Raw genomic sequence first — 239,512 nt, forward strand, 5'->3', positions numbered from 1 at the left:
GGCAGTGAAAACTGTTATGTTAATACATACATAGACACACCCAAAACATACAAAAATACTATTATTTCAAACTACTAAGAATAGGACAGTTCAATTTTCATGCTATGACTTTAAGAGCATTACACTGAAACAAACAAGAAGTTAAACGACATTTTTTTTTAATATCCCAGAAATATACCAAAATATACATCTAAGCTTTGGAATTACTGAGGTTAGACTAATGCAAGTGCTGGGTAATCGTACTTAATACACAAGTCTAAGGTTCTGCAGGAAAGAAATTATCTTTGGTATCTGCATCAGGCTAATATTATTAACATTTGGATTTTGCTTTGGGATAGAGCTTGTATGACCCTAGAACCAAATACCCCCCTCCCCCAATCAACTGAGATTAAAAAGATCCATGTAAAAAGTTCCTTCATTTGCAATCCCCCCACCCCCCAAGTTAAAAAGTCACAGGCATCTACCTAGCACAAAAGGTTGTGAAATACAATGCATAGTTGCACAGTGGTGCTGCAAAAAGGAAACAAAACTACAATCGAGAGAAATGAAAAGCTTGATAATCTTTCTGCATGTTTTCTCACAAACAGGACGGCCACTTCCAAGCAGTTCCAGTAAAGGAAAAGAGAAAAAAGGCTCAGAAGGGCCCCTCAGCGCGCATTCGCCCAGCCCCAGAGGTTAAAGCACCCAGCAGAGCAGCCAATCGGCACCAGTGTCTTCAATGTCCCCCACTCTGTGGAGTCCTCGGCCAGCCCAGCAGTGGCTCCCACCCTCCCTAGTCCCTGTGCTAAGTCCCTGCGGTGACCCTGGTTGTTGTAGGGTGGATTGCAGTGGTGACGGGTTTTGCCTTTTGTTTTGGAAAATCCGAATGCCAATTTGTGTCATAGCACGCTCACGGGCTGGCAGGGGCCGGAGCTACCGAGCATGCACCTGCAGAAAAGCCCGGAAGGTGGCGAGCAGCGTGCCTGCCCCTCCTGATCAGCCAGAGGCCCCCCTGCCCGAGTGCCGGGACGCCACAGACTGGATTGATGCTGAAGACTTCCCTTTTCTTTGGTTTTTTTGTTTGTTTTGAGTTTATACAATCATTAAGAAATCTTTGGTTTTGGCTGGAAATTTAAAAAACAAAACAAAACAAAACAAAGAAACCACCCTCCCCTGGCTTATAGCAGCAGTATTATGACCTGGCTAAGCTTTTTTCAACACTGGGGGTGGGGATTGAAGGTCGGGAACTACATTCAAAGAAAAGGTGAAAGGGCTGGGGACGCAGCTTCTAGAGAGCCCGTTGGATACAAGATTGTCAAATAATAATAATATTAATAATAATAATAAACTTAAATATTTGGATTTTTGGTCATGTCAAAGGAAAAAAAGTAAAATGCGTATGCAGCAGTCAGCTTGAAGGAGCCTTTGGTGTCTTCCCTTCTACCCAAAGTCCTGAATAGAAACAGAACCCTGAGGCCTCTGCCCCACCAGGGAAAAGGCAAGTACAGACGCTGACGTGTGGCCAGCCATCAGGAGCGCGGGTGGGGAGGGGGCGCGCAGAGCTGGCCAGCCCCTCACGGCAGGGTGGCCGGGAAAGCAGATGTTAAGGGACCTGTGAAGACCCCTTGCAACGAAAAGAAAGAGAAGATTGCAATTTGCCCTCAGTTTGCAGTAGCTTTCAAGCAGCGACATTCAGAGGCTTGTGTCGGGGCGCCCACCCTAGGCTACAGGTCCCGTGGTGCTATAGGCCAGAGCTCAACATTACTGAGAGCGGGGAGGGCAGACTTGGCAACTCTGTAGGGTTTCGAGAAAGTTAAAGCAAGTCACTCGGGCACGAGTTAGAAATGAGGTATACAACAGCTCCTGGACTTGTGGTGGGCAGAGCAGCCCACACTTACTCACCTAGCCTGCGGGCTACCGCGGGGGGGTGGGGGTGCTTCCTGCAGAGCGAGACCGTCTGTGGGGTGAAACGCACGCAGGCCCGAACAAGCAGAAGGAAGAAGCTGGAAGAAGTCTTTCTCCCCCCGCCAACCTGACCTTGGGGGAGACACACCATTTGGGTTGTAGAAAGCCAATGTTGCAAAGTCTTATCCTCAAACCCCCACACCCCCTGCCGCCCCGGCTGTTTATCTCCAACTGTTCGCAGTTTTAAACCCAACCAGGCTGGCACTAGTCCACTCTACTCTTAGAAAGTACGTGCCTTCTGCAGACTGACGCGGGACTGGAACCAGAGACACGGCATCCCCCTACCACCTGCAACTACAGCCTTTTGTAGCAGACACTGTCATTTCAGCTTCTGAAAGTGCATTTCATTTCCTCCTGTATTTTTCAGACCTTGAGACACTTCTAGCACCGGGTGGAAACACAAAGTCTTTTCTCTCCTTGGCTCTGTCCTTTTTCATGCGAAAGAGATCCCGATTTTAAGGAACTAAAGTGTATGGATGTCTCATTTTTTACACAGCACTGTATCCAGCTGTCTGCCTGCAGACTTTGGGATAAAATGTTTGAGAACTCAATGCCGCTGCCAATTTACGGAAGAAGCCTTAAGCTGCTTTCGTGAGGGTGTGGCCAACTTACACAATGATGAACAAGTAAACAAAGAAAACATGGGAAAACTTTGCAGCAGACCTCAACGTTTTTTACAGTAAATTAGTTCAGGGGGTCTTAACTTTTTGACAGTGTCCTGGGTTTGAACCAGAAGGTGGCAGTGGGTGGTGGAGCCCTGTGCAGAGTGGGCAGATTCAGGGACGTAGAAAGAATCATAAAACACGTCTTCCCTCCCAGGCCCCAGAGAGCTTTGTTTCCGTGCTCAAAGTGGTGTTCCACTACACACACCTTGTTTTCCCATAACTTTTGTTTCAAGTGCTCTTATCTTCAGTATCACTATTATCTACTTATAAACCTAGCTAGCACTTTGAAAAATCACACAATATTAATACCACCTTTATATAAAGTCAGAACAATAAGATTATTAGTAAAGCTTTCATGAAGTTCTGCAACCTGATCATTTTTTGATGGAATATTCAGAGAGCAATATATTTCTTTTCCCTCTCCCTTTCTGTGTCCTACCAAGGTACACACAACAACGAACTACTCAACTGCCCAGAGATAAAAACATTTTGGAACAAAACCGTTCAACAGGAGAGAAACAGAAGATCTTTTGGTGTTCCATGTAATCCTGCTCTTGAAAATGCTCATCCACCCTGGGGTGGGGAACCTGTGGCCTTGGGGCCACATGTGCACTTCTGAATCCTTGAGTGCAGCCTTTTGTCTGAATCCAGATTTTACAGAACAAATCCTTTTAATAAAGGGATTTGTTCTGTGAAGTTTGGATTCAGTTTAGCGGCCACACTCGGGGATCTGGAGCAAACAAAAAAAATTCTTACCCCCATCTTTTGCCCTCCCCAAATTTCTCAGCAATTCCAAGAATGCTACACAGAGTGACCCTATCCATCCTTACAGAGCCAACAGAGCAAAGTGAAATAAATCTCTTTCCCAAAGCCAGGATAACGGAGAAGACTTCCTTCAAAGAGGAGGGAAGGAAAGGGGAAGGAAAGAGACAACGTAAAGCTTTTCCCAATTTCAGCTTTTTGCTCCTATTCCCTCTGCCTGGCTTGAAAACACAAGGGTAAGCGATGAGTGACATGGCAGTGTCTTTGGTATCCAAACCAAATCCCACGTAAACTCTGTGAGATAGATCATCTACTTACAAAAATAGCCTTTCTGGAGATACAGTCTATATCTGAACTCCAGGAGCTGAGGAAGTTTTGTCCCAGAGTACGGGCAGAGGGGGCTTGTGATTTTCCCTAAACCAGCGTCGTTTCTCATTCCCATTCCCACCAACCAGCCAACCCTTAAGGGTCACGGCCACATCACAGGTGTGAGGTGCGCAGCTTAGCTTTTAACTTCTTGGTCTGGTTTCTGTTCTGTTTGTGTTTTCAATCTAGAAAGAACTAGCCGCGGTATGAGGAAAGTAAGTTAAGGTTTTAAAACATTGCGCTACTAGCACATCTGGTAACTTGACAGAGGGCGACAAAAAGAACCTGTTTCACTTTAGTTTTCCTAGATTAAGATACGTCAATCACTCACCTCTTCTTTCCTCTCCCGATTAATTGGTGCATGTTTATTTCTGCCTCTATTTCTCAACTGCACACCCAGACATTCATACATTCATCCTTTGCCTAAGCTTTTGCTATGTACAGAGGTAATGAATCATTAAGAGAGGCGGGCAGGGTCTGTGGGACACAGGCAGCCGTAGGAAGGGATGCAAATGCACCCTCAGGGACCCTGAACCTACTGGACACCCCTTATGTTAGTTACCTGCATGCCACCACGCACTGTGCTGCAGATCCGACCACAGAGAGGCCAACGAATCCCAAACCCAATCACAGGGAAAATCAAGTTTCCTTTGGCAAGACAGATATAAGAAAAAACAAACACACACACACGAGCAACATTTTCCTTCTAACATAATCAACTTCTCCTCTTACCCCACCCAACCCTCCCTAACCCTACAAATTGTAACCTATAAACAGGATCCCAAATACATACAGCATCAATCATGTTTATCAATCATAATAAACATTAGTTCAACTAAATGCTACAGCTAGAATCATTTCCACTATTTATAAAGGTTTTTCTTTTATTTATATGGTTTTTAGTTTAAAACCAGTTCTGCAACAATGCTAAGCTATGCTGAGGTATTTTATGAAGGTGCCGGAAGCTAGCTGTTACCCAGATTAAGGTACCACCATTCAAAGAGAAAAAGAAGGGAAAGAAAAGAGAAAAGGAGATCCAGGTTACAGAATCAACATAAGGTTCACTCAAATTTACTGCTTTTAACAAAGGCCAAGAGTAGAAGAGCCAAAACAAGGAACTGCTTTGTGAATAAGGACAGTCAGAAGAAAGCAGCCATTCACAAACCATACAGAAAACCGGTACGAACCAGACAACTCTGAGAAACACACATTCCCTGCCTTCCGGTGGAATCCCTTCCAGGATCTTACTGGGAATCTCAGGGTTGTCCCATCTAATTTCTTTGGATTAAGAAAAGGATGATTAGCTTTTAATGATGAACGAGATTTATTTATCCTATTACTGTCCCAGCTTACATTTGTATTCTGTGCGCTGTCTATGCAAACCTATATAATAACTCATCTTAGGTATTCTTCTTAGAGGAATGGCAAAGAATGATTTTTTTTTCCCTCCTCCTAAGGGAAGGTAAATGCTAAGAAAGACTTATCACTTTATCAAGTGTCATCCTCAAAATGTTTTAAGACTGAAAATGACTCCAAACAGCCAGGACTATGATTTTTACATGAATGTCACAGATTAAATGCTTTTCACACACACATATAAAAGGGAACTCTTATCAGTTACGAGGAAATTAACGCAAAAATTCTTGCTCATTTGGAAAATTTTAAATTTCAGGTCTTTAGTCTTGTTCTCCCCTTAGTATTTAGTCATCTTTTAATGTTTTCAACTCTAATAAACAAGGTTTGAAGAACAAACAGACTTTAAATTCATCGTTTAGATGCTGATTTAATGAGAAAGTATTTGACCAAATTCTCCTAATGAATCGTTGAGGTCTGTCTTTAACTACAGACTGGTCTTTGGAGAGCCTCTAAGGGCTGAGGCTGAAGGAGCCTGCTAGCAAGAGGTCCTGGCCTTCCAACATCTCCCTGGCGGCTCTTCTCCTTTCTTGGGGAGAAACAAAAGAAAGAGGCTTCTCTGTCTTCCTATTTCCATGATCTTATTTCTTTTCTTGGTCAAGAATGTTTTGTGAGGATGATATAGTTTGGGAACAGCTTTAGATTATGAACCACAGAGAGTTTCTTCTGTAAGCCAAGTATTTGCTATATACTAATTGCAAAGTTTTCTATCAGGATTTATAACTTTAAACATTTACATGAATTCCCTACGTTAGCAAGTGTATCTGGCTTTTCCAGCAAGTTGAAAAGAAAATATAATGTTAAAGATTGAGCTGAATTTAAATGTTGTGTCAAGCAAATATCTGTGCTTTTGGATAATACAGACAAGGTTTCCCTTATCTTCCCAAATAAATGAGGGATAATGGGACAAAATAACATTTAAAAGAGGTATAATTGTGCTTTTTTCCCCAACAACGAATGAATGATGTAGAATAAATTGGCAAGATGATGTCACTAAAAAATCCTTTAATCAATCTTATTTTCCCTTTTTTTAAAACAAAAAAGATTCCTTTCTTATAATGCTACCATGAAGTATAAATAGGTATGGTCCTATACAAAATGAAAGTTGGATTCCTTTGGTTCCATTTCTCGAGTAACGAGTTGAGTAAATTGGGATGGTATTGATCATTCTGATAATAAATAAAAAGAAGTGTGTATTATATCAATGAATATAAACAATTTTTTTCTTAATTCTAAAAAGCTGCCTATAGAACTTCAGAAACATTTAAACTAATACAGCACTCAACTTAGTTCTTAGAACAATATAGTAATATTGTTCCTGTGAGAAGCCCTTTTTTAGGTCTTCCTGCTCTGTCCTTCAGATTTATACAGGGTATAAATAAAGTTTATGACCAAATTGCACCACTTGTGACAAGCAGGATTCAAACAATTACATTCACCACTCCCTAGGGAGGGCCCATTACCATGGGCAAATATAGTATTACTATAAATGCATTTAGAATCAGTCTTTGGCTTAGTATGTGTTAACCAAATTCAGGGATAAAAGAAAACTTGCATAAATATTAAGTGGGAACAAAAAGAAGAATGATACAATGAATTGTGATGACCTATCTAGCCTTTCTTCTTTAAAATGCAGAAACTCTACCAAACACCTCTTTTTGGTCAAATGGCCCCTATAGTTTCCAGACTCTCCCTTATATAAGGCGGCTAAAAGTTAAGTTTGAGTACCTTAGCTTAGGAGATAGTTCATTCAATTCAAAATGCATTTCTTGAGATGATATAAAGTAAAAAATGACTGAGGTGTTCACGAAGCAGTATGATCAGCAGAATATCTAGGGATGGTGATGGGGAGCTGATTTTAAACTAAACACCCACCGACAAACTATATTAGTGTTTCACGTGTACACATGTACATGTACCTTTCATTTCACAACTTACTTTTAAATAAGTGAAAAAAGAGAAAAAATTTCATCTTTGTCTAAAGATTTACCTTTGTCTAAAGATTATTCTTTTAAACAGCTTTTTTTATGCTGGTTTAAGGTACTACCCTCATCAAGTGATCTACACACCAAAAGGCAGAATCCCCTTATCCCAAATTGACTAGAGAGAGAATACAGAACAGGGCATAGACATAAATGACCACTGTACTGACATTTAAAGCTTAGTATCTTTTTTAATATTAAAGTCTTTTGTTGAATCTTATTTGGGAAAGGGATCATTTTTTAATCACATGTGGGAAAAACAAAAACAAAAACAAAAACAGTCTTTCCTTGCCCTTCCTCCTGACTCACTGGGCTTGAGTCCCTTGGGACTCCACACTTCCTTTGGTAGCAATTTTGGGAAATTAATGCTATAACCTCTAATCCAGTGTGGTGGGTATCAGCATTTCCCTCCCCAAATCCTTCCTTCTAACTTTCGCCACTCCCAAGAGAGGGCTACAGTATCACTGACAGCCCTAAAATCATTTGTACAGACTAAAGTTAGAGATGGCAAGTCAGGAGAGAAGATTAAATTTAACTACAACAGAGAAAAAGCAGATGGAGAGGAGAGAAATTAGTAACTGACACTGCCATTCTATTTACATACCAACCTAAATAAACTAGTTAAACATCAAGTTAAAAGTCTGCCCAGAAGATATTACAATTTACCAACATAAAAGATTAAAAACAAGCAGCAACTTTTATATAAAATTAATAAAGACAAGTGAAAAAGAAATTGTCAGTAGCATCTATCTCCTCGATGTGTCTGAACTGCACATTATAAACTAGTCCATTAGTACAGCAGCTTGCTAAAAATTGACTTTGGTTCAAGCTTAGTTTAAAAAAAAAAACATAAAAAACACACCACACAAAAAAGGTGGATGGACATTTGTTAATTTCCCTGCTTGCAGTTCACTGATTTTGGAGGGATTTTAGGGAAGGTGAAGGGTAAGAAGAGGAAATTTAGGGGTGGTAATTTAAATACTTTGTGAAATAAAATAAGACAGAAAGGAAAAAAAAAAAACAAAGAAAAATTTAAAAGGGGACTAAAATATTTCTGACCTTTTAATATTACCGTGACTGTCTCCCATTTGAATCACAAATCAAAGTCCACACTGTGTCTGTATTACTGCCTTTCTGCACAACAGTGAAGAGAGACAAATACACAGAATCCAAGCTCCCTTTGAAAGCATCAGATTGAAAACCACCTGTAAGTTCTCTCTACACCCCCAGCTTGAAAGGGAGAAAAAGTGCAGTCTTGGGACCACTGGAGATTTAAGCAAGCACCCACAGACACCAAATGGGAACCTTGAACTCCAATAAGAAGGGGAACTCAGATGAGCTGCACTGCAGTAATCCAGTCTTTTGGAAAATGTTTTGGTACAGATGGTATAGAAACAGTACACTGACAAAAAGGGGAATTTAATCTCCAAGTTACCCTCGTTCCTCTTCATCCACTTTCACAAGCTCTTCCTTTTCAGTGGGCTCATTTATATAGTCTAGAAACACCCTGAAAACTATTACAGGAGCTAATCACTTTCTACACTGAATAGAGATGTGAACCACCTAGCAGGAGCATCACGAACAAACCAAGGAGACTCTTAAGATGTGTGCAACGTTCCTGCTCAAAGTCCTTCTTCTTTAAAAGTTCTACAGATCCCATGCCCGGCTAGTAAGTGCCTCCTTTAGTCAGAGAACCAAGGAGAATCTCAGGGTTAGAGGAACTTATAAGCCATCCAGTGGAAAGGAAGTCTGCAGATTTCTAGAGGAAAAGGTGGTAACCTCAGACTCTTCTCATCACACCTCTTTTGGATATATAATTGATGGAAAATAGTCTAGTAGAATTCCTTCAGAAAGTAAAAGGAGGGAAAAAGTTCCCCAATTTCAGTAAGTCAGTTTGTTCTTTGCCAAGTAAGTTAAAGGAAGTTTCGATGAAAAACTTCTGAAAAATGGAAAAAACAAACACACCAACAGTAGGAGCATTTTTCAGGAGATAAGAAATCAGGAGAACCACCAAGTCAGGTGTCTGCAGTAGTCTTTGCTCTTCGGAACCAAATCCTGCCCTGCAACATGTACAGCTGTTCCCATTGAAAGTAGCAGAAAGCAGCACTGTTGCACCACAGGATCTGGGCCTCGGGGTCATTCGATGATTTGGGGGTGAGTGAGAGCTACAGTTCAGCAGGAATTCCTTCCTACACAAAAGTGCTCCAAAGGCACCACCTGATGGGGGGAGGGGAGGGGACAGGTGTGGAGTGGGAGTGTTTGCACACACTGCCTTCAGCTTCTGCACCAAGCCTCTTGCATAAGTGGCAAAAGAAAATAATTTTCTAGCACCTCTGTAAGAGTCATCAAGGATAAGGAAACCAGCAAGAACATTCCCCGCAGTTAAGAACAGAAGTCTCCTCTTACCCCGAAACCCTCCCTCCCCACAGTGTGGGAGCTCACTGAAATAGGATCCAGGAGCAAGAGATAAACATGTCCAAACTATATATATATATATAAAAAACAATAACAACAACAACAATAATAATAGAGATACAGTAATACAGGCCTGCCTAAATTGTACCAGTTAAGAAAGGAACCCCCAACACAATTGATAGGATTATAAACACCTTCTTATGACTTAATGGCCTGTACAACAGACCCATAAAAATGATTTTTTTTTAAGATAAAAAGAAATTTAGATAAACAAGAAATCCCCTTCCTATATTGGAATTGGTAACCCACCTTAACTTGTCATCATGACTGCTGGAAATGATAAGTAGTCCTTTCACTTATTTTTTGTTTGTTTGTTTTTGACTTTTTGTTTCTTTTTTTTTTTTTTAAATTTTTGGTTAGAAAGTTCTCCAATCCATGAAGCAATCCTGAAAAGACAGTGTTTTATTATAAAATTAGGCAAATGTTGTTGTCCCATCTCCATCCTTTCTTTTCTTTCTGGTATGTGTTTTCCTTCTCTCCCTTCTCTCCTTTGCCCTCACAACGTGGCGAGAGGAAGCCAATCACATTTTTCAGTTTATTGACCTGGCTGGCAGCCCAAGCTCACTGCAGAGTGAAAAGGCTCCCGGCAGCCCAGCTCCGCCCAGCTCACTGTGCCTTGGAGGCCGTGGTGGTGGTGGATGCAGCCCCGCTGGCAGAGGCCACGGTGAAGAGAGAGTTCTGGATGGACTCGGCTGAGGTGGAGGCGGCGTGAAGGCTGGCTACAGGTGCAGAGTTCCCTGCAGAGGCTGCGGCGGCAGAGACCAAGCTAACCGGGTTGCTGGTGAGCAGAGAGAGGTTCTGAGGGTTCAGGAACAGAGGGGCGGTCACGATGTTGGGGGCTCCTCCGGCATTGGCAAACACCAGGTTCCCAGTGGCATCCAGTGATGTTATTGGAAGAGAGCCACCAGAAGCAAGAGCTGCAGACAAGAATCCAAAAAACAGGCAGTAAGAAGAATGTGAACGTCATCCTGGAGAAGCCACATAGATTCAAAGGTCTACTGAGTTTTCCTATTACTCAGCAGGAAAAAGTGTAGCCCTTCACTGAATTTTTTTCTCAATCACAGTGCTGTATTGACACAACTTATGGTTTATTTATCATTTTGAAGAGCCTAAAGGACAAACAAATCCAACTTATTTCATGAGTATGAGCAGGGTATGTTAAGAGAGAGAGTTAATAAGAACTTTCTAATGAATCAGAGTCATGTTTCTATCTTGAAATCTCAAGTTTATTTAATTTACCTGGACATATTCGATAAATCTAATAATTTTATCTTTGATGAAGACTGCTAATTTTAAACTACCTCTATGCTAGCTAAAGTAATTAAAGCATTAAAAATATATTTAGCTTTTATAAATCAACTGGTCTTATTGATAAATTTGACATATAGGACAAAAACCATCTTTCAAAAAAGGTTTCATTCTAAAATAAATTATACACCACCAAATAAAATAAAACTTTTGGCCCTGAGAACTCTCATTTAAGTACAACTATTTTATTTTTATTTCAATTTTTTTTAGAGATGGGGTCTTGCTATGTTGCCCATGCTGGAGTGCAGTGGGTATTCATAAGTGCTATCATAGTGCACCAGAACCTCAAACTCCTGGCCCAAGTGATCCTCTACCTCAGCCTCCCATCAAACTATTTTAAGAAAAAAATATTCTCTGATTAATATAGTGATGTCTCTCAAATTGTTTCCTTGAATCACATAAGAGCAAGCATCTTCAGACACAAAGCTTAGATGCTACACAAGGGAAACCCTTCACTGTGTGGAATGAATACTGTCCTGGATAACATGCTAAAAGGCTGAAAGGGACCCAACTAGGCTTGGAAAAGAGACATTATAATCCAAGAGAATATGTGCTCCCACTGACAGGGATATAAAAAGAAAAGAACTTAACAAGAATTAAAAGTACCCCTGAAGTCTACCTAATGTGCTCCAATGTTAATTCATTCATTATAGAACTTTCCCATATACGGCTTTCTTAGGGGTGGGGATGAGGAATTGGGAAGTCTTATGTGGACAAGTTTGCCTGGAGAGGGGTCTTAGATGACTACTTGGATAAGCTTACGGGGGGGAGAAAATCTGCTTCCAAGTCTATTTACATAAGATAAATATCAGCATAAAAGTCCTGGATAAACAAAATTGATAGACCTCTCGCTAGATTATCCAGGAATACAAGAGAAAGGACCCAAATAAGCTCAATCAGAAATGAAAAAGGAGACATTACAGCTGATACCACAGAAATACAAAATATCATCTGTGAATACTATGAAATCTCTATGCACATAACATAGAAAATGTAGAGGAAATGGACAAATTCCTGGAAACACACAACCTCCCAAGACTCAATCAGGAGGAAACAGAACTCCTAAACAGACCAATAATGAGCAGCAAAACTGAAGCAGCAATAAAAAAATCTTCCAACAAAAAAAAGTCCCACACCAGATGGATTCACAGCCAAATTCTACCAGATCTGGTATCCATACTGCAGAAATTATTCTATAACATCGAGATGCAGGGAATCCTCCCCCATTCTATGAAGCCAGTATCACCTTGATACCAAAGCCAGGAAAAGACACAATAAGGAAGTGAAAGATCTCTACAAGAACTACGAAACACCGAGGAAAGAAATCACAGATGATACAAACAAACAGGAAAATATCACGCTCATAGATCAGTAGAATCAACATTGTTAAAATGTCCATACCATCCAAAGTGATTTACAGATTCAGTGCAATTCCCATCAAAATACCAACGTCATATTTCAAAGATCTAGAAAAACTAATTCTACATTTCGTTTGGAACCAGAAAAGAACGCAAATAGCCAAAACCATCTTAAGCAAAAAGAACAAACCTGGAGGTGTCAGATTATCAGATTTCAAACTATACTACAAGGCTAGAGTAACCAAAACAGCATGGTATTGGCACAAAAATAGAGACATAGATCAATGGAACAGAACAGAGAACTCAGGTATAAAACCATCTACATATAACCAACTCATCTTTGACTAAGCAGACAACAATATACACTGGGGAAAAGAAGCCCTATTCAATAAATGGTGCTGGGAAAGTTGGATAGCCACACGAAGAAGAATGAAACAGGATCCCTCTCTCTAACCACTCACAAAAATTCAAGATGGATAAAAGACTTAAATATAAGACATGAAACCATAAGAATTCTAGAAGAAAATGTAGGAAAAACTCTTCTAGATATTGGTCTAGGCAAAGAATTTATGAAGACCCCAAAGGCAATTATGGCAACAATAAAAATAAATAAATGGGACTTGATTAAATTAAAAAGCTTCTGCACAGCTAAGGAAATAATTAACAGAGCAAATAGACGACCTACAGAATAGGAGAAAATATTTGCAAACTACACATCCAATGAAGGGCTTATTACCAGGATCTATAAAGAACTCAAACCATCAAGAAAAAAAATAAACAACCCTATTAAATAGTGGGCAAAAGACATCAACAGAAGCTTTTCAAAAGAAGACAAATGGCCCACAATGAGACATTACCTTGGCCTTGTTAGAATGGCTTTTATTAAAAAGTCCAAAAACAACAGATGCTGGTGTGGATGCAGAGAGAAAGGAATGCTTATATAGTGTTGGTGGGATGGCAAATTAGTACAATCTCTACAGAAAACAGTATGGAGATTTTTCAAAGAACTAAAAGTAGACCTACCATTCAATCCAACAATCCCACTACTGGGTATCAACCCAATGGGAAAGAAGTCATTTTATCAAAAAAACACCTGTACTCGAATGTTTACTGCAGCACAATTCACAACTGCAAAGGTCTGGAATCAATCCAAGTGCCCATCAATTCATGAGTGGATTAACAAAATATGGTATATGTATACTACAGAATACTACTCAGCCATAAAAAGGATGAATTAATGCCTTTTGCAGCAATTTAGATGGAAGTGGGGACCATTATCCTAAGTGAAGTATCTCAATAACAAAAAACAAATACCATATGTACTCTCTAATAAATTGGAACTAAGTGATGGGCACACACGTGCACAGAGGGAAGTAAAAGTCATTAGAAATCAAGCAGTGGGGAGCAGGGAAGAGGGGAGGGGAAAACCCACAGTGAACACTATTTGGGTGATGGGCACACTCACAGTCCTGACTCAAGCATACAAAAGCTATCCATGTAACAAAAACCTTTGTTACCCCCCTTAGTATTTTGAAAAACAAAAAACAAAAAAAGTCCTGGTCTCATACACTATACCCAACTAAGTATATTTCCTGTTCTTACTCACAAACTAAACCTATGGTTTTCTTACAAAGCTTTTTTACAGGGACATTTTCTTGGTCCTCAAGAACAAGTATTTGTCTTTCCCCATTGCATTCACCTCTAGCAAAGCAAGCTTCCTCCATTACACACATACCCACACAAGCTATGTAAGGAAAAAGGTTCCACTGACCTTGAATAGTTGCCAGTGTACTGTTGCTCATCAGAGCTGGGCTGAGAGCACCGCCCAGGGTCCCTGGATTGAGACTGAGTAAGGCACCTCTGCAAGTCCAAAAGAGGGGTCACTTAGTACCATGCAGACACATCTGTCAGTTTGACAACACACCCAAAAGGGATAAAGAAAGAAAAATGTAGCTAGGGAAGTATGTGGAAATACCTATTTTCCCTTACTCTTACATGGTTTGGCCAATAGTTCTAGGTTACTGGTTTCCTTGATGCTTATTATACAAGCAAGGTTACAATCAGCATAAAACGTAAAACTTTTACAGTCATTCTGACTCTTCTTTGAATGACTTCATTCTCTTTTTTCCAAAACAAAAGAAAAAACTCCAGAAGAAAGGATATATTTACAAGATGATTTTTATAATATGTTCGACAATAATATAAAATTGGGACTTTTATTACTGTATCTCTTATCTATGTTGGAGAATTAGAAAGCTGACAGTAGAGAGAGTGTAATGGAGAAAACAGAGTCAGGAATTCTGGGCTTTCTTCCTGGCCCCATCACCGAGGGAATCAGTGACTTGGTAGTCTAGGTTATAATCTGGAAAAAAAGGTATGACTACTGCTCTTTCTAGGGTGTTAAGAAACTTAAGCTCAACTATAATCAAGGTCCTTGCATAATCAAACAACAGCCCATTTCAAAGATTTCAAGGAGATTATCATTTTAAAGAGATGTTTTTTCATTTAAGACGGTGATGAAAAGTCTCCCCTGTGAGTAACTCCGGGCATGATGCCCTAGTTGTTTCTCAGCTGTGAATGGACGAGCAAAGCACCTTACCCAGCCGCGAACTGCGAGGGTGCCATCAGGCCTGGGTTTAGTCCTGCAGCGGCAGCCATGGCAGCAAGACTGGCATTTGTTGGCAGCTGTGCAGCTCCTTGGAGGGCGGCAGCTGCTGCTGTTTGCAAGCCTGATGCTGTCACCATCACCTGGCTGGTCCCCAGAGGGGAGGACAAAGGAGTGGAGGTGGTCTGTGTTGTGCTGGTCTCACTGGCACTGGATGCCTCGGAGGTGGAGGCTGAGGCAGAAGGGGAGGGACTCAGAGAGGGGGAGGTGACTGCTGAGGAGGCTGGAGGTGCTGTGGAAATCACGGTTGCCGTGTTGTTGGAGGTGGTGTCTGTAGTGCCTGAAAAGAGAAAGAGATTAGAAAATGACCTTCTGCAAATGATTTTTAGAAAAATGGCAGTTTTATTCAGCCATACTCTAGAATCAATGGCATAATTGAACTACTAACCAGGAACCTCTAAATTGGTCTTTTATTAACCTAGTCTAGTATTTCCCTGGAAAGTAACCACAAAAGCAGGCATTTTAGAACCAAAGCTATGAACCCTACACTTTAAGAGACAAGAGCAATAAAGTAACCATGAAAGAAACAGAATAGTTTTCCATTGCCAATTTCCCATTCAAAAAACAAAAGAAAGAATCACAGAAGCTCTCGTTATGGAATAATGCTCTGAGGAAGAAACATAAGCAAAAAAGGCGAGATTCTGTAAAGCTCTTTTTCATTCACACTAGGGAGACTCCCTAGTAGTCTCCATAGGAAAATCAAAACAACAAGGACAAGAAAGACTGCACATTAATTACTTTTCTAAGAATTAAGTGTCAACAATATACAGAGATAGTATATAAATAACTAAAGTTATACATCTAGATGCCTTGCTTGCATTAGAAAATTCAATTAGCTCTCAAAAGTCCACCGTGGTAAACCTTTTCTTATTTATGGAAAAATCAACATACAATGATACTATGAATCTCATAAAAGTTAGCACGTAAAATGAGGATCTATAAAATTATTATTTGCACGGCCTTAAAAAAAAAATCAAGGTGCCTGAATTTGTGTTTTAAGAAGAACAAATGTTTGGATATAAATGACTAATTGACATCAAAAATATCATTACTAAACACTAAAACACATTCACTGGGATTGTTTCATGTTCAAGATCAGAGTTGCCTAACAGAAATACAATACATATATAATTTCAAATTTTCTAATAGCCCCATTGAAAATAGTAAAAAAAAAAAAAAGTGAAATTAATTTCAATTATACATTCTGCCTAACCTAATATATCCAAAATATTATCATTTCAAGATGAAATCAATATTAAAAAATTAAGTTATTTTGCCTTTTTCCTTTCTAAGTCTGGAAATGGTATGTATTTTATAATTATGGCACATCTAAATTTGAACTAGCCACATTTTAAGTGCTCAAAAGCCACTTGTGGCTAGTGGATGACATATTAGATACCAAAAGTCTGAAATATGTCTGGAAGTTAGGTCTGCAGGGACCCAGAGGCAAGTGTGACGTAAAGAATGTTAAGTTACTCTGCTTCTGGTAGAAATGGCTCGTAAGGCTCTCATGGGACAGATAACCTTCCACCAAGCAGAAGACATCAACTCTCCCCAGTGAGCTGTAATCTTGATGCTACCTATAAAAGACAGTATGTATAGAACAGGCCCTCTTATTTCAGCTACCAATAAATGCTACATATTACAAAAACAGGCTGTCTAAACTAGCTGGAATTTAATGAAATTCACCATGTTCTAGGATATAATCAACCATATACAGTTGGTTCTCTGTACCTGTGGGTTCCATTCTGTGGATTCAACCAACTGTGGATTGAAAATATTTGAGAAAAAACCCAATAAAAATAGTATAAATTAAAAAACAATACAAAATAACTACATACGTAGCATTTTCATCATATTAGGTATTATAAGTAATCTAGAGATGATTTAAGTATACAGGAGGATGTGCATATGCTATATGCAAATATTCTGCCATTTTATATAAGCAACTTGAACACCCTCGGATTTTGGTATCTGGTGGGGGTCCTGGAACCAGTACCCTGAGGATACTGAGGGATGAGTGTGTACGTATAAAGCAGAACCTAAGCAGTGTTTCCTCAGGATAGAGAACTCAAAAAGACAAAAAAAAGGAAAAATCTATAAATTTTCAATATAATATAATCTTCTGAGGTATGGAAGACTTTCAATATTAAATAACTCAGACCAATCAAAATAAATATTTGAAATCTATAAGGGTATGACACATTGGAAAATTTTATGTAAAAGATAACATTTCTTTGGTGATAAATCTATTAGTAAGCTGCAGAACACTCTCTTCTCTCATAATAGCGTTATCACAAATTCAGACAGTTTTGTTCTTCCAAAATCTGTTCTGATGCCTTATTCTGGTCTATTCTAAGAACATCTAGAATTGAACTCTCTTCTCATTTCTACTCGTTTTTTTTCACATGTCACAGAGCCAGGAGAAACTTAGATATCATCTACATCAGCACTAACTCCTAATCTTCCTACCTCCTACAATGCTGCACAAGAGTGCTTATGTGCTTGCTGAATGAAGGAGGTAAACATATCTTTCTTATTGCTAATTGACAAGGGAGGATTTACTCTTCTTTCTGCCCTTCTCAAAAATATAAATGATTTCTTCTTATTGCAGCTTCCCCTAAATATAATCACATCTTTGTGAATATTATTAATCACATTTTCATTCTTTATTTCTTCTGTTCTAAATCTATCAGATCTATCTGTACCACTGAACATCGATGCTGTGTTAGTCCTGTGTTTGGCAGATTCATATACATTTTTTCACTTTTATCCTCTTTTCCTGTTCCTTATCTTATAGAAAGGCAGATATCTTTTCTTATTTCTCCTCTACTGCTAAGAAATTTCAACACACTTACAGTATTTTCTTGACCAATTTCTCACCTTATCTAACCTTATGTTACTGACGGGCACTACTTCCTTTCAGAGTTCTGAAACTGAAATTGCCCATTTTCATAAGAACTAATATCTTGAGGTCAAAAGGCTTACAATGGCTATTTTTTTTTACTCTCCACTACAACCTTCAAATCATTCAGTATCTCTTTTTTAAAATCCCATATGTTTACAAAGAAAATCTCAGTTAAATTTTACCAGTGAATTTAATCAGAGCCAGGAGATGATGATTCCAGAAACCATACAAAGTCGTTTTTTCTGGTTGTAATTCTCCAACCACATTCTGGGTATCTTCAATATAAACGTCATATAAGCACTATGGTACAACAATTTAACATGATCTTTAATTCTCCCAGCCAGTGAGTCATGTTTTAATCAATATACATCTAATATGACCTTAAATTCTTGGCAACTTCACAATTTAATTACTTTAGCAACTCTGATCAGCGACCTCAGGCTTGCTGAGCCTCAGTGTCCTCAACAACAGAGTAAGATGCCACCACCCTGCGCAGAATTAGTAGGATGTCACATCCAAGCAATGTGTCTGGTGTGTGTGGCACTCCCTTGCGCTTTCCACTCTTTTAAAAAAATAGCTTTACTGAGATACAATTTATATACCATAAAATGTGTCCAATTCAAGTGTAAAATTCAGTAACTTTTCATTAATTTACAGAGTTGCACAACTATCACCACAATCTAGATTATGACATTTCCACCTCCAAAAAAGATCCTTTTGCCTGTTTATAGTCACTTCCCACTCCCACCTAGTCATCTGCTTTTTGTCTCTATAGATATTCCCTTTTTGGACGTTTCATGTAAATGGAATCACACAACATGTACTCTTTTGCATCTGGCTTTCTTAACTTAGCATTTTGTTTTCAAGGTTTATACATGTTGTAGCACAAATCAATACTTCATTACTTTTTATGGCTGAATAATATTCCATTGTCTAGATATACCGCATTTTGTTTATTCATTTACCTGTTGTTAGGCATTAGCTTGTTTTCCAGTTTTTGGCTATTATAAATAATGCTGCTATATGAACATTCGCATAAAAATTTTTGTGTGGAAGTGTTTTCATTTCTCTTGGGGAAATTGCTGGGTAGGATGGTAAATTTATGTTGAACTTCTAGAGAAACTGCTAAAGTGTTTTCCAAAGTGGCTGTATCATTTGAGATTCCTAAAAGCAATGTGTGAGAATTCCAGTTTTTGTGTATCTTTGCCAGCATTTATCATTTTTGGTCTGTTTGTTTATAGCCATTCTCATGAGTATAAAGTGGTATCTCATTATAGTTTCAATTTGCTTTTCCCTCATGTTGAGCATCTTTCCATGTGCTTATTAGTCACTCTTGTATCTTCTTTGGTAAAATGAGCATTAAAATCTTTTGCCCATTTAAAAAACTGGGTTGTCTATATTCTTACTATTGAGTTGTAAAGAGTTCTCTATACATTCTAGACACAATTCGTTTATCAGATACATAACTGTCAATGTCTTCTCCCAGTCTGTGGCTTGTCTTTTCATTTTCTTTAAGGTCCCTTCTGAAGCACAAAGATTTTACTTTTAATGAAGTCCAATTTATCTTTTTTTCTTGTATGGACTGTACTTCTCGTGCTGTATCTACGAACTCTTCGCCTGACCCAAGGGCCTGAAAATTTTCTCCTACTTTGTTTTCCTAAAAACTTTATAGTTTTAGCTCTTACATCTGAGCCTTAGGTCCATTTTAGTTAATTTTTGTGCATGATATGAGGTAAAGATCTGAATTCATCTTTGTGCATATGGATATCCAGTTGTCCTAGAACCATTTTCTGAAGACTACATTTTCTCTATTGAATAGTCTTGGCACGTTTGTCAAAAATCTATAGAGCATAAATTTGAAGGTTTGTTTTTCAACTCTCAATTTTGTTCCATTTCATCTATGTCTATCTTTATGTCACTATTATATTGTCTTGATTATTGTTGCTTTACAGTAAGCTTTGAGATCAGGACCTGTAAGTCCTCTAAGTTCATTGTTTTTCAAAATTATTTTGGCTATTCTGGGTCCCTTCCATATACATTTTGGAAAGAGTTTACCGATTTTTCAAAACAAAACAAAACAAAAAAACCCTGTTGGAATTTTGACTATGATTTTGTTGAATCTATAAATCAAGTTGGAGAAAATTATCATCTTAAGAATGCTGAACATGGAGTATGAAAGGTCTCCACATACAGACTTTAGTTTCTTTCAGCAAATTGTAGTCTTCATTGTATAAGTCTTGAACTTCTTTTGTTAAATTTATTAACTAAGTATTTTATTTTTTTAACACTGTTTTGTATAAAGTATTTTCTTAATTTCATTTTTTAACTGTCCATTGACAGCATATACAAATGTAATTGGTTTTTAAATTGGACATCAGACTGAGGTGGGGGGTGGGGGAGGGGATGGGTGTATGCCTACACAATGAGTGCATTGCGCACCGTTTGGGGAGTGGTAACACTTGAAGGTGCTGGCTCGGGAAAGGGGGGGTGGGGAAAAAAATATGAAACTGTTGTTTTTAACTTGCATTGTTCACTTAATAATTTATCATGAATATTTCCCATATTATTTCATATCATTGTACAAGAAATAATGTATACATTATGAGGACATATTGTATCTAACAAGATATACTGTTAGACTCTTAAAAAAAAAATGTAATTGGTTTTTATATATTAATCTGGTATCTTGCAACAGTACTAAATTGATTACTGATTACTAGGTTTTTTTGTGGATTCCTTGGGATTTTTATACATATAGAATAATACAAATAAAGACAGTTTAATTTCGCCCCTCCAACTGGATATCTTTAATTCCGCCCCCCTCACTAAACTGGCTATAACCTCTAGTGCAATGTCAATTGTAAGTCCACAAGAGCAAACATTCTTGCCATATTCCCGGTCTCAGGGGGAAAAGCAGTTCAGTCTTTTACCATTAGTAGGCTGTTTACTGTAGGCTCTCGGTAAATGCTCTTTATCAGGTGAGGTGGTTTCCTTGTATTTCAGGTTAAAGAGCTTTTATCATGAATGGGTTTTAGATTTTGTCAGCTATCTTTTTTGTATCTATTGAGATGATCCTATTTATGTCCTTTCTTCTATTGCTATAGTATGATACATTAATTGAGGTTCACATATTAAACCAACCATACATTCCTGGGAAATAAATCCCCTTTGGTCATGATGTATAATCTTTTAATTTCTTTATGTTGCTGGGTTTGATTTGCCAAGATTCTGTTGAGGATTTTTATATATATTTTCATGAGAAATATGAGTCTATAATTTTTTTTTCTTGTGATACATTTACCTAACTTTGGTATCAGGGTAATACTGGCCTCCTACAAAAATAGAGGAGGAATGTCACTTCTCTATTTTCTGGAAAAGATTGTTGAAAATGGATTTTATTTTGTCTCTAAATATCTGAAAGAATTCACAGTCAAGGCTATCTGGGCCTATGCTTTTTTCTTTGTGAGAAGATTAATTAATAATTCAATATTTTACTTGCTTTTGGTCTATTTAGGTTTTCTATTTCTTTTTGAGTCAGTTTTGGTAATTTGTGTCTTTCTAAGAATATGTCTATTTCATCTAAGCTACCTAATTTTTTTTTAGCATTAAGATGTTCATAATATTCCAGTATGCCACATGACATAGCAAGTTTACTCCTAAGTATATACCCAAAAGAACTGAAAACATACACCCATATCAAAACTGGTATATGAATGTTCACTACAGCAGTATTAAGAATAGCCCCAAACCAGAAGCAACCCAAATGTCTACTAACTCATGAATGATAAACATAATGTGGTATATATCCATACAATGAAATATTATTCAGCCATTAAAAAAGAATGGAGTACTGATATATTCTGCAACATAGATAAACTTTGAAAATACAATGCTAAATGAAAGAAGCCTGAGATATTGAAAAGGCCACATATTGTATAATTCCATTTAAATGAAATGTCCAAAGTAGCCAACCCATAGAGACAAACAGATTAGTGGCTGTCAGGGGTAGGGGGAGGAATAAATAAGAACTGATAATGGGTACAAGGGTTGCTCTTCTGGGTGATGGAAACAGTCTAGAATTAGATAGTGGTGATGGTTCCATAATGTTAAGATTATATTAAGGCCGGGTGCGGTGGCTCACGCCTGTATCCTAGCCCTCTGGGAGGCCGAGGAGGGTGGATCGCTCGAGGTCAGGAGTTCGAGACCAGCCTGAGCGAGACCCCGTCTCTACTAAAAATAGAAGGAAATTATCTGGCCAACTAAAAATATATATATAGAAAAAAAAAATTAGCTGGGCATGATGGCGCATGCCTGTAGTCCCAGCTACTCAGGAGGCTGAGGCAGTAGGATCGCTTAAGCCCAGGAGTTTGAGGTTGCTGTGAGCTAGGCTGATGCCACGGCACTCACTCTAGCCTGGGCAACAAAGTGAGACTCTGTCTCAAAAAAAAAAAAAAAAAGATTATATTAAAACCCAATGAATTATATACTTTAAAACTGTATACTAAAAAAGGTATGTGAGTTATATCTCAATAAAAAATACATTATAATCTTTTTAACTTCTGTATGTTCAGTAGTGATGTCCCCTGTTTTGCTGATTTTGAAAATTTGTGTCTTTCCCCCTTTTTTTCCCGTGGTTAAATTTCATTTGTCAATATTGTTGCTTTTTTCAAAGAACTAATTGTTGGTTGTACTGTTTTTTTTCCTACTGGCTTCTTTTTTTATTTCATTAATTTCTGCTCTAATCTTTATTACTTCCTTCCTTCTGTTTGCTTTGGGATTAGTTTGCCCTTATTTTTCTGTTTTCTTAAGGTAGAAGCTTAGGCTATTTGAGATGTTTTTTCTTTACTTCTGTTTTCATTTTCATTCATTTCAAAGAATTTTCTAATTTCTCTTGTGATTTCTTCTTTGACCCACGTGTTAGTTTAATTTCCGAATATTTGGGGATTTCCCAGATTTCTTTGTTGATTTCTAATTTATCTTAGTTGTCATCAGGCAACATGCTTTGTATGATTTTAATCCATTTAAATTTACTAAGACTTGTTTTATGGCTAAAAACATCTCAGGGGATGGTGGTTCCATGTGTACTTGAAAAGAATGTGTTTTCTGCTGTTGTTGGATTAAGTGTTCTACAGAAGGCAGTTAGGACAAGTTGGCCAACACTGATCAAATCTTGTATATTCTTGAAATTTTTTTTTATACTTAGTTCAAATTAATCAAATGTCTCTAACTATTATTGTTGAATTGTCCATATCTCCTTTAAATTTTGTTCATTTTTGTTTCCTGTATCTTGGGCCTTTGTTGTTAGGTAGCTATATAATTATAACTGCTGTATCTTCCTGAGGAATCAACTCTTTTGCCATTATGAAACATATTTTGGAAAAATAATTGGAATCTGAGCATGTTTAGTTGAAATTTTTTAGGGCTGTGGAATTTTTTGCAAGTTTTTGAGACACATTAGAACACTTGTCTTTCTGGAGGAGAAATTACAGTCATAATCATTCTTACATTTATTCTAGAAATGTTCACCAAGTTATTATGTACTATGTACTATGGGAAAATAAAGATGACCACATCAATCAAACAAGATTTTTCTCAGAAGATAATACACTGAGGATATGGTTTTTCCCTTTGTTTCCAAAATCCTATTCCAAATGATACTGAAGAAATATAAAAAGGGAATAAGAGCTTTGGTGACAGATATCAAAGGGCTTGAGATTTATACAGATTTGCAGAGATGAGAAATAGGATGAAATCAGGTGGTGGAGAAACCAGCTACAGTCCAGAAGGACATAAGAGAAGGCTCTACCAGAGGTGGAAATTATTCACTCTGACGGAGCCCTGAGGAGAGTCCAAGCTCAGAGTTGTCAGAAACTGATGTAGGTGTAGGATATAGGGTCAGAATAGGGTGATTAAAGGTCTGTTCACATAGTAACTCTGCCAGTGGGCCTTTCCCTTTCTGTACCAGACCTCTCATCTGAGCAGAACCAATGTCACCTACTACTCTTCAAAGAAAATAAAAATCTGACTGTGGAAGGCTAAGAATTCTAGTGTAGGCACTGGCATGCATGAGTAAAGATCCCCCTCGTTTTGGGACAGTGTGAGGGTAGAGCCTTGCTTGCTCGCTTCCTGCTCGTATACCCTGAAAGAGTGTGGCAGTTCTCTCTCCAGCATTCACAGCTCACTGCCAGCCCTCCTTCAGAGGAGAGGACTGCTGAGTTACAGAAGCTACATGATGGCAAAGAAATCCCTTACAATCTACTGACCTTAAGTAATACAGTCTTACATTCATCAGTATGAACAAATAACCAAAACTCACCAGCCAATGAAAAAACAAATGGCACAAAATGAATACACGGAACCAATGCTAGAAAAAAACTGTTTATATAAACAAAGACAAATTACCACGGCTAAAGAAAAACATTACTTCAGATTGAAAATACTCTCTGAAGACCAATGAGGACAATTTTTTTTTTTTTTAAATGCTTAACATTTTTTAAAAAAATAGATTTAGGGGGTACAAATGTTTTTTTCTTACGTGGATAAATTGTATTAATATAGTGGAAAAGTCTATGCCTTGGGGTTACTTGCCACCTGGATCATGTATACTGTTATCCAGTAGGTAATTTTTCATCCTACACCTCACTTCCAGAGTCTCCAATGTTCATTATGGAGGACAAATTTTTAAAAGGCCCAATCCTTGAAACCTCCTAGTGAAATTTCAGAACATTAAGGATAAAAAAATCCTTGAAGGTTACAGAGGAAAAAAAACAATCGAGAAAAGAGAGACTGAAATCAGACCTTTCATTAGCAATACTAGATGCTAAAACACAACAAAGCAATACTTTCAAAGTTCAAAGAAAAAGTAATTTCACACCTAGAATTCTATTACTGAACAAACTGGTATTTAGAAATTTTACCTCCCACATAGCCTTTCTAAATAAAGAAAAAAATTACTTGAGAATGTGTACCAGACAAACAAAATGGAATCAAGGATAGAGGAAGACATGGAATCTAAGAAACATTGGATCTAACTCACGAATACAACGAAAAGAAATTAAAATAAGCAATCATAGGAATTCCAAGAAGGTCTTCAAGAAGAAAATACATTCCATTAGATAAGTGGTATGATTAAGACACTGGATGTCTTTAATAAGTAATGCAATAAAGGAATATGCTACTTTTGTCAACAGAGAGAAAGAAACGCAGTATAGAAATGTCAGAAGAAAAGAGGCTATATGAGGAAGTCATGGTCCAAAGTGGGAAAAAAATTAACATGGGGTAAGATTTTGAGCAAGTGCTGAAAAGAAAAGAAAATCTATTTGACACTGACTCTTGTAATCTTCTCTTTCAAGCAGTAATGTTTAAGTACCATAAGATTACATTTTTCCTCCTGTACATTCAATCATGTGAGCTGGCCCTATACAGTATTCATACAAACATAATATTACTGTATTCATTTTTTATTGCTGAGTAACAAAGTACCACAAATTCAGTGGCTTAAAACAACACAATTTTATCATCTCATGGTTTTTGTGAGTCAGGCACATCCTAACTGGGTCCTGTGTGAGGCTATCACAAGGCTGCAATCAAATACTGTACTGTACAAATACTTTGGAAATTCTATATATATGTACATATAAAAATGATTTAAAGAGAAAATAAAAAATTGTACATGTGATTGTGTTTTTCCTGTTTGAATTTCCTATAAGGTTAAATTTTTTAATAATTAAAGAAAAATTTCATTCCAAGAAGAGTTACCAAGATTTCAGAAAACAGTCATTAAATTCACAGAAATGGGCTGAGTAATTGAGTTCAAGAAAATGTGACTGGTCAGTTGAACTCATCAAAAACTGATACAAATCTTTAGCTAGTTTTGAGTATGTATATCTCCTTAAAATTACCTTCTATTTGATTTTCCCTATATTTTAAGAAATCTGCAAAACTACTTGTTCTTTAGGGCTAAACTATTAGAAATTTTTCTGCAAAAAAATGGGTATCTTTAGACCTAACATAATATGACTTATTATTTGTTGGGAAGGTAAAGTTCAGCTCATGCTTTACCAGATTACTGAAAGTCAGTTTAGACACTAAGCTCCTCAGAGGCAGGAACTTCATGTTCCTGGTGCCCAGCACAATGCCAATCAATCACTGACAGTCTGCTTTTTAAGCTGAAGCGCTGAATACTATACACACTCTAGAACAGAGGTTCTTAAAACTGGAATCTGCAGGCTTCCAAGGCATCCACAAACAGCCTTAGGGGCAGTGGGAGGGCTGATGGGTGTTGTCATTTATAAACATCCTTAAATTTTACTAAAAATTGTGAGTATGTCTACTTTGTAAGAGGAAAAGTCCATATAGCTTTCATATTCTCAAAGAGGTCCAACACCCAAAAGAGGTCAAGAAGTCTAAAATAAAAATTATGAGATTTTTCTAATACTTAGAAATGCAATACATTATAAAGCCATTTATTCAATTTTTACATCACAGTTCATAGAGCAAAAGAGGTATTATGAACTCAAAACATGAGTAAGGAAAATCAAAATCCTCCACTCTAGCTTAAAGCAAGCTTGATTATGACATATCATAAATGCATGTCTTATGCACTAAGTGTCACTAAAAAACATTTGATGATAATGCTAAGCCATTCTAAACATATTTGGAAAATTTGCTATTTAAAGCAGGCTAAAGGAAAAAACAATCATTTTACAATGAGGTGTCAAAAAATACTCAAATCTGTCAAGAAGCGCAAAGTCCACCGGGAAAGACAGATGAGTAAAAATATAATTATTTATGATACAGGTAGATGGAAATAAATAGTTTCCTGGGGAAGTTAAAGAGTATTTCCAAGAAAAATTGACATAAGCTGGAATAGTTTTATCAATACCAATCAAGAACTACAGGCTGGGATGGACAACATTTCAGGGTACAGGGATGTTTACAAAGGTACGGATAGAGCCCTCCTGTGCGTTCAGGGTACGGTAGGTGAAGGACTCGTGGAAGATCAGGTCCAGACTGGAAGTAAGCTGTTATGAATTGATGAATTTGGATGTTTTTCTGAATGCAAAAAAATCATAGCTATTGAAGGTTTTTAAGGAAAGGAGTGACTTGAAAAAAAAAAAAAATTGGTGTTTTTTGAACGATAATTCTGGGAGCAATGTAGAAGATGAACTAACGGGGGAAAAAACAAAAGAGGTCAAGAAAATCCTTGAGTGAAAGTATTTTTTTCTGACAAAATTAATTATGCCTGATCTTTTTTGAAGTTCAGGTTTTCACACATAACTTTTTTTTTTTTTTTTTTAAAGCAATCCATATCTTTGGTTAAGACCTAAGCTCGCAATTTAACGGCAGATTCTCACAGCAGCCTACCCTGGGTCTCCCGTGTGCCCGGCAGTGGCGCGGCCCCCTGCTGCTTACCTGTGGCCGGGAGATTGGTCACGGCAGCGCTGGTCAGAGGGAGGACAGGGCTGACCGTGAGGGTAGTTGCTGCGCTGCTCGTCACAAGGCTTGGTGTGGTTGCCACCTAGAGGTCAGAAATGAAAATGAGGACAGAGCACTTAAAATCAAAACTTAGAAATTTAAACCCATATTGTGGACTTATTTTGTCTATCAACATTTAAAAACTCTATGTACAACAGAATTAATGGACCTAAGAGGAAATGATTTTATAATCCCTCTTTGATTTTGGAATTGAGAAACTTGGCATCATATGTTGGAAAGTTGCTATTAGAAGATGATTTTTCACTGGTATCACAAGTAGATTTGCCCAGGTTTTAAAAATAAATAAGAAACATTCCTAAATTTAAATAATGTTGAATCAGATACACTCCAAGTCAGTAAGAAATACACTAATTATCAACTTTACCTAAATAAGAAAACTATTTGACAGGATCAGGGAATCTGGGGTTCATGTATTACTTTTATTTTTGACTCTGTGGGGGCAGAATTGCCTTATGTTTGTTTTTAATGAAATGAAATTATGAAAAGAATGTGAAGCAAATTTTTAAAATACTAAGTTTCTTTTTGAAATAAAAAATGTCCACAGTTCTGCAAGAAAGTCTTCCATCTAGTACAAATAAATCTAAAACATAAAAGTCACCTACGCAAAATTATTATTTAATAACTATCTTTTCCATAACTATCTCATGAACTTTATCATTAAAGATCCACCATTTAACAACCATAAATTTCACTTAAACTAATATGTGCTTTTAAAGCTGATTTTAGTTTTAAAAGCCTTCCAGTATGGAATGATATTCAAATAAAATGAAAACAAATTAAAAAAGGAACAGAAATGCAAACTCGACAATCTTCTCATCTTTTGAATTCTGGTTGGCAATACTAAAAATCAAAGGAGTCACACTCTAGGAATAATATTCTAATGCAAACAGCAGAAGTTACTCAATGAGATTACACAAGAAAAGGGCTGCATGGTGTTTCAGAGTAAAGATCCGCCTGAGATGATTGTCTTAATAGGAGTTCAGAGCTAAAGGTTACCTGGGAATTTACTGCCACTTAATCATGTAAGTGTCAGTTTAATAAACTGGGCTTTAGGCCTCAACATGAATAAAAACTAACTAAAGATTTTTTGAGATAACTGGAATCAGCAGCAAATTTACTCCCATGGTTACAGAGTAACCTAATAAACCACCAGAGAAGTGTATAATGGAAATGCAATGAAACAAGAAAGAATTAAAATTGTTCACTTTAAGAAAGAAGAAAAACCAGAAAGTTTTTAGATCAATAACATGAGATTTCATTACCTTGGTAACGATTAAATGCAATTTTATATACATTTATTCAACGTGAATATATATAATACATTCGTAACTGTTTTGAAATAAATTGATTTAACAGGTCATTTGTAAAATTATAAAAACTAGCCATTGAGCTTGTGCTCCCCTATGTTTTGTACTTACCAACGAGGTTGGGCTGGGGAAAATTGCTTTGATAGGTGAGCTGCTGGTCCCACCACTGCTTGGTGGGTTGATTCTTTTTTCCTTCTGGCGGCGGTTACAAAACCAAACACGAATCACCTCCTTTTCCATATTGAGCTGATCAGCAATCATAGTGATCTCTTCCGAGGTAGGCTTTTGATTCTTAAGGGGGAAAAAATGCCATCTTTTGAACTACTGGCATAATCATGTCAGAATATAAATAAACAAATGGGGAGGGACAAGTCAGAAAATGAAGCCGGGGTATATATGAACATATTGGGCCACTTTCAACAAAGAGCTTCTGTAGATAGATGTTCTAATGAACACTACACTTACTAAACTTATTCATATTAACTAAGAATAAGTTGTTCTTGTATATTTACATTTTTTCATTTTAAGGTTGTATTGGTATTTTGTTAATTTTATTCAAGATTAATAGACCTTATGTATTAATAGGAATTTAAGTTTTTTCTGTGCTCCATGCTATCTAACTTGGAGCTCACAGTAAGCATGTGAGGCAGGAAAAGCAGGTATGTCACAGATGAATGAATTCAGCTTAAAGAAAGCAAGTGATTTGCCTAAGTACACAGTTAACAAGTGGCAGAGCTGAGAAAGACTCCTAATTCAGTGTCCTTCCAAGGTGCTCAAGCCTCTTCTGAATTAGAGAAGTCAAAATTTTGTTGAAAGCTTTGATTATGATATTGCCTAGTACAAAAAAGAAATTGCCAAATATCTGTTGCATTAACTTAAACTCCATAACCTAATATTAAAGGTCTCTGGTGTTCTGGTCCCAAACTACCATTCCAGGCATACAGATACTAGAATTTAGCCTACCAAACTACTAGCGTTTCTCCTGATAAAAATCCACGGTTCCCTCCCTGGGTCCCTCTGCTCACGCATTTCCTCTGCTTGAAGTGCTTTCTTCCCACCACTTCCAGTGTGTGGGATTAATTTCTATGCATCCTACGGTAGCTGCCACCTCTGTCACACTGAGTGCTCACATGGATGTGCCTCTGGTCTCTCCTGAACCCTGCAGAACTCTGACTCTGTCTCCTATGTCAGTAACTTACTTCATCTGTTTTCTCCATTATGTTATAAGCGTCCACAAGGACAGAGGCAGACAAGTCATCTTTCATCATCTACAGTTTCTAACACCAAGTACACTACACAGCCAATCCCACGTGCATGAAAAGTAAAAAGCTCACTGACCTCCAAGAAACTCTTCTCTAAGGCCACACGAATGTTGGTCTCTATGCTGGTGCGTTTCTTCCTCCTACGGTTCAAGCCCTCAATTCCTGGAGAATTCAGGGCACTTGGGCTGGAGAGGGCCGAATCAGATGAGAGGTTCTCTGTAAGAATGAAGAAAACACAAAAATAAAATTAGCTGAACACATAATGATTCCTGTGCATAATACATACATTAACAACAACAAAACTGACAAAATAAGCTACAAGCAAACATGAAAAAGTTTTCATATAACCTATATTAAAATACTGTTTACTATTATGACTCTTTCTACTGCCCTTATTGGTGTTCTTTGTCCCAGGATGGTTGACTATGTTGTCACCACTACTTTTTGATTTCTGTTTCTGAGAAAGCAGTTTACTATTCTTACCCTTAAACCCAGCTCTATCTCTTTCAATTCTGCTCTTAGGTTATGTTTGTTTATGAGCTCTGGGAATAAAAGGAAGAAAGTTTTTTGGAAATTTTTGAATGTTATATATTTATCTTGTAAATGACCTTTCATTTCATTGGTATAATCTAGAGTGAAAAAAAAAAAGAAAAGAAATACTTATAAATTCTTTAAGTGAAAACACAGTTCTGCCATTTAACAATTTAATAACCCTGGGCATGTCAAACACATCTCTGAGTTTCTTTCTGCTACATGTAAAATGAGATGGATGGAGCAGATCGCTGTTTCTCGCCTGTGGAACTCAGGAAGATTATAAATGGCCTCACCCATAGCTACTGAATCAAACTGTCTAAGGACGGGTGTTTCAGGTTTGTCTTTCCCAAAGGCCTAATTTTTGTTCACATCTACAATGAGGACCATAGTCTAGGGGATCTCTATGGTTCCTACAGCTCTCACAGTCTATGGTTCTGTGACTCAAAATCCAAATCTTCCAAAACGAAATTTCAGTACACACACAAAAAAGTTAAAACAGCAGCCCAACTTTTTTGTATGAAATATGTGGTCATTTTTAATAACCAAACAAGAAATATTAGCAGGAACAAGTCCTATGATAATTCATCAAAGAAGAAACAATAAACTTGTTCTTCAAGTTTATCTAAATAGGCCTTCCTATCCTGTTCCTTCAACTGTCTGTGTATCCCTAACCCTGGCACAAATATAAGAAATATTTCAAGGCTATAAGTTATCGCCGATTATTTATACTGCAATTACTAGAATATTTAAATGAATTAGCTTTCTGATTTAAATAGCCATAATTTATAATGATCCTCCCAGGATTAGTAGGCTTCAAGGTTCTTTAGTGTCAATAATATAGTAAGAAATATAAATGCCAATTTATGTAATAATCCCAATGAACAATGAAGGAATGTCCTGTATATTCACTTACCTGCATCATTTAGCCACTTCTCTAAAAGTGGCTTTAACTTGCACATGTTCTTAAAGCTGAGGTTCAAGGCTTCGAAGCGAGAGATGGTAGTTTGGCTGAAGTCATTTCCGTACAGTTTCCCCATAGCAAGCCCAACATCACCCTGCACGATAATACAGAGCAGGAGAGGAGAGAGGAAAATAGAGAAAAAGTCATCTCACTAACGTGTACAGCCTTCACTCTGGACTGTCACTCCAGTGACTGCTCTCTTGCCACTTTCTGGGTCCCACATAAACCCCATTCCTAAGCCAGGTACAGGACTCCAGTGAGGACTTTCCTAGGCCTTGATCAGGACAATGTGCAACACTGTCCCACATACTTCCCATTTTGAATCTTTTCTTGCTACCTTATGTAATAATCAAGATACCAAAATTTCTACTAGGTAACAAAAGATAGTGCTGATATTCTAACAAGCCCCTTAATGGATGCAACCAAAGTGATTTAAGTAGTCTTTAAGAATCAATTTATCCATATGACCTACAGGGATTAGAAATAAACTGTCTAAATAACCCTCGGTATTTCTGAATTAACCAAACTTCCCATAAATCACTTTAAAATTTAGAAATGATTGCTCACTTTTTTTTTCCTCTATAAAGTATTTCTGGAAGCTGTGAAAAAAATCTATTTTCACCCTTAGTTTGGATTTCAAAGTTGGTTACAAAAAACAGGTATTCTAAAAGGCCACTTTTGTAACCATTACAGAGATAGAAATTCACAGTAGAGAGGTTTGACCCATTTAGTCAAACCTTCATGGGCACTGGAAACTTGGTAACCTTATAGCAATAGAACAATGATCCCCTGAATATATTACAAAAGATGTCTTTCTCTGTAAGCCTATAACCTTTGAAATGTATACAGTGCTTCTCTTCCAGCTGAATAGCTCTTGTTCAAGCTGGAAAAAGCCATATCTTAGTGGTTATTTTATATACAGGTAATAGAAGCTCCTGGAGTTCAAATAATTTATCTACTCATTTCATTGAGTTTAGTGACAGGGCAGAAAGGCAACAACATTCTGGTCCAAAGTACTACACAACTGATTCTACAACAAGACAGCCAACTCCCAACTACCCTGGCAACACTTATTTTGAGTTGGGATTATGCCGGTCCTTTGATTCCTGGCCCCCCAATCCATGTTTTGGATATTACTTTGTTTACTAGCACCTGCATTAGGTGGTAGTTGGGGAAAGAAAACAACATTTTTTTTAAAAGTCCATTTTCTTACTGGTGAGTAACTTCTGATAAAAAGTTAAACAGAGCAGCAATGTTGGAACTATAAGATAAAATGAGGCATAGAGAATACTTGAACGTCAAGTGATCTATATCCTATGCTTTTGTATAGGATAGTCACTAGCCATGTGTGGCTATTTAAATTTAAATTAATTGAAATCAAATAAATTAAAAATTTGGTTCCTCAGCACCACTAGCCCTTCCAAGTGCTCAATAACCACAAATAGATAGTGGCAATTGTATTGGACAACACAGATTCAGAACATCCCCACCACCACGGAAAGTTTTAATGATAGCTCTGAATATACTCTAACTAGAACTGTACCGTTTATTGATTTCCTTCCAATTACAGTAAAACTGAAAGAACCAGAATAGTGTGAGTGGGGCATAAATGTCATCCACTATATCTATACTGTATACAAAGATCTAAAGATACAGATGGATATGTTTATCTCTACCTATATCTCTATGCTACTTCATTCAATCCACAAATATTCACTAACTGCCTACTATATGTCAAGCACTGAACCTAAGCTTTGTGTATCACATATATTCATGTCTTGGTCACTTTATTTGTTTAGATTATAGCTTTCCTAAACACAAGGGCCAACTAAACTTTGTTATTATGTAAGTATAAGACCTTTTGCAGCAGTTAGATGGCAATAAGTGTTTTCTGGCATTGTAACTGCACAATGTACTACTAACTTTTCACAAACTTCCATAATATATAAAATAACAATTGTAACAAGTAAACAAAACATAAAATATCTATTCAAAAATCACATCATAGTAAATATAACAAACAATACTCTAAGGTGGTACTAGAAATAAAGCCATTAACTATTAACAACTAGAACCATGGCAATAAATGACAAATCCACTTACTTGAGATTTCTAATACAATGCTATTTCACATTTAAATTATTTAATTGTATAAAAAGCAACAGGTCCCTCAGTTAACATACTAATTTTCATTAATTTGGTATATGCTTGGTTTGATGCTCTTGTAACTTACAACCATTTGGCATTATCTTTCACAAAAGTAAATGTTTTAAGCAGCTGATTCATACATAATCTGAACTATATTAAATCCCTTCAATATTTTTAAAGGGTAAAAGGAAGAAAAAAACAAAGATTGGGACTAGGAAATAATGGATGTACCTCATGTGATAAATGTATTATACTACGACATGCTTTCTAATTATGCAATGTCATCTGTAGTAATCCTTTAATAAGCAATTATGTAAATAGAAAATAACTTTAAAACATCTAATAACATGTACATTTACTCAGAGAATTGGGATTTGTTTCAACAAATATAACTTGAATATCTAACTCTGTGTATGTGTATACATCTACATACAAAAAAATTGGATACAAAGCAACCTTTGAATAACTACAAGTGAGGTATCAGACTTAAAAACAGAGGTTGATTGGCTGATTTTCCCATGCTGCAGCGGTAGTAGTCAAAGTTTGTGAACCATTGCCACTGCTGTGTCATAGTCATTTTGAAAAATAAGAAACGGTCATGCCAAAAAATAGGATAAGACCATAAAGCAAAACATCAGACCACAAGGAAGCTCCTTTACATGGAGGGGGAAGAGAGGGAGGGAGAAACATAATACTGGCAATATATTGGGTCAAATGCCATAAGAAAGCAAATAACTATGTGAGTGAATGTTAAAGATTTTTAGAAGTCATAACATCTTTGGCATATCACTTAGGCAACAATCATCCCAGGAAACACAAGAGTACACTGTGCTAATAGTCTAACACCTCACGCACTGCTAAACATGCTAACTTTACACTTATTTCAGCTTATTAAACTTGCCCCTATCAATCTAGTTTTATCTTTAGCTTTCTAAAGCTAAAGGTCAGATCACTTAGATGCTTCAAAAATATTAAAGTGTTTCTGTAATTTTTTTCATAACTGAAACTCCTCACAAATGTAACTGCATTTCCTTTAAAATTATACCTATTTTAAAAATCATTTTATGTTCCCAATATACAATTAGTTTCTTTGAGCAAAAATAAATTCCCAAAGAGATATATGTCTATTCCTAAAACTTCCTAGAATACATGCAGGGATGTCATCCTGGTTTCTGACCCACCAGAGTAGGTGGAGCATTGCTGTACTTTCAACACAAAATAATTTGAATAGTATTTAAGTGGTGGCTTAAAAACTCCACACATTAAGTTTTTCCCCGATTCCATAAAAACACCCAATCCAATCCTCCAAAAAACTTCATTTTTTTTTTCACCTAATGATCTTAAATCATTTTAGCTGACATTTAAAAAATCAATTTGGATTTTGATTAAAAATTTCAATTTTTCATTTTCAGTAGATTCTTATTTGATTAATTAGTTTCAGTATAGCTTTAGAGAGGGTGCATGCATATTCATGCATAGGTCTCTATTATCCTCCTCTCTCCCCCAAAACTATTTTTAAACAAGCCTTTCAAACTTTTCCTCGTTTAGTTACTTTTATAAAAGACCCTGTAATCTTTACTCTGTCAACCTTACATATGTAACACTAAGGTCTACAACCAGATGTTCTTCAAATAACAAAACCCTCAGTATAGTCATATCAGTCCCCGACATCATCTTTTAAAACTCCCAACGATTTACTGATATATTAATAATTATGATTTCAGAGACCTGTGTTCTGAGAGAAATCTTAAAGGTTTAACTTTTAACATTAAATGGTAAACTTATAATTAAATGTATACAATATTCTAAACATACAAATGCAGGAAATGGCTAACAAAAAGTTACAGTTTAAGACCAAAAAACAATATGGTTGAGAAACACATTGTTCCTTAGAAGCCTCTTTCGACACATAAAGCAAATACAGTTGTCTCTCGGTATGCTTGGGGGGTTGACTGGTTTCAGGACCCCTCTCGGATGCCAAAATCCATAGCTGCTCTAATCCTCAAGAGTACAAAATGGTGTATTTATATCTAACCTATGCACATCTACCTATACACTTTAAATCATCTCTAGATTACTTATAATACTCAATACGATACAAAGGCCCTATAAATAGTTTTTACACTTTTTTGTATAGAGAATAATGACAAGAGAAGAAAATCTGTACATGTTCAGTATTGACACAACCATCCATTATTTTTCCCCCCTGAATATTTTGAATCAACGGCTGGCTGAATCCACAGCTGTGGAAACCAGGGATAGAGAGGGCCAACTGCATTTGGACCTGCCAAGGGGGGAAATCTCACTAAGGGTGGGTTCATCCTACCTGAGTAAATCCAAGTTTGATTCGTCTTTGTTTGAAGGTCTTGGCAAACTGCTCAAGCTCCTCAAGGTCACTGGGCTCCTCCAAGCTGGGAGTATCGATTCGCTTTGGTGTTGACTGGCTCTGTGGAAGTGTCTGAATGGGGGTTGCGGCTATTGTGCGTGTGGGGGTTGCTGGCTGTTGGAGAAGGAACAGAATGGTGAGAGCAAACATACACACAGATGTTTACGTTTACAACTGGAATGTGCCGCAAGCAAACAACTTAAGGAAACAGCTATATTCATGGAGAGTGATGAAGACCACGTAACACTACAGAACCTACAACACAGTGTTCAGTGGGAAAGGCAGACTGTGAAATTCTCTGCTCACTATCATTACAGTTAAGGGTAAGCATGTAATTCTATAGAAAAAACTTGAATACACAAAAATGAAACATATTATACCTGGGTTTTCAAAAGGTCTGAATAAATGTATCTTATGCCATTAAATAAATTATTTTAAAAACTCTGTTTCATAAATATGCCACTTAAACTGTCCAAAACAATAAAGACCGTATCTGTCTTGTTTATCACCATCACATCTCCATATGTGACGCTATTATAGGATTATTTAAACTATTTTAAGGGGAAAAAGTAAATCATTTATTGTTTAAATAACTTAGGTTTTCATTTTGTGTATTTGTTCAAGTTTTTTTCCACAGATCTACATTTTTAAACCTTAACTTAATTTTGGTGTACATAATTTTACACTCTGCTTTTCTCATTTAACATTGCTTTAACTTTTTTCTATGGTATTTCAGTCTTCATAATAGTCATTTTCAAAAGCTGACTGAGGCAATATTATAATTTATTTAACCGGTTCTTAATTGCTGAACATTTTCATTTATGCTTTCACTAACAGATAATACCACAATGAAAACCTTTGCACATATTAGTTATTTTTTCCACCTAAGTACGTAATTAGTTCTTTGAGATAAATTCACAGTTGATTTTCTGGTAACTGCATAAACAATTTCATGGCCTGTTTTTTTCTTTTGAGGCAGGGTCTCACTCTGTTGCCTGGGCTAGAGTGCAGTGATATCATCATAGCTTACTACAACCTCAAACTCCTGGGCTCAAGTCATTCTCCTGCCTCACCCTCCCAAGTAGCTGGGACTAGAGGCGCACGCCACCACACCCGGCTAATTTTTAAAACATTTTTGTAGAGGCGGGGTCTCAGTATGCTGTTCAGACTGGTCTCGAACTCCTGGGCTCAAGTGATTCTCCTGCCTCGGTCTCCCAAAGTGCTAGGACTACAGGCGTGAGCCATCATGCCCGGCCAACAATTTCATGGCTTTTGATACACATCACAATGTTGGTGCCCACTATACAATGCTCGTTTCCTCCGCATGATTTGTGTTAGCAGTTTAAAAAAATGTTTTGCTAATTCAGGGAGTAAATGGTACTTCACTGCTGTCTTAATTTATATTTCTCTTACTACTCAAAGTTGAAATTTTCCCATGTCAATTATTATCTGTATTTCTTGGATTTATGTCCTTAACCCATTTATATATTAATGATATCCTTATTCTCATTCTTATCCCTGAAGAGATCATCAAATGTTATAGATTGAGTCTTTGTCAATGCAAACAATTTTTCCAATCTGCTTTTTTCCTTTTATTTTTCAGGGTACATAAGCTTTAAATTAACATTTGCTTGAGCTTCTTATTTTCCTTTCCAATATCATCTGTTGCTTCAAATCTGAGAAGGCCTCATTTATTTTTAACTATGATAAAAGTCCTTTTAATCTGCCAGTTTACTCAATGTATTTTTAAAACATTTGATTATTTAAATGCATTTAATTATTTATTCGGGGGCATGAGAGTATAGGTTCTTTTTTAAAAGAAAATATTAAATTTTCTCATTAGACAAGGCTATTCGGTTCTCACAAGCCCTGAGTGGAGCACAGGCCTCCAGGTGTTCCCTAGCAGGAGGTACCACCTTGACTCTGCATCTTAATTGCTCAGTTGATCTCTCCCGTGAACGGCCGTCCAAGCGAGAGACACTGTAAATAGTGTTCAATGTATAGGTCTTAAAATGTTGTTAAGTTTATCCATAAGTACTATAAATGTTTTTCTTAATTTCAATTTCCAAATGATCATTGCTAATGTATAGAAATATAAATGATTTTTGAACATTGACTTTGTATCCTATGTACTTGCTAAACTCACTTATTCCAGAAACTTTTTGAGGTAGATTACTTAGGATTTTCTACATAGATAATTGTGTCATCTACCAATTAAGATAGTTTTACTTCTTCCTTTCTAATCTATATATAACCTTTAATTCTTTTTCTTGTCTTATTACACTACTGGCACCTTTAGTGTAATACTGAATAAAGGTGGTAACTGGTCACCTTGCCTTGTATCTGATCTTAGGGAAAAAGTATTCAGTCTTTCATTATTAAGTATGATGATGGGGGTTTTTATGGTAGATGCTCTTTACTAGGTTAAGAAAGTTACCCTCTATAATACCTAGTTTGCAAGTGTTCTTATCATACGTGGATGCTGAATTCTGTGAAATCTAGCAATGTGTTAGTATTAAGTGATAATTCCATACTGCAAAGTCAGAGTGGGAAGGGGATTCAGGATTAGCCAGTTCAGTCACCTAATTTAGAGATGAGAAGATTAAGTTCCACAGAGGAAGAAGGATATGCTCAAAATCATAGCTAGATAAGAAGCAGAAGTGAGTCTATAATTTAAACCTCTAGATACCTAACACTTGTGCTTTTTATATGATGGTAGTATTTATATGGTCTAGTATAAATGAGCAAATGCAACCAAGTATTGATAGGAAAGAAACTAGAGACCAGAGCATCTTTGCTATTGCTCAGAAAGGGCAAAGGATAACGATGGGTTTTAACTGAGGTACTAGGTTTCCAGTTCAAGGGGTAACATCGACTGCCAGATGTGGTAGGGGGAGGTGTCACAGAATCACAACTCATTACTCATTTGCTGCCAACACAGTTATAAGAAAACAGGGACTCCTGATGATTTTCAAAGACTATATCACTTTGGTAGCACTGTTCTATCAAATTGATAACCCCAGCTTTGAATTTCTGGTTAGTTTTGAAGACTGAATTAATTTTATTAGGTTTTCTGGGGTTTTTAAAGCAAATAAAGTCCAAAAGTCTCCCAAAACAATAGGGCAAGAGAACCTCCATAGAAGAAAACTGACCTGGGAGGTGAGGGTGATGCTTGGCTGCGACTGTAGGAGGTTGGCTTGGCTTTGCTGAGGTAGTTGTGTTAAAAGATTTTGCGCTTGCAGGAGACCTGTAAAACACAAGCACGTTGTGCAAGAAACATTGAAGATTATATTGAACACATGGAAAGAAAGAATATGAATGTGAACTGAAAATTTCCAACTGATCTGATAGTCTTACTGGTCTCAAAATTATTATCTGCCTAAAATTCAATCTTGTTAAATACAACTTGGGCAAGAAGATATGGAACATTAAATTAAGACTGCTATGTTTTTAGCATAATGTGAATAAATTCTCTGATAGGCCAATTCTTTATTTTAATAAGGAATGGATGAAAGTGAAGAATCATTCAAAATGGAGGCAGTTGTAAATGCCAAAAAAAAGTTTAATTTCTTTACCTAGAATCCATTAAAAACTGCCAGTACATGCTGGACCTGAGTCTAGTTCATGAAAGGAGCGTGCTATCCTTTAGGTGGGGAAAAAAGTTGTTTTCAAGTTCTCATGAAACATTTGCCTTTTGGTAATAGTAAAGGTGAAATGTAAAATACTCTATTTGCATTAAATTTAAAACTTTAGTTTAAAAATAATTGATAAGTAATGCCAGCAATGCTTCATGATGACAAGTGATACTCAAAGTAGAAATGTGACATGTTTGTAGTAAATGCCCAGTCAATTATTTGAGTCTATGGCTTTTTATTTTCAGAGCCTTATCAAAAGAGGAGCAACCCAGAAATGTCTGTATTTAAGAATTTAATCTGTAGTACCTAGTTTCTAATATAATGCTGTTGCTATTAATCAAATACTAGATACAGGATTATGTCTGTTAGATTAAGATCAAAGGTAGAAATTATCCAACATAGCAGATCAAACAAAAGGGATTCTGCCACCTTTAAAAATATGTGGTAAGATTATCTGGAGCAACATCCATCTTCCTAATTATGATTTCGTTAGGTTATTAAACTTGGATACACTGATTATTGGAATATGTAGGACATAGCTGAAAAATGTAAACCTTCCACAGATCAGTCACAGGGTCTGTCATTTATATTTGTAAGTAACTAAGCACTGCCTGAATTTATGTAGATCACAAATAAGATAAATATTACAAAGTAGATTTGGATTTTTCTAGAGAACCCTGACTTTTGTTGATCTGGGACAAGTGAAATATATTTTGAAGCAAATATGATTAAATGAAATAAAATTCAGTACATGTTACTACACATGTTTCTTAAAAGGCAGATTGATGGACGTTTAAATGACCATCCTGCTTCCCCCGGTGACTCTCTGTAGTTCCATCCCCATAAAGTAGTTAGAGTGATCTAACTACTGCACAGATTTTATTGAGGCCACGAGAGCATCTGTAGGTAACCTGGCCTGGTCTAGTTCTCATACATCATCTCCTACCACTTCATTTCACTCACTGAACTCCAGCTACACTGGAGGAGTTCAGCTACATCCCCCCCCCACATCCCCCCAATTTGGTCAAGTTCTTCCTACCTCAGGTGCTTTTCATTCCTTTGTCTACAAGACTCTTCACCTAGATCCTAGGTGTGGCAACCTCCCCATCATCATTCAGTTTCTAATTCAAATGCTGCTTCTCCAGAGAGGCTCCCTAGGCCCGTTCTTCCACAGGTTAACCATGACCAGATTACTGATCTGCTGTCTGCCTGGTACTTACTGCTATTTAAACCATTTGTTTACATGGTTACTATCTGACTTCTAATGAAAGCAGGGACTGTATCTTGTCCCAAATTATATCCAGTACTCAGAGCAATGTATGACACTTAACAGGCACTCAACAAATTGTTGAGCAAATTAATTAAAATATTAAATTTTATTGATTTCAAAAAACTGAAGGGTAGCCTAGAGAGAAAAATAAAACTATATTTTATGTCAATGATTAAAACTAATTAAATAAAATTATTTTGAAAAAGCTAAAGCCTAAAGAATATTCAAAAATAATAAAAAATGAAACAGAAGAGAGCACAAAGGTCAGAAATGAGGTCTCATTATTAAGCATAGGCTATTTCAACACAAGAGTTTCTTTAAAGTTTAACAATGAAAATTAGTTTTTATTAATCTGTAAGTGACAAAAGCAGATATTTTTAAAATGATTCCTATCCAAGCAGAAGTTATAAATCCAAATGACTAATTTTTGTTCCTAGAAGCATATATATATATATATATATATATATATATATTTTTTTTTTTTTTTTGGAGACAGAGTGTCGCTTTGTTGCCCGGGCTAGAGTGAGTGCCGTGGCGTCAGCCTAGCTCACAGCAACCTCAAACTCCTGGGCTTAAGCGATCCTCCTGCCTCAGCCTCCCGAGTAGCTGGGACTACAGGCATGCGCCACCATGCCCGGCTAATTTTTTTCTATATATATTTTTAGTTGGCCAGATAATTTCTTTCTATTTTTAGTAGAGACAGGGTCTCACTCTTGCTCAGGCTGGTCTCGAACTCCTGACCTCGAGCGATCCACCCTCCTCGGCCTCCCAGAGTGCTAGGATTACAGGCGTGAGCCACCGCACCCGGCCTAGAAGCATATTTTATAAATGAATTCAAACCTTAGGTCTTTTTCCCCAAATGAGCTCAGCTGAAAATGCTAAAAGGGCCCAGAGAGGTTTAAAACTTAAGGACCAACCCTTTCTATCTCCCTCCCCATAAACAATAACAATAAAAAAAAACCAAAAACAAACAAAAACCAAATGAAGAAACAGTTTTTATAAACAAGAATATTTCTTTGATTATTTTCAGAATAAAATCTCCAACAAATTATGACTCAAGTTCAGACAGGTATCAATAAGAGTTTACTCAAGAAAAAGAAAGAAAAATAATCCTGATAATTCTGGAAAAATGGATTTGATTTCACTTGCTAGAAATTAAATTCCAGACAGAGTTATATGATCTCAGCAATACTGTCAAAAATATAAACTATACTTCAAAAGTTTTAGATTAATAAATGAAAAACAAGGGAAAACAGAACTCAAGCAATCAATATTGAAAGGCTAATCTCATGCTGGAAACATTTATTATTACAATTTCAAAAGATCAAATCTTTGTCCTCCATCATTAGCTAAAAGAACAGCTATTTAGATTTTTTCAGCTTCTCTGATGCTATTAATATTAATTATAATGAATTCCACTCCTGGAAATGTTTACATACACGTGAGTGTTTCTACTTTTCACACCCTTTACATTGTTGAATCATCTTAGAAAATAAAATCTAGGTCATATACTACTAACACTCATCGATTACAATCAGCAGCAGTGGTACAAACTGATTCTAGATTACTTTCAAGCTGTTTTTTTTTTTTTTAAACTAAAGGTACAAACTATTTTCATTCTCTGAGTTACTGCATCTATCATTTCTTGACTGATAATACTGGTACCGCGATAATGTCATAATGATAACAGCAGAAAATATTCAGAGAGGTTACTATGTATGAGGCACCTTTTACATGTATTTACTCAATGAATCTTTACAACTCTGTGAGGTAAATACTAAAAGTATCCTCATATTACAGACAAGGAAACTGAGGCACAAAAAGTTAACTTTCCAAAGGACGCAAACAAGAAGTGGCAGAGCCAAAATTCAGAGAGAAGTTTGCTCTTAACTAATACATTACAAGGAATCATCTTCTTGATGTTAATAAAACATTTTATGTAATTCACTCTTACAAGTGAAGGGGAAGATGAGAAGAGAAAGATAAGAAACTCAGAAAGGGCCGGGCGCAGTGGCTCACGCCTGTAATCCTAGCACTCTGGGAGGCCGAGGCGGGTGGATCGCTCAAGGTCAGGAGTTCGAGACCAGCCTGAGCGAGACCCCGTCTCTACTAAAAATAGAAAGACATTATATGGACAACTAAAAATCTATATAGAAAAAATTAGCCGGGCATGGTGGCGCATGCCTGTAGTCCCAGCTACTTGGGAGGCTGAGGCAGTAGGATCGCTTAAGCCGAGGAGTCTGAGGTTGCTGTGAGCTAGGCTGACGCCACGGCACTCACTCTAGCCTGGGCAACAAAGTGAGACTCTGTCTCAACAAAAAAAAAAAAAAAAAGAAAGAAACTCAGAAAGGTTAGGTGAATTGTCCAAGGTCACTGGCTCTAAACCCAATCAGTATTATACACTTTGTGCTATTTTCCCGGTTTTATAAAAGTCTGTGGGGGTTGGGAGGCGTTAAAAATACACAAATACCTTTGCACCTACCAAAAGATCAGAATGAATAATTATTAGGTATTCCAATTATTTTTGGCTTTACTCTTTTACTAAAAACGAGGTCCCAGATTTGAAAAAGGAAAGACAGCATCCTTGTCTTTGTCACAAGTAAATGAAGGCAATCTCATTCAACTGTAGGGCTTTAACAACCACCAAATCTGTTTTTTTTGTGTGCCATCTATCACCCTAAAGATAACCAAATCTAATATATACACTTCAATCTTGACCTTCAGTCTCTCTGATCTAGGTAACTTTCTCCTTCCCTCTTGGAATTCTCTCCTATTGTGATTACCACTCTCCACTAATTTTTTACATCTCAAATCACAGTATCTTCTCCTCCTCCTCCTGCTTTTTTTTTTTTTTTTTTGAGACAGGGTCTTGCTCTGTCACCCAGGCTGGAGTGCAGTGGTGCCATCATAGCTCACTGCAACCTCAAACTCCTGGGCTCAGCCTCTCTAGTAGCTGGGACTACAGGTGTGCATCACCACACCCCGCTAATTTTTAAAGTTTTTGTAGAGATGGGGTCTTGTTGTGTTGCCCAGGCTGGTCTCAAACCCCTGGACTCAAGGAATACTCCTGCCTCAGCCTCCCAAAGTGCTGGGATTACAGACGTGAGCCACTGCGCCCAGCCAGTATCTTCATCTTCATCTTATTCTTCCTATACCTAAAGGGCTGGTTTTTCCACAGCTCTTTTAAAACTACATATACATTTTTTTCTATATGACCCCACCCACCCTCACAGTTGCCTAAAAACCCAGGAATTACCTAGATATCTCTTCCCTATCATTAATCAAATACAACTGGCCACCAGGTCCTGTCCATCCACCCATTTATTCACCAAATCATCTTGTCTTTTCTATCCCCACAATCATAGTTCAGCCTTTATCAATCCTCAACAGGACTGCTGCAATATTCTCCTAACCAGGATTACTCTCTCTATTCTTATTCATTCTAACTTTTCCTCCCTAAGTTTCAGCATGAACTTTCTTAAAACAAACCTGGAAATGTCACTTTTCTGTTTAAACCTTCTGTGATTACAGAAGACTTATTGGAAGGTACAGGGCTACTCAAGTTAGAATCTCTAAAGTGCTCATTAAAATTTTGGGGTGAGGCTCAGGAAACTACTTTCCTAATTTCCCAAGTGACAAACAATCAAACCTTGGGAACCACTAAGCTATGGGATTTAAGGCCAAACTTCTGGAAACTGAATGTGAGGTTCTTTACCGTTCTGGTCTCTGCTAATTTTCTGGCCTCAAAGATCACTATTACCCACATACACAACTTAAGCTCTAGTGTCCAAGGCATTATTTATAGTTCTCAAACACAGCTTATTGATTTTTCTTCCGTGTTTCTGAGCTTTTCAAATGCTATTCATTTTCTACAACTGACATTCTCTCCTTTACAAGCCTATGAACGCATTCTCCCAAATTCACTGTGATCACGAAGGTCTCTGCTTGGCTCCCACAGTGTTCTGTGCACATCAAGTCTAATACTTGTAATAGGTCTACTTCCCTGTCGCTAGATTGTAAGACCCCTGAAAGTAAAAACCGACTTACTCATCTTTTAATCTTGGATATACGCTAGACTAAGTATTTACATGACAATATTGTTCTAAAGGATAGTTTCAGAGTCAAAATGACAGCAGTCAATGTCATTTTGAGGACAGCCTTCGTGCACAGCTAACACGCTCTAGGGAGGAGCTTACCCTGTTGGCCCTGGGGCGTCTGTGAGATGATAAACTGCGCTGGCTGCAAGTTGGTAGTCGGATGCACCAACACAAACTGCTGCAGGTTGAGATTCTGCTGTTGAAGCTGTTGCAGCTGTTGAAGATCCTGAAAAATCAGAATTAAAGCATGGATTGGATTGGAGATTATCAAATAAAGCTCACTTAATCATAAGGCTTCCAGCTAATGACTTCTGTCACATCCAAATAAAGAAAAGTATATAATTAGCATTCTTTCATATTTCCAAAGAGGGTGTGCTCCGGGTGTGTTTCACAAAGTATGTGAAGAAACCTGGAGCCACGGCAGGAGCTTACTATTTCTGTGCAATGACATATATTGTGTCATGGCTTATGCTAAGCCTCATTTTCAATAGTTCTTTAAAATTCCCTCAGAACAAATGGTTATAGTTCTGTTTTTTAACATATATAAACCAATATGGGTTTTAAAAATCAAGTGAGAAAAGAGTTTTAAAATATTTGATTTTTCTCGTTTAGTAACAATTGAGAATGCCATGTCTGAATTTCCATCAATACATTAAAAGCCCTATAATGATTAATGAATTTGAGACCAGCTTGTCTAACAACTGAGAAATCAGTGTTCAGCACCTTATATTGGCTTAGTGTTTTATAATTTTCAAAGTGGTGTCATGTATATTATCTTATTCAGACTAATGTCAACATGGGGTCTCAAAACTTAGGCACTAAAAGTATTTGGTGCTGAAGAACGTGGTCAAAATCAAATCATTATCTTGATAGAGACTGTATATAACAGTAATAAAAAATTAGTCTGACCTGTAATTAGTTCTTCCTTAACTCTTGCTACAATTTAAGTCCATTTTTGAGTCTTTTCTGGGGGGATAAAGATAGGTGTCTAGTACTAAACTCATAATAACTCTTCATGTAGATTACTGATATAACTACTTATACCTTTACCTTTTTCCTCTTCTTAAAGGATTTCACTTATTTTCCTCCTTGGTACTCTAATGTCTATGCCTTTCAAATAAACTTTTATTATCTCTGGATACTTTGCCCTAAAATGTGAAAATCAAAACCGAACGACATTCTAATACAGCTCTGCATAATGCTAATCACTCTGTAGCAAAGAGATGACTTGCTGTCTTTCTCACACACGGGTGGCGACATTCACTGCAGAGCACATGAAAGAACCCATGCCTGCTATAATTAGCTAATTAAAATAAATACAGTAATCCCCTGCTTCTGAAATATGCCAGCTAATTATTCAAGAATTGTCACTTAATATAAACAGTCACTTATTCAAATAATCAGCTATGCGTTTATAATATCAACTCCAATAAGCAAACAAATGCATCGTTTCTAATTTAGTGGTAAGGAAGGGAACCACTTACCTCACGGATTTGCAGCTCCTCAGGCCTTTAAGGGCCCGTATCAACAACTGGAAAGTGATTTAGTGTTAAATAAAATCTGCCACTTCATTGCTCCCCTGCTGCCCCAGCTAGTGCTCACTCACCTGTGCGATCTGTATGGGCTGGGACAGGGGGATCTGCGTCATGGGCGTGGCGGCGGAGGCTGAGATGGTGGCCCCGGCAGCGCTGTGCTGCTGGCTGGCGGAGTGTTGCTGCACCGCGGCAGCCAGCAGCTGTGCCTGTGCCTGTGCCTGCTGTAGCAGCAACTGCTGCTGGGCGGGTGTCAGAGTCAGCTAAACAAAATTAGAACACAGAATGGGAAAGGGTTGGAGGAGAAGGGCCCCTAATGCAAGCTAACTGCTTTGAAATAGGTAACTCAAGTGGCATTAGTCCCTAGCTACCCAACTTCATGTGGTTAGCATGCGGCTAAAACGTTCATCAGCGCAATTACCACTACTAGCAGAACATTTAAATTAAAATGGCGGTCCTTGCTCTGGATTTAAACAATCATTCAAGCTTGTCCAGGGCCCTAGGGTTCGGGCAAAAAAAGTAATTAACTAGTAGGCAAGAAAAAAAAGAATCAATGCTGACAGGATATGAAAGGAAATTTACACCCAGCAAAACAGCAAGTGATTAGTCCGATGAATGAAGAACAAGGATGCTGGATATGACCGAGGGAAGAGCTGATAAGGCCCAGCTGCTTCCCATTAGCACGAATCCCTGCCATATTCCATCATTTCCATTATGTCCTAAGATATGACTAAAGAATATGAGCTCCATTTGTTTCTTTTCCAAGTCTCCCTACAGGCCCCTCCCTAACACAATCTCTTCTGTCATTGAAAGCATTGAGTCTCTGCAACTTTACATCCCCTCTCCAACATATTATCTCCACGAAACAGGTGGTGACAGCAGCTCTCTTTATATGCAAATGAATCCTAAAGCCCCGGTTTCATAGAAGCTCCAGCCAAAGGAACCTGGAATCCCAAGTGCCCCTTCTCATTGTAGACTCTAGTCACCAAAAACAAGACCCAAATAGTAAAATAGGAAATGTATTTCGAGTGGCTTTAAACTTGCTTTCATAATGCAACTTATTTGAACCACGCCTAAATCACAGTAGTAAGTGTGCTCTACTTTCCTTTTGGTGATATGTTCTGATCAACTGAGAAGCAACCACGTACTATTCTGAAGTTCATATGTGGTCTCTTAGTGGCACGACCCTCCTTCTAAAAGGGTCCAACACAACTTGCGCATTAGAAACGTAAGACTTGAAATCAAACCATTCAAAAACTCAATATCCATAAACAGATATGTATGTATATACAGTATATATATTTATATTATATTATAATAAATATATAATAATAATAAACAATATAGAATATATATATTAATCTCTCCTGATGGGATTTTTGTAAACAATTTTCCAACAGTTCTTAAAGGGGTATTCCCCTGCCAAAACATACTTAAGGGAAATGAAGAAGCTAGAAAATTCTGGGGGTTGATGTGATGTGAATTAAAAATTCTTCCTCATAATTCCCCTAACCACCCCCCAGGATAACCTAAAACACAAATTTTCAACATTGGAAAAATATTCTAAATGGTGTCTAAGAGCAAAGGCAGATGAAAAGTTAAAAGCTTAACATATTCACACAGACCAATTCATAAACAATAAAAATAAATGACATTTATCACTTCTTGTCTTTTGGCTAAGATCAAGTGTAAAAATAAATGACATTTATTGAACGCCACATGCCAAGCACTATTCTTTGAGCTTTACATATATTATTTCTAATCTTCACAACAGTTCTGTGAAATAGGTATTATTAGTATCTCCATTTAACAGAAGGAAAACTGAGGTACAGGGAAATGAAGTAATCAGCCCACAAGGTAAGCTGCAGACTCAGGCATGAGACACGTTTTATTTGAGAACATTACACTGTAGTAACTTAAAGAAAATGTTTTTCTTTTGTAAGTGCTAATCCATTCTTTAACTTTGACCTTGCAGGGATGTCATGACGCCAAACTGACAACGGCCATTTATTCCATCAATGTCATGGTCTCCACTATACAATAGTGATTCTATTGCATGATGAAGCAACACCTGAAACGTGGATTTTAAAAAGTACTTAGTTTATCAAGAGCATCTGCAACTGTAACAAAAGATATCCAGAGAACTTATGACAAAGATAATTCCGTTTTCAGAGCTGCTTACGGTATAGAAAGCTCCTTGCAGACACAATCGTGCCAGGCATGGCCATGTTACTGCCAGCTATGGTGAACAGTTCCAGCCAGATACCGGCCAATGGCGGTTCTGACACAGAGAAAGTTTGTCACAATTCTCTCAGGGAAAACTTACCCCGGTTATCTGCCCCCCAGCCAGCATGAGCTGGGTCTGGGGAATGGCTGCCTGCACTGAAGGCTGCTGGGAAGGCTGACTTGGCTGCTGGGAATCCCCCGATTCTTCATTAGATTTGGACTGAGGTGGGTGGGGCAGAAGTAAAAGATTTCAAATAGTTGATTAAAAGAATTGTACGTATAACCCCATAATTGAAGAATCATTTAATACATTAGACTTTTTCTGTCCTAAGTTTTCTCTCTTTTCCTTTCTTATCAATCTTTGTATCATCTTAGTTTTACATACTAAGTTTTTAGACTTTTTATTTCAATGCCAGCAAAGCTGCAATTATAATTTTTAAAAAGAAAAATATTAGTCCATCCTCCACATATCAACAGAATTTTTCACAACCCCAAATAAGGAGTAAAGGGAAGAAGACATTTTCAATTCATCTCTGTATTAGACCCTCCATAGCAACATTTTCACGCACACCTGGGGGTCAGTCTAAATCTTCATATACCATCTTAAAGATGATTACTTGACCCACAGAACTTTTCACCTAATATTTTAAAGGACGGTGAATCTAGCATCTCCCATCAAGTAACATACAAGCTCAGAGGGAAAATGCTGCAGTCAAGAGAGAAAGAGAACACACTCCTGAAAGAGGCACGAAGAGAAAATTTTATGGTAATTAAAACTGGTTATGCAGAGCATTAAAATTCTGCATAGATTTGCATATTTCCCACCACCTGTTTTGGGGACTGCAGCAAGGCTAATTAACATAAAAGCTCTGATTAATTCTGCCAGTCATTGAGAGATAATTACAGTGCAGGACTGTAAACATTCTGCACTGGAGATACAGCCTGTTTGCCAACATCTCTCTGAGGGATGAAAGTTTACCATGGCAACCAAGGCAATTTTCTGCCTCCTCTCTCTCAGAAAGGAAGGTCATATTCTCTCCTTTTCTTTTCTCTCCTTGTTTCTGTGTGTCGCTAGGTCCATATTCCACTGAGTTTCATAGAATGCTCAACCTGAGGTCTTTAGTCATTAGCAAGACTGAAATCAATCTCCCAGAATACTGTTTTTCCCTCTTGACTGTTAGTTACCTGAACACTATAATGAAAGGAAGCAGCAGGTTGACTGAAATGTTATGGAGTAATACCTAATATTTGAACTTTGCATGCTTTGCCATCTGGTTCATAGAAGCAAAGTTGCCAGATTTAAGTTTTGCTTTAAAATTTTGACTGTCTACCCACCAATGTCTATAAACAGGTTTAATTACAATTCTTAGAAGTATAACATTTTAGAGCAGAGAGGAACCCTAGCAAGCTTATAAATGTCCCCACTTAAATGCAGAGAAGAAAAACTGAGCCACAGCAGGTTGAGTGACTTGTCCCAGGTCACGCAGCTACTCAGTGGCAGAATGAGAATTCAGACCTAAGACCCTTGTGTCTCTCGGTGCAGTGTTCTTTCCTCTGTCTATAATGCCTTTCTGAGACACGAAAAATGATAAATAAAAAGACCTTTGGAAACAAAAGGGAATTCAAGAGATTAGTCTTTGTGTTTAGTTATGAGTTTTAGCTGTATAACTTAGTAACATGTTTACTGAACTTAACGTATAAAATTTTCAAAGTAGATTTTTCCTGTCCACCTTTGGTTCATGGCAATAATTATCATTATTTGGATCTTTATGAGATTCAGTAATTTCAAAAAGGTTATACTTTTAAGTACTTCCTATTACAAAACTATATGCTCATTACAGACAACAGAAAAATATGGAAAAGATAAAGAGAAAATTGACCCATAATCCCGTATCCCAACTTACCTGTACATTTAAAGACTGAGCAGCGGCCTGTAAACTTGTCCCCGCGAGCTGGACCTGTAAGTAAAGTAATCAGGGGAAGTTCTAGTCTAATACTGTGACATTCATCACTACAGGTTGTCACCAACAAATATTTCAAGAATTTCTACTAAGAGTATGTCACTGAGTTAGAACTGAGAATACAAACAAGTTTGCTTAGGGGGTTAAGATTTTGTGGAGAAGCTCTGTTCCTCCACAACCCATCCCCATCCCCTGCCGGCCCCAGTGAAAAATGCCGTTGTCTTTTCTGAAGATGTTTTCCCATACTAAATGAACATTATCAGGCATGCCACACTTTTACGGGAGGCTCCTTTTATAACATTGTTTGTACTCGCAGGATGTTTAAATTCTAAAAATTCAATTCATCTTCCACATTGTGTTAACATGTAAGAACAAGGTACCTACATATATTATTTTTATCGTTATAAACAATCTAAGACTATCTACTTATTCTAATTTCAAAATTTCTATTTATATACTACAGTGGAAATCTTGCATATATACATGCCTGCAGCCAAGTCCTTAAAACATTTATAGTCGTAACTTAAAACTCCTAGCTAAAATAAAGAATCTGTCACATAAACCAGCCATGCCCAACCTTTTTGGCACCACAGACTACTTTCATGGAAGACTATTTTTCCATGGACGGGGCAGGGCGGGGGGCAGGGGGGTTGGTTTTGGGATGATTCAAGTGCATTACATTTACTGTGTACTTTATTTCTATTATTATCATAATATATAATGAAACAATTATACAACTCACCATAGGTTGGGGACCCCTGATATAAACCTGTGGTCCCCAACCCCCAGGCCCTGGACCTGGTAGAGGTCTGTGGCCTGTTAGGAACCAGGCCGCACCGCAGGAGGTGAGCTGCAGGTGAGCAAGCGAAGCTTCGTCTGTATTTACAGCCTCTCCTCTTTGCTCCCATCACCACAAAAGCTCCACCTCCTGTCAGATCAGCCACACCATTAGATTCTCATAGGAGCATGAACCCTACAGCAAACTGCACATGCGAGGGATCTCGGCTGTGCTCCTTATGAGAATCTAATGCCTGGTGATCTGAGGTGGAGCGGAGGTGGTGATGCTAGTGCTGGGAGCTGCTGCAAACACAGATTATCATTAGCAGAGAGGTTTGACTGTACGATAAACGTAATGAGCTTGAATCATCCCGAAATCATCCCCCGCCGTCTGTGGAAAAATTGTCTTCCATGAAACTGGTCCCTGGTGGCAAAAAGGTTGGGGACCACTGGTATAAACCACACATGGAAGTCTGTCATAATATTTAATACTCATATTTCATACATTCAGAAAGTTCAAATCATGGTTATGTTAAAATAAGGATATACATGGAATTAGAAAACCATCATTTGGCAACTATGATAATAACTGATTCAGGCAAGAGTCATCCATGGACGATGGGTGAAATTTGAGGAGTAACAGGATATTTACATAATCTCATCTCTCTCTCCACAGATACTTATTAATCACAAAGGGCAAAATAGTAACTTTATAGTGGAAAAATTTGGCAGACAAGTAAAAAAATGACCACAGAATGCCTAGGAATGAGACATACGCCTTCCGCTATAACGCACTGAGATAAATATATAACAGCATTGCTTATGTTGTTAGAACTTGAATCCAATAATGATTGAACACCAAACTAAAATTGAAGAACACTACAAAATAATTGGTTCGTATTCTTCAAAAAGGTCAAGGTCCTGAAAACAAGGACAGACTCAGAAGGGAGAAAGGGGACATAAACTATGCTAGAATAAACAGAAGCCTAAACTAGAATAGTGGCAATGGGAATAAACAGTAGGAAACACGAAAGGTGCTACAAGGTACTACATAAGGATCCCGGCAACTGATTAGATATAGATGAAGAAAGAGTCATGAATTACTCTTGGGTTCCAATCTGGGAGACTAGAAGATGGCAGTGTCATTAACAGGGACAGAGAAGATAAGGAGTTCCATTTTGGATATATCACATAGCATCAAAATGTCTTGCATTTAAATGTAAGTGTTGTGGCCTTGTGTGGTGGCTCACGCCTGATCCTAGCACTCTAGGAGGCTGAGGCAGGAGGATCGCTTGAGGTCAGGAGTTCAGAGACCAGCCTGAGCAAGAGTGAGACCCCATGTCTACTAGAACTAGAAAAAATTAGCCAGGTGTGGTGGCGCATACCTGTGGTCCCAGCTACTTGGGAGGCTTGAGCCCAGGAGTTTGAGGTGGCAGTGAGCTATGATGACACTGTTGAACTCTAGCCAGGGCAACAGAGTGAGACTCTGTCCCCAGGAAAGGAAAGGAAAGGAAAGGAAGAAAAGACAAAAAAAAAAAAAAAGAAACAGAAAGAAGAGGAAAGAAAAGGATAATTCTGCCAGTGGATAACCCTCAAAACAAACAAAAAACAAAATTCAGAGATTAATGAAGAACACATTTTAGATATGGTGTAACCAGGACAGGCCTATCTGAAGAGGTAAGACCTGAACGCTAAGAAGTCATCTGCCAAAGAGCCAGAGGAAAGAGTTTCAGATACAAAGATTTGAAGGAGATAAAGTTTTTATGTGACTTTATTTAAACCATTATGTTCCTGGATAAAAGCATGTTGAGGAACAGGGTATTTGCAAAGTCTTTAGAGTAGTGCCTCACAGATTATTAATTACAAGGAGGGAAAAAAAGATACCTTTATAGTGGACAAATCTGATAAACACTACCTTAATCAGGTGGTCAAACTGAATATCCCAATACTGGGACAAGGCAGTATCCTATGCCTTCTGATATAATCCACTGAGAAGGACTTAACATCACTTCTGTTATATTCCTTTCAAAAACACACAACTTGAATCCAGTCATGAGGGAACAATCCAACCCAAATTGAGCGGCATTCTATAAAACCACTGGCCTCTACGCTTCAAAAACGTCACTATCATAAAAGAAAAAGAGGCTGAGAAATTGCTCTGGATTAAAGAAGACTAAACAGGCATGACACCTAAATGCAAGGTATGGATCAGATTGTGGACAGGAAATATTTAAGTATGGATCATATATTACAAAATAATATTGTATCAAGGCTAAATTTCTAGAATGTGAAGTTGGTACTATAGTTTTATACAAGAATATTGTTTTTAGGAAAAACATGCTGAACTATTTCGAAGTAAATGGTTATAAGGTATGTGATACTCTTAAATAATTTAGCAAAACATACACACACACACACACACACACACACAGTGATAAAGCAAATATAGTAAAATAGTAATAATTGGTGACTCCAGGTGAAGGGCTTTCAGATGAACACTGTTCTACTGTTGTAACTCTTTTGTAGATTTCAAAGTTTTCAGAGTAGAAAGTTAGAAACAAAAAAATGAGAGTATCCCTTTACCACTCTATTTAGCTAGTTTCCAACATCTTTCAAGACTCAGCTCAAAAATCACCCTCTGTATGTCTTAAATTGTACAAATTGAGCTAATCATTTCTTCTTGTGTATTTCCATGTACTTTACAATTCATTAATCTATTAATTTATTCCACAAATGATTACTGAACACTTATATCTGGGGCTCTTTGGTAAATGCTGGGGATACAGGTAAACAAGAAAAGGTTCCCACCTTCATGGAACTTATAGTTAATGTGGTATCAGATCTAAAACAACTGATTTTGTATATGTATATTATAACTATGGTAAGGAAAGGTTCAGGGTGCTAACCTTGACAGCAGGTAAGTGTCACACTGTATGTTAATTATGCATCTAATCTGATGGTGAACAATTATGCAGGGAGTTGTGCTTTGATAGGGAATTCAATGGTGTCAAGGTTTCAAATGAAATTCTTTGGTTTGTAGCCCTTTGGTTTGGATGGTGCTGAAGGATCTGTGATTTTGGTAATCAGTGGATAGATCTGGAAGCCTTGGAGCTGGTTCACGAGTTACAATCATCTTGGAATTTGGACCTAATGGGGAGAAGACTGCGTATCATCTATGCAACTCCAGGAATTTTTTTTATACATTTGGACAATCACATATTTAAGCCAGATAAAGATGCTTACATAAAGGTGCCACATAATTGACTAAACTTCATCAAAAATCCTATCGCTCTTAGGAAACTGGAAACCTTGTTGGAGGCTTGACTATGTTCTTAGAAGAAAATCAACAAGAAAACATTTTTTGTTTTTCTAGAATATATTTAAAATATATTCTTAAATTCATTTTAGATATTAATTAATCTTAATATTTTACCTAGAAGTCGTATGTAGAGGTTTCTCTATTTCAGAGATACAAACAAAGCTATGTGCCTGAGCAAAAGTGTGTCAACTGGGCCTCACTCATAACAGAAGATGCTAATTGCTGTCTACAAGATATCTCTTTGAGTTTGTGAACAAATAAATGGGCTGTAGAATACCTTTCTAGAATTTCACCTGTTTTCAAGTAAAGGAGCTTCTTTTATAGTTCAGGTACACTGATGACATATTTTGATGAAAAGACTTGAGCCAGTAAGATCTATATTTCAGTTCCCAGTAACATAATAGGTTAATATGTAACCTGAAAGTTTTTATGTCCACATGGATTTTTCACTGAATCATCACCACCACTACTACTGGCATTATGCACCACTGCTAGCACTGCTGCTACCAACATATTTTGAGCACTGAATTAGTCCTAGGTTTTAACTGCAGTAGAGACCACCAAGATGAGCAAGGTATTGCTCTAATACATAATTATAAACATAATCCAAGAAGTTGAGACACTCTGATAATCCATTTTCCAACCCTTTTCACTGCTTGTTTTCCATTTTCAACCGGCTCCCATATACCAAAACTACTAGGTAGCCAATGTTTGTTTCTGTATTCCCTTTCCCCTTCTCTACATTATAGCTAAAATATGGATGAATAGAATCCGTGGTGTGTTTTAGACTCAGGAAAAAAAAAATCGTGTGATATAAGGGTAATAAAGTTGAAGCAGATCTTTTCGAACCCCAAACCAGGGGGGGGGTTCACAGTCAAGCAAAAGGCTCAGTAGTTGATAAAAATTCAAATGGTCTGGAACTGTTTTAAAGGAGAGAGATAAGCTTTGAGGTCAGAGTCCTAATACTGCAGGTTTCAGGCAATGGTGGCTACATCATTTGGGATGACTCTGATAATTAACTGCCTTCAGTTAGCCGCCACAGACTTACGCTGATAAAAACAGTAACTCAGTTGTTATACACATTCCATTTATAACAAGGAATTCTTTTCTCCACGCAGCTGTGGTGGTCAATGCTATATAGTCAACTGAACTATAGGATTCCATACTAACCATTTGGAATGATACAATTAGATGTGATTAACACTAGGCTTTAAGTAATTTTAAAAGTCTCACATTCTGAAATAACTTCCCCAGGTCCTAGCATTTTATGCCTCCATCTTTTACTGTCACTTATGGTTGAGCAGAACATTTCACCTGATGGAGATGTCCAAGGAAAGCCTGGGCCTGGGCTGTTGAGATTGCTCCTCCGACAGGCACAGGCTGCTTCTGAAAGTCCAGACCATTGGTTTGTGTGCCTAGAAAGCAAGCAAAGTAATTGTAACTATTGAAAGAAAGAAACTCAAACGTTACCAACATTCACAAGACACCTATTTTGTATCAGCACTTTTCTAATGGTAGAGACAGAATTCCAAAGAGCTGCCTCGGCTCTCTTCTAAATTCTCACCCTACTCTATATTTAGCTCTGACACAGAAGAAATTCACTAGTGACTTCGCCAAGAACAAGAAGGATTTACTATTAAACATTTTGACAAATAATAATCTGATGGCAAAAGCAACCCTTTACAAAGCATAAGGAAAACAAAATAGTTGTACTAATTTCTTTAATCCCAAAGGATACACTGTTGCATACCTCGCATTAGCAAGGGCTCTGCTATAATTATATATTTTTAAATGTTGTGCCAGTGCTTTTTTACCACTTATGCTGGGATTTGATGTTGGAATACAATTAATTTATAGAATGATATGCCACCCTAATACCCAGCAATATTTTCTAAGGGATATAATACATTGTGCCTGAATTACTACATCCGGTTATTATTTTTAAAAAGCCAGAATACTCCGTACTGGATAAAATACGGCAGACCACAGGAATGTGTAGGAATCATCCTAAGCCCGTGGACATAGTCCTACACTTCTATTTCCTACCACTCGAACACCCTATCCTGACACCTATGTGTGCACACATCAGAGCAAACCAGTTAGGAGAGTACAAGTTAGAACCGTAACGCAGTATTTCTAAGAGAGTGCTAACTCCTGCCATTATATATCCTAATTTCTGGCAAATACATCACTTGAGTGAGAATCATTTGGTATATCACATGACCACAAAGGGCTATTTGCTTCCTTGAGACAATTACAAAAGACGTATAAATATTTCACTTCCTTAAAAACTCATAGAGATTGTTTTTTATATTTTTTCCTACAGTCTCCCACAAACAGGAAACTATAGAACTACCAGGACATATACAATTAATAAAATTAAAAGAGTGCATGCGTGTGTCAAGTAATTTGAAACTAACATGAAAGTAAAATTTAAATAAATTAAATTTAAAATCACTCCCATAAACCAGACATAGAAGTTTCACTATTTTAACATTGTGTATTTTGTCATTAGTTGTAGGAAATCATTACTCATGTAATGAAGGTAATGGTGTTTGTACTGTAAATGCTTTTAAATTTTTTATCTTTTGACATCTTAAAAAACCTTTCTGGCTGGGGAGACACTGCCCCTTCCAGGCCTACTCCATTCTTAGAGACAGCAAAGGCCCCAACCAGGAGTATGTCTTAGACACGAAACTAATCCAGAGCCACACTTCCTCAATCAGACTTTGGATGCAATATCCTTCTGTCTTAATCATCTCAGTGCCAGGTCCCAGGCAACTAGAGACCACTCTGATAGCCTAATGCCCTCCAAAATTACTCAAACTAGCCAATCCTAAATTGTTTACCTTGCCCTTCCTTGCCTTTCCCACAGAAACCCCAATAAAGGGAGTGGCCTAAACCTTCTCCTCCCTCTTGTCTTCTGCCTCCTGATCACTGTGGTATCTTCCCCGTGTGGCCCTGTGTGGCATGCCATGCCTCCTGTCTCTAGGACCCGTGAGTATAACAAACTTTGTGTTCCTGAGGTTCTCTTGTGTCGCCTCTTGTGGTTCCACCTGACTAACCATCTTGTAAAAGAATATAAAACAGTATTCAAAGACAGGAAGGTAAAAAGAACACTCTTAGACAAAAACTCAAAGAGATTTAAGATGCAAAGACAGGTAACTTCTTTTAATAATTGAATTTTTATAATTAAAATTTAATAATTAAAATTTTAATAATTTTAATTGAGGCTCCATTGGAAGATGAAGGGTAGAATTTAGTATGCATTACACAGAAATTATTCATGTAAAACATAAAAGAGCTAAACTGGGCTAAAAATAAGGGAGAGGGGGAACGGATACACACGCCTACCACAGTTGGAATTGAGTATGAGATGGGTATGAGGAGACAGGGGTATTGGGAGCCAAAAGCAAGTAAAATTTGGTTTTAGTGCCTAGGAGAACAGACACACCAAAATAAGGAACAGGGGGAATTAACACATTGGGGCAGGTGAATCAAGTAAAAAGATTAATATAAGATATACAGTTTGAGAAACCCTGACAAAACATCTAAAAAAAAAAAAAAAAAAGTGGTCCAGAAGGCATTTAGAACAGAGGCTAGAGCTAAAGGCTGTATAAGGTTGTCACTGGAATGGTATTACTGAGCTAAACCACAGATGAGGATCTTGTATCCAAAGCTCCAAAGAATCTCACGTGAATTGTTCAAGATGTCATAGCTAGTTAGTGAAGAGCCAAGTTACAAGGACTGGGTCCCTTGATGCTGCCAATAACTCACAGAAAAGTGACAGTTGAAATTAGGAGAGCAAAATGCCTATCAATTAAGAATGGATGCAGAAAAAAGCAGGTTGAAGACAAGGGAGCAGCTACATTAGGAAATGTAAAGACAAAAAAGAGAGACGGAGGAGCAGTTAGAAAAGTAGGGAAAAACCTTCCAGACTAATGTGTTTCAGGAGCCAGGGGAAAGAAAGCTACAAGGATAGAGCAGTTTAATACTGTTAAATGGTAAAGAGATGATAAGGATCAGAGCACTAAGAAAGAAATTAATCCAAAGAAAATAGAGGAAAGGTAATAATAAAGGTAAGATCACTAATTAACAAAACAGAAAAACCCACACGCAACAGCAACACCAACTTGGATTTTTCCAAAGAATCACAGAACTTACAAACTTCTGGTAAGACAGAATAAGAAAATAAGGGAAAGAGTAGGTAAATAATTTAAGTATAACAAAAAAAGGCATAATCAAAAAATGCTGCTGATAAAAAAATTAAAAGGATACTATGAACCACTTCATGTCAATAAAATTTAGAAATGGATAACTCTCTGGAAAATATAACTTATCAAGACTGATTCAAGAAGAAATAGAAAATCGAAAATCCCATAGCATTTAAGGAAACTGAATTAGCAGGTAAAAAATCTTCCCCAAAAGAGAATACCTACAGCCAGCTGATTTTTGACAAAGCAGACAAAAACATACACTGGGGAAAGGATGCCTCATTCAATAAATGGTGCTGGGAAAACCGGACAGCCATATGCAGAAGAATGAAACTGGATCCCTATCTCTCACTATATACAAAAATTAACTCAAGATGAATTAAAGTCTCAAATGTAAGACCTGAAACCATAAAAATTCTAGAAGAAAATGTAGTAAAAACTCTTCTGAATAAGAATTTTTGACTAAGACTCCCAAAAGCAAATACAGCAACAACAAAAATAAATAGATGAAAATTAATTAAACTAAAAAGTTTCTGCACAGCAAAGAAAGAAATCAACAGACAACCTACAGAATGGGAGAAAATACTCACAAACTACACATCTGACAAAGGACTAATATCCAGAATCTATAAAGAACTCAAATAAATCAGCATGAAAAAGTAACAAATAACCCCCTCAAAAAGTGGGTGAAAGATATGAACAGATTTTTCCAAAAAAGATAAATAAATGGCCAACGAACATGAAAATATCCTCAACATTACTAATCATCAGGGAAATTGCAAATTAAAAACACAGTGAGATACCACCTTGTCCCTGTGAGAATGGCCATTATTAAAAAGTCAAAAAACAATAGATGTTGATGCAATGCAGTGAAAAGGAAATGCTGTATTATACACTGTTCGTGGAAATGTAAACTAGTACAACCTCTATGGAAAACAGTATGGAGATTCCTCAGAGAGCTAAAAGTAGACCTACCATTCCATCCAGCAATCCCACTACTGGGTATCTACCCAAAGGGAAAGAAGTCATTTTATAAAAAAAAGACACCTGCACCTGAATGTTTCTTGCAGCGTAATTCACAATGGCAAAGATATGGAATCAACCTAAATGCCCATCAACTAATGAGTGGATAAAGAAAATACGGTATACATGCATGCGCGCGCGCACACACACACACACACACACACACACATGCACACACACGCGCTCCCCCACCCCATGGAATACTACTCAGTACTCAGCCATAAAAATGAATGGAATAATATCTTTTGCAGCAACTTGAACTGGAGACCATTATTCTAAGTGAAGTAACTCAGGAATGGAAAAACAAATACCATATGTTCTCACTAACAAGTGGGAGCTAAATGAGCGTTATATATGGTCATAAAATGGCATCATGGACATTGAAAACTAAGAAGGGAGGGGATAAGAGTGGAGTGAAGGGTAAAAATCTACCTATCAGGTACAATGTACGCTATTCTGGTGATGGGTACACTAAAAGTCATGACTTCAGCATTATACAATTCATCCATGTACCAAGAAACACTTGTATCCTAAATCTATTGAAATGTTAAAAAAAGAATACAAAATCCTAACAAATTTTCCCAATAGTGCTTCCAAAAATTCAAGAAAGAAATAATTACAATCTTTCACAAATTTTCCCAGAGAACAACAGCAAAACCAGGGAACACTTCCTAACTCATTTTACGAGGACAGCATAACCTTGATTCCATAACCTGACAAAGATAAGTTGAGAAAGGAAAAAAATACAAGCCATTTCATTCATAAACATATATGGAAAAAATCCTAAATAATAATAGCAAATCTAATCAAGTAAGATAAAATATTATGGCTAAATGTGGATTTATTACAGAAATACAAGGTTGGTTTGGGGTTTAAAAAAAAATCAATTAATAAGATTCACCAAATTCATTAAAGGAAAAAATCATATAGTCATCTCAAAGGATGTGTAAAAATCTTGAGATAAATTTAATATCCACTTAAGATAAAAGTTCTAGGGCTGGGCATGTGGCTCATGCCTGTAATCTTAACACTCTGGGAGGCTGAGGTGAGAGGATTGCTTGAGGTCAGGAGTTTGAGACCAGCCTGAGCAAGAGCGACACCCTATCTATACAAAAAACAGAAAAATTGGCTGGGCATGGTGGCGTATGCCTGTAGTTCCAGCTACTCCCACCTACCTGGTAGGAGGATCAATTGAATCAGGAGTTTGAGGGAGCAGTGAGTTATGGTGATGCCACTGCACTCTACACAGGGCAATAAAGTGAGACTCTGTCTCAAAAATAAACAAAACAAAACAACTAGGCATAGGAGGATGCATTAAAAAATAAATAAGCATAATACTTCAATGGTGAGACATTAAGAGTACTTTTCTTTCTTTCTTCCCCCCCCTTTTTTTTTTTTTTGAGACAGGGCCTTACTCTGTTGCCCAGGCCCCAGGCTGGAGCACAGTAGCACCATCACAGCTCATTGCAGCCTCCAACTCATGGGCTCAAGCAATCCCCCTGCTTCAGCCTCCCAAGTAGCCTTGCCAACTTTTAAAATTTTTTGTAGAGATGGGATCTTGCTATGTTGCCCAGGCTGGTCTCAAACTCCTGGCCTCAAGTGATCCTCCTGCTTCAGCCTCCCCAAATGCTAGGATTAGGGACTAACACTTCCTTTAAGATTAAGAACAAGATAAGGGTACTGGCTACCTCTACTTCTTTTATATTGGAAAGCCTATCCAGCAAAACAAGGCAAGAAAACACTTGAATTGGAATAAAGAAAGAAAACTATCCTCTCAGATGATCTGATCATGTATATTGACTATCCTAAGTAATCTAACAACCTATGATTAGAGTGAGTTTGATAAACAAATAGACCAGAGAGCAGAGAGTCCAGAAACAGAGCTACACATATGCACTACAAACACAACAGAGGTGAGAATGAAACATGGCAGATCAGTGAGGAAAGGATGGAGTTTTCAACAAATGAGTAACTGGGTATCCATTTGGGGAAAAAAGAAAATTAGACACCAATTACCATACCAAAAAGGGGGGGCGGGGAATAAAATTTCAGAAGGATTAAAGGCCTAAATGTTAAATGCAAAACTACAACATTTTTAGAAGATAACATAAGACACCATCACTACAATCTTGAGAAAGGGAAGGATTTCTTTACCAAGACTCAAAAAATGAAAAGGTACAAATTTAACTACTTTAAAATTAAAAGCTTTGCTCATCAAAGGGCTACATAAAGTGAATGAAAAAAAGAAATATTTACAATCCATACAAATAACGAAAGATTAGTATTCAGGATACACAAAGAACTCCTATGAATCAATAAGAAAAAGTCAACCCAGCAGAAAGAATAGGCAAAAGAAATGAATAGGAATTTCACAAAGGAGGAAACACAGATGTCCCATAAACACAAGAAAAGACGCTCGATCTCCTTGGAAACTAGGAAAATACAAATTAAAATCGCAATGAGCTACCATTTTACACCCAATAAGTTGGCTAACATTACAAAGTTGGTTAATATCAAGTTTTGGCAAGACTGTGAAATTCTCATCTGTTGTTGGTAGCAGTATAAATGCAGTATAAACCAATACAGAAATGCTTTGGAAAACTGGCTGGTGGGACATTAGAAAAAGTTCAGCAATTACACTGTAAGAAAATACTCTGGAGACTTTTTCACATACATACACCAAGAGATAAGTATAACATTTATTTATAGCAGTATTGTTTGTAATACTAGACATAATCCAAATGTTCCATCAATAATAGAATGGACATGAAAATTGTGACATATTCATACAATGGGATATTATGGCCAGTGAAAATGAATTACAGATATATGTATTAACATGGATGAATCTCAAAAACAACGTTGAGTAAAGACATGGTACAGTATGATTCTATTTATATCATGAAAACAGGCAAACCTAAGCAATTTATTATTTGAGGATAAATACATAGATGAGAAAAAATTTTTGAAAGAAAAGCAATGTGACCATTAACACTAAATTTAGGATGGTAAATTCTACCATTCTTTGTGGTAGAAGAATGGAATCTGATCAGGGCGGGCCTACAGTGACCTTGTGAGGAACAGTAACATTCTAGTTCATGGCTAGAGTGGTACATACATGAGTGCTTAAATACAACATACATGCTTACATACAGATTTTTACAATTATTACTTTTACATAAAATAGTAAAAGAAAAACATCAACAATGATAAAACAGTGCACTTTTAGGTACACATCCAGATTACAAAGAACTAAGGAAAAGCAGACGGTAATGAAGCCACAGTAGTGAATGGGGCTCGTTCCTTTAAGTCAGTTAGAGGTAGAAGCATAAGAGAATGTAATTACAAGGGATAGATATGCTGGAAGGAAAGGTTTTGGGCTGATGAAATCTGAGCACACTTAAAGATTGAAAGAGTCTATAGAAAGGGACACGGTGAAGATGTAAGAACAACACACGGGTTAAAAGATGGGGCAGGAACCTGAAAGATATGATAAGAGACAGAATTACGAAAAGTAGAGGGCTAGAATAATAGAAAAGAAGAAAGATACTTCTTTGTATATGAAAACGAGAAGGTGAGTAAAAACAGAAAAAATATAAAGTGCTAAGGAGGGTGGGGGTGGGACTCAGTTACAATTTTCTCAGTAATCAAAGGGTAGTCATTTTTAGAAAACAAAAGAGGCAAAACAGAAATAGAAAATATTTGGAAATATGCAATGAAGAATGTGACAGGGAATAAATTAGATAAGAACCCAATGACAGCACCAGGTAGAATGAAGGTTCAACTGAGAGAAGTCTGGATTTATATTAAGTTCAAGAATTGGAGGGTCTTCGTCTCCCAGAAAATTCTATTTCTCTCTTCATAGCCAGCAGTCAAGTATCGACTAGGCAAAGGTTTATTCTTCATAAATAATTCACACTACTCAGTTTTGCACAGGTTTCCGGCTGTCCTTCAGCACCCAGCTCAAGTGCCGCTGTCCTCGTTTTCCATTCCTTTAACTCAAAAGCAAGAATCTATACCTCCTGTTTACAAAATCTTTACCCCTCTAACTCAAAAGCAAGAATCTATACCTCCTGTGTTTACAAAAACATATTTGGTACTTCCCAACGTTTTGTGGGAGGGAAGGAGAGGGAGAGAAATAAAATTGAACTAAAATATACACAATCCAGATGAATATGCATCTGAAACATACTATGCTAAGTGAAAGAAGCCAGATCCAGAGGCTACATATGTATGATTCCACTTACATGACATTTTGGAAAAGGCAAAACTGAAATGGACCATTAAAAAGAACTAACCAACCTCCCTGTTTTACAAATAAGAAAAGTAAATATATACAGAGATACACTTCCACTGAAATAACTGAAGAGTGATTGAGCTCCGAGCCTTCCGTCTATCCCCCAACCCAATTGCTCTTCCTACTGTACCATCCTACGACCAAGGAGTCCAATTCAATGCTTATTCACAAAGAATATTAAGTGATTAACCAGTAATTGGAGTCATGATCAGGCTTATAAGGAGACATCAGATGATAAGGTATCAGAATTTGGGGCCTTTGGTTTCTATCTCACAGCATGTTACCCCAGTTATACTTCTTTTATACCAAAAAAATTTTTAAAAAGGAATTAAATTATATAGCCCATGAGAAACATTACTACATCCAATAAGGACAACTTTGGCAAAAAAAATCTCCAAGTAGGAAACACACTGAAATGTTAATAGTGAATGAATTATTCTGTATTTTTCAAATTCTCTACCATGAGTATTACACAGTCAATGATTACAACTTAAATTTTTGTTCGGTTTCATTTTTCCTAAAATGGGCTTCCTTTCAATTTATCCTTCAATGTCATCTCCAAAGTGATCAGTCTCCAAAGTGATCTGTCTCCTAAAAGAGACTGGGTTCTATTTGGGTTCTACCCAGGTGTACACTTAATTTTTTTGTAGGGGGAAGACTGTCCTCTCATTTATGCTATTCCTATTGTCTTTTCTCCATAAGTGAGAATGGAAATCTATAGCCTATGAACATTAATTTTAACATGTGCAAATGGGAGAGGAAACACAACATTCTAGGGAAGGAAGGAGAAAGGTAGAGGTTGGAGAGAAGGGATGGGGGAGGGAGAAAGAGAGTCAGGGAGAAAGTTAAGGTGATACCCTCAGTGGGACTAAAATGTATTTAATAGATGCCCTTCACCCTCTTCTTTAGCTCAGAAGTCCCAGTCATTATTCAACATCCAGCCTGTAATCTACTTGCTTTAAGACTTTAAGAGCCAGCCTAACTATAAATAATCCTTCCCTAATCTTAACTCCTATAAAATCTAGTTTTTCTTAGAACACTTAATCATTACTTATGAGATAACATTAATATAATAGTTTCCAAACAGATTAACCCTTTGGCCAGAATTAAAACTTACATAGTACATTTTTGCAATCTCTTCAGGAACCACCTATATCTAAAGGAAAATGTGACAATTTAAAAAGAAAAAAATTTTTGTTCCATTGTCAGTGACCCCATATTCTTTAGCTAAAAGCATAGAAATTCATTTGTCAATGTAGGTCTCAGACCAAGTATCAGAATCACATGGATCACAACCAATTAAATCAGAATAAAGAAGTTGGCTGCAGGGAATCGAGTTTTCTGGAACCCTGAAAAATATTAGTAAAACAGTCACTGTTTCCAACAAAAAGAACAAAAAGATTTGTTCTCAGTGGAGACCCAAACCTTGACTATACGAGGTTCCCTATTCTCAGATCTGACATGACCCCCCTGGCATAGACAGTGTCGCAGGTGGCTGCCTGCTCCCACTCCCACCCAATTCAGAATGTTGGGGGTAAGGAAAGCTACACTAAACATAGTACACCTGTTCTGAAATGACTTTCCTCACAGTAACATTTAGTATCATTGGCTAATTGGGAATTTGATTTAACTTGTGTATGTGATCTTTAATTCTGAATTGGAAATCACCTATATACAACCTTTATTTTTAATCCACTCCAATGCCATGATTACTTGAAATACGGATATAGGAATTATTCAGCTGTTCTCCTAAATCTTAGCCAATAGGAGTGTTCACTTTTACAATTCAGTAGAAATTTCTCTTTTCTTGAATAGTTTTACCTTTATAATAAATGGCTTTTGATAAAACTATTGTTGTGCCTATACATACAAGACTTACCATGAATCATCTCCTATTTTCAACGAGACAATTCTTTTTGCTTATGTGCATTTTCTATTCTCATATAATTATTTAGGTATACAACAAATGAGAACCAACAATACCATGTAGAAAAAAGATCCTGCTGTAAGAATAAATGGTACTTTCAACAAATATTTACTGGGCATTGATATTCTAGATACACAGGTTATAAAAATGAATACAGCTACAGTCCTTGCTCTCAAACAGTTCATTCATTCATTTAAAAAAAATACTTTTTGAGTATCTACACGTGGCAGGCATTGTTTTAAGGGCTGACACCACAGTGAAGAAGAGAGACAAAAATCATGTCTTCATAGAGCTTACATTCTAGTGTGGGGGAAATAAATAGACAATAAAAATTAAAAAAATATTGGATATTAGACAGAAATAAATGCTATGGAAAATAAAGAGGGAGGGGGAGGAAGTTTGTTGGGGTACACAGATAATGACTGTGGTTTCAATTACATAAAAATAGTCATACAATGTAGAAAGTGCAAAACAAACAGACATAGGGTTTTACCAAAACATTTAGAAGAGACTTAAGGGGAAAGGGAGAAGGCAACATCATGGAAGCTTTGTGGAGGTGACATTTCCGTTGATTCTTAAGAAAATGAGATGAAATTAATTGGAGAAGGTTGAGTTGGGGAGGAAAATGCCAAGCATTTTGTACCACAAGTAGAAGACACTATGCCCAAGTTAAAAAATAAAATCCAAGAATTTTAACTAACAATTTCAGATACCCTGTTAGGTCCTAGGGTTACAAAGATAAATAAATCATGTTCCCATACGAAAAGGAGCTCACAGTTAGGTATGAGTGATAGACAAGAAAGTAAATAACACAAAAGACAAGTACTACAAAAAAAAAAAAATCTACAAAATGACAGGAGGTAGAATATGAACAAGAATAAGGTACTGTCACTGCTGTAAAGCAGAACGAGGCAGAAGATACTTGCTCTAAGAAAGGTACAATGTGGTTTGAGAGATTTGTTAATAGTATGGCTAACAAGAGGGAGAGATGAGGTTGTAAAGAGAGTCCACGATAAAGTGAGGCATGAATCACCACAGTGAGGAAAGTGAGGCATCTAACTGTTCAGATGTAAACCTATTTTATTACTGATAGTTCTTATCTCATTAATACAAGACATTTTGACTGTCAGATAGGGGGAGATACACAAAAATACTGTTGGGAAAAAGAAGAAGGTTTCCGTTTCTAATATTATTAATTTCTAGAAAAAATGAATGAAGAGTTGCTACTTTTAAAGTATATTATCTAATTCTAACCATTGGGATGGCTATAATTAAAAACGTGAAAGTAAATAAGTGTTAGCCAGGATGCAGAGAAATTGGAATCCTTGCACGTTGACTGTGAAAATGACAATGGTTCAGCCTCTACGGAAAACAGCTTGGCAGTCCTTCAAAAAGTTAAACATAGGGCCGGGCACGGTGACTCACACCTGTAATCCTAGCACGCTGGGAGGTCAAGGCTGGAGGATCGCTTGAGGCAGGAATTGGAGACCAGCCAGAGCAACAGACAGATCCCATCTCTACCAAAACTAGAAAAGAATTAGCTGGACGTGGTGGTGTGCACCTGTAGTCCCAGCTACTCGGGAGGCTGAGGCAAGAGGATCGCTTAAGCCTAGGAGTCTGAGGTTCCAGTGAGCTATGATGATACCACTGCTCTCTACCTACGGGACAGAGAAAGACTCTGTCTCAAAAAAAAAAAAAAAGTTAAACAGAATTACCATATGACCTAGCAACTCTATTGCTAGACACACATTTATGCACCGTGTGGCAACATTTCAGTCAACAATGGATTGCATATATGATGGTGGTCCCATAAGATTATAATATCGTATTTTTACTGTACCTTTCCTATGTTTAGATATGCAAATACCATTGTGTTATAATTGCCACAGGATTATTAGCTGGGAGTGGTGGTGTGTGCCTGTAGTCCTAGCTACCAGGGAGGCTATGGTGGGAGGATCACTTGAGCCCAGGAATTTGAGGCTGTAGTGAGCTATGATCATGTCACTGCACTCTAGCCTGGGTGACACAGTGAGACCCTATCTCAAAAAACAAAAACAAACAAAAAAACTGCTTACAGTATTTGGTATAGTTACATGCTGTATAGGTTTATAGCCCAGGAGCAATAGGCTATGTATACCACATAGCCTAGGTGTGTAGCAGGCTATACGATCTAGGTTTGTGTAAGCATACTCCATGATGTTTGCACAATGACATAGTTCTCAGAACATATCCCTGCTATTAAGCGGTGCATGAATGTATACCCAAAAGAACTGACAACAGGTACTCAAAACAAATCCATATACGTAAATGTTCAGAGCAGCATTATTCATAATAGCCAAAAAGTGAAAACAACCCAAATGCCCATCAAGAGATGAATGGATAAATTGTGGTACATCCATAGGATGGAGTACTACTCAGCCATAAAAAGGAACGAGCACTGATACTATGCTAAAACATGGATGAACCTTGAAAACATGAGGCTAAGAAGCCAGACACAGGGTCACATACTATATGATTCCATTTATATGAAATACATAGAATAGGCAAATCCATAGAAATGCAATATAGATTGGTGGTTGCCAGGGGCTAGGAAGAGGGAGAAAGGGAGCTACTGCTTAAGGGGTGTGGGTTTTCTTTTGGAGTGATGAAACGTTTTAGAACTAGAAAGAGGTGGTGGTTGTACAACACTGCAGATACATTAAATGCTAATGAATTATTCACTTAAAAATAGTTAATTTATGTTATGTGTTAATGTTATGTGTACTTCACCTCAATTTAAAAAGAAAAAGAAAAGAATCTGTAGTTCCGGTATAAATCTCGCAGCTACTGTTCTATTTATTAACCTGCCTATAGCAGCCAGCCTCACTTGTCTAAATGGCTGCTTATAATGTGTTATGAAATGCCCCTCTGTGGGAATTGCATGTGAAAATAATAACATTTTCTTGAATGAGGGTCGGAGAGATTTTGGAACATGAAGTTTGTGAAAGCTATTTTTTATCACTTAGCAGCTATATTTTAGATAGTACTACACTTAACTACATTTTAATCTGTACTGAAAATCATATACTACCACTTTAATTAAACCTATATAATAAAGAAGAAAAGTATGTTATCACAGATTTCTACTTACCAGTAAATTTAAGGCAGTCAAGGTAAAATTTACCAATAGCCTAAATTTCAGATACCGTATAGGAAACGAGGACTGTATCTGTGCCTGTCACTACATCACCTTGATAAGCAAGCACAAATTCCAAATGAAGTTCACAGAAATTCAAGCAACCAGGGGACATAAATAACAGCTAGTAAGATCTTCTAGGAAAACTTAGTTTACTGATCATTCTTGGTGTGTCTGTGTGGAGGTGGTTTCTTCCATCTTAGCCACCATAAAAATGGGAGCAATCAGGGATAATGGAAATCCAGAAAGAGAATCACTTATCACAGAGAATCACAGAAAGATTTCATGCCACTACAAAAGCAAGATGTGTAACCAAAATTGATGACAGGTCATCTACAGCTGTGGTACTGGTCCGTGGCTTGTTAGGAAAACAGGGCCGAGCATCACTGCCGGAGCTCCAATACCACCACCCCACCACCTCCCGCAGAAAAATGTCTTCCATGAAATCAGTCCCTAGTGCCAAAAAGGTTGGGGATGGCTGAATGGCTGATCTACAGGATGGATGATCGTTACATATCTGCTAAAAATTCCAGTGACTTTACTATATATTCTTTACTTCCTAAATAACAGCATGCTTTTATATATCACCTGTAGATGAATGCAGATCAGTAACACATAACAAGATTTCTACAGGTAGCTAATGTCTGTTGAATTGCTAAATCTGGATAAAAGATTCTATTAAAACAGATTTTTAATAACTTTATTCTTAATTGTAGAAAATGAATGACTTGTGACCTACCAGCTATTGAGACTTTTTCAAATAACTGAAATATTATGCATAAATGGAACGCTTTGAGGACCAAGAAAACCAGAAAGTCCTTATTTTAATATCCTAATATCACATTAACACTTTTTGTAGGAGAAGAAAAATTTACCAACATTTACGTTGCTCCCTCTCCCTCCTGCTTCCCAACCTAATCAGATGCCCACTACTCACCTTTATCTTTAAAATGTAAGCCAGTTAAATGGTGGCAGCTTCATGCCTTCCTTGGAGATACAAAGAAGTCCCTGAATGTGGCAATACAACTCTTTACCTTCTGATTATATCTAATGTCAGGATTCCTACCTTGAATTATGACCCTTTGCTACAAATCCTTCTCATATTGTTTATTTATCTGGATGAACTAGCTACTCTCAGACTTCTTTTTTTTTTTTTTTTTTTTTGAGACAGAGTCTTCCTCTGTTGCCTGGGCTAGAGTGCCATGGCGTCAGCCTAGCTCACAGCAACCTCAAACTCCTGGGCTCAAGCGATCCTCCTGCCTCAGCCTCCCGAGTAGCTGGGACTACAGGCATGCGCCACCATGCCCGGCTAATTCATATATATATACACACACACACACACACACACACACACACACACACGTATGTATGTATATTTTTTTTAGTTGTCCAGATAATTTCTTTCTATTTTTAGTAGAGACACAGTCTCACTCTTGCTCAGGCTGGTCTCGAACTCCTGAGCTCAAACAATCCGTCCACCTCGGCCTCCCAGAGAGCTAGGATTACAGGCATGAGCCACCGCGCCTGGTCTCTCAGACTTCTTTATTGCATTCTATTCCCAGTTTCATTTTCCTTGTATCATGAGGCCATCCCTAATTGCCTCTGTTCCTAACCCTATCTAGAGGACTTTCTTCTATTCCCTTCTACCTAAAACCTTATTATCTGTATCTTTTTTTCCTTTTTAAAAATTTTTAAATTATTATTTTTTTCTTTTTTGAGACAGAGTCTCACTCTGTCACCCTGGGTAGAGTGCAGTGGTGTTATCCTAACTAACTGCAACCTCAAACTCCTCGGCTCAAGCTAGCCTCCTGTCTCAGCCTCCTGAGTAGCTGAGACTACAGGCATGTGCCACCATGCCTGGCTAATTTTTCTATTTTTAGTAGAGACAGGGTCTCGCTCTTGCTCAGGCTGGTCTCAACTCCTGAGCTCAAGCAATCCTCCTGCCTTGGCCTCCCAGAGTGCTAGGATTACAGGTATGAGCCACTACAACTGGCCAACCTACTTCACTCTCCCATGTCTCCACCAAAAAAAAAAAAAGGACCTTCCCTACAGTAAGCTACTTCATCCACCAGTGTTCTGAAACCCAACACCTTTTTGATTCCTGAATCATCTATTCTTTATTTACCACCCTCCTCCTACTGGCTCCTCTTCCTTAACATATAAACGTATTCATATTGCTCCACTAGGAGGACTTTTCTAACCTCCTCTCCCATTCTCTCCCTTTTACCGTCATCATCATACTCCCAGCAGATAGCCAACACCGCATACTTACTGAAACACATATCTCCTTGCTGTATTATTATTTATCTCCATTTACAGCTATGAAAAATTGTGGCACAGAAAAAAATAACTTGCCCAAGGTAATACAACCAGGAAGTGAAAGAATCAGGCTATGAATTCATGTGGTTTGATTTCAGGTTCTGAGCTCCTAACCACTGTACTATACAGTCCCACATACAGCTTCCACTAAAAGACCTGCCTACATTTGTCATTCCCCTTCTTCAACCATTCACTTCTCTGACCAAGGCAATTTCTTTCCTAACCATTTGCCTAAAACCTTTTAAAAGGTCCCCAGTAACCAGTAATTGTCAAATCCAAAGGTCACATTTTAAGCCTCCTTTGGCAGTTCTTGACCACACTGAATACTAACTCCATGAGCTCACCATCTGGTTCACTTTTGATTTCCATGGTTGTTCTTTCTTATTTGACTTAAGCACCGTCTAGTAGAACTTTCTGTGATGAAGGAAATGTTATAGGTATGTGCCATCCAACATGTGGCTACTGAGCACTAGAAATGTAGCTACTGGACTGGGGAACTTAATTTTTAATTTTATTTAAATTCTAGTGGCCATTGACAGTACTCTTTCTCTGCCAGTCCCTTCAACGTTGTAGAAGAGCTCTCTGTCCTTGGTCTTCTTCTTAGTTTATTACACTCTCTTCCCAGCAGCATCTCACTGCTAAAGTCTCCCATATCTCCACAAGCAACCCAGGTTTCTCTCCTCAGGAACATATCTATCTATCTATCTCTCTCTCTCTCTCTCTCTCTCTCTCGTCAGTTGCCCACTTCTTCACCGCAAGTACCACAAGACATCCCAAATGCAACATTTTCAGAACTGAAATCCATCACCTCATTGCCAAGTCTATTTCCACCTAGTGCAGTCCCTTCTCAGAGAACAGTACCATATCTATCCTAGCCACAAGCCAAAAAACAGGTATTCATTTTAGATTACTCCCTCTCCTCCTTTTTTTTTTTTTACTCCCCTCCTTCTCCTCTCCTCCTCCCCACAATGGCTCATTAAATTTGACCCCTAGTTTCTACTGCCACTGCTCTAGGCCAGGATGCTATATAATGGATCTAATTGAAAGACTAATGGAGTCTAGTTTTTAGCTTCAAGCAAGATGTAAAATATAACATGGCTGGAAAATCCTTTTGTACCAAAAACTCTTTAATACCTGTTGGGAAAAAATATACGAAAAAAATGACATGACAAAACTAAGCTGCTCTCTAAGAGAAGAGGGAAAAAATTACAGACAATCTCTAACAATCTGTGCCTAAAACTGTTTAGAAATAAATCCTCTCATTAATGTTCCAAATTTCTTTAGTAATGAATAAAAATGGACACTACCCCTAAAATTCTGAATTTTTTATTGGACTATCTCTTGCCAAAAGGATCAATTGTTCATTCACTGATTTAACAAAAGTAAAATCTTAATCCAGATGCCATTTACTATTCTCACAGTTCAGTAATTATAATTCCCTCCTTCCCCACATATACCTAAAATTTAAAAATCCCCATGTGCACCAGTGGGCAAAGCCAGGGCAAGTTTCTCCATATGTAGCGGTCATAGTCTCTTAGAAGTCATATCGTGTAACTGACATCTACCAAACCAAACACCAGAGGAAGGTCTATCTTTTCCTACAGGTGTCTGATGTTTGCTTCTAGATCACTATGAACCTTCACTGTGCTCCTAAGGCTCTCTGGAAGTGTTCTAGTCACTTTCAATGACCCGTAAACTACCCACTATTTAGAACTTCACTATAAAGAAACTCCAAAAAAATTAATATTGGTATTTCTATCCACAGGCTTATAGGAATACCTTGGCCAGTACAGAACATAGTCTACATAGGAAAATATGTAATATATTCTAAGATAACAACAATAATAAGAGCAATAAGAATGTTAAAAATGGTCCCTAGATAAACATACGTTGAAAAGGAAAATAGTTCCTCAGACTCTGAAATTTTCAATTGTTCCACTCCAGTTTAATGAGAACTTATTTGAGGCCTGTCCCTTGGTGATATTCTGAGGCTTCTCCTAAAAACACTGGTATTTTATCTGGAAATGTCTCCCCAACAAGTGTTGGTTCGAGACATCAAGTTCTTGAGTTATTATGAAGAACAGCAGGTGTATTCACTGGTGCCTTGGTCTTTCAGGATGCTTTCTCTTCATCTTGGAGAAGATGATGTCTGATCATGCTCTTTTATAAACATAATTTCCTACTACCAGCCACGACACTAGTAAACCCCACAGAACTAATTTATCACTGGTTACCAGGAACTTTGGATGATGATATTTTTGGAATGCTATTTCATAGACGTACATTAGGTTGCACTAATAAATTTCTCTGGCCTTTCCATTTGCCAAAACGATCTTGATATTATCCTGGGTGAAAAAATCATTTAAATGAAAAATCAATTAAAAAAGAATAAGACAAGGGGAGCCTTGACTCCATCACAATTCAGATGTAAAAAAACTTACAGCTAATTGACCACAAATTCAATAAAGAAATGAGTCAGCTACTTTAAAAGAAAATAAGTGTTAAAATTTCAAAACAAATATCAGAAAAATTTTATATTAAATTTATAAAAATTTAAATTAAAACATTTGTCACTTTCACCTTTATTAATTATAAAAATAATAAGCCAATGATAAATTTTCAAAAATAATAATAGGCCAAAGGTAATTGTAATGGATGCACTGAAGTCTGAAGAACTGGAATATTGTCTCATTCTGTGAATGACTAAAGAATAAATGATGAAAAAATTCTGAAGGAATTAGAGACGCTTAGTACAGATTTCTTCTCCCTCTCAGCTTTTACTGTTTCTTCATGCTGAACGTACCCTGCCTACCACCACCACATGTAAATCCTACCCTGCCTTCAAGGCATAAAGTTCACTTTCTCCAAAGCCTTCCCTGATCCTGCCAGCTAGAAACAATTTCTTCCTATGTTGAATTCTCATGGATTCACGTATACTCCTTATGAATCTTCTCAATTTCTGTTATATTACATTTTTGTACCTATTTTCTCTACTCTACAAGATAAATTTGAAGATGCTATACATACAGCTGTGAAGATGGAGGAAGGGGCCACAAACCAAGGAATGCAGGTGGCCCCTAGAAGCTGGAAAAGGGAAGGAAATGGACTCTCCATAATGCCTCCAGAAGAAGTGCAGCCCTTTCAACACCCTAATTTTAGGACTTCTAAACTACCAAACTGTAAGATAATAAATTTGTGTTGTTTTTATTTTATCCAGCAATTCCACTCCTAGGTATATATCCAAAAGAACTGAAAACAGGGACTTAAACATACACTTACACACCAAAGTTCATTGCGGCATTGTTCACAATAGCTAAAAGGTAGAAACAATCCAAATGTCCATCAACAGATAAATCTATCAACAGAATGTGGTACATACATACAATGGAATATTATTCAGCTATAAAAAGTAATGAAGCTCCGATACATGCTACAACACGAATGAACCTTGAAAACATTATGTTAAGTGAAATAAGCCAGGTATAAAAGAACAAATATTATACAATTCCACTTAAATAAAATATCTAGAATAGGCAAATTCAGAGACAGAAAGTAGATTAGAGGTTGCCAAGAGTTGAGAGGAGGGAGAAATGGGGAGTTACATACTCTCCCAAGGAAAGCATCCTTGGCAACATTCTTTCTTCTGCACAGCCTTGTGTGTGTTATAAGAAATATCATTACTATTTTCTCTTATATGGATGGGTTTTTTATTGAAAGGATATTATCTGTGCAAAATAATCCAATCTTCCTATTTTCCTCACTGCTCATTTGGGACTGTTGAGCTAGGCTATGGAAGGTCATACAGTCAAACCTTGACCAGTGCAGGGGTTAGGGGTGCTGACTCCCCACACATTCAAAAGTCCACATATAGCGTTTTACTCCCCCAAAAACTTAACTACTAATAGCCTCTTGTTGACTGGAACGCTTACCAATAACATAAATAGTCAGTTAACACATATTTTGTATGTTATATGTATTATATACTGTATTTTTAAAATAAAGTAACCTAAAGAAAATGTTATCAACAAAATCATAAAGAACAGAAAATATATTTCCTATTTATTAAGTAAGTCCTAGGCTTCACACTGAGTAGGCTGATGAGGAGGAGGAGGGAGGAGGGAGGAGGGAGGAGGGGGAGGAGGAGGAGGAGGAGGAGGAGGAGGAGGAGGAGGAGGAGGAGGGGTTGGCCTTGCTGTCTCGGGCATAGCAGAGGTGGAAGGGGAGGCAGGAGTCAGGCACACTCAATGCAACTTAATAGAAATACATAATTTCTGTATGACTTTTTTGCTTTTTCATTTCTCTAAAAATGTTTCTGTATGGTACCAATTCTTCCATCATTTACTTTAGTTTGAGTGCCCATATCATAAAAGGCTCCATGTTGTAAGAGAAGTCAAAAGCAGTCTGGAATAAGATATAGATAAGAGCAGTCCTGATAACAAACCCAACGGCATTTGCACAAGAGTTAGCCTATCCCTTCTTGCCTTAAATCCAGGTGCTCGCTTCTCTTCCTTACCTAAAAATGTCCTTTATGACACTTTTTTCCAGAATAGGGCACTTTCATCTTCATTATAAACTGTTCAGGCAGATATAGGCATCTTTTCTCCTCAATGATTTTCTTAATGGAGTCGGGGAACTCGTTGGCAGAAGCAGCTTTTCCTGTTATCCTGACTTTTTTTAAGCCAAACCTCTTTCTAAAATTATCAAACCATCCTTTGCTGGCATTAAATTTTCCAGCTTTGGATCTTTTACTTTCCTTTTGCTTTCAGTTGTCACACAATGACTTTGCTTTTTCTCAAATCATATTAGATAGAGCCTATAGGGATGCTTGTCTTATGGCAATCCTGCACCCACATAAAAGTTGCCTTTTCAATACGAGATAAGGTATTTGGCAAAAAGTGCAAGATTTTCATGCCTACTGGCATAGCTGCAGCGACAGTTTCACAAATTACTTTTTCTTTTTTATAATGGTTCTTACATTGAATTCATTTATCTTGAAATGGTTGACAACTGCAGCTGCAGACCTCAATATAAGGTACCTATCAAGTAATTCAACTTTTTCTCGTAATGTCATGACTTTGCTTCTTTGGAGCACTTCCAGCATCACTAGTGGCACTTTGTACGGTTCCCACAGTGTTATTCAGGGTTAAGGTTATTGCACTAAACACGATGAAAAATACTTAAGAATCGGGAGGGATCACTTTTTACTGTGACACACAATTTACTGGAGACAAACTGCTCACGTGGACATGACTAGCATCACATGACACTTTAAGAGGATACTCCACAACACCTGAGATCACTGCAATAGCAACAGGAGGTGGCTACAAAATTATTACAGTAGTACAATAGATACTATAGTTAGTTTTATCCACAGCATGATTTAATACAATATATCTGAGTTTGTTTACATTTCTCTCAACTGTGAATGGTGCCATGTACGGTCTTTAAGTGTTTGTCTGTATAAGTTTTTATAAATTTTAACTTTTTATAATAGATTTGAGATTATAGTAGTAAATGTTAGAATAGACTAGTATCTTAATATATTTTATTTTATGCATTCATAACATACCTAACTTTTAAATGTATTCAATATTTCTAGGCTACACAGTTCATCTGCAAGTTTTTTCAAATTGTTATAAATCTCTAAATATTTTTCCAATGTATTTATTGAAAAAAATCTACATAGAAGCAGGCCCGCACAGCTCAAATCCATGTTGTTCAAAGGTCAACTGATAAATATGTTGATTAGATAAATTACACATTTATTTTCTTTAATCTGAGCCTGACCCTCAGCAGGCTTATCAATCCTTTTTGTTTATTTCAATCAATTCCTTAAAGATAACTAGGTCAAAACTCATTCACTCTATCCACATCCCCAAACCCATTTCATTCAGTCTTCTAGCAAGGCAGTATGACGTAACGAAAGGCTCATGGTCTTTCAATCATGAATTGCTAAACCATCATGAATTTAGTTCCTTTATGTGTAATACAGGCATAAACCTACTTACCTTATAGGGGTAGTTTAACAATTATAACATAAAGTATACATAACAAAGCAGCTAGCCATATACCTACAGTGAACGAATTCAATAAATGGTAACTGCTGTCATTGTTATTACTATTATCCTTGCCTTCCTCTGATGATCACCTCAACTACTTTAATGAGAAAAATGATGTAATCATGTGAATTATTTCCCAGTTTTGCTTCTTTCCACCTCAATTTTCTCTGTCATCGTTTAATCTTTACTCCTTCTCCCCAATCTTAGAGAAGGTGGTATATCTTTTTTCACTTGCAAAAGTTCAAGTTCATTCTGCACTTTTGATCCCAGCCCTTCACCTCTACCTTGGTCCCAAAGTTCTTTTTCTTTCTTTACTCTCCTACTTCCTGGTGATTTTTTTCTATCTGGCCTACAAACGCACTTGAATTTCCTCAAACACCTTCTTAATTCCACTATGGGACTTTTCTATACCCCTTCTTGAATTACGATTGCCATAATCTATTCAGAATCAGTTATTTATATATTTGTCTTATCTCTTAATAAACTGTTAACCCCTTGAAGACTCAGGGTACCTCACCTGCTTGTACTGTATCTTCTAATAACACCAACTGTAATATTTTACATATAGAACAGACACTGAATAAATAAAGAAACCTAAGCTATAGATTCTCTATGGACGTATAAGGGCTATTTGACAAAAGTACACTGACAGATTTAGCTTCTCAACTTAAATCATTCTGGCAGTAGAGAGGCAAATAAGTTTCCATATCAACACAATCTTAAATAAGGTTACAATATCATTCTTAAAATTTCACAAATTAAAATTATTACAATCATAAACATTTCAGGAAAAAATGAGCTACACAAAAGTATTCTGAATCCAGAAAATGTGAGACTTCAGTTTTATTATAATGTTAGGGGTTCTTTCCCTTAAAAATTTTACTTCTTTTTCATAAACTACTAAAAAATAATAAACAACTAACAAATGACTAGTCTGTAGGTTCAATTGTTATATTTTTAAATAAAAATCAACTTGTAAGCATGTAATTATCTAAATAAACTGTGATTTTATATCTAATATAGCAAACATGGTAATTTAATATGCAAACTGGAACTCAAATGTATTTCTATATTCCTAAACTAATAAACTGGTATCAGTGGGAGATGCTAGAATTATAGTGACAGACCCTTAACAGTCAAGGTTTCTGTTATTCTGAAGTGAATGTAAAGGTCCATAAAATGGAGGTTATTAGTAATTTCACCAAGGCAACAAATGCTACAATAGACAAACAGGAAGTGAGTGGCTATGCTTCAGAGTAAGGACGGGTGACCGGTTCACATTTGATCCAGCTGCTATGTATTATTTCATGAGCAGGGACGCTTAACAAAAAAAGCAATAAAAATTTTCTGTCTTTGTGGGGGAAAAGAGAAAATCAACTGCCATTTCTGGTGATGGAAGTAGAGAAGTCTGAGAAAGTGCCAGAGTTTAGCCACAAAATTATAATTTCAGAAAACTATATTTTTCTAAAAGTAAAAAATCTAAATTGATACTGCTCAACTCTGTGGTGTGAATGAGTTTGCCATGCATTTCATATTAAAACGGGGTAAGAAATTCACAAGACTTCCAACAAGTGCTCCAGCCAGAATTTACCTCACATAGATCTGAACACATACAAAGTGCTGCCTCAATTTTCAGTTTTATTTCCGTTCATGGGAAAAAACACATGCAAGCTACAAATCTTAAATCTGCCTTTATTTCCTGGATTTGTGCCTCACATCCCCATTCCTTAAAATAGTAATATCTAACTTGTCATAAGAACTTAAATTAAAATCAGGTAATGTATACAGAGCTTAAGATTTTTAAAAACATGTCACAGGGGTTTTATTAAATGTTACAGGTGCTCAAAAATGGTAACTACTGAAACTGCTATTACAGTAGTGGCATTAAAGTAAATATGGGGATTCCTTGAGTCTGATGCAGTAGGTATTTTTCACATTCTCCAATCATTTAGTGAATCTGTTTCTCCTCCCTTAGAGAGAAAAACATGCTTCCTCTTTGACGCTAACCTTTAGGCACAGGTGTCCTGCCCCTCTCCCCTGGCCTATTAATGGGATCTACTGCCCTATTAGTCTCTGAAAACAAGTCCTACCCATAAGCTAGGTGGCCAAAGCACCTGCATCAGCACAAGAACCAGTACTACAAAATAAAGGAAGAGGGGCCCAAACAGGGGACAGAGAAGTAACGGAAAGGAGACCGTGGCTGATAATTTAGAAAGAAAGAATACAATGCTATCCTTCCCCTTCTCAGGAGATACTACAGTAGTCTACTTGGGTAGCCTCAGTTAGAATAATAGAAACATGTTAAATACAACAGGGATGAACACGGAAGCCTCACAGCTCACTTTCACATAAAGAGGTAGGTACATTTCAGAGACTAAAAGATACATAAGCATCTCCAGATACAGAACAGTTTACAATGGAAGACATGTAGGCAGGAAACTACCTGTATTGGTCCAACCTATCTATCTACTACAAATTATTAATAAAAGGTTTTATGATCCATAAAAATAGAAAACAAAGACAGCTTCCAAAAGTGCCTCTGTTTCTCACCCATCTCCCCTAGTTAGGCATTTTGCAAAATGATGGTCAAAGAGGGAACCCTCTCTGCTAGTGAAAAACCTAGCTTACTTTAGAAACAGTTACTTTCTGTGCATCCTTGCCCATAATTCTCTTCTTATTTGGTTTAGAATCGTATTTCTGCCTTGATCAGAAACTGGGGAAGTCCCTGTACCATCTCTGGCAGATAATAAAGACACATACTCAAATGTCCTCTAAGCAATACACTGAATTAAGAATATGGGCTGTGGATACAAACTATCCTTTACGGATTTACCTTTCTCTCATGGGGCCTCAGTATTCTCATTTACATGATAATTAATTTTCTCCTGATAAAAGGTTTAATCAAGTGTAAATTTTAAAAAATTACCAAATAAAAGGATGTATTAGAAATGGGTATGTCTTTATATTAATAACTATCTGATACTATCATAACTTTAATATAATTTATAGCAAATGTGAGATAGATAAGATTTACTATTTTGATTAATACCTCTAACAAGAGCAACACTTTACTGAATGGTTGCGGTGCCGCCGACACTTTGCTTAACATTTCACATTTATAATCTCCTTTAATAAAATGACCTCTGACATATTTTATCTCCATTTTATAACTGAATAGATTACATTTCAAAAAGATTGGAGAAATTGCCTAAAGTCACACAGCTCTAAGTGGCAAATCTATAATTCATACCTAGAACTATCTGACTGAAAGGACAATTCTTGTAACTACCTGTTGTTTCTCTGACAGATGGAAGCAAAAGGATGAAGCAATCTGCAAAGAAAAGTAGATAATCTTAAACAAACATCATCTCGGTTCCTGTAAGTCTAAATCATATTTGATAAGTCAATACTCAGTTGTTCTGTATTTGCCAAATACAAGTTCTAGTAAAGTGGGAGGTTTCTTCTTTTAGCTCCATTAGATCTAACTAAAAGGCCAGATGAGAGAACTATCTCTTACCCGTGTTGCCATCTCCACTCTCCATAGATGGTTTACTCGGTTCTGACGGATTGTTCATTCTTGAGTCTGAAATGAACCAGAAGTGAATAAGGTTTGTTAAAATTTGAGACTGGAGATGGGGTTAAGAGGCAAAATCATGGCAGAGGAAAGGGTTAACTAACGTCACAGTCAAAGAGAAACAGTGCATACATGTCAGGCTAAAACATCAGAAATTGTAATAAAAGGTTATCTGAAGGAAATCCAGGATTCCCTGGACCCTGAAGGGATCCATAATTAAACTGTCTTTCCAAAGAATTTTAAGATTCTTTGAGGAAAAACAACACAACCCTAACCTGAAAAAAACTGTATTAGAGAGTTTCATATGTAAAATAAGTAAATGTTTTATAACATCAAGTATAAAATGTTAAAGAAATAAAACTGAGGCTGGGGAGAAGCACCTCAAAAGTAAAAAAAAAAAAAAAGTTATTCTCAAATAAAGTATCTTTTTTATATAAGCAAAGATTTTAATTAATTACAACAGAAACAATCCATTGGTAATCTTGATAATAGATGAGATAGTAACTCAACCTAATAGACCAAAAGAAAACATGTCTGAGAAAAATGCCCCCATATTTGTTCCCCTCCCCAACCAAACTGGAGTCTAAGTGAGAATATGTCAAATTCATACTTCAATCATAAACCAGTATAAGAAACTGTGCCAGAGCTATAAGAGATATAATAATTTCAAAACTGAATCACAATCACACCCACTTAAAAATTATACTTCAATATCCTAAATGAATATGCTAGTTTGGGTTTATTTCTTCTAGAGTTATCTGTTAAATGAAGGTTTGTTTCCCCAGTAAAAAGTTTTCATCAAGCAGTATTACGTATCCCAGAAGACATGCAAGAGAAAAGCACAACTCTGCCCTTCTACCTCTCTAAAGGGTAAAACACTGAAAACACCTAAACACGATCTTATTCTACTGCAAACTCAAACTCAGAATATTTATAATCAAACTAGTTTACTACCAAAGAAGTTCTGCCATTTCTCCTGAGTTAAGAACCATTTAACTACAGTTATTAAGAGAGAACAAGTATTTTAACTATAATGCATTTGATTTTTTGACCAAAGAGTGTGTTTTGTCATCTGCTTAAACATTTAACTAGGAAATCAAAACCATCATTAGACAGAAGTCCCAACTGTAGGCAGTTGTCCACAGTTGCATCATCCACATGCATAAGGGATGAGGAAAAATCTGGAGTCCTCCTCTTATAAATTTCATTTCCAACCTAGAAGCTCTGTAATGGCTTTTCTAATACAGTAAGTTTTTACAACTGATGCTTGTCTTATGGGCTTAAGCACCTCTGTTATATCTCTGGCTTGTTCTTCAACTGTTCAAAGGGTTTAAATTCATATGTCTGTGGTCACAAATGAGGGCAGTTCTACAACTTCCTTCACCCCTACTGTCCAGAAAAATTTAAATATATCATCTGAAAACATACCAAGGTTTGAAAGGAACAGGTGTACAACTTACTGAAAATTGGCTTTCTGAATGACTTAACCAAAATCTTATGAAGGTCAACAAAGATCACAACAAATGTAACAATTACACACACTACTCAATGCTTCCTTTAAAATGAATTTTAAAGTAAAGTGGAAAAAAGGATAAATCAGTTAACATTCATGAAAAGGATAATATTTTCCCAGATACACGGACACCATACAAAGAAAGAAAGAAGCATAATTCTTAACAAGTCAGGAGCCTAAGCTTATACAATTCATATCCGAATTTCCCCATCTATAAGTTATGACACAGGTATTTTATGTGCATCTTTTCAGAGTCTTTCATTGACTTGTCAAGGGCTTCAAAGGCATTTAACAAAATTACTTAACACACAAAAAAGAATAAAACAATAAAATTTTGATTAACTGTACAACAACAATGGGGAGGGATTATTTAAATTATATTTACTATTAACTGAAAGTAATAGATATAATTTCCAATGCTAAAAACATGCTAAAAATATTTCAAAAAGATATTTTCCTTTCTTGTCCTCAGTTCCCAACTTGGTAAATGTAAAAAAGTAAATACAGATAAATTCTTTTTTGATATTTGAAGTATTTTCTCTCTCTGAACAATATAAAAAAATATAAGTCTACACCATTGAGCTGACTGTAAATAATGAGTCCAACACACAGTCTACAAGTTGCCATTTAATTGAATTCTTGACATAATTTTTTTGTGTCATTCACCCATTACATGGTGGTTTTTACTGTGCTAGACAAGTATCACTACTACCTCGGGTTTAGGCCATGCCTTTTGCATAAGAATTCAAACATTTTCAGAAATATCATTTTACTTTATTCTTGGCAACTATGAAGGTAACAGGAGACAGACTCAATTTTTAAGTGGGGAAAACGACATATAGAAAAAGTCATTTGCAAAAGTTTTAAATGTAAGATATCCAAGTCCTAGAGTTGGTATCACTCGATTTTCCAGATGACTATAGAAAGGTTCCAATAACTCTGCACATAAATAGACAAAACTACATACAAAATATGGCCATCATCAATCATGTCTAAAAACCAAAGCACTCCTCTTTTAAATCTTAGTTACCAAAGACTGTTTTTAAACTGGACATTTCCCTCCCCAAAACTAGGCTAACAGTTAAAACTACAGATTTCTAAAGAACATAGTTGATTTTAGAAAATAAAAAAAAGGTTAATATTAGCAAAACTTTGAAAAGTCAATAATTTCTAAAATCTGAAAACTGATCAACAGATCTACTGTAGTAAACAGTACAATTACGCTCTGTATTAGTATTTAAGGGAACAATTCTGCACAATGACTCCACCTTGTCTTTCACTGAGCATTTTTGCTTTTTGTATAAGACATTCTCATGAGGTATGAAAAACATTTTTATTAACATGTGTATATTAAGTACAGTTTATACCTTGTTTCAGACTTAAAATGTTTTTAGAACTACATGAAATGCTCTCAATAGAAATTTCCAAAACTCAGAAATGTCCTTCATTCAAGCTGAATTCTAAATCCACACTAGTTTCTGAAAATACCCTCTGAACCAGAAGAGCTAGTCACAGGGAGGGACCTACTACAAATTCAAGTATGCTCACGCTTTGCAAATGCTTTCCTCCTTCCCAGCTCAACGCAGCTCTCCCCCTCCCCTGCACTGGTTGCATATGCGATTAAGCATTTATGCATAGTCAACCCGACACATGCTATTTCCATATTAAAGCTTCTAAGAAAAGAACTGTGCTGGTACCCACCTAAAACATAGTCACTGCAGTCCAGCATTGCTGTGAAATCTTCTAGAGGTGCAGACAGTCCAAACAAGGAAGAAACAAGTAGCGGTTTGGGGTGGGGGAAAGAAGGTACCACTATTTCTAACAAATCTACACTATGTTCTTAAGAGAACAAGGGTGTGGGGGGTAGTGATTAAGGGGAGAAGCAAAATACAACTTCTTCGGTTACACCATAGCAATCTTCAACTGAATAAGGAAACTTCAGTTGCTCAGAGGAGTTTTAGTCTCTCCTACCAGCTAGGACTGACATTATCAAGCCAACTGAAGCATGAAAAGTTCCCCTTTTTGTAATAAAATAGAAACAAAGATTGCAGCTGGCAGTTTCCATAATGAAGCTTAATCAGTATGCGCGTGATTAGGGCCTTATGCAAATCTCCCCTCGTTAGCACTGCAGCCAGCACTTTGAAGTCCATGAACAATTCATTTACAGAATATACTGAAAGCACTCCCTGCATAATTTAAATCACTGCATAAATATTTATCAGCTCATTTGCATATTAATTGGCAGTGCATGAAGGGAAAAATTATCTCCTGAGTGCCAGCATAATAATTAGGAGGATGAAATGAGATTTCTTCCAATGGCCTGGCTTCTTGGACCTAACTTGAGATAGTACCAGGGGAGAAGGGAGGGACAGGAGACAGAGTTCTGTTAAAATGCCACTGAAATGACACGTACAAATTAGAAACAACTCTACAGACTTAAGCACTTTTAATCTTATTCCTGCCGGCAACAATGACTTCAGTAATAAGAGGATTTGCAAAAGCTTTCTACACAATCCAAATAATCCCAAGGAAACAATTAGCAAGGTAGAAGCAGAACACAGGGCTGTCAAGATGGTGCTAGTCTACTGATAGGGAATTTTCCAATTGCTAACACACACTGTCAGGAGAGAGTCCTACTTTAAAAGAAGGCATGAGTAAATTCAGAAGCAGTGCATGGTGTATAAAGGTATCTTCAAGAGTATGGAAATTCATCACTTACAAATCTTTTTATACTACCAAATTAACAGAATAGATTAGTTGAAAGGTACATATTATGCGGTATTCTTTTCCCATGAAAATCAATCTCAAGTTGAGAGAAGAGTTTCTTACTTAAAATCTTGATCATCAAAAAATGGGCCATATAAATTGTGGACTAATTTAGTAAACTCAAGTAAATTTCACTTAATAGACACACACACAAAATCCTTACTAAATATTATGTTTATTCAATTTAAAGTGAATTTACAAGGTAATCATCAACTCAAAACTTTTTAGGCATTACAATACAGCAACATTATCTCCCATTCATCATAGATAATTCAGAAGAAAATTTATAAAAACTCCATGGAGTAAGCATTTATTTACCCCCTTTTGAATAGAGAAACTGAGGCACAGGGAACTAAAGCACTTTATCCAATGTCACACTAATAATTTGGAGTCAGGATTTAAAACTAGACTTTGCTGACATATTTAAAATCTGAGCTCTTGGCTATTACTATGCATTATGGATGAGTTACACATTTAGAGAACTGGGGGGGGGGGGTTGACTAAAGTAGCAGACTAAAATGGCTTGTTTTCAGTATAGTAAGGAGATCAGTAACCGGTGGCAAAGACGTTGTGTTTAAAAGTCAGGTGTGTACGCATACGTGGAAGAGTACTTGCAGAGTTCTCAAGGGTGTCATTCCACTAATAACTGCTTTTATTTAGAACCAGTCTTCGAGCATGTCAAATGTCTGATTTTAAAAATACGTATGCATCTTTTCCCAACATTAAGGTTGAAATTAAACTCAATATGTATATGAGGAAATGAAAGACAAGATTTTTATAAGGGGCCTTTAAAAAGATTTCCTTGCCAGTCAATAACAAAGGACCAAAAACCGTTCTTAACTTTTAGATCAGCATTTTATTCATATTGCTAGTTTTTCTGTTTTACAGGATCATAAAATGCTTATGAGGAGCCAGTTTGGAGGAGAAACTTAACGCTGCCATTTCGTACCTGTGAAATGTGTTTAAGTTTCTTCCCTCTTCTAGTCTTAATTTTCTCATCTGTAAAATGATAAGAATACCCCTTTCATGAAGTTGCTGTGAGATAAATGTGTTTGTGCTTCTCGGACTAGGAGGCAGTTGTATCATAAGAGACATCAAATCACTGGATACACATGGTCTGTCTTTTGAGAGCATCAATTTTAATATTCACATCACTTTGTATTAAAATAAGCAAGAATATATTAATAAGAGAATACAAATTTTCAAATGAGTTTTTAAGGTAGAATGTATTGGTTGCAGAAGTTCTGCTTGGTGGGAAAAGATGAAAAGCAATGGTGAATGTGACTAGAATGTAGATGTCAATAAATATTTCTTTCCTTCTTCTTGTATCTTAAAAAAAATTGAAATCTATCACCTGCACTAATTACAGAATATCTCTGCAACTTTACCATCTGCCTTTTTGTACTTTATGTAGTAACACCTTTCTTAGGCCAGTTTGGCCTTTCATACATCAGCTCAGGATGATTTGGAGCTCTAGCCAGACAATTACTGCCAACTGAGGAGTGTTTGCTGGTAGGTACCCCACAGGGGGAACAACTTGGTAGTGTAATAACCTTCCTCAGGCCAAGAGAGTCCCACAGGGCCTCTGCTCAGATGGGAGGCTGGAGCTCACCAACTCACACAGGCTACTATCTAGAATGGGACCCTCCTCCCCTCTACTGCAAAGCTCACTCAGGCAGCTGACTTTGCTACAATGGGAAGGGCAAGAAAAATTCCTTTCTGCCACTCTTGATCTAAGTATCCTGCCCTTTCTAGATGGTAGGTTTAAATACCGGAAGCTTGTCCGGGCCTCTACAGGAGGATTGGGGGAGGATGGCCACGATTTCTCCCCTGTACTCTCCAAACATTGCACATTTACATCCAAAAGAAGAAAACAGATAGCTTTTCCCACAGTCTCAAATGTTCACTTCATTTGGTCTTCTGTCTGAAATACCAATAAAGAATCACTTAGATAAAAACTTAACCTAAAAAGAACACCATTTTTAAAAAAAGAAAACCATTTCTGAGAGGTGTGTGGGTTTGTCAGTCACTCACATTTCGGCATGAACTAATCCAATCTAACTGCTTTCTTTTTATGCCTAGTTTAGGAGTTGATTAGTGAGGTAATGGTTGTTCTCATTGAAGAAGAAGCCAATAAATGCTGTAATAAAATAACTGTTGTTTAGATGACATGGATTGGGGCTGGGGTAGTCATGGCGCAGGGTTCACAGAAGGTAGAAAGAATAGGAAATAGTAACATATGGAAGTATAAAAAAGAGCTGAAAAGGCAAAGTCCAAATTCACATATTTCAAAATTATGCCTAAAATTCAGCCTTTTTTCTAAGAGGGGGAAAAACGCTCTCCCATGATCCAGAATTCATGGACTAACACTTTTAGTATTAAAATAATTTTATACTCGTGATCTTATGGGCCAGTATAGCTAGCTCTCATTAGAAATGAGATTGAGAGCAACAAATTACAAACTAGCATTGAGGTCGGCTCGTACTCTACCTTACTAAATCATGGACATCCAACCTGGTCACGTTCCGTATGAATAGCCATTTGTACACACTATTCTGTACTGACTGTGTGCCTAGTCAAATGGGTAGAAATGTCTCTGACTCAACAACTAGTCCCTGTCACCTCCTTTCTGTCTCATGGGGGCATTTTGCATCTTACAGGTCCACTGGTTTCATACCACGCAATCTCAATTGCACAATAATATTCTTGTAAATTTTCATCTCTTTTCAAAATCTACCTAGACTTTTTCGGTGTCCTACTGACTTATGTATAGAAAACACTTAATAACATTGCTTCAGTCACTGTTCAGTAATAAAAGTACTTAGTATCTCAAGAATTATAACTCATTATTTACGAAAACTCATCTAAAAAACTCATGACCCACATATAGCTGAAAAGAATTTACTAATAATGTCCAAATATAAAAGAACATTCCAAGATTTAAAACCTTTAGATTCAGAACCAAGTGACTGGCACTGCCAGCATTCTTCTGCACTATGTCACAGTACATGTGGAGGACACCCTCTAAGGTTATAACGTAGGGCTCTCAGTGCTTAAAAAAATTTTTTTTAATAATGTAAAAGAGAATTCCTACCACTTAATAAAAATCTAGATGGGCAGATACCAAGAAAGGTATTTTATCAATTTAGCTAGTGAGCACTGCCAAATAACACATCTGAAGGATCATCTTATTTCGTAAAAAGTAAACTGCGGCCTAGAGAATGACTCTAGAGTCATAGCTATTACGTGGCAGAGTAATAATACATGGCAGGAAGTGGGGGGAAAATACAACACGGAGGTATGAGAGGAAAAGAAGTAAAATAGGCAGAAATTCTTATTCCATGAGACTGAGGTCAGTAGTTGGTTAATCAACAAAGTCAACTTAAATATCATAAAAACATATGCTTATTTTACTTTAACCCAAAGCACATAAATATACAGTCATTCACCGTTCTTGTGATGTTGGACCAAAGCCTTTTCTTTGAGTTTGGACCCAAACTCAAAAGTTTTTGAAGCTTTTCACTGAAAGCCACATTTTACATTGTACATATATGCATACCATAAGTATAAAAAACTTAAGAAAAGTTCCACAAAACAATGCTCTTTTCTAGGAGTAATGCACTCACTCTGTTGTGTTCAAACATATTTCTTTTTTTAAAAATTGCTGATTCCAACCCACCAAATTGACTTCATGAATCACAGACTGAAAAACACTGCTTTAAAAGTGAGGCAAGAACTTAAAAGACATAAGCAGCAATCTGAGTGCAGAATCTTTTTCTTTCTTTTAGGGTCATTTATCCCTAGTCCTTTATAGCTCTCTTGCACACATCTTAAATTCAACAGTAATTTGTAATTAACCTTTATAAAATATTTTCAAAGCATTTAACTTATGTTTTCACAGAAACATCATCTTTTTGTGTTCTTTTACTTGGTTTATATAATAATTATTTAAATTGTGTAATTAAAATAAACAATACAACTAGCGTGAACAAGCTTGGGAGCACAAACAAATATTAATAAATGACTCTTGACAACTTTACAACTCAATTAGTAGAAGCAGATATGGACATACCATGAAGTAAGAATTCAGCACGCTATAGGGCATCAGATGGTGTTTCACGCAGGAATAGCAGAAAAAAACGAACTCTCAAAACTCAACCTTAAAAACAAATCCTTTAGCAAACAAAATTTTTGTATTTTTTTAGAAAAATCCAGAAGAAAGGAATAGACGTGTCACTGAAGAGGATATAGAGATGACAAAGAGCACATTAGCCATTAGGAAAATACAAATTAAGACCACCATGAGATATCACTACACACCTATTGAATAGCTAAAATAAAAAATAATGACAGTACCAAATGCTAGTATAGATTCAGAGAAACAGATCTCTCATACACTGTGGGAATGTAAAGTGATACAGCTATTCTGGAAAATATCTGACAATTTCTTAAAAAATTAAATATACACACACCACATGACTCAGCAGTCTCACTTCTGTGCATTCATCCCAGATAAATAAAAACTTATGTCCACATAAATATGTATATACAAACCTGCTTTACAAATTAGAGGAGAGTCCTTTATCAGATATGTGCTTTGCAACTATTTCTCCCACTGTGGATCCTGACTTTTCATTTTCTTAACAGAGTTTTGCACACAGCAAAAGGTTTTTGGCCTCTTTTTTTTTTTTTTTAAATAAAACCAATTTGTCAATTTTTTCTTTTATGGATTGTATGTTTGCTGTCATGTTTAAAAACTGTTGTCCAAGCCCTGCATCCTTAAGATTTTCTTTTTTTCACAGGGAGCAGGGGGAATGGTTTCTCCTGGTGTGAGGTTTAGGTTGAGTTTCTTTTTTTTTTAAATCATTTGTCAAAATGACTATTCTTTCTCCATTGAACTGCTTTTGTACCTTAGGTTCAAATCAGTTGGCTATACTTCAGTGGCTGATTTCTGGGTTCTCCATTTTGTTCCACTGATCCATAGATCAATCCCACTACCAATAAATTCCTTCAAGCTTGATTTCTGTAGCTATAGTCTTGAAATTGGGGAAACTGATTCTTCCCACTTTATCCTCCTTTTCAAAATTGTGTTAGCTATTCTAGGTCCTTTGTATTTCCACATTTTTTTAATTTTTTTATTTCAGCATATTACAAGGACACAAATGTTTAGGTTACATATATTGCCTTTGCCCACCTGAGTCAGAGCTTCAAGCATGTCCATCCCCCAGATGGTGTGCACCACACCCATTAGGTGTGAATATATCCATCCCCTCCCCCCCCACCTGCCCAACACCTGATGAACGTTACTACTATATGTACACTTAAGTGTTGGTCAGTTAAGTCAGTTAATACCAATTTGATGGTGAGTACATATGGTGCTTGTTTTTCCATTCTCGTGATACTTCACTTAGTAGAATGGGCTCTAGCCCTATCCAGGATAACACAAAAGGTGCTAGGTCACCATTGTTTTTTGTGGCTGAGTAGAACTCCATGGTATACATATACCACATTTTATTAATCCACTCATGCATTCATGGCACTTGAGTTGTTTCCACATCTTTGCAATTGTGAATTGTGTTGCTACAAACATTCTAGTGCAGATGTCTTTTTTATAGAAATGTCTTTTGTTCCTTTGGGTAGATACCCAGTAATGGGATTGCTGAATCAAATGGTAGTTCTACTTGTAGCTCTTTGAGGTTTCTGCATATTACTTTCCACAAAGGTTGTACTAGTTTGCAGTCCCACCAGCAGTGTATGAGTATTCCTTTCTCTGCATCCACGCCAACATTTATTGTTTTGGGACTTTTTGATAAAGGCTATTCTCACTGGAGTTAAGTGATACCTCACTGTGGTTTTGATTTGTATTTCCCTGATGATTAGAGATGTTGAGCATTTTTTCATATGTTTCTTGGCCATTCGTCTGTCTTCTTTTGAAAAATTTCTGTTTATGTCCTTTGCCCACTTTTTGATAGGGTTGATTTTTTTCTTGCTGATTTTTCTGAGTTCTATATAGATTCTAGCTATCAGCCCTTTATTGGATGTGTAGCATGTGAATATTTTTTCCCATTCTGTAGGCTGTCTGTTTGCTCTCGTAATAGTTTCCTTGGCTGTGCAGAAGCTTTTTAATTTGATTAGGTCCCATTTATTTATTTTTGTTGTTGCTGTGATTGCCTTTGAGGTCTTCGTCATAAATTCTTTCCCTAGGCCAATGTCTGTGAGAGTTTTTCCAGCATTTTCTTCTAGAATTCTTATAGTTTCATGCCTCAGGTTTTAAGTGTGTTATCCACCATGAATTGATTATTGTTGAGAGGTGAAAGGTTCAGAAGCTAAGCATGGTCGGGCCTGGTTAGTACTTGGATGGGAGACTGTATTTCCATATTAATTTTAGAATAATCTTGTCTATATCTACAAAAAAGCCTTGTGGGGATTTTGATAGAAATTGCATTAAGCCTGTATATCAATTTGGGGAGAATTGGTCATTCTTATGTTGAGTCTTCTAACCCATGAATATAGTATATTCTTCCTTTCTCTTTATTTTCCTTGATTTCTCTCATCAGCATTTTGTAGTTTTCAGCATACAAATCCTATACGTTTTGTTGGATTTAAAACCAAGTATCATCATGCTTTGTTTGCTTAATGACAGGGATATGTTCTGAGAAATGCAACAGGTGATTTCATCATTGTGTGAACATCATAGAGTGTCCTTACACAAACCTAGATGGTATAGCCTACTACACACCTAGGCTATACAGCTGCAGTCCCCAAATGCCGAGGCACAGATTGGTACTGATCCGCAGCCTGTTAGGAACCAGGCTGCACAGCAGGAGGTGAGTGGCAGGCAAGCAAGCCGCTCCTCATTACTCACATCACCGCATAAGCTCTGACTTCTGTCAGATCAGCCACAGCATTGGATTCTCAGAGGAGCAGGAACTCTACTGAAAACCGTGCCGAGAAGGGATCTTGGTTGCGGCTCCTTATGAGAATCTAATGCCTGGTGATCTGAGGTGGAGCTGAGGGGGTGATGCTAGCGCTGGGAGCAGCTGCAAACACAGATTATCATTAGCAGAGAGGTCTGACTGCACATTAAATGTAATGCACTTGAATCATCCCAAAATCATCCCCTGCCGTCTGTGGAAAAATTGTCTTCCATGAAACCGGTCCCTGATGCCAAAAGGGATGGGGACCACTACTATATAGTAAAGCCCAGTACTCCTACGCTACAAGCCTGTACAGCATGTTACTGTATTACAATGGTATTTGTATATCTAAACATAGAAAGGGCATAGTAAAATTATAGTATAGAAGATTAAAAATGGCATATCTGTTTAGAGCACTTAGCATGAATGGAGCTTGCAGGACTGGCAGTCGCTCTGGGTGAGTCAGTGAGTGAGTGGTGAGTGAATGTGAAGGCCTAGGACATTACTGCACACACACTACTGTAGACTTCATAAACACTGTATACTTAGGCTTACGCTAAATTTAAAAAATATCTATTTTTCTTTCTTAAACAATAAATTAACCTTAGCTTACTATAACATTTTTACTTTATAAACTTTTAAATTTTTTTTAAAACTTTCTGACTCTTTCATAATAATACTTGGCTTAAGACACACATCGTACAGCTATACAAATATTTTCTTTCTTTATATCCTTATTCTATAAGCTTTTTTCTACTTTGAATTATTATTTTTTTTTTTAATTTTAAACTTTTGTGTTAAAAAAGTAAGACACAAACCAGCCTAGGCCTACACAGGGATAGGATCATTAAGACATTAGTAGGCAAGAGGAATCTTTTTAGCTCCATTATAATCTTATGGGACCAGGGTCGTACATGTGGTCTGTCATCGACCAAAACATTATGTGGTACATGACTGTATTTCTTTCTTTCCTTCTTCTCTTTCCTTTCCCTTTCCCTTCCCTTCATTCTTTTTTTGGCCATTCTTTTAGGGTAGGTCTGCAGGAGATGAATTCTTTTTCTGTTCCTTCACCTAAGAATGTCTTGATTTCTCCTTCATTCCTGAAGGATATTTTTGCTAGGTACAGAATTTGGGATTTTAAGCTCTTTCTACACCTGAAAAATATTATGCCAATGCCTCCTGCCTCCATGGTTTCTGATGAGAAATCCACTATCACTGAAACTGTTTTTCCCCAGAAGTAAGGCGCCATTTCTCTCTCGTGCTGTTTCCATGATTTTTCCTTTGTCTTTGGTTTACAGAAGTTTCATTATGATTTGTCTTTTTTTTTAATTTCAGCACATCATGGGCGTACAAAAGTTTAGGTTATGTATATTGCTGCTGCCCCCGCCCCAAATCAGAGCTTGAAGCGTGTCATCCCCTAGACGGTGCGCATCTCATTCATTATGCATGTATACACCCAACCCCCCCCCCCCCACATCTGCTGACCTGTCTTAGAGTAGATTTCTTTGGGTTCATCCTGTTTGGAATTTGCTCAGCTTCTTGAATCTTTATGTTTATAATCTTCTGCCAAATGTAGAGTTTTCAGCCATTATTCTTGAAATACTTTTCAGCTCCACCCTTCTGTCTCTTCTCCTTCTGAGACTCATGAACGTTAGAATTTTTGTTGTAATTTTCTTTGTGGTAGTCCTAAAGGTTCCTGAGAGTCTGTTCACTGTTATTTGTTCTCTTCTTCTTCGATTGTGTAATTTCTACTGTTCCATCTTTCAGTTTACTCTGTCTTCTCCATTCTGCTATTAGCCTATCCAGTGAGGTTTTTCTTTCCAGTTATTATAGTTTTCGGTTCTAAAATTTCCACTTAATTCTTCTTTATTTGTTCTATGTCTTTACCGGGGTTTTCTATTTCCTTACTCAGACTTCGTATTTTTTCATTTGTTTCAAGTATATTCATAATTACTCACTGATGCATTTTTATTACAGCTGCTTTAAAATCCCTGTCAGATAATCCTACCATTTCTGTTATCTTGGAAGTGGTATCTACTGATTATATTTTCTTGCTAAAGTTGAAATTTTCTGGGTTCTTGATAGGATGAATGATTATCGATTAAAATCTGAACATTTTACTTACTGTTCCTAGATTCTAGATCTTAATTAAATCTTCTGTTTTCCTCATGGTTTACCACTCCAGCAGACAAGTCTCGGGAGAGGGACTACCTTGATCCACTAGGGTTTGAATGGAAGTTCAGGTTCCCCACATTGTCTCCCATTTACCCAGGGAAGGTGGGGAAACTCCTGTTACTGCTGGGCAAGCCTAGGAATTCCAGCTCCCTGCTGTACCTCCACTGATAACCACCCGGGCTGGGAGGGACAGGACTGACTCATCACTGCTCCCCCACGCCCTCCATTGACCCCATGAGGTGGGAGGGTGGCCTCATTATTATTGGGCAATGGTAAAAGTCCTTAACTCTCCTCTATGCCTCCTCTGACAGCACCTCGGTGAGAAGGGGTTCACTGTTGCCCAGAGGGGTGCACATCTCAGCTCTCTATTGAGTCTTCTCTGGCACCACTACGGCAGGCGGGTTGGGCTGCCTTGTTACAGCCTGGTGGGAGTATAAGTCTATGCTCCCCACTGGGCCTGTGCTGGCAGGTTTGGGAATGGAGCCAGTTCTGTTCCATGGTATTGGCTGAAGCAGAGTGGTTACTGTCTAAAAAGTTGTCTAACTTGCCATAGGCCGCTCCTTTCCTTTGCTTTTGACTAAAGAGGAGCCAGCTTTTGTTAAAGCTTTTTGTTTTCTTTTTTCTGCGTCTATTGTTGATTTGCCAATTTCTCTAGCGCTATACCTAGAATATAAGAGGCCAAAAGAAAAACCTAGGAATTCACCTCCATACATTCCTCACGTAACAAGGTCCCTAGCTAGTCTGCCTTTTTCTAACTTTCAGTCTTCTTATGCTTGTTTTACATACAGTGTTTAGGGGTTTTAGTTGTTCTTAGTGGAAGGATTAGAGAAAAGTTCTTCTGCTTCATCTTTCCAGAAGCGTAAGTACCTGTTTTATGGTTCCATTCACTCGTTACTTGTCACTACAGCTAGTTTTGGACATGAAATTATCTAGCATTATCTTTTCAGTTGGCTACCAAAGTTATCCAAGCTTCTTAAAATGACTTGAGTAGTTTTTTTTTTCTATTTCTATAAGAAATGGCTTGTTCCTGGAAGGTTTATTAAGATTTCCCAATCAAAATAGGTAATTCTGGTGCCTCACTTGGTAGAGTTGATAGGTTTCTAGGGATGGGAAGAGAAGAATCGTTTTTGACAGGTACCTCAATTCTTTTAATGATTATTGCTAACTGAGGTTTTCAATTTCTTCTCAAGTCACATGGGCAACTCATAATTTTCTTTAAAGATTATCCATTTCATCTTGTTTTCAAGTTTATTAAAATAAGGTTGCTCAAATAATTCTCAATAACATTTAAATATATAGAATGTGTATTTCTATGCCTTCTGTTGTTGCTAACGCTGTTTAACGGTACCTTTTCTTTTTTATCTTAATCATCTTAGATAATAGTATGTGTATTCTGCATCTTTTCAATAACTGGTTTTTAGTTTTGTTGTCCATCACTTTTTAAATTATTTTTATTAGTTTCTGGTTTTATCCTTATTTCCTTCCTTTTACTGTTTTGGTGAGTTTAGTCTCTCCCTGCATCCCTCACCTCCTTATTAACTCATTTATTTTCAGTAGTTCCCTGTTTTCTAATGACTGCACTTATGGCTAAAAACTTCCCTCCAAGAAACATTTTAGCTGTAGCCTGTAAGTTCTGATATATAGTTTTTCCTTTTTATTCAATGATACATTTTTAACAATGCCCACCATGTTTCCCTGAGGTATTTAGGAATACATTTTTTCAGTTCCTTTTAACGTTGGCCTCGAGATAACACAATATAGTTTATCACTTCTATAGAACTTGTTGAGACTTCTTTTACGACATGTTTGAGGTCAATTATTTGCAAAGGTTCCATATATACATAAAAACAATGTTATTGTGTGTTTCCTCGGGGCAAGATTAACAGTATTATTCTAATCTTCTATGCGTTTGTAGAGAATGGAACGGTTAAGAATTTATCAATAGTTTCTTGGAATTATCAGTATTTGCTATATATACTTTTAAATTATACTTTTATGTATAGGGACATTCCTGTTGGTAGACTGTTCCTTTATCACTTTAAAGTTATCCTCCTTTATCCACCTCCCTCCCTTTTTTGGCCTCAGAATCCACTGTTATACTAGGCTTCTCTTTGAGACTCTTTGACTGGCACTTCTTTGTACATTCATTAATCATCTTTTCTGTGTCATTTGCTTTTAGGTATGTCTCTTATAAAAAAAAGATAGATGGGATTTTGATTTTTTTAAAAATCTAATCTGAGTGTCTGCTTTTACTAGGTTTGTTTAACCCATTTATTTCCTTTATGATTACTGACATGTTTGGTCTTTTCCCATCATAACACTTTATAGTTGATATCTGCCCCTGTTGTTGGTCTTACCTCCCTTCTTTCCTGGTTTGTATTAGATGTATTTTCTTTATTCCCCCACTAAGAGTTTGGGAGTTATATATTTTCTTTATATTCTTTTAGTGACTGTTTTTATCACTAAAAGAAATTTATATTTCTCTACCGAATTCTAAAGTCAATCAATATCCCTAAACCATTTCCTAATGAGAAAACAAGTCCTTACATAAATTATCTTCACATATACAAACTCCTTGAGTTTTCTGGAATTCATTTTACACTCTGGCATTATTTGTTCCATAAATAATGTTCCATGAAAAGAACTCAGAGATGACGTAACCTGAACCAGAATTAACTTAAAGACATTTAAAAGTTCTCGCTGTTCTTCGTAAGTGATGGAATGTTTTCATATCATGAAAGCAATCCATTTTAAACTGATGATATGCCTTGAAATTAAAAATAATCAATGTACACAGCATCTCCATCACCGTGCTAATTATCTTTTACCCTTTAAAAGTAATAGCTCCTAAGAGTAGGATCAAGATAATAAAAAATGCCTAATTAAACTTAAATTTTCAAAAAAAAATACCTTGTAAATAGGCTGTTATAATAAGCCAAAGCATCAATAACAAAGAATTTCTATAAACATGGAACTAATAGGGTTCCAAATTAAAAATAAATAAGAAGAAGCAAATTAACCAAAGGTGATGCAGCAGAGGCAAATTTGTCCAATTTACTTTAATATCTGTCATAAAAGAATGAATTTCCTTTTTATCATAATTCAGCCCAAAAGCCATTAGATGGGGCTGCGTAAGGCAGGCATCCAAGCTTAGGGAAGTGAGTGGGGGAGCAGTAAAGAGGAGATTGGTTATATACTGGGAGATTAATCTAGTAAGTAAATATATTAAGGATAAGGAGAGCTAAGTTTATCGCTGCTGGAGAAGAGAACTAAAACCCAAAGAGAGAAAAAACTAGAATGAATTCTACGATCCTGAACTGGAATTTGAGGCTTTGTTATGAACACAGTGTTTTTTTAAATATATAAATACAGAGATAAATATACCTTTACGTAAATATACACATATTCATATGTTCTATCCTCCAGCTCTGTCTACTGAGGGCCTGGGAGCTATAATCCTCCTACAGCAATGAGCATACTTGGCAGCCAGACCTTGATTTCTAAACGCCACTCTCCACTTTAAGGAACCAGGGATCCTCAAAGAAGTTACTGGTGGAAGTGCTTTAAAAAATTATGGGAATATGTTAAAAAGACACCTGGAAGACAGTTGGAAGGGATTCCCAATAGCCAAATTTTAAACAATTTGGACAAAATATATAAAAATAATAATGAATGAACTATAATTATCACTTATAGGAATTCATGAGTTCATGCTGATATAAATAGAGAGAAGAGAAAGCTTTTCCTTAGAGTAGAATGCCAAATAACATACAATAAATAATATAATTAGAAAATCAACATTTGAAAACCATTACAGTGATAAGCAGTTCAGTGAAGAAACACCACCACACTAAATCTAGTAGGTAAAAAATTGGTGATGAAGACAGTTTCCCCACAATAGTTATTAATTACAAAGAGAAGCATAACTTTACAGTGGAAAAGCCTAGCGAACATCACCTTAATCAAATGATCAAAGTTAGCATCATCAGTCAAGGGACAAATCAAAATTGTGCACCACCTGAGAGGATGTAATAAGAAGAGTACAGCATCGTTTCTGTGATATTCCTGCCAAAGATGCATGACCTGAATCTAATCATGAGGAATCATCACATAAACCCAAATTCAAAGACAATCTATAAAATGTGTTCTTCCAAAGTGTCATGTTTCTGAAAATCAAAAAGACTAACGAACTATTCCAGATTAAAGAATAGTAAAGAGATATTACAACTAAATACAATACAGGATCTTACATTGGATTATTTTGTTGCAAGGGACATTTTGGGGACAAGTGGCAAAATTTGAATAAAGTCTATGGATTAGCTGATAGTAATGTATCACTGTTAATTTCCTGAGTTTTATCTTTGTGCTGTGGCTACACAGAAGAATGTCCTTATTTGTAGGAATTACACATTGAAGTACTTTGGGAAGATGGAGCATCGAGTCAGCCAGTTACACTTAAAAAGGTTCAGGGACAAGTTATTTGCACTATTCTTTCAACTTTTCTGTAAATCTGAAATTATTTTGACAGAAAAAATTTAACAAAAGAAGAAAAAAGAAACAGATCAACAAACTACCATACAGTGACTTTTTTGTTATCCTACTGTAGCTTTTCCTTCCCCATCCCTCAGAAACCCTTAATCACAAGAACAGATGTATATTAACACTGGCAAGACTACAATTCTTACAGAATTATGAAATATACAGATAATCTAGCATCAAAATGCACTTGCAACAATTTAAACAGTATTCTGATGGGCATCTCAAGATCTTATGGAGGAGTGCACATTTTAAAGACCTACATTTTATTAATGGAAGTTCAGATTTAAAGTCAGATCTAAGCACTGAGTCTCGAACAACTTTCCATAGTTTGTGTCATCATTTATTTATTATCTGGAAAAAAAAAAGAGTTTGAAGACCATTATAACCCAAAATTCTACTAACTATTTTAGAAACTTAGTTAATTTTAAATAAACTCCCCTCAGATATAAGACAATATTAAAAAATGAATTTTAACTGTGGTATTATAGATATATAGATATACAGATTATAGATATGTTCTTTTATAACTATCATTTTAGCATCACTAAAATGTGATGCCTGACTTTCCCACTTAAAAAACCCTTAATATCTGTTATGAACTGAATGGTGTCACCTCAAAAGATGTTAAAGTCCAAACCCCTTGTACCTGTACCTGTGAATGTGACCTAATTTCGAAATGGGGACTTTGTAAATGATCAAGTTAAGATGAGGTCAATAGGGTTGGCCCTATCCAATATGATTGCTGTCCTTATAAAAAGGGGAAATTTGAACACAGAAACAGACACGGTATAGAGGGAAGACAAAAAGAGAGGCATCGAACAGATTCTCCCTCACAGCCCTCAGCAGGAGCCAACCCTATCTTATAACTTCGACTTCTAGCCTTCAGAACTGTAAGACAATAAATTTCTACTCTTTAATCCACCCAGTTTGTGGTATCCTGTTATGACATCTCTAAAAAACTAATCTAACACCTGAACCTTAATTCATCATTTCAAAAATGGGAACATTTATGCTATCTCCCAAGGTTGTCTTTAAAATTAAAATGAAAATGTTACTTTGAAAATAACCAGGAATTATAAAAATGATACTATTATACTCTCTTGATAAATATTTAATAAATATTATTGCCAAGATTTTTCTCCTAGCATAAGAAAAACTTTTCAGTGCTGCTCTTGAATATTTTCATGCTTTTTAACTAACTTTTAATCCATAGGCCAGAAAATCATCTTTACTGTACAAAGTAAGAATAGAGAATCTTAATATTGTTAGGACTATCTGAACATGTCTGAAGTACAGGTTGGTTTCCTCGTTTATTTTCTCATGTTTTAAACCCTAAATGACATTTCTTAAAAAGTACAAAATTTTCTCTTCTGAAAACTTAAAATTTGAAGGAAAAAAAAAAAGTTGACCCTTTGGTGGCCAGGTAAGCACAGTACAGCAATCCCAGGCAGTTATGATTTAGAGCGCTGGAAACAATCAACAGCATTTGGTGCTGCCAAAAGCAGATGAAAAAAGAATATGGAAGATAAACAAGCTGAGCATCCAAACAAAAAGGAAGAAATAATTTTTTGCACAATGCTTTCTTCTTTTTTGCACAATGCTTCCTGTACTTCTATGTATAGTAAAAACGAAAGAATATGTGTGAAGGTTATCTAACATATGCCTAGCATAGGAGGAATTCAATAAACATTAGCTGCTCCAGCCCTGCCCCACCTCCTCCCCTTCTACTCAGAGGATGATGAGTAGTTGCAAATAATACTTAGGGTAGGCAAGTAACTTTGTAATCTTTCCAAATTGCCAGATAATGTCAACAAATTTCACATCATCTTTAAAAGCTCTGGTTAGAAAGAATTTTACTAAAAAAGAGTACCAGTCAATGTATCTCACCTTGTATAAAATCCTAACATATGACTGCCCAAAACAGAAAGGTACCAGGCAACCTAACATACAATCTAATTGTTTCTCACTATGAATAGCTAAATGCACATAAATTACAATTCTTTGGTATACGCTCTCCACATCTTACCAGGAATAAATGTTGTATGACATGAGCTATTAAGAGACTCTAATCTTCATGTAGGTGATTTGTAAGATGGTAAAATATAGGCTATAATATTCTGATGACTAGTTTTATAAAACTATTATTTACAAAGTGCTTCTACAAAACTATCATAGAGATTATTACAAATGTTATATTATCACAGAATAAAGATGATATAAAAATATATTTATATACTCTATTTGTATTTCACAACTTTTCAGAAGAGACCAGAGTCTAACCTAAGTACTAGGGCCAACCCTAAACTATTTTCCACTGCTGGCCAGGTCACAGGCATCCCAAGCATCACTCCATCACATCAACAAATGTCAAACAAATTTCAGAGTTAAAAATTTTTAAAAATATATATTTGATAAGTCATTTTAATAGCCATTCCACAAAATAAAAGGCAATCATAACACCTGGATTTACCAGAGGCTACTAAATTAATAGCTTTATTTAGCAGAAAATATTTACCAGGTATAGAAAGACTGCATTCTTTCTTTGAACTGATTCATTGAAAACTGAAAGTAGTTTGGTAATTAAAAAGGCAGGAAAGCTCTTCTTACTTTTCCAGTCTATGAATACAAAAAGAGAAAAAGGCAAAACTGAGTAAGCTGTATAAAATGACCTAATACTTTAAGAGGGCACAATTATACAGAGTGGGGAACACCAAATGACCCATCAAGGCATGTTTAGCTGCCTTATGCAAGAACTTCTCTTGTGTCTATTTCCTCATCTACAAAACACAGATAACTAGTACCACCTCTTACTAAAGGAACAGGGAGGTAAATGAGAAAGTTGTTCGAACATGTATTGTAAGGTCCTATTCTTTCATGAAAGCTGGATAAAACACTCTACTTAGATTTTCTTTAAAGGCTGCATTTCACTAACATAAAAAAACAAAAAACTGACCAAACCCAACATTTTGGGTTTTTAAGTATCTACTTCATTTGGCTTTATATAGATAGATAGATAGATTACAGATATAGATTCATTGATATAGGTTGCTACAGTTGTGAAGTATTCTAAAAAAAAGATACAAGATCACATTTTATATTTAGAAAACGAGAAAGGTCAACACTTCATACACACAAGTGTGAAAATTCACCGTCATTGGTTGACCACCAACCACACTCCTTGTCATGAGGCCTCAGAATCCTGATCAGTACAGAGTTCACACAGCCTCAACCAACAAAGAGGAATTGATACATGCTCTGACTCTCATTTGCCATATACCTATACTGTATGGCTATTTTCGAATTAGTATAACTAATTAGTATAACTGGTATAAATTAGTATGACTGATCAAGTAGTATAAGTAATTCATGAAAACTATATAAATTTTATATAATCAATACTCACATAACTAGCCTGTATCATTTTTTTCTATACATTCAGTGATGTTCCTATTTCATGAAACTCTGAACCAACAGCTTGGGTTCATTGGTGCAAACAAAATCAAATGTATAAATAGTTCAAACTGTCTTCTTAAAAAGGAGTTGTTTTTGTGACAGAAGTGGATCAGAGTGGCTCGTACTACTTAAAAGTAGAGATCAACATAACCTTCTACCATGATTCTCTAGCAGTGGTCAAAAACTTACTAAGATATTTTATTAGACAATACAACTGAAAAGAAAGAAACTGAATTCTTTCTCTCTTGAAAAATTCTGACCTGTACATACTTTAAGTTCTCTAAGAGCATGAAAAGAAAATCTTTAAATTTTAAGAGGATATACCTAAAACAAAATGTACTTTAAGGAAAAGGGATAGCAAGACATTGAGAAAAAAAAAAATACCCAAAACAAATTTAAACTTGAACACACCCACTAAAACCCTCCAGAGTAGGATCTGTAGTGAATAAGGAAAACCCACCCACCCTTTCAATATAGTGGTTACAAACTGACAAGCTCTTTCTGAGTGCCCATTGGCACATATTGAGACCTTTTATTCTTTTGAAATGTCCCCCAACTTAAATTGGATGCAAATAAGCCAGGTGTGGTCCCTGTAACAGTAATCCTGCTAGTCCCTACTGTGTCTCCACAGCAACGTGCACAGCTGGCAATGGCAAAGAAGTTGTACTGGACTCAAATTGGTTTAAAAAGTTTCAATATTCATTGAGTGAGATGACAATTATAGTATCTTACTTAAGAACAAATACAAAGCAAAAATCCTATCTGTACTTGAAATATTAAGCAAAATCAAAGCAAAGTGTTTTCTGCTAGTCCAAAGTGGCTTTGAGCATAGCAGCAACTAATGGGTCCGTGAGAAGTTACAAGATCATCACCAAATGGTAACCATCCTTTGACTTAAAAACATTCCCTGTGTGTTACTTAATGTAAGAAGTAACATTGAGGGGGGGGGAGAGAGAGAGAGGGAAACAAAATAAAGTCTAAACACTAGCAAATCTTTTCCTTAAATTTAATACCACTGCTCCTTGCTTTTATTAATATTAAAAGTGTTTTTACAGCATTGATTCTCAAAGGGCAATACTTGGGTCAGCATCAGCATCACCTGAGACCTCGTTGGAAATGCAGATTCTCAGGCCCTACCCCACACCTCCTGAATCAGAGACTCTGGGGGTGGAGGATCCAGCAATTCGTATTTTAACAATCTAGAAGATTCTGAACCACTGATTTACAGTGTCAAACTTCAGAGGAGACTGAAATATGAAATTAAAATGCAATGCTCTATCCTACTCCTTGCAACTAAGTGAGGGATAATAGCAAAATAAAATGTGAAGGCCGGGCGCGGTGGCTCACGCCTGTAATCCTAGCACTCTGGGAGGCCGAGGTGGGCGGATTGTTTGAGCTCAGGAGTTTGAGACCAGCCTGAGCAAGAGCGAGACCCCACCTCTACTAAAAATAGAAAGAAATTATATGGACAGCTAAAAATATATATAGAAAAAATTAGCCGGGCATGGTGGCGCATGCCTGTAGTCCCAGCTACTCGGGAGGCTGAGACAGGAGAATCCCCTGAGCTCAGGAGTTTGAGGTTGCTGTGAGCTAGGATGACGCCACGGCACTCACTCTAGCCTGGGCAACAGAGTGAGACTCTGTCTAAAAAAAAAAAATAAATAAAATGTGAAGAACTCACTGGCCTCCTGAATTCAGTCTGCTGGCCAGTATCTCACTGTCTAAAAGGTATCCAGAGATTGGCAGTGGTTCAGTGTGTCCGTCCGTCTTCCACATGTCAAGCACCAAGGGAAAATCAGGTGTCTTCTCCCGATTACTCCAGGAGAGGAGGGTTCTTGCACACAGGACGCTACATACACTACCATTCATACATAACCCATTACCAATCACAACCCATGTCCAATCACTGAGGTCTTCACACACAACTGCAAACCTAAACTAACCATACATTCCTTTATAAGAGAATAATAATTTTTCTAAGATACTAAACATGTAAAGATGAGTATGAAATCTGAGTTATAAATTTTAACATTCCTTACTACTTGTAAGAATTTAAAAAAATATATATAAGGAAGGATGCAGTTCTTCCTTAGTATCTGATTAGATACTGCTTTCATGTACTACAAAATATACCTTTCATTTTTCCCTTAACTTCAATATAATCATTTACAACTCCTTCCATTATTTCTTTTCTTTCCATATTTCTAATGGGCAGCACTTCAAAGAAACAGCTAAACCAGTGACAGTAAGAGAGACTTAATGGAGAAAAGCCGCTGGGTAAATCAAAGATGCCATATGCTGTTAAAACTGATGAATTCAAGCCAACTAAATAGTTTTTTGAAGCTCATAATTAAAAATAAATTTCTAAATGCCTTCAATATTACACCCAAAAATATACTTTTAAAATTATATTTTAAGTGAATATAAAGACCAGCCAAAATTTAACAAAAAAAAAAACCCCAAAGCCTGGAAATTCAAAGGGAAGCGTTTGTTTAGTCGCAGGATTATCTTGCAATCTGTTTTATGATAAGAAATATGATGAAATTTACTCAAAGGTCAGATTTTTGACTCTACATAGAAATTAGAAAACAGAAAAGAATGTACATTTAACTTGTTTTCTTCTGCTTGCCATTTTTTTTTCTTAAATTAGAAAATGCTTGCATCTTAGGTACATATTTACTTAAACTTTCAAGGAGCATTTTTATTTAAAGAATAAATTCAAATCTCAATTTCTAAGTTTAATGTTTTTCCAGCATTTACTCTAGTCTTCTGGAAAAAGAAATGCAAAAGAAACGAATCCTGGAGTCGTCATTGTCTTATTCTACATCAAAGCAGCAATGCAGAATAAATAGGAAAGCTCTATTTGTTAAATGTTAGTGTTCCTTAGGGTTCATCTTCAGCCCACTTCTCACTATACCAGTGATTGTCAAAATATTGTCCTTGTCCCACTAGTGGGCCAGAACTGATCCAAAATTGCTGATTCTGTTGATTGCAGTATTTGACAGAGGAGTACACACTAGCAGTATATGCTGATTGCCATTCGAACTCTCCCCAATTGAAGAAGAGCTAAGACATTTAGAAAATAACCTCTGCTGAAAGGATGGACTTGAATTATTTATCCCATCCCCCCAGCTAATAACCTGCTCAAGAGGAGACTGTATTTCAGAATCTTAATTCTGACCAATGAAATCAAGGACAGAGCTCCTGGACTTTTCTGGGATAGTTATTTTCACTTTTAATAGAGACCACTAAGTGGTTACTTTCCTTTCTCTGCACAAGAATAAGAAAGTATATTTCCCCGGCTGCTGCTGGCAGTTATCTTGCAACCATGAGGGAAAGAACCTGAGGGCAAACACCACACAGCAGAACAGAGTCAAAACATAGCCCAGCCCTACTGTCTCTGAAGCTCCTGGTCTCTGACTTTATTAGCCAACAAAACTCCATTGTAGTTAAGCCAGTTTGTCACCTGAAGCTGAAAGCAACCTACCAATAACAAATACGTAAGTTACAAACACTTATGAATTTGGTGTTCACAACTTGAAATTAGAGAGTTACCAGAGTTTACTAAGTATTTTTTCAGTGTTCTGGTAAGAAATGTGGCTGTCACATACTATGCAAAACTCATGCATGCATAATACGGACAAATTGGAATTCTCAAAATTTGGTCTTGTTATTAGTATACAATCCATATTAAGTTATGGTTTTCAATTTCAACTATTCTTTACTGTCTCACGTATAAATTTAGTTATATACTTATATATCTGTACCAACATTTCTAGCCTATAATTTTCCAAAAATCAGCCTCCTTGATACAAGTCATTAAAGTTCAATCCTCATATTTCACACTACAGTGTTCTGCATATAATTGGAATATGCAGGATGAGCTACAGGTATGATTCTACCTTTATCTATACCTATAGGCATATGTATGTACATGCAAAAAAGGAGTTGTAGGTTTATACCAAATGGTTAATATTTACCACATACATTTCTATCTTTCTTTTGTTTCAATCTTTCAAGGAAGATTTTTTTCAAATACAAAGCTCAGGTTGCTTAGAAATAATATAAATCTGGATTCTTTCTGACCATCTTTCCATTTGGCCTGAATTTAAGTCTCGTGTTACCTGAATGCAAAAAGACTAATTGGATGAACTTCTAAAATGCTGCCCTTACTGAGTCTCCACCAATAATCCATCTCCTCCAACAGGGTAAATTCTTTATCCAACTGATGACCTAACAGTATGTGAACTAAAGAAAACTTTCTTCTTGTAATTTTTTTTGTCAGATAAAATAAAACTTTCAAAGATTTTAAAATATTATCACAGCTACTACAGACCCTTTCTAAATTATCTTTACTAGAAAACAGTAGCTCCAGAATGTATCTCTTTTATAGGCTCTACTTACTTCACATTCAAACTCCCTCATCATGCCGTTACCAAAAAAAAGTTCACTATGACCTTTAAGTTCTCTGTTCTCTGTGGTCAAGAAAAAGGCCTTCTATAACCCACTCAGATACACTGGTTATGATAACACCAAGTAACTGACTCAACAGGACATTAAGAGAAATATTTTATCACAATTTTGGCCTCTGAATCATGTTCATACTTCACAAAAATGACAGCAGAAATTTCTAAAGTTTTCCTTGGTGCTCCAGAGAGTAAACTTGACGTACATAACAGTTGTCAATAATGTTCAAATGGAGAGTGAGGGTAAAAATTTTAAGCAATGAGGAATGGTTATTATTTAAAATGGCATCAGTATATAGGGTAAATTTTAGCTAAATCAAATCAAGATCCTATCTTGAATTAGTATACAGTCCGTGTTGTCATTCTTCCTTCTAATATAATAGATACTGCAATAGAGATTTTTTTAGATGGTAACAGAAAGGCAAGTCAAAAAAGCAGTATCTACTTCACCTATAAGAAGCCTCAGCAGCTCTTCCTCCCTAGTCTAGAAGCACTAAGAGACAAGGCAATATAAACATTTGTGAGCATATGTGTGTGTGTGTGTGTGTGTGTGTGTGTGTATGAACACACACAGTTTTCTAACATGAATTTGAAAGAAAACAAGTCAGACAATACAACAGGCATGCCAGATCTCAGGAGTCCCAAGCCAGCAGCACACCTACAGGGTAGCCAGAATTCATTTTGGCTACCTAGAAGACAAAAGAGCACCTATAGTATTGTCAGGCAAATAACTTCCCCTACCTCAGACTGTTTGGGAGGTCATATGAGGCTATTAAAATTCTTTGTGCTAAGCTTTAATATGCTAGTAAATTGATTTTATTTTCACCTTGGAAAATTTCCTAAACAATATGCTAACATGCTATAAGAGAATGTTACACTTGAGGTGAGAGAGGCACCTAGCACCTGCCCCCACCCTGAAAAATTAAAATCTTAACATTTTTTTCCCTTTATTATAGACCACCCCCCCCACAATCTCCTTTTACTTAGAGACTACCAGGATCCAGACATTTTACCATATTGCCTAGATCCATTCTTGCAAACCTTATCACCTGTTTGCCTAAAATAATCCCATACTAAGTAACAAATTAAATAGGTAGATAAAGAGTACAGGCCATTAAAGAAAATAAAAAGAGAACAACTAATCATAACATATAATCAGCTTGTGCAAACCACGACTGAGCCTTTTCCAGGGTTTTCCCTTATCACTGAACAAAAACAGTTTAAGTACTGCTGTCCTGTATCATTAGATTTAGAATCAAATCTAACATAAAAGGCAATCTTTCCTGGTTTTTGCAAATAGCAAAGGGTAAGAGCTTTAGAGCAGAGAGAAATGTTAGCAATGATCAGTGCATCCCTACACTGTATAAACAAGGAATGATGTGCAAGGTTGCATGATTTATTTAAGGACACTGTGAGTGAATGGCACAGCTGAAATTCAGATCCATTTTCTGACTCTTAGTTGAGATTAAGTGTTCTTCATCACATTGACTCCTCCCCTTCAAAAATGCATGTTTTCCAACAATTTTATAAAGTGACTTTTTAAAAAGTAATCAATGTTATTAGCCAATCTTTTAAACTATACTGATCATGAGTAATTGTTCTCAAAAGATAATTGTATGGTAAGTGTTCACACATTCATTCATTTACTCAACAAGTAATTCTGAGAGATTACTATGTACAGGGCACTGTACTCCGCTCCACAGGGTCGGAAAGATGAACCAGATGTGATTCTGATCTTGAGAAGCTTCAGTCTGGGATACTGAAAAGCTAGAACAGATATTAAAAATCTGTAATTTGAGTAAAAGCTAAAAAATGTTTTTACTTTGGATAAAAGGGTCCAAACATATGCACATTTCAACCCAAGAGAAAATGTAGTTTTCATGCAATTTTAAAGGTTTCTTATTCACGTGGAAAATCTATTTATAATTACATACTTATGGAATAAAGTTTATTCTAAAGAAAATAAACTAAATGCTTAAATTATATAACATAATTTGGGATTTTGGATATGCCTTCAAAGGGCTTCCATATCTAAGACACTGTAATTATCGGTCATTATCTTTTATCTATATAAAAACAGATTTATAATTCCACTAATTTAGCAACTATTTTAACGTTTTTGTATTATAACGGGGTCACTAAAAACTGTATAAAAGAAACAGACCATAAGCTAGCAAATACATCAAACATCTTAGACCAAATGTTTTCCATCTGGGTTTGAGTTCCACTGGCCAAATATAGACTAGGGTAAAAATTAGAGTAACTCATAACACCTGAGTCAGTGAAGGATGAGGATTTATGTTATGACAATCTAGCATGATTTTTAGACCATCATAAAATCAAAATTAATTTCCACAAAACATGTCAGATCACATTAAGCCATAAAGCTAATATACCCTCTCAGCACTTACAGTACACAGGAATGTACGCCAAGCTTATTGACATGAGCCTCACAGCCTTTGCAATTTCTGTTCCTTCAGCTGAGGATGCTTCTGTCCCAGTGGCTTCTTTTCGATATATTGCAGTCTCTGAATGTCACCTCTTCAGAGAGATCCTCCCTTACCCTCTAATCTAACAAACATTGCCCCTCCCAAATCACTATCTAATACCTGATTGTATTTTCACTATGTACATCTAATCCTAATCACTAATACCTGATTGTATTTTCTCTATGTACATCTCATAATTTTAAAACTTGTTCATTCGTTTGGTTTCTATTCATCCCTACTAGAAGATGAGCTTCCTGAGCACAGGCACTTCAGTAATTTTGTTCACTACAGCAACCTTAGTACAATGTGGAATATGGCAGGGGCTCAAAAACATTTGCTGAATGAATGAATGGTGCCCCAAAAGTCAACAAATATTAGATCAGAGATATGAAGACTTAAGTCCACAACAAAACTCCCTGAAAGAAACTAGTTCTAAAAAAGATAGAAATATCTGCTCAGAGCACTCACCCCACCCCCTCACAGAGTATCTAAAAATTCAAAAGTTTGGGGAAAAAAAAAAAAAAAAACGTGAAAACACTGTTAAGAAATACTTCTTTTTTAAAGTTAGGGTCACAGGGACAAAGAATAGCTTCTGGTTTGTGATGTTCTCGGCCATTTAAAGAGCAACAAGTTCTATTTTATTTATTATATGTCTATAACATTTCCTCAAGATTAGAATAGGTTCTCAGAAACAATCAATTTAGTACTGTCTTTAAATTAATGGATGTGAAATCTAAGAACATTCTGAGTAGAAATTCCAGATTCAAATTATAAATCAACATTAACATTTAGGATGTTGGTAAATACGAGGCAGGGTCAGTTAATACCTAAATTAAAATCTGCTCAGCAGCCTATAAGTAGATACAAATCTTTCAAGAAACCTAGCCATTCCAAATCACATGCTAGAGACACTGACTATATCTCTTTACTATGCAAGATAAGACCAATCATGTTAGGAGTCCTGTTGAGATTCCAGCTTCTCTCTGAAAAATTCTGAATATGAAGTCAATCCACTGTTTGCCATAGTTGAATAAGAAAACACACTACTTCGGGAAAATTTATTTTTCATCTCTCTGTAAGTCAAGCATTTATTATGTACCAAGGACTTAAAATAAGTCTGTACAGTTTACTTAGATTTACCCACATTACTGATTTCTTTGCTCACCATTCCCCCTCACATCACACTCTTTCCCTCTGAGTTCAATTTCCTTCTCTCCTAAGTACATCCTTTAAAAGTTCCTTTAGTGAATGTGTGATGGGAGCAAATTCAGTTTTTATTTGTCCAAAAAGGTCACTTCATCTTTACTCTTAAATAAAAGTTTAAGATGGGAAAAAATTAAAGGTTGGCAGTTATTTTCTCCCAGCATTCTATGATTTCATTGTTTTTGGGTTTCTACTGCTGGTATCAAGCACTTTAAATGTGGCTCTTTTATGGATAATTATCTATTTTCTCTATTAAGATATTCTGTTTATATTTGATTTTTGGTAATTTTACTATAGTATGTCTAGGTATAGAATTTTTACCTTTTCCACTTGGGGTTTCGCTATGCTTCCCAAGCTGAGAATTCATGCTGTTTATCAATTCTAGAAATTCTCAGCCAGTATGTTTTGAACTGGTAACAGCCCAGAACTACTCCAATTAGATTCATTTTAAACTTCATTCTATTCTCCTTATCTCTTTTTTGTATTTTTCATTTTTAACTATTAGTACCACATACGGTTAATTTCCTGAGATGATTTATTAATTCACTCTTCAAAACACATCTAATGTACTGCTGAATTTGTCCAGTGAGTTTCTAAATTTCAATGACTATTTTTTTCCTTTCTAGAAATTGTTTTTTTTTTTTTTGCCAAATCGGTCTGGTCATTTTTAGTTTGTGTCCTTGTTTTCAATCTCCTTTTAATATTAAAGTATTTTTAAATTAACTCAAATAATAAATCTGATAATTCCAATAATCTGAAGTCCTTGAGGGAGGAGGATGTCTACTTCTATTGTTACTTCTACTCTACTCTTTGGCCATAATCTTCTTTTCCAACCTTATCTTTCTTTATTCCTTCACCTTCCCTAATCCAGTCAAATGGAATTACTCATAATCATGATTTTATGCACCTGTACTATCTCTGTTCATCTTTGTTCATGTTTTTGCCATTGGCAACCCCCATACTCCTTAAGTATTCAGATTCTACCCCATCCCTCAAGATCTACCTTCACTAAAGAAAAAAAAAAATCTAGCTTCACTGTCACTTTTTCCATGAAGCCTACTCTGAATAACCTTCTTGAGAATATCTGTCCTAATTCAACTCTGCAGCTTCCTGTAAACCTACCACAGTGCCTTGCCCAAAGAAAAAACAGCAACCGAGAAATAAACACTTGCTCAAGATATAGAGAAGAAATTAAATTCTTACAAGAGAGACTGGGCTTGAACTCTGATATCCTCTCTAATTCTAAGGTTTTGTGATTTTATAAAACAGTCTTAAAATATATCTGAAGTACATGCTGCTGTTTGTGTTTTAATATGGCAAACATTATTGAACACCCTACATGTGTTACATAGGGTTAAATGTGATCCTCTTTTTTTTTTTTTTTTTTTTTTTTTGAGACAGTCTCACTCTGTTGCCTGGGCTAGAGCGCAGTGGCTTCATCAGAGCTCACAGCAACCTCAAACTCTGGGCTCAAGTGATCCTCCTGCCTCAGCCTCCTGAGTAGCTGGAACTGCAGGCGTGGGCCACCATGCCTGGCTAATTTTTCTATTTTTTGTAGAGACAGGGTCTCACTTTTGCTCAGGCTGGTCCTGGTCTGGAACTCCTGATCTCAAATGATTCTCTTGCCTTGTCCTCACAGAGGGCTAGGATTACAGGCATGAGCCACCTGGCCAGGCCGTCTTCTTTTAATCCTACCAAAACCTTATAAAGCAGTCAGTCTTTATTTCACAGATGAGGAAAGGAGAGTCAGGCAGATAGTGCTAATACAAATGCTCTGCAAGTGGCAGAATCAAGCTTCAAACTTGATCTTTTAACTTCAAGCCTACTGCTCTTATAGCAACATTACAGCTGCCAAGTAATTTAGAATATAATTTAATTTCCACATCTAAGTAAACAAAGAATAATATGTTGAAAATATCAAACATGAACGAATCAAGTATGCATAGCAAATAACCAGAAGTTATTCTTTTATACTTGCAACAAAAAATGTTTTTCAGCAAAGCAAAACTACTCAGCATGTTCAATCCAATTCAACAAACATTTATTGTGAAAGGAGCTAACAGAATTCTAAAAGTAAAAGGCCAAGAATAATATTAAAGTGGAAAGTCTACCATTGTATGTCTTAGAGTTTATGGTGACATTGAAGAAGATTTTATAAGACTAAAACGTCAAGTTATTCTCCATTTTCATTAAAAAGCCCCTTTTAAGAAAAAAAATATAATCTAATATTGACAAAATTCACAAAATATTGACATAAAATAAAAATAAAAAATCTTCACAAGGAAATGGCGTATAGGAGCACAGTTTCCCACTTTTGCCTCCACATCAGAACACAGCAAGGTGAAGACTGCCTACGCTGAAATGTATCAAATCATAGTTATATCAACAATTATCTATTTTTTGAGAAGTTTCTTGGACCATTCACCGTGGGAATGTAAGCAGTGCCCTACTGAACAAATTCAAGGACCCCTATGTAATGACCTTCCTTAACTAACTACTTGACCTTTTGAGCATAATAGTTCCCCAGAAATGGTGGATTTTAATGCACATGGCTCCTAGTTAGTGACATCATGACCTGCCTCAAGGCACATGGCCCCTCCTCTAAAAGCCCATGATCTCCATTGTCAGAGAGACCATTTGAGGCAGCTTCTTCCACTCTCCTGTCAACAGAAAAGAACTCGAACTCTGTAAAATAATTTAAAGAGGTTTATTCCAAGTGAAGTGTAAGGACCATGGCCCAGAGTCACACCCAAGAAAGAAGGCTTGAGAAGCAGTCTTGCTGTGGATGGGTTACGGTTTGGTTTTATACATTTTAGGGAGCCAGGAATTCCACGTAAAGCCATAAATCAATACACAGAAGGCGTACATTGGTTTGGACTGAAAAGTCAGGACATCTCAAAGTGGGGAGGGAGGGGGAATTATAGGTTATAGGTGGATTTAAAGATTCCTTGATTTGTAATTGGTTAAAAAAATGAAGCTTTGTCTAAAGGCTTGGAATGTTTTAAGGTAAGGAGGTCTGTTAATCAGAAACAAGCCACTGGATATATACTCAGAGTCACGAGATCTACTGGGTAAACTGAGGACCTGCGGGTATGGTTCAAGCTTTGTCTTGGGTAGCCGTAGGCTTATTAGTGAGTTACAGACGGTATCTCCAAGAAGGGAAGAGGGCATGAGGAGGTACGTCTGACTTCCCTTCTCATGGCCAGCAACTCAGCTTTAGGGTATTTCTGGGGTCCCCTTGGTCAAGATGGGGTCCATTTAGTCATCTGAGGGGCTTAAGATTTTGCTTAAGTTCACAGTCCCAAGATGCCTGTCATATTAAAAATTCCCCTTTCCCCTGGCAAACGTCATTGTCTCAATAATTGGACCTCGACCAAAACCCCTGTGGTTTCAACAACAGGAAGGGCAAAGTGAGTACAGTAGCATATTTTCAAGTAACTGAAAAATAAACTAGAAATGGATTTTAAATCCTGATCATTATTATTCTGTCAAATAACAATGCAAAGAGTGCAATACACAGCCCAAGTTCAGCATAACAATTTAATTGAAGATGGCAAGCTCTCACTACATAAAAGCCTGGACAGCAGGAGATGCAGGGTGGTCTACCAGAGAGCAAAACAGCTGAAGCCAGAGGGCTGGCCTTCTCTCTCTCATTCTACTACTAAGAACCTTTGTGATTTTTAAATAAGTGACCAATCTGTGAAATGAAAAAGCTGCCATACATACTCTCCATGGTGCTTTTCAGATCAGAAACATCCAAACAATTTTCAGTTAAGGCAAAAAAAATACCAACATTTATTACATTTGGACATTAACTTTAAGACATACACTATTTAGAGCAGACAGAAAGCTGAATCATTAAGGAAATAAAAATTACCTCATTTGAGAACACTATTCCAGACCCATACAAACTTACTTAAATACCCTCTTTTCTGTGTTTCTTTTTCCAGCCTTGAACTCTCCTCCTTAATTCTGATTACTGGAATGTTCTTCCACATTCAGCAGACCAATCTTTTGTTATTCAAACAATTCCTAAAACTTTAAATAAATCTCAAGTAGCATAATTACATCCCAGGGCTCTAAAAGCATGAATATGTACATGCTACTGAAAGGCATTCTTGGATACAAAATCTCCACTGGACAGGTTCTTCACTTTGCCAGTTAAATCTGCCTAATATGTCCACCTGGTGTAGTTGTACTAGTATCTTTCACCTGTCCAATATTCAGTTCTCTATGTCTTTAAGAAGTTCTGATATTCTTCTTCTTAATAGCTACCACTTATTGAGCCCTTACCATGGTCCAGTACTTGTTCTAAGCATTTTGCATACATTAGCCTCAAAAAGGCCCAATTTACAGATCAGGCAAGAGAGGTACAGAGAGGCAAGGGACCAGGACTCAAACTCAGACGGTCTGGTTCTATTACAGAACTGCATTCTTAACCCCTGCCTCCTAAATGATGGTAAATACTGCATCTACTCCACCTAATCAAGATTTTATGATCTGAGATCATATATAGTCTCATGGTTTTATTTGTTTTGTATTTTTTGTTCTTTTGTTTTTCTTACAAGAGCATAAGAAAAACAAACTAGTGAGACAGCTGTTTGCACAGATTAGTATGCTGACACAGGCATTATTCTGTAAGTCCATCACACGGCCTATACAGAGTTGCTCCTCAAAAAACACTGGTTAAATGAATTCCTAAAACATCCTAAATTCTTATAATGATCCAGATTGAAGTCCTTCAAATATTTTGTCTTTCTGGCCTTTAATCATCCCTTTTCTGGACTTTCCTTTACAGATGCACTCCCAAATTTCATATGGTGAAAACTTAATTCCCAAATTCATATGTTGATTAGAGGTGGGGCCTTTGAGAGGTAATTGGGTTTAGATAAAGTCATCAGAGTGGGGCCCCCATGATGGGGCTGGTGGCTTTGTAAGAATAGGAAGAAAGACCTGAGCTGACACCCACACTTTTGCCCTCTGGCCATGTGATGCCCTCTGCCATGTTATGACACAGTAAGAAGACCTTTGCCAGATGTTGCCACCATGCTTTTGGTCTTCTTAGCCTCCAGAACCATAAGAAATAAATTTCTTTCCTTTATAAGTTATCCAGTCTGTCTGTTACAGAAATAAAAAACATGCTAAGATAAATCTACATATAGTACATAGAGATCATTTTGGTACAAGAGTAGAAAAATACTTTGTTGCCAATAACCTTTCTCTTAAAATCCAGAACTAATCTTTTGGCCATAGTACATCAATCTATTATCTTCAAATAAATGGCAATGACTTTTAAATTCTCTCTTTAGTAATAATTTGAAAATCATCATCCTACAAGTATAAACTGGATTCTTTTCCCCCAAACACTTTATTTTAAACTCTCACGCTATAGTTCTTTTACCATTTTTCCTTATTCAGACAATCACGGGCATTTTGTTCCCACTTCCAATAGTCTGTGTACATAAGACTGGTATATAAATGGACCTCTGGAGAACCGTATAACTTACATTTCTTCATCTAAACCAGACCCAAATAAAGACTGAACACTCCACTCTCCTCCTATGGGGATGCAATCTTAAAGCATTTAAGGCTGGTGGACCAGGACCAGCTGTGGCCTGTTAGGAGCCGGACCACACAGCAAGAGGTAAACAGTGAGCAAGTGAAGCTTATCTTTATTCATGACGCTCCCCATTGTTCCCATCACCACCTGAGCTCTGCCTCCCGTCAGATCAGCCGTCAGATCAGCCACAGCATTAGATTCTCCCATCCAAGTACTAACCAGGCCTGACCCTGCTTAGCTTCTGAGATCAGCAGATGAGATCAGGCGCCTTCAGGGTGGTATGGCCGTAGACACAGCATTAGATTGTCATAGGAGCACAAACCCTACCGTAAACTGCACGTGCAAGGGATCTGGGTTATGTGCTCCTTGTGAGAGTCTAATGCCTGATGATCTGAGGTGGAGCTGAGGCAGTGATGCTTGCGCTGGGGAGCAGCCGCAAATACAGATGATCATTAGCAGAGAGGTCTGACTGCACAATAAATGTAATGTGTTTGAATCATCCTGAAACCATTCCATGCCCCCCTCCCCCCATGGAAAAATTGTCTTCCATGAAACTGGTCTCTGGTATCAAAAAGGTTGGGGACCACTGATTTAAGGTATTTAACTTTGATGGAATGGGGGGGTGCACAACGCTATTTCTATGAATGCCTTTGAAAATATTTGCATTAGTGTTACCTGGCACTTTAAAAGCACTTAATAGATGTGAGTGCCATGTGTTCCTACTTTATTGCTACAACACAGCACAGTAACAAGCACATATGGACACTTAATAAATGCCTTTGGCTTGAGGGCTGCTTGAAATCTAAGCTGATAGTTTAGCACAATTAATTTCAGAAAAAGGGTTGGAAAGAAGGAAGAGCTTCCTTTTTATGTTTAGTGAGGACTGAAAGAAAGGATGAGACCAGTGAAAGACCATGCAAAGGAAACCAACTCAGGGAAAAGGCTGAAGAGAGGTCAAAGGCTCACAAAAGGCTAAATTAAAACCATTTCAAAGAAAAGAAAAATTGGTTTGTAACACACCTTGACTTTCACCTTTAAACAAAGTAAGGGTCATGTAAAAACCTAATGTTTACTATCTTTTTAAAGGTAACTGTCATAGTATTGTTCATACCTTTAAGTAACTCTGGCTGACACTGGCACAGATTCACCGACTGTAGAAATTGCTTTGTTGAAAGCCTGACATGTTCACTAATGGGAAGTGTTCAGAGTTATTATTCTATATTCTCTGAATGAATAGACTAACTATAAAAACTGAAAGTCTTAAAAAAAAACACACATTCACTAATGATAACAGGAATAAAATCTCTTAAAAAATAAATCAAGGTCAAAAACACTAAGCATTTTTGCTACATATCACATCCACTATTATTTTCACCAAGACCAACAGAAGAAAGCTTTATTATATCTGATATCACACATTAATAATATGGTTTCAAGTACAAACCATTTTATCAAGTCTGAGTTCTTATCCTATGTTTCCAAACATTGTTTCCACTAATCACCACTTTTTCCTCACTCCAGACAAGTAAACCTGCTTGCTAGACCTTGTACTTAGCCCCATCCACCATCTCCTAACTCCCACTAATATCTGTTTGTTCCCTTTCGAACATTTAGGCTACAGATCCCTCTATCAAAATGGTATTTCTCCCCTGCTCTAAGTCATGTCTCTTCTTACCTCTAAAGTATCCCTTAAACCCTTATAACTAAACTATCAAGTATTTCTATATTTATCTGGGTTGCGAGGGAAGGCCACAGGTTACTCCCTTAGCTCTGGTATGTACTCTCTCATTGGGGGCACAGCATCCGTAAGGGAAAAAATGGTTCTTTTTCATAAACTTACATTTGACAACTTAGAACAGCTCTTGTCTGCATCTAAGGGCAGAGGTCAGTTACATCACATGTATTTTAAAAAGGACTGAATTTCTTCATCAATGTGAAATCTTTTTTATTCATGTTTGCTGTATCTCATCAGCTACATTTGTTACATACCACTAAATGCCTGGGAAGTAGTCCACATATAATGTGTGCTTATTAAACTTTATCAGGCTTATGCCAGAAGCATTGTGTGCCATTATGAGTTAAAGGGAAACAGAAGAACTTGGGCAAAGAGGAGAACCTAGAGACACCAATCTCGTTCCAATAGCATCTGAATACCTTGAACATGCATAATTAAGTATTCTCTTTAATTTACCTAATTACAGTTAAATAAAAAAAAAACTTTCATGTTTTCATTTTATTTGTGAAGTGCTTTGTTTAAAGTAAGAATCACACTCAAAGACACAAATATGTACCACGTTAAACAGAGGTCTTGAAAACTAAATCTAGGCTTAATATTACTTTAAATTCCATTACTACAGAAACACAAATGAAGGAGGGTAGTTAGCACTGAAATGTTTGCTAGGTTAAAGCAAAATCTCTAAGCCGGCATGTCTTCTTCTTTTAGGAGACATTTCAGAACATATAAAAATGGAGTTCCCAATATGAGTAGATTCAATTCCAGCTCAGAAACTGGCTGATTTTACCTGATCTTTAAGTTCCTAAACTGTGTCAGATGATAAACATTACATTGTCTTCATCTTTGAGGCCTAAACAGATTATGCTACACCCTAAGATTTCCTGAAAACAAAATTTATGGACCAGTGATGGATACCTTGAATCTACAGAAAGGACAGATTCCAGTCATTCAACCACTATTTATGAACTGCCTACCATGTGCCAGGTGCCAGGGATACAGCAGTGAACAAAACAGACAAGGTCCCATCCCTCTTGGGAGTTTTCAGTCTCATCACAGAGACATATAATGACAAATTATGATAAGTGCTGTAAAGGAAAAGAACAGACTAGTATGAGACCATATATCAAGAAGCAGTTTTTCTATGGAAACCGTCTTTGTGTTGAGATGTGAAGAATGAAATGGGAATTGACGAGGCAGAGAGAGATGCGAAAGGCCAGACTCAGTACCTGGGAGAATATGAACAAAGGTCTGGGTGGCTCAAGTGCAGAGAGGGAGCCTAAGAAGGAGGGCTGGAGGAGCAGGCCTGGGGGATGTTAGTCTTTATCCTAAGAACAGTGGAAAACAATTTTAAGCAGGGGAATGACATGATTGGATTTGTATTTTCAAAAGATACCTCCCCCAGCCTCAATGTAGAACCAAAACAAATAAAAGAAGGGTTATGGAGGACCACTGTGCTGCAAGGGGGAGAAGATGACTACTTAGACTAGGAAAGCAGGGAATATAGATTCGGGAGTTATTAAAGGAAAACAGACAGGCCTTGGTATAGTAAGAATTTGGGAGGTGAAGGAAAGAGGGTGTTGGGAATGACTCCTAGGTCTCTGGCTTAGACAACTGGAATGAATAAGATGATGCTATGCACTGAAATACAGGACACTAGAAGATGGCGTGTAGCATTAGCAAAGAGTAGCTGAGGCCATGAGGATAAATATACTTGCTAGGTTGTAGAATAAAAAGAAATGGAAGCCTACCACTGAGCCTTCACGAACTCTGATACCTAAGGACAACAAAGGAGACAATGCCAGGAGTTAGCAGAGAGATAAGAAAACCAAGAGAACATAATTTCACAGCTTCCAGGGAGGGGAAGGTTTCAAGAAAGAGACAGTGGCCAAGAGTGTCAAATACTGCCAAGAGGTCAAATAAGAAAAGGTCTGAAAAAATGCCCACTGGACTTCATGACCTGGAAATCACTGATGATCTTAACAAGAACATTTCCAAGAATGGTGAATTATTCCATGGCTTACATCAGCAGTAGAATGTGACAAGAATAGCTTTCTTTCTCATCTTTTTGTTCTACCTACTCATTTTTTTCTTCTCACTTACTGATTTCTGCCTTTATCTTTCTCTCCCTTACCTATTATACAATATGGAACTAAAAATGCTTCATTTTTTATTCAATACTTTCTATTCTTCCTGTTCTTAATTTTAACATTTTATATACTTCTGAATGGTTGGGAATAGTGGTGGTGGTGGCAGTGAAAAAATTTAACTGCTTTTACTTATATAGAAGCTTTAGAATAATTTATTTCAAAGAGTATGCCAATGGTTCTAATAGGAAGGGATTTCCTAAAAAGCTGAACTCTTCATACATAAGAATATAGTAGCTTCCCCTTAATTGTGGGGGATACATTCCAAGACCACCCACTGTAACTGGCATAGTACCAAATCCTATATATACCGTTTTTTCCTGTATATATTTGTATCTATGATAAAGTTAAATTTATAAATTAGGCACAGTAAGAGATTAATAACAATAGTTAATAATGAAACAGAACAATTATAACAATATGCCAGGATTACCACTCTTGTGCTTTGTGGCCATTATTAAGTTAAATAAGGGTTACCTGAACACAGGCACACTGCAAGACAACGATGACTGATCTGGTAACACACACATTTACTGAGCATCTAAGGGGTGGGTAGCATATACAGTGTGGATATACCGGAAAGGGGCTGACTCATGTCCTGGGTGGGACAGAGCAGGACAGTGTGAGATTTCATCACACTACTCAGAACAGCGTGAAACTTAAAACTTATGAATTGTTTATTTCTGGGATTTTCCATTTAATATTCTGCGGTTTCAGTTCCCAGTTGACCACCGGCAACTGAAACCGCAGAAAGCGAAACAGCAGGTAAGGGGGGACTACTGTAATCTTCTAGAATTAAGTTAAATATTTTCCTCTTAGATCGCTAACTTCTGGATGTTATGGGGCCACACTACCATCTCTATTATAAAATCTTGAGACAAGCAAGTTATTAAATAGCATTCATTTAAAGTAGTTTCTCCTGAATATTTCCAGAGCACAAGGGTATTCTTACACAGAAACTCAAAATGGAAAATAACTAAGGCATAAGTGATGTTTCACAGTGCCATTTAACAATTTTCCATGTATTATTTAACCGATCATTATTCTTATCACATCCTTTTTTTTTAGAGGGAGGGAGGAAGAATGATAGAACTTAAAATTCACCATTACTAAGACAGAGTGCCAGTAAGCATAATATTTTAAGATGTCTTTTTTTTTTTTTTTGAGACAGAGTCTCCCTCTGTTGCCCAGGCTAGAGTGAGTGCCGTGGCGTCAGCCTAGTTCACAGCAACCTCAAACTCCTGGGCTCAAGCGATCCTCCTGCCTCAGCCTCCCGAGTAGCTGGGACTACAGGCATGCACCACCATGCCCGGCTAATTTTTTCCATATATATTTTTAGCTGTCCATATAATTTCTTTCTATTTTTAGTAGAGATGGGGTCTCGCTCTTGCTCAGGTTGGTCTCGAACTCCTGAGCTCAACCGATCCACCCACCTCGGCCTCCCAGAGTGCTAGGATTACAGGTGTGAGCCACCGTGCCCCGCCAATTTTAAGATGTCTTTATGTCTTGCCTGAAACCTCCAGAACTCTGCCAGGTGGCTCAAACGTAAAGAACCTATAACCCTGCTTGCATGGTTAGGCTCAAGCAAACACTAACACTTTAAAAAGTGGGAATGAAAAATGTGAATAGTTGAATCAGAAACAGTACCTAGCCCCATCTTCCAACTTTAGAAAGAAGTGAAGAGATTTCACAGCTACTGTGGCCTACTGTGATCTTACTGCAGAACGACGGGCATTTACAGCTATAATAGAGTTTTTAAATAAGCTGCAAAAGAAACGTATGCCATAAGAAAACACTATTAATCTCATCATAGTTCTTCTACTACCAATAATTATTACACTCATGTGGCTAAGATTAGCCCTGGAGTTCATTAGCTGCAAATCTCAGGACAAAAAACATGTTCTAAAAGAGTATCTTCAAAGAGATAATGAAAAAGGTAGAAAACAAGAAAGGACTGCAAAGAAAAACAAGAGGATTGCCAAGATTCTTGGATGAAAATGTTGGCGTTAATGAAATGCAACAAGAATTCTCCCAAGAACTGGATTTATAAAAAAGCATGACTTTACCATAGTTCATGCTTTGTCCAGACAACTGAATATATGAACAAATGACAACCAAACTACTTTCACTCCCAATGCTTTTGGTAACCAAGTTGAGTCCATAGAGAAGTCAGTCTACTAATTAACAAACATATTAACTGTATTAAAATTCACAGTAGTAGGTAGGCTTCTGGTTTCTAGGGCAGAATACAGAACAAATGCATAGCAAACTCATCTAAAAGCAAGTACGATAAAATAACAGAAATAGGTAACCTCTTATTTAAAATGAAACCAGCCTCTTGACTATTCTCACATGTCCTACAGAAATTTATCAGAAAACATAAATTTCAGGCAATATCAAAGACCTAAAGGGAAAGAAGAAGAAAGGAAGTAATTAGGAAAAGGAATTATCTAAAATAACCAAGCTGATTTCTGTTATTAGTTAATATAGATTCTTGATAGTTTCATTCTCTACCCAGACACATTATAATAAAACTCCTTAAATTTTACCTAAAGCAACAGGAGGGGACTAGTAGACAGAAGCAATGGAGTAACAGCAAAATATTACATGCTAGATAGAGATTATAATCCTAATAATTGAGGAAAAAGTGCATAACTGGTATAAAGTAGTCAAAAAAGTTCTGCATAGAGTAACCCTTACAACGTGAATAATGCAACCACGATGAAGTAAAGGAAAATATCAACCTTATTACTGCTTAGATATGATAAGGAACAAGAAAACCTAGTAGATAGGGGTTGGGAGGAATCACATTTTTAGTTAGAAGCTAGTGGCCATTCAGAATGAATCAAATGTTTGATCTATAATTACTACCCTTGTTTTTTCACAGAGATTAATGAGGAACAATATGCTCCTGGTTCAGGATCAATTACTTGGGAGAGGAAGGAAGATAAGAAAATAAAAACACATTTATTTTGAACTATGACTTTTATGCCTTTGTCAAACCCAATAATTTCTTTCACTCTTACATTTTAAAATCTCTAATTTTTCTATCTTAAGCATGTGAAGCTGACAGGAAGAAGGAAAAAGGAATTACAAGTTTGAATTCTTAACCATACACTACTCCCTCCATCCAGGTAAATCGTATACCATGGGTTATCCTAGCTTTTCATATAGAAGTCTATGAGAGCTTCCAGTTATTTTCCCAACTGCCACGCTTCTACTAAGCGTAACAGGGCAAGGACAGAAAGTACTGGCCCTGAGGCCAAGAGAAAGAAAAATCAATGTTTTAAAAAACAAGTCTAGAATATGATCCTCTTAATGCATCTTAAAATGCTCAATTTACAAGTTTTAGAAGTCCTAATGCTTTCAAGAAAGACTGATTGCCTATCTCAATGTGCTCAAATGAGGCAAAATTTGCCTGTCTAAATCTAAGTTCTCAAACTTTTCCAAACATTAGTAAACAGTTCTTCTGATGTTCAAGCAATGTAATCTTCCATGTTCTAAGGAAGAGGGAGCAACATCACTCTCAGCAAACTTAGAAGAGAAAGTTTGATTGAATTCTGAATATGGTTTGATTTTTTTTTTTTTAATCCTAATGTGTGGGAATATACTTATGGAGCCAAAGTAAGAACACTCCCTACCAAAAAGGGGGCACTGTCAAGCAAAAAAAAAAAAAAAAAAGTAGTATTTATTATTTTGATATCTAGGAGAAATAATTAAATGGCTCAATAGAAAAAGCATTTGTTCCTCACAAGCAAATATAAGAACACAGAAAAAAAATTTATTAAGGGCAAATATTTATAGTCTTACAAAGAACTATGTACTGTTCACTCTAACATACTGTACACAGTCCTTTATTTCTACGGACAGTACACTTGTCCTGTGAAGTGCCAGAAAGTGAACATTTTACTCTATGGTCCACACGGTCTCTGTCACAACTACTCAACTCTGCAGCATAAGAGCAGCTACAGAGATTAAATAGACAATACATAAACACATGGATGTGGCCGTATCCTAGTAAAAATTTATGAATACTGACATTTCAATTTCATATAATTTTAATATGTCATGAACTATTATGCTTCTTTCTATTTTTTCCCCCATTAAAAACTGTTAAAACGATTCTTAGCTCATGTGCCATACGAAAACAGAAAACGTGATGGATCACATTTGTTTGCCTACTCCTGCATTATTTTCATCAATACCTGTGGAAATAAAAATTTAAAAATGTCTATAAAAATATTGTTTCTTTCTTGATATTTCACTAATTTCTTTTCTCCATTTCCAGTTTTGAGTCTTCCACAGAAACTTTCTTAAGTCCTCATTTCATCATATTTCTTCTCTCCTGGCACATCCCTCTCCCCAGGGCACAGCTTAAATGTTTTTAAATTCAAATATACCCATGTCAGAAAAAAAAAGCCACTCACCTTAACATTTTATAAATCCTACTTCCTACATCTACTGTAAAGCTCAAATCTTTTCATGCTCAATCTTTTTTTTTTTTTTTGTAGAGACAGGGTCTTGCTGTTGCTCAGGCTGGAGTGCAGTGGCATCATCATAGCTCACAGCAACCTCAAACTCCTCCGCTCAACTGATTCTCCTGCCTCAGTCTCCCAAGTAGGCTGGGACTACAGGCACCTGCCACCACGCCTGGCTAATTTTTCTATTTTTTATAGAGACCGGGTCTTTACCATGTTGCTCAGGCTGGTCACAAACTCCTGGCCTCAAGTGATCCTCCTGCCTCAGCCTCCCAAAGTGCTAGGATTCCAGGCATGAGCCACCGCACCCAGCCTCAATCTTTTAATAAATATAAATCTGACCAATCTTATTATGCCCTTTCTCTTTCAACCATCATTTACACTTAATTCTATACAGTGAGACTCCGGTGAGGTATTGGCAGTTAGGCTGCCTTGCTGAGAAGGCAGGTTTTAGTCACACATACATTTAATGTTTAAAATCTCTCCAGTTACTATCCAAATGGCTTCTAAGGAAACTTAGGTAAAGAGTCAGTTTTTTGCTTTAAATTGCTTCGCTCTCTACTTTTCCAGTTAGGTGTTCTTTTTTACTTTTATTATTTTTAAGTTTATTATTTACTTTATTTTTCTAATGACATCTCTTTAAATCTAAAGTCACAAGGTTCTAAAATGTTAAATTATTTAAATCATTACAACAGTGTAAACATATATTCAACTTAACATAGTATAATATTTGAAATACGTTAAATTAATACTAACTTGGAAAGGTCCCATGGCAAAACTGGAAAATGTCAAGAAATCATTTCTTACACAGAAGTGACCCTGTATGTGGGGAACTGGGTAAATGCATAGTCTCTGGTGCAGGAGAACTTTCAGATTAGCGTAGAGGAGCACTGAAGAGTTAGTGAAAAGCCACGCTGTAGGGGGCAGAATTGTGTTCTTGAAAGATGATGGGCAGGAGATGGAACATTCGATAAAGAATGAGATTTCACTCTCCATCGCTCTTCATCCATAAACAGTAAGTGTTTAAATGAATGCAGCATAACAGTAACCACAAAAAATGCCACAATTTAGCAACCTGTGTTTGCTTGTGAAGTGATTTCTTCTAAAGACAGATGCCACCTCAAGAAACAAAAGCAGTAAAACAATCCAACATATTACCAGAGGCAAAAGCAAGAAATGATTAGAACTGCAAGTGTCTCTCCTCTCTCCCTCTCTCTCTCTCTCTCATCTGAGACTTCTGCTTACATCTTTAGAACATCCAGCACAGACAACAGAAATGGTAATTTCTACACAATACAAAGCAAGAAGCTCTCTGCTTTTTATTTTGCTGCCAAGTATATAAACTAAAGGATTCTCGCAGACTACTGTACCCCTCAAAACAAGAAACCTAGGAATGGTTCCTGAAAAGCAAAATCCAGGGTCCATTAAAGGTCAAAACATTTCCCCAAGAAGTTAATACATCTATTTTTTTTTTTTTAACTTCAAGTGCACTAGTCAGGTTTTAATGTTAAAAGAAATCCTTAGGACCAAAAGAAAGGTGCTGAATGTGCTATGTATTTTTACTTGAATGCCATGTGGAGGAAAAACTAGAATACTAAAAATCTCCTCATGAAGATTTTAAAATAAAATGTTACTACTGTTCCTACAAAGGAATTATTTCTTCAATTACTTTAATGTTTTTTAACTCCACTGAATCACCTCACCTCTATAATCCTAAAAGGGCAGACTGGCAAACCAGCAAGAGTTCAAGACAGTCATAAAACGTTAAGTCATAAATTGTCCTCCATTAGTTCAATATCAGATAAAAAGAAAACATACATTGCCAAAAGTTCAACTCTCTTGCTCTTTACCATATGAAAATAACAGTTGTAATTGAAAAATAATACTAAAAAAGAAATAATATTTCTTCTCCCCATTGTCACTCTTCTATCTTTTTGCCACCTCCCCTCCCTACCACAAACCACTTACTGACTGTCCAATATCTTTCAAAGAATAAAAATAAATAAAATCATAATCCAAACCTCCAGTAATCAGCTGTTTCATCTCTGCTGCGAACTAAGGAGGTCTCTGGCTATTTCAATAGACGTGCTAATCTGACAATGATTTTCTCAATGATTAACAGTAGGCAAATATCTAGAACCACACACTCCTTTGCAAACACAAATGAAACTTGTCAGCAACATTAAAACAACTTTACAAGAAATAGGCTAATTTCAAGTGTGTAGAACATGAAAGTCCAATAATTTCTCTCTCAAATTTTAAGTTTGGTTCTACATAGGTTACCCTTTTTCTCATTTCCCATTTAAAGCTTTTTTCCTGTTATTTCTCAGCTCATTCCCAATGAAAAACAATGTAGAACAACAAACCTATAGTAAAGCCATCTACATGACACTAAAGAGCAAACATCCAATGACAAATAGAAGATTAGCAAGAATTTCTCATTACATGAACTGCTCTCAGCAATTAAATTTATTCCCATTTGTCTGTTTTGTTACATGGACAAAGAGAGGAGAAACTCACTCACCGATCTATAGTGAATGTAAATTAAAGTTATTATTTAAAAAAATACAGGATACTAAAAGGCACAGAGTAGAAGAATAATAGCAGTAAAATCTTTGGTTCCTTCCACTTGCCCTGGATTCTTGGGTTGCAGCTTCTCTAACAGCTAATTTTCCCTTCTTGTGGGGTTTTAGTTGGTGGCATTCCCCCCCACTTCCATTTCTACCCCTCTAGTTTTTTAAAAGGAGATAAAGCAACTGTATAAGAATGCCTAAAGACATCAAAGACCTAAAGCTTCGCTAGTTGTGTGTGGCACAGGAGGATGGGGAGGAAAACGTGAGGTAATGAGGATCTACTGTATTTACCTTATGTGCAGGGCATGTGGGCAACAATAGAAACCATGCAGGGTGCACTTTTGGTCAAAAAAGAACATGGCAGCCTAATGGGAGGCCTTTGTTCTTCAAAAGGGTCTCCTTTCCCCCTTTTGTGCTTCACTTAATTCATGGCATCAGAGCTGCTCTTGAACTTGACAGACTGAGAGAAAGAAAGGGAGAAGAGAGGGGGGAGTCAGACACACAAAGAGAAGGGAAAAGGAAGGACTTGAAAGAGAATTCATTTGAAAAAATTAGTTCTACTGCCAGTTTTGATGAAGTTTTGGAATTTTAAAGGAGTTAGAAAGTACTGAACTGTTGAAATAAATTTAATTTTCCCAGAAATTATAATAAATAATAAAGTAGAAAAATAAGGCAGAAAATGAATTATGTCCTAAGAATTTGTTTTAGATTTTTTTTCCTGCTACATGTATTTCTTGAAATAACAGTATGAAAACATCTGATTTTTAACAATAACATGAATAACAGCATTCTACAAACAGGACTAGTAATTAAATGATTTCCCAGCTCAGGGGAATTTTATTTGAGTCGCATAAAAAACAGCATAAAACCACCAGCGCCACCTGCAGGGTAAATACAGATGAGCAGTCTACAACATATTTCAACCTAAGATTTTTAAAAAGACACAACTAAACTGTGACACTTTCCCTTTGAAGTCAAGAATTAAATTTTTTTTAAAGTAGCAAATAACTTCAGTTGGAGAACAAAACCCTAAAAATCTGTGGCCAATTTTAGGTATTTGTGGATATAAATAAAAAAACTGCAGGAAGATCCTTAGCTATGTACTAATACAAAAGGCTGCTTCAAAACCTTAACAGATCTGGTTATAAAGTAAAGTGAACATCCCAGGGCTTTAAAGCAGTTTTTTTCCTGATTGTAAAACACCCATTCATTATAAAACTATCAAACAAGTCTGAAATATAGGACGTTATCTTACTCCCATTAGATTTAGTATTTATTCCTCCAGGTCTTTCTTCTATGCATATCCTACGTATCTAATTTTGTATTATATGCCATACCTGCTTGGTTTTTTTTCTTTTTATAGCTTCCTTCCCCCACCCCCCATGTAATATATTTATAGCTCTTTTTATAGCAGTACAGATATACTTCAATTTTGGGGTGGTGTATAGTATCCCGCTACACGGGTGTACTAACGATTTATGGTCAATATGGTATCGACAGGTATATTGCATTGTTTCTATTTTTTCCACTTTACAAAGCAAGCTTCCAGAAATAGCACTATTTGTGTATCTTTCCTTACTGGTGCAAATGTTTCTGTACAAAGGGCTAGAGATAGAATTCCTAAGAGAAAGGGTACAAACATTTTAAAATTTGATAATAATCTCAAATTGATCTCCAAAAGTTGTGCCAAGGTACTTTCTAAATATTATGTGAGAGTGACTGTTTCCCTTGATCCTAGACAACAATCTCGTAAATATTTAAAATTTTGACAAATACTGGTTTTGTTTAAATCTTTCTAGAACATCTACACATACTGTCCTTCAATTGAGAACATAATACATTTATTTACTGATGAAAAGATTTCAAAGAAGCATTACTTTAAAAATACCTTTAAAGCCAATTACTATTTTATAGTCATATCTCAAATTCATCTTACAATAGAATTACTACCCAATCTCATTATTCATCACAATGTACTCAGAATGCATTGGGTATTTCCAAATCTACCCTCATAAGATAATTTGGTACCAGTAAGGAGATTTAAAGGGTTTGCTTCAGATCTCAAAGAGGCAGAATTATACAAATGCATACCCTTTCCAAGAAAACTATTTTGAAGGTATAGCTTTGTATTTGCATGTGTGTCAGCTACAGCACATTTGTTTACAAGTAAATGCAACCATGCTGTACACCTCGAATAGACGAGAAGTTGTACAAGTGTACAAGGCTGTGGATATAACAGCAGAACTGTAAGTTTAACATCAACATAAGTTGAAGTCTGAGTTTCAATTCTTAAAGTAGGGTTTCTCGACCTCAGCACTATTGACATTTTGGACCAGATAATCCTTTGGGGGGAGGAAGGGAGGCTGACCTACACATTGTAGGATGTTTAGCAGCATACCTGGCCTCTTATCACTAGATGCCATTAGCATCACCCTTCAAGTTGTGACAACTAAAAAGGTCCCCAGACATGGCCAAATGTTCAGGGGAGGGATGGTTCATCCCCACTTGAGGACCACGACCCTGGTGTACTTAAATTTAAATGAGCCATCACATACATGTCACTACTGCATGCATTGGACTTACCAAATCCTTATTAACCTTCACCATATTCTGCAGCCATCAGTGAATATGGCAGCATCCAGTAGACAGACTAGAACAATGAAGTTCTGCGGTGGTTTAATGGAAAGAACACTAAACCTGTGAGGCAAAACTGGAGTTATTTTATCATCGTGAACTATCCTACTGATTCTAACTTCAAAACATATCTTGAATCCATTGCTTCTGTGCATCTCCCACTATCATCTCAGCCACCGGCATTTCTCGTCTAGACACAGCCTTTTAGCTGTTCTCTCTGCTTCTACTCAAGACTCCACCAAGCCATTCTCAATTCATTCAACAAATACTTACTGAATGCCTGTTATATACAGCACTCGGTGTGCTGAGACTACATCAGTCTACAAAACTTACAAAAACTCTTGATTTAGCGAAACTTACATTCAAGTATAAAATGTTAAGGTGAGAGAAAAAACCAGAGAAGGATGGGCAGGAATGGGGTCTGGTGTCAAATACAGTGGCCAGGGATGGCTTTGACAGTTGTGTAAAGACCAGAAGGTGGTTAAGAAGTCAACCACACGGCTATCTGGGGAACAGCAGCTGGGCAAACAAAACAGCAAGTAGAAAGACCCCGAGGTAACCTGTGAGGCTATTCTGAGTGGAATGGGAAACGGCTGGAAGATGCGCAGCGGAGGAGAGCCATGCCCTGACTAACATTTTAGAGGGAAACACTGCTAACTATGCGGAGAATAGGGTGCAGGGCTGGCTGCAAGGGTGGGAGCAGAGACTCGTTAATTCATGAGATTTAGACCAGGGTAAGGATAGTGAAGAAGATAAGAAGTAGTTGGATTTTGGCTATATGATTAATCACAGTGAGTTTTTAAAATATAAAGTGGATTATGTCACTCTTCAATTCAAAAGCCCTTCCACTGTCACTCTCTTCCCAATGTACTTCACATAATATAAAATACAAAATCAATATGGCCCAGAGGCTCTATATGATGTGGCTTCTACCAAACTCTTCAGCTTCGTCTTACTCCTCAGTAATCAAAATATGTTCTGGCCACATTACCCTTTCAGGTCATCCACTATCCCAGACTTCTTTCCACCTGGGGGCCTTGGCACATGCTATTCTCTCTGCCTGGAATGAATGTCCCTTTCACTCTTTGCCTTGCCTACAGGCTCTCTTATTTCAGTTCTCAGCTTAAAATTCACTTCCTCAAAGAGAACTTCCCCTGACATTCCACTTTAAATTAGCTTCACTCCCTTTCCCTAATATATTATATATATTCTCTTTTTTTTTTTTTTTTTGAGACAAAGTCTCACTCTGTTACCCAGGTTAGAGTGCCGTGGCATCAGCCTAGCTCACAGCAACCTCAAACTCCTGGGCTCAAGCGATCCTACTGCCTCAGCCTCCCGAGTAGCTGGTACTACAGGCATGCACCACCATGCCCGGTTAATTTTTTTCTATATATATATTTTAGTTGGCTAGATAATTTCTTTCTATTTTTAGTAGAGACGGGATCTCACTCTTGCTCAGGCTGGTCTCGAACTCCTGACCTCGAGCGATCCACCCGCCTCGGCCTCCCAGAGTGCTAGGATTACAGGCGTGAGCCACCGCGCCCAGCCTATATATATTCTCTTAAAGCATCCCAAGGTACTTTTCATTGATAGGACCCACGCTAGTTTATAATAACATTGGTTTCAATTATACCTAATGGTTAATGTTTGTCTCTCTAGATTGTAGACTACAGAGAGCAGGGACCACTCTGTTTCATTCACTATTATATTTCCAGGATTTGGCACAACACCTGGTAAACAGTAAGTACAAAAACTACTTGTTGAACAAGTGACAGAGCTTTCATCCCAGCTCTGCCAGATAGATGTGACCTAACCACTTAAGTTCTCAAGATCACAACATAGTTCAAACCCCCCCCCCAATCTTCCCCACCCCAGCTTTAATCTTAAGACTCTATGAAGGTCACAAGAACTAATTTAAATGAGACAAAGAAGTCACAAGGAGTCTTAAGAACAGTTTGTCTGAAGCAGTCAGGGAATGGTAGGAGAGATGGATGAGGGAGGGCCCTATCTGCTGGGTTATGAAATCTGGATTTTATCCAGCAGCCAAATGGAGGGCTAATGAAGGCTTTGAGCAGTACAATACACCAGATCAGAACTATGTTTTTGGAAGATTAATCTATCTGTGGAGTATAACTTGCTGAAGAAGGGGCTGAATGTAAAAGTTTGAATTAGAAGCCAACATAGGGTCTCAACCCATTTTAAAAGAGTTGGATATGAGAATACAAATTAAGTATTTTTTTCTTGTATATTCATTAATAAAGATTTTTAGTGTTATTTGGTAGCTAAATTAAGCTTACATTTATCTTAGTTAAGATTATAAGGAATACAAGAAGAGTGACCCAACAATGGAAAATACTTTCCTTTTTCTCATTCATTCATTACTGACAATGCAACCAGATTAATCTTTCAAAAGCATAGCTCAGGCCGGGCGCGGTGGCTCACGCCTGTAATCCTAGCACTCTGGGAGGCCGAGGTGGGCGGATCGTTTGAGCTCAGGAGTTTGAGACCAGCCTGAGCAAAAGCGAGACCCCATCTCTACTAAAAATAGAAAGAAATTATATGGACAGCTAAAAAATATATATAGAAAAAAAAAAAATTAGCCGGGCATGGTGGTGCATGCCTGTAGTCCCAACTACTTGGGAGGCTGAGACAGGAGGATCCCTTGAGCTCAGGAGTTTGAGGTTGCTGTGAGCTAGGCTGACGCCACGGCACTCACTCTAGCCTGGGCAACAAAGTGAGACTCTGTCTCAAAAAAAAAAAAAAAAAGCATAGCTCAGATCATATTACTCAAAAAACTTCAGTGGCTCCCCACTGTCTACTGAATTAAGTCCAAACACCTTAACCTGATTATTTAAGACCCTACATAAACTGGCTCCAACTTATTTACTTTTATTCCCCTATATTCTAGCCAAATTGAACTACTTTTGCTCCAAACATAGCCAGCTTTTTCTGCATCTACCAGACCTAGCTTCTCACTCTTCCTTCTTTCTGAAATGCAGTCCCACCCTCCACTCCTAGTCAAAATCCTACCTTCCTTACTCAGGGCCCAACTCACATGTTACTGCCACTCTCAGTATCTTTCTCTAATCCCCCTTAAGTACAAAACGATTTCTCCCTCTTCCATCGCTGTCCCCACCCCCAGAGTTTTGTAACTCACCACATTCTATCCTGAATAACTTTTTCCTTATAGGTTTGATCTCTCCAGTTAAATTATAAACAACTTCTAGGCCCCTCCCTTTCCTAAACTAAGATGGTACATATGTATGTAAAAACAAACTCTATTTACAACTTGAATTGTTTGTTCTAAGAACCTATTCCCTTTGAGGGCAGGAAGTGTTTCTGATTCATCTTTTTTTTTCTTTGAACAAAGTATATACTTTGTTGAATAAAACACTCAAAATTTTAAATCAGGTATAAAATTTGCCTTACTTCCGCCACATTAAAAGAAAGAAGTGCCAGGTGTGGTGGTATACGCCTGTAGTCCCAGCTATTCAGGAGGATGAGACAGGAGGATCCTATGAGCCTAGGAGTATAAACCTGCAGTGTGCTATGATCACACCTGTGAATAGTTACTACAGTCTGGCCTGAGAAACATAGTGAGACCTCATCTCGGGGGGGAAAAAAGAGAAAGAGATAGAGAGAGAGAGAAACGTATTTATTAAACACCTGCACTGTAGTTAGCTACTGTGCTAAGAGACCGTGGAGATGATTAAAAATAAGTGTAAAACACCATCTTGTCCTAAGAAGCTTCCATTCAATATTCTTAGGTACATCAGACATATTTTCAAAGCAATCAGAAAAATAATAATAGTGCTATCAAACATAATCAAATTATAAATTGAGTATGAATTTCAAAAGAGCTGGCATAGATAACAAGTACCATGGGAAATCCAGAATAGAGACCAAAGTTGGCTGGCCAGCCTCAATGAAGAGTGCTTACTAGAAGCTTGGCTGGAGGGCAAGAGGCGGGAAGATTATCTCAATGTGTTCCCCTAGGTTGCTCCAACAGCCATATCCATCTTAACATCTTGCTTTTAAAAAGAAAACCCATGCAGAGCTGCACATCTCCAACCTATAAATGTTCATGCTCACTGGCCCTACTCTCTTCATGTAAGAGTCCTCGACCAGTCACACATAAAAAAATCCAGAAATCTAAAAGCACAACCATTTTCCAAAGTAAAAAGTCATTTTCCTCACATGCAATGTGTCAGGGGGCAGGGGTAGATCTCAAAGATTTCCATTCTAGAAAGCCCAGTTAAACTCTAAAAACAAACTGTAATGAGTCCTTATAGCCCCTGCCTGACTTGTTCTAAAAATTACTGCCTTGAACATCAGTCATCAGACAAATTTTAGATAGCTTATGGTCGCCTAGGAGCTGCTCTCCTGTTCAAAAGTCTCAAATCGGAAAAGTCATTTATAAATCAAATGAGAAGCACTATAGCATAGTGATTTAAAGTTGAGACCCTGAAACCAGCTGGCATGGGTTCATAATCCCAGCTAAGTAAGCTTCCCCTAGGCTTCAGTTTACTCATCTCTACAAGAAGAAAAAGAGTTAACTCCTAGTACTATTGTGGGGACCAAATGGATTAATGCATTAAAATGATAAGTATGCTAATCTGGCATACAGTAAACAACCAAAAAATTGCTACCTACTATTATTACCCAAAGTAATTAAGGGCACTAATTCAGTCCGGACCACTTAGGCAATAATATAGTAGCAAACCAAAAGTGCCAGCTTTCAAAGTGAAAACTGGACAATATTCCTGTTAATTAGCATAAAAAATGTAGAACCTATGTATACTTGGAAACTCAATATATGACAGAGTTGGCACTGTAGGAAAGCTGAAGAAAGGGGGGAAAATTCAACAAATCATACTGAGAGAATTCTAAATCCATATACTATAAAAAAATTAGATCCCCACTTCACACTATATACAAAAATCAATTCTAAGTAGATTAATGATCAAAATGTAAAAAAGAAAACTTTAAAACTTTGAGATAACATAAGAGAATTTGAACACAGGAAAGAGAAGACATAAAAAATATAAACCATAAGGGGAAAGGCTGATAAATCCAACAGTATTAAAATTAAGAACTGTTTTCATTAAGAGTCCATTTAAAAATACAAAGACAAACCACAGACTGGGAAAAGATCAGAACACATATAATCAACCAACAAAGGATCAGAATTTTAAAAATCCTACAAATCAATGAAAGATATATAAAATGTCCAATTTCCTTAAGTACTAAGTTTGATAGTTGATATCTCTGACATTTCACTTTGACACTTCTTGTTTTATTTTTATTGTAAAGGTACATTCTTATTCTTGCAAACACACATTTTGGCTTGTGATTATCTTTTAAAAAATTTTTAGAGCAATTTTTGTGAAACCACAGATAAGTAAAAAATCTGTGTTATTTTCAAATAGGAGTTCCGTCGTGGAACCAACGCAGCACTGACAGCTCAAAATATCAACAAAGAGTTTGGGAAGCATGTGGCTAATGAATGCAGAGTACATCCTTGGTTTGAGAAGTTCCGTTCTGGTGATTTTAACCTTGAAAATAAGCCACATGGGTGACCTGAGACCAAGGTGGACGATGATGAGCTGAAAGCTGTAGTAGAAACAAATCCATCTCAACCTACACATGAATTAGCATCAAGGTGTGATGTTACTATTCCAACAATACTGGACCATTTGAAACAAATTGGCAAGGTAGGGAATCTGGATAGATAGGTTCTGCATGAATTAAATGAGTGTCAGAATAGAAATTGTCTCAAAGCTTGCCTTTCTTTGCCATCACAACATAAAGGCGAACCATTTCTACATTGTATTATTACGTGTCATGAAAAATGAATTCTTTTTGACAACTGCAAGCATTCGGCACAATGGTTGGAAAAAGATGAAGTGCCGAAACAGAGTCCAAAACTGAATATTTATCAAAAAAGCTAATAGTGTCTGTTTGATGGTCAAGTGCTGGTATTATCCACTACAGCTTCATGAAACCTGGTCATCGATTACAGTGGATGTCTACTGCAACCAACTGGATGAAATGATGAGGATGCTTGCGATTAAGCAGCCAAGACTGATCAATAGAGACAGGCCAATCCTCTTGCAAGACAATGCTCATCCTCATGCAACCACATGTTGCACAAACACTGCAGCTCAAACTAAAGAAGCTGGACTTGGAAACCCTCTGTCATCCACAACTTCTTCCAGGCTTTGGACCACTTCTTGCAAGGAAAAATATTCAATTCTCAATAAGCTGTGGAAAACGCCTTTTGTGATTTCATCACCACTAGCTCTCCAGGCTGCTACACTGCTGGCATAAATAAGCTACTGTTAAAATGGCAAAACTGTGTTAATAGTGTAGGCACATACTTTGAGTAACTAACTGTACTGCATCTTGTTTGAGATATAATAAACTACACTTTTGATTCAAAATTGGACATTTAATATTTAATGACCTAAATAAAATAAAAACAAAAAATGAGAAAAATGTTAACTCAAAATTCACAGAAGAAACACAAGAATCAATAAGCACATGAAAAGAGACTTAATCTCAATAATAAGAAAAATACAAATTAAAACCTTTATGAGATGCTGTTTCATGCCCATTGGGACAGGTAAAAATTAAAATATCTTGACAAAGATATTGAGCAATAAGAACTACACTATTAGCAAGAATATAAATTGGTATAGTCACTCTCACAATTATCTAGTAAAGCTAAAGATGTACATATCATACAATGCAACAATTCTACTTCTAAACTTATGTATGTACTATACATACATTTTGTGCATACTCTTTTACACACACTCCCCTTAATGAAACTCTTGTACATGTGCACAAGGAGATATTTATAAGCATTGCTTATAAAAATGCCAAAAGGAAAAAGTCAAAATGTCCATCTAAAGAAGAATGACTAAATCAACTGTAGCACAGTCATTCAATAAGACACTATACAGTTGTGAAAATGAATCATGGCAGACTGCTAAACTGGCTGCAACTACTCCCTCCACTGTATCCACGCCATTTTGCACTGTGCCTTTGCAGCTCCTTCCATCAGGAGCTGCATCCCTCAAATCTGGGATGGACTTGCAACAGAATGAGGTGAAAGTGATATTATGCCAGTTCCTAGACTAAGTCTCAAAGGGCCCTGAACACTTCCACTCACTCCTTAATAAACCTGCTCAGCTGCCAGGTGAACAAGACTAGGCTAGCCTTCTGCAGGATAAAACATGTGAAATGGGAGCATCTTAGCCTACCCAAACTTCAGCCAACCCAGCAGCTGGTCACAGACACATGAGCAAGCCCAGCCAAGATCAGGAGAATCACCTAGCTGACCCCACAATCTCCACAGTCTCATAAGCAATAATAAATGGTTGTTATTTTAAGTCAGCAAGTGTTGGGATTTGTTACAAAGCAATAGGTAACTGACACATGAATTAATTAAAGCTATACATATTACTATGAATAAATTTGACAAGGTACACAAAAATATCTAAATGTTATACTATATATAACATTTTAGAAAGCATTGTTTAGAGACATATTACATATGTACGAAGACTGGTGGTCACCTCAGGGTTTGGAGGGAGGAGAATGCCATTCAGGAAAGGTACACAGCGGCTTCAAGCTTTCTTCAGTGAGGACTTCCTTAGCCACCCTAAGTAGAACTGCAATTCTCCCCAAAACTCTATAACCCTATATCCCCTTCTACGCTTCATTTTCCTACTTAGCACTTAACACCAGCTAATTTCATAAAAGCATGGAGTTATACTGTGTTTGTCATTGCTTCCCTAGCACCTAGAACAACAACTGGCAGAAATTCTAATTCAAAGCTTCCGAGGTGACGCTAATGAGCACCCCAGATTGAGAAACACTGTTCTAATGAGAGTAAGCAGCACAGCAGCAATTAAGAACAGCATTTGGCAAATTGAAGCCTGTGGGCAAAATCTGGCATGATACCACGTTTTTTGTTTTTTTTGTTTTTTTTGGTATGGTCCAAGAACTAAGAATAGTTTTTACAGGAAAACATTTGCAATAGATTTGCAATAGATTTGATATGGAACACTAACTTTGGACCTCAATGAAGTACGATATTCTCCCTTCCCAAAATAATTCTATCCTTCTCATTAGTAGACCTGTATTACAAGAATTTTTACTGTTACTATAATATTTATTTATATTTTGAACTTCATCAATTAAAAATGTATGGAAATATGTTCTCTCTCTTTTTACATAAGTACCTACATAATATCCTTGATTTTGCCTCTTGGCCTACAAAGCCTAAAATATTTACTATCTGGCCCTTTACAGCAAAGATTTGCCAGCCTCTAATTAAGAGCTTACACAGGTCCTCCTGTGTATGTTTCTACCAGTCAGTCATATGGCCACCACGTATGTACTAGATATTATTATTTACGAGGAAAGCAAAACAAAGAAAGAAATTAATTATAAGGGTTTTTGCAATTTATAGTAAGTGCTATGAAGGAAATAAAGGATCAAGTTAGATTATAACCAGTTGTCAAAAAATTCCCAAGAATCACATACAGTGTGGCACATTCAGAAGGGGAAGAAATATGAAGGAGAAAGTTGCTGATTCTGGTCCCCTTAAGTCACCTCCCCCCAAAGATGGAGATGCTCCCAGCTCCCAAGCTATAAGAAATAGCAGGAAATGAGGCAAAGTTTTAGCCATATTCACTTCCGGAGTCACAATACAACTAGAGGTAAGAGCATATTAGCTCATCTACAGCTGTAGCATATTGATTAACAGTGGGGGCATGAGAATCAGCTTGCCTATGTTCAAATCTCAGCTCCGACACTCACAGTTTGGCTTGGGAACTTTGGGCAAGTCATTTCACCTAAATCTCAAGATTCCTCTTGTGTAAAATGGGAGTCAAAAACATCTACTTCGTAAGACTCCTGAGTATTAAATAAGATAACACAATTAAGCACAGTGCTAGGCACATTACCAGTGACAACAAATGTTGGCTGTTATCATAACCATTGGTTGTCAAAGTCTTGGATAAATAGATCCCTATTTTCTACAATCATTTATAGTCTATTTTTCCATTTTTCACCAATAGTCTTTTGCCTCAAATAATTTTAATAAAGCTTTTATTTCACTTCTTAGCAGTCTCTTCAGATTTTAAGCTACTATATATACTCAGCCCTATATATTTCCAACATTTTCAACTGAAAATCGATGTTAGGGCTCAAAAGAAAGATGTTTTCCTAGGGGAAAGAATTACAGTAACTGACATTAGGCCAAAATGCCATCCACTTCTCATCATTTGGACATGGGTGTATATGTTACTATAGTGCTTTTCTGTGTTTTTATTTTTCATAGAGCAAATAAAATAGAGCCAATGCCTCAAAAAAAAAAAGTTGTTTTTAAGTTATCTTTCTTATGCTGAGATGAGCATCTGTTGGTTTTTCTGTTTAAATCAAAGGAAAAGTAATGCCAATGTCAGATTTTAAAGTGAGAGACATTTGATGCCCAAAATGAGACATGATTCCTCAGCACTACCTATTCTTGTACAAAACAATAAACGGTTCCCTGCAGGACACAGTCTACAGCTCACCTACCCAACTTAATAACAATCTTATCACCAAAAGTACCTTGAGCAATAGATAGCATCAAGAAGTGACTCTGTTGTAAATTTAGGAACAAAATTAAAGGTCCTAGGGAGACATTTTCCACAAGCACATCCAGACAGTGAAAAGGGACTGCCACATTCAGACAAGATTTTACTGCTTTATAAGTATCTCTCTCCCTGAAGCAACTCAAAATTTTGACTGCCTCAAAATAAAGATTTGTGTAGCCATAACCAGTGAACCCAGACCCTAATATATCAATAGGTATTCACTCAGGCTCTTCAGAGCAGGAAAGCCATTGTACTGCTATATCCCAAAGAGTTTTCCAAATACAACAGCCAAAAAAAAAAAAAATTTTCTTTCCCTTTATCCACAGGCAGCTCATCCAAAGATCCTTTCTTAACTTTTCAGCTGGCGTAAGTGAGATTATACAGCATAAACTCACTGAGCAGAAGCCTCGGATCTGAATTCTACTCTCAGCTGTGACTTATCAGATTCATGACTTTCATTAAGTCATTTAACCTCAGTTATTTTCAACTTGGAACTCAAGGGTATTTGGTCTGAATATCCTCACCAAGTCTTCATCTAAAAATTCATGTTATCTTCACTATCTATTCTTCTGCCTCAACAACAATCATTATAATTTCTATTAATATATCAGTTAGGACCCAATCAATTTCAAAGCACAGAAAACCCAACAAAAACTACGCAAAAAAAAAAAAAGAAGAAGAAGAAGAAAAAATTGTCTCAAGTAACTGGAATAGCAAGAAGTAAAGCCGAACTCACTTCAGACACTCAAGCAGTATCTTCAGGACCTGATATCCTATCTATCTCCCCCCACCCTCCCCGCCCCTCATCTCTCTTCTTATTATATTTTGACTTTATTCTCAGGCTTAACATAGTGGCCAGATACAGCCACTCTTACCGTTCATCAGCCCCTGGGTTTAAATACATAGACCTCACATACCTCAAACAAAAGCAGAAGCTGTGACTGGCTTCACTTGAGTAATGTGCCCACCATAACCAACTGCATGACTCGGGGAACAAAATCCTGAATCCTGGAACAGGGTCATTCACCATGGACTGAGAGTAGGGAAGGAGTGAGTCCCTCCAAGCAAAAACACAGATGTTCTCTACACCTTCTCTTAGCCAAGGCAAATGCCTCCACTTAGGCTCTTGTTCCCATTTCCCTCTCCCATCAACTATATCACAGCACCCACTATTTTCTTCTAAAACCTAATCATCCCCTTGAAACCTTCACCTTGATGTTTGGCACATCATCCATATTCTTCATGTAAGTGAGAAATCATTTTCTCTTCCTCATCTCCTACATCCAGTCACCAATTCACAAGGATTCCACTTCCTTAGGCTTCTTTTTTCCAATCCTCCTCCTCTCCAACTATGACTCCTTTAGTTTAGGTCTCTGCATCACTCTTGTATGGATTCTCGTGACTATTCCAACCAATCCCCCTGCCTGCAGTCTTATACCACTCCAATCTATGCTTCATACCGTCACCTGTGATCTTTTTAAAGTTCAAGTCTACTCTTATTCTCCTTCCTTTATATTATTCAATGTGTCCTTGCTTTCTGCAGCATAAAAACTATCTTATACCCGACCATCCTCACCTTTTAGTCTAATCATGCCAACTACATGCAATTTCCAAAATTTGGTAAACTGTTTCATACCTCTATCCTTTTGTTCACGTTGCTCTCCAGACTGGAATTTACTAGTGCTACTCTGTGGATTCAAGGGGTTCCCCTACTCTAAAACACCTGGGAGAACAAGATTCAGCTAAGGTGTTTCTCCTCTTATGCAACCTTTCCTGAGGTTCCCAGTACGACTTCTTTCTTTGCGCCCACGATGTACCAACAAAGTTCTCTCTCACAACATCTGTAAACCTTTGGTGCACTTACCTACAGACTTGTCTCGCACCTATGGTTCTCAAAAGCAAACATGCTTTAGAATCATTTGAAAAGCTCTACATACAGATGCCTGAACTCACACTGCACCAAATATACCAAACCAGGAACTTCTGGATTAGGGCCCAGACATGTACACTGTGAAAAGGCTTCAAGGTGATTTACGTTATCCATTCACATATTTACAGATAAAAAACACTGAGAGATGACAATCTGCTTAAGAAAAACAATTCCTACTAAATATATCCATTACCTCACTACTTCCTGGCAGTAATAAATGTCATAGAATGAATGAATAGGCAAATGAACAATAAGTCTTACACACTGCTGTGAATTATTGACACCAAAAATCACCCAGTGAAAGAAAATGAACAATAACATACCATTTTCATACCATTTTATTTCAGTTAAATAATTTTTTTTGAACATTGGGATGGGTGAGCCATTGGGGAAGGGACAGATAAAAAAATTACCTGAATCACCTTTTTCTCTGATAAACAAGAACTGAACATTATCCTATATGTGCAATTGCTGAAGCCAGGGATAATAAATATTTCTGATTTTAGCTTCAAGGTCTTCTATCATTATGAGTCAGACTCTGAGTAGTACTTACTGCTTTTTAACAATGAGTAAAACTAATACTGCCTCCTGCATAAGCTTTCTATGCAGCAAAAATCAAGATAATGTGAAACATGATTATGGTATAAATTAAACTTAGGCAATACACAAAGAAACAAAAGTATCCCTACATCAAAATTTGGTTGATAAATATTTTATGCCCAACTTCAGGCCAGACATCAGTTTAGTTATACTTAGTAAGGTGAACAAGAGGCACAGTGGCTGCCCTCAGGGAGCTGAGAAACAAATGCATTGCAGCTAAAGCACATTAGTTTCATTGCTCAAACTTACATTAAATAGAATTGAGACTGCCAAATGTTTTATTTGTATTTCATCATAACCTTTAAGTCAGATTAATATTCTTGTTTTATAAAAACAAAAATAATTTAAAGAATACTAAGGTATTTTCCTGGTTTAAAAAAAATATCATCAAAAGTTTTTCTCTTTAAAAACTGAATAATATGTGAACAGGCTTTAAAAAATGAAAAGTGCCATGGAAGCAATTTAATTCACCATATTATACATAAGTCTGAAATATTTTATAAAAGGACCTGACCAAGCCAAGGAGATTCCATTCCACATTCTAGTCAAAAACCAAACTGATAAAAATTCCTAGATGCAACCAGTCTGAGTGTTCCTAAAATTATCTTTTTTTTCTACTTGCATCAGAAAAGGAGCAAATTTAAAAAAATGAAAATATATATTACAGTAAAGACATAAAAACTTTTCCTCAGCCAACATTTTCTATCCTTTTCCCCATTGAAACAGGCAAACTTGGTACCAAGTTAAAAAGAAAAAAAAAAAAACCTAAAATAAACTTTATTTCTTTAAAATAAAAAATTCATAACCAACTATAGTCCCGTTTCACTCTGGAAAAAAAAAAACTAGAAAAATAAGGGATGAAATATGATAGTGGAAAAAAATGACACCGTGTTCTACAAGAGTTAGTAAATCATTATGGAATTCACAGAGGCTAAGAGTTTTGTTTCTGACCCTAAAGTACAAACTCTTTGGCTGATAAGAGATAAAAACATAGTAATTCAAACCATTAAAAGCAAGAACGGTAAGCTTTTCTTTGAAGTAGAACTATTTTGGCCTCCTAAATTAACTTGTCCTTTGATAATCAAGTTTGTCCAAGTTTCAGGAGTATTTCATTAGCAAATTCATCATAACATGCTCTTTGGGTCATCCCATTTTAAAATATGCATTGTAATGAACACTGTACTGCAATAAAGCAAGGCCATTTTTTAAAAACCCAACGGCTCAATTAGATTATGTAAATTTGAATTAAATGTATACATAAATCAGTCAATAGTCAAAGCTCCTGGCAAAATGCCAGCCAGCACAGTCTTTGGCATAGAAACATCAGAAGTGCCATCCTAGAGGGATATATGGTTTTTTTTTCCTACTGTCATCACACAACAGATCCTAGTCATCCATGTTAACTTGACTCTGCCATAAGCAAGAAACCGTCAAATTCAATTATGGTTTTTTTTTTTTTTTTTGAGGCAATGTCTCACTCTGTTGCCCGGGCTAGAGTGCCGTGGGCTCAAACAGTCCTTCTGCCTCAGCCTCCCGAGTAGCTGGGACTACAGGCATGCACCACCATGCCCGCCTAATTTTTTTCTATATATATTTTTAGCTGTCCAGATAATTTCTTTCTATTTTTTAGTAGAGACGGGGTCTCGCTCTTGCTCAGCCTGGTCTCGAATTCCTGACCTCAAGTGATCCTCCCGCCTCGGCCTCCCAGAGTGCTAGGATTACAGGCGTGAGCCACCGCGCCCGGCCTCAATTATGTACTTTTCAAACGTTTAAAGCTTTTCTAATGACCAGAGCTTCTTTGATTTATTTTGCCACTTGTGGCTCAGTTATGAACATTCCTTGGTTTGGAGTCTGCAACAAAGGAAAAAGCCAGATATAATAAATGCTGTACTATAACTATATAATTATTCAGACTATAGATAATAATTTGGTTTGTGTTCTCAAATTATCAACAATGGAGTTTAATATAGTGCTGGTTCCCCGTCACAGAGAAAACATTAAAAACATTAAAAACAGACTTGGGGATCTTATAGGTCCTCCTACCAAATATATTAGTGATTCCTTTTTTCTTCCTTTTTTTTTTTTTTTTTTTAATGGACTTCCTATCCTGAAACATATTAGTGATTCCTGCATGGGCTTCTTCAACATGGAAAACCACATAGGAATAAGAGTGTGGATAGCACTTTGGAAAACACACTTGCAATCTTCAAATAAGTCTTTTAGTGGTAATCACTGTTTCATAGGCATATTCTACAAACAAACTGCAAACATCTGTGCTTCTCTTTTACAAAGATATTAACACATGAAAACTGGACTGTTGGTTCTAAACTCTAAACCCTCTGCAGAGGTCTGTAGGATGACTTTCATTTGTAGACGCTTCTAAAGAAAGGGATTATGTTATGAGATAAAAGCGAAGAAAATACATTTTAAAACATGCAGAAAACTGCCAGACCTCAGAAAAGAACTACATTTCATTTAAATAATCAACATATAAAGAAAAAACAGGAAAAATAAAGTTTAATTACTTTACAGCATTATCCATGGTGAAGCCTGAAACACCATATATCCAGTAATGGATGACAAAAATGATATGGTTTTTTGCAAAACCTAATACATCAAACAAGAAACCTAAACATATCCTATAGTCACAGCAACAAGCTCAGTCTTTCGGATCAGGAGAAGATCCAAGAAGTATGACCCTTTAGTGGAAAACTGCTAGTAGTCCTAGTATTCAATATATAGAGACCTTGAAAGAAAATAAAAATAAAAATTTCCCAATAATATACTGAAACTACCTCTTCAAACTCACAGTTGTTAAGTATATTTCTCTTCATACTGAGCAAAATAAATATATGAATTTGGTAAGTATTGGAACTAATTTGTTAAGATACAGATGAATTCAAGATTAGTTTTCGGCCGGGCGCGGTGGCTCACGCCTGTAATCCTAGCACTCTGGGAGGCCGAAGCGGGTGGATTGCTCAAGGTCAGGAGTTCGAGACCAGCCTGAGCGAGACCCCGTCTCTACTAAAAATAGAAAGACATTATATGGACACCTAAAAATCTATATAGAAAAAATTAGCCGGGCATAGTGGCGCATGCCTGTAGTCCCAGCTACTCGGGAGGCTGAGGCAGTAGGATCGCTTAAAGCCCAGGAGTTTGAGGTTGCTGTGAGCTAAGCTGACGCCACGGCACTCACTCTAGCCCGGGCAACAAAGTGAGACTCTGTCTCAACAAAAAAAAAAAAAAGATTAGTTTTCAAGCTGAAAACCTCATGTTGTGCTCATGAGATTTTCATATAATACATCTCACAAAAAGAAACTTATTTATCTGAAACTGCTGTTATTTAAATCTTTACTTATCTTTTGAGAAACACAATTCTGAAACTACTAAAAAAAGTATTAATTTACTTTTAGAATCCCAGCAAAACAAACTAAAGTCTGTTATGTGAATTCATTTTTAATCTATCCTAAACTGAACATAATTAGGGAAGGTAACAGAATTTGAAGAAATAAAACAACTTACAATAAAGAAGACAAGATGTTATTAAGATACATTTTTAAAAATAATGCTCTGGTACACCAGAAAATTGAAGTATTTAAGATATTCTGGGCCCTTATATTTCCTCTGTTTATCGGATTACTAAAAACTACTTTTTAGAGTCAATTTGATCGAACTCTATTGATAAGAAAATGCCTCCACAGTCCACTAAAGCAGCGGTCCCCAACCTTTTTGGCACCAGGGGCCGGTTTCATAGAAGACAATTTTTGCACAGACCGAGGGTAGCGGGATGGAGTGTCAGGGTGAGGTGCAGGTGGTGCGGAGCTCAGGCAGTGGTAACTGCGGCCCATTTCCTAACCGGCCACTGACCGCTACTAGGCTCCGGCCCCGGGCTTGGGGACCACAGCACTAAAGGTCTAGCTATGTCAAAATATACAGAAAACCTTTGTTATTTGTATACATCAGTGTTCAGCCCCAAAGTGGTATGCTCTCAGGGGAATGTTAACAATAAACTATTTCTCTCAAAACACAAGATTACATTTTTTTCCCTCATGTTCCTGGGATGGCATCCTCAACAATAAAAATGCTATTAGGTACCATTTGTCATTCTTACCTAAAATTTAAACACCATAATTTAAATTCTGAGAAGTATCTATAACATTGTAACTATACACAATTAAAACAAAAAATAAAGCAATTTCCCAAGCCAAAATTACTGTTTTCTAGTTACCTGATCCAGGGTGGACATTCCCCAAAACCATCAGCATAATTCTAACACCCTGAATTAAAGATTAAGTGCCCATCCATTTGTTCTTCATCTCATATCCTTTTTCCTTCTTTGTTTTCTATAAAGAAAATGCCAGAACAGATTGCCCAGAATGACAGAAAAGGTCAAAATACTGCTAACATAAGTGCTACGCTAGGAAAAACACTGAAAAGATGACACATAAAAGAACATGATCATATAGACAATGCTCCTTTTCACTGAAGACTTTGCATTATTTTACACAAATAAGAATAAAATATCAGTAAAATAAACATAACCCCTGTTAATAAAATAAATATCTACCATTTGACAGCAAGCAATGAGCACCTTGCAAATTATGCTTTCATTCCTTTCACTGTTCATCACAGTGCTCCATGGCATACACAAGGCCCATCCTCATCCTAGATGAGCCAGCAACCTCAACTCTAACAACTGTCACTTCAGTCATTTACACCAATGGCCAGATCATGAACTTTGTCATCACCCACAACCGTTCCTCCTCTAAAACTTTAAACTCTCCCAATGTTACCCCAATCCTCCCAGATCTCTGACTCCCTTATTCCCATTAAAGACCTGGTCTCCAACTCATCCAGACCTTCTGCTCTTCTATTTTCCCCCACAACATCAACTCATTTTGTCTTCACTTCTTCCCAATTCCAGAGACCACAGGGTCCATTAATGAATTTCTTGCCAATACTTTCCACTCCCTTGCTTCCCTGTCTCGCTTGCACATCCCACCAAAGCCCCAGTCCTGGAGGGCTGATCTCTCCACTCCTACTTCTACACCTTGGCCTGTCAAGTACTACTGGAAGAATAAAAAAATAGAAGGCACAACCCTACAGTGCCTGGCAAGTTTCCTCCTAAATCTCTCTTTGGAACCCAGATTTCAATAGGATTAGGAAAGAATTAAAGGTACATAGCAGAGGCAGGGAGTTTAGAGGAGTTGATATTATGTTCAAAGAAGTTTGGAGATAAAGAGAAGGCAAAGGCTGGCATCTAGAGGAAACAAAGAAATGCAAAATTTGAGCATGCTGAGGTATAAGAGGGCTGGTAACCAGGGAAAGTTTAAAAGTGGGAAAATGAAGGATGCCAAACATTCCTACAGAGGCAGAAAAATGGACAGGATCTATTGCTTCAAATTTTACAAAAACAATATATGTCTTTCAGTAATACAAATTAATTGAAAAAGGGCTTTTAAAAAATTTTTCAAGTACTTATTTTTTGTTTTTCAAGTACTTATCTCCAGTCCAATTCGAAGTTTAACTTCTCATACAGTAAAAGCCCAAATTCTGAAATGAGATAAGCCAAGTTTAAATCCTAACTCTTCTACCTCCTAACTATGTGATCCTAAACAAGTTATTTCTTCTTTCTGTGCATCAGTTTCCTCATCTGTAAAATGGGGATAATTATAATACCTACATAATAAGGTTCTTTTGAGAACTAAAAGAGTTAATATACAGAATATACAAAGCACTTGGAATAGTGACTGGCACATACTAAGTACTATATTAAATGTTAGCTATTATTCTAGCTAAAAAACTGAAAATGCTTTTAGATGCTCTTGTGTTCATTTAGTAGTACAAAGAATATACTGACTCTGCCCAGCCCCCTTATCCCAACCTGATCCACGGGATTATTCCTATTGTCCTTCAGCTCTGGGAATCTTCTTTCAAATGTCTTCCCTGACTCTCTTGCTCTCTCTCCTCCCCACTATTACAACTGGGTTAAGTGAACCTCTTCTGTTCTTCCATAGCATACTGGATGATTTATATCCTCCACAGCATTTATCACAGGGTATTATAATTTTCAGTTGACTCATCTGTTCCTGCTCCCTGACTCCCCTCCCTGACTGAACTGTGAGTTCTTCCAGGATAGAAGTTATCTTTTCTGATTAAAGTTCAGGGGGTTGTTAAAAAAAAAAAGTGAAGTAATGTATGTATACCAGTATAACATGGTACCTGAATGGTATTTGATGATAAATATTAAATAAATGACTCAATCAGTCACTCTAGCCTTAGATGATTGTTTTCTGCTTTCTTGTACAGCATAACAAAGCAAAACAAATTCATCCACTAAGTCAACTAACTTACTGTTTTATCATTTGTAAATGTGCTGCAGTTAAACACTTAAGTTAAAAAACATAACTACCCACTGAGTTCTTAAGCACTGCACTTGAAAGAATTACCACATACCAATTTCTTGCAATGTTTTCTAACTGCAGGATATGTACACATTACTCAAACAACTAAGTCTTTCCAAAATAAATCTGGTAATGGGTTAAAAGGAGTAAACTGCTGTATATTCTATAAAGGAAAATTCATTAACTTCCAACTATATACATCTTTTCACAAACCGTAGGTCATTCTATTATCAGAAACTGATACTTTTCTCTCACTGGCAATCAGAAATTGACTAGAGTCTGTTGTTGTTTTCTCTCTCTGAATGCAACCTTAAAAAAACCAAAGACAGCAAAATTTGAACAATATTCAAAATATGAATGGTTTCATCACATGACCTAAGTATTCTACCTGCAGTTTCTGCTGAAGTTCATTTTTTTTAAGCACACCTTCTCAAAGCTGTGTATATAAAATATGTATGAGAGCCAAGATATGTTTCCTTTTCTTTTCCAAAAAGACATAAAGATATATTTTACTTACATTATTCACCAACAATAGAATTCCTACCCAAAAGCTAATAGTATGGAATAACATGTACACTGGATCATTACAGTATGGACAGAATAAAAGATAACCTATAACTAAGTCAATGTTCCAACTACTGAGAAGACAGAAACCTAATAAACACTATATAGCTCAAAACTGAAACTCAAGTGAGGAATATGTTTTCAGAAATTCTGAAGCAACGAAAAACAAAAAAGGAAGAAGAGTTTTAGAAGAGGAAAAGTTCAGAGAAAAAAGAAATTCAAGTACAAATTTTAAAATGTGCAGTTTTGTAAGGGTCTTTGACAAATCCAAACTCATTTTAAAATTTGAGGATATAACAATTCAATCACATATAAACCTGATTTACTTAAAAAAATTACATTTAGCACTAAATCTTTTTTTTTTTTTTTTTTTGGAGACAGAGTCTCGCTCTTTTGCCCTGGCTAGAGTGCCGTGGCGTCAGCCTAGCTCACAGCAACCTCAAACTCCTGGGCTCAAGCGATCCTACTGCCTCAGCCTCCCAAGTAGCTGGGACTACAGGCATGCAACACCAGGCCTGGCTAATTTTTTCTATATAGTTTTACTTGTCCAGATAATTTCTTTCTACTTTTTAGTAGAGACGGGGTCTTGCTCTTGCTCAGGATGGTCTTGAACTCCTGACCTCGAACGACCCTCCCGCTGCGGCCTCCCAGAGTGCTAGGGTTATAGGCATGAGCCACCACGCCCAGCCAGCATTAAATCTTAAAACATGATTGTTCACAATCATGGCAACTAAAAGTATAAAGTAATCAATTTTAAGAAATCTAGCAACTTTTTTTTGTTCTTTTTACGAGATAAGGTCTCATTCTGTTGCCCAGGCTGGAGTATAGTGGCCAGATCATAGCTAGCTCACCGCAGCCTCAAACTCCTAGGCTCAAGCGATCTTCCCAAGTAGCTAAGACTACAGGCATGTGTCACCATGTACAGCTAATTTTTTAATTTTTTTATAGAGAGGGGGGTCTCGCTATGTTGCCCAGGCTGGTCTCCAACTCCTGGCTTCAAGCAATCCTCCTGCTTTGACCTCTCAAAGCACTGGAATTACAGGTGTAAGCCATTGTGCCCGGCCTGCAACATTTCATTTTTGTTAGCCCACGAGAAACAGACAAAATTCTGACAGAAGAAATTATCAATATACAAGCAAAAATGAAATAAAAGATATGGCTTTCCTGTCTTCCGTATAGTGCTGGAGGATACAGCAATCACTAAATTTCAGTTTTTAAAAGGCCACTACTTGGAGTAAACACATTTTACTGGGAAATCTAAATCCGGAGTCTTCTTTTAACTATAAAACCTGGAGTTAACTCCTCTCTAAAGAAAGGAAGGGAGTCCTTGGGACTTCATCTTCTATTTATTTTTTCACTCTTCATTAAAAAATTTTTAGGTTTTTGCTCCCCTTACAACTTCTCTCTTAGGAAGGTACCACAAGGAATGGCTGTAAGTGAGGGCTATGGAAATTAGGGCTTATACCCTGGCTTTACCACTTAAGTAACTAGGTGGATCTCAGACAAGTTATTTCAGCTCTCTAAACCCATTTCTTCATCTATAAAATAGGAGTACTACAAGTACGTAACCTCTTAAGACTGCTGTGAAGATTAAAAGAGAAAGAGCCTAACATAGTTTGGGCACACAGTAGAATACCCAATTAATGCTAGCTAGCATTAACGTCTTATTTTGAAGATTTTTTTTTTTAAATGGCGTTACTCCTTCCATCAAGTAGATAGATATATATAACTTACTTAACAATTCCATTTAGGTTATTTCCAAATTTTACCTTTTAGAAAGGAAGGAGAGATGAGCATCTTTGTCCATAAAGCATTTTCTAAATTTAGGGAATTTCTTTATGGTGTATTCAAGAACTTAGACCACTGGATCAAAATATATAGATGTTTTAAGGCTTTACAGAAAGGTTGTATAGATTTATACTTCCATCAACAGATAAGCATCTAATTCACTGCATCTATGTCAGCACTGAAAATCATCATTATTTTAGTTGCTTCTAATTTGATTTAGAATGTTTCTCAATGTTGCTTTAATTTCTATTTCTTTGATTATTTGTGAATTTTTTCAGTTCATTAAAAATTTTATAAGAACTTCATTTTTTGAAGGAAAGAATTAAAGAGAAAAGTAAAACATACAGATATCAGAAACAACAAATTGAGAAGGAAAGAAGATTAAAATGAGCACAAAGTTAGAATGTAAATATGTAAAGTTATTCAACTAAGGCACAAACTTGGCCCTAAGACTGCTGGGTAGCTAAAGAAAAGAAGAAACTTATTTGAGCTTTGCTTGGGGAGGAAAAGCGGGACTGAATGGCAGCATCTGATTCCTCAAGAAAAGCAAAATTTTTTTTCAGGTATCTAGGATCTGAAAGAAACCTCCTGGATGGGTCTTCATAAAAAAGGATACAAAGTAACTTAAGGACAATATTCTCAACAACAATAAATCTGATAGAAGGGTTCATTTGCTGCAATCTTTCAGATTTTCTAATGCTATTAAATGCATTATCTATCATTACTTCTATTTTTGGATGTGAGTCTTAGATATTACAATATGGCTTAACTGACATCAACATTCTTCTCAATCACTTTGCTTATTTTTTTTACTTGTAAGCAGAAATAAACTTAAATTCTCAAAAAGTATTATGTGTCTGGCCATTTAATAAGGAACAGATATGAAAATATAGCTTCTTGTTCAGACTGAACGACTAATATGAACTTCATAATAAAATCCTATCACAGTTTTTAAAAATTGAGTCATATAATGGCTTTTAGCCGTATTAAAATTTATCTGAAACATTTAACAATCATTCTAAAAATTATTACTCACAATTTCTTCATTTTTAGAGTTGATTTCTGGAGTTTCCTATCAGATAACATATACACGAAGATTTTTGTTTCTGCTTTGCAGGAATATGCTCCTACTCTTCTCTCCCAGACTTTTACTTTTTATAACATTCACTGCTCTTCCTGTCATATTTGTGTTACTTCCTAAAAGATGTTGCTAGAAAATAGCTATGTAATATTAAGATCCCTCTCTCCAGAAAATGAAGTCCATAAAAAAGGGAGGCTTTCCTCATTTTACATTCACTTCCCATATACAGGCTTCCAAGGCCCAAGACCTTATCCTAGAGAACTTTTTAAGGAAATGATGTATTCCACCAAGTTAACATATACTTAGATCAGCAGTTCTCTAACTTTTGCCTCTCAGAGTTCTTTTATGCTCTTAAAAAGTATTGAAGGCCCCGGAGTAGGCAGAGATAGCCCCTAGTGATTCCCGACTCCCGGTATTTGTGCCCTTGTGTAGTCCCATCCCTTTAAGCATGGGGTAGACCAAGTGACTTGCTTCTCACAAACAGAACATTGCAAAAGGCATGAGATGTTGCTTTGGTGATTAGGTTAGAAAGGCTGTGACATCCATCTTGCTAATACTCCTTTCTTGCCAGTACATTCCCTGGCTCTTCTCACTGTGCTTGCTCTGATGAAGCAAGCCGGAGAAACCCACACAGCAAGGAATGGAGGGCAGCCTCTGGCCAATTGCCAGGAACAAACTGAGGCCCTCAGTCTGACCATCAGTAAGGAACCAAATCCAGTCAACAACACTGTGTGTGGGCTCAGCAGCAGACCCTTCCCCAGGTGAACCTTCAGATGAGACTGCAACTCTGGTCAGCACCTTCATTGGAACCTTGTGAGAAGCCTGAAGCAGAGGACACAGCTAAGCCATGCCCAGATTCCTGACCCACAAAAACTCTTTCCCTCTTCCTTTACAGGCTAGCCTCTAACCTAAAATGTATTCCCAATTCCATAGCTCCCAAGTCCATATTCTCATACGGCTCCAGCCCTTCAAGTCTGTAAGCCTTATACAGGGAGGACCTTTTACTATCTTAGGTGTCCTGTGCTCAGGTATCTCAGAGCCAGAATAAGTGAGAGACTGGCAACATGACTTAGGACATGGACACACACAGGGAGATTCCACTCTGGGTCAATTATGGGGGACAGATATGGGTAAGAGAGCAAAGGAACAAATGGTTCTATGTGATGGCTGCTAAGATCTGTGTCTTTCATTATGTTTATCGTATGTTTGTGGTAGTGGTCATGACGCTAATTACATGGAACATATTATAACGAAGCCTGTCAATCCTGAAACTAACTTAATCCAAGAAAACAGTTTAGTAAATACTTACTTACTCAATATCTATGATGAGGTAAAAAACTGTGCTAAAATGAGGTAAAATGACCAAAACTTGGCTTCTACCTTCAAGGAGCTCAAAGTCTAATACAGGTTGAATATTCCTTATCTGAAATGCTTGAGACCAGAAGTGTTTCAGATTATGGATTTTTTTTTTTTAATATTTGCATTATACCTACTGGTTCAATATCCCTAATCCCAATTTCCAAAATCTGATACGCTTCAATGAGAATTTCCTTTGACTGTCATGTGGGTGCTCAAGAAGTTTCGGATTTTGGAGCATTCTGAATTTTGGATTTTCAGATTAAGGATGTTCAACCTGTAATTACCTAAGACTGGATAACTTTAGAGGAAAATTAAACAAAATCTAGTTTTTACAGAACAAAAATTACACGTAACATTAACTCTGGTTTGACGTTGTTTTATTTGATATAAGTAAATGTATTTAGTTTTCCACAGTTTATTGCTTATCTGTTCACAGTATTTTAAAATCAGGGAACTTTTTTAAATTTGTATAATTGCTTTGTATGTTTGTAAATTCATATGACACATTAGAAATTTATACCTGTTCATACTTCTTTTTTACTATGAGGGTTCCAAGTCATTAAAAGATTTGAAAATAATAATAGCTTACACAAATTGACAGTTTCCAATGTTCCGGCAATGTGCTCAGCAATTTATATACATTATCTCACTTAATCCTAAACACAGTATGTGAGGAAGGATTTTTACAATTACCTTCTCAGAGCCTAGGTTTTATTAAATGCCTAAAACAATGCCTAACATCTAGTAGGCATTAAAATATTTGCTGAAGTAAGAAAGTTACTGGTCAGGTATTAAAATACCAATCCATCAGATTCTTGAGCCAGTACTCTTAATTATCATGCAATAATATCCCAAGTTAAAATATAAGACAGAGATGCAAGTAGAAAGAAAATAACATAAAGTTATATAGTGGCACTAAAGAACAGTAGATTCTGTCTCAACAGATACTTCCTGAAAATTCAACTGAGCCAAATAAAAATAAAATTTATGTTGAGAATCTAAGGAATATGGGGAAGAGGAGAAAGAAAGAGAAGACAGAGAAGGGAGGGAGGGGGAGAGAGAATACACATTTATCTGTATGTATCATATATGACTGACAGAGTTCTCTAAATTGTGTCTATGTGTACAAATATAAGATTTATCCTATGCAAAAGGAGACATCAAACACATTACTATATCTAAAGGATCATTTCACAGCAAGGCAATTAGCATAAACTCTTGAAGGTTCTTCATTTGTTACTTTGCTAGTAAAAACAAGGAACATCTCCCAACATGAAAAGTTTTATCTATATGGTTAAGTTGTGGCTCCTGATTCAGGCTTTTACATATTAATGTAAGGTAAATAAGTAAAGTTATGCTATGAAAGAAAGCACACATTTGCTTCTCTCAACTATTTCACAACAAAATTCAGGTGAGAAAGCTGGTCTTGGAGTCTTTCTGTAATTTGAAAACTATCTGTTTTTCATTTGCTTTTCAAGTACCGACTTTATGGTTTTTCAGAATCATCAACGGCAACAGCCTCTTCTATGAGGTCCATAACAGAAAACTGGTGCAAACACACACTATCCGAAGGTATCTACTTCCTCTCGGTTCTCTTCTATCACTGTTCATAGTGCTGAAAGTTTCACTCACGATGTTTATTTTGACTGTCACTAGATAGACTGAACAACTCAGGACTGATTGCAGCCTTGCAAACTCTGAAAACAAAAAGTATTGAAACTGGTGCTACTTAGTTCATCCACAATTAGTGTAAAGGAGCAAGCAGCACTTACATGCCTAATCATCTCTAACTTAGTTTCCAAAGTCCTGGTAAAGCAATTGGCAATAACAAGTCATTTTTGCTATACGTATCTTCCTTAACCAAAGCATTGTTTTAGGCACTTAAGAAAACCTAGGCTCTGAGAAATTAACTGTAAAAATCCTTCCTCACATGGCTGTGTTTAGGATTAAATTAGATAATGCATCCTTCCTAAAGTTAGCATGAAAACTGGAATCAATATCCTTAAATTATTTTTAACTAACTCTACCATCTTCTAGTTATGCTAACTTTTGGAAAATTACATGACTTCCTTGTGCTTCAGTTGCCATATCTGCAAAACAGATAATAATGCCTACATCATGGTGTTAATGTGAAGATTAAATAATTAATATAAAACACTTAGAACAGTACCTGGCATACCGGAAGGGCTCAAAAGATGTCAATAATATGGCTAGTATTATAAACAAGTGCTAAAAACAAACTAGATAACTTGTTATTTTCTATTACCCAGAACCATTCCATCTTTAACTAATACTGTCAACTGAAGTAGTATGTTGATTAATTTTTTTTATCTCAAGCAACAAACTGCTGTTAACTTATTTATCCATAACAAAAGTGCTTTCAAATTCTTAAAACAGCATCATTTCATCTATGCAAGTAACTTTTTGCTGATATCACTGTTTACGGCCCGCAGTATCTAGAATCAAGGAGATTTCTGATATTTAGTTATTTCACCTGGTACTAAAAAAGATTCTGCAGATCTTTTTGAGTCATGCCTCTGAGAAGACAAATGGATTATAACAGAGGAGACTGTTCTGCTTCATACTGGCCAATGAGAGGCAGATTAGTAAAACAGGAGAGGAAAGCTGGCTAACTGCTATCTCCTGGGTGAGAACTTTTTGAGATAATGTCATTACAGAACAAGAGTCCCCAAAGCAAGAGTTCCAGAAGTCGAGTTCTGAATCAGAATAGATATCCCCATAGAAATACCGTTGAAAAAGCTCTAGGGAAGGGCTTCAAACCACTGCAATAAAGGAATTTCATTAGGACACCAAAAGCATTTATTAAAGATGCTTGTGTAGGACCACAAGAAAAAGTGAGTTAAAACAAGAGACTTTCAGTTATCTATGAAACACTTGTCTTGGAAGAAATTAACAACTACTACACAAGTTTAGGCAAGGTGTAAGCTCATATTCCTTTATCTGTTGTCCTGCATATTAAATCAGAAATCCCTTCTCTAATTGTCTCAAGGTTTTAATTATTTTTTCCACCTTTAAAGCAATAAAATTATACACAAATATATAAAAAAACACTATCCAATTACCTGTAATGATGGCCAGTATTCCTTTCAACTCTACTCTTGCCCCTAATATTTTAATTTCTCTACTATCCCATTAAACCATACTTTTTCCAAGTTCTTCATCCTTTTGTTTTACATCTGAGTTGAAGAAGGTTGTCTTTATAGCAGTTTCTTAATCAAGATTCATGTCTTTACACTCCTGATTCTAAGTGAATTTCCTATTCATATACTTTGACCATTTTTCTATTGGGGTATTTGTTATTTATTACTGATGTCTAAGAGTACTTAATACATTAAGAAAAATTAATCCTCTATCTTTCATATAAGCTAACACTTTTCTACCATGTATTATGTTAATTTCATTTGTAGAGTCTTTCAGCAGGTAGAACCTTAAATGTTTTACGTAGTTAAATCCATCAATCTTACAGTCTCAGAGTTTTATGCCATGTCAAAAAGCCTTTCCAACCCTAAAACTAACTAAAAATTATTTCTACATTTGTCCTAGTACTTTTCTGAGTTTTTCTTTGAACACTCAAATCTTTAATCTCTCCACAATTCATTTGTGTGTACGGTGTAAGGTATGACCCTGACATACAATTTTTTTCCAAATGGACAGCCAACGGTCCCAATACCACCTGGTCCTTCTACCTAATGTCAATGTCTATCATTCCAAGTTTCTAAGCTCTGGTTTAACACCGACAGGAAACTTTCATGTCTGCATTCAAGTGATCACTTTTCAAAGTATATTGTTGTTCAAGGGGCTATGTATTCTACTTCTAACGTTCCCAGCACCTGCTAGAATGAAAATAAAAGGGAGGGTTGGAGGGGGAGTATCGAATTTGACTACAATGCCAAAATATAATCATTAAGCCGCCAGAGCAGTTTACTATGTGTATGTATACCTGTAGTTTAACCTAAAATTACCACTTGCATTGTTGCCTATGGACAGCACTTCCAGATATGTTTTTTTTCTGTGAAAAAAGCAGTGAAAACTATTCAAGATAAGCATTGCATTTATTATAACTGGGAGTTAACTACATCTTGATAGCATGGCAAACAAGAACATAGGGAGTGGAGATTCACAAATAATCCAAATATCTAATCTCAACCTTATCTCCTTATTTGAAAATACTTTCTAAGTAGCCTATTTAATCTACCATTCTTTTCCTGTCAGTGCGAATGGCTTTTAGAGAGTGTGTCCAGATTCAGAATAGGAAAGGGAAGCCTAGAGAACAAAAATTTTCAGGATATGCCCAGCTCTATTTAGGGCAAAGTACACTCCAGCCAGCAGAGAAGGTATATCCTGGCCATTAGCATAATTAATTAATTTTCTTGGCCTTTACCAAGGAAGAGCCATTAAAAAACTCTTCTGATTATAATTTGGCTTCCCTTAAAGAGAGATAATGTACCGCTGAATGGCCAAGAATTCTAATCTACTTCACAATTCTATCTCTCATAATAGGTTAATAGGTTAACACAAACAGGCATTGTTTCTATTTCAGTTTATGATATATTTAGTTACCAAGAATCAGTTCCCTTGAACTCGATTACCTGCAAGTATGCTGAAGAAATTGAGTTTCTGAGAACCAGGCCTGCCAATGAGCCTGCCAATGCAGTATTACCCTTTGAGATGCCGCCTGAGTAGCCAACTAGTCTCCCTGAACAACATGACCATCTTAATCTCTCTACCTTCAATGATACGCACCAACAAATACAATTGCAAACCCAGTGCAACCCAATATTTACTCTGAAAACATTTTTGACAGCCTATGCTGTGCCAGTAACCCTGTACTGACTGCGAACAAAACAGATATTTATGGAAGATTGCCTAAAGGATATGTAATATCTCCATTTTTCTAGTTATTTCAAAATCTTTTCCCCTTTTAAGCCAGACTATTTTGAATAGTCCTCACACATCCTCATCTACCCACCATATCACTGCCTTTCCTGAAAGTGCTCAGGTACGATGCATTCAGCCTACAGGAGGGCATTATGAACCTTCTTGGTGCAGCCAGAGTAGGACCACTGGTGCGGGAGGATGCTGTTTACCCCACTATATGAGGTCCTGTTTATAAGGCCTCTGAGGAGAAATTTCCTTCAGATCTGAGTGTCAGGAATTGCTGTGCTCTTCTTAAAATAAAAGTTTGTTTTTAAGTTTTATGGGCTAAATTAAGTTTCCTTTTTTACATCATTTAGTAAGAAACAGAGAAATATCTGTGCCCTATTAGAAGTAAATACTAATTTTTATATTAGTCCTTTTATATTTTTATTTTGCAATTCTTGCTTTAGTTTACAACTGACTCTCTATAAATCACCTTAAATTTTTATGGGGGAGACATAACAAAGTAGATAAATGGATAAAAGTTACATCAATGCATCTCAGGGAAATTTTTTTTAATTCAAGGGATCAGGGGAAAAAGTCACATGAGAAGTCAAGGGAGAGGAAGGATTTTCAAGAATTTATGAATTTAAAAAATAAAAACCAGTCAAATCTTAAATAATTGGGCAAACAGGGGAAGGGGAATTACTAAGAAAAGGGGAGCAAAGGGGAAGGAAAGATCAGAGAATACCCAAAATAATTTTTTTATTTATAGAAACGAGACAAACAGTAGTACAAAATGACTGTGTAAATTTAGACAAGCTTACTGTATGATTAAAGTCACATAAAATATTTATAAATTTATTATTCCACAGAAGTCACCGAAAACGGTAAAAATAACACACTGACAACTGATAAAGAAAACACAAAACGTACTTGATAAAAATAGCCAAAATGGTACTACCAGGAAAAACAGAAAAACAAGACGCTTTCTTATCTAAACTCCTCCTCCCCTGACCCCAAAATATTAGGAAAAAACCTATGCATGCAACAATCTGAGTCTACTGATCTCTCACCTTTCTAAATAACCCAGCAGACAATCTAGGTAGGTGTTTAAATTCCACAACATGCATGATCATGTTCTTGCTAAATATATGTATATTCCATGACACTAAGGGAGTTTACAATGCTGTCAATCCTGTGTGTCAGCCCTAGTTCACACATATCACCACTGGGCCATCTCCACTCAGAAGTTAAATACCTTCCTCTTTATTATCAGCTTCCTTCAATTTCTTGCTCCCCATGCCCTAAAAAACCCCAATCCAGCACTGAAAAGATTTTAGGATGAGTCTAAAGTCTCATCATAAAGATGAGACGGTTCCAAGTCTTAGGTAAGAAATAAATTCCTAGATTGCTGAAACTGTATTATCTTTCCATTCCTCCTTTACCTTTCCCTCCCAAATCTTTGACTGAAAAATTATAATGTCTTTTAGAGTAGGCAGAGTAAAAAATTATGCTCACTCTAGTTCTCCTCTGCTAAAAGAAACACTTCTGTACAAGAATAGGGTATGGCTCTGCAGGACCACAGTGTCAGACTCTGCAACCATCCCCCTGTTTGAATGAACAGCTAATAGAAGGCTGTACGTAAAGCATCTGACTACCAACCTGTAGACTGACCCAAGTTCTACTCTCATCCCTAAGCTGCTTCTCAGAACAGGTATAGGAATTAGTTGAGGGGGCAGGAAGAGGAGGAAAAAAGTACTCATAGAAAGAAAATCTTTAAGAAGCCACAAATTTTCAGGAAAACTACAAATATTCTGAAAAAGCTAAAACTAGTACAAGAAAATAAATTATTGTTTTACATTTGAAAAATATACAGAAAAAGAAAAAGAAGTTTAATAAGATCCCCAACTTACACTGTAATCATGAAAATTAAAGCAATGAGGTGCTTAACATCTATCAACCTAGGAAAAATGTAAAGACTGATAATTAACAGTGTTAGAGAAACTGTCAAGAAACTGACGCTATTAAATACTGTAGATAAAAATATAGTCTGGTACCACTGTCAAAAGCAACCTGACAACATGTACAAAATTTTTAGTTGTGTATATTGTGTTAAAGAAAGTTTATGGGAGGCTATTGTTTTAGACTAGCCTCCTGCACTAAGTCCCAGCAGACCAGACCACATCAGAATGGAATCACTTGTGCTAAGTGCCATGTAATCAAACTGAACTTTGAAACTGGCCAAGTTTTCCACAAAACAGGAGATTCACAGCAACCAATCACAAGGGGCCTAGTTACCTGAGCCCACATGAAATGGAAGTCCCTTCTGTTTTAACCCTACAAGGAAAGTAACTTTGAAAGGACCAATATGTTCTTTGTTCCCTCTTTCTGCGTTCTTCAGCCTTTTCCCTCCATAAGGCCAACCTGCTCTACTCAGCTCATGAGAACATTCATTCTACTTTAAAGAAATGAGTTGTTGCTCGAGTCTAGAATCACAAATAAAAGCCAATTAGATTTTTAAACTAAATTAGTTGTAATTTTGTCTTTTGACAGTTCTTTAATCCTAAAATTCTATTCCTCAGAATTTGTCTTTAAAAAATAAAACACTGTACGTGGAATAAACAATGCAATAACATACATCAAAAAGGATCAAGTAAACAGAATGGCCCATCAATACAGTACAATACTGTGCAACCATTAAAAAGGATGAGTTAAGAACATGAAAGAAAAAATTATTTGTGAAAAATTATTAGGTTAAAAAAGGCAGGTTTTTGAAGAATTGAAACCTGCAGACATGTCGACATTTCCCAGTTTTACAGGACAAGACAAGGTGAAAATTTTCCCTCTGCTGACTTCACTGGGTCTTTCCACCTAAGATCACTATGATTCTACCTAAGATCAGCTATGGGTCACTCTGAGTGATAATTCCATAACCAATTTACTGCTTGTCATTTGTGCCATTAGAAGTCATTTCACTATAGAAATCTAAAAAAAAAAAAAAAAAAAGCCTAGAAATTACCCAGAGGTTACAGCAAGCAAATAAAAAACGTTGTTTATTTTATTTACCTGGGTGAATCCTAAGGAGTAGGAAGTGATGCCAAAAAAAAAAAAAAAAAAAGGCAAGTTATATAATAGGATAAAAACTGATTCCTTCCTTTAAAACTATGTGTGCATGCATAAGGAAGACACACACATCCAGGTATAAGTGTGGACATGAGTATGCATTGTGCACTAATGGGTCTGTGTATCTGTATATTCACAGGAACAAATTCTAGAAAATGGGCTCACCGGAACTAGCACACTGGTCCTGATAGCATTTTGTAACTATTCAGATGTGATTCCAACGGCACAAGTTGACAATGGCTTTGCCACTATAATTTAATCCCCTGAAATCGTACCATGATTTCTTCCATCAACACATAAAATTGTTAATTCATTTTCTCAGGCTATAGTGAGGTTTAAGATGTCTCTCACAGTATCAGAGGATTTTTATCAATTCCTTTCTAACCAACAGTGATTGGCATTATGTGTACATAAAACAGTCTTCCAAATCGGCATTCTCCTTGACCGAGAGCATGAGGAGACACTCAGAGGGGTGGGGGAGCACACTGAGAAGGGGAGGGTGGGGAGACTCAGCCATGTGGTGTAAATAAAAATTTTCAGAGACAAGCAGCGTAACACCAAACAGGGTGATGAAGGGCATGATTAAACAGGGCGTGTATGATTAGGAACCAATGACATTAAATGGCTGACTTCTCATCAGAAACAATGATCAATTGTTTCCTCAACTAAAAGCTATACCCCTGGCTTAATAATGGCTTGGGAGGGGGGAAGGAAAGTGGTAAACAAATGTACCTTTTTCTGCATAATTTGCCTGCGTATCAATTTCAAGTCACAACCTATTTGAGAAACATTAAAATATTTTAAAACATGTGTTAATCAAAATAACATGTAAACATTATAAATTCTAATTTTCTATCTCGTCAACTGGGTCACAAATATTAATGATGCCCCAAATGAAAATTACCTGGAGGTTAACATCTGCAATTAGTTTCAGTTTAAAGTATAATTCTTGATAGAAATCCAACACAAACAGATTCAAAACACTTTTATAGTTACAATGTGGAAATGCCCGAAAGCTAGATTAACTTGAGATTTGGTAATCAATTGTCCAGCTCTCCAAATTGCAATACAGACGTAAGGATGCATGATTGACTCTAGACCACACACACAATCTGGACTTGGGAACTGTGCAAGAGCACTGCGGATAAACTTAGAAACAACAGTTCTTAAATCTATGGGTACTGTAGCAGAAATTCTGCAAGCTCCCGACTCTACTTGATATATTCTTCACCACTGAACTGGCTTGAAGCAGAAGTTAATGGTTAACAGCCTAATAATGCTCTTAATTGCCTATCTGGTGTGCTGCTTAGCCTCTTTAAGCCTCAGTTTCCTAACCCGAAAGATGAGGATGACAAAGATACACACCCCCATAGGGACACTGTAATTATTAATAATATGAATGTATATACAGCATTTAGTACAGTAACTGGCACAAAGACTTGGTAAATGTTATTTTTTATTGAGTTACTAGAAATCCATGCATTTTTTGAAATGTATGGCATCTCTTACACAAATTTCAACTGTGGATTTGGTCACTAGAAAGTACAAAGATCATGAAAACCACCTCATGATTTGAGAATCATCTTCAGCTCTTCCGCTAAATCTCAGTCTTCCTGAACCAGCTATGTCAAACTTCACTTCCTTGAAGCTGCTGTGTTTTCATTAATTTCAAGAATTTTATACACAATCATGTGTCAGTTAATGACAGTGATACGTTCTGAAAAATGTGCTGTTAGGCAATTTTGTCATTGTGTGATCACAGAGTATACTTACACAAACCTAGATGGTATAGACTCCTGCACACCTAGGCTATATGGTATAGTCAATTGCTCCTAGGCTACAAAGCTGTAGAGCATGTTTCTGTGCTAACACTGTAGGTAACGTAACACAATGGTAAGTATTTGTGTATCTTAATATATTTAAACGTAGAAAAGGTGCAATAAAAATACAGTATAAAAGATAAAAAACAGTACCTCTGTATAGGGCACTTATAGTTCACAAGACTAAAAGTTGTTCTGGGTCTGTCAGAGAATGGTGAGTGAATATGAAGGCCCAGGACATTACTATACACAACTGCAGACTTTATAAACACACTACACTTAGGCTATACTAAATTTATTTTTTTTAAATTCTTTCTTCAATAATAAATTAACCTTAGTTTAGTGTAACATTTTTACTTTATAAACTCTTTACTTTTGTAATAACACTTAGCTTAAAACACAACACACTTTACACCTATACAAAAATATCTCCTTTCTTTATATACTTATTCAAAAAGCTTTTTCCTATTTAAAAATTTTTAAATTTCATTATTTTTTAAACTTTTTCTTGTTAAAAACTAAGACACAAATACACACATTAGTCTGGGACTACAGGGTCAGGATCATCAAGACATCAGTAGGAGATAGAAGATTTTCAGCTCTGTTATAATCTTACGGGACTACCATTGTATACGTGGTCCACTGTTGACTGAACCGTCATTATGCAGCACATGATTATACACTTGACCCTTGAACAACAGGTGTGAACTGCACGGATCCACTTATATGTGAGTTTTGCCAACCAAATATGAATCAAAAATACAATATTCAAGGTATGTGAAATGCTCATAAATGCAAAGGCTGACTTTTAGCATGCAGGTTCTGCAGGGCTAACTGCAGGACTTGAGTATACTTGGATTTTGGTATGGGGGAGGGAGGGAGAGGGGTGGTCCTGGAACCAACCCCCGACTCCCCACCTGATTGTACTGAGGGATGACTATATACTGTTCCCTTTGCTCAAAACACTTTCAATCCTATTTCCCACTCCCAGCTTTGGACTGATTAACTCTCACTTATCTTTCACGTCTCGGCATACACATCACTCCTCAGAGAGCCCTTCCCAAATCCTCTTGTCCAGATTAGGGGTCCCTACCTTATGTCTTCAGTATACTCTGAACTTTCTATACTTTATTCATTGAACTACTACCAGTGTTACTTAATACATGACTTCCCCAACAGACTATCAGCTTTGAGAAGACAGAGACTGTATATATGTCTCATTTTCTACTCTGTCTCCAGTGCTGGGTGCATTACAAGGAGTGGAAGAAATTATAAATATTTGTTAAATTAAATGAATGCAGAAGGACCAGCCAGATTGGTAAATTATAATCTAGTTCATATTCACATCGAGTACTACAATTCTTGATTAAGCTTACTGCTGTTGCTCATTCACATTCTTATAGAATGTTTCAAGTTTTAAATCTAAATCCCACCTTTCGGTATGACCCATCGCATATAATTTATTAATAGCTCTCTTGCTACAATAAGATTAAGCTTATCATGTTCTATATTCTTAATGCATTTATTAAAATGGTACTCAGAGGAAAGTCAAATTGCTCAAAGTATCTATTAAGTTTACTAGTCTTCCTCAAAAGATGTTTTTGAGGAAGATTTATAAAAGAAAAGAATGTGAAAATTATTTATCTAGTCTAGTGCATAATTTTTCAACAAGGACCCTATGGGTTGAAAAAGCTAAGTAACTGGTTCAGAATCAGAAAGCTAGAAAGTGCTAGAAACAGATCCAGGACCCCTAGTTCTCAGTCTGCCTTTCCAGTATAGGGCCTTTCTGGTACAATAATTGAGAACCACTGTTCAGGGTATTTCAAGCAATAAATAATCTTGAAATGCAACAAGTAATCATTTAATGCTACTGAATCACCTGTGAAGCCTTTTTAAAGTATGGATTTTCAGACCTCTACTGTATTAGAAACTCAGGTGAGACCTGGACCTTCACACGTTGAAAAAGTTCCATGGGTGATTCTTATCCCAGCAAAGATTGAGAACCCCTAATTTAATCAATCAAGCATTCATTATTTGCTAAATGCCTACTCTGTCCTTACCCGTATATTCCTCCTCTCGTGGCTCCTAGGAAGAAACAAGATTTATTTATATAATCAATTAGAGAAGAAAATAAGACAGTGTAATGAAGTGCTGAATTAGCTAAATGAACACAAATTAAGTGCTAAATACAGAGAAAGTAGGACAGGAGCTCGGGTTTGGGACGCAGCTATTTGTGGAGACAGAATAATGGGCAGACAGGTCCCCAGCAGGAGTCCTGAGGACGCTGCGAAGTGCCTCCAGGGCTGCTGTGGAAAGTAGAGGAGGATGCTTTCCTTGCCCCTATATCCCATTTTAATCAGAACAGCTCCACTTTTACCTTTAAAAAATAACACCAAAGGCTTTTAAAAGTTTGAAATCCCTATTATTTTACAAATGCAAAATAAAATAAAAAAAAATCCGTGGTGCAGTAGCTTGTCCTAAAGTTCGGAAGCTAATAGGTGACATAAAAACCAGGTCTCTCAACCCCCAGTGCCCTTTTCACTCTACCACGTCACACACCATGGCATTCCAAGGGAAGGACCAGTGTGAGCAAAGGTTCTCACAGAACACCCTGGACACACTGGCCTGACCAAAACAGTGGGTTTACATTCAAGTCATGTGTCTGAAACTGGGACTGGGACTGGGAGGGGATAATAGGGAGAAGGGCCCAGGCAAGCTTCAGGATAAAATACAGCCACCCCTCCAAAGCTGATCTTCAAGTTTTAGGAAGACTTCTTAAAAAACTAAAACTGATAAATAAAACTGATAAAATCCTGTATTTGTGGTAGGTCCACAGGGGACTTCCTTGGTGGAATTGTTGAGTCGCGCTGTTTAAGGAAGTAGTAAACGATACGAATGCATAGACAGGGGTAGGGGCTAGATAATAGATTGCCTTGAAATCAAAGAGGAGTTTATGTATTTGCTACAATTCAACACCTCCACTGTGTAAGTTTTCAGAAGAGTACTGAGAGGGTACACTCCCGGGATGCTGGCTGCACACAGAACGGACCATCTACAGTCAGGTGCCTCACAGAACCAATCAGCTGCTAAAGCTTCTCCTTCTCTACAGCAGCACAAGTAATAAAATTGCTGATTTTACTCCTGTGCTCATGTAACAGAAACTATTACAGTACTTTAAAAATGCTTCTGCTATCAATTTGTTACTCCCCATAGCATCCCTCTAACACTGCTATTATCACCATCTTACTGTGGAAGGAAACAACCACAGAAGTCAGTGTCAAAGCCAAAATGAGATGTCTAGAATTTACAATGTTCAGACTTAATGCTCAGTCCACACACACAGTGGCATCAGAATAAATCTCAACTTTAGTATTCCTATGTTTATCACACATTTAATTCACTAACAAATTTTCACAAGGAACTTAAAACCTAATAAGACCCACCCAAACATGTGTCAAGTAACATGTCTAATATTGGATTCGTTGCCTTACTCCGGAAATGGCTCTCTCTCTCAACCTCCCTACACCTACTCACGGTATTGCTCTTCTCTGGATAACCTATCCTAAAAACCTTGATATCCCCTTTGCCTCTAATCAGCTGCTAAACACTTTTAAGGGCCCTGATTATGGCACTGCCCAGAACAACAACAACAAAAATCAACGACTCCCTACTGCCTTGCAAATGAAATCCAAACTCTTACACCAACACGGAGCACTCAGAGCTTTCCACAACAGAGCCCCGGCCCGCCTTCCACCACTCCTCTACCCAGCCTAAGTAATAGCTGGCCTGGAAGTCTTGCTATTCCCCACACACTTAGTGCTTATTAAAGCACATGATCTTGGGAAAGTCACTTAATCTGAGTTTTATTTTACTCAACAATAAAATGGGTATAATAATACTTGCCTGAAAGGACTAACTGAGGTAATGAAAATGAGTGCAGCTGTAAATTTTAAAGTACTATAAAAATACAAACATTATCATTATGTCATAGTTGTGGTAATTTTATTTCATTTACACCTGCCTTGCTCCAGAAAGGATGTAAGGCAGCCCACATAAAACACAAAATAACAAGAGTTTAAAGATGGAAGCAATAAAAGAAATACAAAACAAATGTACGGACAAAAAAATGGAACTGAGAACGAGGCTAAGAGAAATGCATACCATAACTGCCTATGTATTTACTTCCTTTCAGGTTAATAATTTGGCTTAACACTGTAGTTTGATTGGAAAAGGAAACGAAGCCAGTTAGACAATTCAGTGTCCAAAAGACTAAAAACAAACCCAATGGTCAGAAGTAAAACAGTTCCCATTGTAAAGACCAGGCAAGAATTTCTCCCAAAGGTCCTTATTCTGTATAATATAATTAGACAATATCCTCAACATCTTTATCATGGATTATCTATTTCATTATATCATTATTAGATTAAAAGCCTCTTGAGGTCAGGTAATTGCTTTATTGTATTTGTATCTCTGGCAGCACTTATAGCAATTAGTCAATAAACCAAATACCTTATATACCGGTTTCTATGGATCCAATCTCCTCCTTATTTCAAACCATCTTGCACATCACATTAATCCTAAAACATCACTTTTATCATCACATTGGTCCTCAGTTCAAAAACCTCGGACTGCTTCCCTGCACACAGAACAAAGGCCTCCTCATTCTTTACCTACACAGCACAATACTGAACACGACCTCCCCTGCAATGGCCTTCCCTGTCTTCCCATTCCTCTAAATTCTTTTTGCCCTTTAAAGTTCAGCTTAAAAATCTCACTTTCTACATAAAGCCTTTTCTGACTGGCAGCAATGAGGCAGAGGGAGGGATTGGGTGGTGGGAGGGAAGGCAGAAGTGTTGTGTTCTTTTCCGTTAGTCAACAGTTAAGTGACTGTGTACAAGTCACTAAACCATTGTGAGAATACTTCCTCATCTGTGAAGCCAAAGCTTTAGGACAGATTGTATCTAAATTACCTTCCAGCTATAACATTCTAGGATGCTTTCCTTCTTTCAAACTTGGACACACCCTGATCTACCTGTCATATATTTTAATATGTAATTATATACATTGTTTTTAAATTTTCCCTGCTTAAGTAAATATACCAACGCCTCCACAGTAGTCTTGTATTAATATTTTCTTCTTATCCTCAAAGACTGGCATAAGACCAGGTACATAGCAGATACTTTATGTAAGCTAAGAAATGTGTAAGGTAACTATTTTTAAAGATTGATTATAATATTGCTTGCTGCAGTATGAATCAGCAAAAAAAAGCAATTTTTTTCATTAAGCAGACCATTAAAATAAGTGTACTAAAACAAGGAAATACCTAAATCACTTTTCTCTATAAACGTACATTCACTTAAAGGCATCAATACATCTTTCATTAAGGTGACCACCATGTCTAAGCACAAATGAGTCTTTTAACACATAATGTTCATTTCCTAGCCATTCCTGTTTATATCTTCTATTGCAAAGAGAAAGCTCACTGGGAGGGGCGGAATAAAAACAAAAACCCTGCCATAATTTTTATTATTATTTTACTGATTTAATTTCATATACTATTTCTGATTCCAACATAAAAACTAATAAAGTTACATAGAATTATGAAATAAATCATGTGACAAATTAAATTGTACTTGCTTTGACTTTCACTATTACAGGCTAAGGAAAGCCACTACAAACACTTAGTTTTGCTGCTTTTAACATTGCCTTTTTTTTTAAAATAATGTATCTTCTCTGGATAAATATCCAGTTTCCTGGACAGTACTTTAAAAAGAGAATCTGATAAATCTAGAAGTTTGCTGATTCTTCTTTTGCTCAATTACTACTCCTGTCAGCAAAATTTAGGCAACATTAAAAGCCTGAGTGTTTGCTTAAATGGGAAAAAAAAAATTAAAAAGAAAATAACAAAAAACAAAGAAGGTATATCAGTCACTGGGTATACAAAGATATCCTATCAATGCTCAAAAAATTATCATGCTATAGTGAAAACACACAGAACCCTATAAACCACATGCATTACATGCAAAGAGCTTCTACAAATCAGAGGTTCTGAAACTCAAGACAATTCTCATTTTCCAAATTCTACATACACTGTAAATGGACCAGTAGTCAGTCAGTTCCACTCATATTTTTGTGTCCATTGCTATTACCGGTAAAAGAGTTTATGAGAGCTCATTGCCAGTTTAGAACAGAGAAATACTTCAATACAAAATAAATCGATTTATTCCTGAGAAGAAATAAAAATCTACAAAGTTATTCAATCATTTTTATTCACAAAATATCAATGTACAAAAACGTTCAGCAAAAGATGCATAAGGAAACTGCTATTCTCTGTGAACCTTAATTATTACTACTTTTAACCACTCAAAAAGATATTTATCTAATTTAAGCAACATAATAAAGAATTAAGCAAAATTCTGGCCCAAAAAATTTCCTTAAGAAAAGGAAAAGGAAAGAGTTTATTCAGGAGGGATACAGAAATTCAAACCCACTGAATCAAACCCACAACTTTCAACTCTAATGCCTAATATTAGATTTCCTTGAAGAAATAAGTATGTTTGCTCAGACATTTAGCATTTAAGCAGGCATCAGAAACAAGACTATGGGTGACCAAAAAGGGGCATGTTTTGTCTATGACTTGCTCTGTTCTCTAAACACACTAATTATTTGAATAGTTCTAAATGCAATCATTTCCACCAGGAAAAACACATCCCAACTTAAAATTAGGCTTCATTGGGGTGGGGTGAGGAAAAAATTAGGCTTCATAGCAGGTCTTTACTAATCACAAAAACTATGTAATTGAACCAATACTGATGTATAAAAGCAAATTAATAAGTCACGCACCATTATTTTTAATGGAGCTTGAAAGAAGACTAACATGTAAAGATTAGAGCTATGGGTTTTCAATATTAAAAACACAACAACAGTAAGGCAATCACCACTACATTATAATAGTCTTCCAAGTACAAAGTAAACAGATATTTATGAAAGTGACCAACTTAAAAAACACAAATTCAAGATATAGCAATACAAATTCAAGAAACATTTCAAATATTCCATTTTTAATAGAAAACACTTAAGAAAGATAACATTCAATTTTCAGTTCTATTATTTTAGAAAACACCTGCCTAAAATATTCAAAGCTCTACTAAACATCTTTGGTGGCTTGATAACAGCAGTTTAACATCCTGAGCCCTGAACTTATTCCAGTATCAACTGACCAGATGAATGACAGATTAACAATTACTTCAACCTAGGCAGCTTTATACTACCTATTAATGCAGAGAATAGTAAATTTAAAATACGGCAGAATACGACACCATTTAAAACCTGAATAATAGCCAGTTTGTTTTTTCCTTGACTACTGGGATTTTTGACAATGACAAATGAAAGGAAATAGAAATTAATTTGAGAGAAGAGATTAAAAATTACTTTTACAGTAATGGCTTAGAAGAACAGTCCTTTAGAAATTAAAAACATTTGGTCGGCTGTCACGTGAATTTTCAAAACCTTAATTCAAAAGTATCATTACAATTAATAGGTGGGCAAGTTAAAAGTGACACCAGATTTTCTAGAAACATGTGGGAAGCTACCAGATAGATGTAAAAGGAGACAGACATGCAGGTTAGAAGCTTACAAGGGCTCAAAAGTAACCTAAAATACTCTTACCAAGCTTGGATCACAAATTAGGGCTAGGAATAAACACAGCAATTCTATCACATTCCCAGGGCATTTTAATCATCACCTTAAGATAAGCTAGTTAAAAATATGATGAGAAATGTCTAACAAGAAAATTCACTAATATGTCAAAAATTGTAAGTGGAATTACTACCTTGCAATGGAATAATTTTAAAAATCACTAATCAATCAAAACAAAATGCACAAACTTGTCCAGACTAATTTAAAACAAACCCAAAAAGAATTATGAATTATTTTTTTAAAAGTGTTTTCAAAGCATATACTTTCCTGTATGTGCTTTACTTTATTTTAAACACTACAATTTCAACCTAAAAGAATATATATCCCTCATTCTCTTCAACTCTGCTTTATTCACTGAAATAGGTTCTAAAGCAAATAGTCTTCTCCATTAGCCTGGGCCATGCAGCTTCGTATAGGAGTTTGGGAAATCACAACAAACATATCTAAAATAAGCATGAATATGCATTGCTTCTACAAGCATACTTATTTAAAATCCCCCCCCCCCCCGCAAAATAAATAAAACCCATAGTCTCCATTTGAGAATTTGAGGAAATGAATTTTTACAACAGCCTGGAAAGCCAAACCAAAATATAAGGCCAGTTCACAATATCCATCCTTTTCTGTATTACAAAAACTGTAAGTGAAATTTTGTTATTTGAAATTTTGTTTGTAAAACCCAATGTACATTTTATCATCTTGTATAAAATATCTACAGCCTCAGTAGTGGTTAAATTGCAGCTATAAAGGAAATTGTCCCGAGATAAATGGTTTCCCTATGAGAAAGCTTCACTGCTACACTTCACCTCAGGACAATAAATCAAATTAACTGCACCTTGTCCTCTGTCCAATGACATCATCAGTTTGACCACATCTTGGGAATCGGGTGCAAAAACATATGCTATTTTAAGCATGAAATTATATTACTGCTTTTTGTCCACCCAACACCATATCTTGGGCCTCTGAAACAGTCATTCACCTGAACATTCTCCTAAAAGCTACAGATTTTTTTTTCCCTGCTGCATTCCGGGCCTGCCCATTGGGAGTGAAAGAAAAATGGTCAGAACTGGTTATCTGAAATTAGCTTACTTTTAGTCCACCAAACCTAGAATTTTATTACAAATTAAACTGAAGACTAATATCCCACAAAATATGTAGCTAGCCATTCACCATGAAGTGTCTTAACATGATTTCAAAGGTTTAACACCTTAGTGTTAAACACCACTCCCCTAATTCTTCCCTCAACTAGCAGAGGTAAACATCCACCGAGGAGAAGCACCATCATTAAAAAAAAAACACAACTACACAAAATAAAAATTTTAAAGAAAACTTTGCCACAGGAAAGACCAAAAATCAAAATTATTGTTTCCTCTAAACAGGAAAAGTTAATCTGGCTCTCTCACAGGCCAACTGTCCTAAGTCTAGATAAAACATAAAATCAATTCTGACAACTTAAAGAAGAGGGGCGGGAGTGCTGGGAGGAGAATAAGTTCCAAGATCACGGTAGACACAATGCCTGTGTTTATTCTTCTATTTTCACTCATTTAACCATGACACAAACACTCAAAGAAAACATAACCCCATTTCTGTTTTCAGTAGTGCTACAATTAAAATAAGCAAATCTATGACAGTGATAGCACAAAATTAGTGCCAGCCCCATCTTGAACCAGAATGAAGAGGTTAGAAAGGGAGCACCACACAGAAAAATTACCAAAGTGTTGTTAATTGGAATTTCTAAAATATTTAGCTATTTCACAACTCCTGGGGGGGGGGGGGAACTGTATAGGTTTGACAAATACTGCAAACTTTTACAAAGCCTGAAAGTGGTTAACTCGGGGGTGAGAAGCAAGGGAGAGAACTATCCACAAAACAAAGTGATCTATTTTTATTAAACCAAAATAGATTTCACAGCCTCTGAAAATTTGTTATCAGTAAGACAGACTTTTTCCTAGGCCCAATATTACTGCAAACTATAAGAAAGTCTTTTTAAGAGAAAACAAACCACCACAGAGCTGATGCTTAGCTAGGAGGTGTTTTAATGCTGGTAAGGCCCCAAGAGGGTTTGTTTTTGCCCGCGGAGGAGGGGTATGTGTGTGGAAGTTGGTGGGGGTAGTCATTTTGGTTATTAGTAAATAAATCAAGCAGCAGAAAACATGAGGCCTAGGCGACTGCTAGAGAAGCCAAGGCCTAGCTCTCCCCCTCTCTTCCCAGCACAGCCTGAGTTTGATCTCAGAGCCCTGTGGATTGCCAGGGAAAAAAAAAAAAAAAAAAAGAATCATATCGAACCACAAAAGCACATGGGGCGAATGTAAAATATAAACACGGCGTTGGGCTGTGAGTGGCTGTTATTAAAGGTCTGAATTACTAAACATGAGAGGCGGGGAAAGCCAGGCGGCCATTTCAATAATATAAACCTCCCCGAATTAGACATTATTCAAATGAGAAGAGGTTCGGCTAAGCAGAGAGTAAAGAGGACCCAGCAGCCAGCAAGAAAACACCACCACAGAGCCCGGGGGTGGATCCCCGTCCCAACCCACCAACTCCCAACCGGAGAGGGGAAATGAAGATTATCAACTTGTCAGGCCAGCCCGTTCTGGGGCAGCCCTTTGCATCCAAGTTCTCAGGAGGCCTCTGGGCGCTCTGGGGCCTCGGGGCGAGAGGCCCCCGAGGGACACCCGCCCCGTGCGTCCCCGGTCGGGCGCAGGGGGAGGGGGCAGGGAGGGGAAGAGGGAGCCGAAGATCAGACCACGCCAGCCACCTCCAACCCAACTGCCCCGCTAAGCCGGGGCCGACGAGGAAGAGGGGGCTTTTCCAGGACCCACGAGGACTGCTGACCGATGGCCGGGGCACATGGGCTGCCCCGGAGGACACCCCCTACGAGGGGAACTCTCCCCGAGGGCCCCTTCCTACCCAGTCCGCCCCCACGGGGGCGAAGCGGACCCCTGCGCGAGCTCCCCGTCCCCGCCGCCCCGAGGACACCTCGTAGCGCCCACCACCGCTCACCCCTACCCACCTAGAGCTCAGGCCTGGCTCAGGTCAGGCCGCCACTGGGGGAACGAGTGGGGCGCGGCCGAAGTGCCCGGGGCCGTGACCCCCGGGCTCAGCCCCGCTCGGACCCAGTGCGGCGGCGGGGCGCGGGCAGGGCGCTCTCCTCGGGCGCACCCCGGCTGCCCTCCGGGGCGCCCCGCTGCGGGCAGTGCCCCCCCGGCCCGGGCCCGCTCCCGGGGGAAGACGCGTGCGGGCGTCCGGCCGCCGGGGTCCGCTCCGGCCCCGCCGCCTCCCCGGCATTGTGCTCGCCGCCACCTCCATCCCCCTCCACGCCCCCCCACCCCCCGCCCGCCCGGCCCCGGCCGCCGGCCCGCGCCCCACTGCGCCCCGCCGGCCCAGCAGCTATGAATATGTAAAATGTCTTTATTGTCCTCTCCCTCTGCCCCGGCCCCGCCGCCCCGCCGCGGACCCGCTCGGGTTCGGGCACGGCGGCGAGGAGGCGGCGGCGGCCGGCGGAGGAGGAGGGCCGGTGCCGGCGGGCGGGCCGGCGAGCCGGCGGCGGGGTGGGTCGGGGGCAGGAGGAGGGCAGTGGATCGCAGCCCCCTTTGCCCCTTGTCTTCCCCCTCCGCCTGGCCGCTCCGAGCCTCTTTCCCCCTCCGCTCGGCGCCCGGCGGGGGCTCAGTGCTCCCCGGCCCCCCATCTCCCCGCCGTTAATTATAATAATCCTGAGTACTAATAAATTATGCTAAGTCGCGGGGGGGGCAGCGGGAGCCGGGGTTGAGTATGAATATGAATATGTAAAATGCTGTAATGATTACCTGCTGCTGCTGCCGCCGCGGCTGAACTCTCATCTTGACTCGCTGCTCCTCCGTCCGCCATTTTGAATATTTTAACCAAAATCGCCCGGTCGATAAACCCTCCCTCGCTCCCGCTCCCCTCCCCCCTCCCGCCCTACTTGCCTCCTCCCTCCTCTCCGCCCCCTCCCGCTCCCTCCTCTCCCCGGGCGCGCGCCAGGGGGCGCGCGAGACCGGCGCTGTTCTTCGCCGGCCCCCTTGGAAGAGCTCCACCCCCTCGCGCTGTGCGCACGCGCCTCCAGGCCGCTGTGGCCCTTCGGCAGCTAAAGAAGCGCCCTCAACCTGCCAGTCGCCCCTTCGCTTCACTTTTTTCGTCTCGGCTCTGCACATGCGCGGCTTTCTCCACGCGCCTGAAGTGCGGCCGGCGCATGCGCTCCCCGTTTTTCGCTCCCTCCAGAAGAGTAACCTGACTATAAAGTGTGGTTATGTCGAGCGCTTGTATCCTCTTACAGTTCTCCCTTTGCTCCTCCCGCCTTACTTCCCTCCCAGCTTTGCTCTGGCTTCCCCCGGTGGCCCGTGTCATTGTAAAACACGGGCAGGGGACACAGAGGCCAACAGCGTGGGGACGCGTGGAGGGTCAGTGGGCGGGCCGGCGCCCGCGTCCCCTAGCTCCGCACTTTCCCGAGGCTTTAAGCGCTGCGGAAACCCTGACAATGGAGGGGCCGCTCCCCTGCTAAGTAATTTCCGGCCCTCGGGGCAGGTAGGGGCGGAAACACCAGCCGCGGGGAGCGGGGCGTGAGGCACCTGCTGAGCCTCAAGCGGTCATCCCGCTTTAAATTTGAATCCGAACTAATCCCCGCCCCCGACTCTGCAAATGCTGGAGACCAGGCCGGGCGAGAGCGAGGGGGAGTGTCCGGCGGTTGTTTTAATTAGCCCGAAATCTCTTCTGCTCTACTTGTTTCTGACGCCCGACCGGCATCCATGGGAGCCGGGCGTCTTACTAAGTCGCTGATTTCCGCCCCTGCCCTTTCCTTTAGTTTTCGCTCCGCTCTAACGTTGCTCCCTGGATCAAACCAGCTTTAGATCCCGTCTACGGATAGGTTTTCTCTCCTTTCTTTCGCTTTTGGAACATCTTTTTAAAGCCTTGAAGAGTGAACTAAATGACCTCATGAATAAACGTGTGTCGAAGTCAGCAATAGCTTCACATGAATTTTACTTGGCTGTATTTCTCATGGTAAATATAATAGTGGGGAAAGGCTTTCTCCTAGAATATCTTTCTTTGTAACTGGCCATAATGTTGCTGAGATTTCTTTATCTTTGTTAATAAAATTCCCTGGACAAAGTCTCAGGTCCTTTGTAAGAATTTTACGAATTCTTAATAAAGCCCAAAGATTATTTTATTTTTTTTATAGTGAAAAGTGTATTTCGTGGTAAGCAAAGGTTTTTAAAAATCAGCTCTAGTTAATCTGTCTTGAAGAGAGATATGACTAAAGTTTAAATTGGGTACAATTGTAGATTCTACCCTGAAAAAGCAACTAATCTCCAAATGATAGTCAGCAGTTACCCTAACGGCTAAAGTTCTAACCCTGAGTCCTAGCATACGCCTTGAATTCTTTACACTGTGCAAGTACAGTTAAAGCTATTGTCAGTGACAGCCAGTGATTTGGGGTGGGATTGATTTATTCGTGGTAATTAAGGCTTAGGGTGTGTGCATGACTGGTTTAGCCAAATAATTGGACCACCCTATAATCTAATTATTTCAAGCCATGTCAACCAACACACAGTTAAGAAAATGCAAAATTAACCCATGTTACAATTAATCTCGAAATATGGTCTAAATTATATTCACCGGCATTACCATAGAGGAAGTCTCAGGATCATCAGCCTTATTTGAAATAAAGTTAAGTAATGCCCCTGCTATGAGGGCAACAAATTTGAAATCATCTCCACTAAGAAAGAGCTCAAATATCCTTATTTAAATTCCTATGTTCTATTTAATCTTAGTTTTGCTCTTTGGTTCAAAAAGTAAATTAGTATGACCTTCAGAAAGTCATTCAAGCTAGTGTATGTGCTTATTCATTCTTAACCATTCATTTCCATAAAAGGGAATTTTTGTGGAATAGATTTTTATTTAAGGATGAATAGTTCTGGAAGAACAAAAATAGTTTAAAATAGTCTTTATCAATGTTTCAGTTTTCTCTGAGTGAGTATATTTATGTTTCCAACTGTGTCCCCAGTGCCTAGCACAACATCTGGGCATAGTAGGTGCTCACAAATAATTGTTGAAGAAAAAATAGTAAATATACAGTTATATGTGTTGGAATTATTTTTTAAATTGATGAAGTCATTTATTCAACAAAAATTTATAAACGTCTACATTCTGCCATGAAAATTTACTAGGTGCTAAGGATAGGAAAATGCGTAAGACACTGCTTTGAGTTTGAGCGAACTCATATGTCCCAACTCTTTTTTTAAATCCTTACAACCCTGGGAGGTATTAGGTCATTAATATGAAATGTCCGATTTCGAATCAAAAATGTAGTTTATTATATCTCACACAAGAAGCAGTACAATTAATCAAAGTATGTGTCTAAACTATAGACACACTTTTGCCATCTTAAAGTAGCTTGTGTATCCCAGCAGAGACGAAGCCTGGAGTATGAGTGGTGATGAAATCACAAAAGGCGTTTTCCACAGCTTGTTGAGAATTGAATATTTTTCCTTGCAAGAAGTGGTCCAAAGCCTAGAAGAAGTGGTGATCATTTGGTGAAAGGTCTGGTGAATACGGTGGATGGCAGAGATTTTCCAAGTCCAGCTTCTGTAGTTTGAGCAGCATTGTTTTTGCAACATGTGGTTGCATGTGGTCGAGGTTGCCTTGCAAGAGGATTGGCCAATCTTGGCTGCTTAATCGCAAGCAGCCACTTCATCTAACTGGTTGCAGTAGACATATGCTGTAATCAATTGACCATGTTTCAAAAAGCAGTAGTGAATAATACCAGCGCTGGACCACCAAACAGACACCTTTAGCTTTTTTTGATGAATTGGGCTGTGTTTTGGCACTTCATCTTTATCCAACCATGGTGCCTAATGCTTGCAATTGTGAAAAAGAATCCATTTTTCATGACACGTAACAATACAGCGTAGAAATGGTTTGCCTTTATGTTGTGACAGCAAAGAAAGGCAAGCTTTGAGATGATTTCTCTTCTGATGTTCGTTTAAGTCCTGCAGAACACGTCTATCCAGCTTCTTTACCTTGCCGATTCATTTCAAATGGTCCAATATTGTCAGAATAGTAACGTCAAACCTTGCTGGTAATTCATGTTTAGGTCGAGATGGATTCGCTTCCACTACAACTTTCAGCTCATCATTATCCACCTTGGTCTCAGGTCACCCATGTGGCTTATTTTCAAGATTAAAATCACCAGAATGGAACTGCTCAAATCACTGATGTGTTAGGTAGTTAGGATGTCCAGCTCTTCTAGGGTCAAGGCTGCCCTGATTTGGTGCTGTCTCTAGCAATTGCTCCACCTGGGAAGAAGGATAGGGATGGGCACTCCGTTTTGGTGTTGCCCCACCCTTAATCCTATCCCAAGCAACTACTACACCTGGGGAAGGAGGGCTTGCTTTATCAGAGAATTCTCCAGTCCAGGCAGGATAGGCTTTGGAAAGTGACCTAGAGTAACCTGAGGATAATTATTATGTCGTTAGCTTAAATTGTGGTTCACTCCCCCTCCCCAGATGAGCTTTAGGAGAGGGAGCATGTATATGCAGATGGAATTTTGAGGACACCTGTTGATCGTTTGGTAATATCCACCGCTTCCCAAGAACCCTCCCCCAGACTGGGCCAATGAAAGGAAACAATCTGAATTGAGAGACAGAATGAGTCAGTCGGTCAGTCAACGAGGTCAGTCAACGAGTCAGTCTGTCTCTCTCCTCTCACAGAGACAGACTCATTTTGTTCTATAAGAAAGAGCTGCTCACGTGAAACTGCTTTCCTGCCCGAGGTTATTCTATCGCATTGGCCCTGCTGGTGATTTTTCCAAGCAAGGAGTCAGAGGACCAGGGTAATAATCTGGACTTGACACTTTGGTATGTCTGGTCATTCTTCGGCCTAGAGCACACCAAGAACCAAGGGCAGACTGCCCCCCTGACAGCTGTACTATGCATTCCTTAGCCACATCCTTCCCAAACAGTTCATTGATATTTAGAGGTATCTGCACTGCACTGGTTCCACAATGGAACTCATATTCAAAGATAACATGAATTTTTGACTTATGCATGGTTTCACAAAAATTGCTCTAAAAAAATTGAAAGATAATCACAAGCCAAATGTGCATTTGAAAGACTGAGGATGTACCTTCACAATTAACATAAAACAAAAAGTGTCAGAGTGAAATGTCAGAGATATCAACTGTCAAACTCAGTGCTTAAGGAAATTGGACATTTCATACTTAATAACCTAAAGAAACTGTTTATCCCAGTTTTCCTGGATGTGAAAATTGAGGCATAGAGATGTCAACTATAACTTGACCACTGGCACACCACTATTAAATGGTAGAGCTAAGATTCAAACTCAGGCAAGGAGCTGTACTCAACCATTACACTATGCTATTAATATTTACTTTGGATTGGGCAAAATCTTGGAGGTGTGTATAATTCAGCATAGGAAGAGAATGTATTAACAAATAATGTCCTTGTATGTAATCTCATTAAAATAAAAATGTGTACATGGATGATAACTTAAGTTTACATAAAAACATGTAAACAAATCGCAACTCTATTTTAATTGCCAAACACTAGAAACAACCCAAATGTCCTTCAACAGATGAATAAATAAACAAATTGGTACATTCACACCATGGAATACTAAGCAATAAAAACAAATGAACTATTGACACGTGTAACAACTTCAATGAATCTCAAAGGTATTTTGCTGAGTGAAAGAAGCCAGTCTCAAAGATTATAGACTATATGGTCCCATCTATATGACATTAATGAAATAACAAAACTATAGTGATAGAAAACATATCAGTAGTTGCCAGGAGGTAGCGACAGAGGAAGGTGTAACTATAAAGGATAGGTAAAAGGGAGGTTTGGGGGGGTTAATGGAGTAGTTCTGTATCCTGAATGTGGTAGTGACAACACAGATTTATACATATAGTAAATACACACACAAACAGCACAGAAGTAGTACTTCTGTGGTTACTTCTGTGGTTACTTCTTCCTAGATGTGACTATTACTGAATGTTCCTTAGTGTTCCTTCAGTTCCGACCTAAAGTGTCAATGTGATTGTGTCCATCTGTCTTGCTAATATGAAACACACAGACTCCCTTGCAGCCAGATGTGGCCATGTGACTAAATTTTGGCTATTCAATTATAAGGAATTATTGGGTGGGATTTCTTGGGAGACTCTCTTAAAGGAAGCAAGTTTGTTTTTCCTCCCTTTTGTTTTCCTTCCTGCTGCCTAGAATGCAGATGTGAAGACTGAAATTCCTGCAGTGTTGTTAGACCATGAAGTGCCATTGTTCTCAAAAGACCATACTGTGTGAGAAGCAGCAAGCAGCTCAGATATTCTTTTCTCTACAGGCTAAAGGGAAGCTTGGGGCTGGGACTCACACACTTTCCTCATACTAAAGATGCTGCCACGGGCCAGGTGCGGTGGCTCACGCCTGTGATCCTGGCACTCTGAGAGGCTGAGACGGGAGGATCGCTCGAGGTCAGGAATTCGAGACCAGCCTGAGCAAGAGTGAGATCCTGTGTCTACTAAAAATAGAAAGAAATTAGCCAGACATCTGCAAATATTTAGAAAAAATTAGCTGGGCATGGTGGCACATACATGTAGTCCCAGCTACTCGGGAGGCTGAGGCAGGAGGATCGCTTGAGCCCTGGAGTTTGACGTTGCTGTGAGCTAGGCTGATGCCAGGGCAACAGAGTGAGACTCTGACTCAAAAAAAAAAAAAAAAAAAGATACTGCCACATAGTTTTGTTAAAAACTGAGAAACCCAAACTCTGTGATGATAATTGCCTTGGGTGACTAAATTAAAAATTATGATTTTTTAATAAACATCCCCAATACTTCATGTGTTCATAAAGATTAATATTCTAATGTAGCAAATTAATTTGTTTGGTGGCCTAGGGATGCATTTAGTAACTAATTAATTTTATAGCAGAGGCTTTCAAAATACTTTCCAGGAAGCCCTCAGGGGCAGCCTTAAAGTGGGATGAAAAGCCCTCTACCTTCTCTCCAGCCTGAATGGCTCTGTTTTACCTTTATTGGAGTTCAAGATGAGATTTTGTTTGAAAATATGATATCACTGCTTAAAAAAAATACACACACACACACATATATGTATATATGAAATTTACTGTCATGGAAGATTCAACCAAGATATTTAATTGCTTGAAGGTGCGTATACTATAGATATGTCATTGAAGAAAAACAAGCTTGGCAACAGTAACTTAAAAAAGTTTTCCAGATCGTGGGGGAGGGGATGGGTGTATGCCTACACAATGAGTGCATTGCGCACCGTTTGGGGAATGGTAATGCTTGAAGGTGCTGACTCGGGAAGGGGGGGTGGGGAAGGGAGGGATATATACCTACATGATGGGTGCAACGCGCACTATCTGGGGAACAGACATGCCTGGAGCTCTGACTTGGGGGGAAAGGCAGTACATGGGCAACGTATGTAACCTGCAATTCTGTATCCCCCATAATAATAAGATGAAATAAAAAAAAAAAAGAAAGAAAATTGGGACCCTTAGAGTGAGTCCATACCACTCACCACTCAATAAAAAAAAAAAAAGTTTTCCAGATAAAATGATCATGACCATTGAATATGAAGCATTAGGACCTTGATCTCCTTTTTGTCCATGTTTTACAGTCTACCCAGTTTTTCCAAGAAAGATTTTGATCCTGCCTCAGGTATTTCCAAGGTTCTCCTCCTTGAGCAGGTAGAGAGGCCTTCTATTAAATTAATGAGGGTATCCTGGTCATATGTCTTAACATTTATAACAGGATGCCAAACTTACTGACTGTAGCTGACAGTTGCTATTTATTAATATATTTCTACCCTTAATATACAATGTAGGATATTTCTACTTCTCAGAAATATTTACCATTCATTACTCATCAGAAAGCTCAATGACTTTTATGGAGAACTAGCTGATGGATGCACAGCCATTTTCCCCTCTGATTCAGGGTCAACAAATGCAGAACATGACACTGCTCTTGCTACCGTCCCTTCCAAGCCCCTGGGCAACTTCTGTAATCCATACCTCTTCTTAAGGTGAGCCTACACTCTTGCTCAGGCATGATTCTTCCCAGCCAGTGTTTCAAGGAGCCATTGGCATCTCCTCAGCATTGGCATGCAAAATAAAATCCGTTTGTTATTTCGCCTCTAGATACTCTTAAAAGCCAAGCTGTCAGAAAGCCATGCACTTGAAATACATCACTTTGTCCCCTTGTAAGATTCTTTCCTAGAATTGTGCTTTGGACTTATGTCATCAGCCTAGATTAAAATCATAAGAAGAAAAAACTCTTAAAAGTGTATCATATTTACTGTAGCAGTGTTTTTGGAGTGTCTGTCTTCTTTCTGAGGGTTCTTCCTGAACATCTTAAGGGCAGAGATTAAGTAACTGGCCCAAGTCTACACAATAAGGGAGAGAGATAGGAATTGAACTAAAAATTGCCTAATTCCATATCCTCTCTGCTTTTCCTCTCTGAGCCCCAGATTTGCTCCCTGTCTTGGCTGTCAGCTGCTTCCCCAACCTGCCTTCCTCCTGCGTCTAGCCACTCAGTCCTTCACTTTTTTTCCATGCATGAGGTGCCTATTTTTTCCTCCACATTTATTGATTCCATTTCTCCCCTTCCCATTTTTTCCTGCTTCTTCCTATCCTTCCTCATAAGCTTTCTCTAGATAAACTCTCCCTGCATTTACTCATCAAGCCATTATAGTCTGACATCTGCTCCAATCATTTTCCTGAAATTACTTTATTGGAAGCCACTGATGACCTCCTAACTGCCAAGGCTGATGACATCTTCACTCCTCATCTTGCCCCATCTCTTGGCAATTTGACAATGTTGATCATTTCTTCTTTCTTAAAACCATCTCTACCTCTGGGCTAGATGATAAATTACTCTCCAATTTCTCTTCTTATTTCTCTAACCACGTCTTGATTTTTCTCACTGGATTCTCTTCTTCTTCTAATACAAGTACTCTCCAAGGATCTGCCCTTGTCCCTCTCCTCATGTTGCAAGCCTATTTGGTGTCATTATCTATACCCACATTTTCAAATGTTATCTCTCTGAAGACAACCCCCAGAGCTACACCTTCAGTCCTGACCTCTCCCCTGATTGTCAGACTGTTACACTTGTCTCTCTCACTAGAGTATAAACTATTACAGGACTGGGCTATATCTTATTCGTTATTTTTAATCTTTTTATTCTTAACATTAACTGTATAGAGCCTGGACTTAGTCCATGCTTAACATATTTTTTAAAACAAATTTTCTTGCATACTTCCCTCTATATTTTAGTGACTATCCATCGTCATGTAAGTAGCCTTTATTTATTCGTAAAAATTAATCAAATACCTACCATAAACTTGCCATCGCTCTAGGCAAAACATTTTCTTTGGATTTTTGGAACATCCTAGATCAGTACAGTTAATTTGATTCTTTTTAACTTCCAAGTCTATATCTAATAATTGTATATTTTAGCCACTCAGATGCCCATTTTTTTCAGATTTTAATATCTTTGAAATTAAGGTGCAATTTACAGGGATTTGATAAGAAAGCATTGTGTTGATAAAGAAAACCCCCATCTATTACTTGGTGCATCAGTCACCTGAGACCCCCACTCTTCACTGAAGACCCACATCAGCATGATACTAACCTAACACCTGGCCCATCAACTAATCTATTACCTGGCACATCAGCATAATACTAACCTATTACCTGGCCCATCAACTAATCTATTACCTGGCGCATCAGCATGATACTAACCTAACACCTGGCCCATCAACTAATCTATTACCTGGCGCATCAGCATAATACTAACCTATTACCTGACACATCAACTAACCTATTACCTTAGCCACCTGAGACCCCACCTCTCAGACCACCCCAACTTAATAAAAGTGGGAAAAATTGGGTAGACGGGACTCAGAATTTGGTGGCAATACCCCTCTGAGCCTGCTGGCGAATAAACCTTGATTCTTCAACTCTCCGTGTGCCGCTTGGTTTGTCCTCGGGAACATGTGCTGTAACACTTGCTGTAACAGTGTCATAGTTTAATTGGCAGCATTTTTTAATGATACATAAAATAATGGTGCAACTTACAATGGCATTTTAAATTCTATGAAATATAGTATTTTATACTGAGAACTAAGGTTTAGAAACTTCATACTAGTATGTTTTAACATCTGAGAAATATTTAGTAATTCTGAGTGTACTGAACATTTTAAGGCAGAAAAAGAGATATTTTTTAAGGATTTTCAATAACAAGGGTTAAAACTAAAGGAAAAGGACTTCCACTTACTTGCACAGTAGGTTTACAAATCCAAACATTTCCTTTGCTCCAACTGTACAGCAATGATAGATAAAATATAAAATGAGAAAACCAAAAATAAACAGACTCAAAAGCTATAATCATTTCCATTCACCAGGAAGAACACGTAAGTGTAAACCATGGCTAGGTTAACTTACTTAGGCCTGTTGGGCCTATTAATCCCAAGTACTGCTGCCTGCAGCCCAGAAGCAGGCGGTAGTACTTGGGATTTTAACATCACAAACAGGAAGTACCAGAACCAGCCTCTGGGTTTGAAGCATCCCTGCCTCCCACCTCCCCCCATCCCTGACATACAACGCACACATTTTTAAATACTTCGGTGGGTTTTCTTCATAATAACATTTATTTTAATGGATATATCTTACATAAATCAAAAGTCAAAACTATAGCATTTTATGATACAGAGAAGTCTCTTTATTCCACTTTCCACTTCCCTTCTTCTTTAGGAAACCATTTTTATTGGTTTGCTGCATATTCTTCCAACATCTCTTCTTGTAACTATATATATTATTTCCCTCCTTTTTTTTTTTTTTTTAAGAGATGGGGACTTGATATGTTCCCCAGGCTGGAGTACAGTGGCTATTCACAGGTGTGATCATACTATACTACAGCCCTGAGCTCAAGCAATCCTCCTGCCTCAGCCTCCCGAGTAGCTGGGACTACAGACACATGCCACCACACCTGACTTCTCTCCCTTTCTTACACAAAAGATAGCATACCATATACATTGTTCTGTACCTTGCTTTTTTCACTTTATGTACAGGAGATTTCCATATCAGGGCATGGAGATTTTGCTTACTCTTTTTTTTTTTTTTATGGCTGTGTCTACTGCATTGTGTGCATAAACCATGGTTTATTCAAGCAGTCCTCTCTTGCTTGACATGGGTTATTTACAAATATTCCCTGTTACAATATCACAATGAACAATCTTGTACCTGTGTCATTTCACATTCCCACACACCTTTGTAAATGAAGGCTGAGTAAAATTGCTGCCTAACCGCTGCCTGGGGCTATAGTTTTTATAGGAAGCTGAGGATTTAGCCAAATAGGAAGACAAAGAGACAGCCTTGCAACCAGGAAGTGTGTGAAACCCTGGATTGTTCTAACGCTACAGGAGGGCCTAACCACCACCATAAAACCTAGTTATAGACTGGCAGCTTGGGAGGTGAGATGGAGGGAACTACAAAGCTAGTAAACAGCAAATAAGAGAAAGAGACTTCAAAACAAATATATATATAGATGGATATAAATATATATTTCAAAACATAGATACTTGTATATATTATATGTTAAATATATTTTATTTAATTTAATATTAAATGGTAAATTTATATTTAAGTTATGCTCAAATTATGTTTACTTTATAGCAATCTGTCCAATATTTAAAATTGGATCTGTACCTCAAATCTAGACCAGGATCAATTCCCAATGGTTCAAAGATTTAAAAGTGAAAAATAATAGAAGTTCTAGATAAAGACATCAATGATTTCCTCTATAAGAAAGCTACTTGAGCAATATTATTGTCAGAAAACAAAATGAAATTTAAGGCAAAAAAGGCATGAAAATACATGATAACAAAAAGTTAATCCATCAAGAAGCTATAACAATTACGAATTTATATGCAATTAGGAACCTAGCTTGGAAACTGCCAAATTACAAAAAGAAATCAGCAAGATCACAAGCATAGAGGGTTTTAATAAAAAAGAAGTTCTACCTATTACTACTTAATCGGAAATGCAACTAACCATCATGCCCACTCCTCTATCATTACAATCGAGTTAGAGCACTCAGATTGAGCCCAAACTATGTACGCCGTTAATGTTCCACTGTATCTGGACATATCTAGCAGGGTGAGATGGATCAGCAGAAGTTTGTTTGTTTGAAGATCTAAGGAAGCTTCTGGGAGAAAAACTATCCTAAATGATCCTGATACTGCCAGGTTGGCCATGCATCCAAGTTCATCTCGGTCTTTCAAGAGAATGGGTGGCTAGGATTTAAGCATGATATTCATCCTTAGGTTAAATTTACAGCTCAGAATCCCACGAACCCTCATCTGTGGAGTCCTATGGAGAGGTAGCTCTAGTACGAGGGTCGGTATTCAAAATATTTAACACTCAGTATGGTATGAACATCGACTAAACAGGACAGACACCACACCCGTCAGGGCAGCTGCCAGCTATGCCCCGTGCCAGGGCATACCTGCTGAATTTCAGCCCTGTCTATAAAGACCATTTCATGAAACTTTGTGTAGGACACAGGGGCACAAGGAGTACTGATACTCCTTGACATAGGTCACTACATAAAGGAGAGAAAGAGAACTCTGCCCACTCTGGCAAACAGAGGACTGCAGTGCTTTAGGGGAAGGACCAGCGGCATCAATCAAAAGTGATAGCAGTGCTTGAAGACGGATACTTAGGTGGACAAAGGGCTATCAAACAGGGATGCAGTAGCAACTGATCAGACTTATTAGAGGAGGGAGTATGGTAATGATTTTGTGTGAGTTTGGGCACCAGCTAGACCTGAGATTGATCCTGTGCTGCCTCTCACTGACTTTTTATTTAACCTCACACAAAGAAGCCAACTGTCCTGTGATTCAGGGTCCTTTCCTGTAATATGGGGATTGCAGTGCTTTCTCGGTGCTCCCTGGACTGCGGGTAATGGTAGGATCACGTGGGACGCCCCCAGGATCTCCCCAGAAACACCCACAGAGACCAGTCCTGCATGGGTAGGCAGGACAAGAGCCAGGGACATAAAAGCCACCCAAGTCAGCATTGTGGTCACAAGCGGTGGTAGGGAGAAAGCAAATGGAGGTTTATTGAGCTATTGTGTATTTCACTTCAGTTCCATAGATATCATTTCCAGGGATAAAAACTACAAGTTCTTCCTTCAAGACGATTTCAGTCTATCGATCATTCATCAGTGTGGGCTAAGTGCACACTATGAAGTAGGTGTAGATCAAGGGAACTCAAAGCAGATGCTGACTCCTAACTCAAAAACAAATTGGGATGGGGAGTTGCTCAGAGCCAGAAGGATGAAAGTGGAGGAGTCTTGACCACTAGCTTTTTGGTTAGGTGACCGAGAGTCCCTTAGAAAGAAAAGACGTATAAGAGGGGAGTCGTGGTCAGAGGTGAGGACCAGCAAACTGTACGTGTACGACCACGGCTTCCAAATAGAGAGGATGGAGGGTACAGGAAAGTGCTAAATGTATATTATCTCATTTAAATCTCACGCCATCCTTGAGAAGTGCTATGGTTTGGATGTGGTTTGTTTGTCCCCACCAAATCTCATGTTGAAATTTAATCCCCAATGTTAGGGTGCTGGAGATGGAGCCTAGTGAGTAGTGTTTGGGTCCCGGGGGCAGATCCCTTATGAATGGCTTCGTTCCGCCCCCTTATGAATGGCTTGGTTCCATTCTTGTGCTAGTGAGAGAGTTAGGTAGAGAGATTGCATTAGTTCTCATGAGAACAGATTAGTTCCCATGAGAATGGGTAGTTATAAAGACAGGATGCCCCCAGGGTTTGGTCCCTCTTCACACACCGCCCACTTCCCCTTTCTTTGCTCTTCTCCACTATTTTTTTTTTTTTTTTTGTGAGACAGGGTTGCTCTGTTGCCCAGGCTGGAGTGCAGTGGTCTCACTCTTGCTCAGCCAGGTCTCAAACTCCTAGCCTCAAGCGATCCCCCCACCTCAGCCTCCCAGAGTGCTAGGATTACAGGCATGTGCCACCATATCCAGCCTTTCCATTATGTTTTGGCAAAGCACAAAAGCCATCACCAGAAGCTGTGCAGATGCCAGCACCATGCTTCTTGTACAGCCTGCAGAACTGTGACCTAAATCAACTTTTTTCTTTATAAATTACTCAGCCTCGGACATTCTACTGTAGCATCACGAAACAGACTAAGACAGGAAGGAAGGATGACTTGCAATGGATGACAGTCAGAGGGACTGAGGCTCAGAGACACTGAGAAACTTGCCCAGAGTTACTCAGACACTGAAATTTGAACACAGGACCATTTTACATTAGCTTTTCTCGCTAAGGCAGCCTGTCCCAGCTCAGGAGAGAGAAAACCTAGTATTTCTCATTGCCAGATAGTCCTGATTGCTATTTACTGTCTCATCTATTTCATATTATGATAATGTTTTCCTGGAATTGGATGATATAATACTAGAAATTGAAGATGTTTATTCGCTACAAAAATTATATATGCAGGCTTCCTGTCATAATCAAGGGAAGTTGCTCACATCATTTATGATTCCCAGTCTTCTGTGTATATGATAATGCTTATTTTAGGAAATCTGTTTTTACTAAGCCTGCTGATCTTCAAAAGGAAGACAGGCAGAGGCGAGGACTGTGATATACCCTTTTGATATTTATCGAGTCTGGAGTCTACCTTAAATTAGTTTGCTGGGAAGCATTGCATGTGATGAATAGTATAGCATTTACATGATGCTGTGGATGTTTTCTCTTGTAATAAAGCAAATTACTCTAACAAAACTATTTTGTTTCACTTCTTCATACACAATTCATGTTTGAATTCCATCGAGGCCCTAAAATTTTAAATTTCCATAACAAGTTTTATGCATTATTAAATTTTATACACCCCTGCATTATGCTTTTGAAACTGATTGTAAAATCTAATTAATTCAGAATATTAACTACAATTTCCATAAAATGAATAAGATAATGTTGATGGGGTGAGATAGAGGGCTACAATCATCTCTTCCCCTCTCCCCACCACTCCAATTACACGTATATTAAAAATCACTTGTCTGGAAGTCCCTTATCCAGTAACTTCAATTTGGGGGAACACAGCCAAAACCAAAAGTTAATTTAAAAATGCCTCCAAATAGACAAAATAACCGTCTTAAAAACTGTACTTGCTTCTTAGGCAAACTCTTCTGACCCTCTGTCAGAAGTTAGAGCCCCATTTTTTTTTCTTTCTTTCTTTTTAGCCAGAATTGTTGCAAGAGTTGTGTGAAAGTAGTCTATATCCAAAGTGGATTAAATATCAAATTAAAAGGATGATGAAGGTAAAGTAGATTCCTAGAAACTGCCTCCCCGAGAAAAGCAAGAACTGTCTAATGACAGTCTAATAACAATGGAAGAGAGAAAAACTACCAAAAGTGGATACAAGAATTCAGAGAGCCTGGCAGTCTAAGGACACTTCTCTTAAGAGAGCAGAGCCCTCGGTACGTCATTGGACCCTGAGGGCCTCACCGTGCTAGGGTACAAAAAGTCATCAGTGCTCACGATGACTTGGAGACACCAAGGAATGATTAAATTCATTTATTACCTCTGTTTAACAAGGTAGCAAAGTGTATGGTGTATTTTGGCAGGCTTGTTACTAGAAACGTTAAAATATTTTAAATCTTAAAGGGCTGTTTCAATTATTTGGAAAATTGTCTTACTGGAATATCACATTTCCTAACTGAAATAAGTCAGGCTGTTATTATGTATTATAATTCAATCCTCTTTCTTCTGTTAAAAAAAATCACATAAATCACGTTGATATCATATACTCTAGATGTCTCAAAACGCTATTAACCTCTGGATACAAATGAAGTTAAATTTTCATCAATAATCCAAAAGTTCCTATTCACAGCACCTATCCGCATCCCTGCAGGACATCAGCATACCCCATTGGAAGTTGTCCTTTACACGTTCCACTCTGCACAGAGCCACCTGCCATTCCTGCTGGCCAGGAGAAGGCTGCCTCCGGGGCTGTGACAGCCACCAGCCCCTGGGCATATCAAACAGCTTCCGGACCCCTGCGATCTTGCCATGCTGCGGATTCAGCTGAAATGGGGAGAGAGCATTTCACTCCGTCACTGTTGAAATCTGCCACCACCTGGCCCAGAAACATCACTGCTTGTGCCCTAAGTGGGGACTAAGTACCTTAAGAAAACTGTTCTTTCAACTTTGAATTGTCCCTTCTGTCCTTTGGGTCAGGTTGGGGAACAGGTACCATTCTTAGCTCTATTTCCCCTCTCTTTTCTAGGTACCCGCTCTAAACCTCCTTCTCAAATGTCATTCTACAACATGCTCAGCAATGAACATAGATTCCCAAGGATGTCAGCTGGCAGGTTCAGCAAACTCACTCATCTAGAATCTGGGCCTGGGATTGGGCTAGAGTGGTGTTCCCCAAACTTTTTGGCACCAGAGACTGGTTTCATGGAGGATAAGTTTTCCACAAATGGCGGGGAGGAGAAGGGTACGGTTTCTGAATGATTCAAACTCATTACATCTATTGTTCAGTCAAATCTCTCTGCCAGTGATAATCTATATTTGCAGCCACTCCCTAGTGCTGGCATCACCACCTCAGGTCACTAGGCATTAGGTTCTCATAAGGAGCGCCACCGAGATCCCTCGAGTGTGCAGTTTACAGTACGGTTCGCGCTCCTATGAGAATCTAATGCCACCGCTGATCTGACAGGAGTCAGAGCTTAGGCAGTGATTCGAGCAATGGGGAGTGGCTGTAAATACAGATGTAGCCTTGCTTGCTCTCCTGTCGCTCATCTACTGCTGTGTGGCCTGGTTCCTAACAGGCCACCGACCGGTACCAGTCCATGGCCCAGGGGTTGGGGACGGCAGGGCTAGAGCATTAAGCCCCATAATATGTGTTTTGAAATTACTAAATTCTTAAAAAAAAAATCCCAGCACTATATGGGGAAGTGATTTAAAATACACACACACACACACACACACACATATGCAAACGCACAACAGTGGTTTGAAAAAATAGTGTTTTGTTCTTCTCTAAAGAAGCACGCACTTGGTCTCTATCCTCTCCCACTCTCTCTGGCAGTCTATTTTACCTGCACCTGACAGGATTCAGTCCTAGTTCAGGAGTGCACGCAACACAACAGCAGGGATTATCTGGGCATCATTCTGTAAGGGGAACGGTATGTCCACAGCAGGCGAGAGAATCCTGACTCCCTGTATTCGGGGACCCCACCCTATGTAGCGTATCTCTATAAACCTCTATATTGAGTTTTGTTTTTTTTTGTTTTTTTTTTTTTTTGAGACAGAGTCTCACTCTGTTGCCCAGGCTAGAGTGAGTGCCGTGGCGTCAGCCTAGCTCACAGCAACCTCAAACTCCTGAGCTCAAGCGATCCTCCTGTCTCAGCCTCCCGAGTAGCTGGGACTACAGGCATGCGCCACCATGCCTGGCTAATTTTTTCTATATATATTTTTAGCTGTCCATATAATTTCTTTCTATTTTTAGTAGAGGTGGGGTCTCGCTCTTGCTCAGGCTGGTCTCGAACTCCTGAGCTCCAACGATCCGCCCACCTCGGCCTCCCAGAGTGCTAGGATTACAGGCGTGAGCCACCGCGCCCGGCCTATATTGAGTTTTGTTTCAGGACTTGATGAAGATAACCAAACTGAGTAATTAAGAATAATACAGCTCTCAACATGGCATATACACTACATAGTTTTCTAAATAACTCAGGCATAGTTTTCTAAACAATTGGAATATATACCAATTAAAAATAATATTCAACAATAACTATAAAAAGATTCTATTGTTAACTCTTCGAGAACCCCTTGTGATATACTTAAAAGGGAGCTCTTCAGGAGTTCGAGACCAGCCTGAGCAAGAGCGAGACCCCATCTCTACTAAAAAAATAGAAAGAAATTATATGGACAGCTAAAAATATATATAGAAAAAAAAAATTAGCCGGGCGTGGTGGTGCATGCCTGTAGTCCCAGCTACTCGGGAGGCTGAGACAGGAGGATCGCTTGAGCTCAGGAGTTTGAGGTTGCTGTGAGCTAGGCTAACGCCATGGCACTCACTCTAGCCTGGGCAACAGAGTGAGACTCTGTCTCAAAAAAAAAAAAAAAAAAAAAAAAAAGCGAGCTCTTTACCTCGGTCCTGTCTCAATCCTCCTGGTAGTCTGACAGTCCCATATTTGAATCTCCTGGAGAGCAGGTGTAATTTCTTATTATGGTTTTAATTTGCATCTCCCTCATGACTCGCAAGATTAAGTAATTTTTAGTATGTTTGTTGGCTATTTTGTGAAATGTCTTTTCAAGACTTTTGCTAATTTTACTATTGCATTGTTGTATTGATTTGTAGGAATGCATTCTATATGAACCCTTTGTTGGCTAGCTATATTCTAAATGTCTCCCTCCCATCCTGTGGTTTGTCTCTCTTGATGATGTCTTTTGATGAACAGAAGTTCTTGGTTTTAGTGTTGTCCACATTTCAATCTTTTTCTTTATGGGATAGAGTGACCAACCATCCCAGTTTGCCTACAATTAAGGAGTTTCCCAGGACACAGAATGTCAACGCTGAAAGGACAGTCCCAGCTCAGCCAGATTAGTTGGCTACCCTTGGCTTAACAGTTCTTGTTGTTTTGGGGGAGGGGCCCTGTCATGTCACAGATATATTTCCCAATGTTATCTTCCAGAAGCTTTTGTTGTTTTGTCTTTCACATTTACATCAAACATCCATCTGGAATTGACTTTTTGTGTGTGGTGGAGGGTAGAGGTCAACAATCATTATTTTCCCGATATGGATAGATATCAACCAACCAGCACTAGCTATTGAAAAGACCACCCTTTCTCCACTGCTTTGTAGCAACACCTTGGTCATAAGTCCAGTGTCATAAATCAGCTGGACTTTGTTTCTGTACTCTTTATTCTGTTCGTCTCTCTCTGTGCCATTTATAACAGTACTTTATTTATTTTTGCTTTATAATAAGTTTGGATATCTGATAGCATGAAAGTCCTCCGACTTCTTTTTCTCTAAGATTGCTATGGCTATTTCTTGACCCTTTTGCATTTTCATATAAATTTTAAAGCCAGATTATCAATTTCCTGAAAAAAATATGTTGGCCTTTTGATTGAGGTTGCATTAAATCTGTAGATTTGACATCTTTATAAAACTTGACCTTGGCCGGGCGCGGTGGCTCACGCCTGTAATCCTAGCACTCTGGGAGGCAGAGACGGGTGGATCGTTTGAGCTCAGGAGTTCGAGACCAGCCTGAGCTAGAGTGAGACCCCCATTTCTACTAAAAATAGAAAGAAATTAGATGGACAACTAAAAATATATAGAAAAAATTAGCCGGGCATGGTGGCACATGCCTGTAGTCTCAGCTACTGGGGAGGCTGAGGCAGGAGGATCACTTGAGCCCAGGAGTTTGAGGTTGATGTGAGCTAGGCTGATGCCACGGCACTCTAGCCCAGGCAACAGAGTGAGACTCTGTCTCAAAAAAAAAAAAACAAAAACAAAAAACTGGACCTTCCAGTTCACGAGCATGTTATATACTTATATTTATAAAGGTCTTTTATTTCTCTCAGCAATGTTTGGTAGCCTTCATGAATAAATCTTTAAGAATCATATTCCAGGGCCCCGTTCTAAACCTAATGAGTTAGAACCTCTAGGAATGAGTCATGGTTATTACAACTGACAATAGTTTGGTGCATATTTTCCAGACTTGATTCAATGCTTAAACAAATATAAATGGGTATGTTTGTCAGCAGTTACCTGGTCTGTTGAGATTTAAATATAATTGCCACATTTTGTGTTAACTCCAATGCCTGTCCTGCTTCCCTCCGTGCAATATTGCAGATTCCTGGAAGCTCGTGGTCGCACGGTCACTTCTGGCCCTGAGCCCTGCTCTGACTGACGTCTGGATCTCATTTTTATGTCACTGCCAGGGCCTCTTCTTCTCTTCTTCACAACAATCTGAAACAATCCATGGGCCTCATAAGTGGAGGTTAAACCCGTTCCTATTTCCTCTCTTTATTACATGTAGAGAATAATTTCACTCTACACGCTCTAGACTCAACTTTAGCTCACCTTTTCTTATCCAAAATGCGTTCGGGTGCCCTGATAAAATGCAAGCCATCCATTCTGGGCTCCACATTTTAGCAGCAAAGACTAAAGAGGATTTAAATTTTCTGTTTTCCTTTCTTCTCTTTCACTGCTTCTATTCCCCACTAGTCTCTGTAAGTAGAAGGGACTAATAGGAGATAGTTATTTCCCCATTCATAAAAATTATTTTAGAATTATTCCTACTTTCACAGTAGAAGCCTCATATGTATGCTTGTGTCTGTGTTGTATGTATGAATTAGTATATGCATATATGTGGGTGTGGGGCTATGTGTGTGGCATGCAAACACATTTAAATTTATTTTTAAGCTAGTTCCCATACTGAATTCAGTTATGGTTGTTTTAAAAGTGATTCTCTTATGATTTTCAGGTGCACAGCCATGTTATTTGCCCATAACAATAATTTAGAAAAGACAACATTTAAAGGAAGAACTATATACTTTTAGAAAAAGTGATGAACACTTTGAGACTTTGAAGGATGCCTGCTACCATCTCACATTTTGATGTAAATTCATAAAAAGACTGAAAAAGGCATCCACTGTGCTACTTCCTTAGTGTCTAGATATTATATTTATTGGCAACAAAGGAGCCCTAGTTTTCTGAATTTATACCATTTTTATGATGAGAGAAAAAAATGAAAGCCATTTTCATTTAGGAAAAAATAAGAGGGTGGGAGGCTATAAACTTTTTATTTTATATTTTTATATTGGCTTCTACATAAAAAAGATTGCTTACTGGTTTAAAATACAGGGATTAATGACATCCATTTGCATTTTAAAAACACATCTGCCCAAGAAAGTGCTTAAGAATGTCTTCCCTTAATCCTCAAGAACCCCCACATATTGAACAGATACTTCTAGATGTTAGGACTCTTCACCAGTAGCAGTTAGAGCCACAACAGATCATTGCTTTTGGAGAAGATGAACAGTTTTGCTACAAAAATGGACTCCCACAAGATCAGGATTTGTCGATCAAGCTGCCCCAAACAGATTTTTAACTAAGCAATATGTTAGGAATTTTTACCTACTTCATATGGTTGTACCCTCAAAATTTTCTTACAGCGTAATTAAGTGGCTTTGCGTTTCAAAGATGAGAAAAGGTATGTACTGACAATAAATTTGGCAGAGGGGAGGTAGATGGATGAGGAATAGTGATGGGGGCAGATGAAAGCTGCTAAGGGTATAGTTTCAAAAGGAATTCTAATCTTTGGGGTACAAATAACAGAAGTATCCATTTGGGTATTGAAGTCTTCTCATTTGGGTGCTTAGAACCCTGACACACATCACTCTGGAAAGTGTCACATATCCATTCCCAGAGGGATTTGCATAAACCTCATCTACATGATCAAGCACTATGCATGCATAATATGACTATTTCAGATCTTAGCACAGAGCTTGATGTATGTTATTTTGAGTCATAGCATTGTTTCATTATTGCATGTCAACAGCTTTTGAGTTCTTACTCCCTTGAAATTTTCTAATTGTTTTAAATAAAAAGAAGTGGCAACAGCTCATTTGGTAAAGAAGGCAGATCTCGCAGAGGGAGCACTTGGATGCCAGCTCTTGCCTTTGTTTCGAAGGAAGACGGTGATTTAAGTTAAGCGCAAGGGCTTATTTCTTGCACTAAAAAAAATATTGTTTCTGACTGAAAGTGTTTTCTGGCTCTTAAGGTTTATCAATCTTTTGGTAAAATAGAAAGTGAGTCAAAAGTCCGAGAGCACTCACCATAAACCAGTTTTTCAGCCTCAGGAACTAACCTTTATAGAGCACAGCTTATGAATCATGGTTTGTGCTTTTTGTTTGATACATTTAAATTTTTCAGCAACCCTAAGAGGTCAGTTATACAGCTTACTTCATAGATGAGGAAACTGGGGCACAGAGAGGTTGAGTGACTGGCCAGTATTCACATGTTAAAAGGTGAAGCCAGGCTTCAAATCCAAGCCGGCATGTCTCCCGAACAGTTTCCTAGGCAGTCCAAGGTACTCCTTGCCCTGTATTTTAAAATTGTTTTCATACTATATGCTCACTTAAAAAATGCCAGGAGCCAAATCTCTTCACACATGCTGTTAAAATAACAATTATAGGTGGTATTGACAAGATACACATCACCCATCAGCACCCCATGGAGTCTGATCACAATCTATACAAACTTTCTGTAACAATAGTTAATGTAATAGTGATGACACCTTACACTTGTACAATATAGAACAGTTTGCAAAGTACTTTCATCTGTTATCTCTATATACGGTAGATTATTTAGACCTGGACTCATACATAGATTTCAATTTGAGTGCAGATTCCAATGACTGGCAGTGGCTGCCTGGAGTTCTGTACTGAAGTCTGCGGATCATTCCAGGATCAGCAAGAATCGGGGCTATGACTGATGAGTCACGTCTGCCATGCCAAAGAGAGTTTGGACTAATGGCACGTTTGTCAAATGTTTGCTGCCTCTTGTCTAGACCACTATTTTTATACATGAATAAATGACTTGCGGATGGTCACATAGTAAGTGGCTGAGCTGAGACCAAAACTCAGGTTTCCTTCCATTATCACTGTTAAGCCATGTTATACAGGGAGACATGTACGTACTCTGAAGTTTAGTATTCAAATGGACTGTAATTGATTATAAAGTTTTGAGCTCAATAACGTTTAATCTGAAACAAAATTAGATGTTTTCTACAGCAAAATGCAAATAAAATTTGCTACAACATATGAATAATCATGTAGGAATGGCCTCAGTCATGCAAGTGTCGTGGAATATACATGCTATACAGCTGGGGCTAAAGACATGCTGGGCTGGTTTCAGCTGTGTGCTGCTACCTAAGTGATAATAATGTCTGGATGGTCCAGGAAGCTCAAAACTCCATTTCAAAGGCCAAGAATTTTTTTGGATAGTGCCAGTGTGGCATCAGCATGACATGAGACATCACACCAAGACTTCAGCCTGGCACAGCAGTAATTTTGATTAATCTTTTAATTTAGAGTCTCTCGCTTATGATGGAAGTACGTCCAGCTTCTTGAAGAATTTTACTAGTGCAGTGTTTATGCAACTTAGTGTAAAATGGTAAGAGAAGATTAGTGACTACACATATGCAAGCAGGGACACATAAATGGCCGTTGGGAATGACAGCAAAATCTGCCAGGTTGTTAAGGCTTATTCAGAGTCAAAGTGATACAGGCTGTAAAACCTTTGACTGCAGTGAGACTTACAAAGAACAGCTATGCAGCAGGGAGACTATACTGTCCCCAGTGCAGGTCACAGGTTCAGACACTGTGGCCACACTCTTCTCGGTCAGCAGTGTTATCTTTGAATACAAAAGACAAGAAGGTACATATTATGTAGTCAGCTGTGGCTATCAAAGGCCAAGCGGCTTTTTCTTCCAGCTGAAGCCACCTGCCTGACTACACAATACCCAGGACCCAGGGCAAGCCGGTGACAGTATACCCCACCCCACTACTTAGCCCGAGTCACCTCTGAGAGAGCAGACAGGGATTTCTTACAGCTTTACACACTGCCTTTGTTGGTTGTTTCCAAGGTGACGAAGTGTTCTGTCCTTTTGCTGTAAATAAAGACAGGAGCAAAGGCATCTAACCCCTTCCTCCTCCTCTATCAGCTTGTCACGTTCAGTGGCGTGCTTCTTGTGAGGGCGTATGTGAAAGGCCTGTTTCCCAGCTCACTTTCTTGGGGTTTTTTGTTTGTGTGTTTGATGTGCACGTGGAATTTTGCCGTCAGACACAGAGCCTTGTAGCAGACACTCACGGCCCCCTGGTTTCCACTCCTACCTCGCTTCAGAATGTTTTCTCATCAGGAGGGGAATAAATTCCAATACTGTTGAAGATTTTACGATGTATTTCCAATTAGTCACTGAACCTCCCTGTGAGAAGATTATATTTTCCCAAGCCATTGGCACCAAGTGTAGCATGTGATGTGCTTTGGTCAAATGTGCTCTCAAAGGAAGTAACATGTACCGTGTCTGAGCAGAGGTTTTAGAGCCATTCTCATGGTCCCACCATTGTTCTTTCTGCCCCTCTGCTCCTAGGTAGGAGCTGCTCCTTCCGCCTAGACCTCGGAATGAAGAAGACACATGGAGCCCAGGCACAACAGACAGCAGCTGACAGGAAAGAAGAGTGAGACGTAAAACTTGGAGTAAGTGGTGAACCACTGGGATCTTGGGAGTGTTTGTCAGTGCAGCATAACCTAGCAAAAGCTGACTGATGACATGCTTGCAAGCGTGGGACTGGGAGGGAAATGAGCAAATGGACCAGGTGGGACCTGCACCAAAGTGGAACACTCTAGATTTTGGTGTGAATTCTACCAATGTTTCAATGTCCAAACTAAATTCAAGCTAAATAATACAAGTTCTGCAGCCCAAAATCAGGCATCAGGCTCTGGTTTGTAATCTCTGTTCTATGCTAACCCTCCATCCTAGCAAAACCAGTCTATTCATTGTTCTCTGACGCCACTCATATTCCTTCCTTCCTGCTGTTACCCCCCCATCCTCCCACCGCTTCCTAAATTTCTCCTAAATTCCCCTAAATTCAAGGCCTTTGTCAAGTTCTCTTTCCTCTGTTTCCCCAACCAAGTACCCATCCCCGAACTGAGTCTGTATTGCATTTAGCATCTTGCATGTCTTTCTAGTGTTATTTATCTTGTTATGCACATACTTCACTCTTTGAGAATCTATAAACCATAGAAACAGAAAACCATAATTTATACGCTTTGGCATCCTTATTGCTTCACGGACAAAGGCACCAAATTAATGTTGTCTGTATGCTGATAGCTTGTTGGTTCAGATGAACCCTCACTGTCAATTATCTGCTTCTGAGGTTTTTGCAAAAAAAAAAAAAAAAAAAGGATGAAATCCAGAAGGAGCCAGATTCTAGGAATCTAGGTGGTTTATTGCCAATTTTTGTCATACTAAAGAGTACAGCTCACTAAAAAACAAACAAAAACTCAGGCTGGAATGCTACACACACAAATCTTGATAATACCTGGGCATTTTTGTAGATTGAGTTTTGTCTGCTGTGACGTATACAATTTGGGAAATAATGTCAGGGTTAATCCAATTTACCTGGGATTGAGTTAAACAACATTAGCCGTCCTTCTAAGAGCCCTGTTAGAACTTGCTTTATACCTTGACAACCAAAAATAGTTACAGCATTCAGCTGAGTTCTTTAAAAAGGACATTTTTCAAACTGTTGAGACATCTTTTCCAGCACTTTTTGGGGGGCTCTGCTGTGTGCCATAACCACTGCAGGGTTTTGTTTTTGCTGAGCCCCAGTATAAGTTCGTTGAATGAACAGATGAATGAATGTGATGCTGTGATACTGCAGGTGTTACTTGTCTAGCTTAGCAAGATTAAATTTCTCGTCACTATCCCCATCCCCTCATCATCCACATTGGTTTAACCTCTATAATTTTTACCTTTCTTGCAGTAATTCTCTTCTACTAGTCCTCCTAGTTTCCCTAAGAACCAAATTTAAACACTAGGAGAACCTAGATCTTTAATTAGCAAGTACTTATAATAAATATTTTCTTGTATTTTAAAAGCTCAGTGCATATGTGAAAAAGGGCCAAATAACACCCAAAGGTATTAAACCAATTACTAGAAGATAGAAGACCAGACCTGTGTTACTAAAATAATATCAGAGTCAAAACAAATCACTTGGAAGTGAATCACTTCCCTTTGGCAACTGAAATTAATTTACCCCCTCCAACCCCCCACGGTTTTGCTCGACATTTCTTCCAAATGCCAATGAGCCCCTCACTTTGTCAAATTAGCTAAATCCAAGCTGTTGGTATTATACAGCTTTGAAGCCATATGGCCATATGTCTAGGGTGTTCCAGGACACCCTGATTTCATGTAATTTAAATCTTTTTAATAAAGGCAATTTGTTAAATATATAACTAAATATGAAGTCATTTTGCATATTCACAAGACTTCATGTAAATAAATTCACAAGTAAGAATACACTCTCTATTACCATTCAATTCAATTCAACCAACGTTTACTGACTATGTCAGTATCATAGAGAGAAATGATATAATCCCTGCTCTCAAGGACCTTACAAAATAAACAATAAATTACGATTTGGTGATTCATATATAACAATCAAAATATGTTTTCAATCACGAGGGAGCATAAGGGGCAGTGACTAACTTTATTTAGTCTGGAGGTGGGACAGTGGCCGAGAAGGCTTTCCAGAAGAGGTGACACTTGGGCTGGGTTTTAAAGGATGAGTAGGAGTACACCAGGTGCATCAAGGATACAGCCCCAGCATTCCAGGCAGAGGAGCAGCCTGTGTGTGTCCTGTGTTTCTTATTTAGAAAGACAGGACCACCCTATAGCAATAATAGAACCGAGAGTCTAAAACAGAGCTATTGGCCTTATGATATTTATTGTAGGTCAGAAATGCCTCTGAACTTGTAATTTTTGTTTAAAATATTCTCTATCTAGCCTCCTTTGGGAATAAAATGTATTATTGGGTACAGTTTTATTTAAAAACTATGTAAAAAACACTTTGGAGATTTTATTTTGTTGGCAATGAAGAAGCAGGATAACTGTCATCTTATTCTTAAAATATATATTCCGGACAGCATTCATTTTTAAGCATTGAAAGGAGCAGGCGTTTGTCTAGGCATCTTCACTTGTTCACTTACCATGCATATGCCGAGTGCCCACCGTGGACAAGGCACTTGTTGGGCAACGTGTCAATGCCAAGTTGTATGTGACCTTTTACTCTCCTTGAGGAACTTCTCATCCAGGAGGGAGGGAGATCTTCCTCACCGGGGCTGGACCCCTCTCAGGGTCTCACCAGATGCCTAGAGAAACACTTCCAGGCAGCTTTGTGGAGATTTTGGATGATCATGAAAGCTTTGCCACTCTGTTCTCCTCAACTAGATTGAGAGGGAAGGCGGCCCGCTCACTCACACGGTGGAGAGAGCAATGAATCCTGCCCTGCCTCACCGTAAAAGCTTCCTGAGCAAAATAAATAAAAACTAATCATTTCTGTATTTCCATATGTACAGTGCTCTCAGTGATGGGTCTCATTGCTAGGGGTTATAATAACTGATTCTCATTTCATCCTCCAAATCACACAAATCAGTGTTTGAAGCTAAATATACACTGTCTCTTTCTCTCTTTGTTTTGTTTTTTGCTTATTTTACTCCAGACCGATGATGGTAACTAGCTCTGGCTGGCTGCCTCTCCCCAACCTCCCGGATGCTGGTAGTGCCCAGATGCATAAAGATCTTTTAACTAAAGCTCAGAGGTAAGTGACATACTATGGAAATGAAGGGACTAATTCCAGCCGTTGCTCTGCAGATCACTTCCTCCGGGACCTTGGTTAGCCCACTCCACCATTCCAACACGCAGTTGGACTTTCCGTCAGTGTGGATGGTCATAGTTTCCTCGAGGTAAACTTCTTTGAGGGCAGAATGAAATAATGACAGCTAACATTTGTTAAGCACTTAACGACATGTTTCCATGCCCTTTTCTGCTAATGTTAACATCTAAATCAGTTCTGGGCTGGGCCAGTCCACTTCGATTGATTAATTATTCCCTTTGAACTGCACCATGCTTTCTTGCCTCTTGCCTGCCTAGTAAGCTTTGATTGGATGCTGGACATTGGGAATTATATCTTATTGGGTGACAGATATTTTTGTATTACAGTAAATCTTCTTGAGCTCTGTTCTGGGAGGCAGTTACTTGGAAACTGTTTGATCCTTTTGAGTCTTGTTTTTGTGCTTTGTTAGGCGGGTCCCGCATCAGTCCTGGGCTAAACATTCCCACTGAGGCAAGACCTTCCTGAGTACTCTACCCCATGTCCCATGAATTATAAGTTTTTCAGTCTGAAGAACACAATTCGGCACAATTCCTGGCCCTGTGTCAGGACTAGCACTGTCCCCTCTGATCCTTGCAGATGTTTCCCCCCATATTTGGCATTCTGATCAGTATCCTTTCTCTGCAGATCTCTATTCACTTGCTTTGCAGCTCTCTCTCATGTTCTGTCCTCTGAACTCTGGCTGCTTTGGTCTCCCCAGACTCTTAGCTCCGTCTTCTCAACTCAGTGAGATCAGCAGGCTCTGCCTCAGTTCTCCCTGCCTGGGCCACGGCCTGGAAACTCTCTCAAGGCAGTAAGCCAGGGTACGGTAGGGCTCATTAATTCTATTTCCTGTCTCTGCAGGAACACTGTCCTTTGTTACCTGATAGCTACTGTCTTGAAACTATTATCTCCTACATCTCATCTCTTTTTTTGTTGTTGTTTCAGACAGAAGAATAAAATCTGTCCCTGTTACTCTGTCCCAGCCAGAGGCAGAAGTCAGAACTTCGTGTTTGAAGTCACCTAAATGTGGATTAAATTGCTGACTTTGTTCCTTAAGGCTTGTGTGACCTGAGTCCAGTTATGTCAACTGCCTGAGCCTTGGTTTAGTTTCTGTTAAATGGGATCAACAAACCCTTCCTCAATAAGGTACCGCAAGGGAAGAATGAGGAAACGCGTGGAGCGTGTAGCATGTGCTGCTGGAAGAGAGCATGGCAGCCAGGACAGATGGAAGAAAAAAGCCCCCGTGAGAGATTGGGGGTGAAGAGAGCAAGAGACACGGAGCAGAGGAACCAGGGAGGGTAAAGGGGGTGGGGAAGAGGTGTGGGGGAGCAGACGACCAGGGTGGAGAAGTAAACAGAGGAAAGAGACGGCATACCAGAGAGGAGGGAAAGGGAAGGAATTCTGCAGCCACACAAGCTTGTGTGGCTTGAGCTCTGCACAGAGGTGCCCAGCCTAGGCGTGAGTGAGGCTTGAAATCCAACCTGAATGCAACACTCCAGGGTGTCTTCCCGGAGGAAGGCACCTTTACCATCTCGCAGAGGATCTTCCTGCCACCACGCTGTGGCCTGTGTGGCTGCATCTGCTCAGAAGCACGTGCTTTCCCAATGTGCCAAAAGTGCTATGTGGACTGGGAGCCCTGTCTACAAACACTGGATAGTGTTGGGAGACTTGTCAGCTTTGAGTAAAACTCCTCCCTCGGCGGGGAACTTTGGACAGTAAAGAGCATAATGTCACTCATTCATTCGTTCAACAATCTTTACAGCCAGCACCATGATGGGCCAGGCCCTGTGTGCGGGGGAGCTGGGGATACGGCGATGAACAGGGCACAGTGTCCGCCTTCTAGAAGCGAGGTTGTCTCAGACTGTGTGTTGTGGCACTTCTGGGCTGGCAGGAGAAGAGGAGTCAAGGTGGAGACTGAGAGACCACCTGGGCTACAAGCTGGCCCCAGGACGCTGGCCAGCAGGCCAGGCCACCACCACCAGTGGGACTGGATAACGTCTGGTTTATACTCCCAATGACGCCAACTCTCTTCTTCCTATCAGACCTGGGGGAAGGATGCTGGCATTAGGTTAGGGGATAGTGGGGCCAGTCTGGAGAGCCAAGGAAGGTGTGGAGAATGTTCTTTAGAATGCAGGGTGCCCAGTGCCCGCCATCAACTCTGAGTGCCAGTCGACATCCCTTACATTCTCCCCAAGGGTATGAAGGGGAACTATCCCAGAAAGCTACAGTCCACACAGGTAAGACTCCATCCAGATTTTTGAACTTAACACCCACAGGTTGCTCTTGACTCTCCTCTGTGGTCTCACTATCATAATCCCACTTTTATCTTTAGTATTCAGATCCACGACACATTTAAAATGCTGTGCATGGACTTACAATAGAATCTCACTGGTATTTACAGAGGGATTTTTTTTTTTAATTTTAAATTTGTTGAATAGACAAAATAGTCACAAGATACAACACACAAAAGCTACAAAAGGATATTTTGAAAAGTAAGTTTCCTAGCTACCGAGTTCCACTCAGAAGTAACTATAATTACCTGCTCCTTGTGTCTTTCCAGAAACTATCTTTGCACAAGGAAGCAAATATATACATACATATGGGCAAATGCTTTTTTACGCAAATGCTGACTCTCCCTATATGAACATATATGTGTGTGTGTATATAGTTCTGCACTTTGTTTTTACACTTAACAATATAGAAAATCTTTCAATAACTTTAACTGGTTGATTGAGCAATATTAACCCAATGAGTGTATGAACATGAAGTGGTTTGTTTTTCTTTAATCATTGCTTTCATGTGTATCCTGTCAAATATTCCTTTCTGGTCTGGTTGTATATATCTTGGACTTCCAATGCTGACTTTCTTATTTGAATCCATCTTTCCTTCTCTAGTAAAGGATATCAGTTATCTGCTAGCAATGTCCCAAATGAATTCCTTTCAGAAAAGATAAGACTTATGGAATAATTAAAAAAGCTTTTAAAACACTAAACTCTTTCTTGGGTCAGATCTGTTGATTCTCTGAAGACACTTGGGCCACCAAATCACATACCTTCTTTTTTTTTTTTGAGACAAAGTCTCTCTCTGTTGTCCCAGCTAGAGTGCAGTGATGTCATTACAGCTCACTGCAACCTCAAACTCTTCAGCTCGAGCGATCCTCCTGCCCCAGCCTCTCAAGTAGCTGGGACTACAGGCACGGGCCACCATGCCCGGCTAATTTTTCTATTTTTTGTAGAGATGGGGTCTCGCTCTTGCTCAGCCTGGTTTCGAACTCAAGCATCTGTCCCGCCTCAGCCTCCCAAAGTGTTTGTGTTTGGATTACAGGGGTGAGCAGCTGCGCCCGGCCTTTCCTGTCTTTTTGCTTGAAGCTCTGGAGTCAGGATCCCGCTCCCTGGGCCTGGGTCCCGGCTCACCCAGGGAAAAGGAAGGTCAGGGGAGAACAGGGCTCCCAGCCTCAGGGGTTCGGTGGCTCCTGGGTAAGTACAAGTTCAGGTGGGCCGTGAGAGCAAAGGAGCCAGAGGAGAAGCAAGAATGGAAGGGAAAGAAGGTAGGCAAGGTCAGGGTCCAGAGACATGACTGCTTGATCCGAGTGAGGCTGCTCACTAAAGGTTTGTCATCTAACCCAGATCCTGCCGAGCTGCTCTTCTGTGTTGGAAGAGCTGATGCACGAGAGTGTCAGGCAGGGGCTTTGTGTGGGAGTTGAGCAGTAAGGGGGTCTCAAGAGAGGACCGTGGACCACCTGCACTAGAATTTCCTGAGGTACTTCTTATACGCACAAACGGTTGACCTCTCCCCCAGTCCAGGTCTGTGGGGGGAGGATCCCAGGACTTTCCATGTTTAACAAGCTCCTCCTAGTGATCTAGATGTACCCTGGTAAGTTGTTCAAGCTCCAAAAATAGTTTGATCTGGAAGAATCCAGCTAGAGGACAACCCAGGTCTAAGGAAAGGAAAGCAAAAAAAATTCAAGGTGGAAAATAAAGAATGAAAAAAAAAGTCCCCCCACCCCAAGGAATGTCAGATGAGGTTCCCTAGAGAGAAGCACTAAGGGGTGGGGGCATCTGGGGTAGGGAGCCTGCCGAGCAGCCCCTAGAGCCGAGCAGCCCCTAGAGCTGAGGAGATTCAAGATTCCTCCCTGGACAATGGGGCCCTTTCCTGTCGGGGTGTTCTCCTGGGTAGAGGATTCCAGCCAGCTCACACTTACATACAAAATGAGAAAAGGAGGAGACAGTAAATTAATCCCTGAGGTCCTGGCTCACTGTTTTTGATCCCTTAGGAAGTCCTGTATTCTCAGCTTGTTTCTGCTGTCGGGTGCCTGCTCACCACCTTCCGGCTGGATTCTGGGGCCTCGCCATCCCGACTCTGGTTCTCAGCACCTCGTGAGCTTCCTGTCCGAGCCCTAGTTCGCCCGGTTCTCAGCACCTCGTGAGCTTCCTGTCCGAGCCCTAGTTCGCCCAGCCTCGGGAGTGCGGGGTAAAGTTTACTGCAGGTGAGGCAAAGCCCTCCCAGCTTTTAGCACTGGTTGCCCTTACATATTTATTTATTTTATTTTTTTATTTTTTTGAGACAGAGTCTTGCTCTGTTGCCCAGGCTAGAGTGCCATGGTGTCAGCCTAGCTCACAGCAACCTCAAACTCCTGGGCTCAAGCGATCCTCCTGCCTCAGCCTCCCAAGTAGCTGGAACTACAGACACACACCACCATGCCCAGCTAATGTTTTTTTTAATATATATATATTTTTAGCTGTCCAGATCATTTCTTTCTATTTTTAGTAGAGACGGAGTCTCACTCTTGCTCAGGCTGGTCTTGAACTCCTGAGCTCAAACGATCCGCCTGCCTCGGCCTCCCAGAGTGCTAGGACTACCGGCGTAAGCCACCACGCCCGGCCTTACATGTTTATTTTAATGAAAGCGAAAACTAACCACCTCCCATGGTTGTGCTGAGAATAAACTGCGTAGTGTATTGCAGACCTTGGTTTCACTGCCTGAGAGTGCCAGTGACCTGTGGGAGGCCCTGCTTTGGGCTCACATGATCAGCGTGTGCTTCACTGCGGATTCGCCAGCGTCATTTGAAAACGTGCTCTGCCACTAGGACACCCTTGCTGGAGCAAGTTGTTGTGTTTTTGTTTGTTTGTTTGTTTGTTTTTGCCTCTGAACAAACAGCAGCAGACTAATTCGGGGCAGATTAATTTTTTAGCCTTAATATCTGTTCATACTTAAAGTATTATACCTATACAAATGTTCAAGAGAAAAACCAACACTTAATCTTATTAGACATGCTTAGACAATTACTACAGCAAAACATTCACCTGAAAGTGAAATTTTTGCAAATTATAAAATGGCTGGTTGATTTTCACAGGGATAATTGTAGAAACCGTTTTCAGAGATATCTACATCCACCTTGTGCTGAGTAAACAATGTTAGCTAGAAATGCTTCCTTGAAAAGCTTCAAAATTTGTTTTTCTCTATTTCCTTTGTTTTCAATTTTTCTGTTTATCCTTGTTCCCTCTACCCCTCTTCCTTCCCCTGCCTCTTTAGTTGTTTCAGAGAATTTTGGAAAAGAATCTGAGACAAATGGAAAAGATCTTAGAGGATTTTTGTTTGGTTGTTAAACAATTCCTGTTCATCGAAATCCCCTAGGATGCTTTTCTAAAAATGTAGACTCCTTGGCTCTACCTATGGAAAGTTTATTTCAGTAGGGCTATGATGTGCCCGGGGAGTCTATACTTTTAAAAGCTTTCCAAGGAATTCCAAGAGGCACTCCTAGCCAAGAACCACGGCTCTGCGCATGTGACAGGGACTCAATTCATTGATTCACTTGTTCACCCAATGTGTGTGGGGCACATTTGTGGATCAGGCACTATTCTGGGTACTTGATTAAATCAGAAAACCAAGCTTACAAAATTTCCTGCCCGTGTGGAGCTCACACTATAGCATCTACTAAGACAAAATAAAACAAAGACCCTAGATCTCTACATTGTCTATCAACTCATTTACACCCATAAACTCTGTTGTCCATCTTGCAAAAAATGTCTGTGGTCTGGTCATAGGGGACTATCTATGGAAGGATAAAAGCAGGAGCCCTGAAAAGTAAAACTGATGGCAGGTATACAAGAGGCATCCATCATTTCTTCCCTCCCCATACTGTCTTCTGGGAGAACTTGCCCTCAACGCCCCCTCAAAATTTCTGCTCCTACAGTTTTTGCTGAGTGGGTCCTGAGCCACATGAGTTCTACCATCATCAGTCAAGCTGTTTGGGCAGATTCATGATCACAGCTGGGCCAATCTAATTCTTTTTCTGGGGAATTTAGAATAGGCACTCAGAAATTTCAGCGGGGTTGCTAATTCAAATGCCTGTCAGGGCCAAGAAAGTAACAATGAGTGACACTGGCCAGGTAAAGGGAAACCAGTAGCACAACTGGTAGAGAGCATCTGACCCGTGATCTTGGGGTCAGGGATACTGCTATGGACGAAATGTTTGTGTCCCCCTGGCTTGGTTCATTTTTTGCTGCTATAACAGAATACCACAGACGGGTAATTTATAAAGAATTGAAATTTATTTGGCTCAGGGTTAGGGAAGCTGGAAGTCCAGATGGTGCCGGCATCTGGTGAGGGCCTCGGTGCTGTGTTTATCCCACGGTGGAAGGCGGAAGGCAGAAGGTTGAAGGGCAAGTAAGCATGCAAGACAGAGGGAGGACAGGCGCTGGAACTTACTCTTTCAGCAGGAGCCCACTTCCACGGTAACTAACCTGCTCCTGTGCTAACAGCATTAATCCATCCACGAAGGCAGAGCCCTCAAGACCTAACCACCTCTTAAAGTCCCACCTCTTAATACTGTTACAATGGCCACATGAGTTTTGGAGCGGAAGCTCAAACCACAGCATCACCCCCGCCCCACCATTTATATGTTTAAATCCTAACCCCTAATGTGATATTATTTGGAGACAGGACGTTTGGGAAATAATTAGGTGCCGAGAGTAGAGACCTCATACTAGGGTCAGTGCCCTTGTAAGAAGAGACACAAGAGAACTTGCTTCCTCTCTCTGCCCTCTGCCACGTGAGAGAACCAGAGAGAGAACCCTCACTAGAACCCAAGCGTGCTGGTGCTCTGATTTCAGACGTCTCAGCTTCTAGAACTGTGAGAAATAAATTGTAGTTTGAATCTATGGCGTCCCTGTGACAGCAACCCGAACTAAGACAGGTACAACAGAGAAAATGGTGGCAAGTTGAAGAGCACATACCCCATGCAAAGGGGAGGCCATCATTCAACTCCAGACAACTGTTGCCACGTGTAAGCCCAGTTTACCAGGTTTTCTGACATTTACAGAAGTCCAAACTTTATATTTTTATATGAAATCACGGAATTTAACAATGTAGAAATTATTTTACTTTAGAAAAAAATGTGTTGTCCAAAGCAAACACAGCTGCAGGCCACGTCTGCTGTGGAACACTGGTTTGCAACCTTCGCTGCTCTGCCAGTCCCTGCTGGAGGCAAGGACGAGGAAGTGCGGGGAGGCAGGGTCTGGGGCTTGGTCTGTGTGTCCAGAGAAGCCGAGGCAGCCAAACTGCAGGGAAGGAAGGGTGGAGATGATAAAAGCAGACATTAAAAAGCAACCAACCAACAAAAAACAAACCAAAAATGTGGTAGAAAGGGAAACCTGGGTCCTGACAGCGTTGTTTTGTTTTGTTTGTTTGTTTGTTTTTATTCTAGATTTTTATTCTAGTCTGTAGCTTCTGGACCTTGGGTTCTATAAGAGACTCCTGTTTCCTTATAATAAACCACCTTTTTGCTTAAACTTCTGTTACACACGCAGTCACTGATAAAGGCTGTGGGTATTTATCTTCTTCCTAGTCAAAGCGCAGCAATATTCCTGAGCACTGACGCAGCTACTACTGACTCCTCCGTGTATGTCAGCGGCGACTACGGTCCTGGCGTGTGGTTTGATTTATTGAACTGAACCAACCTTCATCTAAACCAGTGGTTGCCCAACCTGGCTGTGCATCCGAATCACCCAGGCAGATCTGGGAAAAATATATGGACAGCCCAGACCTAAGCAGTCAGACTCTCCTGAGGTGGAGCCCAGAGACCACACCACACGCTGCCCAGGTGATTCTGATGCGGTTGGCCCAGGACTGGCCTGAGAACCGGACTTCAGGAACCACCCTGAGAGACCCCATCAGGAATGGACCACACCTGAGCCAGGAGGGGCGGCAGTGGCTTAGCTGTTTAAAAGGCAACTTTTTGAAAAAGACCTATGGCTTCAAGTCTCAAACCAAGTGTTGTGGTGATCCACTGCTATGTCACAACCCCCAAAAGTTAGTTATTCAAAACACAGCCAATTAAAGTACTAATGATATGGATGAACTTAAAAAACTTACGTTAAATTAAAGAAGCCATACACAAAAGGTCACATATCATATGGTTCCGTTTATGTGAAATATCCAGAATAGGTAAATCCAGAGAGGGAGAAAGCAGAGAGGTGGTTGCCAGAGGGTATAGGACAGGGGAATAGAGCACGGCTGCTTAATGGGTATGGGGTTTCCTTTTGGGGTGATGAAAATGTTTTGGAGCTAGACAGAGGTGGTAGTTACACAATATTGTGTTAAATGACACGGAATTAGAGACTTCAAAATGATTAATTTTATGTAATGTGAATTTTACCTCTACTTTTTAAAAGCCACAACCATTTTTATTATATATCATGATTTTTAAGGCCAGAAGTTCTACAGAAGTGTGTAAAAAAAATCTGGAGCCATCTTTAATCCACCTCTTTGAATTTTCTTTCCTTAGTGAGGTCATCAGTTTTGGCTGCGGAGGGAAACTCAGGGCCCAGATACTTGACAGTGCTGAACAGCTGCATTTTCCGATATATTTTATCACTAAAACGAATGGCAGTAGTTAACAGTCAATCAACCTTCACTGAGCACCCATGGTAGACAGAGCTTTGTATTGTAATATCAATGACAAAAATAAAAAATCAATATTGTAATCACAACAGTAGAAATCACAATCTTAATGTTGTTAAATACCGTTGGGCCGTACTGAATATAAATGGGATGCGTCTAGAAGACAAGGTCAAGGGCAAGATGGTCCTGAGCTCTGAGACAGGAATTTATCTCAGAACTAAGATCTATGGTGCTGTGAGTTTGCTCCTTGGCCCCCTTGACTGTTGACTTCCTGACATGACACATGAGCATTGGACTTACCTTGGCCTTCAAGGCCTACCTCCTCCCGGTCCTACCTTTTTGTTTTCCTTGTGTTTGATTTGCTGCTTGTTCCTGCCCTGGACCCTTGGGTCCCTACCTCGCTGCTCCTGATCAGCTGCTGACCAGCACAGAGCCCGAAGTCTGACCTGGGTCTATTTCTAGCTCCCCAGGCTCTACCTTGAGCCTCTGTTGTAAGTGTCCCGCTGTTCCACACAGACATAGCCGGCCTTTGCAGCCTTTCTCAAGGACTTGGCTTACCGGAAGAGACTTAGGATTCATCACACCAGTGATCCTTAACCTTATTCATTCCACTGAGGACTTTCTAGGTTTACTCCTCCATGGCATTCCTAGATGTAGTCCCTAAGCCCACTGAGGAAAATTGAGCAGAGTTAGGCTGTGCTGGTGCTAGAGGCAAGAACTTTGAGAAGTAGCAGGAAAAAGAAAGTTCCTTGGGGTCAGTGATACATTAAAGAGAGACTTAATCTATGAGCCACTGTGGGAGATGGTATTTCACTGGGCTAAATATTTCAGTTCCCTCCCATGGGAGGGTATGCATTGCCATCCCACTGACGTCAGGCTCGGCCACAAGACTTACTTTGGCCAAGGAAACATGAGTGAGGTAGCCAGAGGCCCCTCATGACCATCGCTTTCTGGAATTCACGCCCTTGTGTAGTTCCCTTCTACACTGAGTCAGGCCTTCGTGATCCACAGAATATGGCAGAAGTGACAATGTGCGATTTGAAAGACAAGGTTATACAAAGCTTCTGCCTTCTAGGATGACTTGGCGTGGGAAGGTCATTCATCATCGTAGGAGAACACTAAGACAACCCCATGAAGAGATGCACATACCCTGCTTGTTACTGGCAGAGCAGCTCAAGCCCCAGTTGACAACCAGCACCAACTTGCCAGCATGTGAGTGAATTGCCTTGGAAGTGGATCCTCCAGCCCCAGACGAGTCTTTGGATGATGCATTCTCAGCTACAATCTCATAAGAGACCTTGAACCAGAACCACACGGCCTGAATTCCTGACCCAGGTGACCAGGAATTCAATAAATGATTATTGTTTTAAGATGCTGCATTTGGGAGTGATTTGTTATACAGCAGTAGGTGGCTAATACAATGACTGTAAGTAATATGAGTTGCTTCCCACAATGTGGAAACATTAAGAGTCAGCTTGTGTTTTGCCTAGTTCTCTTTCCCCTCTAGTATGACACCAGCTAGACTCCAGATAAAGATTGCTTTTATCAGTTTGGGTCCTAGGATAAAGGAAACATGGAGTGTAACCACAGCTGATCCAAGATGGACATGGTGCCTGAGCAAGAAATAAATCTTTGTAGTTGTGAGCCCTTCAGAATTTGGTCTGTTACTACAGCATAACAGCTTATCCTGGCTGATGCAGCTACAGATTGTCCATATTCCTTTTTTTTTTTTTTTTTTTTGAGACAGAGTCTTACTCTGTTGCCTGGGATAAAGTGCTGTGGCATCAGCCTGGCTCACAGCAACCTCAAACTCCTGGGCTCAAGCGATCCTCCTGCCTCAGCCTCCCGAGTAGCTGGGACTACAGGCATGCACCACCACACTAGGTTAATTTTTTCTATTTTCAGTAGAGATGGGTTCTCACTCTTGCTCAGGCTGGTCTTGAACTCCTGAGCTCAAGTGATCCTCCCACCTTGGCCTCCCAGAGAGCTAGGATTATAGGTATGAGCCACTGCGCCCAGCCCATATTCCAAGTTAAAGTCAAACTGGCTCTGTTTTTTTAAAGATATAGATTAATGGGGGATTATTGGAGGTAGAAGAGAGACCTGATGTGTATGTGGGTAGTTAAGTGCAGGGAAGGGGGAACCTACAGTTCTTTCTGAGCACCCCTGCCCTGTCCTCCCTGTAAGCAGGCCCTGGTATCTGAGAATGGCTGCTTGTGTGATCTGATGAGTATATGTGGTTTGTGCCCAGAGGTTCTCATCTTAAACTAGGGCCATGACTGACAACCAACTGTCGTTCTTTCTGGGCTGCCAAGATGGGAAAATGAAGGTACCTTCCAAACTGTGAGTAGGATTGCTCAATGACTGCGAATAGCCAGCCATTCAACATGTTGTATAACAGTTTATGGATGAGTTAGAAAAAAAATCCAGATTTTACTGACTTTGTTGCTAGTAATTATCCTCTTAGGAAAGGAACCAGCTGGAGAAAGAAGGGAGAAAAAATTTCAAACTCATCTACAAAGTTGTATGTGTTTTCCCAGCTTCAGATTCATTGCTTACATACTCTCTTGAGACAGTAGCCTAGAACTCCATGTGTGTGCCAGTTTCCTAATTGAGAGATACCAAATTGGGGTGGCGGGAGTATATGAGCATTACTGCAGTGTTTGCCTCCAGCTGATTTGTTCAATGGCACTGCCAGATCCAGCCTCCCAGTGTTCCAGTACCTTGAGACAGGGCCAGACAGTGTGGCTCTGGGAGGACAGAGACGGGACTGGGAAGTCATTTGCCCACAATATGATGAATCCTTGGGTAATTTTGGGAGGACCTTTCTGGCCTCCTGTGAAGAAGGACAGAAAATCAGTCTAATTACCCCCTGGCCCTCCCATCCCCAGGGGAGACTCAATTTTATCTCTCCCCATGCAGGGCCCCCCATTTTCCAACTCCCATGGCCATTATGGTACTCCTCTCTAAGGCTCCTTCACTGGGGTCGACCTCTCTTCAATTCCAGGCCTGAACTGCCAGCTTCCTCTGGGCATCTCCCTCCTACACGCACCTCAAGCTTCTCCATCCACCAAACCAATTGGCTCCTCATGCTTTGTTGCCCATTCCCCTTAACTCCCATCTTTCTTATGACGACTCAGGCTAGAAACTCTGCAGTCCTCTCGGGCAGTTTCCATGCAGGCTAAGCCTCAAAAAGCCGAGCCTGTCTTCAGCCCTTCCCCAAAACTTTTCTTCCAACCAGAGCGCCCTGCCCATCCATGTGACCTTGCCTCTTTGTCCACAGCTGGTCGGACCAGGGGCAGCGGCAGCCAAGCCATTGAGACCATTGCCTCACAGAGACGACGGATGTAAGCTGAGTTGTTGAGATCTTCCTTCTCAAAGTTCCAACTAGAGCTTCAGAGAGCAAGTCCAGCCAGTAGGAAGTAGAAGTTGAAAGACACACACAGGGCAGATGGAAGACAGATACAAAGTCATGGGTGTCACAAGACTGCAAAATCTAAGGGGAAGCAAGTTGTGAGAAAAGAGAAGTCCTGAGTAACTTGGACAGAGCAATAGAAGATAAAAGATCAATGACTAGTTGCTGCTGAGGGGCGGCAAGACCACCTCCTCCACAGAGCTGTTTCTGGTTCCTAAATAACACGCAGAAAGCTGGGTTTATGGCTGTTCCTCTGTCCTTGTTTCCTCAGATACAGTGATAATTAGTCATTGCTTGGTGCATGTGAGTAAGAGTCTGTTTTGCACAATTCAAAGAGTCTAAGGCACCTCCCACCCTCTGGGACCCCCAATTCAATCAGCAGACAAGTCCCAACTGTCCTACTCCCAGGGTACCTCCTATCTGCCACCCCCTCTCTCTTCCCTTTGTCACCGCTTGGTCCAGGCCTTCGTTCTCTCTCACTCAGGCTGTTGTACGAGGCTTCCAACTTGTCTGCTGACCCTCCCTCCTGCGGCCTCCACAGCCGTCCTATTTAACACGCATTTCACGGCTCCCACTCTCCGTGATCTCTAGTGGCGCCCTAGTGCCGACAGGCTGGTCCCCGTTTCTGGACAGGGCGCTGGAGACTGATTGTGATCTGGCCTTAGACGTCTCTTTCAGCTGTGGCTTCCACTCCATCTATGTTAGTTATCTCTCGCTGCATAACCAGTTATCCCCAAATGGAGCAGTTTAAAATGATAAACATTTATCATCTCACATGATTTCTGAGGGCCAGGACCTGGGAACATACTTGCTGGGTGGCCCTGGCTGAGGGTCGCTCCCAAGGTTGCGGTGAAATTGTCAGCCAGGGCTGCAGTCGTGGGCAGGTGTTGAGAGGTCCTCAACGTGTGGGTGCCTCCACAGGACAGCTCAGGATCGCAGCTGCCGTCCCCCAGGGCGGGAGACCCGGCACAGGTGATGCATGAGGGAGAGTGACCACAGTGCCTTTTACAACTTAATTCCAGACATGGGACACCATCCCTTCTGCTGTGTTCTGGTGGTGGCACAGACCAGCCGTGGTACCGCGTGGGCAGGCACTACAGGGCATGTGACTGCTAGGGGCAGGGGCGCTGGGAGCCAGTCAGGGGCCAGCTGCCAAACCTCCCCTGCAACTGTTGATTTCTGCCGTATTGTACCCTAGCATGGCTCTGGGCCTTAGTTTGCTCCCTCAGCCTGGGAACCTTTTTGTTTATCAAAATCCTATTAATTTCTCAATGCCCAGTGCAAAGTCACCTCCTCCTTGAATCCATGATTTCTCCAGGCAGAACGAATCACTGTTACCTTTGAGCTCACACTGCCCTCTGTTTTCTGTATTTTATCCCATCTTGTGCCATAGTCCCCTCTCTACATGTGAATCTGCTCTCTAGAAGAGCAGGATCTTTCTTTGTTATTTCTATTATGCTCATTGAAGAAAACCCAGAATACTAATATGAAAGGAAAAAGAAAAAAGGGAAAAAAAAAAAAAAAAAAAACTGACCTGAAATCTTGGGACTTACCCAGAGACCATTTTCCTAAGGCTGGATGTGATACAAATGATGGGGCCTGCTGGCCAGGAAGGGGCCAGGGACTCCCCCACCACCACCACTTTATGGTTCCAGCAACGAGGTAAAGTAAAGGTTCCAGCCTTTACTTTATCAGCCTTTACTTTACTCTCAGGTGCTGCCACGCGGCAGTGCTCACCTGGGTGATGGGGCCCTGTGGAGGGAAGAACACACACAGCCCTGGGATTTCCTGGCTTCGCATTCACCAGCTGTGTGACTAGGAAAGTTGCTAACACTCTCAGAGCTGCACGTTTCTTACCTATAACTTGAGAATCATCTCACCTGCTGTATAGTTTTTGCACAAACACCTGGCCATCATAATCACTCAGAAGTGACTGGTCTCTGCTCCTTTCCTAGGAAACAAACTGTAATAGATGCTTCCTGTTAAGGACCGAATGTTTGTGTCCCCCCCAAAATTTTTGTGTTGAAATCCTAACCCCCGGTGTGGTGGTATCAGAAGGTGGGGTCTTTGGGAGGTAATTAGGTCCTGAAGGTGACGCCCTCTTATAAGAAGAGACATGAGAGAGCTTGATCTCACTCTCTGCTCTCCACCGCCTGAGGATGTAAGAGAGGATGGCCATCGGCACACCCAGAAATGGACCCTCTCCAGACACTGGATCTGGTAGCAACTTGATCTTGGACTTCCTGGCCTCCAGAACTGTGAGAAATAAGTGTTTATTGTTTAAGCCACCCAGTCCATGGCAATTTGTTACAGCAGCCCAAATGATTAACACAGGAACTGGTACTGGGAGGTAGGATGCTGCTGTAGCAGATACCTAAAAATGTGGCAGTGGCTTTAGACCTGGGTAATGGGTGGAGGCTGGAAGAAGTGTGAGGTACGTGCTAGAGAAACCCGATATTGCTGTGGGGACTGCTAAGGGACATTCTGGCGAGGGCCAGGACAGGGGGAGACCTGTAGAGAAGGCCTCCTTCTTAGAGAATATATAAGTTATGAGCAGAGTATTGGTAGAAATATGGATGGTAAAGGCCTCTCTGATGAGGTCTCAGACAGAAATAAGGAACACATTGGATAATAAAACAAAAGCCATCTTTGTTATAAAGTGGCAAAGAACTTGGCTGAGTTGTTTTCATATTCTAGTGTTTTGCGGAAGGTAGAACTTGCAAATGATGATACTGGATCTTTAGCCGAGCAGATTTCTAAGCAAAGTGTTGAAGGATAGGCTAGGTTCCTCCTGACTGCGTATAGTAAAATGCAAGAGGACAGAAATGACTTGAAGACACAATTGTTAAGCAAACAGGAACAAGAACTTAAAGATTTGGAAAATTCTCAGCCTGTCCATAACAAAAAATGAGAAGTGTGTTCAGAAGAGAACACCAAGGATGTGGCAAACTGACCATTTGATAAGGAGATTAGCAGGTATGAATCATAGACTTAATCAGCCAGCTCAGCAAAAGTTAGGAATGGAAATGGATTATATCAGCAGAAAGGTTGCCAGCTGGGACTAAAGGAAACAGAGAAAACAGGATGGGAGGAAAGAAGGCTGCAAATGTGAGCTGTCCTTCAAGATGAGGGAAGGACCCCTGAAAGTGATTCACAGATCATCGGACCACCACTTAGGGTTCAACCTCCAACAGAATTCATGGGGGCCTCTCAGAGCTGTGGGGATGTTGTTGCCACGTCAGTGGCCCTGGAGGACAGAGCATTGAGCCAAGAGGATTATTCTTGAGCCTTAAGATCTCATGAGATTTGCCTTGCTGGGTTTTGAACTTGCTAGGGACCCATCCTCCCCTTCTTTCTCTCCAATTTCTCCCTTTGGGAATGGGAATGTCCATCCTCTGACTATCCAGCCATATTGTATTTTGGAAGCACATGACTTGTTTGGTTTCACAGGTTCAAAGCTACTGAGGAATTTTGCCTCAGGATGAATGGCACCTTGAGTCTCATCCTTATCTGATTTCAGTGATATTTACATAAGAATTTGAACTTTAGACTTTAGAGTTGACACAGGAAGCAGTTAAGAATTTTGGGTTTTTGGAATGAAATGAATGTATTTTGCATGTGAGAAGGACATGAAGTGGGGAGGGAGGGGCAGAAGGTTATGGACTACATGTTTGTGTCTCCCCAAAATTTGTATGCTGAAATCCTAACCCCTAATGCAATGGTATTAGGTGGGAACTTTGGGGGCCAGTTAGGTCATGAGGGTGCAGCCTTCCTGAAAAGGATTAGCGCCCTTATAAGAAGAGACACAAGAGAGTATGCTCCCTCTCTCTTCTGTCCACCATGCGAGGAGATAACAACAATATGGCCGTCTGCAAACCGGGAAGAGAGACCTCACCAGACACTGTATCTACCAGCACCTTGATCTTAGACTTCCCAGCCTCCAGAACTGTGAGAAATACATATTTGTTGTTTAAACAACCATATCTATGGCATTTTGTTATAGCAACCTGAACTGACTAAGACAGTTCCTGCTGAACTCTGCTCAGGACTCCAGGATGGCCTGTGCTGGCACTGGGCAGGGTGCTCTACCTGGGCCATTTGGTCAGCTCAGAGGCCTCACGTTCCACCACATGCTGAAGACCTGGAATCTACATCCCAGTGAGACCTCTCCTAAGATCTAGGCTATCGGGCTATAAGACTTATGACAGCTTTCATCACCTCCCCGGCTTACTGGCCCTTACTCACCCCTTCAAAACAATAATGACACTAGTCATGGCGGGAGGCAGCCAGCATGCGGGTTCAGCACTCAGACTCTGCAGCCGGACAGCCCAGGTCCTGCCCTGGCCCATCCCTTAACTAGCTGGTCTCCATGGGAAACTGTTATCTTCTCAGTATCTCAGCTCCCCTGTCTCTAGAAAGAGGGTAATGATAGTGTCTCCCTCCTTCATCGGATGTGAGGATTAGATGAGCTTAACAGATATAAAGTACTTACAACAGTTCTTGGCACAAACTAAGCTTTTTTTTTTTTTTTTTTTTTTGTTGAGACAGAGTCTCACTTTATTGCCCAGGCTAGAGTGAGTGCCGTGGCGTCAGCTTAGCTCACAGCAACCTCAGACTCCTCGGCTTAAGCGATCCTACTGCCTCAGCCTCCCGAGTAGCTGGGACTACAGGCATGCGCCACTATGCCCGGCTAATTTTTTCTATATAGATTTTTAGTTGTCCATATAATGTCTTTCTATTTTTAGTAGAGACGGGGTCTCGCTCAGGCTGGTCTCGAACTCCTGACCTTGAGCAATCCACCCGCCTCGGCCTCCCAGAGTGCTAGGATTACAGGCGTGAGCCACCGCGCCCGGCCCAAACTAAGCTTTTACTTTATCAGGAACTAGTTTATTCTGTGCTTGTCATAGTTTTAATTTAATCCTCACAATTGCCTACGAGGCTCTGAGAGACTTGTCCAACTTCAGAGCTTAAGCTCTCACTTCCACGCTGTCTTCTTGTCTTAATGCATTGCTGAGCCTCGACCAGCGCCGGGCAGAGCCGGGTGCTCCCTCATTGCTGTCGCCACTGTACCCCAGCCTTGGCTCCCCCTGCTGTGGGCTGTGCCTCAGCTCTGCTGGGCCACCAGCCGCTCTTCCACTTTATCTTATTCTTGCCATCGAATTCCTGTCCAAATATATGCATGCTTAATACAATAAATGATTCGATAAATAAATTCATAATAATATTCTTCGAAATGGCTACCAAATAGTGGATAATAGGCCATTTCTTTAAAATTACTGTTTAATTACAAAAGTATTATAAATTCATTATAGAGAACTTATCTGTTTATAAACCGAGAAAGAAGGGGGAGAGGAGAGAGAGAAAGAAAGATTGAGAATAACATGTCTCTTCCATGTGGCCCTCCCAGAGGCCATGTCCTCGTCTTCGAGTCCATACTATAAATGACTTACAGAGTTTTTTAATAAATTTTTATTTTAGAATATTTTTAGATTTACAGAAACATTATAAAGATAGTACAGAGAGTTCTCGTATACCCCACACCCAGTTGCCCCCATTTTGGGCCTCTTACATTAGCAGGGCACACGTGTCACAGTTAATGAACCAATTTGGATACATTTTTATTAACACAAGGCCACAGTTCATTCAGATTTCCTCAGTTTTCTCCCGATACCCCTTTTCTGTCCCAGGATCCCATCCAGGATACCACCCTGCACGTGGTTGTCACGTCTGCTCAGGCTCCTCTTGGCCGTGGCAGTTTCTGTCTTTCCAGATCTGCAGAATGCCAGGCGGATTGTGTGGATCAGGTCCTTCTCCCCACCGTGGCTCCAGCTGGCGAGCTTTCCCAGAGAGGGATTTTCAGATGAAGCTTCTGGAGGTTAAACGGGAGCCACAGAACCAGTTGGTGGATGACCCTGAATTAAACCTGACGCCTCTTGACCTCCTCGTGGGGACAATGTCCAGCCACGCTGGGAGGGTGGGTGAAGCCAGGCCAGGGAAGGAGGGAGACACAGCACAGTTTAAAGTCCCCATGTGCAGTGACTTTTTAGCTGCTTAGGCCAGTTTTTTGATGTTGTTTCTCCCAGTTCTCACAGTAGACCTTCCCAAGCTAAGGACAGCGACCTCTCAGGTGAGAGCTACCCTCCTTCTACCTGCCAGCTCTCGGCTTTCCTCCAGAGTCAGACGCTTGTCTTCCCGTCCCCGACGGCAGCCCCTGCCTCACAACCATGTATTGTCATGGCAGTTGTAAATCTGGGGAGATCAAAATTAACACCCCGTCTTGCCCTTGGGCTGACGTTAACCACACTAGCCACGCTCCTCGCTGGCTTCACATATTCCCTTTCTTTTTAAAATCTATTTCTATTTCTTCTTTCTTCCTCCCTCGCTCCATTCCCCTCACACCAGCTGGTTTCCCAACTCTGGACTAGTGCAAATAAAAAAAAGAAGAATTTTTAAGTCTGTCACCTCTGGTCTATTTCTTTCCGTGTCCTAAGCTAAATTCCAAACGGGTAATTGCATTAGTCAGCCCGAATCCAGCCTCCCCTGCGGGGCCAGCCCCTGCGCTCTCCTCCCTCGCTCCTTCATGGAGCTGTGGCACAGTTGATGAAAGTCCCCACCCCTAAATTTCCACTCTGCACTCTCCCTGGAAGCTTGTCACTTCCCAGAGACCAGCCATTCTCCTTGTCACACCTGCCACCTTGCAGCCAGTTACCGGCACACAAAGCTGGCTGCTGCCGCTCGCGCCGGGGAAGAATCCGGAGGGCGGGTGGGAGCCCCCCGGGAAGGAGGCCTGAGCAGGGGGCTGCACGGGATAGAATGTGCAACGGGACCTACGACAGCTCGGGCTGGGTGGGAAAGTCGGCGTCAGAAAACTGAATAACAGCAGCACTGGTAACTAAAAACTAACATAGAAGTTTGCCAATTTTCCTACAAATCTGACATTCTCTCCAGAGTGGCCACGGCTCTGTGTTCTAGGGCGTGGGCGATTTCCCTAAGACCGTTCACTGCATCTTCCTATCTGGCTCCAGCACCCAAAGACATTGAGATGTTTGAAGCAGCCACCACTTGTCCCCGAGGAGATTCTCTCAACAAGCCTTCGTTTTGCATTTTCTCCCCCGAGCCCCTGGGGACCCCACAGTCCAGAAGCCCTTTTTGAGGAGGGATATGTTTTTGCTGTGAGGCTTATAGTCAGAAATAAAGTTACTTGTGATGCGCTACTTTTGTTATTTAAAAATAAATAGGATGATAGATAGATATACAGATAGAAAGATAAATTTTTTAAAAAAAGAAGTTACAGGAAATTCACTGGACATCAGACTCCAGGTTATTACCCATTCTGGGCTGAGAGCTCTCAAAAATGACTCATTTGCTCTTCTGACACTTTGTTTCGTGCGTCCTGTGTGCCAGACTTGGTGTCAGGTGCTGGGGATACTGAAAGGAACAGGACACCACCCTGCCCTCAAAGGGCCCAGAAAGTAGAGGGAAACAGACCTCTTAGAAGAATTGTGTGTGTGCAAAAATATGGTGTGTGCTGTAATAGAGGCATTAACAGATTGCTATAAACGGACAGAGGGGGAGGAACTAATTTTGGGGGAGTCAAGGAAGGCGTCACCAAGGAATTGACATTTATGCTAAATTGAATAAGTAGGGTATTCTGACACCCACTCGTGTACTGCAACTGAATTCCGGCATTGCCCACCCAGAGTGAGCGCAGACTTCATGTGATGGTTGATTCTAGGTGTTGACTTGACTTGATTGAGGGGTGCCTCGATGGCGGGTGGAGCATTGTTTCTGGGTGTGTCTGTGAGGGTGTGAGTTGGAGGCCCGAGAGAGGAAGACCCACCCTGGCTGTGGGCAGGCGCCATCCAGGCAGCCGGGGCCCTGCCTGGCACAAACAGGCAGAAGAAGGAGAATTTGCTTTCTCTCTCCCTTCCTGGGTGGGAAGCTTTTTCTCCTCCTGCCTTTGGGCATCAGACTCTAGGTTCGCCAGCTTTTGGATTCTGAGACTTGCGTCAGTGGCTTCCTGGGGGCTCCTGGGCCTTTGGCTTCAGACTGAGGCCTGCACTTTCAGCTTCCCTGGTTCTGAGGCTTCCAAACGTGGACTCAACCACGCCACCAGCTTTGAGCTATGCTGCCGGCTTCTCTGGTTCTCCAGCTTGCAGGCAGCCTACCTCTGGGATTGTGTAAGCTAATTCCTTCTAATAAATCCCCTTTTATGTAACCTGTTGGTTCTGTCCCTCTGGAGAGCCCTGACTAATATGCCCTATGAGATGAGGGCACCGCCCCAAATGTAGACACCGGCCACAATTTCAGGGGGTTCCCAGGTCACTTGCACTTCTGACTGACTAGCTATAAATTTAAGGATTCTCATGACCCCTTCGGGTTAGATAATTTGCTAGAATGACTTACAGACTTCAGGAAAGTTCTATACTTCCAGTTACAGATACTTCTCAGAAAGGAATCGGATCAGGACCAGCCAAATGAAGAGACACGTAGGGCGAGGTCTGAGAGTCCTGAGGGCAGAGCTTCACTGCTCTCTTCTCATGGAATCAGGACTCATCACCCTCCCAGCACTCCAGTGTGTTCAGAAACCACAAAGCTCCGCTGAACTTCAGTGTCCAGAGCTTTTGTTGGGGTCTCGTTATGTAGGCATAATTAATTAAATCATTGCTCCCTTTATTAAACTTGAGCTCCACCCCCTCTCCTTGGAGGTTGATCTGGTTCAAAATCCAACCTTCTAAACGCTTGGTTGGTCTTCCTGGTGACAAGCTCCCACCCTCCATCCTAAAGCTATCAAGGCGCCTACCTGTGAGTTACCTCATTAGCATAGTGATAGCAATTGCACAGGGATCCAGGGGCTCATGAATAGCAAAGAAACTTCCATCACGCAGGGAATCCCACGGGTGTTAGAAACTCTATTCCAGGAACCCGGAAAAAAGACCAGATAAATTCTCTATTATACAACATAAGTTATGCTGGGCAGAAAATTCTATCAAATGATTAAGGGTTGCTGGAAGCATAGATTTGAAGGTCATTGCCCTAAAGTGACCAAGCCTAAGTGGAAGGTTTTCTTGGTCCCTGCAGACAAGGTAATAGATGAGCTTAGCACCTTTGTCTCTTCTCTCCCTCTTCCTTGGTTTTGCATGTCCCTCCACTTCCCTTTCCTGTGGTTCCTTTTCATTAATCCCTTCAGTCTTTCCTGCCTGAATTGCTTAAACTACAGCACAAAGCCCCAAACCCCAGAGGAGCCACCATTACTTCAGGAGAGTCCTCCTTTCCAACTGGCCTCCTCCCGAGGCTGCAAGTCAAAGATAACAGCCACGGAGTCCCACCACTGTGTCGCTCATCAGCTGCCAGAGCTGAAATCATGTGGGGGTTCACAGAATTTCAGATTTTATATTCTTTAAAGCAGTCACCACTCAGAAAGAAAAATCTGGAGCTTTTTATAGTGGCTTTAGAAAGGACAGAGAAAAATAATGTTCCCGAGGATCCCTGTGATGTGAGCTGTGCCTCACATCACACTCCTCCCTTTGTCACCAGCTTCATCCTCAGCCTCTTCTGGGAGGTGGGAAAGAAATTGTCATTGTCGTTGCCCGACGGACTGAAGGTTTGTTCCAGAGGGATTGCCATGAAAGAAAGGAAGATTCCTTTGATGGCGCACGAACTTGCACATGTCCTCTTTCTCTTTCTCTCTCTCTCCCTCTCTCTTTGTAGGATGTTAGGCTGTTGGAAGAAAAAAACTATGAAAAGAAGGGGAAGGTTCAAACTATATGTGAACAAAAACGTTTCTTTCCATGAAACAAAGATATGAAATAAAAACTCTCATTCTTTCCAGGGACATTGTGAGGTTGGGTAGGGAAGGAGGAAGTTTGTTTGCTTGTTTTCCTAAGGAGTCCCTGGACCTCTCATTCATGTATTCAATAAATACTTATTGGACACCTATTAGAATGGTTAATTTCAGCTGTCAACTTGACTGGATTAAGGACTACCTAGAGAACTGGTAAAGCGTTATTTCTGGGTGTGTTCTGACAGTATGCCCAGAGGAGACTGGCACGTGACTACGTGGACTGAGAGTGGCAGATCTGCCCTCAATGTGGGCAGGCCCCATCCAATTGTCCGGGTGCCTGGACAGAACAAAAGGGCAGAAGAAAAGCGAATTCTTTTCTCTCTCTCTCTCCTGGAGCTGGGACACTATTCTTCTCCTGCCCTTGGACATCAGAACTCCAGGCCCTCTGGCCTTTGGACTCAGGACTTACACAGAGCCACCCACTACCCCCATCTGGGTTCTCAGGCTTTCATCCTTGGACTGAGAGTCACACTGTCAGTTTCCCTGGCTCAGACCCTTTCAGACTTGGACTGAGTCATGCTCCTGGCATCCCAGGGCCTTCAGCTTGCAGACAGCCTGTTGTGGAACTTCTCAGCCTCTGTAATCACAGGAGCCAACTCCCTTAATCAATCTCCTCTCGTCTCTCTCTCTCTCTCTCTCTCTCTCTCCCTCTCTCCATATCCTATTGGTTCTGTGCTTCTGGAAAACCTTGACTAATATACCTCCTGTGTGCCAGGCACTGTACTAGATACTTGAAATAGAGCCAGGAATGAAATTGAAAAAGTCCCTATGCTGGTGATGTTTACATTTTTTTGAGGAAAGACAAACCAATAAATATACAGTATGGCAGGTGGTGATGACTGCTACAAAGAAAAACAGAACAGCTACACCATTAGAAAGAGATGGAAGAGGTGGATTTTATAGGGAGACCAAGGATGGCCTCACTGTGAGGTGACCTTTGCAGTGAATTGAGGAGCTAGATCACTGAGGAGAGGTACCAGTGGAGGTGACGAGTGCAAAGGTCCTGAGGTAGGAGTCTTTAATCCTCACAACCACCCTGGAAAGTCAGAACTATTATTATCCTTTCTTTTTTTGTTGTTTATCTCTTTGCTTCTCTAGTTCCTCCATCCCTTCGGTCCTCTCTTTTCTCCAATCTGTCCCCAACCTTTTCTTCTTTCCTCTTCTTCCTTTATTTTCTTTCTCTTAAAACCAGCCCTTCTAAACACTATGTTGGACTAAACCTGATCTTGTTCAGAATATGCTAAAGTTAAACGAAGGTGGGAGAGTGGGGTAGAAAGAGGAGCTGTGTCTCAGTGAGTGACACCCTGTCTACATGTGGCCGCCACGTGACCTTGACGTGCTTCGAGCTGCCAGAGAGCCCTCCTCTGGCTCTGGGCTGCCTGCGGAGTAACCTCAGCTCTGCACACCGCGGGTGCTCCGTTCTGTCAGTGTCTCTGCCAGCTCTGAGGATTGTGGGCAGCGACGTGGGGTGGAGAGGAAGGGGCCATGGAAAGCACATTGCTCTCTCTGTCGGCAGCTGAACTGGAAACCCACCAGGATCTGCCAGAAAGATTTCCTGGTTCATGAGTTAAACTCAGAATGCTTAACTCTGCTCAGCTGCTTCTGTGACAGAGGAAACGCAAACCGGTTAGCTTGTATACAGTTTCAGAGAATGCACTATATTTTATAAAACACAGTGAAAAGTATCTTTTTAATGGCATGATTTCCACATCCTCTGCTCTTTAACCTTGTGCGAAAAGACGTGCAATGATTAAGTCCTTGGCCCTTAAAGAAAAACTCCCATTCATACGTGCAAAGATCAGCATTGCCACAAACATTAAAGTTTAGTGTGTCTTCAAAGACACTGTCAAGGAGGGGAATGCGGTGGAGGCTGTGTCTGCCACGCAACGGAGACTGAAGATGAATTAAGAAACAGTCAACCCTAATTTGTTGCCTGTTCTCCGTTCGCATGTCCCTAAGTTCTCCTCCCGATCCTGCCTCCACTCTGTAAGCCCCAAACTGAGTCCCATCGTTCCTGTGGGAAACTCTCCATCACCTCCTCCGTGGAGCACGTCCCGGCACCATCTGCTGCATCCCTTGCCGCACCGTAGGGTCACAAGTCGTTTCCACGTCAGCTGTCCCTGCTAGTCTGTGGGCCCTCACAGTCAGCCTCCAGTCTCATTCGTCTCTGTGTGGTCTGGTCCACTTTCTAGGCACCGAAACGGTAGATGAACGGATGAGCAGGCGCTAGTTCGGAAGGAGGACCCGCAGCCGTGCCCGAGTTTTACTTCTGACATTCTCATGTCACACTGCCATGGCTTTTCTTGAGGCAGTTCTTGACCTTGAAAGCTCTTCTGGGTGCCAGTGTTCATCCACCTCCTGGCTACCTCACGATCCTCTCCTGGTCTTTGTGTTTTGTTGGATTAGGGATGAAGAGGTCGCTGGTTTGCATCTGCAGAGCACTTGAGACATTTCAAATCTGCAAAACCCAACTCTGAGTTTACATAGTCAGGAGCAAGCTGTTAACTCCCAGCACGTGCGGAATCATCTGTCGGAGTTGGAATGGTGCCCTGGACGGCTTACATTATTTGTATGTCAATGAAAAGGAAGGAAGGAAGGAAGGAAGGAAGAAGATTTAAAAAAAAAGAATGGAGATTATTTAAAAAGGAAACACTGGAAAATGACTTCATTTGTTCATTCACTTATTCATGTGTTAATTGAAGAGGGCAATTTATTGCATGAAAGCAGGAAATATTAATTGAGCCCCCATTATCCCAGACCCTGTCCCGGGTACGGGGAGTGTAGCGGCTGTAGGCCTCACAGTGATTATGGTCTGGCACCCCTGGGGGGCGGCTGGGCAGTATGTGTGGAACAGGTCACATAGCTGGAATACCTAGCGGCTTTCCCCTTGTTGCCATGGAGACCCCAGAGAGAAGAGGGGGGAAGTCCTTTCTGGTATCTTCCGGTAGCTTCTAACGTCCTTTGGTCTCGGCCTGGGCTGCGGCCTTTTCTCCAGCTGCAAACACCCACACTGGCCCTCTAGGACAGGGAAAAGGGGCGGCTGACCCCAGGGGGCCCCAGGCTGAGGGTGACGTGTGCCACAGAGGAGGAGGAAGCTGGCGCTGCCTCCAGGCTGCCGAGCAGAGCTGCCATGAAGAAAATTATGAGGTGAATTAAACTTTAATTTGATTTTTATTTGGTTTCAGCCACCAATAAAGGGACAGCAATTTTCCAAGCCCTGTCACTGGTTGGAGGAATGCTTTGAGAACATCTGTTTTATTAACAGCAGCGACAATAAAAGCCAATCCTATATTTGCAGAGGGGCTGCCTTCCAAGGCCCTTGGAGCACTTTCCCTGATCTTATCTGCTCTCCTTTCCCACAGCCGCCCCAGCGAGATTGTATTTACTTATAATTAAGCTTAACCGCTGACCTCTCCTGCCCTTCTCCCCCTGCGGCCTGCTGACCACTTGCACCGCAAAAAGGAAGCCGGGCCAGGTGGATGTGGGGGGAGGTTAGAGCGAGAGAGAGGGAGAGGGAAAGAGCGAGGGCGAGACTTTGTCCCCCTCTCCATTCATCCCCGAGTCTCAGCACGAGCCAACGCAGCACTGCGTCCTCTGCGTCCTCAGGGGTTCGGAAGGTGCATAGAGACGGGTGGGCACAGGGGAAAAGTGGAAAACCATTTCTGGTTTGCACAGAATTCTATTTTTCTGAAAGAATAGAAAAAATACAGACATTTCCTATTTTTTCCCATTCATCTTGCTGAGGTGCCTAAATTATTTTTAAAACTAACGACATAATTTATACTAATTAGTTGACAGAAATAGAAATACATTTCCAAATTGACTGTAGTTTAGGTACTAAAAGTGATACTGCTTTAAATTCTATAAGCCCGATGAATAAACAAAAAATGGTACAGCCGTGCAATGGAATATTATTCAGCCAGGAAAAGGAATAAAATACCGATGCCTGCTATATTGTGGGTGTACTTTGAAAATATTACGCTAAGTAAAGGAAGCCAGTCATAAATGACAACCTATTGTATAATCCCACTTATGTGAAATGTCCAAAATATGCCAATTCATGAAGACAGAGAGTAAGTTAATGGTTGCCGGGGTCTGGGGGAGAGAGGACTAGGGAATAACTGCTAATGGGTATGGAGTTTCTTTTGGGGGTGATGAAAATGTTCTGGAATTAGCTAATGGCAATAGATGTCCAACCTTGCAAGTATATTGAAAACCTCTGAATTGTACAATTTAAATAGGTGAATTTTGTACCATGTAAAATATACCTCAATAGAGCTCTAAAAAAATTCTGCAGGCCTGGTGCCTCAGTGTGATCTCAGGATCTGCGTCACCAAGCAACTTAGTTCCAGGCCCTTCACAGCTTGCGTAAGGGGTTTGAGATGACTCCCTGTCCTCTGAGATGGGGAACGACAAGTGTTCAGTGATGGGATAAATCTTGAAAATGCTGCACGGCCGAGCAAAGGAAGAGATGGTTTGGCACGGAGCAGCGCCGTGGCATCCACGTAGACGGGAAGCACGTTTGCACGTGGAGCAGCAATACTCACTCGATGTGTGAGGGCGCACACAAGTCTCTAGACACGCAGCGCGTGTGGGTACCTGGGGGCTGGGCAGAAATGAGCATCAGGAATGCAGGGAGGGGCTTTATTGGTGACAATAATAATGTACCACAATTGAGTCTGATTACTTTCTAAGGTTATTAAAATACTGCAGAAAAGATTCTTAGATGAGAAGCTGGGAGGATAAACCATCGAAAGAATAACATAAGGAAAAATGTAACCCAGGCTAATGCATCACCCAAGTTATAAACCAATAGGGAAAGGCAGTCACTGTTTTAAAAAATTAAAATTATTTTTTATTAAAGAATGTTATAGAAATTTAAAGTATAAAGAAATGTGTTTATTGCTATCGTTTTTTTCTTGCGCCTACCTTTTTGGTAGTTGTTGTTATTTTTAAAGTTATACCCACATTGCAACCCAACATTGTAATTACTTTCTTCAGTTCATGTTATAAGAAGCATTTATTCATGTTCTTAAACATTCTTAATAAACATCACATTAATCAGGCAACTTTTTGATTATATGTGCTGTTAGAGGGAAATATTAGAGAATTTTCATTTATAGAATAAATTTCTACCTAAAACACCATGCAACGTTCTAACCAGGGAGACAGGAAATACTATTAAAAAGCTAAACAGTGCAAAGGCAGAGTTATTATATTTTCCTCACCAGTCTGTGAGCAATGATTTAAAAAAAAAACCAAACAACAACAACAAAAAAACCAAACTCTTCCCAGGATAAGGGCAGACAGAGGCTGAAACAGAGGAGTCAAGTGAATTGTCTAACGGGGTTGTTTGAAACTCATAGCTGAAACAATAGACTTGAAAGACAAGGCACCAGAGAGTGGGAAGGTTTTTTTCAATTCCCAAACTGGCTTTGAACATCAAAAGCCAAAGCCAGAAGGCAGCTGGGCATAAAATTTATCCACAAACCACAGCGTAGGTAAGAAAGCACAACAAAATAGGCTGCCTCCCGAGACCTGTTACTGAGATAAGGAGCCTCGTCCAGAATGTAAATCACCTTTATCACTGTGAACACTGTTGAGTTCAGCTGGTACTGTTGTTGTTGTTGTTGTTGTTGTTGTTTTTGTATCAAGACTTATGAAGGAAGCAATATGTTGATTCATATGCTGACACAAACCAGCACTTACCTTGTTGCAAACCAGCACTTTGGGTAGCCCTGAGGTAAGCGTTTTCCACCCCAAAGGGAGAGGGAACAGAAAATTGGGAGAGGAAAGCAAGAGGCGAAGGTATAGCTGAGCTTCCCCGTGAGAATGTTCGCAGTGCAGATCCCCCCAACCCCAACCCCACCCCCTGCCGCTTCGTCTCAGCGGTTGGGTATAGGAAAGGGGGATAGAAACCTCTGACAGCTTTAGGAAGGTGGGGCCTGAGATAAGAGGGCACTTGTGTCCTGCTCCTCCAGGTGTAGCCTGGGAGACGGGGAGCCCCGTGGAGCAGCACGCCCACCCCACCCACAGTCGGGCACGGTGCCAGCGCCACGGTCCCTGCAGAAGGATGAGTCACTTGAGACTATCGCACGGAGTCCTGACAGCCGTGAGGTCCAGAGATCTGGTGTGGAGGAAGGAGAAGTGTTGTGACAGGGCCAGCAGACCCCAGGGACCTTGAGCCGGGACGAGGAGGGGGCAGAATGGGGTGCTCCTGTTGCAGACATCCACCACAAAGGCAGAGAGGACACGGTCCCTGCAGAGGAGAAGACAGCCGTGGGGCAAAGGTCACCTCCTGTGCCTCTCTTCGTTATGATAAGGAAAACCCCCATCTATTACTTAGCACAGCAGCCACCTGAGACCCCCGCCCCTCACGGAAGACCCACATTAGCATATTACCAACCTGACACATTAGCATATCACTAACCTAACATCCGGCACATCAGCATAACACTAAACCTACTACCTGGCGGGCATTAGTCACCCGAGACCCCTCCCCTTGGATCACCCCAACTTAACAAAAATTGGGTAGACGGGGCTCAGAATTTGGTGGCGAGACCCCTCTGAGCCCACCGGCGAATAAACCTTGATTCTCCGACTCTCCGTGTGCCGCTCGGTTTGTCCTCGGGAACATGTGCTGTAACACTTGCTGTAACCGTTATGGGACATTTTACTCTTTTTACCCTCTCCACTATCCAAAACTTAGACGCGGGTAAGGGGTGGCAGAGTACATCTTTTCTTTATAAATTACCTACTTTCAGGTATTCTGTTATAGCAACACAAAACAGACTGAGACATATAGACTAGCTGTTTGCGCAGAACCTGGGGGTGAATTTTGACTCTGCCACTTGTAAACAGCAGTATGAACTTAGCTGGCTTACTTAACCCCTTGGACACGTAGGGTTTCCCAACGGGCAGAACTTGGAATTGACCAAGTATTCTCCTCTCACAAAATGGCCGAATATTACACTGAAAGTGAGTTGAATGGCAAAAGACTAAATGTTCTACTATTGGTGGATGTGGGGGCTTGAGAGTTAAATTCAGCTTAGGAGAAATAAAAGTACAATCTTGCACTCTGTAGGTTGTGACCCCATCGTCAGGATAGGCTAGATTATGCTGTAGTATCAAATAACCCCCAAATTTCAGGTGGACGACATGTCTACGAGGGGCTAACTAGGACTCAGTTCAATGTCATCCTCGCTTCAGGACCTGTGCTGATGAAGCTCGTCAATCCAAAATAAGTGCCCGAAGAAACAATCTCAATCAATGGAGGTTTATTAAGCCAAAGTGTGAGGGCGAACCTGGGATAAACACAAGGAACAGAAGTATCTGTGACTTGTACTCTCCAACGAAGAATTTGGGGAGTCAGTATTTTAAGGGGAGAGGACAGACAGAAAGAAAAAGGAGGAGGGGGTGGGCAGTGAGGTAAATGGTTACATTCTTCTGAGGCCCAGGAAACCTACATTTTATATAATGTAAGGTGAATGTTTGAAGAGAAAAAGGGAGGAAAGGAAGAATTAATTATGCAGATGTCCCTGGGTAGGTGAAAGAAAGATTGATCCTGTCTGGTCTCTGTTCTGCGCCTGGGAAGGTAAACTTGTAACCAACATTGTTAGTGTGGAATCGAACAGACTTTAGCTTTAGGAGCTCCACTTAGCCTGCGGACCTAAAGTTATAATTTGCACGTCCTTATTTATGGGAGGTCAGCAAAGAATGTCCTCATGTGGGGGCACATTTCCTCATCTGTGGCAGCAGTTCTTGTGGATGCCTGAGGCTTTTTAACTTTCCGTGAAGACCTGGCTAATGCATAATGTTAGTAACAGACATTCATTTGGAAGTGGGTGTTGCATGACTCAGTCTCCAGGCTTGACCTTTCCTTTTGCATAAGGAGTTGGCAGGGGAGGGTTGTCCTGAAAGTTTTATTTTACTTTATAAGCTGTAACTTGGCCATTTGCAGAAGGAGAGAGAGCTCTGGAGAAACTCCCATCAATGATTAAATGCCCCCATCCAGCAGTGACACACATCACTTCTATTGCTTCCACTCACGACTCATTGGCCTGAATCAGTCACACGGCCACACCCAGGACGGGGCTGGGAAGCATTGTCCTTCTCTGTGCTCACAAGGGGCAATGTAAAAATATCTGGTGAACAGCACTAATGACTACCCTAGTAGCCGTAAAATTCTTACCCACTGTCATGATTTAAGGCTTAAGAACAAAAAACATACAAACAAAAAAAGCAAGATGTATATAATGCTGTGGTTTGGATGTTGTTTGTCCCCAACAAAACTCATGTTGAAATTTAATTGCCAACGTAGCAGTGTTGGGAAATGGTGCCTTTAAGAGACGATTAGGTCTTTTTTTTTTTTTCTTTTTTTTGTTGAGACAGAGTCTCACTTTGTTGCCCAGGCTAGAGTGAGTGCCGTGGCGTCAGCTTAGCTCACAGCAACCTCAAACTCCTGAGCTCAAGCGATCCTCCTGCCTCAGCCTCCCGAGTAGCTGGGACTACAGGCATGCACCACCATGCCCGGCTAATTTTTTCTATATATATTTTTAGTTGTCCATATAATGTCTTTCTATTTTTAGTAGAGACGGGGTCTCGCTCAGGCTGGTCTCGAACTCCTGACCTTGAGCGATCCACCCGTCTCGGCCTCCCAGAGTGCTAGGATTACAGGCGTGAGCCACCGCGCCCGGCCCACGATTAGGTCTTTAAAGACACACTAATGTCTTTCTCATGAGACTAGGTTAGTTCTCATGGGAATAGATTAGTTCTGTGAAGTAAAATAAAAATCTTAAGGCTCACCACCCACCAGCTGACTGAATGGACCCCCTCTTGGCCAAGGGGATATCCTAAAACTAAATTGCCTGCCACAAGGAGGGAGGTCAGACATGCCTTATCATGCCCCCCTCCCTTCTTGAAGACATCCTGTGTAACCCATTAGCAGGCCTAAGGGTGTCCAAGACAAACCTGCAGGTCCTCAATTTACACATCAAATATATGTCCCCTGGCTTGTCTCTGATAAACAGCTCCTTATCTTAAAACATTCCAGGCCTTTAGACAAAGCTTCATGTCTTTAACCAATTACAAGTCAAAGAATCTCTAAGCCCACCTATAACCTGTAAGCCCCCACTTGGAGATGGCCCGCCTTTTCAGGCCAAACCAATGTATGTCTTCCATTTATTGATTTATGACTTTACCTGTAACCCCTGTCTCCCCGAAATGTATAAAACCAAACTGTAACCCAGCCACAGCGAGGCCACTTGCTCAAGGCTTCTTGGGCGTGGCTCCGGGTCATGGTCCTCAAATTTGGCTCAGAATAAATCTCTTTAAAATTATTTTACAGACTTTGGCCTTTTTTCTGTTAACAGTTCCCATGAGAGCGGGTTGTTACAAAGTGAGGCTGACTCTCATGTTTGCCCTTTTTGGTCACACCTGCCTGCTTGCCTCTCTGCTTTTCCACCATGTCATGATGTAGCATATGGTCCTCACCAGAAGCCGAGCAGATGCCACTGCCATGCTCTTGGACCTTCCAGCCACCAGAATCATGAGCCAAGTAAACCTCTATTCTTTATAAATGACTTATTCTCAGGTATTCTGTTACAGCATCACGAAATGGACTAAAACATACAGAATGGCTGTTTACAACATAGAACTTGGGGTTGAATTTTAACTCTCCCATTTACAATTGGTAGTATGATCTTAGCTAGCTTACTTAACCTCTTTGGCACTTGGGGTTTCCCCAGGGTTGGTGTAAATATTATATAAAACAACTTCCTGGCACATGGAAATATTATTTTTATCTTTTTTGTTATTATTTGTTTCTTTTCTTAATTATTATAATCCCAATTAAGAAAAAGTGCTGGTTAGTGGGATTCTAGCTATTATTAAAGGCTTTTTCTAAAAGTTTATTTGCTTTTAAATATATAGTCAGACACTTATACTTAGCAAACCACATATATTTACAACAGTGGCCTTCCAGGGGTCATTCTGAATGATGGATACCTGTCCCCCATCCTGGCACGGCCATGTGCTGTCAGGGCCGGTGGTCAGTGACTGAGGAGTGGGCTACATTTGGTTTTGTGTGCTTTGGGGTTGGTAGTAATTGGGAATGATTGTCCCCCTCCCCATCTTGCCCCCCCCATGACTGACAAACGTGAAATTAAGGAGAAAGCAAACAACAAGAGAGGGCAGAGTGGGAAACACAGCAAGAGAGCACGCAGGCACCTCCACCTCCATCCTGTCAACCCTAACCCAACATGGGCACGACTCACAGCTCGCACCGTCAGGATTTCCATCAACAAATGGACTGCCACCTCTTTAGAATGAACCCAGAAAGTCCATGTTCTATATTTTGGTTTAGGATTTGAAAAGGTGCCCAACAGAACCTGGAAATAGCAGGATTGTCCATCCACTTCCTATTTGAGAGCTCTGGGGTTTTAGCAGGGCAGAAAGGCAGGGGAGGGCTTGCTCCCAGCCCCCTGCTGTCTTTTAACATAGCTGTCTCTTAACATAGCTGTCTCCTCTTCTCTGACCACTTCCTTCTCCTCCCACTCTGACTCTAGACCTGAACCAGAGAGGTGGGGGAAACCACAGCCCTAAACTCTGAGACATGTTCAGACATCTCCCTCTTTTGTCCTTCCCTCCTCAAGGAAGAGGTTCAGATTTGAACAACAATAAAAAGAACACTTCTGGAAGGCACACTTCTCCCAGAGACTAAGAGAGAGAGAGAGAGAGTATGTGTGTGTTTGTGTGTGTCTAGGACAAGCCCCACTTTCTTTTTAATCACTGGGGACCAGTACGATAGCTGTGAGCAACATGCTAGACACTGTCTCAAAGTAACCATCAAGGTGAACAGGCTTGGCCCGAGGCAAAATGATGTTTTGTGTAGAGACAGTTGCTGCTGTTTCAGGATATCCCCTGCCAACCCCGATTATGTTGTAAACTGAACTCAGACAGAGAAGGAGGATGCTCCCTTAGGTAAATTGTGTCATCAGGTCACCCATCCCCCAGACCACCCAGGAATAATACAAAACAGAGGCATAGAAAAATTTTTTCCTATAGACCAATCCCCAGTACACATTTTGCAGAGGGAATAAAAAATGTCCTTCAAGGAAGGACAGCCTCAGAAATTGTGTTCTCTTTTAGAATTAATTTTAAAATCTAGTGGCAAGGGTGGGGAGAAAATCCTTTAGCATACCTTACAAAGCACAGGATAAGGTCAGCCACGAATAGCAGAGTCTCTCTCCTAACTTAGTTTGAAGTAAGGGTGAGACTAAGACCGCAAGGCAGAGAAAGACACATGGAATAAAAGAAAGATTTCACAGGAAAAGGACAACAGAATGCTGAAATAAATTAAAAGTACCTGCAGAACGAGAATTTAGACCTCCTGTAGGACACATATGTCCTCTGAAAGTCCTGCGTGGAAATGATGTTGGAAAGGTGAGATTCCGAGGCTCTCCGCCTCCTGAAGCAGCAGAGCAGAACCAGAGAAAAGTCTTTAGGTTTAGAGGGTGAAGCCTGGAGTAAGCAACTGGGACGATTTGACAAGCAACGTCTCTAGTTGGCCATCTTGGCTGATTTCTTCGTATTTTTTTTTATTTTAATGATGTTTTGAAATGTCATCCTTTTTCTGATTACGAAAATAACCTATGTTCTTCCGTGTGGTTTAATGACGATGCTCACTTTCATCTCCCTCCAGACTGAGCAGGACATGTCAGGGGTAGCCAAGGGCCCGTCACTCACCTGGTGCATGTGGCCTCTGTCTTCTTTGGTTGGGTCGTTCTGCGTCACTTCCTGATTTTCTGCTGCACCCTAAGCTCGTTTACATTCCAGTTCTGCATAGCAGTGGTCCCTCCCTCATCCGGAGCCTTGGCTGAGTCCCTGTGGACTATTGTGGGGACTCTCTGGAAACACGAGGCAGCACTGCAGGGTCTTGTGTCCACTGTAATGCAAAGGAGAAAGGAGAGAGAGATGTTCCTCACACAGCCTGTCGTGCAGAACATATCAAGTTAGGGATACCAGGAGGTGAGGCCCAGCGTTGGCACTTGGAGACCCAGGGCACCGGGCGGGCCTAGAGTAGTGCTCAAAGCTCTGGCTCCAGCGGGTGAAGCAGTGAGAAGAGATCCAGCAGCACAAGGCTGCGCTTGGCACGGACAGCAACACCTTCAGTGCCAGCCCTCCCCTGCTCCACAGCAGACAGAACTGAAGGCAGTTGCTATTGTTCGAATGCGTATGTACCTTCAGAATTCATATCCTGGAACCTAACACTCAGTGGGATAGTCTTCAGAGGTGGGGCCCTTTGGAAAGTGATTAGGTCATACGGATGGAGAACCTACACTTTGGGGACCTGGATTCCTGCTCTCATAAAAGTGCCTTTTGCCCTTTGCAGCTGTTCTGCCCTGCGAGGACACAGCCGCAGGGTGCCATCTCAGAGGCAGAGAGCAGCCCTCACCAGACGCTGAATCTGCTGGTGCCTCAGTCTTGGACTTTCCAGCCTCCAGAACTGTGAGGAATAAATTTCTGTTCCTTATAAATTACCCAGGCTCAGGTATTTTTTTTAATAGCATCCTGAACAGACTAAAACAGGAGTGGGACAGGGCAGGACAAGGGCAGGGATGGCCGAGAGGACTTCGTCATCAGCACACAAGAACTCCCTGGGAACCCCCCTAAATAACCGGTGGGGGGTGGTGTGGCATGTGGTGGGGTGAAGCATGGAGAGCGGGAAGGCCCCCAATAGCGAGTTAAAGCTAGATCCAGAGAAATCCTGTTTGTGCCTGTTAGTGTGACGTTGGAGCTCCTGGCTGATGTGGTTATCATGGCTTCGGGGCTTTTCTATAAAATATATAATAAAAATGTTTTATTCTCCCTGTTCACAATTATTTTAGGTCCACCCTTTAACGAACTGACTGCCACAGTAGAAGAAAAAATTTTTTTCTTGGGGCCACAGTGGTTTTTACTAGGAAAATAGAATAAAAACGTTGAAAACAAAAAGATCCATTCTAATTTAATGAAAAATTTGCTATTTTTTATTGTTTTCTATGTGTGAGTTATATGCAACTTGAAAAATAATTCATGTGGCTCTCAAGGTAGAGACGTGTGAGTTACATATGCTTCACGAGGCCCCGGGCTCAAAACTAGCATGAGTTAAATGCAACTCACACAGCAGTTAATGTGTTAAATGTAGAGTCTTCCTCCACTGTGTTTTTATAGATTGTAGAAACATAAAGTAAAGGTGCAGAGCCAACTGGATGAATTCAGAACAGACCTGGGTCCAGCCATAACTCACAGATGCTGTGAAAAATTAATCTTATCAGGGTCTAAGGGTGATCAGACTCAGTGGCGCTGACCCACACTTACAAAGCTCATGAAATACAGGTGTAAAAACAGAGATGCCCATTTATTAATGCACACTGAGATTTATATCCACCAAAGTGACCAGGTACTCATGACCCTTGGCCTACAGGTTCTCTCTCTGAAGGAAAATGACTGGGAAAGCTCATTTGTAATCAGCAGCATTCCAGGCGAGTGTGGACTCAGAGCGAGCATCGGTCTCGGGACTCACCTGTGACCAGCGGCCGGCTGGGCTAGCCCCAGGCATCTGTCTCCACATACATGCGGGTCAGAATGGAGAACGGACGTCATCTCTAATGGGCCATGCTCGGCTGGGCACGCCCCATACCTGTTTCTGTCCTTCTTTTATTTCCAGCTCCCCTTGCCTACCACGCTACTTCTTGAGGAAGCAAACCAATTCTCCAAAACACCATACACCAGTTTGCTAAAACATAAGGTAGTGACTCATCAATTTGCCGAATAACCGACTTACCAAAGTATTAATGCACTAAAACCTTGCTTCGATGAACTACTTATGGAGCACCTAACAGATTGCTTGCATGAGATTGCTTTAGTCTCTGAGGACTTATTTCCGGCGTTTGTTTGGCGTGGCTCGTGGGACTTCTGCTCATCTCTCACTGGGAATTCGGCAGGGCACTCACTCGAATGTCCGTTTTATGTTTTTCACCTTTTAGAGCCTTGTGCTTCTTTAATGCAGAGCATTTTATCTGTGAATGGGTGAGTCTGTCCTTCAGCAGAGATTATTACCTTCTCTAGTTCCGAGGCTTTATGTCTAACTTGGATTTTAGCCACATTCTTATATTTGTATATAGACCCCCATTTCATGGAAAGATTTTTTGCTAGTTTTCACTGTTATAGCCTAAGATGCGAGAACTGACCACCTAAAGACCGAATTGAGCCAAATTAGGAGTCTTTATTAGCTGGCCAGCGACCACCCCCTGTCCTGGGAAAGTCCAGAGACAGAGAATGGCCCCGATCTTAAAGTGAGCAGGGGTTATATACCTTTACCACTAACAATACTAGCAATACACATACGGCTAAAAACATGTTGATTACAATAATTCATAAGCAAGCAGACTTACAGAAGCAAATAGCATCCGTTAAATCAAGGAACATTTCCTTGAGGAACATCCAAGGAACATTTTTCCAAGGAACTGCCAAGTGTAGTACAATGTAACTATACACACCTAATGATTTTAAACAATCACTTACAAGTTAATCACTGTATAAATTTTTTTCTGTTATTCATGTATTTTTTTTTTAACTTTACACAACAGTGAGTCCGTACACAAGATGGCTGCACTAGCCTGCATACAAGATGGCTTCACTGTGGCTCACAGAGCTATACTGATTACTGTGCCTCATCACATTCACATTTGTTGGGAATATGTAAAAATTGACATGCGGACAAAAATTTTGTTCAAAAGACTGATAAAGTCAGTGAAAATAGGGAAGGGCAAATTGGTATAAAACTGTTTTAAAGGGCAAACTGTTTTTTCATGTATATGATGTCAAAGGAAAGGAGTCGGAAACTTGACACATGCACAAAATATTTTTTCTTTTTTTTTAGAGACAGAGTCTTTCTCTGTCACCCGGGCTGTAGTGCAGTGGCGGGATCATAGCTCACTGCAGCCTCGAACTCCTGGGCTCAAACAGTCCTCCCACCTCAGCCTTGTGAGTAGCTGGGACTATAGGCACGAAACACCATGCCTGGCTAATTATTTTATTTTTGTAGAGACAGGGTCTCACTATGTTGCCCAGGCTGATCTTGAGCTCTTACCCTCAAGCAATCCTCCTGCCTCAGCCTCCCAAAGTGCTGAGATTACAGGCGTGAGCCACCACACCCAGCGCATGCACAAATATTTGATTGAGCTTATTAACAAAGCCATGATTAAGAGCCATGAGTAATAGGAAGGCGGTGAGTTGAATGTACTGGCAGAGAGAAGCTTACCTTATTTTTTATAAAATCCTTGACATTGGAGCTGTGCACAACGCATGAAATTTGAAATACCCAGGATCCTCTTGTTACTTAATGACATAGACCCAAAGTGCCAAATACACTCAGGTTTGGCTAGCCACAGTGACACAACTGTAGCACACTGACTTATTCTAGACATGGTTTAAGGTCCCAGATTTGGCAGTTTGGGGTGAATTAATCCTTCGGCAAATTAATATTTGACACATCGGCTTTGGTGAATTGGTCATTAAGTGACTTGACTTTTGGTGAATTGATTTTTGACAAATTGATTTTCATCCAATTTACTCAAAGTTCTTCTTTGGATTTATGACCACCATCAGTTACCATTAAATCTCCTCTAGGCTTCGGCGTGCCTGGCTCTTTAAGATGATTTAGCAAATCCCTGATTGAATCCTACTATGTTGACTTTATAGTTTCCTCTGAGCGAAAGCATTTTTAACTTCTCGAGAAACATGTCACTAACACTCGCCTGTATTGTTTATCACTATTTTGCTCTTAGTTGCTTTTATGCTACTAAACTATTCGTGCCATACATAGAGTTAAGGGATATAACTTTCCACCAGTCACTTCCTGGGGTCATCTTAGACAATGATTCTCAATGGGGATCATACAGTGTGT

General features: G+C 38.9%; 1 protein-coding gene across 2 annotated transcripts; it reads right to left on the reverse strand.

Annotated features, from left to right (window-relative positions):
- Positions 1 to 10,045: 10,045 nt before the first annotated feature.
- POU2F1 (POU class 2 homeobox 1) lies at positions 10,046 to 174,739 on the reverse strand. Of its 2 annotated transcripts, none has more exons than XM_069479106.1 (16): positions 174,697 to 174,739; positions 81,291 to 81,356; positions 56,074 to 56,174; positions 50,607 to 50,660; positions 48,803 to 48,922; positions 46,551 to 46,739; positions 45,044 to 45,170; positions 39,095 to 39,189; positions 35,883 to 36,056; positions 31,361 to 31,502; positions 29,990 to 30,129; positions 28,763 to 28,942; positions 27,261 to 27,366; positions 14,873 to 15,218; positions 14,045 to 14,133; positions 10,046 to 10,524 (listed from the first exon to the last, which is right to left on the reverse strand). In XM_069479106.1, exons 2-16 carry the CDS (start codon positions 81,346 to 81,348, stop codon positions 10,214 to 10,216), a joined length of 2,232 nt encoding a protein of 743 aa, XP_069335207.1. In that variant the 5' UTR covers positions 81,349 to 81,356; positions 174,697 to 174,739; the 3' UTR covers positions 10,046 to 10,213. The 2 variants fall into 2 exon arrangements, with proteins under 2 accessions (XP_069335207.1, XP_069335206.1); XM_069479105.1 differs by lacking the exon at positions 174,697 to 174,739 and adding an exon at positions 84,562 to 84,589.
- Positions 174,740 to 239,512: the final 64,773 nt, after the last annotated feature.

The sequence above is a fragment of the Eulemur rufifrons genome, chromosome 8, assembly GCF_041146395.1.
Source record: "Eulemur rufifrons isolate Redbay chromosome 8, OSU_ERuf_1, whole genome shotgun sequence".
Lineage (NCBI taxonomy): Eukaryota > Metazoa > Chordata > Mammalia > Primates > Lemuridae > Eulemur > Eulemur rufifrons.

Coding starts and splice junctions, on each gene's coding strand:
- POU2F1 (XM_069479105.1), bottom strand. CDS start 84,589: ATGCTGGACTGCAGTGACTATGTTTTAG. Junction 31,503..35,882: donor TCAAACTTGGATTTACTCAG/GTAGGATGAACC, acceptor ATTATCGTGCAG/GGTGATGTTGGGCTTGCTAT. Junction 14,134..14,872: donor CCCTCGCAGTTCGCGGCTGG/GTAAGGTGCTTT, acceptor TTGGACTTGCAG/AGGTGCCTTACTCAGTCTCA.